Source organism: Rhinatrema bivittatum, chromosome 3, assembly GCF_901001135.1.
Source record: "Rhinatrema bivittatum chromosome 3, aRhiBiv1.1, whole genome shotgun sequence".
NCBI lineage: Eukaryota > Metazoa > Chordata > Amphibia > Gymnophiona > Rhinatrematidae > Rhinatrema > Rhinatrema bivittatum.
This window is the reverse complement of record NC_042617.1, coordinates 274,583,348-274,866,671: the sequence shown is the minus strand read 5'-3', so window position 1 is coordinate 274,866,671 and position 283,324 is coordinate 274,583,348. Positions and strand designations below refer to the sequence as shown.

General features: G+C 48.2%; 2 protein-coding genes across 2 annotated transcripts; one reads left to right on the top strand and one right to left on the bottom strand.

Annotated features, from left to right (window-relative positions):
• The first annotated feature begins 45,232 nt into the window (after window positions 1–45,232).
• Window positions 45,233–164,697, top strand: MCRS1 (microspherule protein 1). Its single transcript, XM_029594682.1, is given in 17 exon segments — window positions 45,233–45,340; window positions 45,646–45,775; window positions 72,798–72,954; window positions 73,042–73,180; window positions 79,828–79,956; window positions 79,959–79,991; window positions 80,212–80,277; window positions 80,279–80,337; window positions 96,976–97,084; window positions 97,227–97,365; window positions 97,692–97,767; window positions 97,905–97,933; window positions 103,921–104,013; window positions 117,171–117,253; window positions 117,603–117,690; window positions 163,343–163,470; window positions 163,665–164,697. Coding segments are annotated over 16 exon segments (1,425 nt in total). The 5' UTR covers window positions 45,233–45,340; window positions 45,646–45,765; the 3' UTR covers window positions 163,752–164,697.
• A 616-nt stretch (window positions 164,698–165,313) lies between these two features.
• KCNH3 (potassium voltage-gated channel subfamily H member 3) lies at window positions 165,314–248,955 on the bottom strand. Its single transcript, XM_029594681.1, has 15 exons — window positions 248,620–248,955; window positions 243,821–244,054; window positions 238,331–238,465; window positions 213,282–213,406; window positions 211,759–212,011; window positions 211,199–211,356; window positions 202,005–202,212; window positions 201,263–201,532; window positions 198,889–199,088; window positions 198,521–198,770; window positions 184,442–184,656; window positions 183,857–184,191; window positions 183,401–183,507; window positions 172,602–172,678; window positions 165,314–167,425 (listed from the first exon to the last, which is right to left on the bottom strand). The coding sequence occupies exons 1-15, from the start codon at window positions 248,693–248,695 to the stop codon at window positions 166,817–166,819; spliced, it is 3,252 nt and encodes a 1,083-aa protein (XP_029450541.1). The 5' UTR covers window positions 248,696–248,955; the 3' UTR covers window positions 165,314–166,816.
• Window positions 248,956–283,324: the final 34,369 nt, after the last annotated feature.

Sequence of the window (283,324 nt, the reverse complement as noted above, 5' to 3'; positions counted from 1 at the left end):
CCCCAGAAGCTCAAAGCCATTCGGGAATGGCCGCAGCCATCAGGACTGAAGGCACTCCATCGGTTTTTGGGTTTCGCCAACTATTATCGATCCTTTATTCCTCATTATGCGTCCATCGTTGCCCCGATGACAGCCTTGACCCGGAAAGGCGTGGATCCCAAGAACTGGCCTCCGGGAGCGGAGGCCGCCTTCCATCGCCTCAAAGAGGTGTTCCTGCAACAGCCGTGCCTACGCCATCCGGATCCACAATGGCCGTTTGTCATCGAAGTGGACGCATCCTCAGAAGGCGTAGGGGCCGTTCTGAGCCAGACTTCAAAAAATCACAAGTTACGCCCATGTGCCTTCCTCTCTTGTCAGTTCTCTCCGGCAGAGCGGAACTACGCCATCGGCGACAAGGAGCTCTTAGCTATTAAAGTGGCCCTAGAAGAATGGCGTCCTTGGCTAGAGGGGGCACAACACCAGTTTACGGTCTACACGGACCATAAAAACCTTGAATACCTGCATCGGGCACAACGACTCAACCCTCGACAGGCACATTGGGCGTTATTCTTCACCCGATTTAACTTTATCCTTCGCTATAGACCTGCTGGGAAGAATCTCAAGGCTGACGCCTTGTCACATGTCTTCGAGGCTATGGAGACTTCGGATGACCCTCAGTTCATCATCGAGCCGTCACGTGCCCTACTGTCCACCACCACGACAATCCCTCCCGGGAAAACTCTGGTTCCGCCGTACTTGCGGAAACAAGTCCTGGCATGGGCTCATGACTCCTGTTGCTCCGGTCATCCGGGACAATCTCAGACCTTACAGTCCCTCCGCCAATACTATTGGTGGCCTAAGGTCAACAAAGATGTCCAGTCTTACATAGAGTCCTGCCAGTCATGTGCTCATCATAAGAGGATCCCAGGTTCGACCCCAGGCTTGCTTCAGCCTTTACCAGTTCCCTTGGAACCATGGACCCATCTTGCAACAGACTTCGTGGTTGATCTGCCGTCATCCAGTGGGAACACTGTCATAAGGGTGGTCATCGACCGATTTAGTAAAATGGCACACTTCGTGCCACTCCCAGGGTTGCCGTCCGCACCACTGCTGGCCCAGTTGTTCGTCCAGCACATTTTTAGACTACATGATCTACCAAGAAGTATCCTCTCGGACCGAGGCCCTCAATTTACTGCCAGATTCTGGAGGGCCCTCTGTCAGAAGTTCGATGTCACCCTGGACTATACTTCTGCTTACCACCCGCAGACCAACGGTCTAGCGGAGAGAACAAACTAAACTTTAAAGTAGTTCCTCCGTATCTACGTAAATGAGAAACAGGACGACTGGGCAAGTCTGGTGCCATGGGCAGAATTTGCACTCAATTCTCATCTTTCCACGGCTACCGGATCCTCGTCATTCCAGATAGTCTATGGGAAGCAGCCACGCCTGCCGCTGCCAGTTCCCACTTCAGTCGTGTCCCCGGTAGCCCAACTCTCTGCAGACGAGGTACACCGCCTGTGGATTTCCACACGGCATGCATTGATCAAAGCCAGTCAGGTGGCAAATAGGTATGCCAATCAGTGACGAAGACCATACCCGCCTCTGAGGCCGGGTCAAAAAGTATGGCTGAGCACCCAGTTCATCTGTCTGAAGCTGCCATCAGCGCGATTGGCCCCCTCGATTTATTGGGCCATTTTCCATCATTCGACAAGTTGGTGCGGTATCATATCAGCTTCGTCTACTGCCTTCACTCAAGATACACAACACATTCCATGCGATGGAGAAGGTACAGAGAAGGGCAACCAAAATGATAAAGGGGATGGAACAGCTCCCCTATGAAGAAAGGCTGAAGAGGTTAGGGCTGTTCAGCTTGGAGAAGAGATGGCTGAGGGGGAATATGATAGAGGTCTTTAAGATCATGAGAGGTCTTGAACGAGTAGATGTGACTCGGTTATTTACACTTTTGAATAATAGAAGGACTAGGGGGCATTCCATGAAGTTAGCAAGTAGCACATTTAAGACTAATCGGAGAAAATTCTTTTTCACCCAACGCACAATAAAACTCTGGAATTTGTTGCCAGAGGTTGTGGTTAATGCAGTTAGTGTAGCTGGGTTCAAAAAAGGTTTGGATAAGTTCTTGGAGGAGAAGTCCATTAATGGCTATTAATCAATTTTACTTAGGGAATAGCCACTGCTATTAATTGCATCAGTAGCATGGGTTCTTCTTAGTGTTTGGGTAATTGCCAGGTTCTTGTGGCCTGGTTTTGGCCTCTGTTGGAAACAGGATGCTGGGCTTGATGGACCCTTGGTCTGACCCAGCATGGCAATTTCTTATGTTCTTATGTACTTATGTTCCCTCTTGAAGCCCCTGGTGTTATCTTGGCCTTCCAGTACGACTCCCCATCCTATTGCCTCTGAAGACGACCTCACCTATCAAGTCCAGGAGGTATTGACGTACGGAAGCATAGAAAGAAATGGGAGTACCTGTTAGCCTGGGAGGGGTTCGGCCCCAAAGAAAACACCTGGGAGCCATTGGCCAACGTACTAGACCGGGGCTTGCTTGAGCAGTTTCATAAAGACCATCTGTCTAAGCGCAGGCCTCCGGGGAGGCGCCCTAAAGAGGGGGGTACTGTTGTGTTCCGCGGCCACGGACGGCTGTGACCGCGTCCCCCTACCTGACCTGGACCGGCAGGCCACCACAGCAGCATCGGGTAAGTCGCGGGAAGCTGAGGCCTGTAGTCCCCGTGCGCCGGCGTGAGTATCCGCGATGGTAACCAGGCTTGGGAGCCGTCCCTGCTCCCTCCTCGCGGCATCGGGCAGCTTCCCCCGTGGGCTGGGAATCCAAGATGGCCGCTGCCATCCTTGGGTGCGAGGCCGCACCTCCTCACTAGATTTAAAGGGACCTCGTCCCTTTAAGTGCCTGCACCTGTGTTCAATGAGCCAGAGTAGAGGAAGTATATAAGGAGACTTCCTCTGTTCATTCCTTGACTTGGCAACGTCCTTCCAGCGTTGTTTGAGTCTGCTTGCTTCGGTGAGTCTTTTGTGTCTTGGATCCTTGCTTCTTGGTTCCTGTCTCGTCTTAGTGATTCCTGGTTCCTGACTTCGGATTGGCAAGCGGTGATTCCTGGTGTGTGACTTCGAACTGGCAAGCGGCAATCCCTTGGTGTGTGACCTCGGACTGGTAAGCGATGACCCTCTGGCACTTGACCTTGGACTTCTTCTGGACCATCATTTCCAAGGGCCCACCTAAGTCCCAGCGGCCCGGGTCCCTACGGGCTCCTCCTGGGGGGACCTCAGGCTTCCAGGGGTGAAGCTCCAGTTAGCCCTTGCACCGATCTCACGACTCCTTGACCTCTCAAAGGTCCACCTAAGTCCCAGCGGCCCGGGTCCCTACGGGTTCCTCCCGGGAGGATAGCGGGCTTCAAGTGGCGAAGACTCAGTTTTCTCCTCAACGTCACGACTCCTCATCTGCCTCCACAGCCACCTCAGTCTCCAGTGCCGATGGTCAGCCAGTCACATCTTCTGTTCTGCCTCGCCATCCGACGGGAGAACCTACGGATCCACCTCCTAAGGTATACCTCCCATCGGCCCAAGGGTTCACAAGCCTGAGCATAACACACTGCTACCACAACATATAACTCAGTGTGGTTATACGCCCTTTCCGTATGGCATGGAAAGCTCTGTGCAAGTCTCTCCAAGTGTCGTCTGGCTCTATCGCATGTTTGCCAATCTGGAGTTGCCCTTTATTTCAACCAGGGATGGACCAGGCCATATTTCATCGTTGGAATATGTACGGCTTAAAGACAATATCGCAGCTAATCAGCGAAGGACCTGATCAGGGATATGTTTTAAGCTTTAAGGAGCTTCAGTCAATATACACACTTCCTAACAGTGATTTTTATGGATACCTACAATTAAGACATTTTCTATTTGAAGAGCTGAAGAATAACCCCAATCTTCTTCAATTTCAAGGGATTCATAGTTTCCTTAAGGGATTAGATGGAAAGCCTTTAAAATGCTCTCAATTCTACAAGGCAATAATGGATCTCTTACCAAACCTACATTTATCAACATTGACAGCCAAATGGAACAAATAGCTTCCTGCCTCATTATCGCCTTCGGATATGACTTACTGCTTTCAAAGAATACCCAGTATAGTGGAAAATGTGAATATAAGAGACAAGCAGTTCAAATTTCTTCACCAAGCATACTATGCTCACAAAGAGCCTATTACATGGGAGTGGCCTCTGACAGACTCTGCATACGATGCTCTCACCCGATACCAGATTTCTTTCATTGTTTTTTTTCCTGTCCCACACTACAGCAGTTTTGGGGATATCTGCAAAACATTGTAAATAAGCTCTGGCATGTGTCTATTCCCCTACATCCAAACATCTGGTTGTTTGGGATAATTGAGGACAACACATTAGAAATAGATGAGACCCAACTGTGGTTGATGGACAAAAGTTTGCTTATAGCTAAATCTGCAATCTTAACACAATGGACAGTACCGACTCCATCTCTTAAGATATCTTGGAAGCAACAATTCCACAAGTTGTTGCTTATGGAATATCTTACAATGAAAAAAGGGTCAGATAAGCAATATAACAGATGCAGCTAATCTGGAAGGATTATGTACACTCTCTATCTGGAGATGTAATACCATATTTACAGCTCTGAGGATCATAAAGAGAACTGAGATTTTATCAACTAACTAGCAGGTTCCTTGTGTATATTCCAAGTCTTTACCCGATAGTTGGTCCCTTAAATGTGGCTTTGCCTCAATAGCCCATCCTTCAACTGGGTATCAGGGAATGACTTCGTGGAGCACTGAGAGTTCTGTTTCAACCCAACAAGGATTCACTGGAGTTTTTCATCCAGTCGATTGCATCTTTCATACAATTAACATTAGCTATGGTGTTTGAACCTCGTACAGGAATTATGCAGCTTTCTGCTTACATTTGCTCTCTGCCTATGTATGCACATTTCTTTTGTGACAGTGTTTATTCCTTAATATGTATTTGTTATATGTCCCTATAGGTTATTTCTTACCTGACATCGGGCCAGCTCAATATCACCTGGTCAAAGTGACAAGTGCCTCAGATCGGGAGGGATGAGGGAGGGAGGGGGGAGGGAACGAAGGAAAGGGATGGTTCAGTGGCCTATGCAGTGATCCAGTGTAAGACATCTCTCCATCGAAACTAATAATTAACAGTGTACATGTTTGTATTTTACAATATTATGTTATGCATATTCAGTATGAGTAATCCTCTCGTCTATTACAAGGAATGCTGTACTTTGTTTTAACAGTAGAGGTTCTTGAACAGGATTTATATTTCACTATGGTTCTTGAGTTTGTGAGCTTGTACTCTGACGTACTGTTAATAAAAAAACATTTATACAAAAAAAACAAAAAAAAAGAAACTTGCAGAATTGGACAAGTACTTTTGAAAGGGGACTCTGATGACCAGCTTGGGAGAAGCAGTTGAGGAAAGAAGTCCTTAAGTAAACGTTACTTGGGGTTCTGGGTTTTCAGCTGTATGGTGGAGTGCTTATATAATAAGGACACCTGGTAAGGAAATGTTGTCTGTATGTGAGGGGTGGAAGCACAAGGAAGGGGTTCCTCCTATAGAAATGGGAACAAGTGCTGTGTTCACTACAGGGGAGATATGTGAAGAAGTATTAATTGCAGAAACAATGCCTGTTTTTAAAGTGACAGGGGGGGAGGGAAGGTATTAGAGGCAGAAGTAAGACCTGCGGTAAAAGTAGAAAGCACAGAGGCTTCAAAAGGATCTGGGGGATCCCAAGGGGAAAAAAACCCATAAATAGTTAAAGCAGGGGCAGCCTCTGCAAGGGGTGCCAAAAGCTAGTCTCTGAGGCTTGGGAGAAAGAGCTGGAGTGGTCCTGTCAAAACTAAGCACGGCGGGGCAAAGCCACACTGATGGTGAGGGTAAGCAGGCAGCACGGCCAAAACCGGGTGTGGTGGTGGAAAACCATAGTAGCACTGGGTCTGAGTGTTCACTGTGTGCTTCAGTGGATCATGCTACAGACGCCTGTCCTTAGGCAAGCGTGGAAGCAGGAACATGGCGGGTTTGGGAAACGCTTATCTTGAAGAGGCCATCAACAATGGTCCGACTGAACAAGCCGGGTGAGAAACGTTTGAAGATCGTCTCCCCCTGTCTGATTTTTGGTAGCAGAGCTTATGAAAGGGGGGCCTTGTCCTAAGGATCCCCCTGGAAACACTGTGCAGGAAGTGGAGTGGGGGAAAGGGAGTGGCTGAGGTATCTGCACCAGGAGGTGGTGAGGCTACAGAAAAGGTATGCGGGTATACGGCAGGAAACCGAGGGTGACCTGACAGAATTAGGCCCCAATAGTTATTGAACCTAGGGATAATAACATAGGAGAGAGAGTAGAAAGTGAAGAGAGTGGGGAGATAAAAAGGCAGAAGACAAGAAGATGTCTAAGCCTGCTCAAGGGGTAGAGGAAGAGAGAATATCCTCTGTCGTACAGGATTCAACTATAGGTGCAAGACCTAAGGGAGCTAGAGAGAAAGGGAAATGAAAGGGCGAGGTCTCTGGGAAGACGGATCTCCCCGTTCCAATTGGCAGAAACCTGGTTTATCTACTCATTTATTTCCAACCATTTTCATTCCGCCTGTCTTGGGAATCCATGCTAGGCGGATTACAGAGAGTTAAAACATTTTTTAAAACTTTCTAGAATAAACAATTCAGATACGATATTAAGAAGTACACCTTCATAATACCATAGCATTCCACACTGTTGCTATACAAGGACAAAAGATGACTTCCAGTAATTATGCTCCTGCTAAACAAACAAAAAAAAAAGCTATCGGCTGCTTCTGAAAAAGGGTCCTCTCTTCATTTGCTCTCAGTGAATCAGGCAGGGCATTCCAAAGAATCGGCCATATTACTGGAAAGGCACGATTTCGCGTCTCGACTAAAATGAGCTGCCTTTACAGAAGGGACCTCCAATAAAAGTTTGCCTTGAGAACAACTGAGAAAACCATTTAATCCTACTCTCTGTTTCCTGTCTTTTAGCCAGTTTGTATTCCACGAAAGGACATTGCCTCCTATCCCATGACTTTTTAGTTTCCTTAGAAGCCTCTCATGAGGGACTTTGTCAAACACCTTCTGAAAATCCAAATACACTACATCTACCGATTCACTTTTAGCCACATGTTTATTAACCCCTTAAAAAAATGAAGCAGATTTGTTAGGCAAGACCTGCCTTGGGTAAATCCATGTTGACTGTGTTCCATTAAACCATGTCTTTCTATATGTTCTGTGATATTGATCTTTAGAATAGTTTCCACTATTTTTCCCAGCACTGAAGTCAGGCTCACTGGTCTATAGTTTCCTGGAACCCTTTTGAAATATTGGGGTCACATTGGCCACCCTCCAGTCTTCAGGTACAATGGATGTTTTTAATGATAGGTTACATATTTTAACTAATAGATTTGAAATTTCATTTTTTAGTTCCTTCAGTACCCTAGGATGCATACCATCCAGTCCAGGTGATTTGCTACTCTTTAGTTTGTCAATCTGGCCTACTACATCTTCCAGGTTCACAGTGATTCGGTTCAGTTCATCTGAATCATCACTCCTGAAAACCATCTCTGGAGCCAGTATCTCCCCAACATCCTCATTAGTTGTAGGTGCTTTCCTCAGAGAGCTTATTCTTTTATTTTACTTGCCATTCTTATCAAAATGGATTTGAACGAAAGAATGTGCCTGCAAGTTGGGATGCACAGTACCAATCTCACATGCAATGCCATTTTGTCAAGGTATAGCAAGAAAATCAAAGCATAATCTTTCTGGGGAAGGCACCTTCTGCTGAACATCAAATTTTGACAATTTGTTCAGCCTTAAATGCCTCCCCAGAAGCATTATGCATTATTAAGCTAGCTGTATATGCTCCCCCCCCCCCCCCCAGAGAGTTTAAGCTTTGATTTTACGTCATTTTTGCCAAAATGGCCTTAGATGCAAGAATTTGCTCTCCTGAGTAGGCACTTACAGCTATTTGAGCAAAGTGTAAGCTCCCTGGGGTGGGTACCTACAGTTAAACAGTACACCAAAGTCAGGATGCACAATGCCAGTATCTATTCAGCTGTAGGTGCCTGCCCAAGAGCTTACACTGAAAATTAAACTCCTGGTTCCATGGTGGAATAAACTCACATTTAGTGGCCAAAGTAATTCTATTGCTATGCTCATTGCGGTAGGAACAGCTAGACACTACCACACTGAGCATAGCAATAGTATAACATGGCCACCAGAGCTGTGAGTTAAGTTTTATTCCTGCTCTGACCCAGGAGTTAAATTTCCCATATTAAGAAAATGTGATTTAAGCTGTCTGCCCTTTAACACACCTCCCTGCATTGCTGGAGAATAGCTAATGCCTTCTTTTACATGGGATTTGCATGAACCCGCGCTAATCAGACCATGGACTTTTTAGCGTGCATTTTTTCAGTACTAAAACCCAGATTATTTTATTTGTTTCTTAGCTGGATAAGGTCAGTGCTGAAAAAACCATGCTAAAACATGATTAGGCTCAGTGTGGCTTATTACATTGTCCCCTCTATGCCTTGGGGTGTTGTCGCCTCTCCTCTTGCTGTCTCACTCTTCACTCTGTGCATGGAGGTGTTGATACCACTGTTTGTGCTGCTTTACCCCTCTCTCATGCCTTGGGACATTCCTGCCACTGTTAGAGCTGCTTTGTCTCTTTCTTGTTCCTTGGGTGTTCCTACCTCTTTTGATGCTGATTTGCCCCTCTCATGGTGGCATGGGTACTTTATGACATTGTCGTTGGTGGTGCTATTTTTGCATCCTTGGGATGTCACTGTTGGTGTTGCTTTGACTCTCCTATAGTGCCTTGGGGTGTTCTTGCCTCTGTTTCAGCTGCTTTGCCCCTGTTATGATGCCTTGGGCTGTTCATGCCATGCTTGAGGCCCACATTGCCTCATTCTGGGTGTCTTGGAGTGCTCTTCATTATGCTGATGCTGCCTACCTGCAGGTTTCACTAAATTTGGAAAGAAAACCCACAATTTCAGAGCCCAAAATAGGATGCATTGCTTCCCCCATTGACTTTAATGGAAATTGAATGAATGAAATGAAAGAAATGAATGAGGAGAAACTGAGAGAGAATGCTGGGTTTGCTGAGCTGGGCACTGAAGATCGATGACCCTACCTCATTGCCGCTAGCCTGTCACCTGGAGAGTGACGTCACTGAAGGCGTCTGCCGTGTTATAAATCTGCGGCACCTTGAGGTGCACAGCACTTGTTGCGCACCAAAGGGGCATGCCCCTCCATCCAGAAACTCTCTATTATGACTCCATGGATAAGAAGAGGAAAGGAGTCCTTCATATATATTTCTCTCAAACCACACTGGATATGTTTTATCCTAGCACAATAGTATTGATGTCAGTTCTCGAGGACTCGGCTTCTGTACCATCCAAAGCTTCCATCTCGCTGAGTACTGATACTAGCCTGCCACCCTTCCTAGATATGGAGAGACATGGAAGTTCAGAAGACAGGAAACAGGTACTTAATATAGTTTTCAGCTCCCCTCTTTCTGCTGGAACCAGATTTGCTGCACAGGGGACTCAAGATGGCAGTCACCCTTCTGGGGTTAGTGGCTCGCTTGTGGTCTCTGCTCTGTCCACTTTGGTTCAACCTCCTGTTATTACTTTGGAAGCTATTTAGTTTGCAATTAAGAACTTAGAGCAGGCTCTACCCTCCCGGATTGACAGAACTATGGGCTCTTTGGATCAGGTTCTTTCTCACTTTGACTCTCTTTCTTTATTAATTCAGGAGCACGAAGGGAAAATAATGAATATGAGTTCCCATATCTTTACATTGCAAAACTCTTCTCTAGCTATAAGTAAAGATAATGAAATCCTTCATTGCAAATTGGAAAATGCTGAAAACTACTCATGCAGGCTGAATTTGCATTTAATAAATTTCCCTAAATGTTCTTCATTTACAGCCAGTGATATGTTATGGGGATTTTATACTGAATGTTTGCACGTTTCTCCTGATCTATTTCCTACTCTGGTTAAAGTATTTTATCTCCCTGTTAGAAGTAATGTGATATCGTGTGTTCTTTAATAAGAGCTGATTCATCTGTTGGGAATAGTGGAAGCAAGCATTGTTAAAGATGTTTTTCAAAAGGAAAGAAACATTTTTTCTTGGAAATAAGAAAGCAAGTTTTCCAGATATATCTAAGGCTACTTAACATAGGTGTAAATTGTTCTTGGATATGAGGCAGATAGTTACTGCCTTGGGAGGTAAACTCTTTAGCACTTCCCTTGTAAATGTAATGTTTCTTAGGGTAATATAAAGTATGTGGTCTTCAATACTGGGCATTTAGAGAAGCTCCTTCAGAGTAGGGTTTCCAGTTGCTAGCTTGGGTGTTATGAGTCTTGATGATTGTTTTTGTTATGAAATTTTCCTGGTTTTTTTTTTTTTTGTGATTTCTCCCCCAAATTGTGGTTTACATACATATTTGATCCAATCATATTTTCTTTTCCTATAATTGTGATATTTCTGATTTGATCAATCTGTTTTTTTGTCAATGTCAAGAAATCTCTTGATTTGCATATTATTAAATTCAATAAAGATGTAATTAAAAAAAAAAAAAAAGAAATTAATTACATTTTGGGACTCAAACCGAGTAGAATAAATCACTGAGCCAAATGGACTGAACTGAAAATGTTTTCTGCTCTCATCCCTATGGCGAACCCCTCTCCCCTTCCTACAAAACCAAGAGAATGAGGAGCTTGAAGGGGAAAATGCCACTGCTCTTCCTTGAACAGGTACTGATCCAATCTGGGGAGGAGAATCCCTCTCTACAATATCAACTGACTGCAGAATGGAGGGGGTGGGGAAGCAGGGATGATCCCCTGTCTACAATATTTACTGACTTCCAGCTGAGAGGAAATCCCCTCCATATAACACCAACCATCCATGGAACTGGGGAGAACATAGGAACATAAGTTGCTGCCATACTGGGTCAGACCATGGGTCCATGAAGCCCAGCATCCTCTTTCCAACAGTGGCTAATCCAAGTCACAAGTACCTGGCAAATACCCAAACATTAAATAGATCTCAAGCTACTGTTCCTTATTGATTAATAGCAGTTTATGGACTTCTCCTCTAGGAACTTATCCAAACCTTTTTTAAACCCAGTTACACTAACTGCTGTAACCACATCCTCTGGCAATGAATTCTAGAGCTTAATTATGCATTGAGTGAAAAAGAGTTTTCTCCAATTTGTTTTAAATTAGCTACTTGCTAACTTCATGGAATGCCCCCTAGTCCTTTTATTGTCTAATAGAGTAAATAACCGATTTACATTTACCTGTTTTATTTGCCATTCCCTTACTAATAATTCCTATTATGCCCACTCTTCCAGCCTCACAAGGTCCTCCTGCAGATTATCACAATCCACTTGAGATTTTACTACTCTGCACAATTTTGTGTCATCCACAAATTGGGAGGAAAGTCTCTTTCTCCTCGCAACCACATCTGGTGTTAGATATACTGGGGCCAGGGTAGAAACTAAGGAATAGACCTGTAGATATAAGCCAGTCACCCTAAAAGGAGTGTGCAGTTGAACCAAACCTTAGGTCTGAGCATTACAGACTGAACCAAAGTTCATAGGCCTAAGCCATACAAAGATGGAGTCCATCCATGTGATGGCCCCTGCAGTTTTAATGCCTGTGGGAACTACACAGAGTAGAAGATGCTGCTCTTTTGTCTCATATCATGATCTGTTTTAAGCTTACAATTTTGCTGGTACATGAACTACTAAGCTGTGGCCTTGACAAAAACATTATATTCAGCCAAGAAGCAAGCATTGTTCAACAGATGTCTCCTGATACACATCATCACCTCTGTGGGAATATGTACATATGTACCAGCTAAGATGAAGTCATTTCGGAATCCCACCAATTCTATGCCAGTGGATTGTGGTAGCATCCAAACTTTTGAACCTATGCATATGCATAGTATCAAGTACTGGGGCAAGAAAAGACTTTGGATTTATAGACTTTAGACCCTTGCTGCCATTCAAGCAATCTGTGAACTTGGCAACTGAGATGCTTCACAAAGCTAGCTAAGCTTCAAGGCTGATCTTAGCCCCAGTGCTGCTCCATTAACTTTGGAGTAGCTGCCTAGTCAAAAGTCAGACTTGCCAACCTCGTTCCTGCTAAAGCCCTGGCAAGCCAAGACATCTCCACCCCTTCCTTGCCTGCATAGCTCATAGGTTTCTGTAAGCTTCTGGGTGTCGCCTTGAAACTGGGGCATTTACCTGTCGTTTGCTGCCAGAGATCCAGCTGGCTGGCTGCTCTTCGTGCTGAGACAGGATCTCTGATCATCCAAAAGTGGGACCCTACTATTGCGAAGGGTGAGATAAACTGGTTTAATGAATACTTTAGCTGGGGGTAGTTAATTGGCAATGTGTGTTTGAGAAGTGCAAATTTACTTTAGGATTAAACAAAAAGTGCTTTCATAACCTTTGAAACAAGAGTGCTTTGCTCTTTAAACCAGAAACTTAAAAACTATTATCTACCATATATAAATCATTGTATGCTTATGCTGCTACAATAAAAATCTCATTCTCTACCTCAAGAAAAGGTGTAATGTTCTGTTCCCTTTTCTTGAACTTGTAACCTATGTTATTTGGTTTTCATATCAGATAATTTATTACTGTGGCATGTTCCCTACAGGCCTGGGCAGTGCTAGGTACCCTGAAGTTCTGTCTTAGTGATGTCTCTAAACTTTGTCAAGGGGGGAGGGGACATATTGTACTGCTGGGACTCTGGGCAATGCCTGACTTCCCCACCCCATCCCAAATGCCCATCCTGCTTCCTACAGTATGAACTGACTTTGGAGCTGGGAGGGAGAGCTCCTCCCTACAACACCAAACAACTGCAGAGCTTGACCTGTTCTCCCCCAACACACGAACTGACTGCAGAGCTTGAGAGGAAAACCCGTCTCCCCCACCTCCCTACCACATGGACCATCTGCAGAGCTGGGGAGGGTGCAGTCTGCCATCTCCATGATGGACAAGCCTTGAGCCTTCAATCTCTTCTCCACATCACTGCATTTCTGTGCGATTAAAGGAGAGAGACGCACACTGTACTAAGGATGAGTAAATAAAATGGAAAGCTAAAAGACGTTTATGGAACACAGATATTTTTTTCTGCCATTTAGAAGTTTCTTACCAGTTGTCTTTTTTTCACATCTCTTCCTTGTCAGTTTTGAAACCTTTTTACGAAGTATGTTGTTCACTGTTTTCCTAAAAATCAACCTCCAGTTCTAAGGTACCCACATAAAGAACCAGAAAATAAACACAGCAGCATCATGGGTATCTAACAAAGCTATAAGCCATATTCTTACTCATGCCTTAGAAAATTCAGGAGCAGACCTCTTACCGCTCTCTCACCTCTCAAACCGGGGACAGATCTTCTCATCCAGACAGAATAATAGGGAGAGGAACCCCCCCCCCTCATCATCCCCTCCCAAGGGCAAAGAAATCAGGAACAGTCCTCCCTCTCACCTCTTCCCCTCCCTACTCAGAGAAAGAAATAAACAGAAACAATCCCTCTCCCCTGACAGAGAAATCAGGGACAAACCTCCAAATTTACAATTCAAGAGCAGGGATTACTCAGAAAAGCCCTACTAGTGTCACCTGGATCCCGATCCCCTAATGTCCTTCATGACTCAAGCGACCCTCTTACTTGTCATAGGACTTCGAAGGCTTGTCCATGAGCAGGGTAATTTGAAGGTAGCTGGAAAACAGATGTTAATGTAATGTATCTTCCGGGGGGAGACTCTGATTTCCAACAGCACGGGATCCAAGGAAGCTTCTCAGAGATGTCCTAAGCAAAAACAAATAAATAGCAGTCTGCAAGCACATCCCCTTTGCTAAGCGAATAACAGCCCATGAAGCTTGGGTAACTGAAAGTCTGGCTCAATTATTCAGTACTCCCTAAGGAGCAAAAGCTTTTAAAGTCATAATGGATGCAATCAAGTCTTTGAAAAGCATGTCTATATATCTATATATGTACAATATTAGACAGTCTGTGCGAGGGATGTGCCTGATGTATATGGTTGTGAATGGCTTGACAGTTGTGAGGCACAGAGGGTTTTTCTCCTTATATTACTGGAAATTCTACGTATTAGTAGCAACTTCCCACTCTTCCACAAATGTGGCCCTGTACATAATCTGGTCCAGATCCTCAGTATAATCCAATCTGCCAGAGCTGTAGTTAAGCAATTTGGTGCCTATGGCCAAGTGAAAAACTGCACCCTCCCCCTTTATACAACACATGACACCACGAGTTGGGAGACTCTGTTAAATGTTTGTAGGCAATGCTCATGGCCAGTGCAAGGGTATTAGAGGCCCTAGGAAAACTTTACAGCCTTGTGCATACAGGTCACCCCGTACTTTTTTTTTTAAATAAAGTTTTTATTAAGTTAACAAAAAAATGAACTCCCATATGCCCAAACTCTCCTTTCCCAACCCTGGTAATACTGTACAGAGAAATATATGAAAGATATCATATTGTCTGGGGACATAGAATATCGAAAATAAACATACAGATAATACAGGTAATAGACTGGCTTTCACTAGCCGCATAGGTGGAAGGGCACATATAAAAAGAAAAATGAAGAATACAGTATTGAACAGATATGCCATATCGAAAAACAGTTCTTCAGGTCTTACGGATACGTTCAATAATAACAGAGCGAACAGGGTCCGGCAATGACTCTATAAAAGGAGTCCAAATCGAAGAGAAACGGTGCACCCCCATACTTATCAATTTCCCAGACTGTCAAAGTCAGGGCCCTTGTTGGCTGCTGTCTGAGTCCAATTCCCTGTTACCTCTTGCCATTGAAGCAGAGAGCAATGTTGGAGTTGCAACAAAAGTATCAGGTTTATTGGTTAAGGGTAGTAACAGCCGCATCAGCAAATTACCCACATGCTTGTTTCCCCAGACCGTAAAAGTCAGGGTCCTTGTTGGTTGCTGTCTGAATCCAAGTCCCCTTTCCTCTTTTCCCCCTTCCATTGAAGCAGAGAACAATGATGGAGTTGCATCAACAGTATGAAGGCTTATTGGTTAAGGGTAGTAACCACCACACCAGTAAGATACCCCCAATGCACTCTTTTCTTCATTTCCATCCTCTAGCCGTTAGGGATCCACAGTATTTATCCCATACCTCTTTGAATTCTTTCACTGTTTTTGTCTTCACCACGTCTTCCGGAAGGGCATTCCAGGTATTCACTTACCTATCCGTGAAGAAATATTTCCTGATAGTTCTGTGTTGTCCTCCCTGGAATTTAATTTCATGACCCCTAGTTCTACTGATTTCTTTCTAACAGAAAAGGTTTGTTGGTTGTACATCATTAAAACCTTTCAGGTATCTGAAGATCTATAATCATATCTCCCCTACACCTCCTCTCCTCCAGAGAATTATATATTATATATTTAGGTCCTTTAACTTCTCCTCCATAAGTCATTTGATAGAGAGCCCCTACATTTTGGTCATCCTTCTCTGGATCGAATCCATCCTGCCTCTATCCCTTTTGAGATACGGTCTCCAGAACTGAACATAAGAACATGCAACTCACTTCTGATTGGCCTACCCAAATCAATTACATGACCATTCCAATTACTGCAGAATGCCACAGCCATAATCATCACCGGCCGCAAAAAAACAGACCACATCACCCCGGTGCTAAAAGAATCGAATAAAAGCATTAACCATCCTTCACAATGCATTACACAACAGCGAAAGCGCCTGCCTAAACACCATAATACAAAAACACATTACTCAATGTAACACTAGATCAACACACAAAGCCCAACTTGACATCCTGTTATGCTCAGGCTTGTGAACCCTTGGGCCGACGGGAGGATGGAGTACCTTAGGAGGAAGATCCGTAGGTTCTCCCGTCGGGTGGCGAGGCAGGAGCAGAAGACATGACCAGCTGATCCTTGGCACTGGAGACAGAGGCGACTGTGGAGGCAGACGAAGAGTCGTGACGTCGAAGGAAGGAAGTGAGTCTTCGCCACTGGAAGTCCGCGGTCCCCCCAGGAGGAGCCCGTAGGGACCCGGACCGCTGGGACTTATGTGGACCTTTGAGAGGTCAAGAAGTTCGGTGCAAGGGACGACTGGAGCTTCACCCCTGGAAGCCCGCGATCCCCCCGGGAGGAGCCCGTAGGGACCTGGACCGCTCGGACTTAGGCGGGCCCTTGGAGACGACGGTCACGAAGTAGTCCGAGGTCAAGTGCCAGAGGGTCGTCGCTTACCAGTCTGAGGTCACACACCGAGGGATCACCACTTGACAGTCCGAAGTCACACACCAGAGAATCACCACTTGCCAATCCGAAGTCAATACCAGGAATCACCGCTAGCCGATCTGAAGTCACACACCAGGAATCACCGCTAGCCGATCTGAAGTCAGGAACCAGGAACACCAAGACGAAACAGGAACAAGGATCCAAAGCACAAGAACTCACCGAAGCAAGCAGACCTGACTAACCACGGAAGTTGCCAAGTCAACGAATGAGCAGAGGAAGTCTCCTTTTATACTTCCTCTGCTCTGGCTCATAGGAAATAGGTGAGTCTAGTTAAAGGGATCAGGTCCCTTTAAATATGAGAAGGGGGCATGGCCTGGTGCCTAAGGTTGGCGGCGGCCATCTTGGATTTTCTCCGTGGAGGAAATGCCACTGGACGCCGCGAGGGAGGAGCAGGGACTGCTCCCCACCCGGCGACCAGCACCGGGGTCCTTGTCGGAGAGAGGGACGTCGGATCCGGGGCTTTTCCCGGAACTCCCGGAGGGGCATGGTAGGCGGGCCGCGCCCGTGGACGGTCACGGGCGCGGAACACAAACATCCCATCAGTCACAACCACCAAACTCACTACCGTAAGAAAAAGAGCAATATCAACAGCCGGATAACGCCTCTGGACCATCCTTCCGGAAAACCTAAGATTACAAAACAACACAAAAATATTTAGAAAACTACTCAAAACCTGGTTATTCAGACAAGCCTACAAAGAAGGGATAGGCTAAACAATTACCCTACCATACACAAGAAAAGTAATCACCGCTAAGCACTTTACTACCCGCTAACCCCTCCCAACATTTATACCTACCGGCACAACTGGTTGAGCCCACTACATCCAATTACTATTTCGCACTTGTAAAATATACTCAATACGAAGCATCACCTCACGGTAAAAGCCCTAAAACTAGATCATGTAATTACCAAACCATACCCACTTCGGTACTAATGTACATAGTATGACTGTTAATATAAACCCTTGTTATACCCCCTCCCACAGTTACTAATATAATCCATTTGGCTGTTCATGCAAACCTATGTTTCTATTTGTATTTCGGAGTGAGGGCCTGTGCCGCCTCCTACAGTTATTAATGTAAACCGTTGATTTTCATGTAAACTGTTGTTATACCGGTAAACCGGAGTGAAGGCCACTGCTAAACTTCAGTATATAAAAACATACAAATAAATAAATAAATAAATAAATAAACATGCCATACTGGGTCAGACCAAGGGTCCATCAAGCCAATCCAGGCCATAAGAACCTGACAAGTACCCAAAAACTAAGTCTATTCCATGTTACTGTTGCTAGTAATAGCAGTGGCTATTTTCTAAGTCAACTTAATTAATAGCAGGTAATGGACTTTTCCTCCAAGAACTTATCCAATCCTTCTTTAAACACAGCTACACTAACTGCACTAACCACATCCTCTGGCAACAAATTCCAGAGTTTAATTGTGCGCTGAGTGAAAAAGAACTTTCTCCGATTAGTTTTAAATGTGCCACATGCTAACTTCATGGAGTGCCCCCTAGTCTTTCTATTATCCGAAAGAGTAAATAACTGATTCACATTTACCCGTTCTAGACCTCTCATGATTTTAAACACCTCTATCATATCCCCCCTCAGCCGTCTCTTCTCCAAGTTGAAAAGTCCTAACCTCTTTAGTCTTTCCTCATAGGGGAGGTGTTCCATTCCCTTTATCATTTTGGTCGCCCATCTCTGTACCTTCTCCATCGCAATTCTATCTTTTTTGAAATGCGGTGACCAGAATTGTACACAGTATTCAAGGTGTGGTCTCACCATGGAGTGATACAGAGGCATTATGATATTTTCTGTTTTATTCACCATTCCCTTTCTAATAATTCCCAACATTCTGTTTGCTTTTTTGACTGCCGCAGCACACTGAACCAATGATTTCAATGTGTTATCCACTTTGACGCCTAGATCTCTTTCTTGGGTGGTAGCTCCTAATATGGAACCTAACATTGTGTAACCATAGCATGGGTTATTTTTCCCTTTATGCATCTCCTTGCACTTATCCACATTAAATTTCATTTGTCATTTGGATGCCCAATTTTCCAATTTCACAAGGTCTTCCTGCAATTTATCACAATCTGCTTGTGATTTAACTACTCTGAACAATTTTGTATCATCTGCAAATGTGATTACCTCACTCATCGTATTTCTTTCCAGATCATTTATAAATATATTGAAAAGTACGGGTCCCAGTACAGATCCCTGAGGCACTACACTGCCCACTCCCTTCCACTGAGAAAATTGTCCATTTAATCCTACTCTCTGTTTCCTGTCTTTTAGCCAGTTTGTAATCCACGAAAGGACATCGCCACCTATCCCATGACTTTTTACTTTTCATGAGGAACTTTGTTAAATGCCTTCTGAAAATCCAAATATACTACATCTACCGGTTACCTTTATCTACATATTTATTAACTCCTTAAAAAAAGTACTCCACGTGCGGCCTCACCAAGAACTGTTGCGCTGGAGGTGGACCCTTGGCCTGGCGCAGGATTGATACGGCCCTCTGAGGGCTCCCAGAGGCGGCTGCCACCAGGAGGCGAAGCACACGAGGAGACAGAGGCTAGCTGGAACTTCACCAATAACAGTCCGGGGGTTCCGGGGGTTGAGCCCTTGGATTCCCGGACCGCCTGGGCTTAGGTGGGCTTCTGAGGGTCTCCTAGAGAGGTAGCGGAGAAGTGTGCCCACCAAGAGCAAAGGTGCATGGCTAGTGGATGAGCTAGACCGGAACAGAGTGTACCGGAGACCACTGGAATGAGACAGGGACTGAAGGTCCTCCAGGCAGGATAGGCAGCGCCTACTGATCTAGCTTGTAGAAGGCCGCAGGCAGCATCAGAGCAGGCAGGCCTGGTGGTCACAGGAGAAGCAAAGAGTGTGTGTGAATGGAGCGCAAGGGTCAAAGCCAGGGTATCCATCCGAGGGTGGTCAGCCAAAGCAAGGTTCAGTTCCAGGTATCAGTCCGAGCATGGTCAGTGGCAAGCTGAGGTCAGTTCCAGGCAGCGGTCCAAACGTGGTCAGAGGCAAGCATGGGTTAGTTTCAGGCAGCGGTCCAAACATGTTCAAAGGCAAGCAGAGGTCAGTACCGTGTATCAGTCCGAGCGTGGTCAGAGGCAAGCCGAGATCAGTACGCGTATCAGTCCGAGAAGGTACAACCTGGGTAGCAGAACGTAGAACAGGAAACAGGAATCAGGAACATACGCTGGGACACAGGAAGGACCATGGGAACACAGGAACGCAGGAGCACTAGAACAAACACAGGAACATAGGAACGCAGGAACAAGCACAGGAACAAGGAACGTAGGAACACTGGAACAAGCACAGGATCAAGGAATGCAGGAACACAGGACGGCAACTAGCTTCACACAAGCGTGACGACCCGTTTGCCAAGGCGAGGAACTGAAGGAAGGCCCTCGCCTTACATATGGTGCTAGGTGATGTCATCGGGAGGCATCCGGCCCGAGGTTCCCGCCCTGGGCCCTTTAAAAGAGGGAGCGCCTAGGGGGCTGGGCCAAGGATGCCGAAGACGCGGAGCCCCTGTGGGAGCTCTGTTGAGAAGCCTGTGAAGCCAGAGGCGTTCGGGGCTGGCGCTGGGGACGCCAAGAGCTGGCTGCTGCAGCTAGGGAGGACAGAATGGAGCTTGTGGAGGGAAGCCCGAGGTGAGCAGGCCTGGTCGCGGCACCAGTGCGGCCGGGACGCGCAACTGGAACCGTACAGGGATTATCACCTCCTTTTTCTTACTGGTTATTCCTTTCTCTATGCAGCCCAGCCTTCTTCTGGCTTTAGCTATTGCCTTGTCATATTGCTTCACCGTCTTCAGATTGCTAGACACTATCACCCCAAGGTCTCTCTCTTGGTTATTGTAAAACAGCTTTTCATCCCCCATCACATAAAGCTCTTTTTGATTACCATAAGACAGATGCATGACTCTGTACTTCTTGGCATTGAATCCCAGCTGCCATATCTTCAACCACTGTTCAAGCTTCCTTAAATCATGTCTTATTCTCTCTACTCCTTCCGGCATGTCTATTCTGTTGCAGATCTTAGTATCATTTGCAAATAGACAAACTTTACCTTCTATCCCTTTCACAATGTTGCTCACAAAGAAACTGAACAGAATCGGTCCCACCACCAATTCTTGTGGCACTCCTCTTAACACTGTTGTCTCTTCAGACTAGGTTCCATTTACAATCACACGCTGTTTTCTATCCATCAACCAGTTTGTAATCCACACCACCACCTTGACATTCACTCCCAAGCTTCTCATTTTATTCACAAGCCTCCTATACAGGACCATATCAAAAGCTTTGCTGAAATCCAAGTAGGTCAGATTGAGCACTCTTCCTCAATCCAATTCTTTAGTTACCTAATCAAAAAAATCAATCTTATTTGTCTGACAGGACCTTCCCCTGGTGAATCCAAGCTGTCTCGGATCCAGCAATCCTACTGACTGTAGATAGTTCATTATACTTTTCTTCAGCAGAGTCTCCATTAATTTTCCCACCACCGTGGTGGGGCTAACTGGCCTGTAGTTTCCAGCCTCCTCTCTGCCACCACTCTTGTGAAGCAGGACCACCACCGCTCTTCTCCATTCACCACTACTCCCGTTTCCAGGGATCTACTGAACAGGTCATGCAGCGGACCCACCAGCCCATCTCTGAGCTCCCTCAGTATCCTGGGATGAACCTCATCCAGCCCCATGGCCTTGTCCACTTTTGGTTTTCCGAGCGCATCTCATACATTTTATTCTGTAAAACATAGTTTCATCTACCCCATCTCCATCTATGGTCTTGTCAACCAGCAATGGTCCTTCTCCCTTGGGTTTTATTTAGTGAACACTGAACTGAAGTATTTGTTTAATATTTCTGACATTTCTTCATCTCTTGCCACACAATGCTACCTATCACCTTTCAATTTCACTATTCTTCCTTGTGTTTTTTTTTTTAGATCCTTTATTCTTCTTGAATGTTGTTCTTTTTGCCTTAATTTTTTCAGCCACCTCCTTAGAAAACAAGATCAGTTTCTTTTTCCTCTTACTCTTCTTTACTTTCCTAATGAATAGATTTGTTACCTTTATAATAGCTTCTTTTAATTTGGCCCATTGTTGTTCCACCTCACCCATTTTCTAGTTCTTCTTCCAGGTAAATCCCCATTTTGACAAAGTCTGTATTTGTAAAATTCAAAATATGGGCCTTTGTGTGACTTCTCTGTATCCTATTTGCGATATTGAACCATACCATCTGATGATCACTAGTGCTCAGGTGAGCTGCTACCTGAAAATCAGAGACATTATCCCCATTAGTGAGTACTAGATTGAGGATCACACCCTCCCTTGTGGGTTTCATTACCGTTTGATGTTGTGAGAGTGGAGTTAGAAGCTCCAAGCTCAAGTCCCGCTGTCGCTCCTTGTGACCTTGGGCAAGTCACTTTACCCTACATTGCCTCAGGTACAAAAACTTAGATTGTAAGCCCTCTGGGGATAGAGAAATACCTACAGTACCTGAATGTAAACCGGTGTGATATCTCAATTGAGATCGAATGTCGGTATATAATAAAAACAATAAATAAATAAAAATACCTGAAACCTGCCTTTGAAATTGGAATGCCTCTACAGTCAGATGAGCAAGGGAGTGCAAAGGAATAGAGAAGTGGCCAACAAACGAGTTACTGTATGTTTTTCCACTGTGGTCAATGATAGGAAGGATCTTCAGAAAGGTCTCCTACCACAGGGGCTGGGTCATCTTAGTGGTGCCACATTGGCCCAGGTGTCCAAGGTACGGGGACCTGGTAAGGCTGCAGAAGGAGGGCCCAATCAGGCTGGAAGGGATCAAGGGCCTTCTGCGATAAAGTCCAGTGACCATGGAAGACCCTTGTCCCTACCGTCTTAAAGCCTGACTGTTGAGAGGAGAAAAGTGAAAATCAGGGGTACTCAGTCAGAGGCAGTCATTACTACATTTCTTAAAGCGAAGAAATGTATGGAGGGTATTTGAAGCATGGTATGAGAGAAAAAACAGTTCCCACTAGTGCAGGGATAGAGGCAATCCTGGAATTCCTGCAGGCAGGTCTAGTGAAAGGGCTAGCGCTGAATTCCTTGAAGGTTCAAGTAGCAACGCTAGCTTATTTCAGTGCCAGGTGGAAGGATTCTTGATGGGGTCCCACCTCATCATGACACATTTTCTGAAGGCAATAAAACATGTCTGCCCTCCAGTTCGTCAGGTAGTGTCAGCTTGGGACCTGAATTTAGTTCTGAAAGCCCTGGCAGAACCTCCCTTTGAGCCATTGCGAGAGGCCACAGTGAAGGATGTGACTCTAAAAACAGTCTTTCTGGTAGCTATATGTTTGGCAAGAAGGATCTCAGAATTACAAGCACTCTTGTGTAGGGATCCATATCTGGTGTTCCATAAGGATAGGGTCACGATTCGACTGTGTTACCCATGCCGTCCGTGGCAGACCCACAGCACGGCCCCCTCACATCTCTTCAGTAACTCCAGCGCCTGGTACCTCATCTCTGGCGGTGGAAGGTCGCCGGCTCCGTCCTCGGGCCACCCCTAGTGCCTCCAGCTCAGCTACAGACCCTGGTGTCTCCAGTTCAGCTACCACCGCTACTGCTCCATGCCGGACCTCTCCCTAAGCGCGCGCATCACTGAAACTTAAGTAGGGCCCGCGGTGGGAACCGAGCCGCGGCCCCGGATGATGACGTCAGCGGAGCACTGGTACTTAAGCCCAGGCTCCGCTCCCTAGCTTTGCCTTTGCAACAGGTCTCCTTGCTGGTCGAGTACTCGTTGCCTCCTGAGAGATTCGTCTCTTTCCTGTGTTCCTGTTCCTTGCTGATCCTGGTTCCTGATTCCTTTGCTCTAACGTTCGTGCTCTTCACCCTTCCTCGGATTGCCTACAGGGACTTTGACTCTGCTTTGCCTAACCACACCGTTGACTCTCTCCAAGCCCGGACCTCTGCTTTGCCTGACCAAGCCGTTGATTCTCTCCAAGCCCGGACCTCTGCTTTGCCTGACCACGCCGTTGATTCTCTCCAAGCCCGGACCTCTGCTTGCCTGACCACGCCGTTGCTTCTCTCCAGACCCGGACCTCTGCATCGCCTGACTACTCCGTTGCTTCTCTCCAGCCCAGACCTCCATCTTGCCTGACTACATTTGACTTTCTCCGTGATCAGACTTCAGCCTTGCTTGCCACTGCTTCCAGATTGCCGCCAGTCCTGACTGTTGTGACTCGTGGACCCTTGGGCCGGTCGGGATGAGTGTAGGGAGGCAGTGGAGAACCCTAGCAGCAGATCCCAACCGGGAGGCGGCTCGACAGACCTGGATTTACTTGGATGCCGGAACAAGGTGGAGTCCCATGTGACCAGGGACTCGACAAGGCACGCAGGCTGGACGGTCGTTGGGCCCTGAAGATGGAAGACTCTTCACCCTGGAGACCGGCGCCCTCCCGAGAGGAGCTTGTAGGAGCCCAGCCGCTGGGACTTTTGGAGATTCGCCCTGGAAGCCGGAGCCCCCCCAGGAGGAGCCTGTAGGGACCCAGCCGCTGGGACTTAGGAGAATCTTCTGGGCCAGCGGACGCAGGAACCACAGGGCGGTGTAAATCCAAGACGGAGTCCAGGGAGTGATCCAGTTGAAGAACCAAGTCAGAGTCGGGGTCAGAGCCGGGTCGAGCCAAAGATCAGAAGTCATACCAAAGCCGAGAGGACAATCCAAAAGCAAGGTCGGGGACGGAAGCAGGGTCAAGCCTGAGGTCAGAGATCGTAACAGTGCCAAGAGGGAAATCCAAGAGCGAAGTCGGGGGCGGAAGCAAGGTCAAGCCGGAGGTCAGGCTCGACAGACCTGGATTTACTTGGATGCCGGAACAAGGTGGAGTCCCATGTGACCAGGGACTCGACAAGGCATGCAGGCTGGACGGTCGTTGGGCCCTGAAGATGGAAGACTCTTCACCCTGGAGACCGGCGCCCTCCCGAGAGGAGCTCGTAGGAACCCAGCCGCTGGGACTTTTGGAGATTCGCCCTGGAAGCCGGAGCCCCCCCAGGAGGAGCCTGTAGGGACCCAGCCGCTGGGACTTAGGAGAATCTTCTGGGCCAGCGGACGCAGGAACCACAGGGCGGTGTAAATCCAAGACGGAGTCCAGGGAGTGATCCAGTCGAAGAACCAAGTCAGAGTCGGGGTCAGAGCCGGGTCGAGCCAAAGATCAGAAGTCATACCAAAGCCGAGAGGACAATCCAAAAGCAAGGTCGGGGACGGAAGCAGGGTCAAGCCTGAGGTCAGAGATCGTAACAGTGCCAAGAGGGAAATCCAAGACCGAAGTCGGGGGCGGAAGCAAGGTCAAGCCGGAGGTCAGATGATGGAACCAGTCATGGAGAGAAGACGGAGAGAAGTCAGAAGGCAAACCGGGTCAAACCGTGGATCCAAGGAAGCAGGACGCAGCAACTAGCAACAGGAGACCTGTGAACCTCGTTGCAAGGCAGGGAAGGCTTGTAACTGCAGGGCTTAAATAGCCCTACAGTGTCTGACGTCAGCAGAGGAGGAGCAAGGCTCTCCCGCGCTGGCCCCTTTAAATTCAGGGCTCAGCCGCGCACGCGCGGCTAGGGGGCGGAGCCAGCCGCGACAGGACGCCGGCAGCTATGTCGGCGCGGCAGCGCCGCGTCCGAGGCCTGCACGGCCTGGCCGGGGCTGAAGGGGACCGGAGCCGGGCGAAGGTAAGCGGCGGCGGTCCCGGGGCCGACCCGGGATCGCAACACTGACTCCAGCTTGCTCTACGACACCTCTTCAGCCTATGTCCTGGACTTGGCCTATTCAGGCTTCGGCCTGCTCTTGCTCGGTTTGCCCCCTGTCTGACTTTGTTCCTTTGGTGCCAGAGTCTCCGGGACACTACCTCGTCCAGTACCAGACTGTACCATCTCTCTACTGCTGTCTCAGGGCTGACCTTGATCTCCCCATCGACGACGACATATGGAGGCTGTTATTATTTGTGATAATTGTGGGTGGATCCTTGGGCCGGTGACAGATGACCACACCCACGGGGGAAGATCCCGAGAGGGACCACTGGTCAGGCTCAGAGTTGGGAGACAGACACACACCAGTTCTTTTATTAAACTGTTTTAGAGAACCACCAGAGGTGGCAGTAGTGAGCTGGAAGAGCCCAGCTGGGCTGTCGTCCCTCAGGCACTGGAACAGCGATCCCAGGATGGCTGAGCTGTAGAGAAACTGAGATAGTGAGTAGGCAGAGTATGCAGAGATCAGGAACAGAACCTTGATGGTAACACTCACACTGTAGTCTCTTAGAACAGCCCAGGAGCTGGAATGGAGTAGGCCCTCGAGGAGCGAGTACCTGGTTCCAGGGAAAGCTCTGAGAGAGAGATGGTAACTCACTGGTATTGTAGGCAGCGGTGACTTCCTGGCAGAAGTTATATTCGGTAGCAGGTCCGGGAACGTGGGCCCTCGAGGAGCGAGTACCGGTTCCAGACTGCGACTTGAAAAGCAAGAGAGAGAGAGAGGCCCCCGAGGAGCGGGTACCCCTGGTAAAGTCCGAGGAGGCAGAGTAGCAAGGTAAGTGGAGAGTGAATCCCATCCGCAGCGATACCTGGAGGCAGCTAGGTAGGAAACCCTTTGCTAACTCGATTAGCTAGCAAAACAAGAGACCTTAAATATCTGGTAATGATGATGTCATCTCAGGGGGACGCCCCTGAGGTTGGCGCCACAGCTGATACTTGAGTCGGGCCGCGCTGCGCGCGCACCCTTAAGCCTCAGGAGGACATGGTGGAAGGCAGCGTCTAGCCGGTCCGGGAACGCCGGAGGAGGTCGGCAAGATGATGCCGCGGCAGCCAAACTTCCATCAACCAAAGAGGGAGTCGCCAAAGAGGTAAGGTGGGCGGAGTGGAGACGTCGGACAGCGACGGTTGCAACAGAGGCCCACCTAAGTCCCGGCACCCAAAGGCTCAACCTGTGGGGAATGAGAGCTGGTTGTTGCGCCCTGCGACCTTTGCTGCTCTCCTCATTTTGCCCAGTAGTCTCGATTCTGGCTAAGATGGCTGTCTCTGCCTCTGCACGCCGACCTTCTTGGTGTTCCCGGGACGGCAAGGGCGATCCTGATCGCCATCTTGAACCCAGAGAGACCTAGGGCATGCGCGCGCCTGCCTCCTTCTTGTGCATGTCATAGCGGGAACCTCGGGGTGTCCCCTCCACATGACATCACTGCCTACGTGTATTTAAGCTAACCAGACTTTCCTACCTATGAGTTAGCAAGGATTCCATCTTGCTATTCTTTTCTCTGAGACGCTTTGCATCCGTATACCGGCGTTCCTGGCTGAGTGACTCAGGTACCTGCTCCTTGGGGGCTTTGCTGCACTCAGGGCTCTCCGCTCCTTGGAGAGCCTCTCCTGTCTGTCTCACTTTCTTCAGCTAAGTGGGTTCTCCTGCATTGGATCTCCGCTGCTGCTTGCACATATTCTCTACTGCAGTAGTCCCCAACCCTATCCTGGGGGCCCACCAGCCAGTCGGGTTTTCAGGATATCCACAATGAATATGCATGAGAGAAAATTTGCATGTTATGGAGGCCTACTCTTCGTTACTTCATCCATCCTGCTGTGTGGGATCCTCGGGTTACCCCGCTCTGCGGACCACTACCGGATCCACGCTGTCTTGTGCCAATTGCCAACACCTACCTCTGGCTTACCCCATGCTGCAGACCACTATCAGAGCTACAATGCACAAGCTATATCTGTAGTCAGTGATGATAAAATAACCCTCCCAACAAAAACAGCATCGTTCTCCCACATTGAAATTTTGGCAACCAAATTAGAGAAAAAAACTTTGTAAATACTGATTGAGGGCATAAATATTAACCAATAATATTTTAATACGAAATAGGGATCCCAAGACTATCACAAAACATCCCTGAGGATCCAAGAATTGCTGCTCAAAAATAAAAGGCATATTTATGTTCACCAGGATGGCCACCCCTCTCTGACTATCAGAGAAGGAAGAAAAATAACAGTGACCTAGCGATACTCGGCGCAGCTTTTGGTGTTCTAACTCATGGAGATGAGTTTCCTGTAGAAAGACTATATTAGCCTCATTTTTACGTAATATGTTCATCATTTTGTTTCATTTAATAGGAGAGTGAAAACCATCTATATTGAGAAAGCAAAAATTGAGACTAATCATTTTCAAAAACAGCAAAAATACCAGAAAAAAAATTATCCAGATATTCCCAGTCAGAGCTCCCCAGCAAAAGCCCCCACCAAGTAACAAACTCAGTAAAAATAGCAGTTGCAGCAATTTGCAAAAATAAAACAAATGACTAAAGAAAGCACACACACCCTTCCCAACACACACTCTGTACACTTCCTACTGCCAATCCCCCCCTCAAACCCCTTGTTGCCCCAAAACTGAATTAACACTCCATTACCCCACAGAAAGCATGAAAACCATGTCCATAGCTTGAGATCTTCTTTCTTCAGCCCCAGGTGGATGGAAGATGTGCCAGTTTTGAGGGGCACTCCAGGAACCAATAGCTAATCACAAGGAGCCATGCCTTACATGATGCAAAGAGTTTATGACCCTCACTGTATAAAAAATTAGGGATCGCATATTAGGCTGGACTCGCCGCTCTACATGCTGCTGATCATAATGGCAACCTGACGAAAATCCAGAAATGACCACTGGACTTTATAGATGGATCTATAAAGTTTTTCACTTCTCCCTTGGTGGTAAAAACTCTTGCTCACCCTTCATGAAAAATGTTCAGTTTTGCCGGGATATTGCAGAGAAAATGTAATGCTCTTCGAAAACATTTGAGAGCAGTAAGAACATAAGAACATAAGAAATTGCCATGCTGGGTCAGACCAAGAGTCCATCAAGCCCAGCATCCTGTTTCCAACAGAGGCCAAACCAGGCCACAAGAACCTGGAAATTATCCAAACACTAAGAAGATCCCATGCTACTGATGCAATTAATAGCAGTGACCCCCTGATCAGTGGAAGGAAGGCTTCCAGTACTTGCTGGATCGTCCTCATCGCGAGACGATTGATGCACCAGGGCTTCTCCCCTGGAGATCAAAGCCCTTGAGCCGAGTGACCCAAGCACATCGCCCCCAACCTATGAGACTGGCAGCTGTGGTGACCACTACTCAGTCCGGGGGCTCCAGATCCACACCTTTTTCCAAATTGTGACATGACAGTCACCATGATCGACTGGACATGGATTCTCGTAGCAAGGGCAAATGCAGATGGTGGTACTCCGACACCGGATTCCACCTGGACAGGAGCGTGAGTTGACAAGGTTGTATATGTGCGAACGCCCATGGCACCAAATCCAATGTGGACGCCATGGACTTCAGAACTTGCAAATAGTCCCACACTGTCAGTACAGAGTAGGGCATCACCTCCTTACACAAGGCCAAAACCTTCCTGAATAGTCTGGAAAAATTAACAGCTCAATGGCGAATATGTTGCGCCGGCATGATTTTAAAAGGCACCCGTTTACATGCGTACTTGCTGCTGTGCGCACAAATGAAAAGTTCCCAAAAAAAATGGGCGGCGTGTGGGCCTGGTCTGGGGTGGGCAATGGGCATTCCTGGGTTTCGCCTTGACATTTGCGCGTAAATACTTACGCGCACAGGCACGCGCTCTCGGGTCCCCTACCACGTGCCTTTACTTCTGGTATAAAGTAGTAAAACAAAAAGATATAGGCAGATCAGTGGGGTTTTAAAGGTAGGAGCTAACAGGAGAGAAGGGAGGCTATCAAACTAGGGCGTGTTTGGAAGTCCTCTCCCTTAAATGGGGGAACTGTGAACACTAGGAATGGTGACACATTCAAAGAAATACACTTAACCAGGGAACTCATGAAGAAATAATGTATATATAAATGTGTGAAAAAAATGGAACCATGGCACTGAAACCCCACAGTATTACCTTGTAACCAAGATGAGCCACCTGTACAAAGTGTACAATAATCTTTGCACATTGAGCTGTAGATTTATCATTTATATTACAACTCTTCAGTATAAATCCAAAGCCCAACTGGGGCTCATGAGCTAAAACTCCAACTTACTGATGAATCCCCACCTCCCTCAGCCCACCCCAGCCAGTCCTTTTCCAATACTCAACAATCCCATATCACCAAAACTGATCCTACAACTCTCCGTTGGATACCTAATCAGGACTGGATGATCGAGTCACAAAACACATTCTCCTAACAATTCCCCACTTATCCAACTCCCCAGCCCACCTCCACTGTCCAAATCCATAATGTTGCAATGCAAGAAAAAAGCAACATAAAGGAAAAAAGCACTGCAAAACCAAACATAGTTACACTGTGCCAAAACTGCACAATAAACCACTTGGGCAGAGAAATCAAAAAGACATAGCCTGCTGTCCAAAACCCGATGCAAAAATATTGAGAAAGAAGATTAGACAAAAATAGAAAAAAAGCAAATAAAAGTTCAATTCCTGATGCAGTCCAAATCTGGACATCGGAGAAACTAGGTAGAACGTCCAAATCAGAGGAGATTCCGTGATAGGCAATCGAGATATGATAAGATTTATAAAAGTACCACGAGACTCTGGTAATGAGCTCAGATCCAATATATCAACAGGCCTGTCCACCATTGCATCATACCTCATGGTAAACTGAGCCCTATTTTGGGGCCAGTCCAACATCAAGTAAATAGATATCCAGAGGAAAACATTGATCGTAGCCTCAGTGTTAGTCATCAGAGTTATTGAAAAAAGAAACCAAAAAGCATTGCAGTAAATAGTTGCAGGATCATACCGCACTTAGCGTCTCCCGTATTTAGCAAAAATGAGAAACAATTCCGAACAATACTGTCAGAATATCATGCTCTGCTCCTGCAAAGAATGCATGCTAGGGAACCGTATGTTCATTTTCTGCAACTGATGCTTAACATGCAAGAAAGCTTGGCATTTCTGCTGTAGGTCAGATGTTTATGTTTATTATTGCTTGATTAATCACAATTAATTGTAAAAACAGGTGTAACTTGAGTGCTTTCCTAAATTTCACAAACTCTTTCTCAAGATGAATATTAAGGGGTAAAGAGTTCCAGAAACAAGGAGATAGATAGGAAAAGCAAATTGCTCTCGAACTTTCAGAACGAATATTCCTAATGGGAGGCAACACTAGAAGTTCTTGTTGTGAGGATCACAACTGTCAAGAAGGGAGATAGGGAGAGATCACAGATGCAAGGTAAGAGGGGGTACCCCAATGCAGAGCTTTGAAAATAAGACAACCAATTTTAAACTGGATACGAAGAAACACTGGGAGCCAATGTAGATCAACTAAAAGGGGGGGGGGGGGGTTACATGATCAAATTTAGATTATTACACAATGCCCTTGAAAGGTGAGGTCTTTAATATTTTGGGCTGCATTCAAAATGAGTCAGTTATCATTAAATTTATGAAGTTTAACAATCACAGCTCACGGTTTGCCTCCCTGACTGGGAACCGGAGTGAGTGCCCTGTGTGCCCAGTTAGTGTTAACTGTGCCTTTGCTGAGGGTAAAATTCATAATCTCTGGCAGCCATTTTGAAAAGTACTGAATTGCATTGTCATCCTTGGTTTTTTCCCAGGACTCCAATAATCCTAATGTTGCATTGACAAGAGCGGTTTTGTAGGTCATCGAGCTTTACAGGCAGAGAACCACAGATCCACTCCATCTTCTCAGGTTTAGCACTTGACAAAAGTTAGTGACACTTCAAGATCCTGCAATTTCACCTTGTGTTCCTCTAATTTCATCATGTTGTCCTTTATGGACTCTATGAGCTGAGCTACCTTTTCAACGACAATCCTCAAACGTGAGTCCAGTTTTTTAGAGATTTTTCCCCACAAATGTTTCCATTAAGCTATGAATAAAGCTTGTGTTTTCCCCCAATTCAACTGGCTTGGCTTCTGTCTCATCTTCCAAGGCCAAAATATCCATATGTGCAAACCTATCAACAGGGGTCTTCTTTTTCATCTTTTTAGCCTTTTTCAACTGATTGTCCATAAAGAAGGTATGGAATGCTTGCCTGCCTCTTCAGGTTGAGACATCTTTAATTCAGTGGACCAGGAAGTGTAACAAAGTATATAGAAGAAACAAGTTCGGCGGGAGCTTGATCAGGCCACAGCCACCTCCCTTAGAGTATGACCAGAAGTCCTCACGAGTCTTGAGTTTTGCGCAATACCAAGTAGGACTGCTCTATATACTATCTTTGATCAGGATTTTGATTTTAATTATTTGTGACTAAATGCTTTTATAATAAACAGTCAAAGAATTCAAAGGGGGTTTGGATAAACACTGTGGATCTCTAAAGGCTAGAAGACAAATGAGATAAGCGTGCAGAAGGGTAACTTGCAGGTGCAGTGGTTACTACCCTTAGCAGAAGGCATGGAGATTATTACCCTTAACCAATATGCTTTCATGCTTTTAATGCAACTGCTACATTGTTCCTCACTTAAACGGCAGGGGGATAAGAGGAATTTGATTCAGATGACAACTGAGGACCCCCAACTTCCATGGTCTGGGATATTTTTACACAGACATAAGGGAAAAAGCACAGGACTACTTCTATGACCAAGTCCTAAAGGAAAAGAAGAAAGTGTGCATGGGGGTAACTTGCTGGTGTGGCGTTTACTATTCTTAACCAAATAAACCTTGATACTTTTGATGTAACTCCAACATTGTTCTCTGCTTCAATGGCAGAGGAAAAGGGGAATTGGATTTAGACAGCAGCCATTGAGGGTCCAGACTTTTATGGTCTATGGAACTGACAAGCATGGGGGTAACCAGAATAGTGTAGCGGCCGGTTAGGCGGTTACTACCTTTAATAGAAGCATGGGATTACCAGCCTTAACCAATAAGCCTTGATGCTTTTGATGCAACTGCAACATTGCTCTCTGCTTCGAAGGAAGGGGTGGGGGCTGAAAGGAAAGAGAAATTTAGATTCAGGGACAACCAACAATAGCCATGTCTTTTTTACAGCCTGAGGTACTGGTGCTCAGACATTAAGGAAAAAACACAGGACTGCTTCTATGGCCAAGTCCATAAGCAAGCAAAACTGACAGATACATGGGGGAAACCTGCAGGGCACAGCAGATATTACCATGGGAAGCTTTCTGGGCAGACTGGATGGACCATTGGTCTTTTTCTGCTGTCATTTCTATGTTTCTATGTTATGATACTATGGGGTGAATTTTAAAAGTCTTGCGTGTGCCAAAACTGGGAGATACATGAATATGTTGGGATGGAGTGCAACACATGGATTTTAAAAGGCGACCATGTATGCGCCTATCTCCTGGTATGCGCACAAGTGGAAAAGCTGAAAAAGGGGAGGAGCATGGGCATGGTCTGGGCGGGACACGGGCATTCCAGGACTTTAACATGAAATGGGCGCGTAAGTATTTGCATGTGCAAGCGTGCACCGGGGTCCCCTGCCGTGTAATTTTACAACTGCTATGGATAGTGTGTAAGTAATACAATAAAAAAATCTAGGCTAGTCAGTGGGGTTTTAAGGATTGGTGCTAACAGGGTAAAAGGGAGGCTATTTAACTAAAGGGGGATTAGGAAGTCCTGGGTGAACTGGGAATGAACTGGGGAAACCGGTAATTGCGTCGGCGTGCATCTACTAAAATCCCCCCACTTATGCAGTAGAGGTGGCATTTGCGTGCTTCTATATAAAATTGTGCGTACAGCCTATTTTATACCATTTGTGCATATAGGGGCGGATTTTAAAAGGAGCGCGAATAGCCTACTTTTGTTTGCGCTCCAGGCGCAAACAAAAGTACGCTGGATTTTAGTAGATACGCGCGGAGCCGCGCGTATCTGCTAAAAACCTGGATCGGCGCGCGCAAGGCTATGGATTTTGTATAGCCGGCGCGCGCCGAGCCGCGCAGCCTACCCCCGTTCCCTCCAAGGCCGCTCCGAAATCGGAGCGGCCTCGGAGGGAACTTTCCTTTGCCCTCCCCTCACCTTCCCCTCCCTTCCCCTACCTAACCCACCCGCCCGGCCCTGTCTAAACCCCCCCCTTACCTTTGTCGGGGGATTTACGCCTCCCAGAGGGAGGCGTAAATCCCCGCGCGTCAGCGGGCCTCCTGCGCGCCGGGCCGCAACCTGGGGGCGGGTACGGAGGGCGCGGCCATGCCCCCGGGCCGCCCCGGGCCGTAGCCATGCCCCCGTACCTGCCCCCAAAACGCTGCCGACATGCCCCCGAAACGCCGCGACGACCGGGCCCGCCCCCGACACGCCCCCCTCGGAGAACCCCGGGACTTACGCGAGTCCTGGGGCTCTGCGCTCGCCGGTAGGCCTATGTAAAATAGGCTTCCCGGCGCGCAGGGCCCTGCTCGCCTAAATCCGCCCGGTTTTGGGCGGATTTAGGCGAGCAGGGCTCTGAAAATCCGCCCCATAGCGCATATGTTATAAAATGGCCAAGTACATTGGCACGAGCCGAGATACACAAATAAATGTGCACACATGCGCTGGTATCAAAGTTACCATCTATGCTTGTACATATCCTAATTCTTTGTTAATATATTATGTATTATGCTCTGATGAGGATTTACTGCTGTCTGTTTTTTATATTGGCTTTTAATTTATTTATAATCTGTATTCCTTAACACTATAATTTTATTTGTTAAGGATTTTAATGCTAATATTTATTTAGATTTTGTTATGATTTGGGGGTATGTAGGCCCTTGGCCCGAGATGCAAGTTGTTACTACCTGTGGGAAGGACCCCCACAGGTCTGCACTGTCGGGAGGTGAGGTCAGAGAGAGCGGAGAGCTCTGGGTGAGGCAATGGAGAGGGCCCGCGGTACCAGGAGAGGACCCCCGTGAGAGTAGACTGGAGGCAATACCTGGGCAGGGACCCCGAGGGGAGGGGTGCCAGACAGACCGCAGAGTAGAGGGCGTGAGGCTTGGCCAATCAGGAGGTACTCCGGAGGGCACCCCCGAGGGGAGGAGCTGCACAGCTTAGGATGATGATGTAACACCGCAGGCCAACCCACAGGACAGGGAAGCCCAAGCTGAGTCTCTGGTGATAACGTAGCACCGACCCGAGGAGCGGGGAAATATTGGCAGTCTCGATATAGTACGTAGGCGCAAGCCCGAGGAGCAGGGAAGCCCTGGCAGTCACTGTACAACGTAAGCGCAGTCCCAAGGAGCAGAGAAGCATGCAAATCGCAGAGAAGCCGGAGGGCACTACCCCGAGGAGCGGGGAAGCCCTGGCAGTCACTGTACAATGTAAGCGCAGTCCCGAGGAGCGGGAGGCGCGGACAGTCTTGTTCAGGTTGCGGTCGCAACCCCAAGGAGCGAGGAAGCCCCTCTGTAGAACTCACAGATAGCTTAGATGTCCCAGAGGTAGTCCCGAGGAACGGGAGGCCTTGCGGTTTAGAACCCAAGAGCTAGCCCGAGCTGGGTAGGCGAGGAGAGCGAGTCCCCAATGCATGCACTGGCCCCGAGGAGCAGGTATCAGACAGGGTCAAAGTCCAAGGCATGACGCAAGTCTCAGGAACACGTAGGCAGTAGTCGAAGACAATCAAAACTTGTTGCCAAGTCGGCTAGCTGAGGGCGAAGGTGGAATTTAAATACACTGGTTTGATGATGTCATCAACGGGAGATGCCCCCAAGGTTCCCGCCGATGAGGTTTCAAAGGAGGGTCCGGTGGCGTGCACGTCTAGGAAGGTCCAAAGTCGAGGAGGATGGCGGCGGCGTCCAGACCGCCATGAGGAGTCCCGGGGAACACAATGGTGAAAGCTTGCCTGAGACGCGAGCAGCCCCGGGGAGGGCAAGAGAGCAGTGTAGGAAGTAAGTACACACGGTCGCAGCCGTCTGCGACCGATGGGCATAACAGATTTTTGTTGTGTGCTATGTCTGCAAAACACATTTTGTTCTTGCTTCTGCTGCTAGACAGTCAGATAACGTTTTGATCCAGCTTTAGCTAATCAGATGGACTTGGTACTTAACTTTCAAAATGTTAGAACAAATAGTTATATGTCGCTCATTGTGAAGAAATGGAGGCAAGATTAACTGCACAAATTCTGGAATTGTCACAACTGTGATGAGTTCCTCTAATGTTTTAGCTGAGTTTAATGAAGCAAACTGCAACTGTGATAGAAGCTGGAGTTCAAACTGCAGATGGTAAGAAACAGCTGGCCCTCCCCGGGGCTGCTCGCGTCTCGGGCCAGCTTTCACCGTTGTGTTCCCCGGGACTCCTCATGGCGGTCTGGACGCCGCCGCCATCCTCCTCGACTTCGGACCTTCTCAGGAGTTTGTGAATAAAGGATAGAGAAGAAATAGCTAGCTTGCCGAGAATCTTTTTCCAATTGAAAATCCCTCCAAGTAATAAACTGTCCCAGGCTGCTTTGGGTCAAAGGGGCCAACTGAAAAGGAAGAACAAGCAATGTCCAATCAGGAAGTTCAACACAGTCAAACAGTAGCTCCAATGACCTATCAAAGCAAAGGTCTTATGCCCTGCAGAATAGCTAAGCTAAACATTATTACAATAGGTCACAGGGTGGCAGTGCAATAAGGGAAACATATAAAACACATTGTGAAGACAGAACATTTTGGCTATTTTTAAACTAATTTTCAGTAGCGGTATGCAAACTTGTTGCAACTGTCCCTTCCCGACGGCTTCACTCCGCCTTTCTTTCCTGGCACCTCCTCTTGCTGTTGATGGACGCCTGGCTGCCGCGGTGTCTGCCTGCCGTCCCCTCCGGCGTCCCTGGACCGGCTTGGGCGCTGCCTCCCGCCATGCTCCGCCTATACCTTAGGGCGCACGCGCCGCGCGGCCCTCACTCTTATTTCCTACTTGGCACGAACCTCAGGGGTGTCCCCCTGTGATGACGTCACACTGCCTGGATATTTAAAGCCTACTTTGTTTGCTAGCCTTTGAGTTAGCAAGGGGATTCCTTACGGATGGGATTCGCTCTCCGTACCCAGCTACTCTGGCTCCAATCTACCATTAGACTCTTAACGCTAATGGGGTACCCGCTCCTCGGGGGCCTCACTTGCTTTTCAGGTCGCTATCAGGAAACCGGTACTCGCTCCTCGAGGGCCCTGACTCGCTGCCTGCTCCTACCTTCTCTTCTGTCTGGAAGGATTCGCTATCTTCAACACCAGTGAGTACTACCATCTTCACCTCAGAGCTGTTCCCTGGAACCAGGTACTTGCTCCTCGAGGGCCTGCCTCTGTTTCAGCCCTGGTGCCATCTCCTATGTGGAACCGCTGTGTGAGTACATCTCCTTCAAACCTCTCTGCTCTCAGGGATCAGGTACTCGCTCCTCGAGGGCCTGCCTCCGTTCCAGCCCTGGTGCCATCTCCTACGTGGAACCGCTGTGTGAGTACATTACCTTCAAGCCTCTCAGCTCTCAGGGATCAGGTACTCGCTCCTCGAGGGCCTGCTCTCCCTATCCTGGAGTTCTTCATACTGGGGCTTTGTGCATATTCCACTGTACTCATTATTCTCAGTTCTTTCCACTACAGCACTGCTACCGGAGGAGTCGCTGTTCCAGCGCCTGAGGCAGGGGTGGATTGGCCTATCGGTGGATCGGGCATCCCCCGGTGGGCCGATCGCTCCAGTCACGTGGTCTGCCATGCGCAGCCTTGACAGAGCTGCGCTCGGCAGACCTCGTGATGTGTCCTGGGCCGGCCTGGGCGGCGAATACCCAGGCCGGTCCGACATCGTGAATCCGCCGCTGGCCTGAGGGATACTAGCCCAGCCGGGTTACTTCAACTACTCACCACTGCCACCTCTGGTGGCTTCACCACAAAAGATCAATCTCTGTGTTTGTATGTCCTCAGCTGAGCCTGACCAGTAGCCCCTCACGGGACCTCCCCCTGTGGGCGTGGTTAGTTGCCACAGTGTCCAAGGTTCCACCCAAACCTCACTAATTATAACAAAACTGCACTAATGTTTTCAAAGAATTTACGGTAAATCGAATATTCAAATATTCCTTTCTGCCTGCGGCCGTCCCTCGCTCCCTCGGCTCAGCGTATCCAGCGTCTTTTATTTATTTTATTTATTTATTTATTTATTTAACAGCTTTTAATATACCGGTGTTCGTGCGAGCACATCGCGCCGGTTTACAATAAACTTGAGAAAGGAGGAAAGTTACAAAAAACAGGGAGCGGGTGATGGAGCAGGCTCGAACAAAGGAGGGGAGGGGGAGATGGGGAGAAAGTTAAAGGAGGAAGGGATAGCCGCTGCCCGGCCCCACAGACCGCGTCCTGCAGCCCTCCTCGTGTCGGCCCCAGAGCCCGCCCCTCGCTGACATCATCAGTGCGACCGGTGAGGGACTTAAAAGATTCAACTCGCCTGCAGTGTCGCGCGCCAAAGGAGCGCCACTAAGGGGCCAGTCCCTTAGTGCGCCCCTTTGCGCTTCCCCTTTGCGCTTCCCCTTTGCGCTTCCCCTTATCCTTTTTCTTAACCATATTTCATCCCCTTCTCCCCCTCTCTTTCCCCTGAAACAAAAGCTTCCGCCCTACCCCGCTCTCTACAAATACCCTCCAACCTACCTCCCACCCATTTCTACTAGCATTTACACCTTTTAAATGCTGCCTACGCTTCTCCCACGCCCCATCCCAACCCTCAAGTACTACCCCCGTATACCCCCGTATACTTAACCCCCCTCATACTAGTCCCATATCCTTCTCACAAAGGAAGCTGATCCCGATTATGGCGTCCCCCCTCACCCAATTCCTCGGCCTTTCCTTGATCTCCCTCATGCTATTCAATGCCCAATCACTGTTGAAAAAAACTCACTTCCTCAACAACCTTCTCCTTGACTACAACCCTGACTTATGTGCCGTCACAGAAACCTGGTTAAAACACACTGACATCTCTCTCCTCAACCAAATGTCTACACGCCCTCTTACCTGTCACTTTGTGAATAGTTAAAGAACCTATTTTTCTTCTACCCTCCTAAGAATTACCTCTCCTTACCCGCCCATATTCCAATCACCTTTTCTCTTCTACTCTCCTCATGAGTTTATCACGTAACACCTGATAAACCACCTATCCCAAGTTGAACAGTTGTCATAATGTTTATCTATTCTAATTTATAGTAAAGCTAAATAATGTTTATCTATGCTTATCTATTCTAAATTATTGTAAAGCCTGTTGCTACGTTACATTACATTGTGAACCGGGGTGATGTTTTTAACGTGCCCCGGTATATAAAAAATTCTTAAATAAATAAATAAATAATACAGATTCTTATGACCTCATCTCTATACCTAGAAAAAAGAAATGTGGAGATGGCATACTTCTCGCTTGCAAAAAAGATCTTAAACTGATCTCACATAAGGTCAACACCCCCCCCCAAATATGAAGTGGGACTCTTTAAATCCCCCTCGCTGGTCCAGCAATCCCATTGTAAATATGTTTTGATTTGTACTTTATTTTAACTAATCATGTTTTGAATTGCATATCACTTGTTCTCTGTAAGTTTAATTTCAACCTTGTTTCAATGTATCCGCCCCTGAGGCAACAGTTCAGTTCTCTGTAAACCGGTGCGATATGTATTCTATACAGGAACATCGCTATATAAAAATTAAAAATAAATAAATATACACTCCCCCAGGACTCCTAGAAAAGGACTCCTCCCCTCTAATCGAATTCTTTGCCAATTCCCTACTCCCTGACCTCCCCACTAACATACTCGGGGACTTTAACCTCCACGTGAACTCACACCCACAATCTGCAGCATGCAAAGCCTTCATCTCTTCTCTCAAAGCCATGGGTTTTACGCAAATCATGCACTCTCCCACCCACAAAGCAGGCCACACTCTAGATCTTATTTTCACAAACTCCAATATCAGCACATAGAACCCCCTTCCTGTTCCCCCATGCCCTGGTCCGACCATTCCATCATAAAAACCACCTTCTCCCTGAGGCAAACCATCCACACCTCCCCTCCACACACACACACACCTTCAAATACCGAAAGTCATGCTTGAGAGATGACTTAATACCTGCTTGCTCCAACATCAGCAATAAAATTGATCTTACTACAGCCGATAATGCAATCTCCTCCTGGTTCAACATCACACTCAACATTGCTGATCATCTTTGCCCTACCGTCACAAAAACTATTAATCCCTCCCAATCCAATAAAAAACCCTGGTACTCCCCGGAACTCAGAGCACTGAATAATCTCCTCAGAAAACTAGAAAGACAATGGCGCAAACATCCCTTACCAACCATGAAAACTTCCTACTACATTGCCATGCACAACTACAGGAACACAATTCAGAAAACGAAACGAGACTATTATGCCCAAAAGATTCACAACCTACAATTTAACCCCAAAGCCCTATTTACCATTGTCTCCAACCTTACTAAATCCCCCTCTACCCTTACTCTGAACTCAGCAACCTCCAACTAATGCAATGACCTAGCCCAATACTTCCAAAACAAAATCTTTGCCATTACTGCTCAATTTCCCCAGGACACCAGCTTCAACAATTTTCATCTCCCAAAACCAACCACGTTTCTCTCAGCACTCGAAACCACGTCCTCCCTGGAAATTGAAAACATATTAAAGAAGATGAAACCCTCCTCCCATCCAGCTGAAACCATCCCACCCAAACTCCTACTTACTATCCCTAATACTATCGCCAAACCCTTATCAGATATACTCAACTGTTCCCTAGAACAAGGCACTGTCCCCACCATTCTAAAACAGGCCATAGTCAAACCTATACTCAAAAAGCCCAATCTGGACCCCTCCATCCTATCCAATTACAGACCCATCTCAAACCTACCCTTCCTCTCTAAACTCCTAGAAAGACTAGTCAACATCCACCTTACTGAATACCTTGATCAACAAAAAATCCTCTCCCCATCCCAATTTGGCTTTTGAAAATACCTCAGAATGGAAACCCTCCTCTTATCCTTTACTGACAATCTACTCAAAGGACCTGACAGTGGTAGCTTCTTTCTTCTAGCCATGCTAGACATCTCAGCCGCATTTGACATGGTCAATCACGATATCCTAATCAACCTCCTTAAAAGCATCGGCATTACTGGTACTGCCCTATGCTGGCTACAATCCACATTACATTAATGTCTAGGGTGACATTACACTGTCACCCTAGATAATCATGAATCTAACCCCATCAGTCTCAACCGTGGTGTCCCCCAAGGCTCCTCTCTTTCCTCTACCCTATTTAACATATATATGCTCCCGCTAGCCAACCTCCTCACCAACCTCGGAATCCCTCACTATATCTATGCTGACGACATTCAAATTCTCAACCCCTTCACTGACTCCATATCGAACGCTCGTCAATCCTGGGACACCTGCCTCTCCGCCATTAATCAGCTCCTCACTAACATGAACCTCGCCCTCAACCCGCAAAAAACTGAACTACTCATCATCTCCTCCAACTCGACCCTCAATGCTCTCTCCCCATCCAAGTCTCCCCACATGCTAGAAACCTTGGAATCATCAAAGATGACCAACTCTCTCTAAAACCTTTCATCAAAGCCACTCTAAAAGAATGCTATTTTAAACTACACACGATTAAGAAATTAAGACCACTATTACACTTCTCTGATTTCCGTACAGTACTTCAATCCACTATTTTCTCTAAAATTGATTACTGTAATTCCCTGCTCCTTGGCCTCCCCACCTTATTCACCAAGCCACTACAACTCCTGCAGAACGCCACAGCCCGAATCCTATCCAACCCACGCAAAAGAGACCACATTACCCCTATTTTGAAAGATCTCCACTGGCTTCCCATCAACGCAAGAATACAATACAAATCCCTTTCCCTCATTCACAAATCCATAATTAATGACAACACACATTGGCTCAAACAACCTTTCCAAATCCACACCTCCAATAGACCGACATGCACCATCCATCAAGGTACCCTACACCTCCCCTCTCCCAGACTCACCAAATTTGCCTCCACAGTGAAAAGAGCTTTCTCTATAGCCGGTCCAACCTTATGGAACTCCATGCCCCACGATCTCCGAACAGAAACTTTCACACTCAAATTAAAAAAACCAAACTAAAACATGGCTGTTTCAACAGGCCTTTACCTAAACTGTCCCCCTGTACTCTCCACCCTTTTTTTCCAACTGCTCTGGAGTTGCCCCTAAATCTCCCTCTCCTGAACTTACTATAGCAGCCCACCCCAACTTGCACCTCAATCTATGTAGTATCATAAGACCAAGTCAAATACCTTCATATGTTATTTATTATTCAAATACCTTCATATGTTATTTTATTCAAATACCTCCATATGTTATTATAAGACCAAGTCAAATACTTTCATATGTTATTTAATGCTATTACTTACCAGATTGTTAATGTTACTTTAATGCTAAGTTAATATGTTTTGCTTCTTTTCCATCAAATATCTTGCCTATGTTCAATTAATGATATTCATATGTTACACTTATGTGTTCTATGTATCAGCTTTGCCTTTTTCTGGCCTGCTGCCTGTTCCCTGCAAACCAGTACGATGTGCATATGGCTATCGGTATATAAAAAATGTTAAATAAATAAATAAAAATATAAATTAATAAATATGCCAGTGGAGCTGAATGGCACGTTGGAGTAGTTTGGATGCAAAAGAGAGGAGAGAGACGGGACGACAGCAGGACAGGCAGGGTCCAGTGAAGTTTTTTTGAGGAGTGGTGTGATCACAGCATGTCTGAAATCAGTGGGAAAAATAGCAGTGGAAAGGATAGAGTAAGGATGTGACAGATGGAGAGGATAATGGCATGGGAGCTAGAACTGAGTGGGAAGAGGTGTCAGAGGGACAGATTGTTAGTGTGGAGGAGGTGAGAAGATGCTCAGTTTCCTCCTCTGTAATTTAAAAAAAGGAAGAAAAGATGGCAAGGCCAAAAAAAGGGGACAAGAATGAAGTAGGAGAGGAAGAGGTGGAGGTGACCAGGTGGAGACCTCGAGATTAATCTTGTGAACTTATCATGGAACTAATGGAGGTTGGAGGCAGAGGCAATTTAAGGAGCAAGGGTGTTGTGGTCCCAGTCGCGGCAGCCGCGACTAGGCCCTTACCTCCTTGGTCCCAGCCCGTCTCCGAGGGTCTGCGGCCTGTTTCGCGGCATCCCCACAGGGGGGACGCCGCCGAGAAGCCCTGCCTGGACGCCTTCTCCCTAGGCGCACGCGCGCAAGCCGCACTTATGAAGGCCGTTTCCCACCACTGAAGGCTCCGCCCTATCCGTGACGTCAGACGCCGCGGCCTATGTACGGCCGCCGCGGAGCCCAGGACTTTGCCTTGCAATGGGGTTCCTTGCAGTTCTCTGTTGCGCCGTGCCCCGGAGTGTGCTATTACGTTAGCGACTCCGTTCCTGCCTGACACTTGTTTCACTTCGTGCCCAAGTCCTGCTTCTGTCTGGCTTGCTTGCAGTAACCTGTTCTGCTTCAGTTCCAGCTTGGTTCCAGTAGTCAGTCCCGCTTCAGCTCCTGTCTGGTTCCAGTAGCCAGTCCCGCTTCAGCTCCTGTCTGGTTCCAGTAGCCAGTCCCGCTTCAGCTCCTGTCTGGTTTCAGTAGCCAGGCCTGCTTCAGCTCCTGTAGCCAGTTCTGCTTCAGTTCCTGCTTGTTTCAGTTCCAGCCTGCTCCAGTTCCTGCCTGACTCCTGACCCTGCCTGCCCGCGCCAGCTCCAGCTTCCGTGATCTCCTAAATCCCAGCGGCCGGGCTCCTACGGGCTCCTCCTGGGGGAGTACCGGCTTCCAGGGTGAATCACCTAAGTCCCAGTGGCTGGGCTCCTACGGGCTCCTCCCGGGGGAGTACCGGCTTCCAGGGTGAAGCTCACTTCCAGCTCCTGCCTGGTATCCGCCTCCTGACCTGTCACTCACTAGAGACTATAATACACCTCTTCTCAGTCTCTCACAGGTCGGCCCAAGGGTCCACTAAACAGCTCACTCACAACAGATTGCAAGGCCATGGACTCGGCCGAGGTACCAGGACCCCAGGATCTTCCTGGGTTGGCTCTGCAGCTACAACAGCAACAACAATACCTGGGTGTCCTGGCTGGATCCGTTGGGCAACTGGCTGCCTGAATGGATGCCCACGATCCTCGTTCTTCGCCTGCTGTGGGTTCGAGACCTGAGGATGCAGCCTCTCCCGTGACTCAGCTGCCGCCGCCTGCTCGCTACGCTGGAGATGCTAGGATCTGCCGTGGGTTCTTGAAACAGTGTTTCGTGCGCTTCTCTCTATTGCCCCAGCAGTTTCCCACGGTGCCTCTTGGTGTGTCAAGCAGCAGGAGGAGCAGTAACAGAAGCTTGGGGTGGGGGGGGGGGGGGCGGTGGAGTAGCTGGTCAGAAGGAAATTGCACTGTGTGTCCTGTCAGCCTGCCTGGGTCTGGGGGTTGCAGAAAGCGGCAAAGAGGAAGAGTGCTGCATTGCAGTAGCTTTGTGTTGGGTAGGTATAAGAGAGGGGCAGAGGTGTCAGCCTGTTTGGAGCTGGAAAAGGTAACCTGAAACAGAGTATTGTGCTGAGGGAGGGAGGAAGGAGGCAGAGAGCAGACTGGATAGAGCATTGAGCTGGGGATGGGGGTATGGGGAAAGGAGGAAACTGGGCAGGGCATTGAGCTGGGGAGGGGGCAGGGAGGAAACTGGACAAAGCATTGAGCAGAGGGAGGGGAAACTGGGCAGGGCAGGGCATGGAGTGGAGGGAGGGGGCACAGGGCAGGAAAGGAACTGAGTATTTAGCTGAGAAAGGGGTAGATCCTGGGAATGGAGGGAGTAAGCTGGCAGTTGAGGCGGGGAGGTAGAGTGAGATGAGTTTGAGCCTGGGGAGGAGAAATGTTGGGGGCTGTGGGGTGTTTCAAGCAGGGTCAGATTTAAAATTGTGGCACCCATAGGCGGAGAACCAGGGGTGGAAGATTTTGACCCCAGAAATCAGACAGCCTTAGAGAGAGTCCCAGTTTGTGGGTACCTTTAGAATTTCGTGACCAAGGCACGTTCCTATGTTGCCTATGCCTGATGTAATTTTACAGTACTCCTGGGGAAATTTGGTATCTTTGAGCAGTAAATCAAATATAATACAAAAAATGAATTATTACCCAAAGGAATTGATTGTATTGTGCTTTGATTTTAAAATATCGATTGTGCGCTGAATATGCTGGAGGCTGGTTGTTTGGACTGTGAGGAGGCAACATTTGTAAATTGTAATTAGTGGTCAACTATTCTGTATTTGGTGGTGGGTGCTCTGTGTTCTGCAAGTGGGATCGAGGTGAGCTAATGTGTTCTGCTAGTTTATAGGGATCGGTAGCAGTCTTGTGCATTGTGGTTTCCCAACAGGAGGAGGAGTATTTTGTAGATCCTGGTGTAATTTTTGTAGTGCTGCTCTTCCATAGGTAGAGTTGTTGCTGTGTGACTCGTGCGTTTTAGTATTGCTATATGACAGGTTTGAGGTTCGCTGCATATGTCTTGAGTGTTTGCCTTTTTGCAGAATTTTGTATTATTTCACAATGTCAATCTGCTTGGTAGTGGAGAGCATTTGTGTTAGCGTTACTTAGACCGCACCAGAATTTAAATTTTTTTTTGTATGGCGAGTTGTACAGGGAAATATCCTGCACTGCCCACTTCCCTTTCTATTGTATGTTTGGTTGTTGGAAAAACACTTAAAGTATTGGAAAACCAGAATCGGGCGGGGGGATGGGGCAGCACAATCATTGTTGTCACAGGGCAGCAAAAAAAATAGCCCTGCCTTCCTCACTTCAACCTCTCTTTATCTCATCGCCTAATTCAGTTCTTCTCACCCTGACTTGATGACATCAATACATAATTGACAGCATCAACCAATAGTAAAACGTTACAGATCCAAGTGGCCAACCAATACAAACGTTGCTTTTATAAACAACAGCTTGAAGCAGAAGGTAAGGAGGAGGGTCGTGTTGCTGATTGGTGGAGCGGGTAGGGTTACGTCATTATCCGAGCGACGGAACACAAGCGGTCAGAGGGCTGTCGGGATTCACAGGGAGGTCAGTTTTAAAGCTCCATTTAGTGGCAGTTGGCAACTGTTATAGTCTGCTTTGCGTAAAATTCATAAAGGTTAGAAAAGAAGGTGCAGGTGAGAATTCTTCCTAAGTGACCCAGAATGGGGATGCTGATCTGGTAGGGAGTGTAGCTGTGGAAAACAGTTTGAACATATTCTCACTAGTAAGAGGTCACCTGCATGCTGTATCCTATTTATGGATCTTTATTTTTGTGGCTTTGTTAGATAATTGTAATAACCTCTGACTACAGGTTAAGATTGTTTGGGTTTTTTATTCTTTTTTCCTCGTAGACATCCACCAAGTGCAGTGCTAGCTTTGCTGAAGGGTTAGTCGCAAGGGCAAGGGATTGGGGGTATATAGTGACTGCCACGGCTCGCTCTGGTCTAATTGCAGAAGAGGCATCAGAAGGGATGGAGAAAGGTAAGTTCAGTGCCATTCCTCTTCAGGTTAGTGATTTCCAAATCTGTCCTCAGGGCAGGGCCGGTGCTAGGCTTTTTGCTGCCCCATGCGAACAGTGCTTATGCTGCCCCATGCGAACAGTGCTTATGCTGCCCCATCCCCCTGCCAGATTCTGTTTCCTAAGACTTGTTTAAGCATTTTTTCCCAATAACAAAACATACAATAGAAAGGAAAGTGGGCAGCGCAGGGCCCTGTACAACTCACCATACCAAAAAAAAAAAAATTCAAATTCTGGTGTCGTCTAAGCAACAGTATCACAAATGTTCTCCATTACCAGGCATGAAATAATACAAAATTCTGCAAAAAGAAGACAAACACGCCATATGTAGCCAACCTCAAACCTGCCATATCATAGCAATACTAAGTTGCAGGATTCACACAGCAACAACTCTACCAATGGAAGAGCAGCACTGCAAAATTTACACCAGGATCTACAAAATAATACTCCTCCTGTTGGGAAAACAAAATGCACAAGACTGCTACAGATCCCTATACACTAGCAGAATACATCATCTCACGTCAATCACACTTGCAGAACACAGAGATACCATCACCAAATACAGAATAGTTGACCACTAATTACAATTTCCCTGAATGTACCAGGATCAGTCCAGACTGCTGGGTTATGCCTCCCTTCCAGCAGATGGAGTCAGAGAAAAGCTGAAAAGCACCCCCATATAACCCGGTGTGCCATCTGCGATCCTTCAGTATTCTGTGGCTCCAGCAGATGATAGGATGGCATAACCTGCGGTCCTGATCCTTTCAGAAAATTATTGTTGGGTTACTAAATTATAGTCAGTGCTTTACTGATTATTCCTTTGGCTAGTTCAACATGCTGTAAGTTTAAAAAAAAAAAAAAAAAAAATGTTTGCGCATTGGTTAAGGGCAGGCAAGGCAGGGCAGTGCCTTACAGTCTCTATACCCGGAGCTTTGTCCCTTTCCCAGTGAGTTTGGTGGGGGAGATTTACCGGTGGGCTGGCCCCTCTCCTCCCCCCCCCCCCCCCCTCCTATACAGATCCAGAGACGAGTCATTCCTCTTGGGGGTGCTAGTGCCTGTATAGTGGAGGCAGGGAGGGTGATTCCCCTGCTCGGTGGCTGACATAAAAAAAAAAAATCACATTAACAGGTAGATTTTACAGTGCTCTCTACCTTTTTAGTCAGCCCCAGCCTGCCGATCTTCTCCCGGGTCTCCGGCAGGGGTGGATTTCTTCACCTGGTTGCAGCTGTATTTTCGCGCATTTTTTTTAATGCCGTGTGGGTCTCCTTGTGCAGCATTTGGGGAGCCGGTCTACCGACTCTCCTGCGAAGGCTTTTGCTCCTGATGTATTCCCGGGGGCGAGGGGCATTCGCCAGGGCCGATTTCGGGATAAAAACGGCTCTGCCGCGATCGCGCGGCTTGGGAAACAGGCAGGCAACCCGGGGACAGAGTACTCCTCCCTCCCTCGGTACATCGGGAGCTGTGGTCATCTTGCCTGACCATGATATGCAGAGCTCGGAGGGAGGAGATTCCCTGCCCTCAGAGGCACCGGGGATTGCAGCCTACTGTAGCTCCTCCTTCTGCATTGACTCAGGATTCCGCTTCTCCCTTGGGGGGGCCCTTAAAGCGACAGCACCCTTTTTCGTTTGTATTACTAATGCACAAAGCTTATTTAGAAGCAGAAATTGATTGGGAAGAGCAGCTCCCCCCTCCGGCTAAGGTTTTTTATCAAACGGAGGGCCAGAGTGGGGCTGGACTGCGGCTCCCACGTCCGGTTCCAGATGCAGGTCTCCCAATACCCTCCTATCCTTTGGATCCCATGGTCCCAGACCCTTCCCTAGGGGATGTGAGTGCTGATGTAGAGGGGGCCGCCCCCTGGAGGGGGGTGATCCGTTTGTTCCGTAAAGAGGAACTGGACCCGTTAATCTTGCACGTGCTTCAGGAGCTGGAGATTCTGGCTCTGCAACAGGTGATGGATTCTTCTTCGAGAGACTCTGTTTTATCTGGACTTCGCGGTCCGCCTCAGAGCTTTCCTTTTTCATCCAAAGTTTTTCCAAATTGTGTCCCAGGAATGGGATGCACTGGGGGCATCTTTGCGAGTTAGCAGAGCTATGGAAAAGCTTTATCTGCTCCCGAGTGAGTTATTAGAGCTCCTCAGAGTTCCAAAGGTGGACTCTGCAGTCACGATTCCGGTCATAGAGGGGACAGCTCTCAAGGATCTTCAAGATAGAAAATTGGAAGTTTTACTCAAGCAGATTTTTGAGGTTTCCGCCTTAGGTGTACGGGCTGCCGTTTGTAGCAGCCTTATGCAGAGAGCTACCCTCCGCTGGATTCAGTAGATGCTCACATCTCAGGAGCTTCCTCCTGAGGAGACCGTGCAGGCTAACTGTATGGAATCAGCAGTAGCCTATACAGTGGATGTGCTGTACGATCTACTCCGCACTTCTGCACGTACCATGTCCTCGGCTGTGTCCGTGAGGCAGCTATTATGGCTCTGGAATTGGTCTGCCGATGCTTCTTCTAAGTAGCGATTAGGTTCCTTTCCTTTTAAGGGGAAGCTATTGGTTGGAGACGAGTTGGAACAACTTGTTAAGGACTTGAGGGACAACAAGGTTTACAAGCTCCCAGAAGGCAAGCCCAGACCAGCTCGTGCGTTCGGGGCCGTTTTCGGGGACAGCGCTGTCTCCAGTCCGGCAGGGGCTCTTCCTTTGCTCCTTGGCAAACTTCGCCCTGGTCTCAGGCATGGGCGCATTCCTTTCGAGGCAAACAGCCTCCACGCTCCGGGAGCTCTCCTAGTTTCGCTGCCAACAAAGCTACCCAATGAAGGTGTGCCGACCTATTCCTCCGTTCCGGAGGTCAGGGGACGGCTCTCCCTGTTTCGAGAGGAATGGGTCAAGATCACCTCTGATCAGTGGGTGCTAGATATTGTAAATCACAGTTACGCTTTGGATTTTGTTCGGCCGCTTCGGGACCTGTTTCTAGTCTCTCCCTGTGGGTCGCAGGCAAAACGGCACGTAGTGCTTCAGACTCTGTCGTGGTTTGAAAGCGCTGGGAGCGATTGTTGCAGTTCTGCCGGCTGAGCGTCGGACTGGTCGTTATTCCATTTACTTCGTAGTCCGCAAAAAGGAAGGATCGTTCTGGCCAATATTAGATTTAAAGATGGTCAACAGAGCGTTGCAGGTACCTCGGTTTCGGATGGAGACGTTGAGATCCGTCTTTGCAGCTGTCCACACGGGCGAGTTTTTGGCTTCTTTGGATTTGACGGAAGCTTACCTACACATAGGAATCCAGCAGCACCTTCAGAGGTTCCTGAGGTTCGTGGTTTTGGGGGAGCATTATCAGTTTTGAGCCCTCCCTTTCAGGCTAGCTACAGCTCCTCGAGTCTTCACCAAGGTAATGGTGGTAGTGGCGGCGAGCCTTCGTCGGGACGGCATTTTAGTTAATCCCTACCTGGACGACTGGCTCATCTGGGCAAAGTCGGAGGAACTTTGCACAGCAGTGTTACGGTTGGTTTTGCACCGGCTGCATTCCCTCGGTTGGGTTGTCAATTACACCAAGAGCCAGCTGTCCTGTTCCAGGTGCTGGAGTTCCTGGGCGCACAATTCGACACGAAGGTGGGCAAGGTTTCACTGCCTCGGGGGAGGATGGAGAAGTTGATGTCTCAGATTCTACGCCTGCTGCACCTTCCTTTACCCACGGCGTGGGATTATTTGCAGGTTCTTGGTTCTATGGTGTCTACCCTGGAGTTGGTTCCGTGGGCCTTTGCTCATATCAGACCTTTGCAGAGGGCCTTGCTTTCCCATTGGGACCCTAAGTTGGAGGAGTTCCATCTGCCCTTGCTGTTGCTGGAACTGGCCAGGTCCAGCCTGGATTGGTAATTGGTCCCGGATCACTTGCTTCAGGGCATAGAATTGGACAATCCCCGATGGATAGTCGTGACGATGGATGCCAGCCTGACCGGTTGGGGGGCAGTCTGTCAGTCGCATTCAGCACAGGGTCAATGGACCCTTCAGCAAGCCAGCTGGTCTATAAATCTTTGGAAACCAGAGCAGTACGCCTAGCGTTGCGACACTTTCTGCTGCTTGTCCGAAACCAGGTAGTAAGGATCTTCTCAAACAATGCGACCACCGTGGCGTACATAAACTGGCAAGGGGGGGACAAAGAGTTAGCCGGTGGCCTCCGTCGTGGACAAATTGATGGCCTAGGCGGAAATCCATCTGACCTGCTTAGCTGCATCCCACATTGCTGGGGTAGACAACGTTCAGGCAGACTTCCTCAGTCAACAGCGGCTAGATCCCGGGGAATGGGAACTGCCCTCGGGGCGATGAGGTTGGTGACTCGCCGCTGGGGGATGCCCCGGCTTGATCTAATGGCGACTTGACTGAATGCCAAGGTGGCTCGCTTCTTTAGTCGCAGATGGGAGCACGGAGCAGAAGGGGTGGATGCCCTGTCCTCCCATGGCCTCCAGACATTCTCCTCTGTGTTACCTCCTTGGCCGTTGGTGGGGAAGGTTCTAAGATGCATAGAATCCCACCGAGGACCGGTCATTCTGGTGGCTCCGGAGTGGCCTCGAAGGGCGTGGTTTGCAGATCTAATCAACCTAGCGGTGGATGGTCCTCTGTGTCTGGGTCATCTACCACACCTTCTGCATCAAGGTCCAGTATATGTCGATCAGGCGGCTTGGCTTATGAGAGGAGGCAATTGAGAAAGAAGGGCTATCCGGAGGCAGTGATTACCACCCTTTTGTGGGCTCGAAAGACATCTACCTCTCTCGTTTATTCTCGAGTTTGGAAGGTGTTTGATTCCTGGTGCAGTGGGTTGCACGTGTCGCCACGGAAGGCCTCTATCTTTCATGTTCTTGCAGGAAGGTTTGAAGAAAGGACTGGCGTATAGCTCCCTCAGGGTCCAGGTAGCAGCGTTAGGTTCCTTGAGAGGTAAGGTTGATGGTACTTCCATTGCAGGACATCCGGACGTCGTTAGTTTCCTGAAGGAGCCAAGCATTTGCACCCGCAGTGAGGTCAGTTTGTCCCTCTTGGAGTTTGAACTTGGTGCTTCGGGGGCTCTGTGGTTCTCCCTTCGAGCCTATTAAACGAGCCACGTTGAAGGACTTAACGCTTAAGGCGGTGTTTCTAGTGGCTATCATTTCAGCTAGATGTTTCGGAGCTTCAGGCATTATCTTTCAGAGAGCCTTTTCATGTGTATCACGGTTTCTGGGGTTTTGCTCAGGACGGTACCTTCTTTTCTACCTAAGGTGGTTTCGGCGTTTCACGTCAACCAAATAGTGGAGTTACCAGCCTTTCCAGAGGTGGATTCTGGCTCTCCTCAGTCTCGGGACTTGCGGAAACTCGACGTTCGCAGGATCCTTATGCAGTAATTGGAGGTGACTAATGTCTTCCGGTTGTCAAATCATCTTTTTGTCTTGTGGAGTGGTCCTAAGAAAGGGTGTAAGGCTTCCAAGACGACTGTTGCCCGCTGGTTGAAAGAAGCCATTGCTTCGGCATACATATGTCATGGGCGTCCAGTTCCTGATGGTCTTAAGGCTCATTCCATCAGGTCGCAGGCGTCGTCGTGGGTGGAAAGCCAATGTGTATCGCCTCAAGAGATTTGCAGGGCAGCTACTTGGAAGTCCCTGCACACGTTTGCTAAGCATTACCGGTTAGATGTTCGGGATCTGGCTATGGATTCGTTTGGCAGCAGTGTGCTTCGAGCGGGTCCCGCCCCATTTAAGACAGCCTGGATACATCCCAGCAGTCTGGACTGATCCTGGTACATACAGGGAAAGGAAAATTGGTTCTTACCTGCTAATTTTCGTTCCTGTAATACCAAGGATCAGTCCAGACGCCCGCCCAAGGGATGCTAGACAGGAGAGTCCGCTCAGCTGATTGTTTATTCTCTTTGAAGAACATTCCTTTTTTCCCCACAGTGTTGAGCACCTATGTTACCACATGGTTATTTATTCACAAGTTATATTGATTACAAGGTTCTCGTGTTGATCTAGTCTTTGGTTGCTAAATTTACTTCATTCTGCTTTGATATTGATTCTACTGAAGGATCGCAGGTGGCACACCGGGTTATATGGGGGGTGCTTTTCAGCTTTTCTCTGACTCCATCTGCTGGAAGGGAGGCATAACCCAGCAGTCTGGACTGATCCTTGGTACTACAGGAACGAAAATTAGTAGGTAAGAACCAATTTTCCTTTACAAATGTTGCCTTGTCACAGTCCAAACAGACAGTTTCCAGCACATTCAGTGCACAATCAATATTTTAAAATCAAAGCACAATACAATCATTCCCTTTGAGTAATAATTCATTTTTTGTATTATATCTGATATCAGATGCCAAATTCCCCCAGGAGTACTGTAAAATTACATCAGACATAGGCAACATAGGAACGTGCCTTGGTCACCAAATTCTAAAGGTACCACAAACTGGGACTCCCTCTGTGGCTGTTTGATTTCTGGGGATAAAATCTTCCACCTCTGATTCTTTGCCTATGGGTGCCATAATTTTAATTCCTGTACATACTCAGATCATTTCAGACCAGTGGGTTATGCATCCCTACTAGCAGATGGAGTCAGAGACAAAACTTTGGACACTGCTACATAAGAGAGAGTGCCACCTGCAGTCCCTCAGTATCTCTCTGACTCCAGCAGACAGTAGAGATGCATTAAAAAAAAAAAAAAAATGGGTGCCATAATTTTAAATCTGACCCTGCTTGAAACACCCCACAGCCCCCAACATTTCTTCTCCCTAGGCTCAAACTCATCTTACTCTACCTCCCCCACCTCAACGTCCAGTTTATGCCCCCCATTCCCAGGCTCTTCCCTTCCCTCAGCTAAATACCCAGTTCCCTGTATGTACCCGGATCAGTCCAGACTCCTGGGTTTTGACCCCCCATCCCTAGCAGATGGAGAAGTTTTCAAAACAAAACTCTGCCTTATATAGGATGGTGCCACCTACAGTCTGACAGAGAGGTCCCATTCCTCTGTTTAAATTTTATTTCCTTAAATTGTCGTTTGTTTACCTTGCCAGCACAGGTTTTTCTTGTTGCTGCTGACAGCCTCCGGGGGGTGATTTCTGTGCCGGCTCTGTCCCATCCCCCCCCCACTCGATGCTGCGTCCGATGCGATGTTGTGCCTGTGGAGAGCCCGGATCGCGGCTCTCCCGGGAAGACCTATGTGTGAGATGCCTCCCCGGTGAAGAGGGTACCTCAAGAGCAGCGGGGCATTCTGCTTCGCCCGCTCGAGCGCGCATGCCCTCGGAGAGATCGGCCCCGTTCCCGTCCAACGCGGGAATGGCGACTATTTTGTCTCCTGCACTGCCTGCTCCGACACAGCCAGATTCAGCTGCAGACTGCAAATGTTTTCCCTCACAGCCGATTTTGACTCCCGCGATTCTCCCAGATACAGACGCACCATCGGGGCAATTTCCTGCGGTCCCGCCACCTGCTCCTCCAGAGCCTTTCTCTGCAGAGTTTATTCTTTTGCTCCATAATTCCTATTTAGCAAGGATGGACCCAGTGTCAGCCCCCCCCCCAAGGTAATTAGGCTGGATGAGTCTGGGAATGTTATGGCACCCACTCCTCAAGCACCAGGAGTTTCCCTGGGGTCCCCCAAGCACCAGGGGTACCACAGGGGTCCTCCCGGGTATGGATGGTTTCTCACCCTCTCATTTCCAATCCACCACATCAGGACCCTGCTATTGATCCAAACCTGGATGATCCAACTAGAAGGGGCTGATCCCCGGGTGTTGTGATTTTTTTCAGAGGGATGAGTTAGATCCTCTTATCCCCCATGTACTGGACGAACTGGATATTGAGGCCCCACAAGACGCTACAGGGCCCAATCCGACGGCAAGGAAGGGTGATCCCGTCCTGGCGGGCCTTCGCCCACCAGCTAAGACATTTCCTTTTCATCCCATGCTCCTTCAGTTGTTGTCCAGGGAGTAGGATGCTCCGGAGGCTTCTCTGAGGGTCGGCAGAGCGATGGAGAAGTTGTACCCACTCCTTGAAGACTCCTTGGATTTCCTCAGGGTCCCCAAGGTGGATGCGTCAGTGTCGGCGGTCACAAAAAGAACGACCATTCCAGTCACTGGGGGCGCAGCTCTGCGAGATATGCAGAATCGTAAGCTCGAGGTATACCTAAAGAGAGTCTGAGGTGTCAGCTTTGGGTGTCAGAGCGGCTGTCTGTAGCTCTCTTATGCAAAGAGCAGGCCTCAGATGGGTACAACAGCTGCTCAGTACTCAAGAGCTACCTCCAGGGGAGGCGTAGCAGGTGGAACGCTTGGAAGCGGTAATAGTTTATGGAGCAGATGCGTTCTATGACCTTCTCCAGTTGCTGGCCCGATCTATGGTCTCTGCAATCTCGGCTAGACACCTGCTTTGGCTCCACAACTGGTCAGCTGATTCTTCCTCCAAGTCTCAGCTGGGCTCCCTGCCATTCAAAGGAAAGTTGCTGTTTGGGGAGGAGCTGGACCAGCTCATCAAGTCCCTTGGTGAGAATAAGGTACACAAGTTACCCGAGGATTGTCCTCCGAGTTCCAGGACATTCAGTGCTACTCGTACCCATTTCCGGGGACAATGTCGCTTTTGGCAATCACAACCAGTTTCACAGAGGACGCTCTCCTCCAGGTCGCAGTCTTGGTCCCATTCCTTTCGGGGACGAAGACCAATCAAGGATAATCCCTCACAAGGGACTCCCTCCAAGCCCTCCCAATGAAATATTGCCGGTCCACTCTTTGACCCCCAGGATAGGGGGACGGCTGTCTCTCTTCTACGAGGAGTGGGTCAAAATCACCTCAGACCAATGGGTCCTGGATATTCTACAACACGGCTACGCTTTAGAATTTGCTCGGCCCCTAAGAGACAGGTTTGTCTTCTCCCCTTGTGGACCAGTGAAGAAACAATGCATAGTTCGCCAGTTACTTGATCGTCTCCTGGACTTAGGGGCCATTCCTCCGGTGCCCTTGGCGCAACAAGGGTAGGCCATTATTCCATCTACTTCATAGTTCCCAAGAAGGAAAGGTCTTTTTGTCCAATCCTTGATTTCAAGATGGTCAACAGGGCCCTTAGAATTCCACATTTCCGGATGGCAACATTGCGCTCTGTGATAGCAGCGGTACACGAAGGGGAATTCCTAGCTTCCTTGGACTTGACAGATGCCTATCTACACATCCTTTTACTGAAAGATCACCAGTGCTTTCTCCGCTTCAAGATCCTCAGCCAGCATTTTCAGTTTCAGGCTCTGCCCTTTGGTCTGGCGACTGCACCGCGCACATTCACCAAGGTGATGGTTGTTGTTGTGGCAGCTCTATGGAAGGAAGGGATCCTAGTGCACCCCTACCTGGACGACTGGCTCATCCGAGCAAAGTCCAGGGATCTGTGCCAACGAGCGGTCGACAGTCCTTTATCTTCTCTGCTTGCTTGGATGGGTTATCAACCTTGCCAAGAGCAGTCTTACGCCCTAGCAAATGATAGACTTCCTAGGAGCACATTTCAGTACCAGGCTGGGCAAGGTCTTCCTTCGGGACCGGGCGCAATCTCTACTGGCTCAGGTTCAGTGCTTCAGTTGCTTTCCGCTTCCCACAGCATGGGACTATCTCCAGGTACTGGGCTCTATGGCTTCAACTCTAGATTTAGTTCCTTGGGCCTTCGCACATCTGCGTCCTCTACAGTGTGCATTGCTCTCTCGCTGGAAGCCAGTATCTTGGGAGTTTCAAGCATGGCTCCCGCTGCCGGACTCGGCCAGGGACAGCCTGCTCAGCCTGGATCACTTATTGCAGGGAGTGGACTTAAGAGGTTCCCTAGTGGGTGATCGTCACCACAGATGCCAGCCTCTCCGGCTGGGGGGGCGGTGTGCGAGAGGCTGTAGACTCAGGGTCAATGGATGCCCTTGCAAGCGCAATGGCCGATCAGTCACCTGGAAACCAGAGCAGTTCATCTCGCGTTGCAGCGTTTCCTCCCCCTAGTCCAGGGGCGAGCGGTGCGAATACTCTCCGACAACGCGACGACAGTAGTGTATATCAACCGTCAGGGAGGAACAAGGAGCCGTCATGTATCCCAGGAGATGGACAAGTTGATGGTGTGGGCGGAGCTTCACCTCACCAGGCTAGCGTCTTCCCACATCGCGGGAGTGGACAATGTTCAGGCAGACTTCTTAAGCCGTCAACGCTCAGATCCCGGAGAGTGGGAACTGTCAGAAGCAGTGCAGCTGCTCTTCCGACTATGGGGAACCCCCCATCTAGACCTCATGGCCACTCAACAGAATGCGAAAGCCCCGCGCTTCTTCAGTTGCAGAAGAGAGCACGGCACGGAAGGAGTGGATGCTCTAGTCCTCCCATGGCCACAAAACTTTCCACTCTATGTTTCCGCCATGGCCCCTGGTGGGAAAAGTGATTCGAAGAATAGAAGTCCACCAAGGGCCAGCAATCCTCATGGCACTGGAGTGGCCCCACAGACCGTGGTTTGCAGACTTAGTCAACATGGCACTGGAAGGACCTCTTCGGCTGGGGCATCTACTGAACCTCCTACGTCAGGGGCCGGTATTTTTCGACCGGGCAGATTACGTCTGTCTTGCGGCCTGGCTTTTGAAAGGCACAGACTGAGAAGATGAGGTTACCCAGATGCTGCTGTTTCCACCCTCCTCAAAGCCCGAAAAACGTCTACATCCATCGCATATGTGCGAGTCTGGAAAGTATTTGAGACCTGGTGTGACTCCGTGCATGTTTCTCCACGTCGTGCTTTGGTAGCCAACATTCTCTCCTTTTTATAACAAGGCCTGGAGAAAGGCTTGGCCTACAATTCCCTGAGGGTCCAGGGGGCGGCCCTTGGTTCCCCACGTGGATGGAGCTCCTCTCTCATCTTATCCTGACATTATATGATTTTTGCGGGGAGTGAAGCACATAAAACCACCGGTTCACAGTTTGTGTCCCTCTTGGAGCCTGAATTTGGTCCTCCAGATTCTCACCGGTCTGCCTTTCGAGCCACTGGCAAGAGCTACCGTCAAGGATCTCACACTCAAGATGGTTTTCCTGGTAACTACCTGTTCGGAGGATCTCTGAACTACAAGCTCTGTTGTGTAGGGAGCCCTACCTCCGTTTCTCAGATTCTGGAGTATCTTTGTGCACGGTACCTTCTTTCCTGCCTAAGGTAGTCTCCGCTTTTCATGTGAATCAAACGGTGGATCGTCCATCTTTTCCGGTCGAAGAATCCAGAGAACTTCGACTCTGTTAAGCGCATCCTCATTCACTATTTGGAGGTTACTAATGATTTCCGCTTAGCGGTCCACCTCTTTGTCCTTTGGAGTGGTCCCAACAGAGGAAACAAGGCTTCTAAAACCACCATTGCTCGTTGGCTAAAGGAAGCAATCTCTTCAGTGTGCATCGGTGCGGGTCGCTCACATCCGGATGGCATCAAAGCTCATTCGCGTCGTGCTCAAGCGGCCTCCTGGGCAGAAAGCCGGGCCGTCTCTCCACAGGAGATATGCAGAGCAGCTACCTGGAAATTGTTGCATACGTTTGTACGTCATTATTGCTTGAATGTACAACCACCGGTGTTTGGTTCTTTTGGTGCTCAAGTCATTTTTGCTGGGCTATCCGGGGCCCTCCCTTTGTAGGAAGCTTTGGTATATCCCACTGTCTGGACTGATCCGGGTACGTACAGGGAAAAGAAAATTATTCCTTACCTGCTAATTTTCATTCTTGTAGTTCCACGGATCAGTCCAGACGCCCTTCCTAAGGATCTATGGGATAGGGATTGTTCTTAGCTTGACTGCTTAATTCACTTGTGATGTTATGTGACTCATAGTTCATTTTTGCAAGTTTTTGACTCAGTTCTACATGTTTAAAGTTAAAAAGAATTCAGTGTTACTTGATCCATTCAATGTTCCTTGCTTGCTTTGATATTCTTTATACTGAGGGGCACAGAGGGCGCGCCAACCTATTAGTTTTTGCTCTGACTCCATCTGCTGGAAGGGGGACATAACCCACTGTCTGGATTGATCCGTGGTACAACAGGAACGAAAATTAGCAGGTAAAGAATAATTTTCTTTTTGATTTTCTTTCATTTTCTGTCAGTGTCACCGGCACTGCAGCTCTCTTCCTTCCCTGACTTGGCGCTTGGGCAGACCGTGATTATTTTTTACAGAATTGAATTTTAGCTTTCTCAGGCCCGCTGCCCAATGCTGTGCTTGTCTGCGTGCCTCGCATGTGGCTCGGCCCGCATGCGTCTTTCTCGGGAGGGGCTGTGCTCGGCGTGTCTTCCTGGAAGAGGGGGATCCTCCAGGGCCGCGAAAATGGTTAAAGGCAAGGCTGCCCGAACTCCTTCAGTGTTAGCTGCACTGAGATCAGCTGAGGCAGATCCGTTCCTGCTGCGCGTGGGAACAGGCCATTTTGGAATCCTTTAGATCAGCGACTCGTGCAGCTATGGGAGAGGGGATTCTCCCTCCTCCTTTCTCTCCTCAGCCAGGGTTTCCTGGAGGGAGCAAACCTTTACAGCCTCTCTCAACTGCAACAGAGGATAGCCCTGAGGGGGCTTCTGACTCCTCCTCCTCTTCCTCCTTCTCCTCTGAGTTTATTTTATTTCTCCATAAGGCTTTTAAAGCCAGGAGGGAAGGGAAGCTGCAGGCTGGGGGTAAAACTTCCTCTAGTGGTCTTAAGTCTCTTTCTCGAAAGCAGTCTTAAGTCTAAGGGAATCTCTGGGTCCTCCAAAGCTAAGCGCCCTTTGTGTACAGGGGCTCATCAGACTGATACGGGCCCAGGACCCGCAGGGCAAGCCTCCGATGGGGGTGGATACAGACCTGATCAACATCCCCAGGATCCAGCATGAGGCTCTCACATTGTGGAAGGAGACGACCCTAAGGTGGTGAGTCTGTTTAGGAGGGAGGAGTTGGCTCCGCTTATCCCTGCCATACTTTGAGAGCTAGACATAGATGGGCCACCAGAGGAGTCCAGGCTAGGGGCGATGGACCCAGTGTTGTTGGATCTGAGGGGCCTGGCTACTTCCTTTCCTTTTCATTTTTCTGCCACGGACTTGCTATATAGAGAATGGGATACCCCGGATCTGGGATTGAAAGTTAGCAAGGCTATGGATAAACTATATCCTCTTCCGGAGGAAGTAATTGACATACTGCTGGTGCCCATGGTGGACACGGCAGTGTCCGCAGTCACCAAAAAGACCACAATCCCGGCTACAGCCCTGAAGGACCTGCAGGATAGAAAGTTGGAGCTGCAGCTCAAGAAAATTTTTGAAGTCTCGGCACTGGGAGTGCGGGCAGCTATGTGCAGCAATTTTGCCTTACGAGCGGGCCTTCGCTGGGTTCAGCAGTTAGTCTAATGAAGGTCTTTCCGATGCAGAAGCACAGCAAGCAGGGCGTCTGGAAGCCTCGATCGCTTATAGTGTGGATGCACTTTATGATCTGTTACGGACTTCGGCCAGATCCATGGTGTCGGCAGTCTTGGCTCATCGACTCCTGTGGTTAAGAAACTGGTCGGCGGATATTTCCTCCAAGGCTCAGCTGGGGTCGTTGTCTTTCAGGGGTAAATTGCTTTTTGGCAAGGACCTCGAGGATATGATTCAGTCCCTGGGGGAGAACAAGGTTCACAGACTGCCAGAGGATAGGTCCAAGTCGAGGAGCTCCTTTTCTTCATGGTCTCGATTCAGAGGGAATCAGAGATTTTGTCCGTCCAGAGCGCCAGCTTCTTCCTTTCGGTAAGCGTCTGGTCGCCAACAGTCCTGGTCTCAGCCCTTTCGTGGCCGACGCTTTGGCAGAACTGGGGCTACCCAGTCCGCATTTGGGGCCAAGTCTTCCCAATGAAGGGACGCTGACCCATTCCTCAGTTCCAGCTGTTGGGGACAGATTGTCCCTGTTTTACGAGGAATGGGTCAAGGTGACGTCGGACCACTGGGTCCTTACTGTGATAAATCAAGGCTATGCTTTAGATCTTGCACACCGCCTTCCGGAGCGGTTTCTGGTCCCCCCATGTGGTTACGAAGAGAAATAACAGGCAGTACAAGATACCTTGCAAAGCCTTCTGCAACTTTGCGCCATCACCCTGATTCCTCAGGCGGAGCAGTGAAAAGGGCGTTTTTCCATTTACTTCGTAGTCTCCAAAAAAGAGGGGTCCTTCTGACCCATTGTGGATTTGAAGCACGTAAACCGCTGCCTTAGAGTGCCACGTTTTCGCATGGAGACATTACGATCAGTCATTGCCATGGTAAGAAAAGGAGAGTTTCTGGCATCACTGGACCTAACGGAAGCATATCTTCACATAGGCATTTGGGCCGACCACCAGAAGTTTCTGAGGTTCTCGGTGATGGGTCGCCATTTTCAGTTTCAAGCTTTGCCCTTTGGTCTTGCCACCTCGCCCAGAAAGTTTACCAAGGTAATGGTTGTGGTGGTGGCTCATCTGCGCAGAGAGCGGTTCCTGGTGCATCCATACCTGGACGACTGGCTAATTCGGGCAAAGTCAGTCGCTCAGCCAATTGGCAATTCACAAAGTGCTTCAACTCTTGTGATCACTGGGTTGGGTGATCAACTTAGCCAAGAGCCGACTGGTGCCTACCCAGTCTTTGGAGTTTTTGAGAACTCTATTTGACACCCAACAGGGGAAGAGTGTTCCTTACCTCGGACCATCTCCCCAGAGTGCGGGATTATTTGCGGGTTCTCAGCTCCATGACTTCGACCCTGGAGCTGGTGCCCTTGGCCTTTGCTCATATGCGTCCTTTACAGTCAGCATTGCTTTGGTGTTGGAATCCAGTCTCCGAACAGTTTCATTTACTTCTCCCTCTTATGGATACGGCGCGCTCCAGTCACCACGGACGCCAGCCTCTCCGGTTGGGGAGTAGTTTGCCCGAGGAAGTCTGTGCAGGGACAGTAGTCCCAGGAAGAATCTGTGGTCGATCAACCATCTGGAAACCAGGGCAGTGTGGTTAGCGTTGCAAGCATTCCACCCTCTCCTCCAGGGGAAGTCGGTCAGAATTCTTTCCACAATGCGACCACGGTGGCTTATATCAATCGCCAAGGGGGAACCAAGAACCAGCCAGTGGCCACAGAAGCCTGGCAGCTGATCAGCTGGGCAGAGAACCATTTAGTACATATTGCAGTGAATCGCACAGCAGGGAGTCGACAACGTTCAGGTGGGCTTTCTCAGTCTGCACCGCCTCGATCCCGGGGGATGGGAGCTCGCAGATGAAGCTTTCCAGCTCATATGAGACACGTGGGGCATACCCCACGTGGATCTCATGGCAACAATTCAGAACGCCAAGGCTCCGTGCTTCTTCGGTCACCGCAGAGAAACAAGAACAGAAGGGGTAGATGCCCTGGCTGACCACCGTGTTGCTGTACGTCTTCCCTTCTTGGCCGCTGATAGGCAAAATGCTCAGGAGAGTGGAGCTACACCCAGCAGAAGTCATCCTCTTAGCTCCAGAGTGGCCGAGACAGCCTTGGTTTGCAGACCTGGTCAATCCTGCAGTGGCGGTCCCCTGTGGTTGCCATTGCTCCCGGACCCTCTCCATCAAGGGCCCGTGTGTTTGGAAGAGGTTGATCCTTGTCTAGCAGCATGGCTTTTGAGAGGTATTCGAACGCTGTGGTGGCAACACTTCTCTGGTCACGCAAGACATCCACCAACCTCGCATATGTGCGCATGTGGAGAATCTTTGAATCTTGGTGCGTGGACCGGGTGATTATTCCTACTCTGTCTTCGGTGTCGGATATTTTAGGTTTCTTACAATCCGGACTCGCCAAGGGCTTATTGTGTAGTTCCCTGAGGGTTCAGGTGGCAGCTCTTTGTTGTTTGCGTGGTTCCATTCAAGGCATGGCGTTGGCTGCTCACCCCGATGTAGCTCGTTTCCTAAAGGGGTCAAAGCATTTAAGTCCCCCGATCAGGCACTCTTGTCCTTCTTGGAATCTGAACTTGGTTCTCTCAGCTCTGTGTACGGCACTCTTTGAGCCTCTGAAAACAGCTACAGTAAAGGATCTCACATTAAAGGTGATTTTCCTTATCGCTATCACATCTGCTCGCAGGGTATCGGAGCTCCAAGCTCTATCCTGTAGGGAGCAGTTTCTGAGAATTTTGGATTCTGGTGTGTCTTTGCGGACGGTTCCTTTCCTTTCTTCTGAAGATGGTGTCTGCTTCTCACGTGAATCAGTCAGTGGAGCTTCCATCGTTTCCCATTTTGGACCGGTCAGACCTAATGTCTAAAGACTTACGGAAACTGGATGTTCAGGCGTTGTTGTGTTATCTGGAAGTTACTAACTCGTTTCATATGACGGACCATCTTTTTGTGCTGTGGGCTGGTCCGAAACAAGGAAATATGGCATCTAAAGCTACGATTTTGCGCTGGTTGAAAGAGGTTATAGGCTCGGCATATTTGCTGTGTGGTAAGCCTGTACCGTTTTGATCTTTGGGCTCATTCTACCCGTTCACAGGCAACTTATTGGGCGGAGTGTCAAATGGTCTCACAGCAGGATATCTGCAGGGAGGCAACTTGGAAGTCTTTACATACCTTTGCTAGACGCTTCAGACTGGATGTTCAGGCACGGGGGTGAAGGAGGCTTTGGTGAAGCAGTACTTAGAGTGGGCCTCTCCAGATCCCATCCCAGGTAAGGAAGCTCTGGTACATCCCAGGTGTCTGGACTGATCCGGGTACGTACAGGGAAAGGAAAATTAGTTTCTTACCTGATAATTATCGTTCCTGTAGTACCACGGATCCGTCCAGTGTCCCGCCCGGGGAACACATGGAAGTAAGGGAGAGTCTGCTCAGTTATTGATTGATTTGTTTTCAGATCTGCAGAAATTGGATTGACTGTCCTCAAGTGGTTGTACAGATTCAGTTCCTAGAAGGTTTAAGTGACCTGGTTATTGTACATAGCTATGGTGGTTTTTTTGAGAGCCATTCTGCTTTGACATTGAGTAATACTGCCGGACTGTAGGTAGCACCATCCTATATAAGGCGGAGTTTTGTTTTGAAAACTTCTGTCTCCATCTGCTAGGGCAGAGCTTTCCAAACTTTTCATGTTGGTGACACACTTTTTAGACAAACATAATTTCGGGACACAGTAATTAGTCTACAAGCAAACCGGAGGTTAAAGGTTAAATGAATGAAATGTATTTCGACAATTTATGTATGTTTCCTTAAATATATACATAATAAAATGTTTCACGACACAACATATCTTGTGAAAACCTTTCGTTTATATTAAAAATATATAATATTCCAAGATTAATGTTGTTGTTATAATTTATGAGTAACAATAATAAAACAAAGTTATTGTGTTATTCAGTTTACCTCTTTAATGAGATATATGAGCTTGATGGGATGAACACAGCTTTTGAATATTTGGTGTTAATAAAAAAAAGTCCAAAGGGTCTTCTGCATAATTTTAAAAAGCTGGCCAGTTTCACACTATATAATTATTTGATAGCCTCATTCAACTAATTCTATATGGCTATGAGAGTGAAATCTGGAATTTATAGGAAGGGACAGAATGTCAATATAAATCCTGCACCTCCAGTTCTGTAACTCTGTGCATCCACTGAAATTCCCCCAAACAATGGAGCTTGGATGTTTCCCTTACAGCTCATCATACTAAAAGATATTTTCAAATGCTGGTGTCACCTCACAGTAACAGCAGTACAAACACCTTCCACTGCCAGGCACATTGTGAACTAAAATAAAACCTCGCAAAAAAGACACTCAAAATCTATACTGCAATCCCATTGTAACATAACAGTAATAACACCAAGGACTCAAACAACAATAACTCTACCTGTGAAAAAGCAAGGGTAAATATTACACTGGGTCCTAGGATACCAATACACCACCTACTGAGGAAACAAAACAAACCCGATTGCTATAGATCCCTATGCTAGCAGAATCTCTCATCATGGTCACACACACAGAGCAGAGACAGACCCTCACCAAATACAAAATAAAGGAGCACAAATTAGACAAAAACTGAAATGGAAACTCCAAGAAGCCAGACTCTGTGTATTAACAATGGAAAAACAGAACCACCATTCCTCATAAAACAAATAAAATCAAGAAACATAAAGCATCAGTTATAATAGTAAAACCATACTAATAAAAGAATATTTTAAAACTACTGATAAATAGAATTTCTGTTAATTAAAATCATATACATTTTTTACAATTTCCCAGAGGTTATCCTCTCTCACACAGACTCACATGTCCATTCTCTCTCACACATACACATTCATGCTCTTATACCCACCATAACCTCTCGCTCTCGCTCTCACAGACACTGACACACTCTCAGGCTCTAAGACACTCTCTCCCCCTCCACACACACCCCACACACAAACTCTTACTCCCCTGGATTTTCTCATACACACTCTCTCTGGCTCCCTCACATACACACAAACACACACACCCAGGCAAGTTCCCAATCATTCTCACACCACTCCCTCACCATCCCCCAGGCAGGCACCCATCCATTCACACACATACACCCCCAGGCAGGCACCCATTCATACACATGCACACACTAAAGGCAGACCCCCTCTCTTTCTTTTGCCAGCAACCTCAGAGCCTCTCTCATTCCTCTGCTGCCACTGATGCTGCATGGCTATTGGGGAGGCGCTGATTGCTGCTATTGGCACTGAAGCCCATTCTGCTGCCGCCTCTGTGCAGGCCCCGTGGGTTTCCACTTCCTCCATGTTTATCTCGTACATTGTGAGATCCGCATAGAGAAAGTGCTACTCTTGACATTAACAAAGATTACATGTGCCAATCAGTAAAAAGTAATTTATTTCTTTTTTTTTTTTTTACCTTTGCAGTCTGATCTTAGTTTTCTAATCGGTTGGTCCCAGGCTTTTTTGTTCCACCTCCCCTTTCTTATTTTTTTGCCAATTCATTTCATATTGTCTTTTTTTCTATTTCTTTTCTCTCCATCTATCTTCTTCCCTCAAACATACAGTCAGGTTCTCATTCTCACATGCTTTCTCTCTCTCTCACACACACACAGGCTCTCACTCTCACATGCTCTCTCTCTCTCATACAATCATTCATACACAGTCTCTCTCTTGCACATGCTGTCTGACTCTCACACACCCAGGCTCTCTCTCTCCCACATGCTGTCTTGCTCATGCACAGGCTCTAACTGTCACATGCTGTCTCTCTCTCACACACACAGGCTCTCACATGCTGTCTCTGCAAACATTGAGGTCCTCACTCCCACACCCAATCTCTCAACTCACACAGGCACCCAATCTCTCAACTCGCCTCATACACGCACACAATCTCTCAATTCAGCTCATTCAGGCACCCAATCTCTCAACTCAGCTAATACACGCACTCTACGGGCCCTCAGCCTCTCTCTTACCTCTGGGCCTCCTCTTCACGGGTCGCTGCAGGATCGGCTCTGCAGCGGCCCTGATCTTCTCGGGCCGATCCGCGGTGGGGGCCCTGCTACCGGGCCTCTTCTCGCCCGCTGCAACAATGCGGCTCCTCTTCTGCACGCGGCTGCTTCATCTCCTTCCTGCCCGTGCGGCTCCGGCAACATTTTTCTTCCGGGGCCGCGAGGGCAGGAAGGAGGCGGAGTACCTGCACGTTTAGACGTGCCCTTTTTCTTCGGGCCGTGGTGACGTGAACTCACCACGGCCTTACCAATCTTCCTGCTGTGTGTCTGCAGCACACAGCACAACGATTCTTCACTGCTTAGCCGCCAGTGGGATGAGCTCCACCGGCGGCCGCATTGGCTCCCACTTGCAGGTGTGTCACGTGCACCGGGCTTGCGCGACACACCGGCACACCTCAGGTGACACACTAAAGTGTCGCGACACACACTTTGGAAAGCTCTGTGCTAGGGGGAAGGGGGCAAAACCCAGGAGTCTGGACTGATGCGTGGTACTACAGGAATGAAAGTTATCAGGTAAGAAACTAATTTTCCTTTTCCTTCCGCCCCCTCCCTCCGCTCAGTGCCCTGCCCAGTTTTCTCCATGATCCCCTCCCCCAGCTTAATGCTTTGACCAGTTTGCTCCCTGCTCCATGCCCTGTCTTCAGATCAATGCTCTGCCCAGTTTGCTCTCTGCCCCCTTCATTTCAATTCTCTTTCAGGTTACCTTTTCCAGCTCCAAACAGGATAACACCTCTGCCCTCTCTTCTGCTCAAAGCAAAGCTGCTGCTGTGCTGCCCTCCTGCTTGCTGCAACCCCCCCTCCCCTCCCCAGTCCCATGCAGGCTGACAAGACACCCAGTGCAGCTTCCTTCTGACCAGCTCCTTTCCGCCTCAAAGCTTCTGTTGCTGCTGCTCTTGCCTTGTTTCCAGCCAGCCTCTGTGCAGATAAGTTGTGCAGCCCCTGCCAGTTCTAGCCATTGGCTGCCTATGAGGTCAGTTGGGTCAGGTGGACCGGCCCTTGGTGCAGAGCAGCAGGAAGGTACTGAAATTAAACAAAAAAAAAAAAAAAAGTGGCAGTCGCTGTCAGTTCCCCTCCTCACTGCCTTGTCTTGCTGCCAGCTCCGCTGCAGCTCAGATATGTTGGCATAGCATGCTTCCTCCCCCCATCCCCCAGGCCCGAATCCATTGGGGACTGTAACCAAGTCACCTACCAGCTGATCTAGCACGGCCCCCTTAGTATGCTGTCACATGCAATTGCACACTCTGTTGCGCTGGGCCTGCCTCAGGGATCTTACTATAAAGGAGGCAGTATAGGAAAATTGGTTCTTACCTGCTAATTTTCGTTTTTGTAGTACCACAGATCAGTCCAGACTCCTGGGTTCTGCCTCCCTTCCAGCAGATGGAGACAGTGAAAGTTTTGCAGGCACCGCCTCTTAACCCCGTGTGTCACCTGCATGTCCTTAGTATTACTCAGTACTAAGCAGAAATAAGAAACCGAAGCTTATAACCTACTCTAAAGTTAACCATAACGAGCAGGGGAAAAGAATAACAATCAAACTTCAATCAAATGTAATTGACCGGAAAACAGCTTGTGCCATTCTTCAGAAGTATGCCGTATGAAAGGAAAAAGATAGATCGAGTGGACTCACCATGTACTTTCTACCTCTCCTGGGCGGGACTTTGGACTTATCTGTGGTACTACAGGAACAAGAATTAGCAGATAAGAACCAATTTTCCTTTCCTTGTACGTACCCAGATCAGTCTAGACTCCTGGGATGTACCCAAGCTTCCCTAACCGGGATAGTCCCGCTCGAATGATGCTCTCACCGAAATTGCCGACGTCCTGAGCCTGGACGTCCAACCAGTAGTGTCTGGCAAAGGTATGTAAAGACTTACAAGTAGCCGCCCTGCAAATCTCTTGCAGCAACACCAGCTGACATTCTGCCCAGGAAGCCTCCTGGGAATGGGTAGAATGCGCCCTTAACCCCTCCAGGACAGGACAACCGCAGGATATATATGGACGCAATAGCTTCCTTCAACCACCACACAATAGTAGCTTTGGATGCTTTCTGACACTTCTTGGCTCCACTCTATAACACAAACAGGTGGTCAATAGCCTAAAGCTGTTAGTAACCTCCAAATAATGCAATAAGGCTCCCCTAACATCGAGTCGCCTTAAGTCCTTAGCATGAGGCGAACCAGCTTCCAGATCCTGAAAAGTGGGAAGTTCAACCGACTGATTCAGATGAAAAGCCGACACGACTTTTGGTAAAAAGGAAAGAACCATCCGTAACGAAACCCTTGAGTCAGAAATTCGCAGGAAAGACACCCTGCAGGATAGGGCTTGAAGTTCTGAAACCCTTCTAGCGTAACAAATAGCCACCAGGAAGACCACTTTCAAAGTGAGATCCTTTATGGTAGCCCTTTTAAGAGGCTCAAAAGGCGAGGCGCACATGCTTTTGAGGACTAGATTGAGGGTTCCGGAAGGGCATACCTTAGGAACGGGGGAGCGCAAATGCTTCACTCCCTGGAGAAAATTCACCACATCCGGATGCAGCACTAGGGATAATCTATTGACCTTGCCTAGTAAACAGTCCAGAGCCGAGTCCTGAACCTTCAAGGAATTGACACAGGCCCGTTTTCAGATCCTTCTGTAAAAAAAACCCAGAATCTGCGCCTCCGATGCCCTCTGAGGGTCAATACCCTGCACAACTCGCCAAGACTCAAAAACCTTCCAAACTCTGTCATAGGCCAAGGAAGTAGAGGGCTTGTGAGCCCTCAGTAGAGTAGAAATCACATCCTCCGGATATCCCTTCTTTCTCAGCTTCTTCCTTTCAAAAGCCAAGCCGCTAGAAAAAGCGATCTGTTTGATCCGAAAATATAGGACCCTATTGCAGGAGGTTCTGCAGATGGCCCAGTCTCAGAGGACCGTCAATTGCCAGATTGACCAAATTTGCAAACCATGGCCTTCTCGGCCACTCAAGAGCCACAAGGATCATGCGCCCTGGGTGAATCTCTATTCTGCGCAGCATCTTGCCCACTAGAGGCCATGAAGGGAAATCATAGAGTAGAACTTTGTGAGGCTAGGGCAGAACCAGAGCATTGACGCCTTCTGCTCTATATTCTCTTCTGCGACTGGAGAAGCATGGCACCTTGGCATTCTTCCATGTCGCCATCAGGTCCACGTGAGGTCTGCCCCACCTGTGCGAGATGAGAAGCATCGCTTTTTCCGATAGCTCCCATTCTCCTGGATCCAAGTGTTGACGGCTGAGAAAATCTGATTGAATGTTGTCTGAGCCTGCTATATGCGATGCCACTATCCAAGTCAGATGCAGTTCTGCCCATTTTATCAGCATCTCCACTTCTAGAGCAACCGCTTTGCTCTTGGTCCCTCCCTGGTGGTTGATGTAGGCCACTGTCGTGGAATTGTCCAATAGGACTCTGACAACATGGTTGCACATGAGTGGAAGAAAAATGCAGGAGCATCAACCGAACCACCCTCGTCTCCAGACAATTGATGGACCAGGAAGCTTCCTCCGTCGACCACAGTCCCTGCACTGATTGGAACTTGCACACAGCACCTCAGCTGGAAAGACTGGCATCGGTAGTCACGACTATCCACTGAGAAACCTCAAGATCCACCCCATGGATCAAATGGTCCCGGCAAAGCAGACTCCGTAAGTGGAAGGGAAAGATGGAACTGCTCCGACCTGGGATCCCAATGGGAAAGATGAGCTCTCTGAAGCAGTCTCATATGTGCAAATGCCCACGGGACCAATTCCAGGGTTGAGGCCGTGGAACAAAGGACCTGCAAGTAGTCCCAGACCTTGGGAATCTGAATCTCCAAGAGCCTGTGGATTTGTGCCCTTAACTTCGAAATACGCTCCTCCATGAGAGAGACTTTTCCTACATGGGTATCAAACCTCATGCTCAAGAATTCCAGGACCTAGAGGGCAAAAGATGGCTCTTGGCTAGATACACTGCCTGAGGTCCTTAGGCTAGGTGGTGAAACACCACATCCACTGCTTGATGGCAAAGAGCTTCCGACTTTGCTTGGATGAGCCAATCGTTCAAATACGAGTGAAATAGTATGCCCTGTCTTCTGAGTGCTGTCTCTAACACCATCATGACCTTGGTGAAGGTCCTCAGAGCTGTGGCAAGACCAAAAGGTAAAGCGCAAAACTGAAAATGCTCCCCAAGGATCATGAATCTGAGATACTTTTGATGATCCTGGTGGATGCTGATGTGTAAATACACCTCTGTGAGGTCCAGAGATGCCATAAATTCCCCACTTCATACAGCCACTATTACCGACCTCAGAGTTTCCATCCAGAAACTGGGTACCTTGAGGGTCACGTTCACTTTCTTGTAAGTCCAGGATGGGGCGAAAAGTCCCTTCCTTTTTGGGCACCACGAAGTAAATTGAATAACGCGCCGTCCCTCGCTCTTCCAGGGGGATATGCACAATGGCTCCCAGCATCATTAGTCTTTGGATGATCTGGCGAATGATTGATTGATTTATTTAAGGCTTTTTTATACCGATAACTGTTTGCACATTGTATCGGTTTACATGGAACAGGTGAATAAATAATGAAAGATAAACATTTACAAGTAACAATTGTAACATTCAGGTAATAGGAAATGGACTATGATCAAATTAGTAAGTATTAATCATTTCTAACTAGGGGAGAAATAACAAAACGCAATTGATAACCTTCTTTGCCTTTGCCATACAGGGAGAGACCATAAACAGGTTTCAGAATTTGCTCAGCCTCTCAATCACACACAGAACCCACCAGTCCGACCTGATTTTGACCCACTTCTCATGTTAAAAAAAAAAAAAAAAAAAAGGGCCAACTGACCCCCGATGATTGGTTGGAGTGGAAGAGTGGGCCAGCCATTCCTCATTGTGAGGATTTGGGCCCGCTTGGCCCTTGGCCTGAGCCCTCACAAGTGGTCCAATGGCTCCGAAAGGACTGGTTGGTTCCAGGATTGAGACCTCCCTGAGGTTTGCCTTTGACTTGCCCCCAGAGCTCTGCTCTGACGGAAGCGTTTCTGGTTCCAGAATAGAGAGCGAACTGGCTGAAAACCTTTGGATACTTTCGGCCTGTCCTTTGGGCAACTTGTGCACCTTGTCGCCTAGGTGCTTGATTAACTGCTCCAGGTCTTTGCCGAAAAGCTACTTTCCTTTAAAGGGGAGAGCTTCCAGCTGCACCTTTGAAGAAACATCAGCCGACCAATTGCACAGCCATGAGAGCCTCCTGGCTGAGACCACGGACACCATGGTCCTCAAGGATGTGCGGATAAGATCGTACAGGACATCAGCCCTATAGGCAACCGCTGCTTCCAAATGTTCCGCCTGTTCCGACTCTTTGGGCGACAGATCCTTGGCACTTTGTAACAGCTGCACCATCGCAAGCTAGCTTGCAGCATGATGCTGCTGCAAACTGTCACCCGGATGCCAAAGGAGGACACCTCAAAAATCTTTTTGAGATATACTTCAAGCTTTTGGTCTTGTAAATCATTCAGTGCCGCTGTGCCAGCTACTGGAATAGTAGTCCTCTTCGTGACTGCAGAAACAGAGAGCTCCAGAGTATCCTCGGGTAATGGATATAGCTTATCCATGGCTCTGACATTCAGACCAGTCTCCGGAGTGTCCCATCTTATGGAAAGGCAAGATAGCCGGTCCTGTCAGGCCAGCCATGATAGGATCCACCATATCATGGTCCTTCTCTTCCTGCGGGACCACAATTTCCAATTCTGCAAGGACATGAGGAATGAGAGGGCCCAGTTCCTCCCTCTGAAAATGGTGAACCACCTTGGAGTTGTCGCCTTTCCTGAATCCTCTTGCTGGGGGCCCGAAGGTGGGGGGAGGCCTCTGGAGGATCATTAGGGCCCAAACCCTGATCCAAGTCATCTGAAGACAAAACATCCACAGAAAGGTGCCATCCAGGTGGCCACTGAAGGCTCTGCCCCCTTCCACCTTTTTTTTTAAATAGAGGGGCCACCTAAAGGCCTGTGTCTAAAAGGGCAAGATCGTTTGGCCCCCTGGGCCAAAAAGGCCTGATGCATCAGTAAAATAAATTCAGGGGAGAATTCCGGATAATGATGGTCATCCCCCCACCAGGGGATCTAAGTCCTCCTTGTGCCCATCCATGCCCCTCCTCCCGGGGCTCTCATGGGCTAGAATCTGCCAGGAACAGTGGTGGTGTGAGATCCCCCCCCCCCCCCCCCCCTGCTGCCCATTGTTCCCAGGTATCTAAGATGACTGCCGTTCCCGTGCTGACCGAACATGAAGGACCGCGCTGCTGCAAATTGTCTACTGGTGCTCCCTTTGATGAACCCTCCCCTCCAGAGAGACAGTGGGAGCAAAGGCCAGATCGCGACAGTCGCATATGAGACTCCCCACAGGCTGTGCACTGGCTGGAACGCGGCATGGTGAGCAGCTCTGTAGTCGCGCAGCCCGCACTGGCACCCTCTTAGCCACGAGGCATCCCGGGAAAGAGCCTGTCTACCTTGTGCGCAATGCCCCTGAAGAGGGGAAAATGCAATTGGGTCACTGTGATCTAATGTCCAATGTCAAGCATCTGATTCTTTTTCTTAGTAAAAAAAAAAAAACAACTTTAAACGGTGCAGCATACTTCTCTGAGAGAGGCAAGGGCATTCCTGTCAATGGTGTTGAAGAGGGAGGGAGCCAGACCACTGGCTGTCACCACCCAGCGCAGAGACCTAAGCAAATTTGGGGTTCCCAACTCCCTGTTCATTATCACCTGCTACCAGGCGCAATGGTCCCACCAGGACCTGCCACCTCCTGTGAGGCACTGCTTCCCAAAAACCAAAAGGAAAAATTCTTTCTCTTTTGATCAGGTACAGAACAGCAGGTTTTGCACCACCTCCATCTGCTGAAGACAGAGAAATACTGAGGAGATGCAAGTGGCATACCGGGTTAAGAGGCGATGCCTGCAAAACTTTCTCTGTCTCTATCTGCTGGAAGGGAGGCAAAACTCAGGAATCTGGACTGAACTGGGTACGTATAGGGAAATGTAAGTATATCTCGTGTTTCTTCATTGTGGATTTCCTGAAAACCCAACTGGGGGATCCCCGAGGATGGGTATGGGAACAACTGTTCAAGATATTAGTAATGCACCGAGGCGCCTTGCAAGAGCTCAAGAGGTCTCTCAGTGTAGCAGTTTCCTTGTACAATCACACCCTTCTTTAGCTCAGGTATTATATAGACTTAAATAGACTGCCTTTGCATATGTATGACACTGCAAAGGAGTGTCTGATTGGGTACATGTTGTCAATGATTGGTCTATCTGTCTATATGCATGGTCTAATGGCAGAACAACTTGCCTGATGTGACTGAAAATTAGAATGGTGCTTCCCTTCTAAATGTCGTTGGGGAGTCCTGAGTTTGGTTCAGACTGGCCCATTTTAGGGAACTGAACCCTAAGTACACCTACATGTTACGCAATACATAATTTTCCATCTTGTTCCTTGGAAAAATAGTTTGTAAAAAAGTTAAATAAAAAACCAAAACCAACTGCCTGTGATAACTGGCTTTATCTAGACTACTTCAAAAGTGTATGGAGTGAGTCTCCTACTTTCTCTGTGGCTGCAGCTGGGTGATGCGACTGTGGTGCTTATTGCAGGATATGAGAGAATTCTGTATATGTCTCCTGGCCCAGGTGATTTGCTAATGGCCTCGGGTACTGCTAGCAGGTCAGAGGATGAGGAGTCATTGGCAGGCCAGAAAAGGAGCATGTCGCAGATATCTGGAGTCATCCCCAAACGCCGGAGCTCATCCAGGTAACATGATGAGCCTTGGAGAGGAAGGGGGCTTGCTGTTTATCTATCTCTCATAATTCTGATGTTCCCTATTCTGCCACTCTCCAGGTTTATCAAGAGGAAGAAATTTGATGATGAGTTGGTTGAGAGCAGTCTTGCTAAGTCTTGCAGCCGAGCTAAAGGCCCGACTGGGGTGGAGCCAGGACGCTGCTCAGGGAGTGAACCCTCATCTAGTGAGAAGAAGAAAGTAAGCCTGGGAACTCAAGTGTGGGGCTCTAGTAGCTGTCTTTCCTAAGGACACCAGAGCTACAGAGAATACTCTATCATTTTGGTCACCCTTTTCTGTACCTATGATAAAGGGGATGGAACAGCTCCCCTATGAGGAAAGACTAAAGAGGTTAAGACTGTTCAGTTTGGAGAAGAGACGGCTGAGGTGGGATATGATGGAGGTCTACAAAATCATGAAAGGACCAGGAAGGCTAAATGTGAATCAGTTATTTACTTTTCAGATAATACAAGGTCTAGGGGCATGCCATGAAGTTAGCAAACAAATAGAAGAAAATTCTTTTTAATTCAATGCATAATTAAGCTCTGGAATTTGTTGCCATAGGATGTGGTTAAGGCACTTAGCTTATCTGTGTTTAAAAAAGGTTTGAACAAGTTTCTGGAGGAGACGTCCATAAACTGCTGTTAGTCAAGCTGACTTAGGAAATAGCCACTGCTTATTACCAGGTACTTGAGGCCTGGATTGGCCACTGTTGGAAACAGGATGCTGGGCTTGATGGACCCTTGGTCTGACCCAGTATGGCAACTTATGTACTTACAGGATTCCAGGTAACACACACAGCATTGCATGTACGTACCAGGATCAGTCCAGACTGTGGGTTATGTCCCCCGTCCAGCAGATGGAGTGAGACAAGAACTTCTGAGGGTGCTACCATATAGGATAGCATACCAACTATCCCTCTTCAGTATCTTTCTGACTCCAGCAGATGGCAGGGGAACATCGGTTCCCCAGCACACTGTTTTTAGTGTATTTCTTCTCATCCTTTGGTTCTTTTACTGTGTTTTGAGGCATCATTATCTAGAGAGAGCCAAAGGATTCTGGCTCTCCACTGAGCTCTTGCCAACAGACCTCTTTCTCCTCTGTTTTCACTTTGGCTCTGTTTCTTCTGCCTTTCTACCTGTCTTAGGTAGCTAGCCGGGGTAAGTTGTTGTTATTTTTAATTTCAGAGCTCTTTACCATCGCGCCGCTGGGGTTTGTAAGTTGGAGGATTCAACCTCTTCCCACCCGCGGCCCCGTGACGCTCATTTCCCCGGGGCCGCCGCCAGCTGGGAGATCACATTCCCTGGCGGGTAATCTGTGGAACTGGGTCGGTGGGGTGATAGGAGCGGCCTCTCCGGGTCCTGGAGCAGAAATTTGCGGCGCCGCCAAGGTTTTATTTCCCCGCGATTCCCCCCCCCCCGTGACATGCAGATAGCATCGGCATTGTACCGCGTGTGGGCGTCCGGCTATCCCGGGAGGGGGTTTGCACTGCCTGCCTCCCCGGCGGGGAGGGCAGCTTGCAGTCGACAGCTGCTTCGGAACTGCGCGGTCAGGACCGACCTGGCGGACAGCGGCAGGCTCCGATCCCGCTGAGCGCGGGAACGGTGGCCATCTTGAATCAGCACACGATGGACTCTGGCTCCTCGGTGGAAGAAGCGGAGGCCCCGTTTTCGATTTTTCCACCGTCCCTGGCTCCTGTACCACCTTTGGATCCGTTGCCTCAGCCGGGGGACTCCTCATCCAGACTCCCACCAGGCTCACCAGCTTTTACTCTGGATTTTGTATTTATGCATAATGCATACTTGGCCAGGATGTTACCAGCCTCTGGATCTCACCCCAGGCCCCCCCCCCCCCCCCAGCTTTCGCGAGCAGATCCTCTTCCTGGGGGAGCCCCTCAGGACGCAATCCAAGCAGGGGGGGGGCTACGGGCGCAGCCCAGGGTCTACCTGGACTGCTGATGGGGTACCCCCCCGGGGATGGAGGGGACCCGATTCCAGACTCTGCCATGGACGATCCCCTCCTCGCGGCTCAGATGGAAGGGGATGATCCTCGGGTCCCTCGATTGCGCCCCCCCCCCCCCCCCCCCGGAACCTCCTGGGCCTGAACCTCTGGTGAAGAAGGAGGATCCAGTGCTGGCAGGGCTCCGTCCGCCAGCGAGGGCTTTTCTTACCCATCCCACGTTCCTCCAGTTGTTTATCCAGGGAATGGGACTCGTCCGAGGCAACCCTCAAGGTTAGTAGAGCCATGGATAAGCTATACCCGCTCCCTGAGGATTTTCTGGAGATACTCAAGGTCCCAACTATTGATTCCGCAGTCTCGGCGGTCACCAAATGCACCACCATACCGGTCACAGGGGGCACAGCGCTGAGGACTTTCAGGACAGGAAGCTAGAGGTATACCTCAAGAGAGTGTTTGAAGTCTCGACGCTGGGTGTTCAGGTGGCCATCTGCAGTTCACTGGCGCAACGAGCAGGTCTCCGCTGGGTGCAACAGCTTCTCACCTCTCAGGATCTGCCACCTGAGGAGACACGTCAGGCAGACAGGTTGGAGGCCGTAATTGCCTATGGGGCGGATGATCTTCTGCTGGTCCTGACCAGGTCGATGGTGGCAGCGGTGTCGGCCCGACGTCTGCTTTGGATCCAGAACTGGTTGGCAAACTCCTCCTCCAAGACTCGTCTGGTATCCCTTCCCTTTAAGGACAAGTTCCTCTTCGGTGAGGGTCTGGATCAGATCATTAAGTCTCCTCGTGGAAAATGCGGTGCATAGGCTGCCGGAGGATCGGCCGCGAACCACAAGATCTTTCAGTTTCTCCAGTAGTCTATTTCGTAATCAACGCTGTTTCCGCACCACGAGACAACAGACTCCATGGACGCCCTCGTCCCGCTCTCATTCCTGGACCCGGCCATTTTGAGGGTGCAGGTCTGCCAAGGAAGGGGATGGCCCACAGGACGTCCTCCACGTCTCCTCAATGATGTCAGGCCGACCCACTCCGCGATCTCCAGGATAGGGGGCCGGATGTCCCTCTTCTATGAGGAGTGGGTCCGGATCACGTCAGATCAGTGGGTCCTAGATATCCTAAAGCACGGCTATGCATTGGACTTGCTTGGGTCCCAAGGGACAGGTTCCTCTTTTCCCCCTGTGGGTCACCCCAAAAGCAGATCATAGTACGCCAGATACTAGACCATCTCCTCGCGCTGGGGGCAATTGTCCCGGTGCCTCCTTCAGAAGTGGGCCGGGGTCACTATTTCATTTATTTCGTGGTCCTCAAGAAAGAGGGCACCTTCTGCTCAATACTGGACCTCAAATCTGTGAACAAGGCCCTCAAGGTCCTGCACTTCAGGATGGAGACCCTGCGCTCGGTTATCGCGGCAGTCCACCAAGGGGAGTTCCTGGCCTCTCTGGACCTTACGGAGGCGTATCTGCACATCCCAATCTTCAAGGCACATCAACGATTCCTACGGTTCAAGATCTTAAGACAAAATGCTTAAGACAAAATGCTTAAGACAAAATGCTTAAGACAACATGCTTAAGACAACATGCTTAAGACAAAATGCTTATAGTCGTTCTACAATTCTTCTCCTTTCATATCCAAGTTATTTTTCCATGTTTTTTGTAACTTTCTCACATCCAAAATATTGTTATAATATTTGTTAAGTTTCATACTATATTTGTTCTTGTATTGGGAAATGTTCTTTACTTTGTTACTCTCTGCCTTTACTCACATTGTTAATTGTAAACCGGGTTGATGTGATTCCTATCATGAAACTCGGTATAATAAAAATAACAAATTAAATAAATAAATAAATAAATAAACATTTTCAATTCCAGGCCCTCCTGTTTGGTCTGACAACGGCCCCACGCATCTTTACAAAGGTCATGGTGGTGATGGTGGCTGCCCTCCATCGGGAGCGAATCTTAGTTCACCCCTACCTGGACGTCTGGCTCATTCGAGTGAAATCCTTGAGTCGGGGTTACCGGGCAGTCGACAGTGGTACAACTCCTCCAGTCCCTCGGCTGGATCGTCAACTACGCCAAGAGCAATCTTACTCCATCCCAGTCGTTGGACTTCCTGGGGGCGCGATTCAACACGGCGGAAGGAAAGGTCTTCCTGCGGCCGGATCGGGCCCAGGCGTTACGGGTCCAGATCCAATGCTTCTCTGGGCTCTCTTTGCCCACATCCTGGGATTATCTTCAGGTCCTGGGTTCCATGGCGGTCCACTATCGATCTGGTACCTTGGGCTTTCGCGCACATGCGTCCGCTGCAGAGAGCATTGCTCTCCCGCTGGAAGCCAGTGTCGCGAGGACTTCAGGCCATCCCTCCTGCTCCCACGGCCGGTTGGGGACAGCTTTCTCTGGTGGCTGGACCCCTCTCCACTTGGCTCAGGGTATGCCTCTGGACATCCCGGAATGGATAATAGTCACCACAGATGCCAGCCTCTCCGTTGGGGAGCAGTCTGTCAGACGAGGTCCCTGCAGGGACAGTGGACGAAATCTCAAGCACGGTGGCCGATCAACCGCTTGGAGACCAGAGCGGTCCGACTAGCGTTGAAGGATTTCCTTCCTCTCGTTCGCCATCGGGCGGTCAGGATACTCTCTGACAATGCGACCACGGTGGCGTACATAAATCACCTGGGAGGCACAAGAAGTCGTCACGTCTTGCTGGAAAAGGACAAGCTCATGCAGTTGGCGGAACTCCACCTGGCTTGGTTGGTGGCCTCACACATCGCAGGAGTGGACAACATTCAAGCAGACTTCCTAAGCCGTCAACATCTCGATCCGGGAGAGTGGGAGCTCTCCGAGGAAGGCGATGTGCCTGCTGATACAACTTTGGGGGACCCCCCACTTGGATCTCATGGCGACACAGCCCGCAACACAAAGGCTCCTCTGTTTTCAGCCGCAGAAGAGAACGTGGCGCGGAGGGGATAGATGCCCTAGTTCTGCCGTGGCTACTAGTGGGAAAGGTACTACGGAGGATCGAGCACCACCACGGTGCTGTAATCCTGATGGCCCCGCTGGCCCTGGTTCGCGGACCTACTCAACCTGGCGGTGGACAGACCCCTACGCCTCGGTCATCTTCCACAACTGCTACGTCAAGGTCCAATATTTTTCGACAAGGCAGATCGCTTCTGTCTTGTGGCTTGGCTTTTGAGAGGTGCAAACTGAGAGATGCCGTGGTTATCCGGAGGCGGTGATCTCGACCCTCCTCCAAGCACGAAAGAACTCCACCTCAGTTGCCTATGTCTGGGTCTGGAAGGTTTTCGAGTCATGGTGCATGACACATTCAGCACAGCCAGGACACGCTTTCCGTGTCTCAGGTTCTCTTTCCTGCAAGCGGGCTTGGAGAAAGGTCTAGGCCTACAATTCTCTGCGGGGTACAGGTGGCAGCTCTAGGGGCCTTGCTTCGCCGAGGGGAGGAAATTCCGCTATCGTCTCACCCTGGATGTCGTCCGGTTCCCTCAAGGGAGGTAAAGCATTTGAAGCCACCACTCCAAGCTCCTTGTCCTCCTTGGAGACTTAACTTGGTACTCCGGACCCTGGGCGGACCACTCTTCGAACCGCTACGTGCCACTTCTCTCAAGGACCTCACTCTCAAGACTGTTTTCCTCATGGCCATTTGCTTGGCCCGACAGGTCTCCGAGCTGCAGGCGCTCTCCTGCAGGGAAACCGTATCTTACGATTCACCGACACGGGGTTTATCTTGCGCACGGTGCCCTCATTTCTGCCCAAGGTGGTCTCTACTTTCCATCTGAATCAAACAGTAGAGCTTCCTTCCTTCTCATCGGTCGACCCTCTGGATCTCCGCAGGCTCGATGCCAAACATTGCCTGATGCGTTACCTGGAGGTTACCAGTGACTTCCATCTCTCGGACTACCTGTTTGTCTTTTGGTCGGGCCCCAAGAAGGGGTCCAAGGCTTCTAAGGCGACGATTGCCCGCTGGCTGAAGGCGATTGCGGCTTGTACATTGGCGCAGGGAAACAACCTTCCATTGGCATCAGAGCCCACTCTCTCCGCTCACAAGTGACATCCTGGGCGGAGAGTCATTCCATCTACGCTCAGGAGAAGTTATAGACACATGTTTTTGTTTGATTCCTCATGCTCTTTCTCTCTTTCGTTATGGCTTTGATAGTCTATTTACTGAAGAGGGATAGTTGGTATGCTGTCCTATATGGTAGCACCCTCAGAAGTTCTTGTCTGACTCCATCTGCTGGACGGGGGACATAACCCACTGTCTGGACTGATCCTTGGTACTACAGGAACGAAAATTAGCAGGTAAGGAATAATTTTTCTTATATTGAGGATATGAGGCATTTTGCTTTGTAACACTGCGACACTGCTGGTGGGGAAAGGATTCTCCCAGTTCCCTCCCTCCCCCCCCCCCCCCCCCCCAAAAAAAATGTTAGTGTGCACCCATTTCATAAGGGAGTTGCCCTCTACTCTATCTTTTCTCTCTTTTTTTTTTTTTTTTTCACTTACTTAGTACACTGTCTTCCTCTTAGAAGGCCCAGTATTGTGGCTAGGAATGGGGATTGGAATTAGTGCTTCCTGAGCTAACTCTATAGGGAAAATCTGACAAGCTGGAACCAAAGTCAGTAACTGTGTTACTCTTAGTACAAGGAAAGTAGTGTCCTGAGGTCAGAAAGTATCAGGTTGGGGAGGAGCAACAGTTTATAAAATAGGCCTAGTGTAGGGCCAAGAGATCTGAAATAGTATTTTGTTTTAGTGAACAATTTTGTTAATGGCTGCCTGTGCTGAATGTCCCTGTTGGAAGTTATCCTTTGCTATATACGTTGGGAGTTCTGAAGTGCCATGTTGTGCCACAAATCTACCTAACTCTTTCTCTGATTTTAGCAGGTCTCTAAATCTGTCTCTGCCCCTGTTACTTGCCTCCCCCACTCCCAGTCCAGTACCACCAAACGCATGAAGAAGAGCAAGCAGCCCCTGCAGGTGACCAAGGATCTGGGGCGTTGGGAAACCTGCAAGATGATCTGTTGCTGATCAACGCAGTGCTGCAGGTATAGCATCATGTTAGCAAGAACAGAACTTGGCTCTGCTGCTGGCTTATTGTGTACTGTGGCTGTTAATCAGGCTGTGGGAATCTAAGCTCTCAGAGTTCATATAGCATGATTAGCCACTTAGCTGAGCTCCTGACAAACAGATTATGATACCATATGTCTTCCTTACTTCATCAGGCTGCGTTAACCATTTCTGTGTTTTGTGTGTTTTCATTGTCAGACAAACGACTTAATGGCTGTTCATTTGGGCATGAAATTCAGCTGCCGCTTCTCTCTGCGTGAGGTTGCAGGAGCGTTGGTACGCATTGCTGTATGATCCATCATTTCCAATGTGAGTAATAAGCAGGTGGTGGAGTTGCACACCTTTTCCTGAACGTTTCCCAAGGCCTAGTGGTCTCTGCCCAGAGTCATAATTTCCTGAAAAATCTATAGAACAATAGCTGTGTTAGGTTGGTGTAGCAAAAAATAAGGTGCCACCTGACTCCTGTCATTTTTACTTTCCTAAAAGAAATGCAAAGGGTGCTGATTCTATGCTGGGTAGTTTGAAATGGATACTTTGTATCTGGAGTTTTCAGTGGTAACTGGCACCCCACATGTTAAGGGGAGCAGTTGCCCATGTGTGTAGGTTGTCCTTCAGAGCTGCAGGCAAAGTAGCTCTTGGAAAGAGCCTCCATCTGTCTTCTCTCTCTCTCTCTTCCCTGCTGCCTATCAGACTCTCCTTCCTTCTTATCCCTACTACTTCTCTCTTCCACCTTCTTGCTTGTCTGTGTTTAATCTTTCTGCCTGTCCATCTCTTGTTCCTGATTAAACTGGAGGCCAGGCAAATGGTTTCCCTTTCCCACACTGTTCTGCAATCCTTCGGCTAATAGGCCTGTAGTAAATCCAGGGAAAGAATCTTCCTCTGCTCACCATTTTAAAATAAAACGTAAATTGTTGTGAACCAGTAAATCTGAGCAGAAATTGATTTATAATCTTTTCTTTCCCTGTATGTACCCGGATCAGTCCAGACTGCTGAGTTTTGCCTCTCTTCAGTATTTCTCTGTCTCCAGCAGATGGAAGTTTTGCAAAACCTGTGGTCTAGAACTTAGAAAAAAAAAGTGGGATAAGAGTTTTTTTTTACTTTCTTTCTCCTTGGCAAGATCAGGCAGGACAACAAGATAATCCTCCCAGGAGGTTGGCAGGTCCTGGTGGGACCATCCCCCCTGGTAGCAGGTACCCAGAGCTGGGGTTGGATACCTGCCTGCACCTCATTCCGTGAGACACTAGGGATGATACCGGGTGTTCTGTAACCTACCCAGACTCAGTCCAGAAAAGTGGTTGTGTATCCCTACCAGCGTGGAGTCAGAGAACAATTAGAACTTTGGGCAATGCTACATAATGAGTGTCACCTGCAGTCCCTCAATATTTCTCTGACTCCAGCAGGTGGTAGGGTGCAATCTCTCCTACAGTCTTAGCGTTGCAGCTGGCCCGTTGGAAGCCAGAATTGCGTATGGAGCAGATGCACTATCGACCTCGTTCGTATATCGGACTCGGTCCATGGTGTCTGTGGTGGCAGCTCGTTAACCTTCTCTGGTTACGGGAATTGGCAGGGGACTCTCCTCAAAATCCCAACCTTTGTAACCTCCCTTCAGGGCAAGCTTCTCTTTGGGAGAAGTTGGATCAGTTGGTCAAGCTCCTCGGGGAGTCCAAGGGCAATAGGTTGCCAGAGGATAGAAGAGCGACCAAGAAAGTTTTCCCCCCTCGGGCTCATTTTCGGGACTTCTCGCCGTTTTTAATCTGGCAAGATATTCCGCTCTGGCGGGTCCTAAGTCGACACCGGGTCACCAACAGTCCTTTCGCGGTGGCCACCACTCCGGAGGGACTCTGGACACCTCGGGGGCGGGTAGCAGTAAACCCTCTCAATGAAGCCACGAGCAACCCATTCCGTCATAGAAGCTATCTGAGGCAGATTATCTGGCTTTTACGCGGAATGGGCAAGAATAACCTCGGATCGCTGGGTCTTGGAGGTGATCAGGGACGGTTACGCCCTGGAGTTTGTGCGTTCAGTCCGGGAAGTGTTCGTGGAGTCCTGTGTGCTCTCTCGCGCCAAACGTGAGGCAGTACAGGATACCCTGCAGCAGCTGCTCGACCTCGGAGCCATTGTCCCGGTGCCGGAAGCACAGCAGGGACGGGGACGGTACTCAATTTACTTTTTGGTCCAAAAAAAGGAGGGCACTTTTCGTCCCATCCTCGATCTGCAGAAACTCAACCGTTGTCTCAGGGTCCCTCGTTTTCGTATGGAAACCCTACGGACTGTGATGGCGGCAGTTTGAAAGGGAGAGTTCTAGCGTCCCTGGATCTCACGGAGGCGTATCTTCATATTCCGATCCGGATGAATCATCAGCGGTTCCTGCGCTTGAAGGTCTTGAGCCAGCACTTCCTGTTTCGAGCCCTTCTGTTTGGCCTCGCCACAGCTCCTCGGACTTTCACCAAGGTTATAGTGGTGGTAGCGGCTTTCCTTCGCAAGGAGAGTACTCTGGTCCATCCTTACCCTGGACGACTGGTTGATTCGCGAGCCAAGTCTCGGGAGGATTGCATACAGCCCGTCCACACGGTGATGGTCACCTTACAGTCACTCGGGTGAGCAGAAAAGTCATTTGGAACCCACCCAGAAGCTGATTTACTTGGGAACGCGATTCGATACTTTACAAGGCAAGGTGTTTCTGGTGGAGGATCGTCTACGTAAGTTGCAAGAACAGATTCACGCTCTCCTGCAGAGTGAGCAGCCCACAGTGTGGCATCATCTGCAAGTCCTGGGCTCCATGGCTTTCCACCTTGGATTTGGTGCCCGGGCATTCGCTCACTTGCGACCATTACAATGTGCGCTCTTGTCGCGCTGGAGTACGGTTGTCGGAACAGTCCATCCTCCCAATGCCGCTACTTACCGAGTCCAGACTCAGTCTGTCGTGGTGGCTGTTGCAACGGACAATCTGGAACGGGGGAGTGGACTTGGATCCTCCGGATGGATAATAATATCCACCGATGCCAGTCTGTCCGGCTGGGGAGCAGTGTGTGCAGACAGAACCGCCCAAGAGCTTTGGTCTCCAGAGGGGTCCTGGTCCATCAATCGGGCTCGAGATGAGAGCCATACGGCTGGCCTTACAGGCGTTTCTCCCCTAGATACGGAACAGCATGGTTCACGTGTTCTCCGACAATGCGAAGACGGTAGCTTACATCAACCGCCAAGGGGGCACAAGACGTCCTGCGGTTGCGCCCGAGGCGCACCTCCTGTTCGCCTGGGCCGAGCGCCATCTCCAGGGAATTGCAGCTTCTCACGTCGTGGGAGTGGAAAACGTGCAGGCCGATTTTTCTCAGCAGACAACTCTATCCCGGGGAATGGGAACTGTCTCGCGACGCGTGGAACCTCATTTGCGCCCGGTGGAGTGTGCTGCAGTTGGATCTGATGGCAACCAGGGCGAACGCGAAGACGGACAGATTTTTCAGCCGTCGGCAAGAGCAGGGCTCGGTGGGTCTCGACGCGCTGGTGTGTTTCTGGCCTACTGGAATTCTTCTGTGCGCCTTTCCTCCGTGGCCCCTCATCGGTCGACTTCTTCGTCGCATCGAACACCATCCCGGCAGGGTGGTTCTGGTGGCACCAGAGTGGCCGCGTCACCCGTGGTTTGCGGATCTGATTCACCTGGCCCTAGAGGGTCCCTTGCAACTCTCTCATCTACCGCATCTTCTCAGTCAGGGGCCCATATTTTCGGATCGGGAGGATCACTTCTCTCTCGCGCCCTGGATTTTGAGAGGTGATGTTTACACTTGAAGGGTATTCCGAGCAGGGTTATTCCACGCTCCTACAGGCTCGCCGTCCAGCCACGTCTATGGCTTATGTTCGTGTTTGGAAACTTTGAGGCATGGTGTCTCCAACGTTCCTGCAATCTGTTGACTGTGGACGTCATCTGGGTGCTTGAATTTTTGCAGCAAGGACTTGCTAGGGGGTTAGCGTTAATTCCCTTCGGGTTCAGGTGGCAGCGTTGGGCGTCTTGCGGAGTCGGTTGAATGGTGTGTCTCTAGCTGTCCATCTGGATATTGCTCGCCTGTCCGGCCTTTATTTTCTTATTGGAGTTTGAATCTAGTTCTCCGGGCGCTGTGCGAAGCCCCCTTTGAACCTCTGCACAGGGCTCGTTGAAGGATCTGACTTTAAAAACAGTGTTTTTTGGTGGCTATTTGTTCAGGCCCGCCGGATTTCGGAATTGCAGGCATTGTCGTGCCACGATCCCTTTCTTCGGATTTATGACGATAGAATTTCCCTGTGCACGGGTTCCCTCGTTCCTTCCCAAAGTGGTTTCGGCCTTCCATTGTCAATCAGGGCGGTGGATCTTCCCGGTTTTACGCACTGGGCTCGGGATTCCTCTCAGGGCAGGGACCTTCATCTATTGGATGTCCGGCGTATTTTTGCTGCGCTACCTGGAGGTTACTAATAACTTCCCAACGTTCGGATCACTTGTTTCTCCTGTTTGGGGGGCACAAACAGGGTGAAAAGGCGTCTAAGGCGATCATCTCTCATTGGATTAAGGAAGCCATCGGCTCCGCCTACATTTCCCAAGTGCCGTTGGGTCTCAGAGCACACTCAACCAGGGCACAAGCGATCTCTTGGGCGGAGTGTCAACTCCTATCCCCTCAGGAGATTTGTAGGGGGGCAGTGTGGTCGTCTTTACACACTTTCACTAAACATTATCGCTTGAACGTTAAAGCTGATGGTGAATCGTCCTTTGGTGAGAGTGTATTGCATGCGGGTCTTTTGAGTTCCCGCCCAGTGTAGGGTGGCTTGGGTACATCCCACTTTTCTGGACTGATCTGGGTATGTTCAGGAAATGAAAATTTGGTTCTTGCCTGCTAATTTTCATTCCTGTAATACCACAGATCAGTCCAGAGGCCCACCCCTTTCTTCAGATACCGAAAGACTGCATTGCCTTACGACTTGCTGTTTTTTTTTTTTTAATTACGGAGCTCCGTGTTGACAGACTTACTCGATGGAGCAGTTTCTGAGTCTGTTTGAGGCCGCAGGTTGTCGTTTTTTTTTGCTTGGGTTTCAACCTCGGCCGCTAGTTAGTTCTGTTAGTGTGGGCTTGGGGACAGGCCAATACTGAGGGACTGCAGGTGGCACTCTCGTTATGTAGCAGTGCCCAAAGTTCTAATTGTTCTCTGACTCCACCTGCTGGTAGGGATACACAACCCACTTTTCTGGACTGATCTGTGGTATTACAGGAACGAAAATTAGCAGGTAAGAACCAATTTTCATGTCTGGTCCCGGACCCAGACACACCAGCATACAACTTGCTCCGGTAAAGGTTTTGGGGGTTTCCTTTTAAGAGAAACAAAATAAATAAATAAAAGAAGCCAGGTGCTTTCCTTTCTGGTTCTGCCACTGCGACTACGCTTGGCAGCAGTGCTCTATAGTGCCTGCGTTTTCGTTTCCCAAACTCTGTTGCTGCTTGCTTCTTCGGCGGTTTTTTTTCGCCGGTCATGCCTCGTGGTGCTCTGCCTGTGGGGAGTCAGCTTAATGGCTCTCCCTCACAGGCCTCTCTTCCCGGTGCCTCCCTGGTGGGGAGGGGACATCGGACGCTAAGAGGGGAACAGCGGCTAAGTCCCGTGGAGCAGGAGAACAGCCAGACAAGCAAGAGACCGCGGCTGCCTTGTTCCCGCTGAGCACGGGAACAGTGGCCATTTTGAGTTCCTTTGCTGCCGCATCTGATAGAGCGGCTGGGGGAGGGGATCTCCCGCCTTCCCCTTCTCCCACTCATTTGAGCCCTCCGGGTTTGTTTTTGATTGGCTTTGATGATCACACCGGACCCCTTTTGGGGGATGTTAGGGGTCAGCCAGCCTTTATCGCGGATTTTGTGCTTTTGATGCACAAATCTTATCTGGCGAGCCAGTCTCAGCAATGTGAGTCATCAGTGCGCAGGCCGACGGATGGTCCTCCACCCCCGAAAGTCCCCAGGTGGCTGGAGCCGCAGGGGGCAGTTAGGCTTAGGAAGGTCTGGGGTCCCGGTGAATCTCCTCGGGGGACTCGGGCTCCGTAGAATGTCCAGAGCCTGATACTTCCGCGCCTCCCCCACCCTTGACTGGGGTAGATCAGGGTGAGGAACCAGAGAAGCCCTTGCCATTGGATGGCTAAGATCCGAGGGTCTTGTGCTTATTTCAGAGGGATGAGCTTGACCTGCTAATTCCACATGTCCTAGCCGAGTTGGGAATTTTGCTACCTCAGGATGTCCCAGGTCAGGACACAGACCCTGTTCTGTCTGGGTTGTGGGGTCTGGCGATGTCATTCCCCTTTCATCCTATGCTCCGTGAGTGGGATACTCCAGAATCTGGCCTGTGAGTGGGATGAGCTATCAACAAGCTCTATCCACTCCTGAGGACTCCTTGTGGAACTCCTGAAGATTCCTAAGGTGGGCGCTTCGGTGTCATCTGTCACCAAGAGTACAGCTATTCCCGTGGCAGGAGCGGTGGCTCTTAAGGATCTTCAGGATAGAAAGCTCTAGGTCCAGCTCAAAAAAATATTCAAGGTATCAGTGCATGGTATTAGGGCCGCTGTCTGCAGCAGTCTTATGCAGTGAGTGAGCCTGAGGTGGGTTCAACACCTCCTCAGTGCGAAAGATCTCTCTCCTCAGGAGTCGGAGCAGGCGGCGTGTTTAGAGGTAGCGGTGGCTTATGGCGCGGATGCCTTATGACCTTCTCCGTACCTCGACCAGTACTATGGTGGCCGCAGTTTCGGCCATGCGGCTTTTGTGGCTACACAACTGGTCTGCCAATGTTTGTTTTGTTTGTTTCATCCAAGTCTCAGCTGGGGGCGCTCCCTTTTAAGGGCAAGTTCCTGTTTGGGGAGGATCTGGAGCAACTGATCAAGTCCTTGGGGGAGAATAGGGTGCATAAGCTCCCTGAGGACAAGTCTAGATTTCCTAGCGTGTAGCAGATGGACTCAGGACCAATGGGTATAGTGTACTCCTGATAGCAGTTGGAGACGGATCAGATTTCAATCTGACTTCAGCCCCTAGTACATATACTCCTGCAGGAAGTGCAGCTCTCCAGTATTTTCCGTCTCCATAGCAGTTAGGGACTATCTGCACGCTCTCACAGCGTTAGAACCAAATGAATGGAGAAAACCCAAATTTTGAAGAAAATCCTACCTCTGAAGACGAGCCCCGCTCTCCTGCGGTGATACCCTCGGGTCCCTCACCCAGTTGAGATTTCCTGAGGTGATTTCTGTGGTCCCTCGGAGGTGAGCCTCGGTCCAGCGGCCGAATCGCAATGAGGACCTAGTGCGACTGAGAGGCAGCGGGTGCACCCTCGAGCATGGCGGTGAAGGTATTTGCCCTCTTCCCCCCGCAGCCGGAGACCGCCCGGAACGAAACTGGGAAGTGCCGAAGACAAGGTAAGGTAGAAATCTTCAGCGTTGACTCCAGTCTCCGAGGTTCGAGGAGTCGCACGGGTCGCCGGCCGGGACCATTGCCACCGGGTTAATCCGCCCTAGCAGGGCCAGGCCCTGGTTAGTTCCAAGGGTCTACCCACGTGGAGACTCTCCGAGGTGGTCGCCATGTTGCCCGCGTGGTCGCCATCGCCATCTTGGCCCTATTCGCCGCTCCGTTCGTCGACCGAGCGCACAAGTCTAGCTAGGTGCACAAATTACATGTGCGCATAAAGTTACATGTACAAGGGCCATGCGCATAAGATATATGCGTGTCGCATGCCTACCGGGCTAAGCGCATAACCACGACTTGGGCGCACAACTGCGCACACAACCCACACGCACATCTTAGATGCGCCGGAGCACATAAGAGTTTACGCGCCGATAGCCATGGCACCACTGGGAACGGAGATAAAGGCTCAAGGCCTCTGCCCAGCATGCCATATCAGAGCCGCACAAAGCAAGGAGGCCAACGCCTTGTGCGCTCAGTGCGAGGAGGCCCTGGGAGATCCAGCCCAGGGCCAGTCCCACCCAGGGCCGAGTAATAGCTCCTCAGTGGGTACCCTGGACCTAGTAAATCCCAGCGGGACACCCCCACAGACGGGGACCCCCAGGGACTCAACACCCCTTAGCTTGGACCCAGCGTCTATATCATGGGTGGAGTTCTTCAAAGGGCTACACACCTTTGTTCACATGCAAACGGAACCTCCGACTGATCAGCCACATCCTCCGCCAGAAGACCTTTATGCATCAGGCCCTTCGAGGCCTAGACAAAGGTTTCCACCATCCAGAAGCCCCACCTATGGGGACACGGAAAACTCTGAAGAGGAAGCAGAGCCCCTAGAAGAGGGGGGAACTCCCCCCGGGGACAGAGCCTCACCGAACCATGAGATGCTTCTTCAACAAGGACGAGCTCCCTGACCTGGTCACCCACAGCCTGAAGGAGCTCGCTACCCCGGGTGCAGGGGTTTTGGGGGAGCCTAAGCCGAATCCCCTGCTAGAGGGCCTCCGACAGACATCCCGCCATTTCCCTCTGTTAGAAGCCGTCCAGCAGCTAATTGACCTGGAATGGAGTGCTCCAGAGTCCACATTCAAAGGGGGACGAGCCATGGCGGCCATGTACCCCCTGGACCCGGCGGCCAAAGACCTTTTGTCATGCCCAAAAGTGGATGCCATGGTCTGCGCGGTCTCGAAGCGCACTGCTATCCCTGTGGAGGGAGGAGCAACGCTCAAAGATGCTCATGACTGGCGTCTGGAATCCATCCTTAAAACAGTCTTTTGACGTAGCCGCTATGTCCCTGCAAATAGCGGCCTGCTGCACCGTAGTGACACATGCCTGCTTATCTCAGACCAGGAGCAACACCCCGGGAGAGGCCAAGGAACCAGCCGTATCATTCCTTGCGGACGCTGCTTCTAATCTGGTGCGCACAGAGGCCAGAGGAGTGTCATCTGCGGTGGTGGCCAGGAGACAACTCTGGCTCCGAAGCTGGTGGGCTGACGCATCTTCCAAAACTCGCCTCACAAGGATGCCCTTCAAAGGATCCCTCCTGTTCGGCAGCGAGCTAGAGAAACTGGCCAACAATTGGGGTGAGTCCCCATTGCCGTGCCTACCGGAGGACAGGATTAAGAGAAACCAGTGACCAGAAGCAATTATCAAGCTCCCTGCCCGGCGAGCAGGAACCAGTCCTTTTGGAACAAGCACAACAAGAAGGGAACCAGCTCGGGTACAGGCCCCAGCTGTACCCCACAATGAGATTCAGCCGACCCGTCCAAGGGAAGAAGCCATAGGGGCAGACTAGCCCTATTCTACTACAGATGGGTCGAGATAACTTCGGACAAGTGGGTCCTAGCCATCATTCGGGAGGGGTACTACCTGGATTTCCGGCGAACCCCTCCAGACAAGTTCGTGGAGTCCTCCTGCCACGACCTCTCCCAGGAGGGCGGCAGTGGAAACTACACTGACCAGACTACTGGCCCTCGAGGCCATAACCCCAGTGCCTCCACAAGAAATAAATACTGGGCATTTATTCCATTTATTTTATCGTCCCCAAGAAAGAGGGGACGTTCAGGCCCATCCTGGACCTCATCTGTCAACTGCCACCTGAGGATTCCCCGCTTCCGAATGGAAACCCTACACTCCGTAATAAGGGCGATACAACCGGGAGAGTTTCTTTCATCCCTGGATCTTTCGGAGGCCTACCTACACATCCCAATTCATCAGGAACACCAGCGTTATCTACGCTTCAAAATCCTGGACCGTCACTACCAGTTCCGGGCACTACCCTTCGGGTTAGCCACAGCTCCCCGGACGTTCACCAAGATCATGGTGGTGGTGGCGGCAACACTGAGGAAGGAAGGAGTCCTCCTACATCCTTACCTAGACGACTGGCTGATCATGGCAAAATCCCCAGAGGAAAGCCACCAAGCAACCAACAGAGTCAAAACTCTACTGGAGAGCCTAGGTTGGGTGGTAAACACAAACAAAAGTTGTCTACAGCCCTCACAGTCTCTAGAATACCTAGGAGTCCGATTCGACACCAAGACAAGGTCAGCCTGACTCCCACAAGGGAGATCAAAATTGTGGGACCGGTTACAAATCCTGCTGAGCGACCCTCGTCCCACAGCATGGGATTACCTGCAAGTCCTCGGTCTGATGGCATCCACACTGGAAGTAGTGCCATGGGCGTGAGCTCACATGAGACCCCTGCAGCGCTCCCTTCTATCACGATGGAATCCACTGTCTCAGAACTATGCCGTACGTCTATCACTCCTGAGCAGAGTCCGGACCCAGCTACGGTGGTGGCTGCAGGTCAGCCACCTGAGCCAGGGAACAAGGCTATCTTCCCCAACCTGGACCCTGCTCACCACAGATGCCAGCCTACGAGGTTGGGGAGCACACTGCAAGGAGTTAACCGCCAAGGGCAGTGGAACGCAGAAGAGTCGGGATGGAACATCAACTGCCTAGAAGCGCAGGCAGTCAGACTAGCCTGTCTACGATTCGCTCACAGACTTCGGACAAAGCGGTCAGAGTAATGTCAGACAACGCCACAACAGTGGTCAACATAAACAGGCAGGGGGAACCAGAAGCTAGCAGGTGTCTCTGGAAATAGACCCCCTAATGGCATGGGCGGAAGTAAACCTCCAGGAGATCTCTGCTATCCATATCGCCGGGAAAGACAACATCGCGGCGGACTACCTCAGCAGGGAAAGTCTAGACCCAGGAGAATGGAAGCTGTCGTCCGCCAGCGTTCCAACTGATAGTGAACTGATGGGGGACACCGGACATGGACCTTCTGGCAAACCGGTCCAACGCCCAAGTACCCAGGTACTTCAGCCGCAGGCGGGAACCTCAGTCCCAGGGGATCGATGCCCTGGTACAGACCTGGCCACAGGGGACCCTATTATACGCCTTCCCGCCATGGCCCCTATTGGGCGCAATCATCACAAGATACAGCTTCACAGGGGCTAGTACTTCTAGTGGTCCCGGACTGGCCAAGAAGACCGTGGTACGCAGACATGAGACGACTACTGGCAGGGAACCCCCCTACCACTACCTCCACACAGAGACTGCTTCACCAAGGACCGATCTTTCCAAGAGGATCCAGCTCAATTCTCTTACGGCCTGGCCATTGAGAGGGCTCGCCTGAGAAAGAGCGGATACTCGGGGGCTGTAATCGACACCCTACTCAGAGCACGCAAGTTCTCCACATCCTTAACGTACATAAGGATTTGGAGAGTATTGAAGTCTGGTGCGAAGGCACACGACATCAAGCCACGTTCAATTAAAGTTCCTCGGTGATCCTGGAATCTTACAGAACGGACTATAACAGGGGCTATCCCTTCTAATTCCATCAAGGTACAGGTTGCCACATGGTCATGCTACGGCTCCAAGAGTGAGAGCGACAGCATAGTCTCTCACCTGGATGTGTCACGTTTCCTGAAAGGAGTCAAAACACGTACGCCCACCACTAAGTGGCCGTGGTACCTCTTTGGAATCTCAACCTGGTCCTAGGATTTCCTAGCAGGAACCTCCTTCAGGCCCCTCCGAGGTCTGTCCCTCCTCCGCCTGTTACGTTAAAGACAGCATTTTGCTGGCTGTTTGTTCAGCCCGCCACATTTCAGAACTACAAAGCACTGTCTTGCCGTGAACTGTTCCTCGGGCTCACCCCGGGATCCATCCAGCTACGCACGGTCCCTTCGTTCCTTCCCAAAGTGGTGTAACACTTCCACCTTAACCAAACCATATCGCTACCATCGCAGATGACTTGAATTCGGAAGAAGCTCTGAGTCTACGCTACCTCAACATCGGCAGACTCCTATCCAGATATCTGGAAATGTCGGAACCCGTACGAGAAACAGACCACCTTTTCATCCTTCATAGCAGGAAGAGACAAGGGGAAGCAGCCTCGCGGGCAACCATAGCCCGCTGGATCAAGGAAGTCATCAAGGCGGCCTACGTAGAAGCAGGCAAGCCACCCGCCTCTCCAGGTCAAGGCCCATTCTACCAGAGCCCAGGCAGTATCCTGGCAGAAACCAGAATGCTGTCGCCCGCCGAGATTTGCAGGGTGGCGACATGGTCCTCCATCCACACCTTTTCCACATTCTACCACCTGGAGTTCCAGGCTCGGGAGGACACTGCATTGCAAGGGCAGTACTAAGTGGGTCACGGGCAGCCTCCCACCCGGTCGGGAGTAGCTTTTATACATCACATTGGTCCTGAGTCCATCTACTTCACGCTAGGAAATGGAGAAATTACTTACTTGATAATTTTGTTTTCCTTAGTGTAGACAGATGGACTCTGCATCCCATCCTTGGCTGCTGTTACACATGGAATTCGAATGATTCAAGGGTAAGCCATGTTTTCATTCACTTAGGACACCCACCCTACCGGGTGTCGACGCTTTCCGGTTGAGTACAGTGGCGGTCTCCAGCTATAGTCAATCAACCAAATCAAGTTAATCAAGTTTAACCAAGTTATGAAGTTATCCAAGTTAATCAAATTAGTCAGTCACACATATATCCACAATGCTTTTCGAGGAGCATACTGAAGAGCTGCACTTCCTGCAGGGGTATATGTACTAGGGGCTGACGTCAGATTGAAATCTGATCCGTCTCCAACTGTTATCAGGAGTACACTATATCCATTGGTCCTGAGTCCATCTGTCTACACTAAGGAAAACAAAATGTTCAGGTAAGAATTTCTCCAGTTTTGTCCAACAATGCAAAGACAGTGGCCTACATTAACCGTCAAGGGGGAACCAAGAGTCATCCTCTAGCCTTAGAAGCAGAGAAACTGATGGTCTGGGCAGATCGACATCTAGCCCTGCTGGCAGCCTCTCACATAACGGGGGTCAACAATGTGCAGGCAGATTTTCTCAGCCATCAGCAACTGGACCCCAGAGAATGGAAGCTGTCCTGGTAAGCAATGACATTCATCTTTTGCTGATGGGGCACTCCTCATTTGGACTTGATGGTGACTTAGAAAAATGCGAAGGCACCGCGCTTTTTCAGCTGCAGAAGGGAGCATGGGGCGGATGGGATAGAAGCCCTAGTATTTTCTTGGCCCAATGACGTTCTGCTCTGAGTTTTCTTCATGTCCTCTGGTGGGCAAGGTTCTGAGGTGAATAGAAGCTCACCCAAGAACTGTTATCTTAGTAGCTCCAGAGTGGCCTCGGAGACCATGGTTCGCAGACGTTGTCAACCTGGCTTTGGATGGCCCACTGCGACTAAGTCATCTTCCAAACCTGCTGCGTCAGGGTCTGGTATTTTTCGACTAGGCGGATTGCTGTTGTCTAGCGGCCTGGCTTATGAGAGGAGGCAGTTGAGACAGAAAGATTATCCTGAGGATGTCATCGCCACTCTCCTATGGACGCGGAAGACCTCTACTTCTCTGAATTATCTCAGGATGTGGAAGGTCTTCGACTCTTATTTATTTAATTTATTTATTTATAATTTTTATATACTGACATTCTTACATTAAAATACAAATCATACCGGTTTACATAAAACAGAAAAAGCAGGAAAAAATATTTCCATAGTCAAATACAGATAACATTTATAATAAAATTGTTAAAAAAGGCATAAGGTAGGAACTTGAAAAAAGGTTACTTAACAGAAAACGTAAAAGAAAAAATATTAAATGAAGCACAAAGAGTTGCACGAAGGGGTGCACAAAGGGGAGAGCCCCTTTGTCGCACCCCTTTGGCGTGCGGCGCCTGATGGTGAGGTGCTTTTCAACAGCCGCTGGAGCTCACAGTGACATCGGGGGAGGGGCGTGGTCACACATCACAGTCACCCATTTCCCTCACCTCCTGATGATAGTTCCGTTTCTTTTTTATTATTTAAGATGGTGTTCACTTCTTGCAGGGGCCCAGGATGGAGGGTGGCCTCCCCGCTAGCTGGCGCCTGATGGTGAGGCGCTTTTCAACCGCCGCCGGAGCTCTTGGTGTAGCGAGCAAGGGGTCCTTCCTCGTCAGGCCTTGGTGGCACAGATTCTTGCTTTTCTGCAGAAAGGCCTCAGGAAGGGGTTATCCTTTAGTTTCCTCTGAGTGCAAGTAGCAGCTTTGGGATGTCTTCAAGACAAGATGGAGGGTGCATCTCTAGCAGCGCACCCTGATGTAGTACGTTTACTTAGAGGGGCAAAGCACTTGAACCATCCGCTCCGTCCCATTTGTCCTTTGTGGATTCTGAATTTGGTGCTTCGGGTGCTATGCAAACCTCCCTTTGAGCCCCTCAAGAAGGCCACCTTAAAGGTTTTAACTCTTGATGGTGTTTTTTTGTGGCTATCTGCTCTGCTAGGTGGGTCTCTGAGATTTAAACCCTCTCCTGTAGGAAACCTTTTCTATGGATTTCTGATTCCGGGGTGTCGCTCAGAACGTTTCCGTCCTTTCTCCCGAAGGTTGTCTCAGCTTTCCACTTAAATCAGTCCGTGGAGACCAAGATGGCCGCATGCATCAAGACCTAAGCGGGAGATCTCCGGCATTTTTGAATTTTATTTCCTAAAATGCCTGCCAAAAGGAAGGGAAAAGTCCGGACTTACCCGCCCGAACAAATCCCATCCACTTCTACCCAGACGGAGATAACCGGCTTTTTGTGTCCAGCAGCGTCGCAACAGAGAACTGAGGAGCCCGATGCACGCGAAGGCGAGGAGGGGCCGTTCGCGTCGGCGGAGGAGGTGTCTCTAAGCCCGGAACAGAGGGCAAAGCCTGTGCAGGGGCTAACGGAAGAGATGAGGAATGGAGGTACGGTCAGTACCTCAGCCAACTCAAACCCAGAAGCTATTTCAGGAATCCCTCAAGGTGAAGTAACCGGAATTTACACCTCAAGTCCGGTGGAAGTACGGAGAGAGAGAATGGAAGGAGTAATAGATCCCAGAGTTGATCTGGGAGGAAATACTCCTGTGGAGACCACCATGAGGAAGGAGCTGATCGCCATTCCAGCGCGGCCTGCACAGGTAACTTTAGATTCCCTCTGGGACTTTATGGCCGGGATGGCCTCTGCTATAAACTCCTTAGATGGGAAAATGGATACTTCAAATGAACAGAGCGCTCAGAAAACTGCTGCTTTACAATTACAAGTGGATGGGTTAAAAGAGAAAGTAACTACCTTGGAAGAGGAAGGGAAACAGTTCTCACAATATAAGATTGCTGCAATAAAAGATAGCCAAATATTATCACGGCGAATGGAATTTATTGAAAATAAATCCAGACATTTGAACTTACGGTTTACTAATTTCCCCAAGGTAGTGGGGGAAATACCCTACACTACCCTTAAGAAGTTTCTTCTGGAAAAGCTGGATTTTGATGAGGCAAATTTACCGTCTATAAATACCTGTTTTTTCCTTCCTGCTTCAACTCGTCCAGGGAATACCCCGAATGCTTCCTTTGGTGGAAACTTGACAGGGTTTCTGGAAGACTCGACGCTGGACGTAATAAGTAGAGGAACACTTCTAGTATCTTTTATATCTGTTAAAGATATAAGTTTTGTTATGAAAAAATATTTTGGGAAATATCCTGTGGTTTTTCATGAAGCAGCAGTTAAGGTTTTTCCTGACTTAGCTCCAGCTACCCAAGCTAGACGTCGGGGTTTTTTAAACCTCAGACAAGAAGCTAGAGGTCTGGGCTATAGTGTGAAGATACTATTTCCTTGTAAATGTTTTCTAATGAAAGGGAGTGAGCGCTTTGTATTTTTCGTAGTTGATCAGTTAAAAGAGTTCATAGAAGCGAGGAAACCGAACATACTTAATTAGTGAAAATGATGCTGCTGTTACGTGCACCAATAATGTATTAATATTACTTTAAGTTTCCTCCTTAAAAGATTACATGTACTCCTACCCCCTTGATAAACTTTATTATCTACTGGGAGTGGGTCTTAACAAAGAAAATTGGTTATATTGATTACATTCTTTCCTTTCACCATTTTGTATAGTTCAATTATCCTGGAAGGAGATAGACTGAAGATTTTTGTTTTTTCCTTCAAAATGGAGATAAGGAGGAAAATTATATATTGTTATTTGGATTAAGTACACACTGTATTTCTAATAAGCAAATATGATTTTTGTTTGTTAAAAATGAATAAATAAAGAATTAAAAAAAAAAAAAATCAGTCCGTGGAGCTTCCGGCCTTCCCGGTTTTCGATCAGGATACTCCTCACACAAGAGAATTGAGGTGTTTAGATGTCAGAAGGGTTCTTTTGAGTTACCTCGGTTACCAGTGCCTTTCAGGTTCCCTATCATCTTTTTGTTCCATGGAGTGGTGCTAAAAAAAAGACATAAAGCGTCTACCATTGCCTGTTGGTTGAAGGAGGCTATCTCTTCCGCATATATTTTCAGCGGGCAGCCTGTTCCGAATGGTTTAAAAGCTCATTCGATCCGGTCGCAAGCTGCTTCCTGGGCAGAGAGCCAGTTGGTTTCGCCGCAAGAAATCTGCAGAGCGGCGACTTGGAAGTCTCTGCATACTGTTGCCAGACATTATCATTTGGACATCCAGGCACCACACGTCAACTGTTTTGGGAGCAGTGTCATTCGAGTGGGACTCTCCAGGTCCCACCCCAGTTAGGGAAGCTTGGGTACATCCCAGCAGTCTGAACTGATCTGGGTATGTACAGGGGAAGGAAAATTGGTTCTTACCTGCTAATTTTTGTTACTGTAGTGCCACGGATCAGTCCAGGTGCCTGCCCATTTGGGGTATGTGTGGCCAGTTTTTGCTTGGAGAAAGTCCGTTCATTGGTTTCTATTCACAGCATTTTCTATTGGATCTACTAGGTGCTGCAGAAGAAGATTACAGATTATTTCTCATATGTACATAGTTTCTTTGGTTTCTTCTTGTCCTTGCTTGATCTGCCCTTGGTTAAAATGGTTATTCTGCTTTGGTAATGTTAATACTGAAGAGACACATTTGCTGGAAGGGAGGCAAAACCCAGCAGTCTGGACTGATCTGTGGTACTACAGGAACAAAGATTAGCAGGTAAGAACCAATTTTCCTTTGAGTTATTCACCTGTTTCTTTTGCATGTTTCTCTTTTTTTTTTGGACAGAATGGCTTGTCAGGCAATGAGACAGCTCCACCCTGAGGCAATTGCAGCCATTCAGAGCAAGGTTCTATACAGCAAGGCAGAGGAGGAGCTTTTGAGCAGCATTGGATCAGTACGTACTGGATAGAACCGCTCACCCTTCCCCCCCCCCCCCCCCCCCCCCCCCCCCTCTCCTGGTGCCTTTCAGCACTGCTCCCCTCCTTTTTTGGCATCTCTTTCAGTGCTGTTTAGTAAGGACAGTTCTTGTTCTGCAGACAAGTCAACCTACACTGGAGACGTTTCAGGAACTGCTGAATACACAGCCACAAGTTTTCTATCCATCCCGCACAGCAAAGTCCCTGCAGATGCACTGGCAACTCATGAAGCAGTACTATCTGCTGGAAGATCAAACAGGTACCATCCATACACCTTCTCCAGCATTAAATACAACCTGCCGAGGGTTCAGACGTGGTTCATGTTTTACACAGACAGAATTTCTGTGCCTTCATTGCAGTTGGGTGCTAAGAAGTTGTTTATAATTTTGTTTGTTCTTGCTGTGTGCCAGCAGCCATATGCTCTAGTTTCTAACCTTGTCTTGACGGCAGGATGTGCTATTTGATCCCTGTGCACACACAACATGGGAGCCATGTATATAAAGAGCCATCTGGCCCCTGTGTGCACAGTAACTTGGGGATAGGTGTGTGCAGAGAGAGCTGTCTGATGTGTCCTTATTCCTGCAGTGCAGCCGCTTCCAAAAGGAGATCAAGTGCTGAACTTCTCTGATGCTGAGGATATGATTGATGACAGTAAACTGAAGTAAGCAGGACCCCAGGTTACTTGATAGCATTTCACTGTCCCTAAAGAAGGATAGGAGAGTGCTCTCTAGGGAGCATGAGATAAGAGACCTGGTCTTTTTTTTCTTTATTCTTATACCTTTCTCCTCTTCTCCTCAGGGACATGCGGGATGAGGCACTAGAACATGGTGAGTCTGCTGACATTTTTTTTCCCCTTATACCACTTTAATGGACAGAATCCCTCAACATCTCACAGATTCCCTCAGGATTGATAAATTACTCCCCAGCTTTTCTCAGACATTAATACGTTTTTTTTCTTTTCCTCCATTGGTAGACTGTATCCATATACCTGACATTTGCATTAAACACATTTCCTTTTCCAGTACAAACCTAGATCAGTCCAGACTCCTGGGTTTTGCATCCCTGCCGGCCGATGGAGACTGAGAAGGTTTTACTGACACTGTACATAACCCAGTGTGCCACCTGCAGTCCCTCGTTCCCTGTACGTACCAGGATCAGTCCAGACTGCTGGGTTATGCCTCCCTTCCAGCAGATGGAGTCACAGAAGCAAACTAAAAGGACACCCCCCTATATAACCTGGTGTGCCAGCTGCAATCCTTCAGTATATCTCTGACTCCAGCAGATGAAAGAGAGACACAATCTGTGGTCCTGATCCTTGCCAAATTATTCCCTATCTGGGGTACCAGGTTTGATTTTGGGGGGGTCTTGCTTTGACTAGATCAATTTCTTAAAAAAAAAAAAAAAATTTAAATAAAGTTTAATAAAAAGAAAAAAAAAATCTTGTCAGTGGCTGCTGAGTGTCCTGCAGGCAGGCATGGCAGGGCAATGCCCCAAGACCAGTTTTTCCCGGAGTTAGTGCTGCAGCCCGGTGAGTTGGAGTATTAATCAGTGCCCCCCCCCCCCCCTTATTCCCAGAGATGATTGCTGTTTTTTTCAGGCAGGGAAGTAAATTTTTTTTTTTTTAACCCCTGCCGGCTGACTGTGGTTTCAGCACTTGCCTGCTGTCTCTCCTAGGCTTTATTCACCCGGCTGCCTTCTTCCTTTTGCGCGCTTGACATGCCGCGTGGTTCCTGCTGTGGGGAGCCGGCGTCTCGGCTCTCGCGCGATGGTCTCTGTTCCCGGTGTATTCCCGGGGGTGAGGGACCTTCGCAGAGACCGCATTCAGAGTAGGGGGGAGTTTTGCCTCGATCGCGTGGCTTGGAGACCAATTTGGCAGCTCGCAGGCAGAGGCTTGCCTCCTCCCCACGTGACTTGGGAGCGGCAGCCATTTTGCCTTCTCCGAGAGCAGATGCAGAGCCAGACTTAGAGGGGGAGGATCTCCCCCCACTATCCCCGCCGGATTTGAGCCCCCAGCGACTGTGATTTTGATGTTTAGAACACTTTCCACTATTTTTCCTGGCACTGAAGTCAGGCTAACCGGTCTGTAGTTCCCCGGATCACCCCTGGAGCCCTTTTTAAATATTGGGGTTACATTTGCTATCCTCCAGTCTTCAGGTACAATGGAAGATTTTAATGATAGGTTACAAATTTTACTAATAGGTCTGAAATTTCATTTTTTAGTTCCTTCAGAACTCTAGGGTGTATACCATCCGGTCCAGGTGATTTACTACTCTTCAGTTTGTCAATCAGGCCTACCACATCTAGGTTCACTGTGATTTGATTCAGTCCATCTGAATCATTACCTGTGAAAACCTTCTCCATTACGGGTACCTCCCCAACATCCTCTTCAGTAAACACCGAAGCAAAGAAATCATTTAATCTTTCCGCGATGGCCTTATCTTCTCTAAGTGCCCCTTTAACCCCTCGATCATCTAACGGTCCAACTGACCGTGATGGTAGTGGTTGCGGCCTGCCTCCGACGAGAGGGTATCTTAGTGCACCCATATCTGGACGACTGGCTCATTTGGGCGAAATCAGCGGAACTTTGCAGGGAGGCAGTTTAGTCTGTCATATGCAGTCTACACTCGCTTGGCAACGACGGTGGCTTACATCAATCGTCAGAGCAGAACCCGGAGTCCTCCGATGGCAACGGAAGCTCAGCTTTTAATCAACTGGGCAGAACAGCACCTGTACAAAATAGAAGCTTCTTACATTGCCGGAGTGGACACGTTCAGGTCGGCTTTAACAGCCGCCACCAGTTGGTTCTGGGAGAGTGGAAACTCTCCAAAGAGGTCTTTCATCTCCTGTGCAACCGCTGGTCCAGACCCGCCATGGACCTGATGGTAACGTACCGCAATGGAGCAGAGGCAGAAGGTGTAGACGCTCTGGTCCTTCCCTGGCCAAAGGACATTCTGTTATACATCTTTCTGCCGTGGCCGTTGGTCGGCAAGGTTCTACCCCTCATCAAGGCTCATTCAGGGGGAGGTGATACTCGTCGTGCCGGAGTGGCCGAGGAGCCCGTGGTTTGCGGATCTCCTGAATCTAGCAGTAGACGGTCCGCTGAGATTTCAGCTGTCTCCGAATCTCCTACAACAAGGCCCCGTTTATTTCAGAGAGGCGGATCTCTTTTGACTAGCGGCATGGCTTTTGAAAGGCAGAGATTAAAAAATAAGGGTTACTCTGAGGCGGTGCTTACCACACTTTTGCAGTCCCGTAAGACTTTTACCTCCATGGCGTACATTAGAGTTTGGGGTGGTTTTTGAGGCCTGGTGCCTGGACCATGTTGTAGAACCGCACAGGGCTACCATTGCGGACGTTTTGGCCTTTATGCAGGCAGGTCTATCTAAAGTATTGGCCTTTAATTCTCTGCGAGTTCAAGTGGCAGCCCTCGGTTGTTTTCGGGGAAAAGTGCAAGGCGTAGCTCTAGCATCCCATCCAGATGTGGCTCGTTTTCTGTGTGGGGTTAAGCATCTGCGTCCTCAGATTCAGAATCCCTGTCCCTTGTGGAAGCTGAACCTGGTCCTTCATGCCCTTTGTCATGCACCTTTCGAGCCATTGAAGCGAGCGACCCTGAAAGATCTGACGTTGAATGTAGTCTTCCTCGTGGCTATCGTTTCGACAAGGCGTGTATTGGAGCTTAGAGGCCTTATCTTGCAGGGAATCCTTCTTAAGGATTTCTGAGGAAGGAATTTTTCTTACGAACGGTTCCCTCCTTTCTCCCGAAAGTGGTGTCCTTTCATTTGAATCAGATGGTGAAGCTCCCTTCTTTTGCGGGGCTGGATCCTTCTACTTCCGAGTCTACAGATTTAAGAAAGTTGGACGTCAAACGGGTGTTGATGTATTACTTGGAAGTCACGAACGTTTCAGTCTCTCGGACCATCTATTTGTCCTGTGGAGTGGTCCCAGGAGGGGTCATAAGGCTTCAAGAGCCACTATTGCGCGCTGGCTCAAAGAAACTATATTGCTTCGGCATACCTAGACCAGGGCCGGCCGATTCCGGTCAGTCTCGGGGCTCATTCTACTCTATCGTAAGTGGCCTAGTGGGCGGAATGTCAGCAGGTGTCACCGCAGATTTGGCGGGCAGCTACGTGGAAATCTCCACACACTTTTGCTAGCATTACAGTCTAAATGTCCGGGCCCCAGAGCCTGGCTCCTTCGGGGCTAGTGTGATCCGAGCATGGGACTCTCAGTCCCACCCTGGTTAGGGAAGCTTTGGTACATCCCAGGAGTCTGGACTGATCTGGGTATGTACAGGGAAAGAAAAATTGGTTCTTACCTGCTAATTTTCGTTCCTGTAGTACCATGGATCAGTCCAGAGTCCCGCCCATGGGAAAATGGAGAGTCCGCTTGGCTGGTTCTTGTTCATATTCTGCAGATTTATTGAATGCGCCCCCTTCACAAGGTAAGAGTATAGGTGTGGTTTTTTTTGTTCATGTTAACCGTTTTCATTCCCTCTGCTCTTCGGAGGGGGGGGGGGAAGTTTGGTTTTTATGGATGTTGTAGTTTATCCTTTCTGCTTGGGTACAGTGTAATACTGACAGACTCTAGGTGGCACCTCAGGGGTACAGGACGGAGTCCGTTAAAACTTCTTTCTCCATCTGCTGGAGGGGAGGCAAAACCCAGGACTGATCCGTGGTATACAGTCATCTCCACCCTCCTACGGGCACGAAAGACTTCTACTTCGCTCACTTATGTTCGGGTTTGGAAGGTTTTCAATTCATGTTGTAGCGGGTTGAAGGTTTCCCCGCGGTGAACCACTATTGTGCATATTCTCGCCTTCTTACAGGAAGGATTGAAGAAAGGGTTGCATGCTCATTCAACGCGCTCTTAGGCTGCTTCGTGAGTGGAGGCCCATGAGATTTGCAGCATGGTGATTTGGAAGTCGCTGCATACTATTACAAGGCGGCATCGTCTAGATGTGGGGGATACAAGTCATCCATCCTTCAGCGACAGTGTTTTGCGAGCGGGGCTCTCCAGGTCCCACCCAGTGTAGAAAGCTTTGGTACATCCCAGGAGTCTGTACTAAAGCTGGTTCTTACCTGCTGATTTTCGTTCCTGTAGTACAACAGATCAGTCCAGAACCCACCCGATCTGTGGAGGAGAGTCATCCACTCAGACTATTTTCTAGTTGTATATAATGCAGACCGTTTTAAAAAAAGAAAAAAAAAATGAAAATGTATACAAGTTGAGTGTTATTGGTATTTGAAAGCTTTTTGGAGAGTTTCTTAAGTTTTGATATAGTTCAATACTGGGGAGCTGCTAGTGGCACACGAGGTTAAGTGCCAGCATCAGTAAAACTTTCTATGTCTCTATCTGCTGGCAGGGAGGCAAAACCCAGGAGTTTGGACTGATCTGTGGTACTACTGGAATGAAAGTTAGCAGGCAAGAACCAATTTTCCTATGGGATGGGGTGATAACACAAGGAATGTGGAGGGGAAGAGAATTGAGTGGGGTGGAGGAAAGGAATGAAACATTAGAAGATAAATGGAAGTTCAGGCAGGGGACTGGAAGTGTGATAGAGGTGGAATGGGGTAAGAATGTAGAGTACTTCCACTTCAAGCCCTGCCTATTGCATTATGTCCTCATTGCTAGCATGAAGGAAAGAAAAGGAAGAAAGGAACCAAGGATGATTGCAAAGTAGGGGATGAAGGGAGAGAGGCAACAAAACTGGGAAAGAGATGGAAGAGAGAGAATTAAGATGTGAAAGAGTTCTAGAACAAGTAAATGTAAATCTGTTATTTACTCTTTCTGATAAAAGGACTAGGGGGCACGCCATGAAGTTAGCAAGTAGCACATTTAAAACAAACTGGAGAATATTTTTTTCACTCAATGCACAATTAAGCTCTGGAATTTGTTGCCAGACAATGTGGTTAGTGTAATTAGTGTAGCTGGGTTTAAAAAAGGTTTGGATAAGTTCCTGGAGGAGAAGTCCATTAACTGCTATTAATCAAGTTGACTTAGGGAATAGCACTACTATTACTGGCATTAGTAGCATGGGATCTGCTTAGTGTTTGGATACTTGTAACCTGGATTGGCCACTGTTGGAAGCAGGATGCTGGGCCTGATGTACCCTCTGTCTGAACCAGTATGGCAACTTCTTAATGTTTTTATGTTCATAGAGACAAATGGAGGTGAATTAGGAAAGAGGAAATGGACAAGACAGCAGGAAAAAACAAAATTTTTTTCAGCAAAATAGGTTTGAAAAGTCAGCCATATAGATAAAGAAGAGGTTACAGGACTGAAATGAATAAAGAAATTAAATTCTAGTACAGAAAAATTAGAAAGATGTTTAGTCGCTGGAGCTGTGCACTGCCTGGTCTGCACTGCAAAGTGACCTGGGGTTGTTTGCCAGTTCAGCTGGGTTGCAGAGGCAGAGCTCTCAGATCTAGGAGGGAGGGAGTCCCAGGCGTTACGCAGCAGTAACACCTGTTGGCTGGATTTAGGACCATGATTGCAGTGTATTGCAAGGAGTGCCTGATGCTTGGACCCTGGCCCAGGACTGTCATGACTGGACTAAAGTCAGTTGGAAAGGATTATAAAATGGGGGGAAATCTCAGGCAGTTGTAAATGAAGGCTTATAGTGCCAGATCCCAACCCCAGTTCTGATTGAGGTGGAAGCTCAAATCCAAAAAAAATCTTATAAATGTCCTAATTTAAAATTGCTACACACAATTGTACTTGTGGAGCAGTGGATACTACACAAACATTTGGGTGTAAAAATATTGTCCTGCCACTGGTAAAACTGCTCCTCATGTCTTGCATCCTTCCCTTGCAGAACTGACAGTGGCGGACCGGCGTCAGAAACGGGAGATTCGCCAGCTAGAGCAAGAACTGCACAAGTGGCAGGTGCTGGTGGACAGTATCACTGGTGAGCCTGCTGGGAGAGGAGGGGAATCCTGAAATGGTATATAATCTGCATTTAGAGCCTCCTTATTAAGATGTGGCTTTGAATGCAGTATCTTTTTGTCCCACCAGACTGGTCCAGATGCATATGTTTTGCTTTCCTACCAGCAGATGGAGATAAAAAACAACTATATTTCTGAACCAGCCCCTATATAAGGCCTAATGACATACCTGGGAACTTTTGAGTTCTGGTTTTCAAGAGATTGCTGTTGATTTGGGGGGAGGGGGGAGTAAGAGGAAGGAATAATGTCACATAGAAATGTGGTGGCCTATCTTGTCTGCCCAGCCATATCAACTGCTGAGCTCTACAACTTCTGGGCCTGTTCCTTGCTTTCATGAATTCATATGCTGTCCTTGACTCCACCACCCTTTCTGTAAATAAATACTTCCTTTGATTACTCCTGAGACAACCCCCTTTGACCATCATCCCAACAATTTTCTCTCTTCCACTCCTTCCCTCCTGTACCACTTCTTCCCCCCTCAAGAATGACCCTAGCATTATTTCTCCTCTTCCCTCCCTGACTGCAGCACTCTTATTGCTCCTATCCCATTATAAATCACAGCTCACCAACTTGTGCACCCTTACGGTACTTTCAGTTCATTCCCAAGTCCTGGATTCACGTCTGCAATTTTTCCCCACCTGCTGCCTGTAGTGTCTGTGCTTCAGGCCTACCTCTCTCGTACCTGCAGCCTTGCTGAGGGGAGAGTGGCTCGAGCAATAAACTGAAGCTTGAAGCTTTTTAGTGCTTCCCCTGAGACCCAGCAATTGATACAAATTTCCAGGGAAAATCCAGAGTTCCCAGGGACATCCATGCAGCCTGCTCCTCTCCAGTATTCCCTCATCTCCAGCAGTTGGTAAATATGTAAGACCATGCAGGTGGAGACGTCTGAGAGGAAATTGCTCCCAGGCAATTGGACATTGTGTTGTCTCCAGTTGAGCAGGGAGGTCTCTGGCCCCTGATTGTCATCAGTATTTATAAAATCCCTCATGGGAGACTTCAGGAAATGAAATAGCAGGGGATAAAAGGCAGTGTCCTACTGTGTCAGTAACTGGTTAAAAGATAGGAATTGGGGTTGGATTAAATGGTCTGTTTTCCCAAGAGAGATGTGATTTCCTAGCATGTAGCCAGATGGACTCAGGACCAATGGGTTTATGCGCCCCTGCCAGCATATGGAGAAGGAATCAGGTTTCAAAGCTGACGTCACCCTAGATAGACCCCTGCAGTGAACTCATCCCTTCAGTATTTCTCCATCTCCAGATGTGGATATACTTTCCCTTGGGGATTGCTGTATTTTTTGGAAGAAGAAATTCTACTTTTAAATTGGAGAAAAGATTGAGCCCTGTTCTCCTGCGGTGATACCTAAAGTTCCCTCCCCCGGTTGAGAATTCCTGAGGTGATTTCTGAGATCCCTCGGAGATGTGCATTGGTCTGGTAGCCAGTTCCCAGCATGGACTTTGCTGCTGAAGCAGCTGAAAGGCAGTGGATGCAGGAAGCCGAGTGCAGCGGTAATGGCCAAAGACCTCTCCCCCCTCAGTTGGAGATTGTGTCTGTACTCAGCCGATAAATGCTGAGCCCAGGTAAGTGTGTGTTTGGGGTTTTTTTTTTTGGGTTTTTTTTTTTTTTTTTTTTTTTTTTTAGAGAGGATTTCCTCCCAATTCAGAGACGAGGGATTTTGGTAAGACTTCCTCCGCTCTCCTTGCTCGACGCGCCATACCGGCGTCGTTCCCGATCCCGTTGGGGTAAGGAGAAGTGGGCTTCCAAGCGGATTGAGTGGACCCGACCCTGCTTTAGACTTAGCCTAACACATGTGTGTTGACCATCTTGCACATGTTTTTGTGCCTGTATTACCCACCATAGAGCTTCGGTACGCTCAGTGCATGTCTGCTCTGTGCACGTAATTTCGCACGCGTACATACGGGCATAACTTACTAGGTGCAGAATACAAGTAAAGCTGGGCGCACAGGATGTGTTTGCACCTCACTGCAGCCTGCGTAGGTGCCCAAAATCTGTGCACATAAAATTTTAAGCGCGAGCCGTCTGAACAAGCAGTTACTGTCGCTAATTGGCGTGTCTACAATTCAGCTACATACTCCAGGTTCAAACGATCTGCGTAATGTCCGATAACACAAAAATGTTAGCCTACATCAACCTCCAGGGTGGAACCAAAAGCCAGCAAGTGTCACAGGAGATGTATTTCCGTCCATTCCATAAAGAGATCTATCTACAGATTATCGCAGCAAAAGACAATGTCAGAACAGATTTTCTAAGCAGGGAGAGTGGATCCAGGAGAGTGGGCATTGTTGGCCAAAGCCTTTCAGCTGGTAGTAGATTGCTGGGGTATCCCGTCCATCGACCTGCTGGCCGCATCTCACAATGAGAAGGTTCCCCGAATCTTCACTCGCAGAAGAGATCATTTGATCCTGGGGATCGATGCTCTCGTTCAGACCTGGCTGGAAGAGGAGCTGCTTTATGCCTTCTCTCTGTGACCCCTCCTGGGCAGGGTCTTTTGCAGAATCAAGCACCACAAGGGATTAGTCCTACTAATAGCTCCAGATTGGCCCAGGCATCCATGGTATGGGGATATGGGGAGATTTTCCCCCCCCCCCCCCTCCCCGTGCCTCCGGCTGCTCAGGGACCTGCTGCAGCAAGGACTGATCCTTCACGAGGATCTGATTCTATTCTGTCTTATAATCTGGCCCCTGAGAGGGTTCGCCTGATGGAGCTAGGATATTCGGTGGCAGTAATTGCCACCTTACCCCGCGTGTGATAGTTCTTTACATCCCTAGAGAATGCATGGGTCTGGAGAGTATTTGAGTCCTGGGGCGAGGAACGAGCTGTTTTCCCCTTGGATGGTCAAAATCCCACTAATTCTGGAATTTTTGCAGGATGTCTTGAATAAAGATTTGACCCTTAACTCCTTGAATGTCCAGTTAGCGGCTTTCTCCTGTTTCAGGGGCGAGATGAATGGAACCTGCCTGTCTGCTCATCTGAACATGGCTCTCTTTTGAAAAGGGTGAAGCACCTCCGGCCAACCCTATGGTGGCCGGTTCCCTTGTGGAATCTTAATCTAGTATTGGAGTTTTTGTCAAGGCCCTCCTTTCAGCTGATGCACAGTCTTCTTGCATTTATTAACCCAGAAAATGGTGTTCCTGGTGGCTATATGCTCAGCACGTCGCATTGTAGTGTTGGAAGCTGTTCCTCTGGATGACTCCAGGAGTGTTACAGCTTCGTACCATTCCATCCTTCTTGCCCAAAGTAGTCTCTGAGTTTCATTTCAGTCAGTACAAGGAAGCGGAAGAATAACACTTCCTCCGCCAATTGAATGTCAGTAGGCTTTTGATGTGGTATCTGGAAGTTTCAGAACCGGTCTGAAAGACGGACCACCTATTTGTCCTTCACGGTGGAAGGACGAAGGGCGAACCAGCTTCACAGGCTACCATAGCTCGCTGGATTAAGGAGCTGGTCACAGGAGGCTCAGGCAGTCTCATGGGCGGAAGCTAGACTGCTGTCTCCTGTTGACATCTGCCGAGCGGCGATGTGGTCCTCCTTGCACACCTTCTCCAGGTTCCAATGGCCTGGACGTTCAGGCCCAGGAGGAACACAGCCTTTGCAAGGGTGGGGTTAACTGGACCGCGGGCAGTCTCTCCCTGATCAGGATTAGCTTTTGTACATCCCATTGATCCTGAGTCCATCTGGCTACACGCTAGGAAATGGAGAAATTACTTACCTGATAATTTTGTTTTCCTTAGTGTAGACAGATGGACTCAGCATCCTGCCCACAGCTACCCAAGAATGGTGCCTAGGATTCGCCCGTGGAGTGGTTATAGATTCCAAGGGTAAGCTGTCTTCCAGTCACTAGATCAGATCTATAATCTTACTGGGGTTCAGGGTTTGTTTAGTTGAGTACAGTTATGGTTATCTGTTTTTAATTAAGTTTTTAATCAAGATTTTCCAATAGTATGTCCACAGTGGCTTTTGAAGAGAATAGTGAAGAGCTGAGGTCACTGCAGGGGTGATGTCAGATTTGAAACCTGACTGTCTCCATCTGCTGGCAGGGGAGCATAAACCCATTGTTCCTGAGTCCATCTGTCTACTCTAAGGAAAACAAAATTATCAGGTAAGTAATTTCTCCATTAGCCAAGTAGACTTAGAGAAAGCCACTGTTTTATTTTTGGGAGTAAGCAACAAGAAATGGATGAACTGTTTGGGATCTGTTTGGTATTTCTTAATGATCTGAACTGGCCACTTTCGGAGACAGGATTCTGGGCTCGATGGACTTTAGTCTGACCTAGCAAAACACATTTTATATTTTGTCACCATTCCTCTTCGTACCCCAGATCAGTTCAGTGGGTTTTGCATCCCTACCAGCAGATGGAGGCAGAGAACTAAAAACTTTGAAGCACTGCTGTATAACCTAGAGTGCCACCTGCATTACCTCAGTATTTCTCCGTGCTGTGTGGCGGTTACTACCCTTAACCAATAGGCCTTCATACTGTTGATACATCTCCAGTATTGCTTTCTGCTCCAATATTACTGTTTTCTTTAAATGGTGGGGGGAGGGGCAGCCAACAAGGACACTAAATTTTTAGGTCTGAGAAAATAAATAAGAATGGGGGTAGCTTGATACAGCTGTTGCTACCCTTAACCATTAAGCCTTATTCTTGATGCTATCACAAGCTTGCTGGGCAGACTGGATGGACTGTTCCTGTACGTACCCGGATCAGTCCAGACCGTAGGTTATGTCCCCCTTCCAGTAGATGGAGTCAGAGCAAAATCTGAAAGGGCACCCTCTCATAAGCTGGTGCGCCCTCTGCATCTCTTCAGTATTTTCTCTGACTCTAGCAGATGAGGGTTGCACCTGCGGTTATCCCTTCTAGTTTGAGAGAATAGTTTGACTTTTATTTCTTTCTTCTCTTTTTGGATGGATTAGGCTTAAAAAAAATGCTTATGCTTGAGACAGAAGTTTTGGTACTGAGGAAAGTTGTTTTACCTGAAGTTCCTCCTCCGAGCTTACTACAGCTACAACTTGCAAACTGATCTGTTAGTGCTGTTTTAGCCTGCTAGTTTTCTCTTATTTATTTTTGGGGTAAGTTCTTTGTGATTTTTCTTGCAGGTTTTCTTAGCTATCAGGGGTGCACGTTGGTGGTCCAACCTCTCCCCCGTTCGCACAACCCGCTGCCCTGAGAAGCCGAAATGTTCCTTCGTGGGCTATCCCTGAGGTTGAGCCAGGCGAGTGGGGGGGTTGGTAATACCTGATCAGCTTTAGCCCGCAGCCGATCCAGGGGTCTGACAGCCAGGGGTCCTGGTTCCTTCTTATCTCCTGAAGGCTTCTTCCCACAGGTGTTGCCAGCAGCAGGGTAGCATTCATTGTTTTGCTTGAATTTCTTCCTTTGCTGTGGCTGTAAAAAAAAAAAAAAAAAAAGTGTTACTTTTTTCAGCAGCTGTTTCTGGTTTGATCATTGGGGCAGGCCTGGGCTCGGGAAGGGAGCAGTGTAGCTCCTCTCTCTGCAGCTTCAGGTTGCTCAGGGAGCTAGAGACTGCATTGGGCCGTGTTCCCTTCCTCTCCTGCGCACTGTGATCATGCGGCTTCTGTTCCTCTGCAGCAGTCCCAGCCACATGGAAACAAGTTGGCACCGACAGCAGTTTCCCAGCGCGAGAAAGCTTATCAGGCTGGCAGCCTGGCTCAGGGACAGCCAAATGTAGCGGCACTATGCCATGATTCATTTCTGGACGGGAGGGGCCCTCTGGGGGGGAACGAGGCTGGTAGGAGGGCCACAGGTTCCCAAGGCCCTGTCAGGATCAATATTGGGAGTCTAAACAGCCTGTCAGGTGGGAGAAGGTCTACAGCTCAGAAGGTGATGGACTCCCCGAAGCCCAGGAACTCCCCTCCCCCATTGTCTCTGCCGATCCTGTCGGGGGGTGGTGGAGGAGGAGATGTGAGCTCTGGGCCGGACAGGGGAGAGGTTGACATGGAGTTTTCCTCCAGAATTTGTCTTGCTTATGCATATTAAGGCCTTTTTAACCTGGAAAAGCACTGGCTATAAAAGAGCATTTGTCAGCTGTCTCGTCCTGCTGCAAAGAGGCCGAGGGGCTCCTTGGCCACGGGGGGGAGGGGGACCTCCTTGGCTGGCTGGGCCTGGACCATCCTGAGAGGCCTGGTGGCTCAGGTGATTCGGACCTGAATGAGCCAGAAGATGGTCTTGGGGTTGGTCCGAGGGTGGATCAGGATGACCCAGCTGATCTCACGGCGGTTGTCAATAAGGACATGGCTGACCTAGAAGAGGTCCCGATAATGGAGGGAGATGACTCATGGGTGGTTCGTCTGTTCCGTAAAGAAGAGTTGAGGACCCTTATTTCCCATATTCGGAAGGAACTGGGTATTAGGGTGGTCCAGGAGGAGTCGGACAATGATGGGGTGGATCCCATGTTGGTTGGACTTCAGGGTCCACCGAAAGCCTGTTCTCTCCCTAAAAGGATCAAGAAGCTGGTGAACCAGGAATGGGACTTCCCAGAGGCGAGCCCCAAGGTGGCTAGAGCCATAGCAAAGTTGTTTCCCCCTCATGTAGAATATCCTGCTGCTGCTGGTATTGCTGAAGGTGCATGCTTCGGTCTCCGCGGTCACTAACAAGATGACTATTCTGATTGTGGTTTTAGCAGCATTAAAGGACGTGCAGGACGTAAGCTAGAGATTCATCAGGAGAGGATGTTTGAAGTCTTGGCGCTAAGCCTGCAAGCAGCGATTTGTGGAAGTCTGATGCAGTGGGCCTGTTTATGCTGGGTCCAGAAGTCTTTAGCAGATGCTGGTATTAATAGCCAAGGTGGAGGCCAGGATTGCATAGGAGGCTGATGCACTTTGACTCGAGCTGGACTTCAGCCAGGAATTTGGTGCAACATCTGCTGTGGTTGCAGAATTGGTCAGCTGATATGTGGTCCATATCTCAGCTCTGTAAAGGAAGGAAAATTGTTGATCAGGGAGGAGCTGAAACAATTGATGAAGATTTTGGGGTAGTCTAAAGCAGTGCTTCTCAACCAGTGTGTCAGGACACACACCAATGTCGCCAAGCACCAGCAGGTGTGTCACGTTCTACGCCATGTCTCATTGCTCCTCGCCCCTTCCTCCAGTGAGTGAGAGGCAGACATTCTTCCACTACTGCTGTTGCCACCCCGGCTATCAGAACGTCCAAACCTGGCTGGATGGGAACGACAGTGTTCATTAAAGTCGGCAACTGTATCACGGCCTTTTCATCTTTCCGTTCCCATAGCCCGGAAGAGGAAGTGATGTGTAGCGGGGCACATAGGAAGAAAAGGCCATGCTGCACTGAAAAGTAGTGGCAGTAGCAGCAGCATCGGCCCCAAGCAGCAGCACAGATCTGGAGCAAAAACTGAAGGAGCCGGTAATTAGCAAGGGAGACAGCGTTAGCCCCCACAGTCAATGGGATTCTTCTTTCTTGAGCCCTGGGGGTTGGAGGAGGCTGCTGCAGCTACCTTTTGTGCTCTGGGGGAGGGAGTAGGAGTGAGAGCCAGCCAGCCAGCCGGACAGTGTATAAGTGTGAGAGAGAGAAGCCTGTGTGTAAGTACGAGAGAGAGTATTGTGTGATTGACAGAGACTGATCAGGGAGGTGACGTGTTTAGGTGTGAGACAGACTGGTTCTGAAGGTGTGACGTGTGTGTGTTCTAGTTCTGCTTCATACACATGGGTGGGGGTAGGGTTCCGGGGGATGCAAAGTGTACATTTAGCCTTGTGACTGTCATGTGTTCAGTGTGTCACATATGAGAACTATCTATCAAGAACGCGAAATTGACACATCTCATAGACACAAACAACCCTGGTATACCCCCAGAGTTAAAAAAAAAAAAAAAAAAAAAAAAAAAAAGCACAATCTTAGAAAGCTCGAAAGAGCGTGGCGCAAAGATCCCACCACTGCACGACTGAATACATTTAAATCCTACCTCCACACTTACCGAGTAGCTATCAATAATACTAAAAGAGATTTCTACTCACAACGATTCCACCACTTGCAATTCAATCCAAGAGCCCTATTCGAACTAGTAAGCAACCTAACGAAATCCTGCACACCTTCCATACCTGACATAGACAACCAGGCTAAATGTGAAAGCCTAGCCTCCTTCTTCCACAATAAAATAAGCAACATCATGTCACGCTTCCCCTCTATATAATCATCCACTGAAACCCTACAATGCCAAACTACTGCTAGACTCTCTTCCTTTGACACCACCTAATCATTGGAAATCGAATCTATCCTAAAAAAAATCAGACCCTCTACGCACCCATCAGACACCATCCCCACAAAAAAATCTCCTCTCTATCCCCGGGATTATCGCTAAACCCATCGCTAACATCATAAACAAATCCATTGTACTTGGCAGTATTCCCAAAAACCTTAAACATGCCATTGTAAAACCTATCTTAAAGAAGCCCTCCATGGACCCCTCTGATCTTTCCAACTTCTGACCTATCTCCAACCTGCCACTGATCACAAAAATCCTTGAGAAAGTAATAAACAGACAGCTCTCAGAATATATGGACAAACATAACATCCTATCTCCTTCACAATATGGTTTTCGTAAGTACCATAGTACTGAGACCTTGCTAATTTCACTCTCCGAACACATCGTAAAAGGCCTTGATAAAGGTCTCTCACACATTCTAATTCTTCTTGATATATCCACTGCATTTGATACTGTCAACCATCATATCCTATTAGAACGCCTCACCGACATTAGCATCTCGGGCTCGGCCCTTCAGTGGTTCCATTCCTACCTTACCGAGAGACAATTTAACATACAAATTGGAAATTGCATTTCCAAACCTCTTGCCCTAGCTCAAGGAGTACCCCAAGGTTCATCCCTATCCTCTACACTATTCAATATATACCTCCTCCCCCTCTGCCATCTCTTTGCCAAACTTGGCCTTCCACTCTTTATATATGCGGATGATGTGCAGATACTGATTTCGGTTACAGACTCAATACATAAAGCTATAGAAACCTGGAAATCCTCCCTCTCTGTCATCAGCAGCTTGCTATCTAACAACTTTCTCGCCCTCAACACCGCTAAAACAGAACTCGTCCTCATTTCACCCCCCAACATTAATCCTTCTCTACCAACCAACAATGATCTATCCACTAATATCACCTTCTTCCTCACGTACGCAGCCTTGTCGTCTCCCTTGACAATCATCTTAACTGCAAAAAATTTATCAATAACACCCTGAAAGATTGCTTCTTCAAACTGTACACTCTGAAAAAACTCAAACCTCTGTTACATCTCAATGATTTTCGTACCATATTACAAGCCCTCGTCCTATCGAAAATAGATTACTGTAACTCCATGCTGCTGGGCTTACCTAAAAGCACCATCCAACCGCTTCAACTCCTCCAAAATGCAGCAGCCCATATACTCACCAACACCCACAAAAATGAACACAACCGCTGTACTCAAACATCTGCATTGGTTACCCGTAGCATCTAGAATTACCATCAAAGCTCTCACTCTAATATACAAATCCCTTCACAACCAAAACATGCACTGGTTTAAAGAGCATTTCACCTTTCACAACAATAATAGACCCACTAGAAAACAGTACCTGGCCACACTGCATACCCCCTCACCCAAGCTGACTAAGTTTCGCGCCACAAACGAAAGGGCCCTCTCCCTAGCAGGGCCTTACCTCTGGAACAAACTACCAGCCTCACTCTGCCAAGAAACGTGCCCAAAAATATTCAGGCAAAACCTTAAGACTTGGCTCTTCAAGCATTCTTACACCTAACCGACTGCTCACTCTACTGCCACCTCAGTCTATCTCACTCTACTGCTACCCCAGTCTTTCTCAACGCCCTTGCGACCTATCCCCTGTACATTACTTGCATATAGCATGTTCATTGTATCCTCCATGCAATTTTGTGAATATATGTTTACTCAATGTTTACTAATTTATCACTCTACTAAGTTTATATTCCTCTTTAGTTATGTGTTACCTGTAAAGCCTGTTGCTAATTTTGTTCTATGTAAACTGATGAGATGTTCCCAATGTTCGGTATATAAAAGCCGTTAAATAAATTAAATAAATAGGTGTGTCCTGACAGAAAAAAGGTTGAGAACCACTGGTCTAAAGGGAATAAGCTTCCGGAGGATAAGATGACAGTCAGGAAGTCTTTTCTGTCTCGCTCTAGGTTTTGGGAGGTGCGGCGCTTTTTGTCCCAATAAGGGTTCTGCACTGTCTTCGGGGCACCACCAGGGGTCCAGTAGGCAGCAGACATTTCAAGGTACCCGTAGACTTCCTTGAGAGGGCTCTAACCAGGGAGCTGGTGACAGTAAGGCCTCACAATGAAGCCAGGCTGGTCCTCTCTCTCTCGAGATGGCGGTGGAAGGCTGTCTCACTGTTTTACAAAGAGTGGACCAGGATTACCTCTGACCAATGGGTCCTAGAGGTAATAGGGATGGCTATGCTTTAGAATTTTTTCGCCCCATCACGGAAACTTTCTTGATGTCTCATTGTAGTGTCCGAGGCAAGCAAGTGGTGATTTGGGACATGTTGTGTCACCTTCAGTTGCTGGCATGATTGTACCTGGCTAGAGAGCACAGTCACGGGAGGTACTCTATTTACTGTGTCGTGCCAAAAAAAAGGAAGGAGCCTTTCGTCCCATCCACTGTTTGCAAAACGTGAAATGTGTTATTGCGAGTTTCCCTTTTTTCTGTATGGAAACATTGCGGATGGTGATAGCAGCATTTTGTCGTGTGGAGTGGTGGTTTTTTGTTATTTTTTTTGGGCCTCGCTGGACTTGACGGAAGCCTATCTGTACAATCACTTGGAAACAAGAGTAGTGTGTAGGGTGTTGGTGGAATTCCTTCCATAAGTCAAGGTCAAATGTTCCAGTGTTTTTGGACAATGCGACAATGGTGGCTTATATCGGTCAGTAAGGGGGACCAAAGTTGCGAGGTTGCCCAAGGAGCCCAGGACCTTTGTGCCTGGGTCGAGTAACATTTGTAGGGGATAGCCGCTTCACATGTTGCGGTGTGGACAGTGTGTGCAAACAGACTATCTCAGCAGGTAACAGTTTGGACCTGGGAGAATGGGAACTGTCAAGGAGGCCTTCAGCCTTATCTAGTCTTGTTGGGGCAGTCCCCGTCTGGATCTGATGGTGTCAAGGAGCAAGGCCAAAGGCAGCAATTTTCTTCAGCCACAGACAATAGGTCGCAGCCGAGGGCATAGATGCTCAGGTTCTTCCATGACCAACAAGGATCCTGTTGTACGTGTTCCCTTCGTGACTGTTAATAGGTCGACTGTTTAGGTGCATCGAGAGGCATCTGGGCCAGGTGGTACGAGTGGTGCCGGAGAGGCTGCATCGTCCGTGGTTCGCAGATCTCATTCAGCATGCAACTGACAGGTCCCTGTGATTGGCCCATTTACAGAGGCTGTTAAAGCAAAGTCCTATTTTCTTGGATCGGGCGGATCACTTTTGTCTCGCAACTTGACTTTTGAGAGCAGGCACTTGCGACAAAAAGAAATACTCTGAACCTGTGATTTTCAAAGGCTTAATTTACAATTCCTTGCGGGTTCAGGTGGCAGCCTTGGGGTGTCTCAGAGGTATACTCCAGGGAAAAGATTGTTGGCCTCACATCCAGATGTTGTGAGGCTTTTGAAGGGGGTCGAGCATCTGTGGAGTTTAAACTTGGTCTTGCGGGTGCTTTGTGGGCCTCCATTTTGAGTCATTGAGGAAGGCGTCATTAAAGGACCTCATGCTGAAGGTGGTATTGTTGGTGGCAATTTGTTGGTTCAGAAGGATCACGGAGCTGCAGGCTTTGACCTGTAGGGAACCATGTCTGAAGATTTCGGACGAGGGATATGTGTGCACATGGTACCCTTATTACTATCTAAGGTGATATCTTCGTGTCACCTGAATCAGACTGTGGAGCTCCTGCCTTCCCAAATTGGCCTGCTGAGTCGCCGGAGGCAAAGGTCACAAAAGTTAGTGTCGCCGCAGGAGATTTGTAGAGCGGTGTCATGGTCTTCTCGTCACACTTCATCTTGCCATTATTGTTTGGATGTTCAGACTCCAGGAGAGCCGACCTTTGAAAGTGTGAGAGCGGGTCTTTGGCATGCCCACCCAGTGTAGGGGTCCTTTGGTACATCCCACTTGTCTGGACTGATCTGGGGTACGAACAGGAAAGGAAAATTGGTTCTTACCTGCTAATTTTCATTCCTGAAGTACCACAGATCAGTCCAGAGACCCAGCCTCTTAATGTTCTCAAGACCGTTACGGCAAGTCCGTGTTCTGGCATGCTTATTGGGAAGAACTGTCAGGATGTATATATCCAGAACCTAAAGAAGTTTGCCAGGTTGTGATTAGCCCCCTTGGGTTGATTTGTGGTTTTTCTGTCTAGGGAGCTCCAATCTTTGGGTGTGGCATTTGCTCTCATTTTGGGGGTTGTTGAGGAGTTGTTACTCTATAGTTGACTGAGGGACTACAGGTGGCACTCTGTTATGTAGTAGTGTCTCAAAGTTTTTAGTTCTCTGCTTCCATCTGCTGGTAGGGATGCAAAACCCACTTGTCTGGACTGATCTGTGGTACTTCAGGAATGAAAATTAGCAGGTATGAACCAATTTCCCTATCTGTGACCTCTTCACAAGCTTTCACGGATTATATACATTAAACAAAGCAATAGTATATGTACTTCAGGATCAATATCAAATTGCTGGGTGGTTGGCAGAGTTAGCCAGATAAACTTGTCCTGCTAATTTGGTCGGGATATTCACTGGTGTGTGTACCACTGGATAATTTTATCCAGCTAACTTAGGACTGCTGTCCAACTTATCCGGATACATTTTTTTATCCAGCTAAATCCTTACTTGAATATATTCTGATAAATTGGAGATGTTGCATGGCAGGAAATTTAAAAAAACAGGGGTTGTCTGGCTAATTCTGCACTTAACCTAGACGAAAGCCCTTCAGATATGGCCCTGTTGGTGCCACAGTCAGCCAGGTGTGGAGAGGATTAGGTAAAGTGGGTGAGAGCTTCAAAGATAGGAGGTAGAGTGAAAGCAGAGATTGTGTTATGGTGAATGTTCCGTGCTAATGATTTTATGCTCTGATGGCAGGGATGAGCTCCCCAGATTTTGATAACCAGACATTGGCCGTGCTGCGGGGTAGGATGGTGCGCTACCTGATGCGGTCTCGTGAGGTGAGAAACAGCTGACCACCAGTACCTAACATTCTTGTGCCCAAGTTTGCTTTATCTAGCTGTCGGCTAGGATCAGTGGATTTGGTGTGTGGGGGCGTGCCATGTGTGTATGCCTTCTGCATGTTATGTCAGGCTCATTCAGCATAATCTTAATCTCACTTATTGTCATTCTCAGCTGGGAAAGAGATATTACTGTAAAACTGATTGTTTCAGAGGCTTACCTACAGCGTTCAGAACTCCTATGACACTCACCTTGGATGTAGTTGCATGCTACTTTGAAATGCAATGTGCTGAGAGAGAGGCCCTGCTCTGTTGCTTTGGCCCATGACATTGTTTCTTCCATCCTCAGATCACACTGGGAAGAGCTACAAAGGATAATCAGATCGATGTGGATCTGTCCTTGGAAGGACCGGCCTGGAAGATCTCACGGAAACAAGGTAAGAGACAGAGAGAGAGTCTTAAGTGACTTTTGGACCCCGATGTACAGCTCTGTTGCTGCCACCCACCCCTGTACATTTTTATTTATTTTATTTGCAGTACTTACATGGCGCCTTGCAAAAGAAAATCCAGTGGTGTGTGCTCAGCTGAGGTCATGAGCAAAGACAGCAGTAAACTGAGGGATTTGCCATTTTAGAGTTGTGCTTTTAGCTTCTGTTGGAAGATGAATAGAGATGTGTATCTTGAATGATGGGTAGAAAATTATTCCAAGGAACTGAGGCAAGGAAAGAAAGCATGAAAGTAAGGAAAAGGTTTTTTGAAGCAAAAAACACAGAATGGGGTGCAAGAGAGTAGTACAGAGCAATGTGTTGAGAGATAGGATAGGACTGGAATCATTGTAATGAAAAGATGAGAAATGGAGTGAGAATGGAGATAAATGCAGAGGGCATGTAGAAGAGTTAGGAAGAATTGCAAATAAGCTAGTACAATAAGTCTAGAAAAAAATACAACTAAGAAATCTGTAAGACAAATGTGAGAGGAAAGGATTAATATTTCCCTTACATACCCAGATCAGTCCAGACTCCTAGGTTGTGCCTCCCTGCCAGCAGATGGAGACAGAGAAAGTTTCACTGACACTGTACATAACCCAGCATGCCAGCTGCAGTCCCTCAGTATTTCTTTGTCTCCAGCAGATAGTAAATGGTGTAAAACCTACAGGTGAGAATTAAATAAAAATTAAAAAACAAGAAAATTTCTGGAATGTCCCAGGAAGTGGTGAGGTCCTGGTGGTAATCACAAAATAAGAGAGTACGGACCCCCTACGTATTACATCAGAACACACATATATAGGGAACCCTATGAATTCCTTCTCAAAATTCACATATTGGTATACTACTATAACAGTTTATTACTATTACTGTTCCTTAATTACAACTGTTAATACAATACATACAGATCATTTTTTATCATTTTATTAATTACATCTATTAATTCTTATAACAACAATGATGCAAAGACATGTGCAACCTAATATACATCATGCACTGCGCCTTGAGGAAGAGCTGCCGATTTGTGAGACGGGTGATTATGGAATGGGTCTGCCGTTTTGAAGAGTAAAATTTCCTCGGCACTTGGAAAATTGAATGTTAGGCACACAAAGTGGATTGATTGAGAAGAGGTGTGCAGCTGTGCTGTTGATTAAACTCGTGGAAGAAGTGCAATATTCTGGAGGGTGGAAGGCTGGAAGGCCTCACCGTCTCTGGTTGAGGTGGGCGTGAATTGTCCCCTGAGGAAGCTGCGGCGAAACGGGGATCCCTGTTGGGACATTGTGAACTGCTCCCGATTGGAAGGAGTTTTTTTGAGGTTGAACGACAACTAATGAAGAAAATTTCAACTTGATGATTTGTGGTGAAATTTGAAAAAAAAGGGGGGTGGTTTTAATGGGTGGGGGAGTGTGTGTGGATGAATGATTGATATGGGGTTTGTTTTTAGATGTTAATATACTGCTGCTAATATGTATGATGTATATTAGGTTGCACATGTCTTTGCATCATTGTTATTATAAGTATTAATGGATGTAATTAATAAAATGATAAAAATGATCTGTATGTATTGTATTAACAGTTGTTGTAATTAAGGAACAGTAATAGTAATAAACTGTTATAGTAGTATACTAATATGTGAATTTTGAGAAGGAATTCATAGAGTTCCCTATATATGTGTGTTCTGAGGCCCTGGTGGGCCATCCTCCCTGGTTTGAAGCGGACGAGCAGGGGATTGGTGACCCTTCTGATAGCTCAGTCCGGAGATCTGTGGGGTGGGCATCTGGTGGTCCAGATTCCTCATCCCCCCCACGAGACAGCAGTGGAACCTGCTGGCAGTTCTGCACTGTGTAAGCCAGTGGAGCAGGGAAGTATCTCTTTTATGCGGTTTGTCCTGGGCTGGGGTGCTAAAATTTGAAGAAAGGAGACTGATATAATCAGCATCTGGCTTTTTTCTGATCTGCCATGCAGCCTGCGCTCCTGGAACCGGAACCTCTGTACCAAAGGAAAGTATTGGTTTCTATGTATCTTTATTTGTTCTCGGAGAGAAACATAAATGAATAAATAATAAAAGAGAACAAGGAAATAGAGGAATCTGTGCAGCAGCGGGGTTCCAGTGGGGAGTTACCTTAGCAATTTGGGGAGCTCAGGAATGGGGTTTTTTAGCAGCTCTGCCTGCAGAGACCGGATGTTGGCACCAGTGCGCTGAGGGACTCTTCCCCATTTGCTGTTGAGGTACTGATGGTGTTGTGGGAGTGGGGAGGAACAGCATGCGTATGCGGGGAGTCTGCATCGAGCATGGCTGCCCCAATAGAAAGAGCCTCGCAGGTGACAGGGTCTAGTACTGAGGCTTTCCACGTCAGCATGGAAATGGCGGCCATTTTCAATTCCCTACCAGCGTTGGGAGAGGCAGGGGAAATCCCCTCAACTATTGCTGGTGGTTCCCTATCCCACAGAGGTGCAGAGAGTCACTTGCACCAAGGAAGAGATTCTGTAGAGGTTTTCTGCCAGTTTTAATTTGCTTCTGCACATAGCTTGTTTCCTGTTCGTACCCCGGATCAGTCCAGACGAGTGGAGTAGGTTTATGCATCTTTACTAGCAGATGGAGCCAGAGAACAAAATTTTGAGGCACTGCTACATAATCGAGAGTGTCACCTGCAGTCCCTCAGTATTTCTCTGTCTCCAGCAGATGGAGAAGCAGTGCTTAGAGCGGGCCTCTCCAGATCCCATCCCAGGTAAGAAAGCTCTGGTACATCCCAGGAGTCTGGACTGATCCTGGTACGTACAGGGAAAGGAAAATTAGTTTCTTACCTGATGATTTTCGTTCCTGTAGTACCACGGATCAGTCCAGAGTCCCGCCCGGGGAACGCATGGAAGTAAGAGAGTGTCGGTTATTGATTGATTTTGTTTTCAGATCTGCAGAAATTGGATTGATTGTCCTCAAGTGGTTCTACAGGTTCAGTTCCTAGGAGGGTTAAGTAAACCGGTTATTTCTTTTTCTTGTTGAAGGGTTATTGTACATAGTTATGGTGGTTTTTTGAGAGCCATTCTGCTTTGACATTGAGTAATACTACCAGACTGTAGGTGGCACCATCCTACATAAGGTGGAGTTTTGTTTTGAAAACTTCTGTCTCCATCTGCTAGAGAGGGGGCAAAACCCAGGAACGAAAATTATCAGGTAAGATACTAATTTTCCTTTAAGGGAAAAGTTTTGATTCTTCCTCTGCCTACTTTTAAACTTGCTTTTGGTCCTGGCATTGAGATTAGGATTTTCAATCTCAGGGAGGTCCGGGTAACAGTTTCATAGGGACTTTGCCTGGCCCGCAGGAGGTAAACTGGTGGTCCAGCCTCTTCCCCCCCCCCCCCCCCCCCCCTGCGCTACGACCGGCTGCCCTGAGAGGTTTCTTTCCTCGGGGCAGCGCTGGCCGAGAGGTAACATTCCTCAGCTTGCTCAGCAAACAGGATTTCAGTGCAGTCGTTTTCTTTTGGTGAGCAGAGGTTTTGCCTGCTTCTGCCAGGTTTCGGAGGTGTTTTTCTTTTTTCGTCTGTCTTTCCTCCTCCCCCATGCCGAACTCAGCGAGCTGCTCTGCCTGCGGGGAGCCCGGGACGCGGCTCTCCTGCGAAGGCATTTGCTTGAGATGCCTCCCTGGTGGGGAGGGCTCCTTGAGGCCGGCAGATTGGCCCAGTATGCACGCTTAGGTGCGCTGTCATTCGGGGGGTCGGCCCCGTTCCCGCCGAGCGCAGGAACGGTGGCCATCTTGTTTTCTGGGTCAGCTGCTGCACCACAGCCAAATGACAGCCTGGACGCGGATTTTTCTCCACCACCACCCGTTTTAACTCCGGTAGATCCCCCCCCCCCCCCCCCCCCCCCCGACACGGAAGCGGACCCATGACATGGTCCAGCCAATCCCCCTGCGAGGACCCCTCCCCCACCTGCCTTTTCAGCTGATTTTGTTCTGCTGATGCATAATGCTTACTTGGCCCGCCTTCATCAGCAGGATGGCTCAGCCCCTGGCCCCTCTCCCCCTAAGGTGAGCAGAGTGGATGGCGCCCAGAATGTTTCAGGGGTTCCTTAGGGGTCCTCACAGGTTCGGGTAGTCCCCAATCCAATGGGGCCTGACCAGTCCTCCGTAGATCGGGATCCAGACCAGGATGATTCTGTTTCCCACATGCAAGTGGAAGGTGATGATCCGAGGGTATTGTGGCTTTTCCAGAAGGATGAGCTAGAGCCCCTTATTCTCCATGTTTTCGCTGTCAAAGGAATTTCAGCTTCTTTTACTGTTGCCGGAGGATCCAGGTCCAGTCTTTCGAGGTGGCTTTCTTGGCACAATCTGGAGAAGGGAATGGATCTGGAAATACTCAACTGGGTACTGGTGACCACGGATGTCAGCCTCTCTGGATTGGGGGTGATTTTGTCAAGGAAAATCAGCCCAGGGTCAGTGGTTGCTGGACGAGGAGGCTTGGTTGATCAGTTGGCTGGAAACCAGGGCTGTGCACAAGGCCTTGTTGGCTTTTCTTCCACTTGTTCAGGACAAGTCGGTGCGAGTATTCTCGGACAATGCAATGACCGTAGAGTACATCAGCCGCCAAGGTGGAATGAAGAGTTGTCTAGTGGCGCAGGAGCTGTTCGTGTGGGCAGAGAAACATCTGAGACTAACTGCTTCTCATGTGGCCGGAGTGGACAATGTACAGGCAGACTTCTTCCACAGACAGCATCTGGATCCAGGGGAGTGGGAGTTGTTAGCGGAAGCCTTTGTCTTGCTGCAAGCACAATGGGGCAGACCAGTGGTAGACCTCATGGCGATGCCAGTAAATGTGAAAACGGATTGCTTTTTCAGTCGCAACCAGGAGGTTGGATCAGAGGGCAGCAATGCTCTCATTCAACCATGGCCGACACACCTTTTGCTGTACATGTTTCCTTCATGGCCCTTCGTAGGGTCGAGTGCTGCAGTGCATCAAGCTTCATCCGGGCAATGATTCTGGTGGCGCCCGAGTGGCTGCATTGGTCGTGGTTTGCAGACCTTCTACGTCTGGCGGTGGATGGGTCTGTTTGCTTGGCTCATCTCTCAGGGTTGCTTCGGCAGGGACCCATATTTTCAGACCGAGAGGATCACATCTGTCTAGCGGCTTAGCTTTTGAGAGGCAGAGGCTCCATTTTGAAGGGATATTTGGAGCCGGTGATTGCAGCTTTGCTTCAGGCAAAGAGACCTTCTGCTCCAATGGCTTATGTCTGGGTGTAGAGAGTTTTTGAATCCTGGTGTTTGCAGAACAGGGTGCAGCCCTTAAAGGTGGATATTCTACAGATCTTGGCTTTCTTGCAGAGCAGGTTGGCTAAGGGTTAGCCTATAATTCCCTTCGGGTCCAGGTAGCAGCTTTGAGTTCCCTGCATGTAGGATTCAGGGAAGACCACTAGTGTCTCATCTGGATGTAGCTAGTTTCCTAAAAGTGGCAAAGCATCTGCGTCAGCCTGTGCAGAAGATCTGTCCGGCGTAGAATCTGAATTTGGTTCTTTGGGTGCTGTGGCCCTCCCTTCAAGCCAGTGTGGATTTAACCCAGAAGACTATTTTCCTGGTGACCATCTGTTCGGCTAGGCAAATATCTAAGCTGCAAGCATTGTTGTGTAGGGACCCTTTCCAGCGCTTTTCGGAGGATGGGGTTTCTTTACGCACGGTTACTTCCTTTTTACCAAAGGTAGTGTCCTCCTTTCACCTTAATCAGGTGATCAAGCTTCCGGCCTTTCCAAACTTGACAGCTGATACTTTGATGGCTAGGGAGCTTCACTTATTGGCTGTGCGACGTATCCTTTTGCGATGTCTCAAGGTGACTAATGCCTTTTGGAGATCTGATCATCTGTTTGTCCTGTTCAGTGGAACAAAGAAGGGAAATGAGGCTTCTAAGGGCACTATTGCTCGCTGGTTAAAAGAGATGATGGCTTCGGCTTACATCTGTAAGGACCCGTCGGTGCCGGAGAGGTTGCAAGCACATTCCACTAGGGCGCAAGTGACCTCATGGAAGGAGTGCCAACTGCTTTATCCCCAAGAGATCTGTCGTTCAGCAGATTCAGCAATTTAGTTTTAAATATGCTACATGCTAACTTTATAGAGTGCCCCCCTAGTCCTTCTGTTATCCGAAAGAATAAATAACAGATTCACATTTACTCGTTCTAGACCTCTCATGATTTTAAACACCTCTATCATATCCCCCCTTAGCTGTCTCGTCTTCAAGCTGAAAAGTCCTAACCTCTTTAGTCTTTCCTCATAGGGAAGCTGTTCCATTCCCTTTATCATTTTGGTCGCCCTTCTCTGTACCTTCTCCAGTGCAACTACATTTTTTTTGAGATGTGGTGACCAGAATTGTACACAGTATTCAAGGTGCGGTCTCACCATGGAGCGATACAGAGGCATTATGACATTTTCCGTTTTATTCACCATTCCCTTCTTAATAATTCCTAACATTCTGTTTGCTTTTTTGACTGCCACAGCACACTGAGCCGACTATTTTAAAGTATTATTCACTAGGATGCCTAGAGCTCTTTCCTGGGCAGTAGCTCCTAATATGTTGTCTGGATTTTAATATTGTAGAGGAGTTAGTTAATTTAGGTTATTAAGGGAGTGGAGATGCTCAGTCTAATATAAAGACCTTTTTATTTGCTATATTTTGTTTGGCAATGACCTGCAAGGGGACAACAGTTCGATTTGAGCTGGGTTACTCCCTTGTTTATCTAAATTCATGATTAACTCTTGTGAAAAATATCCTTCTTTTCCTCTTAATTGAAATAATGCTATATAAATCAAATAATGTGCTGTGGGTGGGAGGGGGGAAAAGACACTAAAAATTATCCTAGCCTTCTCTTTTAATGTTTAAACTGTTTATTGAAAAACTAAAGTCAATACATATAGACCTTCAAAGTATAGGGTTTCTTAAGCATTTCAAGGGTATCTGCAATCAACAAAACATACATACTTATCAATTTTATCCCTAACTTCCCGCCCCCTGTTTTATAAAAAACATAAATTAACATAACAGATAAACATAATATGAATGTTTCACATTCCTGTACTAGAAGAGAGAGGAAAAGTAATCAAACTAAACAATAGCGAAAATGTCCTCCAATATCAGTTATAAGCCGCTATTGAAGATCATAATCCTCGCTTTTGGAGGTAGTGTCTAAATATACTTTTCCCAAGTAAGCATGAAGAATATGCCTTTGCTTAGAGGACATGTTGGAGGCCATATTTTCCATCTGCATCATGATATGTAATAGATTTTGCCATTGCCAAGAAAAGGGAATTCTCCACCCCTCCAGTTCAAGAGAATAGATTTTTTTTGCCTAAAACACAAGCTTTTCTAGTAAGTAAAACATCATCCCTATTAGTAGGGGAGACTGTTCAAAAATCATTCTCTGTATGTACCCAAATCAGTCCAGACTCCTGGGTTTATGCCTCCCTTCCAGCAAATGGAGACAGAGAAAAGTTTTGCTGACAATGCCATATAACCTAGCATGCCTCCTACAGTCCCCAGTATTTCTCTGTCTCCAGCAGATGGTGGATGTGCATTCCTGCAGTCTCATCTAAATTAAAAAGAAAAAAAACCACTTGTCTCACAGATCCATATTAGATATTCCTGCTTTAAATACATGAACTTGGGAAATGTATGCCCTTCTCAGAAATTTGTACTGTTATTCCCTTATGTCCATATTTAGAGAGAGCTCCTTGAGATGCTTAAAACAAGACTTTAAAAAAGCCCATTTTTGTATTTTAAATCTACTTCCAAGAAGCCAACAAGCCAGATAGATCTTTAAATCGATTGCCAGGCTAAATTTATGTAATCCTTTACACAATGATAGTTTATTAACCTCCTTATGTTTAATGATTTCCTCCAATGACTCTAAGGAAGATAGTGCCAAGACTTTGGATGGCATGAGACTACATAATGCTTCAACTGGACATAAGACAAATAGTTGAGAGCACTCAAATCATATTGATTTTTCAGCACTTGAAAAGACATCATCATCCCTCCTTCTAACACATGATGTAAGCAGGTTATGCCGTTCTGTTTCCAACATTGAAAATCAACCATACTGCTGTTAGGAGCAAAATCCAGATTTCTTTGAATCAGCAATATTTGGGAACAGGGTGGCCAGTTGAGTTGCAGCCAAACCCGTTTTAATAGTGAAATCAAAATACTTTTAGACCACTCTCCTGGAAATTTTCTATAAGGAGCATGCAACACATACATCAGGTCAAGTGGATCTACTAATGCTTTGTCCCCCAGTAAATTAACATATATAGATCTATCATGTATCCAATCTCTCTTTTCTCAATAAGCATGTCAAATTATAAGCTTCCAAGTCTGGAAATCACAAACCTCCTTTCGACAAATCTTTAGACATTTCAATGGAATAGATAGCCTCTTACCTCTCCAAAGAAAAGCTAAGACCAGAGAATCTAAAATTCTCAAATCCTTTTTTTTTCTCCTCAGCTGGAGCAGTAGAGTTTGATAAGTATGTATGAGTAGCAAAAAAAACAAAGATCGGTGTATCAATTGACTTATTAGAACTTGCCCAACTCTGGACGAGTTTCGCTCACACAGGAGCTGCCTCAGGGGCTGTATAGATGGGTGCTTGATTATGGAAACTTCAATGCAAAATCATCATAATATATTTATAGTGATTCTTGACACAGTAAATACTGTCATTCCCGCAGATATGACTTATTCAGGAACTGCAGCGCGTTTACAATGTTTGAATACGGGAGAGTTGTCCCTTAATAATTGTTTCAACATCCGGCACTGCACAATTTTGATATATTGCCTATTATAACCAATGCCATAATGAAACTCTGAATAAGTCGTATCTGCGGGAATGACAGTATTTACACACGCTTAACACTTGAGAGCTGTGCAGCCTGAATTAGAATCCCTGCTGTGCCAGCAGTGCGAACAGAACCAGGGTGAGCCCAATCAAGACCTCCCACAGCTAGGAGAGGGATCCGAAACCACTGATGATGGCACCCCAGACCTAACTATGTCCAACTCGGTGCCCCCACAGGAATGTTCCTCCGGGGCTACCACTACAACCCCTCCTGGCATCAACATAGACCCAGGAACCTTCTCCTGGGTGGAATTTTTCAAAGAGCTGCAAAACTTTGTCCAGGCGCAACCAGCCCCGGCTGTCCACTTGCCTCAAACTCTGCTGGAAGCACAAGTACTTCCCAGCACCTCCCGAGGCTCTCGAGACATGCCTCTCCTATCCAAGATCATCTTGGATGGGGAGCCAGACACCTCAGAGGAGGAAACAGACTCCCTGGAAGAAGGGGAAATCCCCCTAGGGATGGAGTCATACTGGACCATGCTCCGATTCTTCCACAAAGACGAATTACTAGCCCTCGTGTCCCAAACTATGAAGACAGTGGGTCTCCCAGGCACGGACCCTACATTGGAACCTAAAAAGAATCTCATGTTGGTGTACCTCTGTAAAGCCTCATGCTATTTTCCTATGTTGGAGCCCATCAAGGAACTGATTGACCTGGAATGGAATGCTCCAGAGGCCATTTTTAAAGGGGGATGGGCACTAGAAGCCTTATACCCACTGGAACCCACGGCCAAGGAACTTCTACACTTTCCTAAAGTGTACACTATGATCTGCGGTGTCTCAAAACGCACCACAATCCCTGTGGAGGGAGGAGCAGCACTGAAGGACGGCCAAGACAGAAGGCTGGAAGCCATCCTTAAGCAGTCCTTTGTCTCAGCAATGACGCTACAGATTGCCTCCTGCTGCGCCTTGGTGGCACGTTCCTGTTTGATCCTCTCCAGAGACGCTACCCTGCTCGGAGAAGCGATGGAACCTGCGGTCTCCTTCCTCACTGATGCTACCGCTGACCTTGTGCACACATCATCCAGGGGTGTCGCCGTCGCAGTGGCGGCCAAAAACAATTATGGCTCCAAAACCGGTCGGCTGACACGACTTCCAAGGCGAATCTCACAAAAATGCCTTTTAAAGGATCTCTCCTGTTTGGAAGTGAACTGGAGAAGTTAGCCAACAAATGGGGAGAATCCCCAGTACCCCGATTACCTGAAGACAGGAACAAAAGAACATATCAGCACTCATCCCCCCAAAGAACCAAAGTAGAGGATTGCAGCGTTTTAAACTTCACAGGAACACACAGTCCCAAGCACCTCGTACTTCAGGAAAGTTTCAGTCCTTTCGGAACAAGCGCATTGAGAGGAGCAAGCTTAGGGGCAGGCTCCAGCCGTGCCCCACAATGAGAAGATGCAGACCCAGCCACAGGAAGAAGACATAGGGGGCAGGCTTACCCTCTTCTTCCAAAGATGGGTCGAAGTAACATCGGACAAGTGGGTCCTAACTGTCATTCGAGAGGGGTACGCCCTGGAATTCCAAAGCATCCCCCCAGACAAATTTATGAGATCACCGTGCCACGCCAAGAGACTGGTAGTGGAAACCACGCTAGCAAGACTACTCTGTCTGAAGGCAATAACTCCGGTGCCTACGTCTCAACAAAATACTGGTCACTATTCAATCTATTTTATCGTTCCCAAGAAAGAAGGAACATTCCGACCCATCCTGGACTTGGCCGTCAACCATTACCTGAAGGTACCACACTTCCGCATTGAAACCCTACGCTCCATGATAATGGCAGTGCAACCGGGAGCATTCTTAACCTCCCTGGACCTATCGAAGCCTACCTTCACATCCGGTCCATCAGGACCACCAGTGCTTCCTGCGCTTTGCGATACTGCGCAATCATTACCAATTTCCAGTGCTACCCTTCGGACTAGCCACTGCTCCCAGAACCTTCACCAAAATTATGGTGGTAGTAGCGGCTGCACTGAGGAAAGAAGGAGTTCTGGTACATCCTTACTTGGACGATTGGCTGATCAGAGCAAAGTCTCTGAAAGAGAGTCGCCACGCGACCACCAGAGTCAAGAATTTACTACAAGAACTTGGGTGGGTCATGAACACAGCCAAGACTTGCCTACAGCCCTCCCAGTCACAAGAATACCTGGGAGTCTGGTTCGATACCAAGCTGGACAAAGTTTACCTTCCCCCTCCAAGGAGAAGGAAACTGATGGGTCAATTGCGAAACCTGTTGAACTCTGTTCGCCCCAAGGTATGGGACTACCTTAAAGTCCTCGGCCTCATGTCCTCAACTCTGGAAGTTGTTCCGTGGGCAAGAGCCCATATGCGACCACTACAACACTCCCTATTGTCACAATGGAATCCAGTGTCCCAGAACTACTCAATTCGCCTCCAGCTACCGACAGAGGTTCAGCATCACCTTCAATGGTGGCTACAAGAAGAACACCTAAGCAGAGGCGTAAACCTATCCGCACCGAAGTGGATCTTGCTCACCACGAGTCTGCGAGGGTGGGGAGCCCACTGTCAGGAACTAACAGCCCAGGGACAATGGAACAAAGAAGAGGCGGAATGGAACATAAACCGCTTGGAAGCTCGAGCGGTCAGACTAGCCTGCCTGCGATTCAGCCACAGACTCCGAGGTGAGTCTGTCAGTCATGTCGGACAACGCCACAACCATGGCCTACATCAACCACCAGGGGGGAACCAGGTGCCAGCAGGTGTCTCTGGAAATAGACTCTCTCATGGAGTGGGCAGAAACAAACCTGCAAGGGATTTCGGCCTCCCACATCGTGGGAAAAGACAACATCTCAGCAGATTATCTCAGCAGAGAGAGCCTAGACCCAGAGGAACGGTCGCTGGCGGATACAGCCTTCCAGATGATAGTGAATCAATGGGGTCCGCCAGCCATGGACTTCCTAGCAACTCGTCACAACGCCCAAGTCCCCAGATTCTTCAGCCGCAGATGAGAACCACAGTCTCAAGGAATCGACGTTCTCGTCCAGAACTGGCCAGAGGACGACCTCCTGTATGCCTTCCCACCCTGGCCACTACTGGGCAGGGTCATTCACAAGATAGAGCACCACAGGGGACTAGTCCTACTAGTCGCCCCGGATTGGCCAAGAAGACCATGGTACGCGGACATGCGAAGACTATTGGCGGGGAATCCTCTGCGTCTATTGCCATGCAGGGACCGATCTCCCACGAAGACCCGGCTTGATTCTCTCTTACGGTATGGCCCTTGAGAGGACTAACCTAAAGAAGCTCGGCTACTCAAAAGCCATGATTGACACCCTGCTCCGAGCACGCAAGTTCTCCACATCTCTGTCTTACATACAGATCTGGAGACTATTTGAAGCCTGGTGTGAAGACTGCACCCTCCTTCCGAGGACAGCCAAGATTCCCACAATCCTAGAATTCCTACAGGACAGCATGCAGAAGGGGTTGACTCTCAACTCCCTCAAGGTTCAAGTCGCTGCACTGGTCTGTTTCAGGTCCGAAGCGGACAGCATCAGACTATCAACTCATCCTGATGTGTCTCTCTTCCTGAAAGGAGTTAAAACAACTCCGGCCACCTCGAAAGTGGCCAATGCCTCAATGGAACCTCAACCTAGTACTAGATTTCCTAGCAGGGGGGAGTCCTTCAGACCAACAAGCGGCCTGTCCCTACGCCTCTTGACCTTAAAGACTGCATTCTTGATCACAATACGCTCAGCTCGGCGCATTTCCAAACTTCAAGCATTATCCTGTCGAGAACCGTTCCTCAGGTTCACCCCAGGCACCATACAGCTGCGTATGGTACCATCCTTCCTTCCGAAAGTGGTTTCCTAGTTACATATGAACCAGACCATATCCTTACCATCACCAGATGAACACAGAGATTCGGAAGACTCACGCCTCCTTCGCTACCTGATTGTCGGCAGAATCCTAGTCTGATACCTCAAGAGATCGGAATCCTTGCGCAAAACTGATCACCTGTTCATTCTTCACAGCGGGAAGAAACAAGGGGAAGTGGCATCGCGGGCAACCATAGCCTGCTGGATCAAAGAAGTCATTAATGCTGCCTACATAGAGGCAGGAAAACCACTACCTCTACAGGTCAAGGTGCATTCTACAAGGGCCCAGGCAGTCTCCTGGGCTGAAACCAGGCTGCCTTCGCCAGCCGAGATCTGTCGGGCGGCGACATGGTCCTCCCTACACACCTTCTCCAGATTCTACCACCTGGATGTCCAGGCCAGAGAGGATACAGCCTTCGCAAAGGCAGCACTAAGTGGGCCACGGGCAGCCTCCCACCCAGTAGGGGAGTAGCTTTTGTACATCTGGCTACACGCTAGGAAATGGAGAAATTACTTACCTGATAATTTTGTTTTCCTTAGTGTAGACAGATGGACTCAGCATCCTGCCCACAGCTGCTCCACAAATAGAGAACCTCGGATATCAATCTCGAGACTGTACGGGTAAGCCTCGGCCTATCTTTAAGACACCCGCAGTTACCTAGGTGTTGGCGTTTATTGTTTCAGCGCACTGGCGATCTCCAGTGCCAAAAAGTTTATCTATTTTATATATATATATATATATATATATAATAATCAGTTCAAAGTTAATCAAGTATACTCAAGTGTAATCAAGTATCAAGCAACATTTATTTATTTATTTAGCATTTTTCTATACCGACTTTCCAATAACAAAATTATTGATCAATTCGGTTTACATTTTAAACAATAACAACAATGACAAGTAAATGTCTTACAATGAACAGGTCGAATTAACTTGGATTAAGATATAAGGGGGTAATAACATAATTAACATGAGCGGTGCCTAATATAGGCTAGAGGCTGGGTTTTAATGATAGACTGCCAAAGATAATAGACTGCCAAAGATCATGTGATTTCTAGAGAAGATCTATATAGTTCTCTAGCGTGTTACCACTGAGGGGATATTGGCAGGGATATTTCGCAGGTTGATGTTATGGGAAAGCTTGGTTGAATAACCAAATCTTGAGTCTTTTTTTAAATGTAGTGGAGCATTGCAGTGATCTGAGCTCTGATGGGAGAGAGTTCCAGAGTTTAGGCCCAGCTGTGGAGAAAGCTCTTTTACTTAATGCTGATTTCATCGGTGGAATTTGAAGGTTGTTTTTGTAGGCTTGTCTCACTGGTCTGGAAGATGTGTGGAGTTGGAGAGGGAATGTGAGCTCGAGTGGTGCCAGGTTGTGTATTGCCTTGTGGGTTACTGAGAGCACTTTGAATAGTATTCTGAATTTGACGGGAAGCCAGTGTAGGCTTTTTAAGATGGGTGAGATGTGGTCTCTTTTGTTGGACTTGGTTAAGATCCTCGCTGCAGCGTTCTGCAGCATCTGTAGCGGTTTTATGGCGTTGGCAGGGAGACCCAGTAGAAGTGAGTTGCAGTAATCTATTTTCGTGAGAATGATTGCTTGTAGAACTAATCGGAAGTCTTTGAAATGTAGGAGTGGTCTCAGTCTTTTTAAGACTTGTAATTTGAAGAATCCATCCTTTACGATGTTATTTATGAGTGATCTATAATTCATTTGGTTATCAAGTATAACTCCTAGATTTCTGACTTGTGGAGTTATTGTTAATTGAGTTGACAAGATGGTACTTGGAAGTGTGTAGGTTCCGTTTTGGGAAATGAGGAGATATTCTGTTTTGTTTTGATTAAGGATCAAGTTGAGGTTAGTGAGTAAGTTGTTGATGGCTTGTTGGCAAGAGTTCCAGAAGTCCAGAGTTTTTTGGAGAGATTCAGTAATTGGAATCAGTATCTGAACATCGTCTGCATATAAGTAGTGGACGAGATTCAGGTTGATGAGGAGCTGGCAGAGTGGCAGAAGGTAAATATTAAATAAGGTTGGAGAGAGTGATGATCCTTGTGGGACTCCTAAGTTGCAGGTGACTGGTGGAGATTCTTCCTTGTTGATCTTGACCTTATACTGTCTGTTCTGTAGGAACGATTTGAACCAGTTGAGGGCCTCATCTCTGATGCCAATTTCTGCCAGGCGATCTATTAATGTGTTGTGATTGACCGTGTCAAAAGCTGCTGTTAGATCTAGGAGGATGAGAAGACACGGTTGTCTGTTTTCAAGTTTAAGTAATATAGAGTCCGTTAATGAGATTAGGAGGGTTTCGGTGCTTCGAGATTGGCGGAAACCGAACTGCGATGGGGAAAGGATTTTGTGGTCGTTTAGGTGTTCTGTTAGTTGTTTGTTTGCAACTCGTTCCAAGATTTTTGCGATGAATGGTAGATTAGCTATTGGGCGAAAATTGGCTGGGTTTTCAGGAGAAAGATTAGGTTTTTTTTATGAGTGGTTTTATGATTGCCATTTTTAGTGGGTCAGGTACAATCCCGTGAGAGAAGGAGCAATTTATGATTTGTGCGATGGGTTTGGATATGATTTTAGCACAAGAGATGAGGAGATTGGTGGGTATGGTATCCTGAGGGTGAGAAGAAGGTTTGAGCTTTTTTAGGATATTTTCGATCTCTAAGGATGAGGTCGGTTCGAACTCCTTAAGGCTAGCCTTTTGTGATGAGACTGCAGCTCGAGGTATTACTGGCGTAGTGTAATTATTATTGTTGTTATTAATGGACTGAGTTAGTAGATTTGGTATCTTGTTTTTGAAGTAGGTTGCCAGTTCTTCTGCTTTTCGAGGAGAATACTTTTCTGCTTTTCGAGGAGAATACTGAAGAGCTAAGTATGCTGCACGGGTATATGTAGGCTGACATCAGCTTTGAAATCTGACTCAGTCTCCCATCTGCTATCAGAAGAGCACAATACCCATTGGTCCTGAATCCATCTGTCTACACTAAGGAAAACGAAATTATCAGGTAAGTAATTTCTCCATTAACATCATAAATTGCCTCTAAGTCTGTTATCTGCAGACCCAGATATCAGAAACTTCCAGGGGCACATTTCAGAAGAAATCCATCCCCCCAATTCTCTCAAAAGAGCGTCCGGGAATGCCAGCACTTCAGACTTATCTGTATTAAGTTTGAAACCAGAAAATTCCTCAAAAATTGTAAATAATTGCAATAGGGCATCCAGAGCCTTCACAGGACTAGTAAGAAAGACAAAAATGTAATCAGCAAAGATCACATATTTAAACTCCTGAGTTCCCAATTGGAAGCCATTATGTTCTTATTCCATTGAATAGAGCACGACAAAGGTTCCAAGAAAAGTAAAAACAATAACTGAGAGGGCAACCTGTCTTGTCTCTTCCCATTGGGAACAGCTCAGACTGAATACATTTGGCTACAACCCTTGCTTTGGGATCCTTGTACAACAGTTTTACTGCTTGTTGAAAATGACCTACTAATCCCATGTGATCCAGAAGATAGAAAAGATATTGCACTCCATCCTGTCACATGCCTTTTCGGCATCAAAACTGCCAAATAAGGAAGGCTTCAATTCTTGCTCAGCGACATAGCTGTCAATAAAAGATGCACATTTTTCTGTGTGTGTACCACAAACAAACCCAACCTGACCTGGTTTGATAAGCGTAGGAAGAATAACTGCTAATCTATCAGCCAGTATTTTAGCTAACAATTTCTGATCAAAATTTAATAGGGCGGTATGAAACTGGTGAGGTTAGATCTTTTCCTGACATTTATTACTGTAATTCTGGCCTCATTTATTTTATATCAGTACTCCCCTATCCAGCAGGACCTGAAATACTGAACCCAGGGGAGCTGACTTCTAATGTATTAGGATCTTGTAAAATTCGGCATTCTACCCAGCAGCTCCCGGACCTTTCAAAAACTTAGCTCTTCCAATACCCACTGCAATTTCCTCCATGCCAAAAGGCCTATTCAGCCAGTTAAGCTGTTCCTCACTGAACTTGGGCAAAATTACCTTATCCAAGAAATGTTTGCAGTTCTTCCAATTATAGCCCTCTGAGGAATATAATTTCTTATAGAATGTTGCTAATATTTTTACTGTTTATTAGTATTGGTAGGAGCTCCTGTGCAAGACTTAAGCAGAGCAATAAATCGTGGACCAAAGGTTGTTTTAATCAGATTTGCCATCATCCTACCTGTTTTATTACTATATTGGTAGAGCTGAAATTTGTAATAGGTATTCCTGTACATACTCCAGATCAGTCCAGGCAAGTGGGTTTTGCATCTCTACCAGCTGATTGAGGCAGAGAATAAAAACTTTTCATGCACTGCTGCATAACCGAGAGTGCAACCTGCAGTCCCTCAGTATTTTTTTGGTCTCCAGCAGATGGTAGAGGTGCAAACCTGCAGTCTGAGATTAGGAAAAAAAAACAAAAGAGCTTGCAGCTTCCAGAGTGTTGGGACAGTGTTTTAGAGCTGGTAGTACCTCGGGGTAGTGTGCTTAGCTGCTGACTTGTGCTGCAATCGGGCCGACATTTTAGGGCAGCAGGCAGAATCAGCTGCTTGTGCTTAATGGCATTGGTCTCTGAGCGCGGGAAAGAGTGTTGGGGCTGTGGCTCCAACTGCTTGTGGCTTAATTCAGCCGTGCCGTGCTGGGTGTGGGCTACTGGAAGGAAAGGACCCTCTGAGGGAGCTGCAGACATTAGAAGGGCCACTCGTTCCCAAGGCCAAGTCAAGGAAACCCCGGGGGAGGGGGGGGGGGTGTTTGCAGCCTGGCAGGTAGGATGAAGGCATGCAGCAAGATACAAGCAGATTCTGGGGAGCCTAGGGATTCCCCACCCCAGCTTTCGCCTGCAGTCCAAACTGTGTTGGAGGAACAGGGGGAGGAAGATCAGGCTGAGGGCCCTGTGCTGGTGGAAGATTTTTCCACAAATACGACTTGTGCAGAAGGAAGACAATCTGTCCAGGAGAAGTGAAGAAGGTAAACTGCCTCTGAATCAACAGCCACAGCGCCCATCTAAGAGGTTTAAGGAGTCCTCGAATAGGGGATCAGGGGACCTGGTTTGCCATTTGGGCTTTGCCCATCCTAATGGAGAGGATGAATCTGAGGAATCAGATGATTTGCAGGATGAGCTGGGTGATGATCTGGGGGATGATCCTGGAGATGACCCAGCAGGGCATCATGATGGGTGGAGACCACAATGGGGACAAGGATCTTGTAGACCCAAACATGTTCCGATTGCGGAGGGCAATGACCCAGATGTGGTTCATCTGTTCCACAAAGAGGAGTTGAAGCCTCTTACTCCCCAGCTGCTAAAGGATCTAGGTATTAAGGTGAACCAGGAGGAGTCTGATAATCAAGGGGTAGACCTGATACTAGATGGGGTACAAGGTCTACCAAAGGCATTTCCATTGCCTAAGAAGGTTAAGGAACTGATGAACTATGAATGGGATTTTCTAGAAGCAGGTCTCAAGGTGGCTAGGGCAACGGTAAAGTTATACCCTTTAACAGAAGATTTATTTATTTTATTTATTACAAGATTTTATATGCTGGTATTCGTTTTCACATCATATCTGTTTACGAGGAAGAGAAATACATTTAACCGGTGAACTTCCAAAAGAGGATAAGTCAAAAGTTAAGGGAATGTAACAGCCAATACATACAACATGGTGGAACTTATGTACAAATAAGGTAGTCATATTATTTACACTTTCATGGGAGTTAAGGGAAGGCCTGTTTAAAAAGCCAGGTTTTTAGCTTTTTTTTAAATTTGTGAATACAATGTTCCTGGCGCAGATCAGGGGGCATGGAATTCCATATCGAGGGCCCTGCAGTGGAAAAGGCACATTCTTTTGTGGCTATGAGATGAGTGAGGTTAGGAGCAGGAGCGCGAAGTGTTCCTTTATAGTTGGATCGGGTGGGTCTGTTGGAGGTGTGAAACTGTAGGGAATCGTTGAGCCAGTGTATATCTGGGTTATGCAGAGATTTATGGATGATTGAGGGTTTTGTGGCGGATTCTAAAGGAGATTGGGAGCCAGTGGAGATTTTTGTGAGTATTAGTGAGGATTCTTGCAGCAGAGTTTTGGAGCATTTGAAAGTTTTGGGGAGGCCTAGTAGGAGGGCGTTGCAATAGTCGAGTTTGGAAAATATAGTGGCTGAAGGACCGTGCGAAAAACATTGAAGTGTAGTAGGGGGTCTAAGTTTCTTGAGTGTTTAATTTGAAATAGCAAATTTTCATGGTTGAGCTGATTCATTTTTTTAGGTTTAGGCAATTGTGTATAGTGATTCCTAGATCACGTGCGTGTTGCGATATTGGTGTTGTGGAAGGGCAAATTTTAAGGTCAGAGCTGGTCATAGTGTTGTGCTGGGAAGAGATGATGAGGAGTTCTGTTTTGGATGTGTTAAGTGCGAGGTTGAGTTTGGAGAGAAGATCATTGATTGCGGAGAGAGCATTCTCCCAGGACCTGAGTGCATTTGGTAGACAGTCAGTGATGGGAATGAGTATTTGAACATCGTCCGTGTAGATGAAGTGGGTGAGGTCAAGGGCTGAGAGGAGTTGGCAGAGGGGGAACATGTAGAAGTTAGAGTGTAGAGGAGAGTGAGGAGCCTTGGGGAACTCCTCTGGAGAGGTTAATAGCTTTGGATTCACTATTACCAATTTTAATTTTGTAGTTTCTGTTAAGATATGATTTGAATCAGTTGAAGGGTGTTCCTGAGATACCAATTTCTCAGAGACTGTTTAGAAGGATGTTGTGGTTGATGGTGTCAAAAGCAAAAGAAATATCAAGTAGGGAGAGAATGTATGCATGGCCTTTATCTAATCCTTTTAGGAGTCTGTCTGTGAGGGAAATTAAAGGGGGGATTTTAAAAGCCCTGCTCGCGTAAATCCGCCTGGATTTACGCGAGCAGGGCCTTGGGCGCCGGCACGCCTATTTTGCATAGGCCGCCGGCGCGCGCAGAGCCCCGGGACGCACGTAGGTCCCGGGGTTTTCTGAAGGGGGCGTGTCAGGGGCGGGGCCGAATGACGCGGCGTTTCGGGGGCAGGCGTGGTTTTGGCCCGAGGCGTTCCGGGGGCGTGGCCGCACCCTCCGGAACCGCCCCCGGGTTGGGTCTTGGCGCGCCAGCAGCCCGCTGGCACGCGTGGATTTACGTCTCCCTCCGGGAGGCGTAAATCCATGGATAAAGGGTGGGGGGGGGTTAGATAGGGCCGGGGGCTTGGGGAAGGGAGGGGAAGGTGAGGGGAGGGTGAAAGAAAGTTCCCTCCGAGGCCGCTCCGATTTCGGAGCGGCCTCAGAGGGAACGGAGGCAGGCTGCGCGCGCCGATCCAGGATTTTATAAGATACGCGCGGCTACGCACGTATCTTATAAAATCCAGCGTTACTTTTGTTTGCGCCTGGTGTGCCAACAAAAGTACGCAAACGCGCTTTTTAAAAAAATCTACCCCTAAGTGTTTCTGTACTGTGGAATTTGCGGAACCCAAATTGTGATGGGGAGAGTGTTATGTTTTTCCAGAAAGTTTGACAGTTGTAGGTTGTTAACTTTTTCAAGAATTTTGGCAAGGAAGGGCAGGTTTGAGATTGACCGAAAATTGGCTAGGTCTGTTGGGTCCAGGTTGGGTTTCTTAAGGATCGGTTTGACAGTGGCTTGTTTGAGGGGATCTGGTACATTTCCCGTGGAGAGGGAGCAATTGATTATATTGGCTAAGGGTTGTGCTATGGTATTGGAGATGGATAGTGTCCGGGTGTGTGGCAGGCTTCATTTTCTTTAATAGGAAATCTATCTCTGAAGGATACTTTGGAACTGCTAGTCTTGCCTAAGGTGGATGCTTCGGTCAACAAGAAGATGACCATTCTGGTGGTGGGGTCGGCTGTGTTAAAGGATGCTCAAGACCGTAAACCTGAAATTCAGCTGAAGATGATGTTTGAGGTCTCAGCTTTGAGCCTAAGAACGGTGATCTGCGGTAGTCTCATGCAAAGGGCCTGTTTGCGCTGGGTGCAGAAGTCTCAGGAGAAGAGCTTAGCTGATTCTAGCAACACTAGGCAGGCAGCCCAGGTGGAAGCCAGGGTTGCGTATGTGACCAACACGCTGTATGATTTGATCCAGACTTCAGCCAGGAGTATGATCGTGCCAGCTTCTGTGGTTATGGAATCGGTCAGCGGATAAGTGGTCCAAATCTCACCACTGTAATCTTCCTTTTAAAGGAAAGTTATTATTTGGGGAGGATCTGGAGCATTTGAAGTATTTTGGGGGGGGGGGGTCAAAGGGGAACAAGCTGCCGAAGGATAAGACTGGCAGAAGACGTTCCTGACTCGTGCCCGTTTTCTGGATACAAAACAGTTTCGTCCCAACAAGAGCTCTTTGGCGTCCTTTCAGAAGCAGAGATCTGGAAGGCAGCAATCCTTTTGGTGTTGCCAAAGACCCCCTAGAGATAGTTCCGGTCAGGGTACTGGAAGTGGTAAGCGCAATGAAGCCAGTCTAGTCCACTCTCTCGGGGAGGCTGTCGGGGGATGCCTAACACGATTTCACGAGGAATGAACCAGGATCACCTCAGACCAATAGGTGCTAGAGGTGATAAGAGACGCCTACATCTTAGAATTTTCTCGCCCCATCAGGGAAGCCTTCGTGTTGTCACATTGCCTGTCCCGCAGAAAGCGATTTGGGTATGTTGCTTCGCTTTCAGCGGTTAGGCACGATCGTTCTGGTGCCATCAATGGAACAGGGTCAAGGGAGGTACTCTATGTACCTTTGTGGTTCCCAAAAAGGAAGGGATTTTTTGACCCATCCTCGACCTGCAGAAGGTGAATGCGGTGCTGCGAATGCCCTGACTTCTTCGTATTTTGATGTTGCGGTCTGTTGAGTTTTTTGTTTCATTGGATTTGACAGAGGCTTATTTGCTTGTACCCATATGCGCGGATCATCAGAAATTTCTTTGTTTCATGGTGTTGGGTCAATATTTCTAGTTTCAGGCCCTTCCATTTGGACTAGTAACAGCACCATGCACTTTTACAAAGGTGATGGGTGTGGTGGCAGTGCTCCAGAGGGAAGGGGTCCTAGTTCATCCTTATCTAGACGACTGGCTTATCCGAGTAAAGTTGGAGGAGGAATGTCGTCAGTCGATTTGGAGGGTGCTGGAGATGTTGCGATCTCTGGGCTGGGTGGTAAACCTAGGAAAAAGCCGCCTGGTTTCTACCCAGACATTGTAATACTTGGGAGCGAGGTTTGACACCCAACTGGGCAAAGTGTTTCTGACCTCAGCGAGGATTCTGAAGTTGCAATTGCAGGTGGTCTGGCTTCTGCGAATGCTTGTGCCCAGGGCCTGGGATTATCTTCAGGTGCTGGGTTCTATGGCGTCTACACTAGATTTGGTGCTATGGGCTTTTGCCCATATTCATCCACTCCAGAGGGTGCTTCTGTCCTGATGGAATCCATTGTTGGAGTTTCATTGGCCCTTACCGCTGCAGGGAGTCTCCAGATCCAGTCTCTTGTGGTGGCTGTCTCGGCCCAGTTTGGAGAAGGGTGTGGATCTGGAGATTGTGGAGTGGGTCATGGTGACCACGGATGCCAGCCTCTGAGGTTGGGGGGCGGTCTGCCAAGGGTGGACAGCACAAAAACTGGTCACCAGTACAAGCATCCTGATCTATCAATTGGTTAGAAATGAGGGCGGTGCGCAGGGTGTTGAAGTGCCTCACGCAGGTTTGGAGTTGAATGGTCAGTATATTCTCAGTCAGTGCAACAGTGATGAATATCAGTCGGCAGCTTGGGACAAAGAGTCAAGGTATGGCTCTGGAGGCTCAGGAATTGTCTGGACAGAACAATATCTGGAGGGGATTGTGGCATCTCATATGACCAGAGTGGACAAACCTACAGGCAGATTTTCTCAGCTGGCAGCAGTTGGATCCAGAGGAATGGGAGCTGTCGGCGGAGGCCTTGGATTTCATTCGAGCCAGGTGGTACAGCCCCCTCCCCCCAAGCTGGATCTAATTCTCTATGAAATCCTGCGTTAAAAAAATCATAAGCGATGGTTACTTCAAATTAAACATACTCAAAAGATTAAAACCCCTCCTATTCCCAAAAGACTTTAGAACTGTTTTACAGGCACTTGTCTTATCAAGATTAGACTACTGCAACTCACTCTTCTTAGGCCTTCCTGCAAATATCACAAGACCATTGCAACTTCTTCAGAACTCTGCAGCTAGACTCTTGACAGGTACCAGAAGATCTGAACATATTACCCCAATATTAAAAGAACTTAATTGGCTGCCAGTCAAATACAGGGCCCAGCATAAAGTCTTGTCCCTAATTCACAAAACCCTCTACGATAAAAAAAAATTGAATGGCTAACTTCTTCACTTCCACACCCCCTCAAGAATCACCAGATCAACCGGAACAGGGATGCTACCAATTCCTTCCCCCAAAATTGTGCATCTAAATAATGTAAGAGAAAGAACTATCTCTATTGCTGGACCCCTACTATGGAACTCTGTTCCACAGGAATTACGATTAGAAGCAGACATCAAATTATTTAAAAAGGGGATTAAAACTTGGCTTTTTAAACAAGCCTACCAAGAGCTGTTAGCATAATTATCTCACACTTCTGATTTTATACCAAGGTAATGTATATTTTTATTTTTGTTTATACTATCACTACCAAAATAAGGGGAATGGAACAGCTCCCCTATGAGGAAAGACTAAAGAGGTTAGGACTTTTCAGCTTAGAGAAGAGACGGCTGAGGGGGGATATGATAGAAGTGTTTAAAAGCATGAGAGGTCTAGAACGGGTAGATGTGAATTGGTTATTTACTCTTTCGGGAAAATAGAAAGACTAGGGGGCACTCAATGAAGTTAGCATGTGGCACATTTAAAACTAATCAGAGAAAGTTCTTTTTTACTCAACGCACAATTAAACTCTGGAATTTGTTGCCAGAGGATGTGGTTTAAAAAAGGATTGGATAAGTTCTTGGAGGAGAAGTCCATTACCTGCTATTAATTAAGTTGACTTAGAAAATAGCCACTGCTATTACTAGTTTTTGGGTACTTGCCAGGTTCTTATGGCCTGGATTGGCCACTGTTGGAAACAGGATGCTGGGCTTGATGGACCATTGGTCTGACCCAGTATGGCATGTTCTTATGTTCTCCCTCTCTAAGTGTTTAAATTTTGATTATTTAGTCTACTATTTAGTTTGCTATGTTAATTATTTATATTATGAATCAATGTATTTACTTTCTTTCTTCTTTAGAAATGCAAATATTTTTAAATGAATATTTGCTAACTACTGTAAACTGATTTGATATTCTTGCAAGAAAAGTCAGTATATAAAAATTATTAAATAAATAAAATAAAAAATAATGGCAACACAAGACAAAGCCAAGGCGGCGTGGTTCTTCAGTCACAGAAGAGAGGTAGGAGCCGAAGGAATAGACGCTCTAGTTCTTCCATGGCCAATGGGAATTCTGCTGTTTGTGTTTTTTCCATGGCCTCTTGTAGGTCGAGTGTTGTGGCACATAGAGTGACATCCGAGCAAGGTGGTTCTGGTAGTGCCAGAGTAGCCATGGTGGCGGTGGTTCGTGTATCTGATTCATCTCGCTGTGGACGGAACCATCTGGTTAGCTCATCTGCAAGGCCCTATCTTTTAGGATCAGGTAGATCGCTTTTGTCTTGTGGCTTGGCTTTCGAGAGGAGACTATTAAGATCCAAAGGGTCTATTATGGCTACACTGCTACAGGCAAGGAGGCCTGCCACCTCGCTGGCTTATTTCAGAGTGTGGAGAGTGTTTGAGTCCTGGTGTATAGAGGAGGGCCTGGACCCATTGTGGGTGTATATTCTGCACATCTTGGCCTTCTTGCAGCAGGGCTTGTCAAAGGATTTGGCCTATAATTCACTTAGGGGCGGATTTTAAAAGCCCTGCGCGCGTAAATCCTTCCGGATTTACGCTCGCATGGCACTCGCGCACCTATTTTGCATAGGTCCCGGGGCTTTCTAAAAGGGGCGTTTTGGGGGCGGCAACGCGGGCGTGGTTTCGGCCCGGGGGTGTTCCGGGGGCGTGGCCACGGCCTCCGGACCAGCCCCCGGGACCGGAACACGGAGCGGGGCTGCCGGCCAGCGCGCGCAAAGTTAGGGGGGGTTTAGATAGGGCCGGTGGGGTGGGGAAGGTGGGGGGAGGGCGAAGGAAAGTTCCCTCCGAGGCCGCTCCGAAATCGGAGCGGCCTCTGAGGGAACAGGCAGCGCGCGTTGGGCTCGGCATGCGCAGGTTGCACAAATGTGCACCCCTTGCGTGCGCCGACCCAGGATTTTATAAGATACGCGCGGCTACGCGCGTATCTTATAAAATCCAGCGTACTTTTGTTTGCGCCTGATGCGCGAACAAAAGTACGCGATCGCGCAAATTTTTTAAATCTACCCCTTTGTGTGCAGGTGGCGGCTTTGGGTTGTCTTTGGGAGAAGTTACAGGGAAGGCCTTTGGCTTCCCATCTGGATATCGTACGTTTTTTTCAAGGGGGCCAAGCATTTGCAACCACCAGTGAGAAGAATGTGTCCCTCGTGGACTCTTGGTCTTGCTATGTCTTTATTGCCCTCCGTTTGAACTTTTATGGAGGGCAACGCTGAAGGACCTCACTTTGAAAGTGGTGTTTCTGGTGGAGATTTGTTCGGCCAGAAGGATTTCAGAACTTCAGGCATTATCCTGTAGGGAGCCATTCCTGCAGATTTTGGAGGATGGCTTGACTTTGCATACTGTACCCTCATTTTTGCCAAAAGTGGTTTCTCCTTTCCACCTCAACCAGACAGGAACTACCAGCGTTTCTGAATTTGTCTGCAGAACGAGCGCATGTGAGGGAGCTAGACTTATTGGATGTGCGGCGGACCCTGATGCATTATCATAAGGTTACTAAGTTTCCGATGATCAGATCATCTGTTTTGTTCAAGGGCCCAAACAAAGGAGGCAAAGTATCTAAAGTCACTATTGCTCAGTGGTTAAAGGAGACTATTTTTTTGGCATATCTCTTTGTAAAGGTCAGAAAATTCCGGAGTGGTTGTGGGCGCATTCTACTAGAGCGCAAATGGTCTCTTGGTGGAGTGTCAGTTGGTGTTGCCTCAAGAGATCTGTAGAGCGACAACATGCTCTTCCCTTCACACTTTCACCAAGCATTTCTGCTTAGATGTGCAGGCACCAAAGGAGGTGAGCTTTGGTGAGGGTGTTCTGAGAGTGGGTCTTTTGGAGACCCGCCCAGTGTAGGGGAGCTTGAGTACATCCCACTTATGTGGTCTGATCTGGGGTATGAACTGGAAAAGAAAATTGGTTCTTACCTGATAATTTCCATTCCTGGAATACCCCAGATCAGTCCAGAGACCCATCCCCTGGTTCCGAAAGACTCACATGGTTGTGATAAGTGTTTATGCAGAGCTGCTTATATGTATGTAACTGAAGCTTTTAGGACTGTTAGGTTTTCAATTCCTTTGTTGGATGTGAGGGCTCTACTTCAGGGGGCACCAGCTATGATCGCCCTAGTAGGAGACATTGTTCACTGAATTTGAGTTTGTGGCTCTAGTTGGCTTGGATAGAGGTCAATATTGAGGGACTGCAGGTGGCACTCTGTTATGTAGCAGTGACTGAAACGTTTTTATTCTCTGCCTCCATCTGCTGGTAGGGATGCAAAACCCACTTGACTGGATTGATCTGTGGTATTCCAGGAACAAAAATTAGTAGCTAAGTACCAATTTTCCTATACTCTTTACCATCCTCTGAAGCACTAAAGAATTCAAAGCTGTACACAGGGCTAGATATCCTCTATTTTCCCTTGTATTAAAACTTAGCAACCTACATTTTGCTGACTTTCCAAAGTTAGCAATTGCTTGTAAATATTTCTTTTTATCTTGTAAGAGATTTTCACTTATAACTGCCTTGGCCATATACCAATACAACAAGGAGTTATCTTTGTGAGTCCCATTGTAACTTTCATATTTCAGCTATTTAGATTTAATATATTCTTTAAATTGCGAATCCACTGCCAGAAAATAGGGGAATTTCCAGAAATAGTTTATAGGCTCTCCATTCCCCCTTATGGAAATCCAAATTGGGGCATGATCAGACAACATATCTCCTATACCTGAACTAGGTCTTGAAACCAAAATGTAATCAATCCTAGAGTGAGTGGAGTGTGCTCTAGACAAATGAGTAAAGTCTTTCTCCAAAGAGAGATGAAATTTCCAGGAATCAACCAGGTTGAATTTCCCTATCAGATTGGACCCTATGTCCCTCTGTGGAGTGCGATCTATCCAAAACAGGATCATGCACTATATTAAAATCTCCATTTACCACCAAACCTTCCTCTGAATGTGGAAGAAGAATTTTGTATATGTCCCCAAAGAAAGAATGGTCATAATTATTAGATGCGTAAATGTTGCACAATACCAGTGGTTTATGATATAATTCAGCAAGAAAGATTATGTACCATCCTCTGGGATCCATGATTTTCTGTTTAATTATCAAAAGAAGATTCTTATGAATCGATATAGCTACTCCTGCAGATCTGGTAGTAGCCGAAATATATTTAACATCTCCCACCCACCATCTTTTCAACGCTTGATGCTCTTTATCATCCAGGTGAGTTTCCTGCAAGAAAATTAGGTCTGCCCTATTATTTTCAAACACCACACAGAAGCCTCTATCCCCTCAAAATTATCCATAACCAATCATAGAGAGGAAATAATGATGGTTTGACAATAAATAAGTTATTTCCTCTCTATGATTGGCTATTATTTTCAAAGCCATGAATATCTTAGTTCTCTTGATCGTTGAATTAACCTTATTCTGATTCATTTGTCATCCACATCAAAAGGGAAAGAATAAAGAAAACACACCAGTTGACTACTTATTTGGAGATGTGAGTCCCCCAGCCTAGGCCCACACCAGAAAATTCTCCAAAAATTACTACGCTTTCATATCATAGTGTCAGTTTTTTGGCGAGTCACATCCCTTTTCGGGTCCAGAAAGCCTGTTTGAGTTCTGGCCCCAAAAGTACCAAAGGAGTGCAATAAAATACAGTTGGACCATTCTTCGTGTCAGCATCAGGAGTCATTTAACCTTGTTTTTCGAAGAGTGGGCCAAGGTAACACTGGACCAGTGGATTCTCTCCATCATGAGAGACGGTTATGCGTTAGTTTGCGCAAAGCCTTCATAGTCTTTTCCAGTGTCTCGGAGGTCAAGCGGACTGTGGTCCAGGCACACTAGATCATCTCCTAAAGTTGAAATCAGTGGTTCCTGTGCTCTGAGGAGTGGGGCAAGGAAGATATTCCATTTATTTAGTGGTTCCAAAAAAGAGGATAGTTTTTGGCCCATACTGGATCTCAAGAAGGTGAAGGCTTCCTTATGAGTACCTTGTTTTCGCATGGAAATGCTGCGTTTGGTCATCGCTGTAGTCAGAAAAGGGGAATTTTTGACTTCCCTAGATGTTATGGAGGCTTATCTGCATATTCCCATTCGGGAAGCATCAAAGGTTCCTCAGGTTTGCGGTTCTAGGGAAGCATGATCAGTTTCGCGTCCTTCCTTTCTCCTCATGGTGCCTCACATATTTACCAAGTTGATGGTGGTATAGCAGCAATTCTCCATAGGAAGGGCATTCTAGAACATCCTTATTGGGACAGCAGGCTTATTCAGGCTAAACAAGGGAGGTTTGCCAACATTTGTAGATATGGCAAAGAGCTACCTGATTCCCTCTCAGTCCCTGGAATACCTTGCAGTGCATTTTGAGACTATGGAGTACAAAATGTTTCTGACTTCAGAGGGTAGTTAGATTAAAGGACCAAATTCAGCAGTTGCTATGCCTCTGGAGTTTCCAGGATCTGGGACTGCTTGCAAGTGTTTGGCTTCATGTCATCTACACTGAATTTGGTAGCTGGGCATTCACACACATGCATCTGCTGCAGAGGGTGCTACTGTCTCACTGGAACCCCACTCAGAATTTCAAGCTCAGATTACCTCTTCCAGGAGGGGTCAGGTCAAGTCTGTCTTATGGCTCTCGTAGGACAATTTGAAAGGGGGCATGTAGCTGGTGATGGTAATGACAGATGCCAGCCTGAAGGGATGGGGAGCCATCTGTCAGGATCAAATAGCCCAGGAGTTGTGGTTATCAACCATCTGGAAATCAGAGTGATCCGGAAAGCATTGTTTCTGTTTCTACCACTTATCCACCACCGGGCAGTGAGGATTCTCAAAAAATGTCATGGCAGTAGACTACATCAATCAGCAAGAAGGTGCTAGTGGTATCCAAGTGGTATCATTGGAGGTTCAGGAATTGTTTCGTTAAGCAGAACAGCACACTTATCACAACCAAGTCAGTCTTTTGGAACCAGGGGATAGGTCTCTGGACTGATCTGGGGTATTTCAGGAATGGTTTTTGTGAGTGTTGGCAGTTCATGTGGCTGGAGTGAATGTGCAGGTGGATTTTCTCAGCAGGCACGCTTGGGATCCTGGAGAGTGGGAATTGTCTAGAGAGGCAATATCCCTCATCCAGACAAGATAGAGGGTACTTCAAGTGGACTTGATGGCATCAAGGCTTGGCAATTCTTCAGTTGCAGACAAAAGGTGGGGTGGAAGGGCTCTGTTTTTTCCCAGTCCTGGCCAGAAGAGATGTATATGTATATGTTTTCCCCCTTGGGCCATTGATAGGCAGAGACCTCGCGTGTTTAGAGTCTCATTTTGGAAAGATAATCTTGGTAGTGCTAGAGTGACCTCAGAGGAACTGATAAACCTGATGGTCTGATGTGGTTAGGGCAGCTGCCCAAGTTGCTGTGTCAGGACCCAATTTTCTTGGATCAGGTGGATCGCTTGTGGCTTTGCTTTTGTGTGTTTGAGATTGAGAGGATACTCAAATAAGGTTATTGCAACTTTGTTGCAGGCAAGAAATCTTTCCTCATCTTTAGCTTACTTGTAGGTGTGGAAGTTGTTTTGAAACCTGGTGTCCTGAGGAAGGTGTTGCCCTGTTCCCTGTACGTACCAGGATCAGTCCAGGACACCTGGGTTGTGACTCCGCACCAGTAGATGGAGACAGACTAAAACTTGTGGGCGGAGCCATATATGCCCCTGTGCCAGTCACAGCCCCTCAGTCTTACTCTGTCTCCAGTAGGTGGTGCAGGTCCGGTCACAGCTCCTCCCTGCCCTGATTCTGGTACTCCGTCAGGGTTGGTTTTTCTTTTGGTTTAGGCCAGTTTAGGCTTTAGTGTCTTTTAATTGGAATTTTTTGCCAAATTGTGGCTGACGTCTGTCTGCCTTACCTCCCGGGGGGGTTGAGAGGTCCTGAGGGGACTACCCCCCCCGGTTGAGGCCGCTGCTAGGGTCGAGGACCCGGCTTCTCTAAGTAGCAGCGTCAGGGGTGACACCGGGGAGCCCGGTTCACTCACCCCTGCTGGACTAGGGCTCCAGGACCGCGGACAGCGACAGGCGTTTTGTTGTTAAAAAAAAAAAAAAAAAAAAAAAAAAAAAAAGTTGTCTTTTGTTTGTGCCGGCTCTCTGTTTCTTGCGTCGCTGCTCTCGGGGGGGGGGGGGGGGGGGGGCACCGCTCACAGGAGGGAGGCTGTTCGCGCGATTTTTATTAATTTTTGATTTTCCTTTCACTGCCGTCTTCGCGCCGTTTCGCCGGCATGCCTCGCGGCTCCGCTTGCCGGGCCTGCGGCTCGGCGCGCGCGCGTCTCTCGCGCGACGGCCTATGCGCTTCCGGTATCCCGGCGTTGAAGGGTCGTCCAGGGGCGTCTCGGGGGGGGGGGCTCGAGTACGGCCCGCGCGACCGCCGCCGAGCGGGGGGGGCGCGATGGAGAGGCCCCAGGATTGTTTCCCGCTCAGCGCGGGAGTGGCGGCCATTTTAACCACGGGGCCGCGAAATGGCGCGGGAAGCGGCAGGGCCTGCGGCCTTGCCTCCCGCACTGTCTCCTCAGCGGCCTTGCCTCCCGCGCTGTCTCCTCAGCGGGGCCCGGCGGGGGGGAGTCCCTCGGGGGACCCGGGGTCCCCAGGGAGCCCAGCTGAGGCTGATTCTGTTTCCAGCTCGTTTTCTAGGATTTTGCGCTTTTGCTGCGCAAAGTCCTGAGGTGTTAGAAAGGTAAGAGCAAGCGCGGCCGGAGGGAGTCCCGCAGGGCTCCACCGCCGAAGAGCCCCAACAGACCCTCGGGGATTACGGATGTGCCCCCGAGTGCTTCAGGGGGAAACGGCCTCCGCGTGGCGTCCCACAGGAGGCGGACCCGGATTCCTCCACAGGGGCGGACACTGCTTCCCCTGGAGAGCCCCTACAGGGGCCGATGAGGTGGCAGGGGACGGATCGCTCCATCCGGAGCAGGAAAGGCATCACAAGCAGCGGAGGAAGACGATCCCAGGGTGGTCCGGCTTTTCCGCAGGGAGGGACTGCCTCCCCTAGTTCCGGCCATCCTCCAGAAATTGGGAATAGAAGCACCTCCGGTAGCGGTTCTGCAGGAGGCGAACATGGATCCGGTCCTGTTAGGCCTCACGGGCCCTGCAGTGGTTTTTCCGTTTCATTTTTCTTCCACGGACAGAATGGGACACCCCGGAATTGGGTCTGAAGGTCAGCAAAGCCATGGACAAGCTTTACCCGCTCCCGGGGGAGGCGCTGGACCTTCTTAAGCTCCCCAAGGTGGATTTGGCGGTCTCTGCAGTAACAAAGAGATCCACTATTCCAGTCACGGTTGCGACAGCCCTCAGAGATCTTCAGGACACGAAGCTGGAAGTGCAACTTAAGAAGATTTTCGAGGTGTCCGCGCTGGGTATTCGAGCCGCCATCCGTACGAATTTCGCTATGAGAGCTAGCTTGCGCTGGGCCCAAGTTCTCCAGGCCAATGCGGATTTTTCTGCTGGCGAGGCAGCGCAGGCGGATAGGTTGGAAGCAGCAATACCATATGGCGCAGATGCGCTCCTCGATCTGCTGCGCACTTCGGCGAGATCCATGGTGCTGTTTCGGCGCAGACTCCTGTGGCTACGCAACTGGGCGGCAGACGGCTCCTCCAAGGCTCACCTCGGGGCGCTACCGTTCAAAGGCAAGTTGCTGTTTGCCAAGGAGTTAGATGACTTGATGGTTTCCCTGGGGGAAAACAGGGCTTTCGGCAGCCCGAGGATAGATCCAGGGCGCGGTCTCTTTTTCAGCTAGGTCCCGCTTTCGGGGTCCCAGGAAGTCGCGTCCTCAACGGTCGTCCGGGCACGCATATAGGTCTGCTTCCTCCCGTACTCCGCAGTGGCAGCAGCAGTCCTTTCGGGGAAAGCGCTTCGGGAGGCAAGGAGGCCCCCTGGCGATACGGGGCCCAACTCGTCACAATGAAGAGTGGTCGGCCCATCTCCCGCCGCAGCCCCAGCACTCCGTTGCCAACGTCGGGGCGTGGTTGATGTCTTCTCGGGAGATGGGCCGGTGTAACGTCAGACCAGTGGGTCCTCAGCGTAATATTATACGGCTACGCGTTAGATTTTTGCTCGCACTCCAGCGGACAAGTTCCTTGTCTCGCCCTGCAAGGCCCCCGAGAAGAGGGCGGCGGTGCTAGGCACCATTCGACGCTTAGAAGCATTGGGAGCCATTTTCCCCGTCCCGGTCAGCCAACACGGCAGGGGCTGTTACTCCATTTACTTCATCGTCCCAAAGAAAGGCGGCTCGTCCAGACCAATCCTGGATCTCAAAGGGGTAAACCGATACCTGCGCGTTCCTCACTTCAAAATGGAGGCGATTCGGTCGGTCATCGCCGTGGTAGGACCGGCGAGTTCCTGGCCTCCCTGGATCTCACGGAGGCGTATCTTCACATAGGCGTTCAGCCGGCGTGCCAACGCTTCCTCAGGTTCTGCATTCTAGGACGGCTTTACCAGTTCCGGGCGCTCCCGTTTGGGCTCGCAACGGCTCCTCGTACATTCACGAAGGTGATGGTAGTGGTGGCAGCGCAGTTGCGCCGGGAAGGTCTCCTGGTCCATCCTTATCTGAACGATTGGCTGATTCGGGCGAAGTCCGGGAATCAGTGTCGAATGGCAGTGGACAGGGTTCTCCATCTCCTGCAGTCCCTAGGAGGGGTGGTCAGCTTCAGCAAAAGTCATCTGGCACCCACGCGGACCTTTGAATATCTAGAAGCGGGGTTCGACACGAAGCAAGGCATGGTGTTCCTGTCACGCGACCGGGTATGCCAACTGCTATCTCAGGTACAGCGTTTACTGTCGCTCCGTCGACCGCGGGTCTGCGACTACCTTACGGTCCTCGGATCTATGGCTTCCACGCTGGCGCTGGTCCCCTGGGCGTTCGCTCACCTGCGACCATTACAGTCTCCTTACTGGCCCGCTGGAAGCCGGGCTCGGAGGACTTCCACCTTCCGCTTCCTCTAGCAGGTCACGCGAGGTCCACTGGAAGCCGGGCTCGGAGGACTTCCACCTTCCGCTTCCTCTAGCGGGTCACGCGAGGTCCAGCCTGCTTTTGTGGCTGGATCCCAGTCATCTGTTTTTCTGGAGTCTCCATTCCGGCACTCGACTGGACAGTGGTAACCACGGATGCCAGCCTCTCTGGTTGGGGAGCGGTCCGCCTACGGAGTTCGGTCCAAGGCCAATGATCGGTGTCGCAAACCCAAGGGTCTATCAATCGCCTAGAGACCAGAGCGGTCCGTCTGGCCTTACAACACTTCCTTCCGTTGCTGCGGGGAAGGGCAGTCCGGGTGTTGTTGGACAATGCGACCACCGTGGCTTACGTCAACCGCCAGGGCGGAACGAGGAACCCCCAGGTGGTGGAGGAGGCTCAACGCTTGATGGCCTGGTCGGAGCTGCATCTCAGCAGCATAGCAGCATCTCACATTGCGGGAGTCGACAACGTTCAGGCGGATTTCTCAGCCGTCATCCTCTAGATCCCGGAGAGTGGGAGCTGGGGGACTAAGCGTTCCTTCTCATTTGCGAAACGTGGGGTGTGCCCCACCTGGATCTGATGGCCACATGGCACAAATTGAAGCCTCCGCGATTTTACAGCCGACGTCGAGAACGGGGGGCAGAAGGCGTCGATGCGTTGGTGCTTCCCTGGCCGACGGACGGGTGGCTCTACGTGTTTCCCCGTGGCCGGTGATCGGCAAGATTCTGCGGCGCATAGAGTTGCACCCGGCCAAGGTGCTCTTGGTGGCACCGGAGTGGCCGCGCCGGCCGTGGTTCGCAGACTTCGTCCAGCTGGCGGTAACGGCGCCCCTTCGGCTCCAAGGAATGGCGGGCCTACTCCGCCAGGACCCCGTCTGTTTGGAAGAGGCGGATCACTTCGGTCTCGCGGCATGATTTTGAGAGGAGGCGCCTGACAAGTAAAGGTTACTCGGATGCGGTGGTGGCTACGTTGCTGCGTTCCAGGAAACAGTCGACGTTTCTGGCTTATGTCCGTGTCTGGGTGGTCCTTGAGGAATGGGCGAGGTAAGGTCCGTGGTGCGTCCTTGGCGCTTCACCCGGATGTTTCTCGTTTTCTTCGGGGGGCTATACGGCTCCCTTGTCCGGCTTGGAACCTCAATTGGGTTCTCTCCGCTCTCTGTGCGGCACCGTTTGAGCCCTTGCAACGCGTAACGCTTAAGGACCTCACTTTAAAAACGGCGTTCTTGGTGGCGATTGCCTCGGCGCGGCGTGTCTCCGGGCTACAGGCCCTGTCCTGTAGGGAGCTTTCTTGCATATTTCAGATTCCGGTGTTTCTCTGCGGACGGTTCCTTCCTTTCTTCCGAAAGTTGTGTCGTCTTTTCATGTGAATCAATCGGTGGAGCTGCCCGCTTTCGCGGGTGGGGCGACCTCCGTTCCAGAAGCAAGGGACTTACGGAAGCTAGACGTGCGGAGATCCCTCCTTTGGTATCTGGAGGTCACTAATCCGTTTCGGATCACGGGTCATCTGTTTGTCCTGTTCTCTGGTCCAAGGAAAGGGGCCGCAGCGTCTCGCACTACGATCGCCCGTTGGCTCAGGGAGGCCATTGGTTCGGCCTCCTTGATGCGTGGAAAGCCACTTCCTGTGGGCCGGAGGGCTCACTCGACTCGATCTCAAGCAATGTCTTGGGCAGAAGCTTCGCAGGTGTCGCCTCAAGAGCTTTGCGGGGCAGCTACCTGGAAGTCGTTGCATACCTTGTTCAGGCATTGCGGGTTGGATGTCAGGGCTACAGATCCCGGGTGTTTTGAAGAGAGGGTACTCCGAGCGGGACTCTCTGCTTCCCACCCTCAGTAGGTTTGCTCTGGTACATCCCAGGTGTCCTGGACTGATCCTGGTACGTACAGGGAAAGGAAAATTAGTTTCTTACCTGATAATTTTCGTTCCTGTAGTACCAAGGATCAGTCCAGGATCCCGCCCGCAGTGCTGCGCTGAAGTAATGGAGAGTCCGCTCATTGTTCTAACTTATTCTGTTCCGCTTGTTCGCTCTCTCGGTTGGGGAGTCTGTTTCCAGAAGGGGTGTTCTCCCCGTTTTGTGTGTGGTTACTAGCTAGTTTGGTTCTCTGGTTATGTTCTACTTTGACATTCCGTATGACTGAGGGGCTGTGACTGGCACAGGGGCATATATGGCTCCGCCCACAAGTTTTAGTCTGTCTCCATCTACTGGTGCGGAGTCACAACCCAGGTGTCCTGGACTGATCCTTGGTACTACAGGAACGAAAATTATCAGGTAAGAAACTAATTTTCCTTTACAAGTCTTGGATTCTCTCCTTTTTGTAGAATGGCCTTAACTTCACTTTGGGTGCAAGTGTTGGCATTGGTCTGTTTTTGAGGATTATCCATAGATACTCTCTTGCTTCGCAACAAGACATTTGTATGTTCCTATTCATTCCTCAGATCAGTCCAGACAAATGAGTTTTGCATCCCCACCAGCAGATGGAGACAGAGAATAAAATCTTTTCATGCACTGCTACTTAACTGAGTGTGCCATCTGCAGTCCCTCAGTATTTGTCTCCAGCAGATGGTAGAGGTGCAAACCTGCAGCCTGATCTTTAGTTTAAAAAAAAAAAAAAATAGCAAAAGAGGAGAAGAGAAGAAGTGAAGATTGGTGCTCCCCAAGGTGTTAGGTTCCTTCGTGGGCCATCCATCTGGTTCAGCAGGGCAAGCGGGGGGTTGGTAATCCCTAGTCAAGTTCAATCCTTGATTTCCAGGGAGAAGGAAAGCCAGGGATCCTGGTGGGTCAGGCGGGTGGTGCCTCCATGGAACCTTAATTTGGTTCTGAGGGCATTGTGTAAAGTGCCTTTTGAGCTGTTAAAGGGAGAGTGTCATTGAAGGACCTCACCTTGAAATTGTTCTCTTGGTGGCCATCTGTTCAGTGTGGTGTATTTTTGAGCTTCAGGTAATGTTGATGTGTAGGGATCATGTCTTTCAGTTCTCAGAAGCTGGAGCATCACTTTGCACAGTTCCCTCTTTTTTGCCAAAGTTTCTCTGCCTTTTATTTGAGACAAGCCATGGAGTTGCCACCTATCTGTAATTTGGAGTAGTCTTCTCATGCCCAGTAGCTTCGTTTGTGGGATGTGCACAGGGTTCTCATGATCCGTTCTCCATAAACTGTTAGAGACCTTCAAATAGCGCTTCTGTTGGAAGTCTTTGCCGGTTGTAACAAGGGGAACAAGGTGTTGAAAGCAACCATGTCTCATTGGATAAAAGAGGCTATTGCTTTGGCTGACATAGGCAAAGGGAGCCTGGTTCCTGAAGGATTTGGGGCTCATTTCACTAGGGCTCAAGTGGTGCCCGGGCTGAATGTCAGCTGGTGTCACTGCAAAAGATCAGCCGGGTAGCGACATGGTCTTCATTGCACACTTTTTTACCAAGCATTATCAGCTGGATGTACAGGCACTGGACTTAGCTGGTTTTAGTGAGTGTGTTAAGAGTGGGTCTTTCGAGATACTGCCCAGTCCATGCATCTGGACTGATCTGGGGGATAAGGAAAGGAAAATTGGTTCTTAGCTGCTAATTTTCATTCCTGAAGTATCACAGCTCAGTCCATAGGCATCCCCTGCACTACTTTCTATTCTGAGTATACATACAGAAGGTCAGTCGTTACCTTGGTTTGGTATTTGACTTTCTATGCGTAGATCTATTCTACTGTTTTAGGGTTACTTCTTCCCTACTCATTTGGGGGAGAGGAATTGTGGTAATTAGTTATTTTTTTTCTAGCCTGGGTATTGGGCAACTGCAGGTGGCACACTGAAAGGTTTTCTTCTGTCTCCATCTACTGGTAGGGGAAAAAAAACCCCATGCATCTGGACTAATCTGTGGGTCTCTAGGCGCAAACATTAACAGATAAGAACCAGTTTTCCCTTTTATTCTCCATGCCTTTTCAAATAATCGCTAACATTCTATTTGCTGTTTTGACCACCTCTGCACACTGAGCTGAGGATTTCAAGGTCCCTTTCTTGAATGGTGACTCCCAATATGAGCCCAGCATTATATAACTGTAGTTAGGATTATTTTTTCTGTATGCATTGTTTTTGTACTTTAAATTTCATCTACCACACTAGATGCCCCATGAATATATAAATGTATATGAAAGATGCATGAATGTACAGTAGCTGCTACTGTTCACAAGTTTCAAACTTGTGCTGATTCAGCTGCTTTTTAATTCTCAATGCGCCGTAAGACAGCACCTCCTATCCCACAGCTCTTTAATTTTCTGAGGCGTCTTTCATGAGGGACTTTTATCAAATGCTTTCTGGAAATCCAAATCCTCTGTCTTTGGGCACACTTTTATCCACATGCTTATTCACACCTTCAACGAATTCAAATATATCCTGCTAGGAAAGGGTGGTTTTTTTTTTTTTTCCAATTTGATTTGGAATTAGGTAGCTGAAGGAGGAATCAATCCATGCTCGAAGACTTGGGTGCGACTAAAAGCAATAGAGGAATAGTGTGTGGTTTTGTTTTTTTTTTTTTTTTTGCTTTTTTTAATGTTAAGCATGTAGTAACTTAATGAAATAAAGAGGGATGAAAACAAGCAAGTGAGAGGTCCACTGCAGTGTTGACTAAGATAGCAGCAGCATTAGCAATGAACATGGAAGATTGGGAAGGGTTAAGGGAAAGGACTGTGCTGGAGAAGAGTTAAACCAGCGAGGTCACAAAGACTATGGGGAGGGTGGGCAAGGGCGAAGTATGAACAAAAGGAAATTGTAAAAAAAGATAAACTCACACCCCTTTTGCCATTTTATTAACATCTGAGAGGAAGCAGAACATAGGAATTAAAATCAAGGTGATAGCCTGCACTGTGGTGATGGGGGTAGGGAAGAGAAGAAAAGGAAGAAAGACAGGGATAATATGGATTCAGCTGAATCAGAAGATCTTATGTAGGGTTGCCAACTGTCCAGCTTTGGACCAGACAGCCAGGTTTTCAGGCATTCTGTACTGTGTCCAGTCTGAAGTTTTGACCGGATGCTAAATGTCCAGTTTTGCTGGTGGCTCCTCCTTTTTCCCATAGCCACTTAGATGAAGAGAGAGGCAGATCGGAGCCTGTTGGAGGAGAGCTGTGCTGTATCCCTGCCTCCTTTCCCATGCTGTGATTGGACAGCAAAGAGAGAGGAGATGGTGCACAGCACAGCCCTCAGCTCCCAGTGGCTCTGCAGATACATAGATACACTGTTTAAGCAGTTCACAGGCAGGATCTAAAATGTATGCAAATGAGGGGGGTACCATTCCCCCACCCCACCCCTCAGCCTTCAAGTGTCCAGTCCTGGTCTATGGAAAAGTTGGCAACCTAATCTTAGGTGAATACAAGGCTGCTGGAAGCACTAGCCAAACTCAGTAGTCATTTTAGAGCAGCACATTTTAGGGGGTGACAATAGCATTGCTGGCAGTCTCCCTGTCTCTTTACACGTTCTGGGCCTCTCTCTCCCTCCCTTTGCTCTCAGGCTCTGGAACTCATTTGTCCCTTCCACTCCCTTCTCTCTGGAGTTCTTTTTCTCCTGGGCACAGGGCATCTCCCAGCCCCTAGCAATTAATTACTCTGCCAGCCCCAGCAGCACTATTTCCTTCCCATTGCAAGATAGTAGCAGCAGGCTTTGTGAGGACATAGGCTGAAGGAGTGAGAGAATGAGAGCAGGGGCAGCAGAAGTAGTAGGTGGCAGGATCTCAGAGGAACAATAATGGCAGCCTCTGTCCCATCCTCGCCCCACCCCCCCAGTGGCAGTGGCTTGACCAGGGGGCAGCCTGAGCATAGAGATGCTGAGGGCATTGAGGGAGGGTGTGGTGTGATTTTGGTTGCCTTCCTGCTGGATGTGTTCGTCAACAGCTACCATTTGTCCCAGCTCATGCTGGCTGGATGGCAATGACTCAGCACCCAGCATCTTGGGAGAGAGAAAAGCCAAGTGCCCTTGTGGAGGAGAAGGGCCACCCAGCTCCAGAGGAGGGTGTTTGTTGCAGCCCCTGGGCTCTGCCCTGCCCCAGAGCTTGTAAATCTTGCTGCTGGGACTCTGGGCATGCCCACACCCTGTCGGAAGAGAGACATGAAAATTGGTTCTTACCTGCTAATTTTTGTTCCTGTAATACCACAGATCAGTCCAGAAAAGTAGGTTGTGTATCCCTACCAGCAGGTGGAGTCAGAACAATTAGAACTTTGGGCACTGCTACATAATGAGTGCCACCTGCAGTCACTCAGTATTGACCTGTAACCAAGCCCATGCTAACAGAACTAAATAACGAAGGGTAGCACCCAACCAAATTTCCAGACTACCACTTCGTTGCTGGCAAAAACCAGACCAAACTGCTAAAAACTGCTCCATGAATCATGTCTGCAAAAAAGGAATTTCAACAATAAAAAACTTAAGCAGGTTCTGACCAAGACAGTCTTTCGGTATCTGAAGAAAGGGGTGGGCCTCTGGACTGATCTGTGGTATTACAGGAACGAAAATTAGTAGGTAAGAACTAATTTTCATTTCCCGAACATACCCAGATCAGTCCAGAAAAGTGGGATGTACCCAAGCCACCCTACACTGGGCGGGAACCCGAAAGACCCGCACGAAGCACACTCCTCTCCCCAAAGGACGGTTCATCAGAAGCCTTAACGTCCAATTGGTAATGTTTTATAAAAGTGTGAATAGATGACCACACCGCTGCCCTACAGATCTCCTGAGGCGACAGTAACTGACACTCTGCCCAGGAGGTAGCCTGAGCCCTAGTGGAATGAGCTCTGAGACCCAAAGGCACCTGACGTCCTCGGGCTATGTATGCCACGCAAATGGCTTCCTTAATCTACCAAGATATGATTGCCTTTGATGCTTTGTCCCTCTTCTTTGGGCCACCAAAGAGAACGAACAAATGATCAGAACGTCTGAAGTCATTGGTAACCTCCAGATAACTCAATAAGGCGTGCCGCGCATCCAAAAGATGAAGGTCTCTGTTCTGAGAAGACTCCCAGGACCAATTAGGGAACCCTGGAAGCTCCACAGTTTGACGTGAAAGGCTGAAACCACCTTAGGGACAAAGGGCAGAACCGTACATAATGATACCCGGTCATCGTAAATCCAAAGAAAAGGATCCCGACAAGACAGCGCCTGCAACTCTGAGATCCAATGGGCCGAGCAAATGGCCACCAAAAACACAGTTTTCAAAGTCAGATCTTTCAGGGAAACTCCACGAAGAGGCTCGAAAGGAGCGCCACATAGAACTCGTAGGACTAAATTCAAACTCCAATCCGGACACACCGAACGGATGGGAGGGCGCAAATGTTTGACCCCCTTAAGAAACCGAGCAATATCCGGATGCGCTACCAGTGAACAGCCATCAACGTTTCCCTGCAAGGCACCTAGAGCTGCAACTTGTACACGAAGGGAATTGAACGCCAAGCCCTTAGCGAGGCCCTGTTGCAGAAAGTCAAGCACCTGAGGAACATGCACCTCTAAAGGATCACAGGAACGCTGATGACACCACGTCTCAAAAAGCTTCCAAACTCTCACATAGGCCATAGAGGTGGCTGGACGTCTCACCTGTAGGAGGGTGGAAATGACTTGTTCTGAATAACCCCTCAAGCATAAACATTGCCTCTCAAAAGCCAAGCCGCGAGAGAGAAGCGATCCTCCCGATCCGAAAATATTTTCCCCTGACAGAGCAGATGCGTTAGATGTGCCAGCTGAAGTGGACCTTCTAGAGCCAAGCGTACCAGATCCGCGAACCTCGGACGACGTGGCCACTCTGGCGCCACCAGAATCACTCTTCCCGGGTGCCGCTCTATGCGACGGGGAAGCCAACCTATGAGGGGCCAAGGCGGGAAGGCATACAGCAGAATCCCCGTGGGCCAAGGACACACGAGCGTCTATGCCCACTGAGCCCTGTTCTCGGCGACGGCTGAAAAAACGAACTGTTTTTGCGTTCGCCTGCGTTGCCATCAGATCCAGCTGAGGAGTTCCCCCATCTGGCGCAAATGAGATTCCATGCCTCGAGAGAGAGTTCCCATTTCCCTGGGTCTAGTTGCTGACGACTGAGATAATTGTCTTGCACATTCTCTACTCCCGCGACATGGGATGCGGCAATGCCCTCGAGATGGCGCGCCGCCCAGGTGAACAGAAGACATGCCTCCAGTGCTATGGTGGGACTTCGAGGCCTGCCTTGCCAGTTGATGTACACCACCGTTGTCGCATTGTCCAAGAAGACTCGCACGATTCTGCCCTGGATCCAGGGAAGAAAAGCCCGCAGGGCCAGACGTACAGCCCTGGTCTCGAGCCGGTTTATGGACCAGGATCTTTCCATTGCTGACCAGAGCCCTTGGGCGGACCTGTCTGCACACACCACCCCCCCCAACCTGAGAGGCTGGCATCGGTGGAGATTATCAGCCAATTCGAATTGTCCAAATCCACCCCCTGTTCCAGATTGTCCAGAACAGCCACCATGACAGACTGGCTCTGGATTCTGGAAATAGAGGCATTGGTAGATAGAATTGCTCAGACACCAGGCTCCAGCGAGACAAAAGCGCACACTGTAAAGGTCTTAAGTGAGCGAATGCCCAAGGAACCAAGTCCAAGGTTGAAGCCATGGAGCCCAGGACCTGAAGATGATGCCATACTGTGGGAATGTATTTGTTCCTGCAACTTCCCTATTTGGTCCACCGCTAGAAACACTTTGCCCAGCAATGTATTGAATTGTGCTCCGAGATAAATCAACTTCTGAGTGGGTTCCAAGTGTCTCTTCTGCACATTGATTACCCAACCTAGGGATTGCAATGTGAACATCACCATGTACACTGATCGCTCACAGTCCTTCCGGGACTTCGCGCGAATCAACCAGTCGTCCAGGTATGGGTGGACCAAGATTCCCTCCTGACGAAGGAAGGCTGCCACCACCACCATCACCTTGGTGAACATGCGAGGAGCTGTTGTGAGACCAAATGGGAGGGCTCGAAATTGGAAGTCTCATCCCAAGACCTTAAACCGCAGAAACCTCTGGTGATTTCAGCTGGATCGGAATGTGTAAATACGCCTCCGTGAGGTCCAGAGAAGTGAGAAACTCCCCTTTTCGAACCGCAGCCATCACTGCCCTCAGGGTTTCCATATGAAAGCGAGGAACCTGAACGTGCTCTCCTTCTTGGGGACCACAAGGTACACCGAGTACTGACCTCGTTCCTGTTGAGCCTCCGGAACTGGGACAAGAACTTTGAGCTCGAAGTCATTGTAGAGTCACCTGGACCACCTCTCACTTGATACTTGAGGCCACTCGGGACTCCACAAAAACCTCCTGGACCGGGCGCGAGAACTCAAGTGCATACCAATCTTTGATCACTTCTAAGGCCCTGATGTAATTCTTGCCCATTCCGTGTAAAAGTTGGATAATCTGCCTCCGACAGCTTAGACGATGGAATGGGTGCTCGTGGCTTCATTGAGGATTTTTATTACTTCCTGCACCAAGATGTCCCAAATCTCTTCTGGGCCAGCGACACCCCCCCTCTCGAAAGGATTGCTGGTGCCCCGAAGCAGGTTTAGAAGCAGGAGGTGCAGAGTATCTACCCGCTCTGAAGCGGCGAGAATCCCGAAACCTAGCTCGAGGAGGGAAGACTTTCTTAGAAGATCTTTAATCTTCTGGCAACCGATTGCCCTTGGATTCGGCAAGCAGCTTTACTAGGTGATCCAGATCCTCCCCAAACAGGAGCTTGCCCTTAAAGGGTAGATTACAAAGCTGGGACTTGGAGGACAAATCCACCGCCCAATTTCGCAGCCAGAGGAGATGCCGAGCTGACACCAAGGACACCATACCTCTCGCCGAGGTCCTCACCAGATCATACAAAGCATCTGCAACATAAGTGATGCCTGCTTCTAGGCGAGCGGACTGCAGAGCCCCCCACTGTCACCTGTACCGGCGCTGGCAGCCGACTCCTGGACCCAACACAGACAGGCCCTCTGCATGAGGCTAGCGCAAACCACCGCCCGAAGGCTTAGCGTGGCAATCTCGAATGCTCGCTTCAACTGGATCTCCAGCTTGCGGTCCTGCACATCCTTAAGGGCAGCCCGCCCCAGCAACCGGGATAGTGGTCTTTTTCGTGACTGCCTAGACCGCGGCGTCCACCTTTGGAATCTTCAGTAAATCCAAAACATCAGATGATAACTGGTACAGTTTCGCCATAGCTCTGCCCACCTTCAAGCCAGAATCCGGAGTCTCCCACTCCCGGGTCACTAGTTTGCGAACCTTCTTAGTCAGAGGAAAAGATGTTGTGGGACCCCTAATGCCGTCGATGACTGGATTGATGCCCTCGTTGTCAGACTCTTCTTAAGACCCTTATTCCCCAGGTCCTTAAGGTTTCTCAACTCATCCCTCTTGAACAAACACACCACGCTGGGGTCATCCCCCTCCGCAGGAAGGTCATCGGGCTCATCTGGATCATCAGTATCCACATAAGCCGGATCCGGCTGCGGATCCAGGTCTGCCGCCCCTACTACCCCAGAAGCCGGCGTCGCCCCAGACCCCGGGATCAAATCTCGCGTACCCTGGGGAAAATCCCCTGTGGAGTGAGCCTGATCAGAGAGGCGCTGACGAGGGTCTGTACCCCAAACTCTTTTCTCAGGTGGGTCCGAGCCTGCCCCCAGGAGACCAGGCCGCTTTTCCGCCAAGCGTTTCCTTGCCAGGAAAGCCTGGTGCATAAGGAGGACAAATTCTGGGGAAAACCCCTCCGTGTCCCCCTCCTCCACTGGAGAGTCGGCTGGGGTGATATCATCAGTTCCCCCAGTGAGGTCTTCCCTCACCGGGGCTAGAACTGGCGGAGAATCCGAGGGAGGAGGCAAGAAGCCCTGAAGAGCTCTCTAACCCCGAGGAACAACCTGCACCTAAGGAGGCTGCATCTAATGCCTGGCCGCGTGACCCACACACGCGACAGGCCTGCGATTCTGTTTTCGGTCCCATCCTCAGCAGCGTGCCAATAGTCTGAAGTGAAATAGAAAAGGGCACGAATAAAAAAAAAAAAAGAAACGCTCTGAGCCGCGACGCGGAGAAAATTTCAGTCAGGCAGGACCAGAAAAACAAACTTCGTGCTGCAGGCTAAGAGACTACCGGCTGAGAAGAAAAAAACACGCGCAGCGTGCTGCGGGAAAGGAGCCTCTCTATAGTGAAATCGCAAGGCCCCCAGCAGGGAAGCGGCAAGTAAGAAAACGACCCGGAGCCCTGGGAGCTGAGGGGAACACTGCTGACAGCTTCCCTGGCCGGCCTTAAAAGACCCGGTCCCTCCTGCACCTCTCCTTACCTCAGCACTGAAGACTGTCAGTCAGCCACAGTGAAAACAGCTGCTTTTTTTTTTTTTAATTAAACTTTACCAAGACACAGAGAAAAGCTGTTGCAGGAGACAAGGGAGCAGCTGTAGCAGAGACGGTGGAGAGTAGCCAGGAGTCTCTGGTCATCAGACACCAAACTGTCAGGCGAAACCCTGACAGGAATATCCAATTCCCCGGGCGCCCGGCTTCTACTGAGGGATGGCCCATGAAGGTGCCTAACACCTCAGGAAGCGACTGTAAACCAAAAAATTAAATTCGGACTAACTAAATACAAAATATAACTAAAAACTGCAGGTGTGCATCTGTACCACCCGCTGGAGTCTGAGAAATACTGAGCGACTGCAGGTGACACTCTCGTTATGTAGCAGTGCCCAAAGTTCTAATTGTTCTCCGATTCCACCTGCTGGTAGGGATACACAACCCACTTTTCTGGACTGATTTGGGTATGTTCAGGAACATTGGCTAGAACATAGGGAGAGCCAGGAGAAACAGTGGGGGATACTTTACTGGAGCTGGCATGTACTGGGGGAGATTGGCCTAGGGTGGTACCCAATATCCTAACTCTGGTGCTGGGAAAATATTGAAATCATATAGTAAGATGGTTGGAAAAATGGTATGGGGTAAGGTAAGAATATGAAGCTATTAAAGGGAGAGAAGTAGATAATAAAGCTTAAAGGAAAAGGAGATGCATGAGGAGAAGAGTTGAAACATGAAGGGATAAATATATAGTAGGAGGAGAGCATGGAGAGGAACCTGCAATGTAGAAAGGCGGCCATGCTACCCCCATAGCCTGTGGGGCAGAGGGGTATGAGTTAAGAGAAGAGAGCAGCAGCAATGATGGAATTTGGCTCTCGGACCCTGCTATACAGTTTTTCCTGCTTGCCTCCCCCTCCTGTATAAAGCCCTGCTCCTGCAACCTGAGTTGTGCGGTCCAGCAGCATTGGAAAGTGAATTGTATGTCATCTGTTTGAAAATGCTATGACATAACAGTGGAGACTTCCATACATTATAATAAATAACACACACCCGTACCTCCCTCCTTCCCCTCTTTGGTTATTGTCACCACCGCTTGCCGTACCGCACTGTACTGTCTCTCTCTGTTGTGCCAGTTTGCCTCTCTGTATGGTCCTACCTGCCCCTTGCCTGTATCTGGCTCTGTTCATGCACTCCTACTTTGCCAGCTCTTCTGTCCACGTTCATGCACCTGTTCCCTCCTTACAGGTGTCATTAAACTGAAGAACAATGGGGATTTCTTCATTGTGAACGAGGGGCGCCGACCCCTTTACATTGATGGCCGTCCAGTGCTACCCGGCAACAAATGGAAGCTGAGCAATAACTCTGTGGTGGAGGTGAGTGTGGACACTACAGTCCTGTTCGTGGCCCTTTCTTTCGTGAATTGCCTCTTACCTCTAAGCTTGTCTGCGATCTCTTGACCTTGACCTCCCTGGCCCCCCTCATTCCCCCTCTTGTTGCAGATTGATGAGCTGTGACCCTGAATGTTAACCTCTCACCTCTTGTCACCCCCTCTTTTTATTTGTTGCAGATTGCTTGCCTTCGCTTTGTGTTCCTCATTAACCAGGATCTCATCGCACTAATAAAAGCTGAAGCTGCCAAGATTAATCAGCAGTGATGGACAGAGGGAGAGGAAAGCCTGGTTTTGGCAGAGGTGGAAGGGAGGAACAAAGATGTGCCCTTGGGGGCAAGAGCTTGGAAGGCGGGTCCCTTTCATATTCCACAGCGGTGCACAGCACTTCCTCTCGCACCTAATCCTTGATTTGGGACATTTCCAGCAGAAGACTGGACACTGCTGAATTTTATAGGAAACTTCACCAGACCTTCTTTGAGTCTGACTCTGCTCCTGATCTCCTCATCACACAAACAGCTTTCTATAAATCTGAAGCACATTCCACAGTCCCCTAAATTAGCCATTGAGGAAATCTAAAGCTGGGAGCTTTTTCTCCATCTTGGTGGTAGGAGGAAGGTCTTAAAGAGCCTGAGAACTTCTCTGCGTGTTCCTGTAGCATCTGCGGGTAAGATGACGTGAGAATAGAGCTTTTGGCCTGTATAATCTCTTGTGGGCTTCGAGCGCCCTAGCCTGTGGGACTGAGGACAAGAAGCTCTCACAGACAGCTAGTAACCATGGCTCCTTGCCTCAAGGGCTGCTCCACACCCCAGGGACAGCGCTGTGGCACAAACAAGCAGCAGGTGAGGCGCCAGGCTTTGCTTTTCTGGCGGGAGCTGGCACAGGTCCTACTTGTTTTCTTCTCATGTGGGAATCTCAGCAAAGAAGCAGCTTTCCATGAGTGCACTACGTGTTACTCTCTGTGCAGCATAAAATGATTTGCTATGGGTTTGTCCCCTCTCTTCTCACCTGTTCTGCCCCCATCAGTTCCTTGTGTCCCTGTACACCCTCTGTGGCCCTCTGTGTAGACACAAGTCATGGCTTCCATGCATGAGAAATGTTGAGCTGTGGCAGGGGACCTTCTCCAGGAGTTTATACAAAAAAATAAACAAACTCTTGGTTTGTTTCCTTTGTAAATGTAAAATTTTGCAATAAAATAATTTTGCCTTGTTCATATCTTTTAATTGTGGAATGCTTTCTGCTAGGAATGAAGGGATATAATCTCTGAAAGAGGTACTGGAGCTAGGGTTTTTTTTGTTTGTTTTTTAATTTGGGAAAAACCTTTGTAGATTTTATTATGCAAGGGCTGCCGCCTCATACTTCTAAAATCTCTTGCAGATTGCTTGTAAAAAAGTTGGTGCATAAAGCCAGGCTGGACCCAGTATGTCAGAGGTATACTAGCCAGGCTTGGAGCAGAGCCAGGCCTCCCGCCAGCTTTGCACTTATCTCAAAGCTTCAGGTTCATAGCCTAATTATGAAGGGAGGCCCTAATCACCAGAGCTGAGATCTAGGTGGGAGGCAGCAGCCAGTGCCACAGATAAGCCTAATTCTCTCTGTTGTTTCATTGCCAAAGTACTTTCTGCTGGGATTCCCGACCTCCTCACCACACTCCTGTTTAGATGGGTGGTGGCCAGCAGGAGGGCATGTGTTGAGAAGGGCCTGCCGCCCACTCTTCTTTCCCAGGCATTGAGATTCTCTAGCATGCACTAAAGAAACCATTCCCAATCAACTGCCAAATGCAACAGGGAATCTTTTTAGTTTTTCTTTATTTTTTTTTCAAAGTGCTCCTTCCTCTCATTACACAAATATAGCTCTTCCAGATTTCAAAAGTAGAAAGGGAGGGCTGTACTAGGCCATCGCGAGTACCATTCCCTGTTAAGAAAACCAACAGCAGAAAGTGTAAAGATGGTGCAGTTATATGAGGTCAGCAAAGACTGCAAGATGGCTGGAGGAAGGGACTCGTGGTAGTGCTGAGACTTTGCCTCTTACCAGTAAATGACAACAGATAAAGACCAAATTGGCCCATCTAGTTTGCTCAGCAAGATGTTAAAGATTGTAACTGCTGTGGCTAGTCTCAATGCTGGGCAATTGAGATCCATGCTTTTCTCTTTGGACCCAACATTCATTAGCCTAATACAGGTGCAGCTTGTACCCTATAAAACTTCAAAGACTTGGTAACACAGTAAAACCTGCATGCATAAGTGGTAGCCAGCTGCTATTGCCAGGACTACGTCCATTTGTCCTGCTCTGCTTCCACCACTATCTGTGTGTTAGCATTACTGTCTGTCTGTCATGCTCTGCCAGTGCCCATTGCTGGAACAGGGTGGATATGCCTGTAGCCTCCTGCTGCTGTGGGGCCTCAGACTGGACTCAGAGCCTGTTGGCACAGGTGACATCCCCTTGGCTATTTTTTGTGTTTCTGGTCCTGTGTCGTGGTGGCTGGTGCGCTCAGTGCATTGTGGTTATTCAGGTAGGAGTCTTGAGGCTATTTTGGCAGAGCCCTGCTTTCTCTGTCACACAGTACAGAGATATTACCTCCCCTGACATGTACATCTCCAGGGAATGTGCATAGACTAAACAGCAAGGGATCACACCATCTCCCCTTTTGGGTTTTAGCATAATTCATGGTAGCTGCTTTGTGCATGCTTCTGTGGCTCTAGCCCATGCTCATAGTTTCCAGAGCACTTCAGGCACTAGCAAAGGGCAGCCATACAGGCAAAGTTTTAACCATACCTGACAATGAGGAGTCGGAGCCAGTTCTACCCACAGGGAAGAATAACGGCTTAATTCAGTGAGTTCTGGTGCCACAGGCATGACCAGGCTCAGAGCTATGCTTCCCTCTCGGTGGTGGTGGAGGGGAAAGGGTGTGACCTGTAGCACTTTATTGCAAATTGGAGCAATTCAGAGTGCTGGGGAATTCTGATCCCTGTTTTTCTCTTTGGACTCTGTAGAAGAACCAACTTTAGCCCCATGCATAAGTTTAACAAAATATATTAGTTTCATAACAACATTGTTCCATCAACTGAGGTGCTTCCCTGCCCACGGGTGGCTGGGTGCTGCGTCTAAGGTGCTGTGTGCAAGCGAAAGGTGCTACAGAAGCCCTTCCTAATCCCATCTTCCCTGCCTGGAAAGGCACCTTTGCAGGAAGGGGGCTTCTGCTTCTGTGGGATACTCCACATCCCCATCCAGTTTGGGGACTGCCCCTAGCCCCTGCATCAGGAGCTGCAGTAATGAGGCATGCAGTAATACCCCCAAATGAAGGCCATCACTACAGATCTTCCTCTCCTTTCTCGTCAGACACCTGTACCTTCCTCGGAGGACCACACTATTGTGCATGGGGTGGGCTCTTCTGCTGCACTGTCCTGATAAGTTAGAACTTCCATCTCTAGTTCAGGAGTGTCCAGTGCAGTTGAGCTATTTGAAGCCCTGTGGTCTGTCTTTGGTCTGTCAGCTGGAGCCTTGAGACACAGATTGCTGGAGTGGGCTCCCTGGGGAGATTCGTTGGCTGGCCCTGGGAGTACTGGACTGCTGTTGCTTGCCTCTGCATCTGCCCCTGTAGAGGGGCTCCAGAATAATTTACAGTGTGGCCATGGGGAGCTCTGGGAGGCAGGTGGACCCCACAGCCATGGAGGTGGAGTTTGGTGGCCCCCACCTAAAGTTCTATTGCAGGCTGTGTTTAGGCAGGGGCTATGAAGGTAAAAGGCCTGGAGCCCTGTGTCCACCCGCAGGGGCTGCAGAAGCGGAGGTGTAGAGGCAGAGCTTTGGCTGGCAGGATAAGGGCACTCTGTCCCAGCATGGAGACAGGAAGCTGCATTGCGAGAGACCAGGAAGAGCTGCACAGCATGTCTGAGGGTCTGCAGGCCTTCCCGCATTTGGAGCACCTGTTCCGAGAGCTCAGATACCTAGAGAAGAGAGAATGGAGGGGTCAGCAGGTAAAGTTTGGCTTATTCTTCCTATTTATGCAAACACAAAATTTATGTGCATCAGAGGCTGTCTACCAAGATTCCTGAACTTCAGCTATCTCTCTACTATGTACACAGAGGAGACCAGTACTTTTGCCCTACTCCTCTGCCCCCTACCTCATCCCAAGGTTGCCAACTAGCTATTCCTCTTCATCCAGTCAAGCTAGTTCATACGAATGGGATATGCATGCCAACCAGTAGATGGAGACAGAGATGACCAGGTTCCCTGATATCACCTTGATTATGCTTCTGTACTGACACCAGCCTGCCTCCATTCTCTTAACTCAACAGAGGGTGTTGAAGTTAAGAGAATGCCATCCGGGGAAGAGAAACTAAGCTATCCTAACGTGATAGCTTAGTTTCTCTTCCCCGGATGGCCTGCTATGGCTAATTAAGGTGGTGGGGTGGTAGAAGAGATGACAGCAGGTGCCCTCTGCCTCTGGTGAACAGGCAGAAGAGTTTCCAGGAGGTAAAAGTAGCTAGTATTTAGCTGGTCCAATTGGTTTTATTTAAGGGCCACCAGCAGAATGTTTAATCTGGTAACACAATTGCTAACAAGCTGCTGCCTGCTTGCCTCCCTAGTAGCAGACACTCCTTCCCCTGCCTCCAGCCACCCCTAATATGTTGGCCCTGAAACATGGATAGCTGTTGGTAGTGGCAACACCTGCAGCAAGCTATGAGTGAGTCATTTCATCGTGTTACCATAGTCCAGGGGTGGTGAACTCTGGTCTTCAAGAGCCACAAACTGGCCTGGTTTTCAGGATATCCACAAGTGCATGAGATGCACTTGAACATATTGGAAGCAATGTATAGATTTCTATCTTATGCATATTCATTGCGGATATCCTGAAAACCAGGCCTGTTTGTAGCTCTTGAGGACCAAAGTTGGCCACTCCTGTCATAGTCCTTGCCTTACCCTCAGGCATGGTGGTCATGTTTGGAAAGGAAACATGTGTGGGAAATCCTTGGAAGGATAGCTTTCCAAGTCTTGTCTGTACTTGAGCATATGCTATGGTTGCTTCCATATACAGGCCCAGGCCTAGGGGCTTCCTGTGGGAGCAATGAGGTGAGAAGGGCAGTGAAAGCCTTTGGGTGGATAAGGGGGAATGTGAAGGCACATAACCTCTCCTCTGACTGTAACAGGTTTTTTTTTTTGTTTGTTTTGTTTTTTTTGGAGAGTGAGGGGTGGATAAGATGGCAACTCTACTCCATCCACCCTCACCCTCCAGCAGCCAGAATCCCCTGCTGGAGCTCTGAGGTCCCATCTACCTCAACAGAAAAAGCCTTTTGTAGAAATCCAGCAGCAGTACAACGTCTTTAGCAACAGCACTGTAGCAAGGGTAGGCCGGTCAAAACTTAGCCCTTAGCTCCTGTCTCTTATGCAGAACTGTGAGATCAGCTCAGCATATGCAGCTAGTCAGTGCAAGCATGGCCAGTACATGCAACCAGTCCGAGGCAGCAATAATAGGGTGATTCTTAGGGCCCTCTGAGCAGCAGGTAGCATCTGCTATCACTGGAATGCAGGGGAAGGGGTGGAAAAGCTGGGCAGGGAGCATCCCTCGGGAAGTGCCCAGGGTCAGATGTGAGTGTGTCAGCCTGGCTTCTAGACAGGGTGGGATGGGGTTGGCTTGTGAGCTGCTGCATCTGCCTCCCCATGCACCCTGCTAATCCCTTCAGTGTATGTGTGCACAATGCAGGCCCCAGCATCCTCTTCTTTCTTTTTCACTAGAAGGAGTAAGCGAGGGGCTAAGGGCAGTCACCCTGCTCGCTGTCCCTGCCTATAGTGAAGGAATGTGACAGGATCCTGGCTGATACTAAAACTAAATTGTCTGTCAGTCCCTGAGTAGGGGCAGGGCTTTGTGCTTCAGGGTGGGGCTGGCCCCTTCCTCTGGCTGAAGTTATCTCCTATATTATCTTTTCAGGTTCCCCTTGCTCCTAACAGACAGGTCAATCCAGTAACGAGTGGTAGGAAGAGCTGCGTTAGTGCCCGGCGCACCCGCGGTTGCCGCACGCACAGTCCAGCTCACCTACCGCTCGATCCTGTATGTAAATAGCTTGTAAATGCAAGCTGCGTCTAAGAAGCGTCCGTGAAGCGTTAGGCCCGTGCAACCCATTTTACTGTATAGAGCGCTATACAGCGCCTATACAGTAACCTGGGTGCGCGGGCCTAACGCTTCACGGACACGCTGGTATCTGTCATTTCAAATGACATTTGAAATGACAGGTACCAGGAAGTGGACAGTTCTCCGACGCTCGGGATTGCCAGCCCTCTCTCCCCTCCTCCCGAAGCAAGCAACGAAAGTGGAAAAAAATCGAAAAAAAAAAAAAAGTAGCAAGAGAGAGGGGAGAGAGGACGGGCAATCCTATGCTCGGGATTGCCAATCCCCTCTCCCCTCCTCCCGGAGCAAGGCGCGAAAAGCAGCCTTGCTCCGGGAGGAGGGGAGAGAGGACTGGCAGTGTAAAGCGATGAAGCGACTTACTTTTTTTGCAGCCCCCCTCCGGAGACGGACATCGGCGGAGACGGATCGCGGCTCCCCTGCCTCCCAGCGAAGATGGATGCCTGCATGGGTGAAAGCGGCCCTTGTGCGTGCAATTGGGCCGCTCAAGACGTGATGTCACATGCCGTGACGCCAAACATGGTGACTTCACACCTTGAGCGGCCCAATTGCATGAACAGGGGCCGCTTTCGCCCGTGCAGCGTCCATCTTCACAGCAGCTGGAGGCAGGGGAGCCGTGGTCATCCTCGCTGATGTCCGTCTCTGGAGGGGGGCTGCAAAAAAAGTAAGTCGCTTCGTCGCTTTACACTGCCAGTCCTCTCTCCCCTCCTCCTGAAGCAAGGCTGCTTTTCGCGCCTTGCTTCAGGAGGAGGGGGGACATGACTGGCAATCCCGAGCGTAGGATTGCCCGTACTCTCTCCCCTCTCTTGCAACTTTTTTTTTGCTTTTTCGATTTTTTTCGCTTTTGTTGCTTCGGGAGGAGGGGAGAGGACTGGGGCTGCCCCGGAGACCAGCACCCATGGACGTGGCCAGGGCAGGTGAGCGGGGGCTGGGGGAAAGTTTACCGCCTACCCTTACCCCCTGCCTCTAACGCAGGGGTAAGGGTAGGCGGTAAGTTAGCAGGTTAAACGCGTGGCAAAACGGCAGGGTAAAAAAGCGATAGTCGGGGCGCGCGTTACTGGATGGTAGGGAATAGCTAATTCGATCATTTACATGTAATATACATGCCGCGTGTGGAAGGGGTTACCCGGAGATTTAAGGACGCGGTAAGAGTAGGTTAATGGGGATTGTGGATCGCAGGAAGGGCTAACGCGGCCGGAAAGTGAGTGGAAAGCGGGTTAGGAGCGGGGTAAACGCGGCCACACTTTACTGGATTGACCTGAGAGGAAGTTCCAGGACCTCACTGGGGATCTCAACACACTTCCATTTTGCCTAACACCTTTCATCTTGGACAAATCCTGATACGAAAGCATAAAATTACATTTTTGCTGCTCCACCCTGCTTGTAAACATCTCTAAATGCAAACAGCTCTGCTGAACTCAGCTCTCATAACCAAAAATCAATCTCAGCTGCTATCTCCTTACAATTATTTATATGTGTGTATATAGACATCAGAACCTGGCCTAACCAACTTTTGGCAGGGCAGTTTCTCAATTAGTAGGGTCTCCTGTGATTCTGTGAGGAGAGGGCCCTGCGGTTTCCTGCCGCAGGTAATGGGGGGCCGAGTTACGCAGCAGTGCAGTTGGCGAGCGCGTTTCTGCCCTGCCCAGCTGCTGCTGATCTGAGCAATACTAATCTAACAGCAGCAGCAAATCCTCAGACCCTTCATCTTCCCTTCGCACATGGGGGGCCGAGTGTTCGTGCTTATGGCTGTGTAGGGCAAAGTGGGTTAGTGCAGCACTATGGCCCATGTGCAGGGGACGAGGAAGGCCCCAAGGAGCTGCTGCAACTACCGTCAGATCAGCAGCTGATGGGGAGGGGGGAAAGCTGCGCCGGCTGATGGGTGGGAATAGGGGATTGGATATGAGATGGTTTGTAAGGTATAGGAGGTGTCATAGGGGCTGTGGGTGTGGAGAGGGGAATCGTATGGGGTGTCTAATTGGGGGAGGGGGGGCAGTGCAGGGGGTGAGAAAATCAGAGGAAGCGCCAGAAGAATAAATGAGGGGAACTGGAAGGCGTGGAGGGGAATAAGCTGTATTGGGAGAATGGATTTGTGGGTGGAACCTCCATCCCCTTCTTTCTCTGCCCCTCCTTCCAGCTTCCTTCTCCTCCCTCTGCCCTTTCTCCCTGAGATCCCTTTTCCAATATCCTTCTTCCTTATCCCTCTTCTTTATGGCTCTTCCCTTCCCAGCACCGATCCCTAAAATCTCTTACCTCCCTTTCCCCCACGCAAAGAACAAAGAGGGTGGAAGCAGAGAGACAGGCAAGGGGAAAGCGAGTGGGAGGATGTGGGGGCAGGGAGGGAGGGAGAGGGATGTGGGGGGTGGAGATCGGTTGGTTTGGGTTCCCAACCAAAAAGGCATTGCTGCTGCTGCCCCTGTATGTTTTATTTAGAGAGAGAGCGAGAAGGAGAAAGACTTAAGAAATGCTGTACTGGGTCAAACCAAAGGTCCATCAACCCCAGGATCCTGTCTCCAATCCAGGTCACAAGAAGCTGGCAGGATCTCAAAAAATAAGTACAATCCATGCTCATAATCTGGGATAAGCAGTGGCTGTCCCTAGTCTACATGACTTATAATTGTGAGGATATAGCGGCTGTAAATAATTTTTAAATAATACACTACATTTCAAGCAATGAATAAAATCTACAAATGATATTTGGGTAGGGTATAAAGTAATTTTTCTTAATGGTGAAGTGCCAAAGATGGGCTGTAGAGCCAGAGAAGGTAAGGAAGGAAGGGAGATGGGGATATGCTCATGATGAGGAAGGAAAGGGGGAGGGGAGGAAGGAATGATGGAATTGCCCTCATGGTGAAGGGAGTCCATTAAGGGGTTTCTGTCATGGAGGTGATGGAAAAGTAATAGAGGTTATGCTTGTGGTGAGAGGGAGACAGTGATGAGTGGTTGAGGTGAGGAGTGGTTGGTTTAGTCTCCGCTAACCCTGCCTCCATAGCTCTTACCGCATGACTCAGTTTGTCAATGTTCTCCGTGGTCCTCTGATCTCCTGGCTCAGGCGGGATGGTGAGTAAACCCGTTTCTTGGGGAAAAAAGAAAGATGTGGTAACTTTACCACAAGTAATAACTCCCCACACATACGCAATGCCTTGCCCCCTCCAGTTATGCCCAGCAGAGATTGTGTGTGTCTCGGAGCAGGTCTACCCTCAGCTTATCCAGTACAACCCATGCATCTTCAGGGGAGGATTGCAGGAAAATATTGGCCCGGGGGATTTTTTCAAAACTAGCCCATAGGGTATCTGACGCCTTCAAGCACTTTCCCTGCAGCACGTGTATCAACAGCTCCCAAAAGCACACTAAGGGGGTCATTCTCTAACGCTATTGCACGCGAAAAGGGACGTTTCTCACATGAAAACTCCCTTTTCGCGTGCGATAGCTAGCTTGGGGCAGAGTCGGGGCGGAGTCAGCCCCGTAAGAGGAGGAGTCGGGGTGGCACCAGGGCCGACGCTGTGGTCACATCGCTGGCGGAGAAAGGTAAGATTCCTTATCCCCGCCAGTTTCACGCCGAATAACTACACCTGCCGGCTATCGCAGGACTGCCCCCCAATCGGCAATTAACTGAATTCCTTGATGAAAACAACATACTCGCACATTCACAATATGGCTTCCGGCGACATCACAGCACTGAGACCCTACTTGTCTCCTTGTCTGACGACATCCTTAAAAGCCTCGACACAGGTCTATCACACATCCTGATTCTCCTTGACATTTCCTCTGCATTTGATACGGTCAACCACAAAATACACACCTCGCTGACATTGGCATCACAGATACAGATCTCCAATGGTTTCAATCCTACCTACAGGACAGACAATACAGTGTCCAAATTGGCAACCACACATATAAACCTATCCCTCTAACCCAAGGTGTTCCACAAGGCTCCTCCCTCTCCTCCACCCTCTTCAATATCTATCTCCTTCCCCTGTGCAACCTTCTGTCCAAACTCAGCCTTCCGCACTTTATCTATGCCGATGATGTGCAAATTCTCATACCAGTACACGAAACACTCCTCAAAGCCACTGAAACCTGGAATTCCACCTTACCACTCATTAACACTCTCCTGACAAACAATTTCCTTGCTCTTAACACTGCCAAAACAGAGCTCATCCACATTGCCCCTCAAAACATTCCCCTACCCCTTCTTTCAAACACCCCCCTATCCGCCACAGCTTCCAACCAACAGGTACGCAGCCTCGGCATCACCATTGATAACCACTTCACTCTCAAAAGATTCATTAATAATACAATCAAAGCCTGTTCCCTGTACGTACCAGGATCAGTCCAGGACACCTGGGTTGTGACTCCGCACCAGTAGATGGAGACAGACTAAAACTTGTGGGCGGAGCCATATATGCCCCTGTGCCAGTCACAGCCCCTCAGTCTTACTCTGTCTCCAGTAGATGGTGCAGGTCCGGTCACAGCTCCTCCCGGCCCTGGTTCTGGTACTCCGTCAGGGTTGGTTATTTCTTTTGGTTTTAGGCCAGTTTAGGCTACGGTGTTGTTAATTGGGTTTTTTTTGCCAAATTGTCACTGACGTCCGTCCGCCCTGCCTCCCAGGGGGGTTGAGAGGTCCTGAGGGGACTACCCCCCCCTGGTTGAGGCCGCTGCTAGGGTCGAGGACCCGGCTTTCCCAGTAGCAGCGTCAGGGGTGACACCGGGGAGCCCGGTTCACTCACCCCTGCTGGATTAGGGCTCCAGGACCACGGACAGCGACAGGCGTTTTTGTAAAAAAAAAAAAAAAAAAGTGTGTTTTTATTTTTTGTGCCGGCTCTCTGTTTCTTCGCGTCGCCGCTCTCGGAGGGGGGGCGCCGCTGACAGGGGGGAGGTTTTTCGCGCGAATTTTATTATTTTTGGCTGCCATTCTCCCTCTTCGCGCCGTTTTCGCCGACATGCCTCGCGGCTCGATTTGCCGGGCCTGCGGCTCGGCGCGCGAGGGCCTGTGTGTGTGCTGCCTGCATCCCGGGAGATGAAGGGTCTTCCGGGGCGTCTCGGGAGGCTCGTTTGCGACCCGCGCGACTGCCGCCGAGCGGGGGGGGCGCGGTGGAGAGGCCCCAGGAGCTTTTTCCTTCTCAGTCCTGGAGCGGCGGCCATTTTGGCCACGGGCCGCGAAATGGCGCGGGAAACGGCAGGGCCTTCGGCCTTGCCTCCCGCGCTGTCCCCTGAACGAATCGCGGTGGGGGGGTCCCTCGGGGGACCCGGGGAGCCCTGCTGAGGTTTTTTTTCCGATTCCGGCTCTTTTTCTGAGGACTTTGCGCTTTTGTTGCGCAAAGTCCTGAAATTAAAAAAAAAAAAAAAAAAAAAACGCAAGTGCGGCAGGAGGGAATCCTGCAAGGCTCCACCGCTGAAGAAATCCAAGAGGCCATCGGGGGTGGCGGAAGTGCCCCCGAGCGCTTCCAAGGGGAAAAAGGCCTCCACGTGGCGTCCCACAGGAGGCGGACTCAGATTCCTCCATGGGGGCGCACACTGATTCCCCTGAAGAGCCCCTACAGGGGGCCGACGAAGTAGCAGCGGATGGATCCGCTCCGTCCGGTGCAGGAAAAGGATCACAGGCAGTGGAGCGAGACGATCCCAAGGTGGTCCGGCTCTTCCGCAGGGAGGAACTGCCGCCCTTAATTCCGGCCATTCTCCAGGAGCTGGGAATAGAGGCCCCTCCGGTAGTTGTTCGGCAGGAGGCGAACATGGATCCGGTCCTGTTAGGCCTCACGGGTCCGGCAGTGGCTTTTCCGTTTCATTTTTCTTCCACAGACATCCTGTTCCGGGAATGGGACACCCCAAAATTGGGTCTGAAGGTCAGCAAAGCCATGGACAAGCTTTACCCGCTCCCGGAGGACGCGCTGGACCTTCTCAAACTTCCCAAGATGGATTCGGCGGTTTCTGCGGTAACAAAGAGATCCACTATCCCAGTCACGGGAGCGACAGCCCTCAAGGATCTTCAGGACAGGAAGCTGGAAGTGCAGCTTAGGAAGATTTTCGAGGTTTCCGCGCTGGGAGTTCGAGCCGCCATCTGCACGAATTTCGCTATGCGAGCTAGCTTGTGCTGGGCTCAGGTTCTACAGGCCAATGCGGATCTTTCTGCAGACGAGGCAGCGCAGGCGGATAGTTTGGAGGCAGCAATAGCATATGGTGCAGATGCGCTCCACGATCTGTTGCGCACGTCGGCGAGATCCATGACGGCTGCATTTTCAGCACGCCGACTCCTGTGGCTACGCAACTGGGCGGCTCACGGCTCTTCCAAGGCTCACCTCGGGGCGCTGCCATTCAAAGGTAAGTTGCTGTTTGGCAAGGAGTTAGATGACTTAATGATTTCCCTGGGGGAAAACAGGGCTTTCAGGCTGCCCGAGGATCGGTCCAGGTCGCGGTCTTCTTTTTCGGCTAGGTCCCGCTTTCGGGGTCCCCGGAAGTTGCCCCTCAAGGGTCGTCCGGGCTGGCGTACAGGTCTTCTTCCTCCCGTAACCCGCAGTGGCAGCAGCAGTCCTTTCGGGGGAAGCGCTTCGGAAGACAAGGGGGACCCCTGGCGATCACAGGGGCCAAGTCTTCGCAATGAAAGGTGGTCGGCCCATCTCCCGCTACAGCCCCAGCACTCCATTTCCAACGTCGGGGCGCGGTTGATGTCCTTTTTTCGAGAGATGGGCCGGTGTAACGTCGGACCAGTGGGTTCTCAGCGTGATAAAACACGGCTACGCGTTAGATTTTGCTCACACTCCAGCGGACAAGTTCCTTGTCTCGCCCTGCAAGGCCCCCGAGAAGACGGCGGCGGTGCTAGACACCATCCGACGCTTGGAAGCATTGGGAGCCATTTCCCCCGTCCCGGTCAGCCAACACGGCAAGGGCCGTTACTCCATTTACTTCATCGTCCCAAAGAAAGACGGCACGTCCAGACCAATCCTGGATCTCAAGGGGGTAAACCGATACCTTCGCGTTCCTCACTTCAAAATGGAGACGATTCGGTCGGTCATCGCCGCAGTACGACCAGGCGAGTTCCTGGCTTCCCTGGATCTCACGGAGGCGTATCTTCACATAGGCATTCAGCCGTCGTTCCAACGCTTCCTCAGGTTCTGCATTCTAGGACGGCATTACCAGTTTCGGGCGCTCCCTTTTGGGCTCGCGACGGCTCCCCGTACATTCACGAAGGTGATGGTTGTGGTGGCAGCGCAGTTGCGCCGAGAAGGTCTCCTGGTCCATCCTTATCTGGACGATTGGCTGATTCGGGCAAAGTCCGAGGATCAGTGTCGGTTAGCGGTGGCCAGGGTCCTCCATCTCCTGCAGTCCCTGGGATGGGTGGTCAACTTCAGCAAAAGTCATCTGGCACCCACGCAGACCTTGGAATATCTAGGAGCAGTGTTCGACACGACACAGGGCAAGGTGTTCCTGTCGCACGACCGGGTGTGCAAACTACAATCTCAAGTACGGCGCTTGTTGTCTCTCCGCCGACCGCGAGTCTGTGACTACCTTACGGTCCTAGGGTCTATGGCTTCCACGCTGGCGCTGGTTCCTTGGGCGTTCGCTCATCTGCGACCATTACAGTCTTCCTTACTGTCCCGCTGGAAGCCGGTCTCCGAGGACTTCCACCTACCGCTTCCTCTAGCGGGACACGCGAGGTCCAGCCTACTCTTGTGGCTGGATCCCAGTCATCTGTCTTCTGGAGTCTCCCTTCTGGTGCCCGATTGGACAGTGGTAACCACGGATGCCAGCCTCTCCGGTTGGGGAGTGGTCTGCCTAAGGAGCTCGGTCCAGGGCCAATGGTCAGTGTCGCGAGCCCAGTGGTCTATCAATCGCCTAGAGACCAGAGCGGTCCGTCTGGCCCTACAAGCCTTCCTGCCATGGCTGCGGGGAAAGGCAGTCCGAGTGTTGTCGGACAATGCGACCACCGTGACATACATCAACCGCCAGGGCGGGACGAGGAGCCCCCAGGTGGCGGAGGAGGCTCAGTGCTTGATGGCCTTGTCGGAGCTGCATCTCAGCAACATAGCAGCATCTCACATTGCGGGAGGCGACAACGTTCAGGCGGATCTTCTCGGCCGTCATCGCTTAGATCCCGGAGAGTGGGAGCTGGGGGACGAAGCGTTCCTTCTCATTTGCAAAACGTGGGGTGTGCCCCACATGGATCTGATGGCCACGTGGCACAATGCGAAGGCTCCGCGATTTTTACAGTCGACGTCGAGAACGGGGGGCAGAAGGCGTCGATGCGTTGGTGCTTCCCTGGCTGACGGATGTGTTGCTCTACGTGTTTCCCCCGTGGCCGATGTTCGGCAAGATTCTGCGGCGCATAGAGTTGCACCCGGCCAAGGTGATCTTGGTGGCACCGGAGTGGCCGCGCCGGCCGTGGTTCGCAGACCTCGGCCATCTGGCAGTAGCGGCACCCCTTCGGCTCCAAGGAATGGCGGGCCTACTCCATCAGGGCCCCGTCTGTTTGGAGGATGCGGATCACTTCTGTCTCACGGCATGGCTTTTGAGAGGAGGCGCCTGAAGAGTAAAGGTTACTCAGATGTGGTGGTGGCTACGTTACTGCGTTCCAGGAAACAGTCGACTTCTTTAGCTTATGTCCGTGTCTGGGTGGTCTTTGAGGAATGGTGCGTGCAGCGTGGAGTGGACCCCACTTCGGCTTCAGTTTCCGACTTTCTGGCGTTCCTCCAGGCAGGTCTGGCCAAAGGTCTGGCGTGCAGTTCTCTACGGGTTCAAGTGGCGGCGCTTGGTTTTTTGCGAGGTAAGGTCCGTGGTACGTCCCTGGTGCTTCCCCGGATTTTCTCGTTTCTTTCGGGGGGCTAAGCACCTTCGCCCTCCATTGCGTCTCCCTTGTCCGGCTTGGAACCTCAATTGGGTTCTCTCAGCTCTAGGCGCGGCGCCGTTTGAGCCCTTGAAACGCGTAACCCTTAAGGATCTCACCTTAAAAACGGCGTTCTTGGTGGCAATTGCCTCGGCACGGCGCGTTTCCGAGTTACAGGCTTTGTCCTGTAGGGAACCTTTCTTGCGTATTTCGGATTCCGGAGTCTCTTTGCGGATGGTTCCTTCCTTTCTTCCGAAAGTTGTTTCGACTTTTCATGTAAATCAATCGGTGGAACTGCCCTCGTTTGCGGGCAGGGAGTCCTCCGTCCCAGAAGCAAGGGACTTACGGAAGCTTGACGTGCGGAGATCCCTCCTCCGATATCTGGAGGTCACTCGACTCGATCTCAAGCGGCGTCTTGGGCGGAAGCTTCGCAGGTGTCGCCTCAAGAGATTTGCAGGGCGGCTACCTGGAAGTCGTTGCATACCTTTATCAGGCATTACCGGTTGGATGTCCAGGCTACCGATTCCAGGGGTTTTGGAGAGAGGGTACTCCGAGCGGGACTCTCTGTTTCCCACCCTCAGTAGGTTTGCTCTGGTACATCCCAGGTGTCCTGGACTGATCCTGGTACGTACAGGGAAAGGAAAATTAGTTTCTTACCTGATAATTTCGTTCCTGTAGTACCAAGGATCAGTCCAGGATCCCGCCCGCAGTGCTGCGCTGAAGTAATGGAGAGTCCGCTCATTGTTCTGAATTACTCTGTTCTGCTTGTTCGCTCTCTCGGTTGGAGAGTCCATTTCCAGAAGGGGTGTTTTTCTTTCCCCGTTTCTATTAGCGGTTTATGGCTAGTTTAGTTCTCTACTTTGACATTCCGTATGACTGAGGGGCTGTGACTGGCACAGGGGCATATATGGCTCCGCCCACAAGTTTTAGTCTGTCTCCATCTACTGGTGCGGAGTCACAACCCAGGTGTCCTGGACTGATCCTTGGTACTACAGGAACGAAAATTATCAGGTAAGAAACTAATTTTCCTTTACTTCAAGCTTAATTTACTCAAAAAACTGAAACCCCTATTACACCTCAATGACTTCCGCACTATTCTCCAGGCCTTCATCCTATCTAAAATCGACTACTGCAACGCCCTCTTCCTAGAACTACCCAAAAACACGCTGCAACCACTTCAACTTCTCCAAAATGCTGCTGCCCGGATCTTAACTAACACCCACAAACATGACCACATCACCCCTGTTCTACAACACCTGCACTGGCTTCCAGTCTCTGCAAGGATAACCTACAAAACCCTCACTCTAGTCCACAAAGCTCTACACAACCAGGACATGCACTGGTTTAATGAACAACTTACATTTCACAACGCCATCAGACCCACAAGGCAACAATATCAAGCAACCCTGCATATCCCCTCACCTAAAGACTCTAAGCTAAGCTCCACCAAAGCTCGAGCACTATCTTTGGCTGCCCCCGCCCTGTGGAACAAACTCCCCCCCTCTCTACGACAAAAAAATTCAAGCAAGACCTGAAAACTTGCTTATTCAAACAAGTTTTCTCCGAACAACATACATCCACCTCATGACACCCTCCCCCCTCCATCCCTCTCCACCCTACTAGCATAATGGTTCTTCTGTAAAATGACCTCTCTGTAAATATTGTATTTGATTAATCCCCCCCTGCACTTCCTCCCCTAAGTATCTGTACATTGTTAAAAATTATGCACAACCAGTTATCCTTAATACATGCCTCCCCTCATAATCAGTCAATTGTTAAAAAATATTCTGCCTATATTTATATCCTTTATTTCCTCCAGTTCCGTGTTATACTGTAAAGCATCTGTTGCTAAGTTTTGTTTTATGTGAACCAATGAGATGTTCCCAACGTTCATCGGTATATAAAAACCTCTAAATAAAAAAATAAAAAAATAAATAAAAATTACCGCCGGATTCTCTAAGGTCTGCGACCTTAGAGAATCCAGGCCTAAGTCAACCTAGAGCCCAGCAGAATTGAGCCAAAATATCTCCAAAATAAACTTTATCTTTCGTAAATAACTAAGAAGCTGAACACGTTCTAAGGCCATGGATGAGCATTGTTGCAGTCCCCATTCCATCCATGCAAATTGGTTTGGCTCCCCACACATCTGCTTCTGTCTCTTATAGAGATATATCCTGGATTCCTGGTCTGGGCTCTTGAACCAGTTGCAAGGGATGACACTGCCAGCCAGTGTCAGACAACGCTCAGTCACAAACATTTTTTAAATTACAGAAACTATACTGGCACATACACACTAACAACCACAAAGACACATAATCTTTCTCAGACACACGTATACACTGAGGGTGTGTGTGTGTCTGTGTCAGAGACAAAGATACCCACACGTACACACTCTCTCACAGACAAAGTGTGTGTGTGTCTCACTCTCTCTGACACAGACACAAAACACTCTCTCTGATATGCTACTCTTGTACTGCTGCGTCTGTGCTCACACAGTGAGTGCCCCCAGGCCAGCACTGCTGCCTCGTGGTGTAAAGTTCTTGCTTGCTGCCAGCCCTTCCCCATTCTGCAGCAGCCCCCTCCATCGCTTTCCCAATTGCATTCTATAAGAGACTCACTGGTTCAAGAGCCAGCTGCTTCTCTCAGAGCTCAGTACAGTCACCTCAGACAGAAGCCTCCCCAACACTGCACAGTGTTGGGGAGGCTTCTGTCTGAGGTGACTGTACTGACCTGTGCCTGTAGCTTGCCTCCACTTCTCAACAACCCTCCCACCATTCTAGTGCATTCCCAGTGACTGGAGGCTACACAGTCTGCTGCTTTTATAGTTCCCCAGGCTCTGCTCTGCCTACCTACTCCAGGGAGAGGGGACAAGAAGTGACCCCTACTGTTCCCTGGGCTTATAAAAACAGATAATTAGGCCCTGGTTGAGACTGGGGAGAGCCACTAACCCAAAGTAGCACAGCTCCAGATGGAATCCTGCTTTCTCTTAAAAAGCCAGTGCAGCCAGCGCTAGTGCGAGGGTATTAGGTGTCATAGGTGAACCTTACAGCCTTGCACGCACTCTTGGTCCCACCCTTTCCACAAATAATTTAAAAAATATGTATTTATAGTAACAGATTTTATATGAAAAAGAATATTCAGTGTTCTAAGGTAAAAATATCACTTAAAACATGTATATTATTTACATGCACTACTGTGGTACCAACCAGAAAACTCTGCAAAAAATACACCTGCAGTCATACTATTGTAAAGCATGTCATCCCTCAGAAAGCTATAAGTAAACTTAATTACAATATAATAAACCTCCCATATGAAAAGAGCACTAATTGCCAGCACTCACAGTAACAACTCTATATATGAAAAGGGAACACTTCAAATATTATACCAGGCCCTAAAACATCAATACACCTAATATTAGGAAAACAGAACAAGTCAACTGAAACTACATGCTAGCAAACTACCTCACCTCAGTCACACATACAGAACACAGAAGGACCCTCACTAAATACAGAATAAAGAGACAAAGTATAACTAGAAACATACAGACAAAAACTGAATTGGAAACCGTAAGAAGACAGACTCTGTATGCAGTGCAACAATGTAATAACAGAAACATCACTATTCCTCATTAAACATCAAACAATAAAATCAAGATATATAAACCATCAATCATAATAGTAAAACCATAAACATAAAAAAATAAATATTCAAAACAGCTGATAAAAAGAATACCTAATTAATTTTTTAAAATTATTCCCAAATACCCTTAAAAGCAGAATATAAACCAAATAAATAAAATATTTAAAAACTGAAGACATCAAATAATACCCAATTATTAAAACTAATAAGGATTTAAAAAATCCCCTGCTCTCCATACCTGGGAACATTTGATTTCAAGTCACCCTGAGATTGTCATGGATTAATTCGGGGTGGAGTGGTACAACTTTCTCCTTTCTCTCTCACATACCCATATTCTCCAACAAACACACACACACACACACACCCCCCCCCCATGTTCTCTCTTATATGCTCTCTCATATACACATACACATGCTTTCTCACACACATACATGCACACATATTCTCTCTCATGCACACTCTCTCTCTCCCCAGAACTTACAAACAGAGGCTTCCTCGGGCCTCCAGCTTCTTTCTCACATATATATGCAGTCTTACATGCTATTTGCTCACATGCTCCTACACATGTTCACCCACATGCTCTCTTACATGCTATTTGCTCACACATATGCTCTCTTACACATACATACATGCTCCATCTCACATACATATGCTCACACACACACACACACACTCTTGCTCTCTCTCTCTTCCTGTAACATACCAATAAAGAAGCCTGCTCCCTGGGCCTGTGCAATACCTCTCACATACACATTCTGTCCTACTTTCTATTTATTCATACACATATTCACTCTCTCTCACTCTCTCTCCAAGGAACCTCAGCCTTCTTTCTTCAGCCATGTGGCTCCACTGACACAACAGCCTTCTTGCCGCACAGCTCGTGAACGCTAAAGCATCTTTCGGCTATGCAGCCCTTTAGGTGCAACAGTCTTTTAAATGGCACGGCTCCCAGCAACAGCCTCTTTTTCCATGGTGCAACACAGCTGACAGGGTCTCTTCTCTTTGGCCGTGCAACCCCGCAGACTGCAACCTTCTATTTTCCGCTTTGCAGCACAGCTGCTAGGGGCCTCTTCGCTTCAGTCATGTGGCTGAAGAGAAGAGGCTGCACATTGTTTTTTTTCTGTATCCCGGGTTCAAAATTAATAGCCCCATCAACATGCATTTGCATGTGATGATCACTATTAGTTTTGGGAGGGGGGGAGGTTAGATGCACTTTTTCGACGTGCCAACCCCCTTAACATTATAAGGGGTAGCAGGCGCGCATCCAACCGTGTGTTAAACGGTGCGCTCGGCTGAGCACACTTTATAGTATCGGCCTGTTAGTGATTCCTGTTGTATTACCTGGTATGGGTGAGGGGCTGCTGCGGTCTGCATTCAAATGACCAATCTGGAAATTGAACTTCTGCTGGTCAAAGCCAGAGCCATCCTCTTCTATGCCATCAACCACCCTAAAAAAAGGGCCCAAGAGACCAGGTCAGAATGTATGGCAAATAAGAGAGAGTGCTAGTGCTACAGGTGTGCCAAAACAAAGCAAGCTATGTAAGGCAGCAGGATATAAGACCCTCTCCACCCCTCCCATCTCCACAGACGAAGGAGTGGCTGGAGTTGGGGGTTCAGGTGGCAGACTCGCCCTCCCCACCCCATAGACAGAACTGATCCTGGGGGGTAGGAGGTTCAGTTTACCAGTCCTTACCACCCCTCCCCTCTGCCTCTGCTTCCACAGACAGGAGTGCTGCTGGGGGGTGAGGGTTCAGGGGGTTCTGTATCAAAAGGCACAATTTGGATTACATTCTATACCTGGGGCTGAGGTCCGGGGGTCCATTCCAGGGGATGCTTTGGATTTGTAGTTCTTTCAGCCCCCTGTTCCTGCCCACGCTGGAGTCTTGCTGTGCTCTATTGACTCGATTAGACCTCATGTGGGAATGGCCAACTCGGGAAGGGGCCTTGCTGGGAGACAGGAGGTGTCTGGTGCGTCCAGGGGAGAGCAGGAAGCTGGGCGCTTTCTCTGAGAGGACCTGAAGTGTGGTGTTGGGGTTGGGTGACAGCAGGGAGACTCTGCTTGCTTCAACCTCGCTCTCTTCAAGTGTGGACTGCAGGGTGTTCTCTGCACTGAAGGAGCTGGTGCCATCCGCCTGTGGGATGCAGGAAGAAGGCAGTTAGCACAAGCAAGGCTAGGGAGACTGTCTTTCCCTCCCACTCTAGGCAGTCAGGCCCTGTCCCTAGGAAAACTACTCAGGTCCAGGTCATAACAATTACCTGAGTCAATCCCAATTTCACATTAAGAAGCTCTCATAATATGGTTGGAAGAGGAGTTGAAACAACAGGACTGACTCCTCTAGAGCCTGATGGTTTCCCTGCTTGCCTTGCATATCTGCTGCTTACCTCAGATAGTCCACCACCTCCTAAATTGTAGCTGAGCTCGCAGCGGATCTCACGGGTGAACTTCTGGGCATATTCTGGGTACAGCTCCAGCGTCTCGTACAATCCCTTTAGCTGGATGCCTTGCAGGTCGCAGTAGGTCAGACCTTTTACATCTGCATTGACTTTAATCACCTGATCCTTGGATGCTAAGTCGCAACCAATGAGATCTCCCTTCCCTAGGGAGAAAGCATCATTGTCATTAAGCAGAAGCAGCTCTGGGTAGGGGGTGGTAGGAGAGACCCTGGGGCTGAGGTCACATGGCTCAGGGTCCTGTCCTGAGGCTTTCTGGGCTCATGATTTTGTACTCTCTAAAAGGGAAAGATAGCAAATGTTGCTTACCTGATGTAACAGGTGTTCTCACAGGACAGCAGGATGTTAGTCCTCACAAATGGGTGACATCGAGGATGGAGCCCACCACGGAAAACTTCTGTCAAAGTTTAACAGAACTTTGACTGGCCCCTACTGGGCATGCCCAGCAAGGCACTGACCTTGCAGCCAGCAGGGGTCTCCCTTCAGTCTGATTTTCAAAGCTACAGGCAGTGCCTAAAAAAGTAAAAACTAAAACGAACCCAACACCGCGGGGTGGCGGGCGGGTTTCGTGAGGACTAACATCCTGCTGTCCTGTGAGAACACCTGTTACATCAGGTAAGCAACATTTGCTTTCTCACAGGACAAGCAGGATGGTTGTCCTCACAAATGGGTGAGTACCGAGCTGAGGATGTCCCGACTTGCACCAAATGCACCCAACGACGTGCAAGAGGCACAACAACTGGGGTGGAATTTGGTAAGGGCATCCGCACCCTACCGGGAAGGTGGAAGGGTGTTGGTACATCATGTTGGAAAAAGGTTACACAAGACAGATTGGCCGAAGATGGAGTCCTGTCTTCCAGCTTTGTCCAAATAATAGTGGGCTGCAAAAGTATGGAGAGAACTCCAGGTTGCAGCTTTGCAGATGTCAGGAAGCGGCACCGATCGAAGGTGTGCCACCGAAGTCGCCATGGCCCTCACAGAGTGTGCTTTTACACGGTCTTGAAAAGGAATGCCAGCTTGCTGATAGCAAAAAGAAATGCAGTCCGCCAACCAGGAGGATAGAGCCTGCTTACCCACAGGTTGTCCTAACTTGTTAGGATGGAAAGAGACGAATAATTGAGTGCTCTTTCTGTGAGAAACTGTACGGTCTAGATAGAATGCTAGAGCCCGTTTACAGTCAAGGGTATGCAGAGTCTGTTCTCCGGAGTTGGAGTGGGGCCTGGGAAAAAAGATAGGTAGTATGATGGATTGATTGATGTGAAACTCCGATACTACCTTAGGTAAAAATTTAGGGTGAGTGTGGAGTACCGCCCGGTCCTGCAGGAGTTTAGTGTAAGGCGGATAGGTGACTAAGGCCTGTAACTCACTAACCCTGCGAGCTGAAGTGACAGCTAAAAGGAATAATACCTTCCATGTGAGATACTTTAATTCACAGGAGTGTAGAGGTTCGAAAGGTGGTTTCATTAGCCGACCAAGAACCAGATTAAGGTCCCAAGATGGGGCCGGAGGACGTAAGGGTGGCTTCAGATGGAGCAAGCCTTTAAGAAAGCGTGTTACCAGGGGTTGTACTGAAATAGGGACACCCTGTATGCCTTTATGGAAAGCGGCTACTGCACTGACATGCATCCTAATGGAAGAGGTTTTAAGACCCGATTCCGATAGATGCCATAAATAGTCCAAGAACTTAGAGATTGGACAGTAAAGGGGATCAAGGGACTGGGAAGTGCACCAAGATGTGTACCTTTTCCATTTATACGAATAGGATCTTCTGGTGGAGGGCTTTCGTGAAGCTATCAGGACACGAGAAACCGAATCCGAAAGGTTAAAAGGCTGAAGGACTAACCTTTCAACATCCATGCCGTCAGGGACAAGGCTTGGAGGTTGGGATGGAGGAGGCATCCGTCGTTCTGAGTGAGCAGATGCGGATCCGTTCCCAGAGGGATGTGCCTGCGGATGGAGAGATCCTGAAGAATGGGAAACCACACCTGGCGTGGCCAGTGGGGTGCTATCAGGATCATGGTTCCTCCGTCCTGGCGAAGCTTCACGAGAGTCCTTGACAGAAGAGGAAGTGGAGGGAATGCATAGAGCAGACCTGATGTCCACTTGAGGGAGAAGGCATCCCTCGGCCGAGAGTGGTGGCTCCGAATGAGAGAGCAGTAATTGTCTACTTTGTGGTTCTGAGGGGACGCAAAGAGATCTATGTGGGGAGAACCCCACTTGTGAAATAGAGAGGTCGCTACCAGAGGATCGAGTGACCACTCGTGTGGTTGAAAGACCCGGCTCAGCTGATCTGCCAATACATTGTCTACTCCCGGCAGGTAAGTGGCCCTGAGGTACATGGAGTGGGAGAGGGCTTCTGCCCAAATCTGCGCAGCTTCCTGACACAGAAGGAAGGAGCCTGTGCCTCCCTGCTTGTTTATGTACCACATGGCCACTTGGTTGTCTGTCTGGATTAAGATTATCTGATTCGAAAGACGATCTTTGAACGTTCTGAGCGCGTAACGGATTGCTCGAAGTTCCAAAAAATGTATCTGGTGTTCGGCTTCCTCTGGTGACCATAACCCTTGGGTTTGGAAATCGTCCACATGAGCCCCCCAACCGATGTGGGAAGCGTCGGTGGTCAGGATTACTTGTGGATCTGGTAGGAGAAAAGGTAAGCCCTGAAGGAGATTGATTTGAGTCGTCCACCAGGTTAAAGACAGGCGAAGCGCTTGTGTAACTGCGACTATGGAGGACAGGCGCTGAGAAGCTTGAATCCATTGGTGTCGCAGAGTCCATTGTGTTACTCTCATGGCTAGTCGGGTCATGGGAGTGACTTGAACTGAGGATGCCATGTGTCCTAGGAGAATGAGGAATTGGCGAGCCGTGGCCGTGTCCTGAGACTGGAGCTGGCGAGCTAGGGACATGAGAGTTTGGACCCGCTGCAGCGGAAGGTAAGCCTTTGCCTGTAAGGTGTCCAAGTCTGCCCCAATGAAAGATAAGGTTTGAGATGGGACTAAGCAAGATTTCTCGTAATTGACAAGAAACCCTAAGGAAAGGAGTGTGTGAATTGTCAATTTTAGGGAGGATTGAGCAATCTGATGGGTAGAGGCCCTGATTAGCCAATTGTCCAGATAGGGGTAGACGTGGACACCTTCCTTCCTGAGGAATGCTGCTACCACTACGAGACATTTGGTAAAGACTCGTGGAGCAGATGCCAGACCGAAAGGTAGTACCCGGTACTGATAATGGTCGCGGCCTACCAGAAAACGCAGATACTTGCGATGAGATGGTGTTATGGCAATGTGGGTATAAGCGTCCTTGAGGTCGAGAGAGCACAGCCAATCCCCCTTTTGCAGCAGAGGGAGCAGCGCGCCCAGGGTTACCATCTTGAACTTTTCTTTTTGAAGGTACTTGTTGAGGGCCCGAAGGTCCAGAATGGGACGTAGCCCCCCTGATTTCTTTGGTATTAGGAAGTATCTGGAATAGAATCTTGTCCCTTGTTGACAGGGAGGGACGGGTTCTATAGCATTTGATTGTAGAAGAAGGGATACTTCTTGTTGTAATTGAGCCAACTGGCTGGTTAGACTCCATGCCTGAAGGGGCGGGGAGTCTGGCGGGAGAGCCATGAAGTTGAGGTGGTAACCCTGTGCGATAATTGCTAACACCCAGTGATCTGAGGTGATCTGTTTCCAACGGTGTAAGAAGTGGAACAGTCGACCCCCCACAGGGATGTATGGAAGAGGGATCTGGCATGTGCTCAGTAGAGGGAAGTCAAAGGCCCGCCGCAGGCCCAGGAGGTGGGGCTACAGTAGGTCTTTGCTTTCTTGGCTGGCGAGGCTGAGGCCTGTTGGAGGACCGTGCAGGACGAGGCCTAGCTGATGGAGGATAATAGCGACGTGGTCGAAAGAACGACTTCTTAGAGTCCTTCTTTGGTGGTTGCTTGGAGGACACGTCAGGTGGGACAGACGAGAGTTGTTTCAACGTCTCATGGTGATCTTTTAACTCTGCCACAATCTGTTGAATTTGTTCTCCAAACAAATTGTCGCCTAAGCAGGGTAGATCAGCAAGACGATCCTGGACCTCTGGGCGAAGGTTAGACGCCTTTAACCAAGCCCAACGTCTGGCTGAGATGGCTGTGGCTGAAACTTTTGTGGAAGCATCGAATATGTCGTAGGCAGTTCTAATCTCGTGCTTCCCTGCCTCAAATCCTTTATGAAGAAGGGCTTGAAGCTGTGGTTGGTACTGATCCGGCAACGTGTCAGCATAGTCTTGCATCTGCTTAAGGATGGCTCTGTTGTATTGAGTCATGTAAAGTTGATATGAAGCTATGCGTGAAATCAACATAGCTCCATGATATACTTTTCGTCCCACACTATCCAGGAATTTATTGTCCTTGGTAGGTGGAGTGGAAGAGTGTGGCTTAAGACGTTTGGCCTTCTTCTGCGCAGACTCAACCACAACAGAACGATGATCCAGTTGAGGCTTTTGAAAACCTGGTGCTGACTGGACAAGATATGTGGAGTCAGCTTTTTTGTTAACTGGTGAAATAGATGAAGGAGATTCCCAGTTTTTCTTTAGCAGATCCAAAAAACACCTGGTGAATAGGGATGGAAGCGATGATTTTTGGAGCATCCAGAAATTGGAGTAGTTCCATCATCTGGTGTCTGTCATCGGCTTCAGATTGTAACTGAAAAGGTACAACTTCTGACATCTCTTTTACAAAATTAATGAAAGAGAGATCCTCAGGAGGAGATCTTTTTCTACTCTCTGTAGGAGATGGTGGTGAAGGCAAATCTGTGTCAGAAGATGTATCATCATCATCACCCCAGGTATCGTAGGGATCATGTGGGACTTGAAGTCCTGAAGGACCTGGTTGAGGCTCTGAAGGCATCAATGGAAATCTAGATGGAATCGGTGCTGCAGGTGGAACTAGGAATGGCATCGAGGGCTTCGGCGCTGCCGATGCAATCGGTGCCGGACGCGGAATCGATGGAGCCGAAGGATAAATCGGTGGAGATATACCAGAAGGTACCGATGGAACCACCCCGGAAGGGGGAATTCGGAACGGTGTTTCTCCTGCCGATGAGAATCCAGTCGGAGACGGTGGTGTTGTCGATGGTACTGGAATTACCGATGGAAGGGCCGTCATAAGTGCCTCCATGCGGTGCAGTAGAGGTGCTAGAGCTTGCACCAACGGCTCGGTGGTCGATTCCCTCCTCGGTGGCGAAGTCGGTGCCGGCGTCGGTGCCGGAGGCGGTGCCGGAACCGGTGCCGGAGACGGTGCCGATGGAGGTTGTAATTTCTTCATCGCTTTCTCGATGGCCTCCTGGACCAGCCGGTCCAGTTCTGCCCGGAGACCAGGGGTAACAATACCCGGCTCGACGGGAGAGGGAGGCTGAGGCAAGGCCGGAGGGACCACCGTAACCGGTGGGATCACGGCCCCCACACCCCGAGAGGGTGAGGGTTTCCTCGGTGCCTGCGAACGAGACGTGGAGGGTGTCCGGTCTGATCGCGGCTTCTTAGTCGGTGGCTCGGCTTGAGCGGAGGTCGATGGCTGTGGATCCTCGACAGGCCGAGACTTGTGCCGTCGATGGCGATGCTTTTCTTTCCGATCCCCTCGCCCATCCGGGGAAGGGACGGGAGTCGACGGCCGAGAAGCGATCGATGGCGGACGGTCACCGGAGGGTTGACGGTGATGGTGCAACTTCGACGGTGCCGGTTCCGATGACGTCGATGCTATCGATGGCGTTGGGGTGGGTGCATGGAAGAGGAGCCCCATCTTCTCCATCCTGGCTTTGCGACCTTTGGGTGTCATTAAGGCACATTTGGTGCAAGTCAGGACATCATGCTCACTACCCAAACACATAACACAAACCCTGTGGGGGTCTGTGATTGACATAGTCCAGGTGCAATCCGGACAACGACGGAACCCCGTTGCCATGGCTGTAAGCCAAAATTTAGCCTGGGGATCGGTAAGTGCCAACAGGCCTCGAGGGCCAAAATCGACGGTAGTTGATGGAAAATGGCAAAAAAACTTACCGGATTCCGTAAAGATGACAAAAATTTGTCGAAGGGAGACCCCTGAGGGGCAAATTTTCTTAGGAAATTAATTTCCAAATTCCTGTCAGGAACGTGGTAAGAGAGCTCCTTTCACCGCGTGGCAACTGCTGCGCGGAAAAAAGAAGACTGAAGGGAGACCCCTGCTGGCTGCAGGGTCAGTGCCTTGCTGGGCATGCCCAGTAGGGGCCAGTCAAAGTTCTGTTAAACTTTGACAGAAGTTTTCCGTGGTGGGCTCCATCCTCGATGTCACCCATTTGTGAGGACAACCATCCTGCTTGTCCTGTGAGAATATAAATTACACAATTCTTTAGGTTAGGCATTACTAATCAAAAGAGGGGGGTTCAACCAGGACTGTCTAAGCACTGCAGACAGCGTGGATCCCTTATCCCCATATCGTACTTTCCCTTACTGCGATTCCACTTTTTGTCCCTTCCACATCACACCTGACTCCTTCATCCTGCTGATATCACTCACACTCCCATCCCTCTGACACCGCACTCCTCCACACATCATATCTCCAACATCACACCTCTACCCGCTACTCCCCTGACATCGCACGCACACCCCATCCTCTGACATCGCATCCCTCATACCTCCAATATTATACCTCTCCCTATACCTTCTACACTTCAACCCCTTGACACCACACCCCTCCACACATCATATCTCCAACATCACACCTCTATCCGCTACTCCCCTGACATCGCACGCACACCCGGTCCTCTGACATCGCATCCCTCATACCTCCAACATTATACCTCTCCCTATACCTTCTACACTTCAACCCCTTGACATCACACCCCCTCCACCCCAGGGCTTAATTTGTAGACAAAAAGGAAATGACACGGTGGAGGGAAGGGGAAAAGAGTGACCTGCCAGAGGAGGTAGAGTCAGGAACTCTCTCTCTTCCTCCTCCTTACCTCAGTGATCCTCCATCTCCCAACCCTCAGCAGGGTTCAACCGCCAGCCATCCTTCACACACCAGCATTATTTTACACCACTGGCTTTGTTTCCACTTCCTCAGATCCCAGAAGAAAAAAGGTGGCAGAACACTGTTCTAGGTCATTCCACCAGAAATTAAGCCCAGGGTAAGAGACACAAAAAGGAGTTGAATTAGCACAAGCTGGAAACTTGTGAGCAGTAGCGTAGTTGCCAGGGTTGAAGCATTGATGATTGGCATTACTGCTCACAAATTTCAAACTTGTGCTAATGCAACCCTTTTTGTGTCTGTTCTATGTGCTGCAGTGAATGCTTCAGGAACATCCCCTCCTGTTCTCTGAAGACGGGGGAGTAGGGGGCAGAAGAACAGGGACAGAGTGGCTGCTTTCTGCTTCTGGCTCATCTCCCTCGTCCCTGCAGGCTGCCTAGAGGGACTGGAGCAGAAAGCAGAGTTGCTTACCTGTAACAGGTGTTCTCCCAGGACTGCAGGATGTTAGGCCTCACATATGGGTGACATCATCAGATGGAACCCTGTCATGGAACACTTTTGTCAAAGTTTCTAGAACTTTGACTGGCACACTGAACATGCCCAGCATGCCACTAACCCTGTGGCCACACGGGGTCCCCCTTCAGTCTCGTTTGTAGCAAAAAGTACGAGCGAAAAATAAAATAAGAAAATGGATTGAACCCAACTCCACGGGGTGGCGGGTGGGTTTCGAGAGGTCTAACATCTTGCTGTCCTGGGAGAACATCTCTTCAACAAGGACTGTCTAAGCACTGCAGACAGCGTGGATCCCTTATCCCCAACTCTGCTTTCTCCCAGGACAAACAGGATGGTAGTCCTCACATATAGGTGAATAGCAAGCTACAGGCTGACTCATAATGAAGGAGGCCAAGCAGTACACAACATGTGCAACAGGCACAACAATTGGGGTGCTGTTGGCAATGATGAGGCAGCCTGAAATTCACAGTGGGTCGAGGTAGGACGAGTTGGGTTTCTATACTGGGAATACATTTCGTAGGACAGACTGGCCAAAGACTGGATGGCCCACGCCATTTTTAAAGATGGCACCGGCCGTCCATTACTCCTACCATGTGACAGGGCCTGGCCAATGGCACGGATACCCTGTCACATGGTAAGGGCAAAGGGCCATCGGCGCCATTTTTATTAGTGGCAGCCGATGGCCCCCAGAGCGGGAGATCGCTCCCGGGACTTCCACTGGCCCACCAGGTACTTGTAAAAAGTTTTGGGGGGGTTCGGGAGGGTGGGGAAAGCTAAGGGAACAGTTTTAAAGGGTCAGGTGGGTTTTTTTGTTTATTGGCTCGGGCACAGCCGATAAACAAAACCGCGATCGGGCCACACAAAAAAAATTTAACGATGTGAATCGGGACCGGAATCGGAACCGATTCCGGTTCCGATTCACATCTCTATGCAAAAGTGTCTGCCAACCAGTTGGAGAGAGTCTGCTTGCCCACCGCAACTCCAAGCTTGCTTTTATCAAAAGAAATAGAGTTGGGTGGACTTCCTGTGGGCTGCAGTGCGGTCTAAATAAAAAGCAAGCACACGCTTACAGTCCAAGGTGTGCAGAGTTTGCTCACCCTGTGAGTGTGAGGCCTTGGAAAGAAAGTGGGCAAGACTATAGACTGATTTAAGTGGAAATCCATTACCACCTTAGGAAGGAATTTAGGGTGTGCGGAGAACCACCCGGTCATGGAGGAACCTTGTGTAGGGTGAGTAGGTCATGAGGGCCTGTAACTGACTTACCCTGCGAGCAGACGTGATGGCTACTAGGAAAATTACATTCCATGTAAGGTATCTGATTTCGCAGGAGTGCAGGGGCTCAAAAGGAGGATGCATGAGCCATGCAAGTACCACATTGAGGTCCCATGCCACGATCGGTGGACGTAAAGAAGGCTTAAGCTGTAATAAGCCTCTCATGAAGCGACCTACAAGGGGTTGAGCCATTATCAGGGCATCCCCTATTCCTTGATGGTACACAGAGATGGCACTAAGGTGTATTTGTATGGATGAAGTCTGGAGACCAAATTCCGAGAGGTGCCAGAGATAGTCTAGGAGTTTCAGTGTGGGGCAAGAAAAGGGATTAAAACCTTTCTGTGTGCACCACAAGGTAAACTTCTTCCACTTAGAGCGGCAAGACTTTCACGAAGCTACGAGGAATTGAGAGACGCTACTAGAAAGATTGGGGGGGCTGTAGTATCAACCTTTCAACATCCAGGCCATCAGAGAGGGTCTGGAGGTTTGGGTGGAGTAACTTGCCATGATTCTGTGTTATGAGATCGGGCACCGGGCCCAGGCGAATGGGTTCATGGTCAGATAGGTTGAGAAGTTTGGGAAACCAGACTTGGCGCGGCCAGTACGAGGCTATGAGTATCATTGAGCCTTGGTCCTGTTGTAGCTTCACGAGAGTCTTGCTTATTAGCGGAATCGGAGGGTACGCATATAGCAGACCTGTGTTCCAGGGGTGGGCGAAGGCATCCATGGTTGGTGCTCTCCGGTCCCTGTGCAGGGAGCAGAAGCATTCCATTTTGCGGTTCTGATAGGATGCAAAGAGGTTGATAGTCGGCTGACCTCACCAGTGGAAGATTCTGCTCGCAACAGAGGGATCCAGAGACCACTCGTGGGGCTGGAAACATCAGCTGAGGCAGTCCACTACTGCATTCTGTGTGCCTGCCAGATAAGTGGCTCGCAGTAGCATTGGGTTCGACAGGGCCCAGGCACAAATCTGCAATGCCTCTTGGCAGAGCAGTTAAGAGTCCGAGCCCCCCTGTTTGTTCAGGTACCACATTGCAACTTGGTTGTCTATTTGAATCAAGACTACCTTGTTCGAGAGGCAGTCCATGAATGCATAAAGGGCATACCTTATTGCTCAAAGCTCTAGGAGGTTGATCTGATAGGTTGCTTCAGCTTTTGTCCAAATCCCTTGGGTTTGAAGGCCTTTGACATGGGCTCCCCAACCTAAGTTGGAGGCATACATGGTTAATGTCACCTGAGGAGATGGTTGCTGGAACGGAAGACCTGTTTGTAAGTTGGCCTTGAGTCCACCAGCCAAGGGACAGAATACGCTGTCTCGTTAGGTAGACAAGGGAGGAAAGTGGTTGAGTGGCTTGGTGCCACTGAGATTTTAGCATCCATTGTGTTACTCTCATGGCTAGGCGTGCCATTGGGGCGACGTGGACTGTTGACGCCATATGGCCGAGCAACGTGAGTAATTGGCGAGCTGAGGCTGTTTGTCGACGGCGGATAGAGCTAGCGAGGTTGGACAGCATGGTTGCGCGATCATTGGGTAAGAATCCCTTGGCCACTGTGGTGTTCAATTCTGCTCCTATAAAGGAGAGATGGTGAGACGGTGTCAAGTGGGATTTTGGGAAGTTGATCAGAAATCCCAATGAGTGCAGCAGACGTATGGTGAGACCGAGGGAGTCGAGGGCTCCTTGCCTGGACTGGCTTTTTATGAGCCAGTCATCTAGATATGGAAAGACATGCAATGCCCTTGCGGTGTAACTGTGCAGCCACGACTGCCAGGCCCTTCGTGAAACACTCAGGGCACCAAGGCTAGGCCGAATGGCAGTACCTTGTATTGATAGTGCCCGTGACCCACCACAAATCGCAGGTATTTGCGGTGAGGAGAGAAGATTGCAATATGGGCATATGCATCCTGAAGGTCCAGAGAGCAGAGCCAATCCCCTTGTTGTAGCAGAGGGAGTATGGTGCCCAGGGACACCATTCTGAACCATTCCTTGTGAAGAAATGTGTTGAAGGCATGGAGATCCAGAATAGGCCGCCGGTCTTTTTTGGGATTAGGAAATACCAGGAGTAGAACCCTCTCCCCTGTTGAGTCGAGGAAACTGGTTCTCCCTGGCTGACAGAAGGGTCGAGAGCGCTGACTCGAGAAGTCCTGTGTGATTGTCCCAGCTCCAGATTGGAATGGGCGGGGAGTCTGGGGGTACAGTTGAAAAATGTAGACAGTAATCGTGGGTTGTGATGGATAATACCCACTGGTCCATGGTAATTGAGCGACAATTTGTTGCAAAGTGGCAGAGACGTCCTCCCACTGATGATCTGGGTTGTGGGATCAAGGGGGGTGGCTGCTGCTCTCTGGAAAGGAGTCAAAATCCAGTCGCAGGACCAGCTTGTGGAGCTGGCTGCACTCTAGGTGTCCTTGCTTGGCATGCATGTCCTCTCTGAAGGGCCCGAGCTGGTCAAGCAAGGGACATGGGAGGATAATATCTGCGTGGTCTGTAGAATTGCTTTCTGGTGTCCCTGCGGGTGCCACTGCGGGCTACAGAGAGTGTGTCTGAGGTGCAATTGAAAGCTGACGCAAGGTCTCATGATGGTCCTTTAACTGGGCCACTGTGTCTTGGATCTTGTCCCCAAACAGATTTTCTCCTGTACAAGGGAGATCTGCAAGTTTGTCCTGCACCTCCAGGCGTAGGTCTGAGGCTTTAAGCCAGGCCATGTGTCTAGCACTGATGCCCGCTGCCGAGACTCTGGATGCAGTTTCAAAGGAGTCATAAGCAGCTCTGACCTCATATTTACCTGCTTCCAATCCTTTTTGTAGGATGGAGGACAAGGTTTCTTGATGTTGCTATGGTAAGGTCTCTGCGAATTTCTGGACTTGTTTCCAGAGATTCCTGTTATATTGGGTCATGTATAATTGATACACTGCTATTCTCACTATCAACATAGACCCTTTGAAAAACTCTGTGCCCTAATGCATCCAACGCCTTCTGTTCCTTACCAGGAGGAGCAGAGGAGTGTGGATGGGATCTTTTAGCCTTCTTTTGGGCTGATTCCACTACTACAGAATGGTGAGGCAATTGGCTTTTTTGAAATCCTGGGGCTTGTTGGACCAGGTAAGTAGCATCTGTCTTCCGGTTTACTGGAGGTACCATACCTGGATGTCCCACAGGCAGTGCAAGAGGTCAAGCAGAACTTCGTGCACTGGTATCGCCATTACTTCTTTTGGGGCATCTACAAATTGTAAGACCTCCAACATTTTGTGGCAAGCGTCCTCCTCCGTTATCAGTGGAAATGGTATAGTTTCAGACATCTCTTTGACAAAGCTGGCAAAAGAGAGGTCCTCTGGGGTAGAACGACGCCTTTCTTCCGGGGGTGAAAGCTCAGAGAGCAATTCATCGGAAGCTTGTGAGGAATGGTCCGAGGATGCCTCCTCCCATGTTTCTTCCTCTCCCGCCAGGATTCCTGAGGGAGGAAGGATGCCAGAGCCTAGAGGGCAAGAAGGCATCGATGGATATCGAGGTGGCATCGATGGATGCGGCTCCGGCCTCAAAGGAGGTGGTGCTGGCATCGAGGGCACCGAGGTGGATCAGGTGCGCTTAGGCACAGACAGTCCCAATGGCCCTGGAACGGGCTCCGGCATCAGTGGATCCCATGCCAGGATCGGGCCGGAAGTCACCTCCTCCTTAGAACCCGGTATGGAAATCGGGATCTGTGGAGGCCTCGATGGTCTAATCGGTGCCAGCATATCCGATGGCACAGGCTGAGTTGGCAGGCCACCGACGAGGGTGTCCAAGCGCTCGAGGAACGGTGCGAACATTGAGGGCACTGGTTCCAGTGCCGGTATGGGGCAGCGCTGGTGGCGACTGGAAGCCCAGAAGAGCATTCAGCACTGCCTGTTGGACTAATCTGTCCAACTCCTCCCTGAAGGCTGGTGTAGACAACACTGTGCCTGGGGTAGGAGGCAGGCTAGGCTTAACTGGAGCCTCCACAGGGGTCTGTGGAGGCTCAGTACCCGGCACCGATATCGGTGGGGAATGCCACAGTGTCCCAGGTCCAGAGGAGGATGGGGGCTCCTCTCCCCAGGCCCTTTTTGCAGGCGGCTTAGTGGAAGTCGATGCCGCTGCGGGGTCGGTGCCGGCACCGGGCGGGAATGCATGTTGGTGCCAGTGATTCCCTCGGTGCTCGGTCCGGTCCTTTTCCAGCACCGAGGATGATGACACCGATGCCTTCGAGGGGGTCGGTGATGGACGGTCACCCGCTCCATGATGTTCCTGGCAGTGTGTCTCCGAAGTAGATGGGACCCCTCCGGCCGGTGCCTCTTGAACTGGAGTCGATGGAGCAGAATGTTTTGATGCAAACAAATGCTCCATCTTGTCCAGTTGAGTGCGCCAGCCTTTAGGGGTCATTTGTGCGCAACCGGGGCATTGACGGACGTCATGCGAGGGTCCTAAGCACAAAACACAGACCTTGTGCAGGTCCATTATGGACATGGTCCTCGGATACTCAAGGCATTTTTTAAACCCGGTCGCCATGCCAAAAAATATGGCGCGCGCGCACGGTCAGTGACCGTCTTGCACCAAGAAGTATGCCGCCGGGAACCAACCGCAAACCGCGGGAAAGTCTCTTACCGAGCGTCGGAGGGAACGAAGAGTGATGAGGGGCCCTGGTGAGGGTGATATTTGGAAGATAAACTTCACATTTTTCCGTGAGGAAAAGTATGAGAAATTTCTCACAGAGATCCTAAACCGCAAGACAACTTGTTGCGCGGAAAAAAAGAGACTGAAGGGGGACCCCATGTGGCCACAGGGTTGGTGGCATGCTGGGCATGCTCAGTGTGCCAATCATTGTTCTAGAAACTTTAACAAAAGTATTCCATGACAGGGCTTCATCTGATGATGTCACCCATATGTGAGGACTACCATCCTGCTTCTCCTGGGAGAATACTCCTGCTGTGCTTCCTAGCAAGTTTGAAAAGAAGTGGTGGAACTGCATTCTAGGCTGCTCCCCCACAAATTACGCCCTGCTCCACCCTGCTCCACCCCGGTTCTTCCTATATTATACCCTCATCTCTGATTACACATACCCTTCACTCTGATACCATATGACCACTACATCAAATTTCCTACCCTTGTGGCCTTGGAGTCTCCCCTTCTTTCTGCACTCCCAGAACCCTTTGCTGCCACCTTCAAAGGTCTATTCATTTCGATTTGTTCTACTTCAAGTCCTGATGTCCCCTTCCCAGCCCCTCCATTCATTAATTAGCAGACCTAGGATAGCCAGCACGATGTCATCCTTCAGCACCTCCATGGAGCCAGAGCAAATGAAGTAAAAGGCCTGCAGAGCATCACCCTGGCGAATGAGGTACTCCCCCGGGGTGCAGAATGAAGGCTTGATGCTGAGGGAGAGGGAGCGCAGGCAGCCACGACTCGCGGATTCAAAAATAGGCAGCTGCAGGATCTCCTTATTCAGATGCATAGCGATATCTGCTCTCAGCTCATCTGGGAGACTCTGTAGCAGCTGGGACAGAAGGAAGGAGAAAGGAGGAGACTTGGAAGCTCTGATTCAAGGAATGGGCTACACCATACCTAAGTAAATTCTTTTATGTTTTGTGGTAAGGCAAGGCGGACTTGCTTACCTCGTTAGTGTCGATGCCATTGTTGACAGACCAGGTGGTCTGGAAATACTCCAGCATTCGCTGCTTTAGTGACTTGGGGATGTGGTGGATCCTGATATAATCTCTTAGATCTCGAGTGCGGCTGTGGTACAGGAAGCGTCGGGCATACATCCGCTGGATGATGGCGGTGACATTTCCAAAGACTACTGCATGCATCAGGGCTATGGAAGAAAGAGGATGTTGGGAAGATAGAGGCATCAACAATACATAGGAAGAAGTCTACAAAATAATGAAAGAACATGAACAAGTTAATGTAAATCGGTTATTTACTCTCTCAGATAATAGAAGGACCAGGGGGCACTCCATGAAGTTAGCAAGTAGCTCATTTAAAACAAATCTTTTTCACTCAGCATATTGTTAAGCTCTGGAATTCATTGCCAGAGGATGTGGTTTTAGCAGTTAGTGTAACTGGGTTTTAAAAAAGTTTGGATAAGTTCCTAGAGGGAAAAGTCCATAAACTGCTATTACGGTAATTAATAAGCAATAGTAGCTTGTGATTTATCTAGTGTTTGGGTACTTGCCAGGTATTTGTGACTTAGATTGGCCACTGTTGGAAATAGGATACTGACTTGATGGGCCCTTGGTCTGACCCAGTATGGGATATGTTATGTTCATGTGTAAAAACAGTGAAGGACAATCTTCCACCTATCATTGGCCAATGCTTTGTGATTAACATTTCTATTCACAATAATCAGTCTTTTGAGATTAACCAATTTCTAGGTGTTAAACACCTTTCATTTACCAAACAGCCAATTTTTTTTAGAATGTTTACATTCATCAGTGACCAAATATCTTGGGCTTCCATCCATCAATAGTGTCTTGGACTTGATTCTTTTATTCACTAAAGGTAAGTATCTAGGGCTTGATACTTCCATCCATTAATGGTCAATCAGTCTCTTATGACTGGTCAGTATTTTGAGAGCTTCCTTTTGGCAGTAACACTTTGATCCACCCATGACCAATCGCATCTGAATAGTCTCGCTATTCACTAATACCTAATTTCTTGCAGTTAAGCCCTTATGACCAGTGTCTTTGAATTGATCTTTCTGTTCCAAGAGATGAAAGCACAGACTTTTATGAAAAAATGGAAGCCACCAATGACCCAGAACTTGAGACTCTGTTGGATGTGGAAGAGCAACAGCTGCCTGTGTGAACATGGTGGGCTGAGAGATGGGAGAACCGCAAGCACTAATGGAGAAATGCGCAAGCAGTTTCTCATGCCCCAAACTTTGTAATGATCAGTAGCTGGCAAAGATATTAGCAATGCAATAGTATTTTGTTCCTGTGGTCACCCTCCTTTCCCCACTCCCCTTTCTCTCTCTTCTCTCCCCCCCCAAAAAAAATAGCAAATTCCCTAGGGGGGGGGGGGAGAAGGTTGCCAAGACTAAAAGTCACTCCTCCAGACTTCTTAGGGCTGGGGAGGGATGCTCTGAGATAACTGGAAATGCTCTTGGCTTTGGTAGAGAGGAAGGACATGAAAATTATTTTAATTACAGCCTGGTGCCTAGGAGCGGAGATGCAGCACTGTGTGGGAGTGAGGGGCCGTCTTCTCCTGCTATTAATACTATCGTTCACCGGCACCAGCAATGCCCCCCCTCCCCCTCCCACCGCCCACCGAGCACACTGCATCTCTCCTGCACATTCTCCATTGCCATGGTAACGCCTCGCCAATTTACCGCGAACAGAAATTAGAACATGTTAGAGAGTTGCAGAATGCCTTTGGATCACTCAACGAAAAGCTATTTTCCTAGTTATTGGGGGGTGGGGATGGGGTGGGAATTGGGGGTGGCAGTGGATGAAGCAAAGAGAGAAGAGAGAGAGAGAGGGATCACAGAAATGAGAGACCATAGGCAGTCTTCAGTGTTTTTCATGCAGACCCAATGAGGCAGCTTGATTGTACTCAAAGTTTGAAGGGTCTTCAGAAGTATGATCCCATTAAAGGGGAACCAAACCAGGTCCCAGACTCCCCCCCCCCATGCACCATTCTGATAGACAAGATACACATCCAGAACTCACCTCACAAGCTACTATATTTAAGATCCATCCTCTGAACTTTAGGGACCACATCTCTAGATGTTATTTCACCACCTGAGGCCCATCCTCTGTGAGCTATATATCTCCAGGGAGGCACCGATATAGTCACTATGTCACTTTCATACATGATGCAGGGCTTGGGATATTCTCCAGGGGGGGAATGCAGTTTATTAACTTCCACTGTGTGTGCGTTCCCCATATCATCCTTTTAGACATTACTGAACCCTACTGTACTCGTAAATACACTCTCCCCCCAGCAGAGTTACCCACAGAGCATGGGGCAATTTGGGCATCTCCTTACCCCCAATAAGCATGGTGCAGATGGAGAATATCTTCTCAGTGTCTGTGTTGGCTGAAACGTTGCCGAAGCCGACACTGGTTAAGCTGCTGAGTGCAAAGTACAAGGAGGTGATGTAAGAGCTGCGAAGGGAAGGTCCTCCCAGAAGTTCATAGCTAGAGCCGTTGATTTCTGCCGCACTGCAGTTCCCGGGCTCTGCTGGCTCACTGGTGGCATTTCTCTTCACCATGTAGTAGGGGGTCTCCAGACGCCTGGCCAGCTCCTGCAGCCAGCCTGCACAAACACAACCCAAAGCCTGTGAATAGCAACCCAGTAACCTGCCTAAGTGTGTGTGTGACTGGGTTTGTGTGTGATGGAGGAGCTGGGCATGCTGTGCGTTGGGGAAACTCTTGGGATGGGAGTTTCCTGGCCATGTCATCTCCCTGAGCCTCAGTGTAACCAGCAATAAATAGGTGATAATAATAAAAATAACAGTGATGCAGCGTTTTCTTCCCCTTTCCCTGCATCCCAGGTCCTGAAGTGCTTTCATTTTAAGGTAAGTCCGTGTTTGGATCCTGTTTGTATAAAATATAAATGATTAGTTTGCTATTATCCTGTGTGCACGTTGTGTGTATTTTTAGGTATCAACATGTGTGCGTCTGTATGTGTTGTGCTTGTGTGTGTGTGTGTGTGTGTGCGCCTATCTGAGGGTCACTATGTGCTCTGTGCTCCATTGCTCCACACTCCTACCACCACTGGCACTCACCAATCTCGGGCAGCTCTGATTGGTTGCTTTCTATCTCCTGCTGGCCAATGAAGTACCAGACGCAGGCCACCCAATGGGCCAGCAATGCAAAGACAATCATGAGCAGCGTCAGCACCACTGCACTGTACTGTGAGTAGCGGTCTAGCTTTGGGAGAAGCCGCAGCAGCCGCAGGAGCCGAACTGTCTTCAGCAGATGGGCACCGAAGTACTGTGGGGGAGGACCAGAGAGAGAGAGAGAGAGAGAGAGTACAGGGTTACACCACAACCAATCAGTGCAGTGCCCAAGAAAGGTGCAACAACAACTCCATATGATTCCAGTGATCGGCCTGGGCTGTTTCACTGACAGCTGTGGAGGGATGACAGGGGGGGGGTGCGAGAGTGCCCTATAAGCAGTGCATTCCGTTAATGGTTGTGCTCACCCAACACCATCTGCAGTGTAAGTGAAGCCCAGCACCAGGGTTGCAGAGACCCGCTGAGCCCCACACACCACCCTAGAATAAGACCGACTGCCTGACAGCAGCCTCATGAATCCAGCTCCTAAGGAACAACTGAGTCAGGCCTGTTTTATTCACCTCCTGTTTCACACTGAAAACTTTTCAGAATGCAACTGAAACAACAGCTTGAAAAATCAGGAGTGACTTATGATCTGGTGGCAGACTTGATAGGGAGTGAGGCATCATGGGAGTGTGAAGGCCAGGGGCATAAGGACAGAAACCTAGAACATGATGGCAGATAAAGATTGTAAGCCCCAACCTGTCTGCTCAGTTTGCTTCCTTTTGCAATGCCATAGATCCCAAATGATCTTTGGTTTTCTTGTTGTCTTTGCAATTAAGGATCATTTGTGCTTATTCCACTCTTTCTTCGACTTTGATACTGTTTTTTACTCCACCACTTCTACTACGAGGTTATTCCATTCATCCACCAACTTTTCAGTAAAGAAATATCTCCTGTTGTTATTCCTGGGTCTAACCACTTTGGGGCCAATGCAATACAGTGCGCTCAGCAGTCGGACGCGGATTAAATAGGTGCTAATCCACCCCCTAATGCAATAGGGGGATTAGCGCCTATTTAACGCGCGTCCGACGCGGAGTGAATGCGATAGCGCTCATCACAAGCAAATTCATGTGAATGAGGCTATTACTCATTCACTCCGCATTCAAAAAAAAAAAGTGTGTGTCTCAGTTCAACCACAGGCGTTAATAGTTGAGCGCATGTAAAAGAAGTACAGAAAAGCAGAAAAAAATGCTTTTCTGTACTTCTTAAATAGAAAAAAAAAAAAAAAGAAAAAAAAATACCTCGGGAGATCGCTGAGTTATGAAGACCAAGCGTCCGTTTTCATTACTGGCACACGGCTGATTATGAAAACCGATGCCAAGTTTACCGGCGTCGGTTTTCGTAAGTGGCAGCCGCTGCAGGTTCATGTAAGCAAGGAGGCGCTAGGGTTGCTTGCGCACCTCTATCGCCTCCTTGCTAGCGTGACCCCCTAATTTGCTTATAGCATGGCGCCCCCCCTTGCATGCGCCATGCACACATTAAGAAAGCGGGCGCTAACTTTTCAGCACCCGCTTTCCACATTTTTAGCCTTAAATCATAACATTTTGTTCTAGAACTTTCGTTACACTAAAGGAAAATTGGTTCTTACCTGCTAATTTTAGTTCCTGTAGTACCACAGATCAGTCCAGACCCTGGGTTTTGCCTATAATCCAGCAGAGGGAGACAGAGAAAGATTTGACTGACTCTGCCCTATACCTTGGGGTGCCACCTGCAGTCCGTCAGTATTGAACGATATCAAAGCAGAAATCCAACCAAGAAAATTAACTGGCTAACTAAACTCTATATCATACTTCCTACTCACAAACCCTAAGTGGAAGCAGAATCCTGAGGAACCTTCAAAATAAACAATCAAACATTGAAACTAGACAGCATAAAATGCAGCTTATTCACCAAAACAGTGATTGAGCGGACTCTCCGAAAAAAAATTTGCTATACACAGACAAAACGGGCGGGCCTCTGGATTGATCTGTACTACAGGAATGAAAATTAGCAGGTAAGAACCAATTTTCCTTTCCCTGTACGTACCCGGATCAGTCCAGACCCTGGGATGTACCAGAGCTGTCTTACTTGGGCTGGGACCCAGAGAGTCCCGCTAGGAGAACACCCTCTCCGAAGGCTGCTGAACTCAGAGCCTGGACATCCAAACGGTAATGAAGAGCAAAAGTGTGCAGCGACTTCTAAGTCGCCGCCCTACAAATCTCATGAGGAGAAACCTGTTGACACTCCACCCATGATGTAGCTTGTGACCGAGTGGAATGAGCCCTCAAACCTGCCGGAAGATCCAGACGAGCCAGAAGATAAGCTGACCTGATGGTCTCCTTCAACCAGTGAGCAATTATAGCCTAGGAAACTTTATGACCCTTGCGAGGACCACTCCACAGTACAAACAAATGATCCGACATTCGAAAACTGTTGGTAACTTCGAGATAATGCAACAGCACACATCGCACATCCAATCTCCTGAGCTCCTAGGAGGAAGGATCCATACGATCTAAACCTGGAAAAGCCGGAAGCTCAACCAACTGATTCGGATGAAAGGAGGAAACGACTTTGGGCAAAAAAGAAGGTGCAGTTCACAAGGAAACTCCTGCATTGGAAATCCTAAGAAAAGGCTCTCTGCAGGACAAAGCCTGTAACTCCGAAATTCTACGAGCCGAAGAAATGGACACAAGAAAAACCACCTTCAAAATAAGATCTTTCAAAGTCGCATGTTTGAGGGGTTCAAAAGGCGCAGTGCACAGAGCTCTGAACACCAAATTTAAACTCCACGCAGGACAAGGGTTCCGAAACGGAGGACGCAGATGCTTTGCGCCCCAGAGAAAATGTGCCACATCCGGATGCGCTGCCAACGACACTCCACATACCTTACCCCTAAAGCATCCAAGGGCTGCAGGACAAACCTTTTGCCAGGTCAGCCTGCAAAAAAGACAAAATGTCCAATATCGAAACCTGCACCGGATCTAATTGGTGATCCACACACCAAGATTCAAAAACTCTCCACACTCTCACATATGCCAAAGAGGTGGAAGGTTTACGAGAATGCAATACAGTAGCCACCACAGCATCGGAATAACCTTTGTTCTTTAAATGACACCTCTCAAAAGCCATGCTGCTAGACAAAAGCGTTCGACCTCTTCCAAACAAACGGGTCCCTGACATAGGAGGCATGGTAGATCTCGAAATCGTAGAGGACCATCCAACCACGGACGATGCGGCCACTCCGGCGCCACCAAAATGACTTCTGCCTGCTGTACCTCTATCCGTTGCAGGACCTTGCCGATCAGCAGCCAGGGGGGAAACATGTACAGAAGAACGTCTTATGGCCAAGGAACCACCACAGCGTCTACTCCTTCTGCTCCTCGTTCCTTCCGGTGGCTGAAGAACCGAGGGGCTTTGGAATTCTGGAATGTTGCCATGAGATCCATTGCTGGTCTGGACCACCTGTCTCATATCAGCTGAAAAGCTTCTTTGCACAGTTCCCACTCCCCTGGGTCGAGATGATGACGACTGAGGAAGTCGGCTTGAACATTGTCCACCCCGGCGATGTGAGAAGCTGCGATACTGAGCAGATGTTGTTCCGCCCAGCTGATCAGCTGTTGTGCTTCCCACGCCACCAGTTGGCTTCGAGTTCCTCCCTGGCAGTTGATGTACGCTACCGTGGTCGCATTCTTGGAGAGAATCTGCATTGACTTTCCCCGAAGGAGAGGTTGAAGGGCCTGCAACGCCAATCATACTGCTCTGGTCTCCAACCGATTGATTGACACCGTGCCTCTTCACTGGACCACTGTCCCTGGACAGATGTCTGCTGACACACTGCTCCCTAGCCGGAAAGACTGGCATCTGTGGTGACCACTGTCCACTCCGGAACCTCGAGAGGAAACCCACGCCACAGATTGTCCGCCCGTAACCACCAACCTAGGTTGGACCGAGCCTCGCCTGTAAGGGGGAGGGGAAGGCAGTATTGTTCCGAAACCGGGCTCCAGCGGGCAAGCAATGCGGACTGTAATGGTCTCATATGTGCAAAAGCCCAGGGAACCAACTCCAGAGTGGATGTCATTGAACCGAGGACTTTCAAATAATCCAATACACGTGGCATAGGAATGGACAATAAGTCTCGGATTTGCGTTTGCAGCTTGAGAAGGCGATGTTCTGGAAGGAACACTATCCCCTGAAGAGTGTCGAACAGGGTGCCCAGAAATTCCAGCGACTGAAAGGGAGCTAGGTGATTCTTGTCCTCGTTGATCACCCAACCTAGGGATTGCAAGAGGTCAATGACTCTGCTGACCGTTGAGCGACAGAGAGACTCCAACTTCGCCCGAATTAACCAGTCGTCCAGATACGGGTGGACCAAAAGACCTTCCTTCCCGAGTTGCGCTGCTACCACAACCATCACCTTAGTAAATGTTCTGGGAGCTGTGGCTAACCCGAACAGGAGAGCCAGGAATTGATAATGCTGTCCTAGAATGCAAAATCTGAGAAACTTCTGATGATCAGAGTGAATACCAATGTGAAGATAAGCCTCGGTGAGGTCCAGAGACTCAAGAAACTCTCCCTTGTGTACCGAGGTGATGACTGATCTGAGGGTTTCCATTCGAAACTTGGGAATCCACAGACAACGAAAAGCTCCCTCCTTTTTTGGTACGACAAAGTAAATTGAGTAACGACCTCTCTGTTGTTCCGGTTGAGGACCTGGGATGATAGCTCCGAGATTGCTCAGACGCTGCAGAGTGTCCCTTACTGCCTGACGTTTTTCCAGGTAAGAACACGGTGAAACCAGAAACTGGTTGTGAAGTTGGTTGGGAACTGGTTGGGAACCCACTGATTGGACGTCCATCTGGTCCATTCTCTGTAAAACAGAGACAGCCTTTCTCCTATGACCGGAACCGGGGAATGGACCAGCCCTATTTCATTGGGCAGATTTCGCTCCCCCTGCAGGTTGGGGGTTTCCCGGTCTTCCGAAACGGTGGCCACGAAAGGACTGAGACCAAGTCTGCTACCTGCCCAACAATTGCCTTGCAGGAGGACCTGATGGACAAGAAGAACGGAATTTTCAACTAGACCGAAAACGAGTGCGGGAGGAGAAGGAACTTCGAGCTCTAGGATGATTCTCCAGTAGTTTGTGAATCTTATTTTCTCCTAAGGACTGTATCATATCCTCCAAGTCTTTTCCAAAGAGCAATTTTCCCTTAAAGGGCAGAGCCCCCAACTGAGCCTTTGAAGATACATCCGCCGATCAATTCCTCAACCAGAGGAGCCTGCGAGCCGACACAGCCGACACCATGGAACGAGCCGAAGTCCTTAGAAGATCATATAAAGCATCTGCGCTATAGGCTACAGTAGCCTCTAAGCGCCTGGCTTGCGCTACCTGCACGGCAGAGAGGGAAGAATTGTTCTGCAAGTACTGAACCCAACGCAGCCCTGCACGCAAGGCCAAGCTGCTACACATAGTTGCCCGCACCCCTAGTGCGGAAACCTCAAAGATCCGCTTGAGCTGCACCTCCAATTCTGTTAAAATCGCCTGAATCAAGGGACTAAGCTCCTCCCCCCTAAAAAGGCGGACCACTTTGGGATCATCCTCATCCACTATGTGAGGGCCAGAACTAGTGCCCTGACCAGGATCCCCTCCGAGATCTGCATCCGGCAAGGACTTGTCCTGGGTATCCAATGGGTTCTGGTCGGAGTCATCCGAAGTAGTAACCGGGGAGTGAGCCGGCCCTGAATGAAGAGGACGCTTTGGAACCGGATCAGAACCAAAACTGCTTGGTCTTGAACGTTTGGAGAACCGGGCCCTCAGACCCTGCGCAGAGGTACTCTCTTGGCGCTTCCTTCACTCCTTCTTGGATTTGTAGGCCTTATGTAGGAACCTGATAAAATCCCATGAAAAGGAGGAAGAGGAAGAGGAATTTGAAGCCTCCTCGAGGCCCTCCTCATCTGAGCCTGCTGCATCTTCGTGCGGTCTGTCCCCCCCGGCAAATGCCTACTGTGGTGACAAAGGAGGAGGATCCGATGCTCCCAGCACGGCCTGCTGCGTCGCTGCTCGCATAGTACTCAACAGAGCCTCCATTCCTGCGCTGCATCGAAATGGATCGGGAGCAGGAAAGCAGTCGCGCCAAGGCTTCGGGACCACATGAGCCAGCCGACTCACATCCTTTGCGGCTAAAATAGATGGGCCCTCCCCACTGGGGAGGCAAGCAGAGCAGAGACTCTCCCGCGAGAGCCGCACGCAGCAGGCCGCGCGGCATCAAGAAAAAAACAGAAAAACAGCGCGAACCAAAAAGAAAAAGAAAAAATACACTCCGACGCAAAAAAGAAACCAACGGCGCTGCCGAGCACTGTGGGCAAACTGCAAATGCTGCTCACAGAAAAAAATATAACCTTTTTTTTTTTACCTGAAGAATTTTTGCCGCGGGCCCCGGGAGCCGCTCCAAATAGGGTGAGTGAGCCGGGCTCCCCGGTATCACCCTGGCTAGGAGTGGTTGCTGGGTAAATAACCTCCCCAACTCCAGCAGCCTCAGCACCAGGAGGGATAGTCCCCTCAGGACCTCCCCACCTCCTGGGAGGCAGTGAAGTGGCTGCTAATTAAAGCTAGACCGCTTAACCTACTTTTTTTTTTTTTTTTTAATCTTAAAGGACTAGTTCCACTCAAAAAAACCCTAGAGCAAACCTCACTAAAATGAATTCCTAAGTATCCTGACAAAAAAACTAACTACGACAGACTGCAGGGTTTTGCACCTCCACCTCTGCTAGGAGACAGAGAAATACTGACGGATGCAGGTGGCACCCCAAGGTATAGGGCAGAGTCAGTCGAATCTTTCTCTGTCTCCCTCTGCTGGATTGGAGGCAAAAACCCAGGGTCTGTACTGATCCTGGTACGTACAGGGAAAATATATTTGCTTCTGCATTATTTATACCTTTGAGGTATCTGAATGTCTCTGTCATATCTTGCCTCTCTCTCCTCTCCTCTAGGGTTTACATATTTAGATCCTTACATCATAGTTGTAGACTTTATGATGTAGGCTCTACACTACTTTGGTAGTTCTTCTTCAGGCCCAGAATTAGACATAGCTATATAAGCAACTGTCTCTGGTGCCAAATTTTGATAGGCACTGGACTGTCACTACCACCGCTATGCCGTCACCTGGGCCTGCTAACATGGTGCTGCTTGTCCTGTAGAGTGGCACTGGCCCCGCAGCAGTAGCAACTCTGGAGCAAAAATTCAGCATGGGGCTTGCAAACTCTCATGTGCCTCAACCCTTGCACAGGTTTCCATAGTAACAGGAAGTCTGCGTAGGAGGAGCTGGAGGGCTGCTGCAGGGTCAATAAGCGCAGGAGGGCTTGCAGGCCCCGTGCTGAGTTTTCTTACTAGAGTTGCTACTGCTGCAGGGTTGGGGATACTCTACACTACAATCGGTTCAGAGCTTTGGCAGTGAGGGGTGATCAGTCAGAAGGGAAGATCTGGGTATGGGCAATCCAGTGGTGGTGGGGAAACGCCCCACGATTGACTTCTGGGGGGATCTCCTTCCAAGAGTCCAATCCCCATTACCTATGGACACCCACAATTAAAATGCAGCACTGCTGTTCTCTGGACTGCCACTGCTCTGTCTCTATTCTTTCAGAGATGTGGCCTCTAGAACTTGATCCAATATTCCAGGTGAGGTCTTACCAATGACTTGCACAGAAGCATTATTACCTCCTTTCTACTAGTTCAGTGTTTCCCAACCAGTGTGCCTTCAGACCTGATCAAGTGTGTTATGAAAAAGTCACCACTGCATAATGGTCCGATTCGGGCCAGCACCTGGGCTTTGCTCTCAGCACCTCACAGTGGCTCTTAAATGTGTGGGAGCTCCTTTCTGAGAACATGTGTAATCTCGCATGCCTCTTCCCAGTTACAGCATGGGCCCTGGAGTGTGGTAATCAATGGGCAGCATGCAGGGTATGGACAGCTGGGTCCTGCTTTGTGCAGTACACACATTGCAAACAGCACCTCCTTATCTTCCTCCTCCTGAGCCTCCTTCTTTGAGTCCTTCCAGCCTCTGCCTTTTGCTCAGGCTGAGTGAGACCGGGACAGCATACACTGAGCACTGGATGTGACTCACTCGGATTGTTAGGCAGCAGTGCAGGAGCTCTGGCAGTCACATGCAGCAGCCAAGGCAACTAACCAAGCCGGCTGCCTGCACCACACGGACTTCTCCCTCCTCTTGCACTTGTATATAGAGTGAGCTAGTCCACTGTGACGAGTTCTCTGTCTCTGCCCTGTCTCACTTTCATTTGAGAATTTGGAGGAGAAACTGGTGTGAATCGGGCTTCGGACGATTGAAAATATCGTACGATATTTTCAAAATCGTCAGAAATCGGGGGCTCCCCCAAAACGATAGGAAAACCCCACGATATTGTTCGTGGGGGTTCTCTTATCGTTTTGGGGGAGGGCGGGAAAAACGGCACACAAAAATAACCCCTAAACCCACCCCGACCCTTTAAAACTAATCCCTTAGCTTCCCCCACCTGTAAAATGTTTTTGGGGGGGTTGGGAGGGTGGGGGAAGCTAAGGGATTAGTTTTAAAGGGTCGGGGTGGGTTTTTTGTTTATCGGCTCGGGCGCAGCCGATAAACAAAACCGCGATCGGGCCGGACGAAAAAAAACCCCACGATGTGAATCGGAACCGGAATCTGAACCGATTCCGGTTCCTATTCACATCTCTAGCTTTTAGAGCTTCTGTAGCTCTTCTTTTGTTTATATAGGCCCTCTTCATGCCTGCACTGCTTGATCCATGGAGGTTGATGTTCCACACAATAGTTTTGTTAGTGTTGGTGCACCTTGGGTTGGGAAACATGTACTAGTTACATTTTTCCCTATGTACCCTAGCATCCCTCTGGCAGTGGCCACTACAATTTCAAACTACTATGCAACCCTGAGGTTAGCAGATGTGGCAAAAACATCACAGACTGCAGATCCCTTGGGCTGAGAGCTACAGCCTCCTAGACCATGACAATTAATCAGGCATTGCATCTTGAGAAATGGTCAGGCACTGCTCATTCTTTCTAGCTAAACCTTTGGCGCTGACGCCCCCCCCCCCCCCCTGCCACACGCAGAGCTGCTCCTGCCCACCGGTTTACATTTGGATTGAAGGAATCCAGGCTCACCACATTGACCTTGAAGGCATACAGCAAGTCGACGGGCAGCGCCGCCAGCAGGTCCAGCAGGAACCAGGTGCTGATGTAGTGAAGGAAGATGGAGCGAGGCTCGAACACAACCTGCCCAGACTTACTCACAAACGTGGTGCGGAAGTTGAGGATTATATCTGAAACATAAACAAGCCAAGCCCAGGTCACGCAAACCAGGGAAGTTGTGCAAGGGGGAAGGGAAGGGTCAGCTCTGCCCGAGAGCAGAGGTGCCTATGGGCACAGAAAGCAAAGCATTTTCTCCTTCTGCGGCTCTGCTTGTGATCTAAGTTTTTGGGGGGGTAAAAAAAGGTGTAGTCAGTTTTTGGTGCACTGTGGTGCTTAAAATGAAAGCGGCAGCTTTTGGTTACTGGATCAGAAACTGAAGGGAACCAAAGTGATTCCAAGTTCCCTCTGTAGGTCTCCAGACCTCAACCCCACCCCACCCCTGCCCCATTCGTGCCCCCCCCCCCCCTTAATGTTGTTACTCCCAACAGTTCGCACCCTCCCTCTCCCTTTGCTGCCTCCCCCATGGACCTCACCTACAATGAAGAGGATTTCCACAGCGAGGTCACAGATGCTGGGTGGTCCGCGTGTGGAGGAGGGCAGCCCCTCGTCCTTGCTGGTGCTGAAGCACACGCTGTAGGGAACGGTCACGGCCACGTAGAGCGTGGCGAGCAGGATCAGGCAGTCCCAGCCGGCCTTGAAGGTGCCGTAGTGAAGCAGGATGAAGGGAGACTTCCTCACGGCCGCCACTTTATACTCGGGGAGAGACGGCTTCTCTGCAAAGACGCCCTGGGCAGGGAAACCAGCAAGGACCACGGTCACTAAGGAGCAGCTGGTGGCTGTCTCATCTCCTCTGCTTTAGTGATTTTATGTACTTATTTGTTCATTTATTTATTTCAGGTTTTTATATCCTGTCTTTCAGCACTTCAGAGCGGATTACATTCAGGTGCTGCGGGGTATTTCCCTATGCCCGGAGGGCTCACAATCTAACAGGGAGATTTATCAAGCTGTGATATTTTCATCTCATTGCTGAAGCTCCTCCTCCTCCTCCCCCCCTTCCTAAAACTTCTTCCTGTGCTCTTCCTTCAATTTGCTTCTCTTGTCTCTCCCACTTAGTGTCTCTCTCTGTCCATCAATCATGCCTTTTATTTTTGAGAGGAAGAGCCTAGCAATTTCCTCCTGGATTGTTGTGCTTCCAGTTCATTGGAAACAGACTCCACCGGGCTACAGTACCATAAGCACGGCCATCTTTAGTGGGGGGGTGGAGGGAAATTGAGGTGACAGCCTTGAACCCTATGCTTTGGGGGGATCCCGTGCCAGCATGGTAGCCCCGCCCTCTGTTGTGCTTCCTGACATCATTTCCCATTCCTTGAGAGCACTGGAGGGCCAGGACTTGCAGTGGCCTGGGCAGTGGAGTCGTCAATGGTAGGCCAGGAGGTACAGTGGCAGTCAGTTGGGTCAGGGTCAGGGTCTCCCCCCCCCCCATCCCCTTCATTCGCAGGAGAGGACCTCTCCCACACGTCAATCCTGGGAGGAAGGTGGAGTCTGGGGGGGGGCAAGGCCATTCCAGCTGAATCACCCTGGGCCGCACCGCCGTCCTCAAGTCGGCCCTGACTATAAACCTTCACTCACAACTACCGAGGATCTTTCACTTCATTTTATACCCTTCTTCCAACCCAGCCCAGCCATTGCAGCAACGGTCCTCGCTGAGGGGCCACAAACTACAGATTCTTCCTGAATGCAGCTTACTTGGGCCCTACGGTAAAGGTAAAGTCTGGCCACTAGGTATTGCCACTGAACAATAGCTGTGTCCCCCTTTCCTCCCCCCCAGGGGCTGTTAATGCTGCCTCGGCAGCATTTCTAGCCTCAGCCAGCCCAAGGAGATGAAGCTGGGCCTGGGAAATCAAACCCAAGATCTTCCGTACAGCATTGCACCATCTCATTTCTCTGGTCTTTATCGTTCTCTCCCTCTCTCTCTCTCTCTCTCTGGCCTTCACTCCTTATCATCCCTCTCCCTCCTCCTCCCGTCTGCCCCTCGCTCGCAGGTAGGCAAGATTACCTTGTTCAGCTTGCGTTTGGCCTTGCTCTGTTTCTGAAGGTGTCCAGAGAGATGGTACAGGACTGCTCGGCTTCTCCTACGGTTAGCATTGAACCCCTTCGCCCGGCCGTACTGCCTGCGTCCACCTGTGGAAGCAAAGTGATACACGACAAAAATTTCTAACGCATCGCAGACTGCAGCTTCACACCAAGGGATGATTTTTCAAAGACGTAGGTGCCTTTCCCCTGGCTAAAAATAAGTTATCCCACCCAAGTCAGTCACATGTGTGCAAGTGGATTTTCCCCCACCAGAGCGTATGCGGGTCCTTAAATAACGACCTACTTTTGGCCGCATAGAAAAGAGGAATTTTGGGGGCATTTTGGAAGCGCCTGCAATCTACATATGTACGTTTACGGGGCAATTCTTCAAAACTGTGCCAGCAGGTATAAAGTGCGCAGGTACTGTCCCTCTTAAAATCTGCCCAAGGTAAAAAAGTCCTGGCAGAGATTCGCTTCTGCTTTCTCCAGGGGATACTTTTTCCGGCCCAAACAACATGCAGAGTTTTGAAAATTCAAAAAATTCAAAACTATGTGCGTTGTTGCCGCTCTTTCTCCCCACCCGGCCTAACCCCGTCCTGGAAATGTTTCTATGAAAACGCAGGTAAAAGTGTGCACATCATGGAACAGCACGTGTGTGTGTGTGGGGTGGGGAGGGCTGCAATTTTAAAAAAGCCCTTTTACCTGGGAAAATCACCATGTACACAGGCAGAACAGCCTTTGAACATTTCCCTTCCCATCTGCAAAATATTCTGCATGTCACAGGCTTGCTGCAGCTAACGCATCCAAACTTCTTAAAAAGAACAAGAACACACGGGCGCTGTTAGCCACTTAGCAATCTGCCGTTCAGACACAATATACGCAGGTACCCTTGTGTATGGCATGCAGCTTGGGTTTTGCACATGTTTACTTCGACTGTTGGGAACCCTATTGATCGTGTATTCCCATACGCTACGTCTTCATGGCACAAGAGTATTCATCACACCGGTGACAGAGTAAAGAAACAATGTGTATCAGGTGATTGGGGGCCACTTGCAAGTAAATCACTCCAGTCTGAGCTTCAACCAGAGTCTTATTCAAGGCAGAGGTTCCTCAGGAAACAAAGTGACAGCCTGGTTTACACTTGTGGGAATATACAAAGGCACAAGCCGCTTGCTTCAGAATTCAAAACTCACAGATCTTCCCTATTTGCTCCCAGTTCAAACCTGAGATATGACGGTGATCCCAGCAACCCATCTGGTAAGCCCTGAGGACCAATCCTGTTCCTTGGGGGTGGAGTTGCAAGTCCAGATTTCAGGCTGTATACATGCCCCTTCGGGCTTGCTCCACTCTGCTGCTCAGAGTCACCCAGTGGCTCCTGGACAGAACCCCAACTGTCATCAGTTTAAGGCCAGCCAAAGCTGGTTTTGCTTTACATAAGGTGATGGAAATGAGAAACTTGGCTGAAATAGATAGGATTCTCCTCTTAGCACAGGTAGAGGAACTGTTCCTTTAGCTCAGCTGTGGAGACCCTGTTCTGGAGCAAGACATACAGGCTCAAATCCTGACAGATCCCTACCTGGAAAAATAGGCAGTGTCACTGCAGCATGAACAGCAAGTGTGGCACCTTCATTCAGGGTGGCAGCAATGAATATGGAAGCTTCACAACACTATATACTACAGCTTCACAACAAGAGTAGTATCTTACACAAGATACACTACAGCCTCACAGCTAGAGTATCCTACACAAGATACACTACAGCTACAATGCAAGTGTTTCTTACACAAGACACACTACAGCTTCACAGCTAGAGTATCTTACACATGACACACTACAGCCTCACAGCTAAAGTTTCTTACAAAAGATACACTTCAGCTTCACAGCTAGAGTATCTTACATAAGATACACTTCAGCTTCACAGCAAGAGTTTCTTACACAAGATACACTTCAGCTTCACAGCTAGAGTTTCTTACACAAGATACACTACAGCTTCACAGCTAGAGTATCTTACACAAGACACACTACAGCTTTACAGCAAGAGTTTCTTACACAAGATACACTATAGTTTCATGACAAGAATACCTTAACAAGATATACTACAGCTTCACAGCTAGTTTCTTACACAAGATACACTACAGCTTCACACCAAGAGTATATTATGCAAGATATACCACAGCTAGAGTATCTTATACAAGACACACTACAGCTTCACAACAAGAGTAGTTTCTTACACAAGATACATTACAGCTTCACAGCTAGAGTATCTTACACACCAGAGCTGCATATACATTTTGGGTACTCCTAGATAGCATGGGGTGGTAGGCACCCTCCCCTTTACCCCCAAGATGTGGAGCAGGAGGGGCCCTCAAAACACTATATACTACAGCTTCAGAGTAGTATCTTACACAAGATACACTACAGCCTCACAGCTAGAGTATCTTACACAAGATACACTACATCTTCACAGCAAGAGTTTCTTACACGAGATACACTACAGCTTCACAGCTATAGTATCTTACATGAGATATACTACAGCTTCACAAGAGTAGCATCTTACATGAGATATACTACAGCTTCACAAGAGTAGTATCTTACACAAGGCACACTACAGCTTCACAGCTAGAATATCTAACTCAAGACACACTACAGCTTCACAGCAAGAGTTTCTTAAACAAGATACACTATAGTTTCATGACAAGAATACCTTAAACAAGATACACTACAGCTTCACAGCTAGTTTCTTACACAAGATACAATACAGCTTCACACCAAGAGTATATTACATAAGATATACTACAGCTTCACAACAAGAGTAGTATCTTACACAAGATACACTACAGCTTCACAGCAAGAATTTCTTACACAAGATATACTACAGTTTCACAGCTATAGTATCTTACACAAAATAAACTACAGCCTCACAGTTAGTTTCTTACACAAGATAACTACAGCCTCACAGCTAGTTTCTTACACAAGACACACTACAGCCTCACAGCTAGAGTATCTTACACAAGACACACTACAGCTTCACAGCAAGAGTTTCTTACACTACAGCTTCACAGTAAGAGTAGCTTCCACAAGATACACTATTGTTCATGACAAGAATACCTTAAACAAGATACACCACAGCTTTACAGCTAGAGTTTCTTACACAAGATACACTACAGCTTCACAACTAGAGTATCTTACACAAGATAAACTACAGCCTCACAGCTAGAGTATCTTACATAAGATACACTACAGCTTCACAGCTAGAGTATCTTACAGAAGACACACTACAGCTTTGCAGCAAGAGTTTCTTACACAAGACACACTTCAGCTTCACAGCAAGAGTTTCTTACACTACAGCTTAACAGTAAGAGTATCTTCCACAAGATACACTATAGTTTCATGACAAGAATACCTTAAACAAGATACACTACAGCTTCACAGCTAGAGTTTCTTACACATGATGCACTACAGCTTCACAGCTAGAGTATATTACACAAGATATACTACAGTTTCACAGCTAGAGTATCTTACAGAAGAGACACTACAGCTTCACAAGAGTAGTATCTTACACAAGTTACACTACAGCTTCACAGCTAGAGTGTCTTACACAAGATACACTACAGCTTTGCAGCTAGAGTATCTTACACAAGATATACTATAGTTTCATGACAAGAGTACCTTAAACAAGATACACTATAGCTTCATAGCAAGAGTATCTCTCACACCAGAGCTGCATATACATTTTGGGTACTCATAGATAGCATGGGGTGGTAGGCACCCTCCCCTTTACCCCCACGATGTGGAGCAGGAGGGGTCCATTTTCATCCCACTTTCCCAAAGTTATGAAATAGTGGGGGAGAGGGAGGGGACCCTGAAAGACCCCGGACTGCCCATCCAGATCCTCCCCTCTCCAATCCTTCCCCTCACCTTCCAGCCATTTATTACCTAAAGTGGCACTGGCATCCTGATCCATCATCATCAGCAGCAGCAAAAACTTTAAAGAAGGAATTCACTTGGGGGTGTCTCCAGTCATTGTTATAGGATTATTTAGCCTGAGTCTGACTATTGATGAACTCAGAGCCGCACACAGGCAGAATGTACAGAGACATGAAGAGAATTGATTCTGGGCCTGGCCAACTTAGTACCAGTTAATTTAACTTACACGTGTGCAGACATGCAGAGAACTATCCCTGACATCTAATCACCTGCATAACTATTTTTTGCTTCTACATCCCCCAATACTTGTATAATTACTTTCTGCATTACTGTCATAACTGAGCACATACTGGCTGCCCCCATGCTGCTTGAAGTATGCAATAGGTGGCTGGAGGTCCCCACTCTGAATTTCTTCTTTAAAGTTGCTGCTGCTGGATTGGGACTCCTGTGCCACGTTAGGTAACAAGTGGCTGGGAGGCAAGCCAAGACAGAGGTATAACAGCAGCAGCAACACTCTGGCAACCTATCAAAATGTGTTACCATAGGCAGTCACTTACGTTGATGATGCCTGCATCTAAGCCTGCTTAATAACAGCATACACCTACAGCTTCACAGCACCAGCATCCAATATACCATATATTACAACTTCACAGCAACTGTACCTGGTACCCATGCAGGCAGAGCTGTACTGCTATCCAGCACCACAGCTTAATGTGTGTGGGAATGGCTTGGAATGCAGTTCCAGCACTTCTTTTCAGACAGGAGGCAGAGCAGCAGGGGTATTCTGCTCCAGCAACTCCCCTTACAGGGAAGAGGAGAGGAGGGGGTTCAGCATGGAGCAGACAGAGCAGAGAGCAGCCACTCCGCTCCCTAAACTGGCCCCTTCCCTTCCCGTTCTATGCAGGACAGGGGGGAAGGGAGTGAAACTGAAGAAGAAAGGGCAGAGCAAAGAACAAGTTGTAAAAGAGATTAGATTAGCAGAAGTTTGCAATTCATGAGCAGTAATGCCAGTCATCAAGGCTTCGGTCCTGGCCTTGATAATGAGCACTACAGCTCACAAGTTTCAAAACCTGTGCTAATTCAACCCCTTTGTGTGTTACCCAGGGCTTCATTTCTGGCAGAACAACCCAGAGTGGCCTTCTGCCACCTTTTTTCCAGTGCTTTCTAGGAGGCAGAACAGAGCCAGCAGTGGAAATCAGTTCTGGTTCCGCTGCAGAAAAGGAGCAGAGCTGGTAGTACCATGGATCATTTCTGGCCCCCAAGAAGCAGAGCAGAGTGTGTTAGAGCTGCTTACTCTGGGAGGAGGAAGTGACGTCAGCCGACTAAATGGCTGCCTAACTACTGAGCTCCCGCTACCTTCCCTAACGAAAGCTTTCTTAAGGGCGACAAATCGCAAATTTTGGCTTCCCACGCGGCGAATACAGATAGTAGACATCTGGGATGGCGGCGAAACGTAAATCTGTGGATTTCCGCTGCTTTTCTTATCAAAAGACAGGCGGAGAGGAGGCGGAGGCACAGCTAAGGAGCGCGACTTCAGACATGCTCTCTGACTCACCAGATGGCGCAGATGAATTTAATATCGAGTCGGATGTGGCTCCGACTCGCTCGGAGTTCCGGGACTGGTTCTGCAGCATTCGGCAGGATCTTAAAAGTTATAAGAAGGAGATCCGTGACATGATGGAGGATTTTCAGGAGGAGCTGCACACTATGGGCCGGCGGGTTGATGACCACGAGTGCAAAATGGAGGAACAGGTGGAGGCAACGAAGCAGCTCCAGGAAATCTGCCATGAACTACAGGGAGAAAATACTGCCATGCGGGCCAAAATGGCTGACTTGGAGAACAGAGCCCGGCGGGGAAATTTGCGCTTCCGGGGCTTCGCAGAGAATTCTACTAGCGAAAATTGTGAGCTTTTGATTACCCGTTTCTGCACTTATCTACTGAATGGCGAGACTTCGGATGCGCAGCCAGAAGGGGAGGAACTTAAGATTGACAGAGCACATCGAGCATTGCGCCCCCCGAGAGCGAATGTCCCTAGGGACATAATTGTTTGTTTTCACAGCTACTCACAAAAGGAGAAAATAGCTGCGGCTGCACGGAAACAACAGAAATGGGTATGGGAAGCCCAGGAGATCTCTATTTATGCAGACCTTTCCCAAGCCACGCTGCAGAGCCGCTACGAGTTCCGGGAAGTCACACAATTTCTTCGGGGCGCTAATATCAAATATCGCTGGTTACACCCGTTTGGCTTGACTTTCACCTGGGAAGGACAGACTTCGCATCTCCAATCAGTGTCGGAGGCGGTCCTACTCTTGAAGGACAAGGGTTTTTGTCCTGCGATACCGACCTCTGGTTCTCTTCGGAAGGCACTTCCTCAGGGACAGCATCCCAGATGGCAGAGAGCCACCACTAGAAACAGCCGGTTGAAGAGGCACTCCGATACTGTTAAGCCAGCGGATGGGAAGACCTGAACTGCTCCGGGTCCCTATGGATGGTTACTCGTTTGAACTACAGGTCCTGGGCTGGGCGAGTCCTCTGCTTATGCGTGCCTATGCTTGTTGTTAAATTGTTTCTGAAGTTTAATGTGATTTGTATATGTTCAGAGTTGGGAAAGTTTATCATGTCACTGCTTATTCATTATGCTATTGGGGAAGGGGGAGCGAAGCCAGTTTTAATCTTCCTCCACAAGTACAGAGAGTATGGATCTACAGGAAGGAATATGTAGATCTGCTATATGGGAGGGGAGGGATATAGGGAGGGAGGGCTTTGGGGGGGTGAGGGAAAGAGCCCACTATTTTTTGGCAACCTTACTGGCCTCTGATGAGGCTAACAGAATTGACACATCTGTGCAGGAGACAACGGTTTCAGTGAAGGGGATGGGAACTCCCTGCCTTAATAATGTAGCGGAGGCCTATTTGGATTGGTTTGGATGACTACATTGCGACTAGCCTCCCTTAATGTTAAGGGGCTCAACACTCCTTATAAGAGACGTCTATTTTACAGGGAATTGGGCAGCCTTAAGACTGATATTGTTTTTGCTCAGGAGACCCATCTCAAGGCGAGGTATGAATCGCTCATGGCATCTCCCCATTATCCGCACCAATTCTTTGCAGCCAGTTCCAATAAAGCGAAATACACAGGGGTGGGCATCCTGTTTAGTAGGCATGTGGTTTTTGAATGTCTTAGCTGTATTAAGGATCCCCTAGGACGCTATCTTATTCTAGTGATCTCTATCAATGGGGTGATATATACCTTAATGAATATATACGCACCTAATAAGGAACAGGGACGGTTTTATGACCAGGTTAGTTCTCTGCTTTTATCCCATGGCAAGGGTTTTTTGTTATTAGGGGGGGATTTCAATGTTGTAAGGGTGCCCCATCTTGATGCATCTAAGGGCAGTGTTTCCTCTTCTCATAATCATAGAGCAAAGTTACATGATCTTATGGATACATGGCAACTACTGGACGTATGGAGGGTGCATTATCCTACTTCAAGAGTCTATACATTTTACTCAGCACCACACTGCTCATATTCAAGGATAGACTATTTTTTTGCAGACAAGGGGCTCTTTCACCAGATCCGACACTCCGACATAAGCCCGGTGGTGTGGTCGGACCATGCTGTGGTGATACTAGAGGTATTCTTACAGGGGTATGATGCTGGGGTACGGTATTGGCGTCTAAATGAATCCCTACTGAGCGAAGAAGATTATGTCACAGTGCTCACTGAGGACATCAAACGTTTTTTTGTCCTCAATGAGGGGGAGGATATTTCTGCGCCCATAGTGTGGGATGCGTTTAAGGCATACTTTAGGGGGCTCTTGATTTCTCGTGGAACCTTTGTCAAAAAGAGGGATACTAAAATTGCTCAGGAATTGAGAGATACCATTCGCCAATTATCTCAACAGCATCAGCTCAGTGGCTCGGGGAAGGTATGGTTGAAACTTACACGGGCTAGGGAGGACCTTACCCGACTGGAAACCAATAAGATCGCACACTCCTTGATGCTGGCGAAGCAGGAATACTTTGAGGGGGGCAATAAGGCGGGAAAGCAGTTAGCCTCCCGTTTAAACGCATTCAATATCAAAATAATATTGCCAAAATTAAATCATCTACCGGTGCTATCCTAACTAGCAATTCGGAAATTCGGGAACGTTTTTTAGACTTCTACGCTCAATTATATGCCTCAGATGCTACTATATCCCAGGCCACTGTAGATGGTTACCTAGCGGATTTAAGATTGCCTAGCCTAACCGCGGAGGCGCAAACGGCTATCGATGCTGAGATTACTGCAGCTGAGATAATTGATAGCATCCATGAATTAAAGGTGGGGAAATCTCCGGGTCCCGATGGCTTGACGGCCAAATTTTATAAGCAATTTGGGCCTCATTTGGTAGCACACTTGCAAAAAGTGTATAATTCTTTAAGAATGGGAGTCAAATTGGGACCTCAAGCCAATCTAGCGGGTATTACGATACTTCCCAAGCCGGGCCGTGATCCAACGGTCTGTGGTTCCTACCGTCCGATCTCCCTGATAAATTTGGACCTTAAGATACTAGCGAAAATCTTAGCGGGTCGTATGAATAACTATATCAGTGATCTCATACATCCGGACCAAGCGGGATTCATCCCGGGGAGAATGGCTGGGGACAACATTCGGAAACTGATAGACTTGATGTGGCTGGTTCATGGTCGACGGGGAGATGCGCTCCTTCTCTCAATGGATGCTGAAAAAGCATTCGACATGGTCCACTGGCCTTTCTTGTTTGGAGTATTGCGCAGAATGGGGTTTGGCCCGTATTTTTGCGAATGGCTGCTCAAGTTGTATGATCACCCTCAAGCATGCCTCAAAATAAATGGGGGGTATTCTGCTAGCTTTGAGGTGGGACGGGGAACGAGGCAGGGCTGCCCTTTATCGCCCATCCTTTTTGCGATCTTTCTGGAGCCCTTGGCAATTAAGATCCGCAGCAATTTGGCTATTCAAGGAGTGCACGCAGGTGGTACACACCATAAACTTTGCCTTTTTGCTGATGATGTCATGTTTACCGTGACGGACCCCCATGCTTCCTTATTGGCCATTGAGCAGGAAATAAGGGGGTTTAGTGACGCTTCTGGATACCGAGTCAACTGGGAAAAATCGGAGATTCTTAATCTCACATGTTCTGCTCCTACCGTACAATCCTTACAACCACTCCACCCTTTCCGATGGGCTCATAAAAAACTCAAGTATTTGGGGGTTTATTTATCTAGTCATCCAAGGGATATTTATGGGTGTAACTACCCTCCACTTATTCGGAAAATTTACTTTGATTTGGATATCTGGCATAGATTACCTTTGTCCTGGCTGGGGCGCATAGCAACTATTAAGATGAACGTTCTTCCGAAATTATTATACCTTTTCCAGTCTTTGCCCATAGCTATCCCTAACGCAGCACTTAAACTGTGGCAGCGACGGATCTTTAGCTTTATTTGGAGACGGCGTCCGCCTCGCATTGGGCGGCCTGTTCTGTACCAATCTAAATTAGACGGGGGGCTCAGTGTGCCTAATATTCAATGGTATTACGTAGCGGGCCAGGTTCGTTCCCTTGTGGAGTGGCATGCGGCTCAGGCCCCCAAACACTGGGTAGCCATTGAGCAGTCCCAGGTGCCGGAGATGCCGTTAGCTGCCTTACCCTGGCAGCCTAGGAGCACGTGGCGGACGTGCTCAACTACCCTGCCTACCACGCGCCATACCTTGTGGTTGTGGGCCACTTGGAAAGCTAAGCTGGTAGGCAATAAGAAATATTTCTATATGACCAATTTATACCATAATACTGATTTTTGCCCGGGGTTGCCTGCATCAGCATTTCATGCTTGGAAAGACAGGTCCATAACTCGGTTGGAGCATATTTGGGGCGGGGATAAACTTCTCTCCTACGTCACCCTTCAAGAGAAGGTGGGCATGCCAGCCACTGAATTTCTGTCCTACAAGCAGTTGGAGCATTTTTGTGTTACCACTGGTGTGTTGGCGGATTTACGGGGCGGTAAAACTTTATTTGAAGGTTTTTGTTCCAGCCCTCTTAGAACGAGGGGGCTTCTTTCTAAAATTTATAAGATACTCAATGGTAGACTGTTGGTAGAACCCAGTCATATTAGAGCATGGTGTGTTGATCTAGGGCGGGACGTGAACCTGTCTGATTGGGATCGGATTTACCTCCATATTAGCAAAGCTTCTATTTCATCCCTTCTTGTAGAAAATGGGTATAAATTATTATACCGTTGGTATATTACTCCGGAAAAATTGGGAAAGATAGATCCCAAGCATAATGGCACATGCTGGCGAGGGTGTGATGTTCGGGGCTCCTTTTTACACATGTGGTGGGAGGGGGCCTGTATCAAGTCCCTGTGGCAAAAAGTTGAATGTTGGTTAAATAAGATGCTTGTCCACCCTATCTCCCTCACAATCGACGGAGCTTTGCTGCATGATTTCGGTGGCAGTGCACCTGTGGGGACGTCGGAACTGTGTGTACAAGTGTGTATAGCTGCTCGTTTGGAGATTGCTCGTCTGTGGAGGGACGCGACCGGGCCTAGTCTGGCTGCGGTACAGCGGAGGACTGATCAACTTTGTACCCTGAATAAGCTCACAGCGGAGAGACGTAAGAGACTGAACATGTTTTACCACGTATGGAATCCTTATCTCCAGTGGCGGACTACTGAGGCATCCCTGCTGTCTGCTGCATAGTTTGGGGTTTCGAGAGGGTCAGGGTGACCTTACCATCCCGCTGCTTACTTGCCTTTGTAGATGGATTGAGGACCTATGCCTACATGGGACTGAGATTCTCTGTTCTGTTCTTTGGTTTCCTGGTCGGGTGTTTCTCTTTTCCTTCATCACTTCACTGCTTCAATTTGTTGTTGCCGTTGTACTGTTTTATCGCTCATGGAACGAGGGGCGGGGGCTATCTTTTTGGGGAGGGGGTGGGAGGAACCTGGGAGGGTATGAAAAGATGACACTGTTATGCATAGCTTTGTGGTACATGCTTTATTGTTGTTTTGTTGATACTTTTGTGTGTCAATAAAAATGTTCATGATAAAAAAAAAGAGCTGCTTACTCTGAGATGGGAACAGCCACATGGCCTTGATGTTTGTGTAGTTTGCTGGCACAATTGAGGAGGCCATGAGGGAGAATGGGCAAGATCGAAGAGATAAGAGGTGAAAGCCTGTTAGCCCTAGTGCTTCTGCTGCTATTGGGTATGTTTGCATATATGTGTGCGAGCGTTTAGGAGAAAAAAATCACACCTGGCTCTGGCCCTTCTCTCTCACCCAGCTCTCACCCAGCCCTGGCACCACTCCTCGCATTTTGTCGAGAAATTAAGCCCTGTCCAGCACATCCACAGACGGTGGACACTACAACATTCTTCAGTGAAGGTGAGCGGTGAAATGATGATGAATAAGCAGTCTCAGAGCAAGCGATAGTCACACAATCAGGAAATGATGTGGACAGCACATGGGAATGCTGAAAAGCCACATCTGTCCTTTGATAATGGTGTAAAATGGTGAGTAAACTTCACCACTATATTAAATTCATACAGCACACAGCTGTTGGGCTACAAGTCCTCAATGGTGGAGCAGGTGAAAGAAGATGTCTGGATCTCAGTGGCTGTGAAAGTGGATGATGGATTCAGTAAAAAAAAATAAATATTTTTTTTTGAAACATACTTATTAACCTCATCACCAGCTGTCAAGTGTGGTGCAACATAAAATCATAACAGAAACTGATAAAATAAACATTATCACAGTTATAGGAAAACGACCAACCCCTTTATCATTCAGCACGAGAGTCAGCATTGTTAACAGTCAGAGCAGCTATGACTACACACCGTCCTTGCATCCTGCCTGGAACTCTGTAAAAAATAACTCAGTCAATGGCAATCGCCCTTTCCCCTCCCATTAACACCCTTTCTTCCTAACAGCTAAAATATCCAAATCATAAATACAAACCCACAACCAGCAGATATGATCCCAATAAATATCAATAAATATTGACCCAATATATCTGTTTCTCAGCTCCCAGTTATCCAAATATGCACTGACAAACGAGGTCAAATTAGTTATCTGGGAATAATCAAGATTTCATTTTCTTCTGAAAACACAAATAGCCTTCCTCTAAATCTAATCTTCAAGGTGAGGTCATTTCAGAGGTTTGATGCTACCTCTGAAAAAAAGTCCTAGCTCTTATCTTCACCAAGTGTACCTCTTGGACCGATGGAACCTCCCAAAATGCCTGTTGACTTGACTTAAACTCTTGATTTGAGGCATAATATTACCATCTGAGATTTAAAAAAAAAAAAAAAGATATGCTGGGCCATTCCCCTCTGGAACACCACTGTCAACAGTGCAGGACTACCAGGAGCCAGTGCAGGTGGTGCAAAAGTGGGAAAGTGTGTCCTCTCCTGGTTTTAACTAAGACTACCCTGGCTGTGGCATCATTTGAAGTTTGCAGTAATCGAACAGCACTATTACTAAATGGTACACAATAGATTTAAATGCCGACACATTCAGGTAAGGCTTCAAGCTTTTTTTTACTGTTCTTAACTTCAGAAAGGCATGCTAAACAACCTTTGAAGGTGTGTTTCCAAAGTAAGCATAGCATCTACATATAATCCCAGGTTATGCACTTCCTCTACCAGCGGAATCATCACACCCTCTACTATAGGCACCACTATTAAAGTCCATGCTCAGGATTTCTATTTTTTGTCTATTGAGTCTTAATTTGTTATCCAAAAACCATCCTGCAATCACCTCTGTGAGATCTCAAGTCATTTTGGTCTCCTTCCCATTGAATCAAAGGCCTGGTTTGTCAATTATTGTGTGGAAGCTGACACGCAATGGCTTCTACAGGATATAAGGAATCACACACTGGTGTCTTGCATGGAAGTAACATCTTCCAGAACATTCTTCAAGTACTTTGGTGACCCACTAGTGATGACAGGAGCAGAATTATGTACAGAAATTCTTAGTCATGAACTGTCATGAAGGTGGCAGTTACAAGAAAGTCATCGAATACTTGGATGAAGCAGGAGTGTGATTCAGCAGCTGTAATTGTGACTTGTCAGCCCTCTTCAGAATCCACTATGCTCCCCTCCCCACCCAATGTAGAGAAGGGGGCTAGAAAAGGTGCCCTAAACATAGTCTCTCACAAAGACAAATCTCTTAAAAAAAAAAAAAGGGTACCAGAACAAGGCTAACAGCAGCCTCCCACTTCCACTCCAGCTGCAATGAGGAAAAAGAGGCAAGTTCAAAAAGGTTCCAAGTCAGTGACTTTGTGTGACCTTGCAGAAAATCACCATTGGAAGCTCATCTTTTTCTGATTGGATAATCATGTCCAATGGGATCACCTTTGTTGTGGTCAAAATCAATTAAGTTACATAATCATTTTAGGATGTGGAATATAAGAAGGCTCATGGACAACCCTAACAGCAAATGCCCATAGCCCTGCACCATAACCGTGGCCCAATAATGCAATCATTCTGATATGGATGTCGCTGCCCTGATGGAGACCCAGCAAGCAAGAGAAGGCAGCTCAGGAAACAAGGAGCTAGTTAGCTATACCTTTTTCTGAAAGAGTAACTAGGAACCAAAATGCCAGCTTCCTGGAGTGGGTTTTGCCATCAAGAAAAATCCAGAAATCAACTCAATGGGATCCCATGACTCTCCACCTCAGAACGGCAATGAACCAATCCCCAGGCAGGCGTGAATGAAGGCTGATGGTGTCAGATCCCAACCCTGCTTCTGACTGAGCTGGAAGCCCAAAGGAGTAGGAGGAAAATGCCGAGTTCCCCTTGTCACCTCTCCCCCCCCCTAAAAAAAACCTAAAAGAGTCAGACAACCTAGTCTTGTGGCCACATGAGGCATCCTGACAGAAGTAACTCCTTGGGAGAACCTGCTAATGGCCTACGCCTTGTACACTAAACGGTGGCTGTGCCTCTTACCTCAGCAATGATTTCTGAACCTCAATGCTGGCGACAATCATGCAGTCAGATCTAGGGATGGCTTTGGCTCTGAAGGTTGCTCTCCCCAGCTTCTCAAGGAGCTGCTTTTATTCTTGCATACTTCCTGTGATCCTCCTCAGGGGCCCGCTCCCTGCTGTGGAAACTCTCCTGGGTTCTGATCTCTGCTCCTCCCCAAGGGACAGATCCCATTAACTCAGCAGCTAGGAGCTGTCCAAATGCTGAAACAGAGTAATCCGCTGCAGGGTTTCCAGCAAGCACTTCCCTGCACTCCAGGCTGGTCAACTGGAAGGAAACGCCTTCCACTATTCAGAGATAGTGCCTTCAGCATGGACAGTAAAAGCTGGTAGCATTGGCCCAATGTACTCAGAGGTAGCAGGAGCCATACAATAGCTGAAACATCACACCATCCCTTTGTAGTGCATTTGGAGGCTTTGAGGCTGATTTTCAAACGGTTCATTTTCATGTATTTATTTTAGGCTCCTAACATTGGGAGTGTTTGTTGTTTTTTTTTTATTATTATTATTTATATGCCACTTTTTGTGATGCTTCAAAGTGAGTTAGGGTCCTAAATTGGCCCTTTTGAAAATTTACCAGGGCTGAATGTCTAAATTTGGGCTCCTAGTTATATTAGGATTCAAAATTTAGGAGCCTAAAAAGTGAGTGGAATTAGGGAAGAAAAAGTTAGGGACTTAGCACTGATTTTCAGCCCTAGGCACCTATCTTAGGAGCCTAAATCTAGACAAATGAAATAGAAGGGCTAAATTTAGGTGAATTTTCAGCTGAAAACTTGAACTGCTAAGTTTGGTTGAAAATAGGTTTAGAGGCCTAAATTTAGGAGTTCAACTTTTTTGAATATTGGCCTCTTAGATGAAAACTTAGGTCTCCTAAGTTCAGATGAGAATAGATTCCTAACTAATAGCTAGATTTATCAAAAATGTGAAAAGGTTTGCATGAATAATGCCTGCAATAAGGAAAAGGGGCATGGCTATGGTAATTTTAGAGTTAGCACACCATGTCCTGCAATATTTGTACTTTGCAAGTTGGCCAGACAGGCATTTCACACTTGAGGGAGGGGGGGAGAGAGAGGCTCTCATAGTAGTTAACTCTTTATACCTCTATAGAAGGGCCAGCTAGTAACTCAAGGTAAGATTTTGTAGTGGTCTAGGTTTCTGGGGCCAGTTTTACAAGCACTGTGAGATGTACGAACAGCACAGTACACACCAGTGAAGATTTGACGTGATTTAGAGTGAGGAAAGTTTCACAAAGATGAGATTTCTATAATGTTCTCTTGCCCTAGCTTGATGGACTCTCTACCAGGGTACTATCCAGGCATGTGGAGAAAAAGTACCTCTATAATTTTTTATTTTTTTTTAACAACCCAGGGAGTTTGTGGGGAAACTCCCCGCAGAGCTTCTTTTTAAAAATTCAGGCCGGCAAAGACCTTGGGGACAAAGGTGATCCTGGACTTTGCCCCTGTATTGCCATGGATGCACAGCACATGAGCTAAAATCCGTTCGAGGATTTCAGAATAAAATCTCAGCATGTACTTTCCTTCCCTTCTCCCACCCTGCTTCTAGCTCTGCCTTCTTCTGCCTAAGGCAAAACCTCACTGCCTGGTGAAAGGTGCTGGCTAGTCTTAGCCTTTCAGGGGATGCCAGCATTCAGCCTGGGGAATTTACTCCGGTAACTATTTTCTCATGTTTTGGCCCTATTGTGCATCTGATGTAAGGTGCTGCAAAGATTAGCCAGCTTTTAGAAAAGTTTCTGAACCTTGCATATTTAATTTAGCTTTTAAATCAGGTATCTGATCCATTTTTTGTGTGTGGGTTGCCTTTTTCTTTGTTATAGGAAAGACAGACTTCTTTGGTTTTGTTGGTTCCACAGGACAGCAGATCAGTCTGTGGGCTATTGTTATTGTTTGTTTGTCATTTTTTGTTGTTTTGTTTATTAGGAGCCCAATATTCAGTAAGCTGTTTAGTGGACAAGCTATCCAACTAAAGTTAGCTAGATAACTTATCCCAGATATTCAATGGGATAAACCTCCCACTGAATATATTTACCTAAGGTTATCTGGCTACATGCAGATAGATAACTAAAAAAAACCTAACTGGCTATGTTTGAATATATCTGGTTAGGGTTTTTAGTTATCCGGATTCATTTGGCTGGATAGCTGGATATCTTCAAAAGATATCTGGTTTAGTAGTACTGAGTTATCTGTCTCAATGGTTTTGAACATTGACCTATATGGGGCTGATGTTCAGCCACGGAGTGGCTAGTTATGTTAGCCAGATATAGCTATCTTCCTAACTTAATGGAGGTATTCAGCAGCATGGCTGCACCACTGAATATAACCAGCTATCTTAAAGTTAGACAGATAAGTATATCCATCTAACTTTAGGACAGCCTTATGGTGCGACTAGAGTTAGCCACATTGGTTAAGAGGCTAACTCCAAATGTCAGAATTAGATGCATAACTTATGTGGTTAATTTTGGCCAGCCCCGAAATGCCTCCTGCCACCCCTAGGCTGCCCCTGACTTATGACTTTAAATATAGCCGGCTAGTCATTTAGACAGATAATGTTTCAATTATTCATCTAAATGGCATTTGAATATCAATCTCAATGTGTTTTGTTTTTTTTGTGTTATTTTAATTACGATTGAACTTCACCTAGAATCTCTTAAGTGTCTAATAAATAATAATAATAATAATAAATAGATACCTGGGCAAATTCCTTTGCAAATTGTCTAATGAGGGTGTCAAATATGTGCATTGACTGCAAGTAGACATTTTAGAAAATGAAATGTTTGCAGATAGTTTTCTCCCCTGACTAGGTTGCACTCCTCCTCCCCTGGGGAACTCTTTTTACTGCGGCTAAAAGTGTGAAAAAGTACAAGTACACTTCTAAATTCACTCAGTTGAAATCAGTCATTCTACTCGAGTAAGCCTGGATTTTTTGTGTATAGTTCTCATCTAAATCTTGGAAACTTTACCCCACTATACTCTTGCTAGATCAATAGGGTCCATTTTCAGCCCTTGTCCAGCCAGCAAAGTCAGCCAGATAAATGTATCTGGCTAACTTTCATAGGATATTCAGTGGGTCCCATACTTAAATGTAAGGTTTGGGGGGGGGGGGGGGAGGATGAAGAGGGGCTGAGGCCCAGGACCTTGTTTGAACAAATTGTACTTTTTGGGGACAAGGAGGGTATGGGAAGAGGGGGCCAGGACCAGGTCAGTTTTATTTTTGCATGGACTTTGGGGGGGGGGGGGGTGGGGATCCGGGCTTGAGACAGTTTTATTGTTGGAACTTTCAGGGGTTGGGGGGCAAGGACAATGTTAGTTATTTATATATGTAAAAGTTTTTTCTATACCGCCTATACAAGCTATAGCAGATCTAAGGGGTTTACAAATAAAACATACACAGTCAATAAAAACATTAAAACATAATAATAAAACATATTAACTTAAGTAAATTGAGACAAGAAAGATGTTAAACTTCTCCTGTTTCTCCCATGCAGTGTAAGTCTGGGAGTTGGGGAAGGCTATTGTTGGAACTTTTGGGGGGGGGGGGATAAGGGGGGAGGGCCGGGACTGGGACTGTATTATTGTCAGGAACCTTTAGGGGACTGGGGGGGGGGGCCATCACAATGTGGGTTCTCTTTAAAATGTTTACACTTTGGGAGGAGTTGAGGTGACCCTGGGTAGGGGGTCAGCTTTGATCCCTGCTCAACCTCCCCATTTTCCTGCAATTTTTTTTTTGTCTGCCGCTGCTTTAAATGTGAGGCAGGAGCTTCAGGACCTGTGTTAGGGTCCTGGGCCTCCTGCCTCGCATTTACCACTTTTCCAAGAGGTGTTGTTATTTTATCGCATCTGACCACATGCAAAGAAGGTCATTGTAATAGGGGAGGGGACCCTGAAGAGATGCAAAATATCACGTACATCATATAATATACACAATATAATGTACGTTAGAGCACTACCATGGCTTGGTGCATCTCCCTGAAAGTTAGGTGCCTAGTGCTGAAAATCAGTGCATTCCTATAGTCACTCACTTTTTAGACTCCTAAATTTAGGGACTCAGCCATAGTACATTTTCAAATGGCCAATTTAGGATCCTAAATCCTTGGAAAAATGGCCTCTAAATATATAAGTTTTGGAAAGCTTATTTTTTTCATGCTTGAACTCGGTGATGATAAATCTTGAAATTGAGAAGACTAAGGTTCTCCTTCAACAAACTCTCAATAAGCTGGCCCCAATTCCAGCAATGTGGATTTATGAAGTGATTCTGGAGAATGCTGAGCATTTCCCATATCTCAGAATCCATTTCTCACAGAAGGCTGATGTTGACAAAGAAATCCAACATCTCCTCAAAAGTGCAAGTTTAGCCTTCAGTTGCTCAAGGGAATGAGTTTTTGATGATTGCAAATCAGATCCAAAACCAAGATCATGGTTCATCTGGCTGTCATGATCCCCACCCTACTGTCATTGACCACATACAGGAGACATCTCAAGACAGTGGAGAAGTAACATTAATGCTATTTGAAGAAGATCATTTTAATCAAGTCAGAAGACAGATTCACCAACATTGACAAAGTCTCACATGCAAATTTCTTGAGCATCGAAGTGAAGACCATCTGACAACTTTGCTGGGCCAGCCACATTGTCTGATGTCTGACTCCAACCTCCCAAAGTTAGTTGTATTCTCTCAGCTCAGTCAAGGTGTACACTTAAGAGAAGGGCAGCAAAAAAGCTTCAAGGATATTCTCAAGGCCAATATGAAGAAGTGCAACATCAACATAACTCATGGAATACTATTGCACAGGACCACCCCACATGGAGGAAAAATCTACTACAAGGATGTCAGCATGTTGAAACTCTACAATGGCAACAGGAGGCAGAAATCATAAGTGGCAGAAATCATAAGTGGCAGAAGCAGCATGTTTCAGACTGAATCAACAACCTAGGGCTACCCATCACACTCAAAAACATTTGTACAAGCTGCATCAGAATCTGTTAATCATAATAACATAAGAAGTTGCCATACTAGGTCAGAGCAAGGGTCCATCAAGCCCAGCATCCAGTTTTCAACAGTGGCCAATCCAGGTTACAAGTACCTGGCAAATACCCAAACACTAAGTAGATCCCATGCTACTGATGCCAGTAATAGCAGTGGCTATTCCCTAAGTCAACTTGATTAATGGCAATTAATGGACTTCTCCTCCAAGAACTTATCCAAACCTTTTTTAAACCCAGCTACACTAATTTCACTAACCACATTCTCTGGCAACAAATTTCAGAGCTTAACTGTGCGTTGAGTGAGAAAGACATTTCTCTGATTTGTTTTAAATATGCTACATGCTAACTTTATAGAGTCCCCCTAGTCCTTCTGTTATCCAAAAGAGTAAATAACTAATTCACATTTACCTGTTCTAGCCCTCTCATAATTTTAAAGACCTCTATCATATCCCCCCTCAGCCATCTCTTCTCCAAGCCTTAACCTCTTTAGCCTTTCCTCATAGGGGAGCCATTCCATCCCCTTTATCATTTATCAGTCTCTTTTTTTGGATCTACTGATAGAACAATCATGGATAACAATCATTTTCTCTCTACACTCATTCCCTTGATGCTGTGACCTTTTCCCATGGCTTTCAGTAGTATTTACATACCAATGATTCCCAGATCTACCTCTCTATATCAGAACTTTCACACAGAATCCAGTCCCAGATCTTAGCCTGTATGTCCAACATCACTGCATGAATATCCTATCAATACTTTAAAATAAACATAGACAAGATCACTGCCCCTTTCTATCTCTTTCCATCTCCATGAATAATGCTGTCATCCTCCCAGATAGCGGTGCAACTCAGGTAGCGCAAGTGGAGAAAGTGCAGCCTGGAGAGGAGTGCAGAATGGGTTGCAAAACCTCAGTTATTCAGCTGATACTTCAGAACTTAATCTGGTCAAGTGTTTATTGTGACATTTTTTCTCATAGCTGGTAGCACCAGACAATGGCACAGAGTTAGGAGAAAATGTATCTATGATTACTGTCAATATAAAACAGACAGAGCTCCCATGCAGTCCTCAGTGAACAATGGCAGCATACAGACACGTTAGCACAGGGGTATAGTTGGTAAAACTTGCCCCAAATGCACAAAGAACTAGTTACATCACTGATTCCACAGCGCTCAGCCTGCAACCTTGGGGGTCATCTTTGACTCCTCTCTCTCTCTCCTCTGTCGACATCCAAAATGCAGCTACAAGGTGTAATTTCTTTCTTCGTAACTTCACTGAAACCTGTCCCTTCCTATCTGAATGCACTCTCTCATCGCCTCCTTCTGTGAGTCTTAGACTGCTGTAGCCTGCATCTCGCAGGTCCCCCACTGAACCGCCTGCAGTTTATGCAAAATTCAGCTACACGTTATTATCTTCCTCCAGTGGTGATACAGCCATGCATCTCTGCCTCTTAAGTTATTTTCTAAGCCATTTATGCTTGAAACCTAGTAATATGCGCATAAATGACTGTTTTCAATTAACTTGGGCTCTGTGTGCATGAATTTTAGTGATGGTGTAAAGGGGTGCAATGTAAACAGTAATTTACTTGTCTGTTTGCCTCAGCCTGTTGACTTCATTTTGATCTGATAAAAGGGAATGTAGCTCCCAAAAGCTAGTCAAGAAATATAACAAGTTAATTAAATAAATGCAATTTATTCCCAGTGCACCTTCTTCCTTATTCCTACTCCATGTATCCACTCCTTGTATATTTACTAGAAATCTGCCTCATATCCATTACTTATACACTCAACACCTTGCTCCTTTATGTATTCAGCTGTTGGCGTACCTTTAGGGAAAAGCGGGACATCAAATACTTTTAAATTAAGGCACGGAGGAGAGGTGTTTGGCGGGAGGGGAGGTTGGGGGCAGAGCTGGCACTTAAGTGCACACTTTTTAAAATGTATGGAAGTACGTGTGTGCATTCCTACATTATGCCCTGCGAAGAAGAGGTGAAACTTTACATGAGGGAATATGCATAGGTACTCAGCCAATTACCTGAGTATTCCCAAAATGGGTAATTTTCAAAGGAGCTACATGCGTAAATGCAACATACTATCGAGGCAATTCTCAAAAGCCCACTTACTCGAGTAAATGCTTTTTAAAATCAGGCCCAAAGTGAGCTTACACATGTGAGTTGGCTTTGAAAATGCTCGGTAGAGTCTGCGTGTACAAGGAGCCACCATGCGGGCTGGCTGAAACCTCCCCTCCGTATGGGATTCCCATTCACTTCCACAAAGTTCAAGCTTCTCCTGCTCACCTACAAAAGCCCTCACTCTGCAGCTCCTCCTTCCCTCTTATCTCCCATCTTCCCCTACACCTCTCCTCACAAGCTCCCTTCGGAAAGCAAGCTGCTCGTATGTGCCTTTTACCCCCATTGCCAGTTCTGACTCCATTCTTTCCACCATGCTGTGGCCTATACCTGGAACAATCAATACCTACAGTACCTGAATGTAATCCACTTTGAAGTGTCATAGAAGGTAGAACATAAATAAAAAATTATTATTATTATTTTTATTATTAACAAATCTTCCTGAATTGGTTCATCTTACTCCTTCCCTGGTTGTATTCAAGTCCTGCCTAAAATCCTTTCTTTTTGAGGCTGCTTTTTAAATATTAAATATTTGGCTTTCCCTAATTATAGCAACTGAACTTCCAAAATAATCCTTCAAAATGCCAGTACAGAATTATATATCAATCGACTTTCGAGACTTTTCCTGATTATAGTCTTGTCAATTTTAACCATGGTCTCTGTAATAAATAAATGTTCTTAAACTTCTTATTTGTCTTGTTTAGATTGTCTCTTATGAGTATTTCTACAGTGCTGCATACATCTAATAGTGCTATAGAAATAAATAGAAGTAGTGGTAAACAATCATCCTTGATTGTGCTGGATTGCCAAAGAAGACAGTGCAACTATACAGTAAGCGCATCCGTCATGCATTCTGCCACAGCTTCACAGCAAGAATATCTTACACAATATGGGCCCAATATTCAAAGATTTCTAACTATTGAAGTTAGCCGGATATAACTTATCTGGCTAACTTATAAGGGATATTCAGAGACACGGCTATGCTGCTGAATATATCCAGATAAATTCTAATTAGCTGGATAATTTTAGACCTGCTATCGAGCAGGTCTAGCTTATTCAGTTAACTTAACCAGATAAGTCAGAATATCAGCACTTATCTGGTTAAATTAACCGAATTAGTAGCCCAAACCCAATTCACCCATTGCCCGCCCCCAAGATATCTGGCTACCTTAGTGTCTCCTAAGCCTGTCCTGGAGGATCCGTAGCCAGTTGGGTTTTCAGGGATATCCACAATGAACATGCATGAGATAAAATTTATCTCATGCACATTTATCTCATGCATGTTCATTGTGGATATTCTGAAATCCAACTGGCTGGAGGGGGGTCACTCAGCACACGTTTGGGTATCTCTGGGCTAATTACTTAACTAAGTGGCATCCGCTGAACATAATTGTATATTTAGCAGCTGCCACTTAGATGGATAAGTCCCTATTTATTCAGCTAAGTAGCTCTAAATATAGGTCTTTATATGGACTACAGCATCTTACACACTATGGACCAGATTTTAAAAACCTTATGCGCGTAGATGGCCTTACGCGCGCCGGGCCTATTTTCAAAGGCCTGGCTATGCAGGGTGCTGGCACGCGCAACTTGTTCCTGCCTTGGTAAGACAATTGGAGGGGGGGGAGGTTAGGATAGGGCTAGGGGGCGGGAAGGTTAGGGGAAGGGATAGGAAGGTTAGAACAGGGGGGTAGGGAACTGGGGTAGGTGCGGGCGTCAGTGCGCACTGGTTGCACAAATGTGCACTCCCTTGCGCGCGCTGACCCTCAATTTTATAATATGCGCGCATCAGCGCACACATGTTATAAAATCACGCATCCAAGTGCGTGCGATAGTTTTGAAAATCTACCCCTATATGCACATAGCCCCCAGTTTCCTGCAGTAGCTTGAGGGTAGATTCTATGGCAAGAGTTAGAAAATTCTGTAGCAACATTTCTGAAATTTTGTGACAATTTTTACATGAATTTCTAATACTGCTTGTATCTTTGGATTATTTGTTTATATTTTAGGGGAAAGGGATTTTATTGACTGCTGTTGGGAAGGGAGTAGGGAGATAGAGAAAAGTGGGGAAGGGAATCTGGGGAATGAAGAGGAGAGGGTGAGAGGATCTCAGAGGAGTAAAATGGAGATCTTGGAAGGGACAGAGGGATGGGGTTATGGGGGATCAGTGATGGGGAGGACAAACGAGACAGGTAGCAGAGGGATGAAGTATGATGAGTAGAGGAAGGAGATGGAAAGGAAAGCTGGATGAGAGGAGGAAAGGGTGGAAGGGATCCTGGATCAGAGACGAGGAGATCTGAGATCAGGAAAGGGAGGGAGGTTGAATCCACACTTTCATATCCCTCCTCCCAATGCTGAGCCCTTCTCCCTCTCTTACTGACACATGCTCCACACCCCCTCTGATCCCTTGTCTCACTCCCACAAACCCACTCTGATTTCCTCATTAACTCACTCCCACCACTCACTGATGCCCTCACTCACTCATACCCCACACTACCTTCAATCCCCTCCCTCACACCTTAAATCCTCTCTGATTCCACACTGCCTCTAATCCTCTCACTCACACCTAAAACCTTCTCCAATCTCCTGTCTCACTTACTCCCTACAGCCCTCTGATGTTCTCATGTATACCCTAAATCCTCTCCAATCTCCTTACTTATTCCTCATAATTCATCCTATTCTCTCGGTCACTTTTTAACCTCCTTTTCCTCACCAGATTTCCTTCCCTATTCCTGCACCGCCCCCCCCCCCCCCTCTGATCCCTGTCCCTGATATGGGCTTAGCATTAGAGGAAGGACAGTGACCATGCCTTGAGGCATATCCTCTTCTGCTAACCAGGGCTGATGCATTGCTCTTTCAACAACAGTGGACATTATAGTGGCATGTGGTTCAAAGTGCAACACTCCAGCCCAGCCTGAGGCAGCAAAGGCAGAGGAGACAGCCTAACGTGCTGCTGATGTCCTCCTTCTAATGCCAAGTCAGATCAGTGGAGGGGGGGGGGGGTGGAGGATGCACAGGCTTCAAACTGCACCACTTACCCACCCCCGGTCTCCCCTGATTCCATGCGGACAGGGACATTCTGCAGCAAAAACTGGATTTTGTGGCCCTTTCCATAGCCATGGAATCACAGGAAACCAGGAGCTATGTATATAACCACAGTTTCACAGTGAAAGTAACCTACACACCTTCTGTTACATCTTTAAAGCAAGAGTCTCTTACTCACCAAACACTACAGCTATGCAGCAAAATCAACCAACACACTTCAGTAGGGTTGCAAATAAACTGGCTCCAGGTTTTCAGGACAGGATGTTCCAGTCTTGGTTTTATCCCCACTGTATGCATGGAATTGTAATTCTAATTTCCATGTTGAGGTCCCTAAGAAACCCAGGATCTACAGGCAGTGGGAGTAAAACCAGGAATGGATCAGCTTGACAGGAAAAAATGGAGCCAGTTGGCAGCCCTATATTCACAATTTCTGACATCACAGCCAACAGAAACAGCGAAGGTGAGGGAATTTGTGACTCTCTTGCTAACATGGCTGTTTGTGAATATTTAAGAGAAATTTTTTTTGGGGGGGGGGGGGTAGAAATTTAAAAAAATGTAGCAATAATGATTTAGTAATATGTTTAACTGATTTCACCTGCTGTGAATACTCTTACAGCACTGCACAGAACACTATAACAAACGAATGCTCATTGATCATATTTCCTCAATATCCACCTTATCCCCTTCTTACAGGAGCACGCTGACAGGTCAGTTGTGTCTCTTGGGCCTCAGCTAAGGGATACTTTGGGATGTAAGCTCTCTTTTTTGCTGGGGAAGTTCTCCTGTTGATAGTTATTTTCCAGTTTAGATTATTTCATAGGACTATACATTGAAGGTTTCCCCAATACTCAACAGTCAGGACCCAGGTCTCTGATAATATGAATGCTAATGGAGTCAGTCAAAGCTTTGCTTACACATCTCACAGACATCTCACCTGTCTCCTTCCAGCTTTCAGCCCCAGATCTGGACTTTGTTTCAGTGATGTCCTTGTGAGAGACTAGAAAAAGCACGACCTCCCCCTTCTCATTCTTTATTGGAACAACATCCAAAAGGCACCAGAAAGGCACTCCTGGGGAGACAGAAAGCATACGGGCACAAGTCAGGCTGACATCCCAAGGAGGAAGTGGGAGAGCCAGAGACAGGGCAGGATCAGCCTTCAGTCCTTGCGATACACAGAGGCATTGGCTCAGTCTTAAGAGTTTCAGACTGGCTCCAGATTTACCCCATTGCATGCAGGGATTTGTAGTTCTGATTTACCTATGCATGCCTGCCATAAGAAAATTCAAACAAGGACTCAAAACGTGGTTGTTTGAACTAGCATTCACACAATGATATCCGTTTAACTGAAATGCCATTCTATTTTCTACCCTCTCTCCCTTGCTCCGTTTCCCACCCTAACCTCATTCCCTCCTCAATCTCCTCCTTCACCTTACCTGCCCACCCTTACCCTTCATGATATTAAGTAGCTTTAAATAACAGAAATGTCTTCGGTGCAATATAGAAATTGTATCCACACTCAGAACCGGTATTGTTTTAGATACTATTTAGTTTTGGTGTTGGTTTGTTAAGGTTTAATAGTTACATCAATATTTTAATTGTATGTTATACTTTACTGGATGGTCCACAGTCTGTTCAGCCTGTTTTCCGTCAAAACTGTTATATGGAATTTAGTTTATTTAATACCTATTAATAATGTCAATGTAAAGCCTGTTGCTAAGTTATTGTTAAATGTAAACCGCGGTGATGTATTTCTTTACGTACTGCGGTATATAAAAACCCTTAAATAAATAAATAAATAAATAAATAAATAAATAAATTCCTAAGAAAAACAAAACTGTAAGTCTCTGCAAGCGGTGGAATAAAACCAGGACTGGATCAACCTGTCCTGAAAATCTGCATCCAGCTGGCAACCCGGGTCAGTCTCCTCTCCTGGATTTTTGCTGTTTGCTAACCCTCACCAACTGGACATCTGGTTTTCTGAGGTCGTCAATTCCCACCTCCTTCCTCCAGCTGGTCCTTCAGTTCTTTGCTTCTTGCCCCAAACCAAACTTAGAACTCTGGTTGAGGCTCAGGTTCTGACTCTGGTGCTGGTGCCGCAGGTATGACAAGGCATTGTCAGCCCACAGCTCTGTGGTCAAAGGCCCCACCTCTTGCTTGGAAGCCCAGATGGGGCAGGGGCACTTCTGTACCTGTGAGCAGGGGGCCATGGACTCACTCAATTCCTGTGCATGCTGCCTCATCATAACTGCAGTATTGGCACTGGAGCGGGACCCAGAGCTGGAGCCCTGAGTTTGGATGAGGAGAGAAGGGGATGACAGGAAATAAAATTGTGTTGGAGGCCTGCACAGTGGGGGAGCAGTGGGATGGGATTGAAAACCTGTAGGGCTGCATGGAGCAGGAACTTTGCTGCCCCCAGAATTTTGCTGCTCCAAGCACAATCCTAGAGTACCTGTGTTGTAAATCCAGACCTATTTGATAAAGGCATTTGTATGGTCTTGAAAGCTCTTGTATTTATTTATTTTGAGGTACTTATTCAGAAGCATTTAGCCAGCTAACTCAGAAGTTAGCTGGCTAAATTAATATTTGTGCATTTATCCAGCTAAATTCTAGCCAGCTAGAACCTAGCTGGTTAAGTTACGGGCATTCTGGGAGCATAACTGGGAAGAATTGAGCTGTTGCGATGCTGCCCGGGGGCCTAGCCACGAGCAGCCTCTTACCTTGCAGCGGGGCCCGGAGGCCACCACTGCCTCTGCCTACACAGCCATTACCACTGCTGCCGCAGTCCACAGCACGCCAGCCGCCCCCAACATTGCCACTGCTCCTCCTGCGGCCCAGAGGCCGCCGTTGACGCTCTTCTCTTGCAGCCTGGGAGCCACTCTCATCTTCGTGGCCTGGAGGCCACTGTCAAACACTGTCTCTCCTGTGGCGGGCGAGCCGCTGCCGACCATCTTCCCCTCGCGGCCCGGAGGCCACTGTCAAGCACCACTCCCGTTCCTCTTTACGGCCAGGAGGCCACATCCGAAGTTGTCATTTCTCGCAGCACAAGCCGCTGCTGACCAGGCCTTCCACGTGGCCTGGGCGCCACCTCCTCCAGCTCTTCACAGCTAGGCCGCCGCCAATGTTCCTCTACTGCGGCCTGGAGGCCTCCCCCAACTCCACGGGTTCTTCGCGGCCTGGAGGCTGCCTCCGACATCCTCTTCTGCGGCTAGGAGGCCACCCTGAAGCTCCTTTTTGTTCCTGAGTGGCAGGAAACTGCTAACAATGGTCCTGCCTTCTTCCTAGATGTGCAGCTGCACCTTCTTTCTTCTTTTAAAGGGCCAGCAGTGGGCTGTCCTCCTAGTCACCTCCTACTGACGTCCTCTAGGCATTTCCTCTTCAGCCCTATAAAGAGGGCCTTCCTTCACTCAGTCTTCGCCTTCGCAAGGAGTTGGTCATGGAGTCGGACTACTCTTGGATCTTCAGTTCCAGCTCTTTGTCCCAGGAGTCCTTCGTGATCCTTCTTCACTTCTTCAAGGCATTCTGTTCCTCGTTGGAACTCCTCATCTTCGTCCATGGTTCCTGAATCTTTGTCTTGATCTTCGTTCCATGTCCTAGTCTCTCGTTGGATCCCGTCTCCATGTTTCCTGATGTCCAGCTTTCCTTGTCTCCAGTTGTCCAGACGTCCCCACATTTTCAGATATACAGATGTCTTCCTGTCTTCAGATGTCCTGACATCCCCTTGTCTCCAGATGTCCAGATGTCTCCGGTTGTCCAGTCGTCTCTGACCTCTGATGTCTTTGTCTGTCATGTTCCAGACATCCCTGTGGTCCCCCTCTCTAGAGGTCCCTGATGTCCAGATGCCATAGATGTTCAGATGTCCTGATGTCCCAAGGTACCAGTGTCCTCTTGTGTCTGATGTCCTACGTTCCGAGTCCTGATGTTCCAAGTCCTGATCTTGATGTTCCAAGTTCCACGTCTCGATCCTGATGTGCTTCATCCAATCCTGATCCTGAAGTACAGTCAGTTCGTAGCTCCGGGTTCATCTTCACCTCGCCCAGGACCTCATCTCCAGCAGACCTTTCCTGGGAGTAAATCCGTATTGATCCGGTGTCCATCTCTGGTGGCTGGAGCCCTCTTCTGGTTGGATCTGTCTATGAGCACTGCCCGGATTCCTTCTTTGTTCTGAGCCACAGTCCTGTGCATGTTCTGCTCTCCGCGTGGTCCACAACCAGATCCTTCAGGTTGTGTAGGGCGCGCAGTGGGACAGGGTGGTCTGTAACCAGCCCATGTCGGCTGTGTAGGGTGCCCTGAGGGGCAATGCTTGTCTAAGTTTCCAAGGATCCTGAGTCCTTGTCCTCAACCTTTCCAAGTTCCAAGTGGTCTCGTCCAACTTCCAAGAATCCTTGTCTCGTCTCATCCGAGTTCCAAGTCCTTATCTGAAGTCCTTCCAAGTTCCAAGTCTTCGTCTGAGCCTTTCCAAGTTCCAAGTTCTCATGTGAGCCTTTCCAAGCTCAAGTCCTCATGTGAGCCTTTCCAAGTTCCAAGTCCTTGTCCGAGTCCTTCCAAGTCCTCGTCAGAGTCCTTCCAAGTTCCAAGAGTCCTCATCTGAGTAACCAGAATCCTCTCCTCAGTCTATGTCTGATTTCCTTCCACTTCCAAGCATCTTGCATCTGAGTTCCAAGTTCCAAGCATCCTTGTCTCGTCTGAGTTCCAAGTTCCTAGCGTCCTTGTCTCGTCTGAGTTCCAAGTAACTTCGCCTTGTTCAAGTCTTCAAGCCAAGTCCAAGTCTGAGGTCCCGTCTTGTTCCTAGTTCCAGTACCATCACCTGTCCTCGACCTCTGTCCATCCTGCCGCATCTGCCACTCCCTAGTGGTAAGTCTGAAAGGGCTATCGAGTGGCCGGAGGGCTACCCCAGAGACCAGCATTGCATTGCTGGGTCTCTACCGGTGCATGCAGGTTCGGCAGAGGTTAGGGCGGTGGTCAGTCTGCTCCTCCCATGCTTGGACAAGTCTTGCCTGCCGCAGCGCTTCCTCGGAGCTCCTCTCTGCAGTCGCATCGTGGTCCAAGGGCACACATCTCCCTGGAATCGGGAGTGCTCCCTCAACATGAGCTAGCCAACTATTTTAACCGGCTACCTCTGATATTCAGAGTTAGTCGGTTAATATAGCCAGCTAAGTCTGGTTGGGCCAAAGGGCTGTCCCAAAGTTAGCCAGCTAACTTTAAAATAATCAGCTATATTCAGTAGTACAGCTGCACTATTGAATATGCCTTGAAAGTTAGCCAGACAAGTTTATCTGACTAAGGGCCTGGTTCATCAAGGCATTTTCCTATAGACACAGAATGGGAGAAATGCCTTAGTGACTCAGGCCCTAAATTTGCTATCCAGACTATGTCTGAATGTAGACCTCAATAATTATTAAAACTTGATTACTTGTCTAATATCAATGACATCTAGATAAGGCACAAACAAAAAACAAATCCAATAATTTCTACATAAATATAAAATACAGCAACTAAGTTAATAAAAAAAAGTCATTGAACAAATACAGAAGACTGATACAACACCAGCAGCGAATCCTCCCTGTAGATCCTATACACTACCATAGCAATAACCCTTCTTGGAGGTGATGGTACCTGAATGTAATCTACTTTCAAGTGTCTGAAAGGCAGAATATAAATCAAATAAATACATACAAATACATAAATAAATAATAACTTTTCTCTAGGATGCCTAATTGTGAGCCAGGAAAACCTAGCCAAACAGCCAAGCATTGGTCAACTTATTTATTTTAAGTAGTTCCTAAGGGGTTTATTTGCTAAATATTTTTCCCATAGACACAAAAGGGAGAAAAGCCTTAGTAAATCAAGCTCTAGAAGTGGTGTGTTGTGACACAGTTTTATTTATTTTTATTTATTTAGTGATTTTTTATATACCGCGGCACGTTAATAACATCATAATTTAACATCCACCAATGATGGCACTGCTAACAAACTTAGGGCCTGATTTACGGGTCTACGGGTAAAATGCTTAGTAAATGAGGCTCTTAAGTTGGGAAGACTGCAATGCTCTAAACAGGCTGGTACCCAGCCAATAAATCTGCAAGGTTCACTGGACATCCTTGATACAAGCATTTAAAAATCAAAGCCAGGATTTTAAATTGCATTCTAGCCTGGACCAGCTAGAATGCAATTTCAGTAATGAAACCATGTACAGAATCATCTTTGGGTAAGTCCGATGATGGGTCAAGAAAAGTAATCTCAGGCTGCTAAGAGGACAGCTGAGAAAGGGAAAGAAGACAAGAAGATGGAGAGAGGAATTCACAGGCTCCTGAGGATTAACAGAGAAGGCATAAATGGAAAGGAGGATGCGAAGGAAGATGGAGAAAGGAAGAGGTGTCAGTGTGCAGCTCTTGCTATGGACATTTGTAGACTCCGCGGTACTCACCACTCTTTCTGTACAGGATAAGCTCAGCCTTGAACTCCTGCCTCTCATCCAGCGCTTTCTGGATCTGCAGCCGGAGCAGCTCATTGGTCTCAGGTCCATAGAGGAAAGTGCAAGCACAAGACCGTTGCATGACTTCTGCACGGGTGAAGCCGGTAAGGTCACAAAAGCCGTCTGAACAGTAAACCACAGGAAATGTGTCCAGCACCTGAGCATTCCCCAGAACAAAGTTACTATCTGGAAAGGAAAGAGACAAAGAACTGGGGTCACAACAGGGTCTCTATCCAATTAGAAGAGATGACTAGAGTGGCTCTATATGTCTTGCCATGTCTGTGTGTGTGTGTGTGTGTATGTGCTTGTCTTCCATATGTTAGCATATATGTTTAGGAAGTGTCAGATTTAGGCACAAGCTACCTAAGATATAGTTTAGGGCCTTAGATTATGAGGTGCCTCTATAAACAAAAAGTCTACTACATTTCAAGTTTTACATTTTTTGGTACTGCTATGAAACCTCTTAAAGCTGACATAGCTTAGGGAATCAATGTGTCTTAATCCAGTCCTGTGTTTAGGGAATGGAAAAGATTTATAATTTGTAATCAAAATAACAGAGCAGTCTCAGTGCTGATGTTATGTTCAGCTGGGGAAAAGGGAGGATGGAGAGAGTGTTGGGGGAAAGGAGAGTGGGAGGAATAAGGAGCTGCCAGGTAGGGGGGGGGGATAAAGAGATTGGGTTTGGGGGAAGGTCCCTTCACCTCCTCTTGGGCACAGAGCCTTGCTATATCTGGACTGCTGTAAATGGAGTCATTATTGTGATCCTTCCATGTTCAAAATGTACCAATCCTGAGCAAGGGAAGAATATGAAAGGGGGAGGGGAAGACACTTATAATGCAGGTCACACAAATATGTGAGAAACTGGAAATATGAAACTTAGGAATGATGCCAGTCCAGGCCTATCCCAATGCACTGCAGTAAGTGAGGTGTCCAAGCAGAATCAATAACAAAAGGCACTTTTGCACCTTTAAGCATCTCTAAGACATAGAGAAAGGAGCTTCTTATCTTATATTTCAGTTCCTATCATACAATTGTAGAAAACGTAGGAAAATTATTAAGGGGCCTATGTTCTCAGCTTCCCCACCCCCCTTGCCAAACTAGTTTTACTCAAAGGGAAAGTATTTATTTCATTTTAGCCTACTTTCTGAAGGAAAAGAGTGTTTATAAGATAGCAAAGTCTCTGTGAGCGTATATATATATATGTGTGTGCCTATGTGTTTCTCTGTGTGTGTACCCAAATAATCTTTTTGTATGGAGCCCTATGCACAGCAAATTTTCAGGACATGTCAGAGGGGACATGAGAACTTTGACAGGGGAGGGTATTTAATTCTCCAGATCCACATATGTGTACAGACTGCACATGTGCAGATAGATATATGTGTCCTGGACCCTGGATATCTTTAGCTCTGGATGGAACCTTCTTGCAGGATTTCCCAGGCTGTGTATCAGGACCTGCTGCTTCTCCTGCTTAGTTCTCGGTTTACAATGTTTTTAACTGTGAGATGGGAGCGGCTTGTCCAGAATGCGGAGAAGGAAAAAAACTGCACAGGATGCTCTCCAGAGCCAACTGTAGTCAGAAGCATGCAGACATAGCTCCAACAGAGGTTCTCATTACTAATAGGGAAGAAAGACCAGCAACTTCTAGTCATAGCCTTTCCGCTAGCTACCCTTTCTTATTACGAATCACATTTCATAAAAAAGTCATAGCCAAAATTGTGTTGTTTTTTGGGGGGGACAGAGGGGGTTGTTAATTATTCCATGCTCCATTTCTCACAATGTGTAATACTGATATTATTTTGTAACCTTATGAACATTAATACTATATTTTAAAAAGTTACAAGAATGCTGAGAATGTTTCACCACATATTTTACTGACACATAACAAGAAATACTTGGAAAAAAAAAAGGATTTCCTACCGATTTCCATAACACCATTTATGGAAATCGGTAGGAAATCCTTTTTTTCCCCCCAGTATTTCTTGCTATTTTAACATCCTGTAAAATGTAGTAGCCATTCTCATAGACATTCATAAGTATTACAAGTGATGCCTTGAAAATGCGGTTTAGGGGTTTAAATGGCAATATCTCGGTAACCACTTAATGTTTTCCTTGGTGGTGGGTACAATTTGAGAGCGGAGAGGCCGAGTTACTATAATACACCTCTCTGCTCTTGGCTTCATTCTTCCACAGCAGCGCCTTTGGGGGGAACACCCAGCAGCTGTCCAGGGTGCTGAAACCAGCTCGTTTAGGTGCTCAAATATCTTTATTTCACGCTAAACTTTTGTTTTCCGGCATGAGGAATAAAGTAGTTAGGGAATTGCCATTTTTGCTTTTTTAAAGAATACCATCATGCTTATTTCAGTGGAAACGTAAAAAAAAAAAAAAAAAAAAGTGTGCATGTTTTGTCGATTGATGGTAACTGCAGAATTCAACATCTTCTTCCGATAATTGTTGGTGAAATATAAAGTGTTACAATTAGTCATAATTTTGAACATCGCTAACATTTTTCCCTGCAGTCTTTCTCGAAACAGTCACACTTGTGGTATTTATGTGGTCACAATGGGAGTTGCGTTTTCCTTGTAGTGGGGAGACCCGAGGACTGGCTAAGGAGTGTGAGTGAGGCCTGTGGCTTTAGCCTACTAAAAAAAAAAAGACGATTTTACAGAAGCAAATATCCCATAAAATTCTATAAGAATAATGAAATGTAAGCAAAGCAACTATTAGAGTATGGCACATGGCATGCGATTATATTGACGTGAGAGAGAATAAGTTTGGTTTAATTATGTTATCTGGTTTTTGTTTACCTTGGCATGTAATCTTATGATTTTCTTGTTTCCCCTGATTAAGAAAGTTCAGAATGTATAAAAACATTTGCTAAGGACTTGTTTTATTTGACTATTTTGTAAAACTTCAATAAAAAGAGATTAAAAAACAACAACAAAAAAAGAGCCAGTGCAAGCATCACCCCCTTGATTTTCAATCCCCAGCTCCTGCTCACACCTCTAATTACTGGCAGCCTCTGTGTCGGGCTCGTCTTCTGCAGGGGCTGACTCAGACGCTGCTCTGTAATTTCAGGGTTTCAAATTATTAAGTGGAGCTCCTATATATTTAGCAGACAGTTTCATCTTCACTTACAAAACAGCAATATGTTTATTTTAATATAAGATGTGGAATCAAGGCTTTTTGTGTGGAAGTTTTGGGTTTAAAATAGCCTTTATTCCACATTTCATAGCAAGGTAAACATATTGTATTGTTGGTGAAGATGTGATCGTCTGGTAAAAATATATGGAATCATACATTTTCAAACAGCACAAAAATGTGCCAGGAGACATATAGAGGGACGTTCATTTTCATTTCTTATTTTATTTTCCATAGGCATTTCAATGTTATAACAAAAAATATCAGTAGAAATATGACTTCGTTATAACAAACAAGAGATTTGTTTTTGTTATAACATTGGAATGGCCAGGAAAAATAAAACAGAAACTGAAAACGAAGGTCCCTACTTATATCATACATATTCAAGCAAAACATCCGTGCATACAATAATTAAAATGTATACACATATATATACATACACATAAAATATGCTGTGGAGTATACACAATACATTTATTCATCTATGCATACACATTATATACTATTTCTGTTGTATATCCATCCTGCATCTGATAAGTGGACTCTTGTCCTCGAAAGCTTATGCCTAAATACATCTGTTAGTCTATGCGGTGCCACCAGCCTCTGTGTCATTTTTGCTACTACAGACTAACAGGGCCACCCCTCTGGGAGTATCTGGCACGGAGGGGTAGAGGGCCCACACTTACCTGTTTACATAGATACAGGTATGATATACATGGATGCATCACGAGACAAGTTTTTATGTAGAAGGTAAGCCCTGTGGATGAGTGTACATTTAATATCTATGAACTGGTAAGTGCTAATGTGTAAACAGTGAATATTATAACAGAAGTATATACTGTAGGTGGATAAATGTGTTTGTGTCAAATCTTATTCATGACCATACAAGTGCAAATCTGAGTGGCAATAGTGTATACATCCACATTGTGCATGCATGCCTAGGTGATCTTCTGCCCACACATATTCTACCTACATATCCTGGCAAAGAACCGGCACATACGGTGCGCGCTACACTCACTTATTATTAACACCCAACAGACGGGAAAAAAAAATATTTCAAGAATCAATATAAACCCACAGTATGGCCACAAAATCACCCGAAACTCTGCTAATGAGACTAAATACTCTACTCCTCTGGTTAACATCTGAGCAGTTTCTACTGTGAGATACGAGAGAGAGAGGACAGCGACCGGAGCTTTAAAGACACCTTAACAACTTCTCCCGAGCCTTCCCTGAGGGAAGAATGACCATCCTCAGCTTTCCTGTCTCGGGGCCATCCTTCGTCCGGGTCACTGAATTATCGCCCCCCCCCCCCCCCCCCTGCAAACTCTTCAGCCACGTGCTTGCAAGAAAGCACAAAAAGGCCCGGGACACAGCCACGAGCCCCCCCCCCCCCCCCCCCAGCTCTTTTCGGCTCAGCCTGGGGCAAGCGGGCGCTCTACCCCCTCCGTGCCAGACCTCTGAAATTCTCTTCCAGACTGCGCTTGGGAACTATCGCATCGCTCCAGCTCCTCCTGGGAGCTCTAAAAACAAACAAACAAACAAAAAAGCGCAGACCCTTGCAGCAAAAGGTGCCGCGCCAGCGCCTCAGACCTGGGAAAGGCTCCACTTACGTGTCCCATCAAAGCGGGTCGCGATCGTGTCTAGGAAGGTGTTCTGAGGAGCGAGCAGACCCCTCATAGCAGGCATTTTAAGGCTTTTCCCCAAGGACCTCCATCCTCCAAGGAATACGGGCGACCGGCGGAGACCTCCCCCGCCCCGGAGCTTGCAGACAAAGAGTCCGATGCCGAAGAGTGGCGGGCAGACTTGTAAATCGCAGCCTCGGCGCCGGTCCCTTTCCTCAGGACCCCGGCTGGCACTTTATGCCCCTCTGCCTGCTCCTTGCGCCAAGCGAGTCGAGGGGCTCTCCTTGCAGTTGCATGGGGGGCGGCTCCGTCCTCACCTGACACATGCCCGGCGGGCCGTCGCCTCGGGAGGTGCACGGCCCGCTTGGGTGGGGACGCGCGCGCCTCCCCCCCTCGGAGCGGGAGCGGGAACGCCTTCTAATCCCTGTGGCTCTTAGCCTGGCGCCGCCCGGGAGCCCCCTCTCCGCCTGCTACCCGCCGGCATCAGGCTGGGGCATTGCCCGGCCGCAGCAGGTGCGCGGGACGCCGGCGGTGCGGGGCGCGCGGGAGCAGCTCAGCGCGGGGGCCCGGGCTCGCTGCTCGCATGCTGCGAGGGCTCAGCCTCCTCCCATCCAAAAGGGGCTCGGGGCTGCGGCTTGGTTTCTGTTTTGGTTTGTTTTTGTTGTTGTTGTTTATTGTTTTTTGTTCAGATCTGGGTTCCCTCCCCGCAGCTGCAAAGTCTCCTCCTGCCCGGTCCCGTCGCCGGGGTGCAGGAGGCAAGTTTCTCAAGCCCTGCGCTCTCCCGCCTTCCTCGTCGGCCGCCTGAGAGCAGACTTGGCCTCCCCGCGCCGCATCCTCTGCTTGCGGTTGCCATGGAGACACACAGCGGGCACGCCCTGCCTCCTCCTTAAAGGGCCAGAGCAGCGCGCGAGGGGGGGCGGGGGGCACGCGACCCTCGGTGCTTCTCTCAAGCCTCCCCCGTTGCCTTCAGATCCGGCTGTTAACATTCAGGATGAACATCTGTCAGCGGGAAAAGCATCAAACGGTCGGGTCATGCCAGTGAAAGGAAGTGGGGGTGGGATGTGTTTTGCATGCGTGTGTGTGTGTGAGTCTGTGTGTATGGGTGTATGTGTGTGTCTCCGTACGTGAATAAACCATTTGCCTCCGCGTGCGCGCGCTGAGCTTTGGCAGCGCTCCCTAAACTATTGTGGGTTGTTTTTGTGTGTGATCCCCTTCAACTTACTTTTCACTCAGTCTCGTGTTTGCCAAGGTGGAGAGCTGTAGCTAGGAAGCAGCCGCTCCCCCCCAAAAAAAGCCTAAAGCACCGGGGTGTTCGTTTCGCTCTTCGGATTCTTCCAGAGGGGTGTGTGCATGCTCTTTCCCTTCAGCCCTAGTATTTGTGGGAGATCCTGGAGGAAGTGAGAAGAGACCTGCGAGGCTCGGTATTATCGCGCACAGCAGCCTGGTCTGTGGATGTGCAGGAGGTTTCTTGGTGGTCTAAGGAAACCTGATACACGGTCCAAAGTCTCTCACCCCCCGATCAACAGGGCCACAGAATGTTATCAAAAGGAGTAAATGAAAATTACGTGGCTAGGGGGATAGACTGGAGCGAGATTGACTTGTAAAACAGCTGTGTCAGTACTTGACATTCTACATTGAAAAAAAAAAAAGTTTGGGAAATATTCCTGACCTTATGAAAAACATTGCCAGATACTCGTATTTACTTTATTTATTTTAAATGTTTTCTATTCTGCTGTTTTTCAAGAAAATCGTACAAGGCGGTTTACAACAGCTCAGAATAAAAACAAATCACATGACAAATACCTACAACAGTCAGGCTTCAGTTTTGCTTGCTTAAAAGTGTGAATGTCACGGGGCTGGGGATGGGGGCTGAGATGCCTGATGAAACAGAGATGTAGGGATTTATTATTATTTCTTTAAAAAAAAAAAATCGGTGCGAGATCCAATCAAAGAATTGCTTAAACGCACACACGGTCCTTCAAATCCTTTGAGAAATCTCTTCGGGCTGCTGCTGGACTCTGTTAAGCTCCGAAATCATCTTCACGACGGGATTGCTATTGCGATTCCGCTGCAGCTGCTCCACAGCCGTTTAGGCTGCAATTTCAAATTGCACTATAGCCATGCACTGCAATCTCTCGGCTACAAATTTCAGGTTGTAAACCCTTCCAGGAAGGTGTCTAGTAACCATGCGATTTATCTTCTTCCCGTCGAGAAGGCTTTGCAAATAATATTTATTATTAACTATAGTGCAGTACGGGCGGCAGTACACTACCCTAGTATTCTTATTTTAATAATATTAAAGATTACAACGCCTTTCCTTTATTCTGTATTTGTGAGCTTTGCCTCGACTGAAGTACAGCACTGCCCGGGGCTTGGCTAGGACGGGGGGGCTGACTGTGAGTTTTAGGAGAAAGTGTATTTCTGCTGCTTCACTGGGGCTGATTATATCAAAGCAACAGGCAGGGAGGGAGAGAAAGCAGCGGAACAAAGACCTCCTGCCCCCCCCCCCCCCCCTCTGTCTGAAGTTTCACCGCGCAGGGCCTATTTGTTTTCTTTTTGTCTTGCGGTTAATCTATGGCATCCATTTGCATTTAGGTTTGTAAAGATTTCAAAAGCAAATTGCAGCCATCTGTATGAAAATGAGCTCCCACAGCAGATGTCACTTGGGCTTTGAAACTGAGGATTTTAATTATTTAAGCCTATTCATGCCAAAAAGTAGAGTTACAGGGAGTATTTTCCCTTTGATAACCTGCTCTGGGAGAAGCTTGTTTGTAAATGGGAGTGTATGGGGCACAACAGGGCAGAGGACAGGTGTTGAAAGGAAACGCCCTGCCCCCTTCCCCAATAGACTTTTGTTATTGTGGATGTCAAGAGAGAGCAACACCAGCATGTCAGTACAATTTCAGAAAAAAATGTATCTCCCCTAGTTTTTCAAGATTTTAGACTATCCTGTGTGAATCCAATCCAGCAGTCATGAGGGAAGCCATTTTTATTTACTAGTGACATCATCAATGGTTCCATGCTGTCTCCTGATAGGGAATGCCAGGCATAGTGGAAACCTGGTAGCAGCAGCCTGGTTCTTTTTCTTGTTTTTTGTTTGTTGGGTTTTTTTTTTTTTTAATGGTTATTATGTTGCAGAAAGTGCCTGAAGCCAGTGGTGGCTCCAGAAATTTTCATATGAGGGGGCACATTGAATTTCAAGATGGGCAAGCACCAAGCTCCTTTCCTTCCATCCAAAGTGGTCAAGCCAGACTGGGGAGCAGCTGAGAGTGGGAGCCTTGCCCCCTGCCCCTGCTCTGGAGCAGCCCCTGCCTGAAGCACTGCTCTTCTGCTGGCCTCTCACTGCAGTGAAATAAGGGGTTTGACCACTCAAAAGGGCAACAAAATGGATTTCTCCAGCCAGCTGAACCGAATAATTCAATCCAATCTAGAATCTTAAAAACCATAAGAGTTATATCACTCTTGCCTTCCATAATACACATAGCCCAAAAAAGAAAATTAAGTTGCACATCTGCAACAGGTGATCTCTGTAGACAGCAGCACAGACCAGCCACACAAACTGATGATGTCATTTGATGGCTCAAGATAGAAGAGCTCTCTTTATTGAGCATGTGCAGACTTTCCCATGCAGCCACTGCCATATGCGTCCCCTCAGTTATTATTACAAGTTAACCTTCCATTCTATTGTGTGGCTGATCTCCTGCAGTCTATGGAGAACACCTGTTACAGGTGAGCATTTTAACTTTCTCTGTGGACAAGTGGAAAAGAGATCAGTCACATAAGTGGATGACTCCAAGCTGAGTGTTGCATGGAATTATTTTACTTTTTTGTTATCGGGGAAGATGCAACCCATACTTATGTTAGAAGCTGGAGGGAAGAGCGTAAGCAATCAAATACATAGGCTTTTCAGAACTGCCTAGACAAAAGTGCTCTCTTGACATGAAGAACTTTCTATGCCAGTTTCCCAACCTTTTCAAACCAAAGGCACACCTACATTAACAAAAATGCTACGTGATGCACCAGCCTTCACGGGGCAGGCAGTGCAGATGTGGAGAGGATTCACATGGCCACAAGATGAATTACGGAAGCACTAAAAGCCCCACCAGTCTCCCTTCCAAATTTTTAAATAAAGGGAGAGGGGGCACACATGAACTCATCACAATGGATCAGCTCCCTCTGCATTCAAGCCGCAGAAGAAAGGAAAATGTCGGTGTGGTGTGGGCAGCTGGCTTATTTATTTACCTTGGCTGCTTCACATGGCTACCAGAGCTCCTCTCCTGCTGCTGCTCTGGTGCTCATTGCATACTGACCACCTATCACTGCATGCTGCCCCTTCATTACCACACTCTGGGGCTCATTCTGCAGCTAAGAAAAGGGAGGCATGCATGATTACACATGTTCTCTGAAAGGAGCCCCTACACGTTTATGAGCCGCCACTAATGTGTCTTGTTGCTGAGAAGTGAGGTGCTGGGATCTGAGCATCAGGTATTGGTGACTTTTCCATGGCACATCAGATCAGGTCTGAAGGCCCAGTGGTTGGGAAACATTGTTCTAGGCAGTAATAAGTAGTAAAGGTAAGGATGGAAGACCAGTGGCAGCCTTGCAGGCATCCTCTTTGGACACAGAGCAGAGATGAGCTAAGGAAGCTGCTGCAGCCCTGATTTGATTGGCTTGTACTTTACTTTGAAGGTATTGTCCTGATTGTCTCTATCAATAAGTAATGCAATCTGAGATCCAAGTTGAGTCCTTTTGGTGAGTGGAAAACCATGCCTGACTGCTTTAAAAGAGATGAAAAGCTAGAAGGACTTCCTATAGGATTCTGTCCTTTTTAAGTAGAAGAGTAAAGTTCTCCTGCAGTGTGTTGCAGAGGCGGACCTTTGGCCAGAGGTGAGGTTAGCACTACCTGTGAGGGAGGACCCCCACAGGTCCCCACCATCGGGAAATGAGGCCACATGGGAGGCAGAGGCAGTCAGGGACTTTGACAATACCAGCCCATGTTCCCCGCAGGTTGAGCCCTTGGGTGCAGGGGCTGGCTGGTCTTAGGTGGGCCTCTGCGCAGATGATCCCGGAAGCGGCCAGGCAAGGAGCGAGACCAGGAGCAATGAAGATCCAGACCAGAAGCCACAGTGGGCAACAGGAGAAGATGGGTACAATCCAGGGGTCGGAGGCAGGTGGCAAGGTTGTAGTCGGGTCCGGTCCAAGGGTCAGAGGCAGGAGGTGAAGTCATAGGTCCGGTCCAAGGGTCAAACCAAAGTCATTCTGGCAGAGCTTGCCTTAAATTCTCTGGACCACTGGCTTCATCAGTGATGGCCACAGGAGCTTTTCCCGCTGTGGCCCCTTTAAATCTCGGTGCGCGGTGTGCACGCACGCCTAGAGTAGGATGCCAAGGATGGCGGCGGCAGCGGTGTGGGCTGCGTGGGCTGCGTGGCGGCAGGTGCTGCTGGAGGAGAAGAGGTGCAGACTGATGGAGGGTAACCCCCTGCCACGCCAGAGGGACCAGGGTGTGCGGCGGTGGCACAGCCGCACAGGGGCTGCCGACTGTTGTGAGAGCAGGAGGGACAGAACTCAGGGCCCGGCCTCAGAAGGTAGGAGGGCCTGGCCTGAGGCCTCCTTGGCCCACATTCATAACAGTACCCCCCTTATGGCCCCTTCCTGGAGGTCTGGGTTTCCTGAAGTAGGTGCATGGAAGTGCTTCAGAAGGATCTTATCAAGGATGTTGATGGCAGGCTGCCAGGAATTTTCTTCTGGTCCGAACCCCTCCCAGGAAAGGAGGTACTCCCATCTATGGCCTCTTTTGCGGATGTCTAGAACTTCTCCTGGTAAGTGATATCTGTCTTGGAGATGAGAGGAGGGGGCTCCAGGATCTTGCACATAGGCCAAGAAATGACCAGGGGCTTCAAGAGGGAGATGTGGAAGGTCCTGTGTATGCCCAGCGACAGAAGAAGGCAAAGTTGGTAGGTCACTTGCCCCACTCGTCTGACTACTGGGAAAGGGACGATGAACTTGGGAACTAGACATTGTGACAGGAGCCTTAGGCAGATGTTGGGCATACTGAGCCACACCTTGTCGCCCGGTTGGTACTCAGGAGCAAGTCTTCAGTGGGCATCAAAGGTCCTCTTGGCATAGTCAGCTGCCTTTTGGATCATCTTAGACATGCGGGCCCAAATTGCATGGATGTCTTCAGTGGTGGCCTGAAACACGGGAGAGGAAACAGAGAGCAGCATCGGCAGAGGTGGCTGCAGTTGTCTACCATTTAGACAATGGAAAAGGAGGAAATCTTCATGGACGTACAGACGTGGGGACTTGTGTGAAAATTCCGCCCAGGGTAGTAAACTGGAACTAATTATCCTGTTGGGCAGAATTTCTTGGGCAGAATTTCCTGGGGGAATTCTGCACAAAAAAATTAAAATTCTGCATACAAAAACAAATTCTGCATACTTTATATTGGTCAAAATAACACAATATACATGACTGTCTTTAAGTGCTGCGGCAGTTAAAAAAGCAAACAGAATGTTAGGAATTATTAGGAAGGGAATGGTGAATAAAACGGAGGATGTCATAATGCCTCTGTATCGCTCCATAATGAGACGTCACCTTGAATACTGTGTACAATTCTGGTCATCGCATCTCAAAAAAGATATAGTTGCAATGGAGAAGGTACAGAGAAGGGTGACCAAAATGATAAACGGGATGAAACAGCTCCCCTATGAGGAAAGACTAAAGAGATTAGGACTGTTCAAGCTTGGAGAAGAGACGGCTGAGGGGGGATATGATAAAGGTCTTTAAAATCATGAGAGGTCTAGAATGGGTAAATGTGAATCGGTTATTTACTCTTTCAGATAATAGAAGGACTAGGGGGCAACTCCATGAAGTTAGCATGTAGCCCATTTAAAACTAATTGGAGAAAATTATTTTTCAGTCAACGCACAATTAACATCTGGAATTTGTTGCCAGGGGATGTGGTTAGTGCAGTTAGTATAGCTGGGTTTAAAAAAGGTTTGGATAAGTTCTTGGAGAAGTCCATTACCTGCTATTAATCAAGTTGACTTAGAAAATAGCCACGGCTATTACTAGTATCAGTAACATGGGATATAATTAGTTTTTGGGTACTTGCAGCCTGGATTGGCCACTGTTGGAAACAGGATGCTGGGCTTGATGGACCCTTGGTCTGACCCAGAATGGCAATTTCTTATGTTCTTATGTTCTTAATTGGGCGTTGGCATAGGGCTGCAGGAAGGTCTTGAGGGAATGATTCGTGCATTCCAGTTGGTCGTTGGCCTATTGGTGGTATACCTTGGTCAGTGCTAGGGTCACACCAAACTTACGACAGAACACCTCAGTATCGGGCTACAAATTGTGGTCCACGATCAGATGCAACAAATTTAGGTAGTCCGTGTAATCAGAAAATGTGGAGGAAAAAGAGATGCACCAGCTTGGGTGCCAAAAGCAACTTGGTAAGTGGTACAAAATGAGCCATCTTGGAAAATGGGCCCATGACAACCCAGATTACGGTATTCCCATCTGAGCTAGGAAGGTCCATGAGGAAGTCCATGGATAGATGGGTCCACAGTTCCTGAGGTACTGGTAGAGGCTGTAAAAGTCCCCAGGGGTGGCCTGTTGGTACCTTTTGTTGTGTGCGCATGGGGCATAAATCTACGGAGGCTCGGACGTCCTGGAAGATGTTGGGCCACCAATAGTATCATAGAAGAAGGCTTAGGGTTCAGGCACGACCAGGATGCCTGGCCACCTTGGAGTCATGGGCCCATCTGAGTACCTTCTCACGGAGCCTACGAGGAACTACGGTTTTACCAGTGGGCACAGACATGGAAACTGATAGCAGAATACACACTGGGTTGATGATGTATTGCGGCTCCTCGGGAACATCTTTGGGTTCAAAGGAGCAGGAGAGAGCATCCACTTATGTATTCTTCTCCCCAGAGCGATACCTAAGATCAAAATCAAAACACAAGAAAAACAGTGACCAATGAGCTTGTCTGGCATTCAGCCGTTGGGCTGCTTGAGGTACTCTAGGTTTTTATGGTTGGTAAAGAAGGTAAACCGATGCTGTGCTCCCTCAAGCCAGGGTTGCCACTCTTCCAGCACCAATTTAATGGCAAGCAACTCGCAGTATCCGATACTATATTTCTTCTTGGTGGTGGAGAACTTGTGAGAAAAGAATGAATAAGGCAGAAGTTTACCTCCAGGGGAGCTCTGACTGAGCACTGCCCCGACTCTGATAGAGGAGGCATCCACTTCCACCACGAAGAGACATGTGGTATCTGGGTGCTGCAGACAGGGTTTTTAGAAGAAAGCCTCCTTCAAGGCTTGGAATGCAGCGACTGCCTCAGGGTTCCAGTTCTTGGAATCTGCTCCTTTGCAGGTAAGCGAGGTGAGGGGTGCTGCCCAGGACGGAGTAGTTGGCAATAAAGTTCCAGTAATAACTGGCAAAGCCTAAGAAGCGCTGGAGCACACATAGTCCTGAGGGCTGTGGCCAATTATGGATGCATTGAAGCTTGCTAAGGTCCATGGCAAAGCCATGGCGGGAGCGATATACACAAGGAAGGGCAATTTCTCCCTTTTGAAGATACATTTGTCCAGTTTGGCATACAGATGATTTTCACACAGGTGATGAAGCACTTGGAAAATGTCTTGTTGGTGTGTCAAGAGGTCTTTTGAAAAAATAAGAATATCGTCTAAGTAGACGAGGACTTTGGAGTACAGAAGGTTCCGGAAGATGTCATTCCTCATGCACTGGAAGACCGCTGGCACATTACAGAGTCTGAAGGGCATGAGAAGGTATTCATAATGCCCATCCCGGGTGTTGAAAGCAGTCTTCCAGATGGCATCAGGGCAGATACGTACGAGATTATAGGCACCTCTCAGATTAAGCATTGAAAAGGTTGCATCTTGAAGGCGATCAAATACTTCATTTATTAGAGGCAAGGGGTACTTGTCCTTGCGAGTTATAGCATTCAAGCCCTGATAGTTAATACAGGGGCGCAGGGTCCAGTCCTTCTTCGTGGCAAAGAAAAGCCCGCTCCTGCAGGCGAGGAGAATGGGCGGATAAAGCCCTTGGCCAGGTTCTCTTTAATATAGTCTGACATAGCTTTCATCTCAGGCATGGAAAGTGGGTAAACACGACCTTGGGGAGGAGTCGTTCCCAGCAAGAGATCAATGGCGCAGTCAAACTTGCGCAGGGGTGGCAGAATGTCAGCCTTTTGCTTGGAAAAGACATTCAAATAGTTGGTGTAGGGCGTCGGAAGCCCTGGAGACATGGTGGTCAGCTGAACAAGCTGGGAAGGTTTTACTGGAGTCAGGCAGGACTGGCGGCAGTGAGAGCGCAACTCGGATAGCTGAAGTGTGGACCAATTGAATTGAGGAGAATAGAGTTGCAGCCAGGGCAGGCCCAGGACCACAGGATGGATGGATTTATCCAGGAGATAAAATTCAATTTCCTCCATGTGAAGGGCACCGATCCTCATGATGACAGGTGCAGTAACTTGTGTGATCCGACCAGGAAGTAGATTGCCTTGAATCGAGGTGACTCACAGAGGAGTTTCAATAGTCCTGGTGGGGAGTTTTAGATGGAGAATGAGTTCCTTCATCAGGAAGTTTCCCCCTGCCCTGGAGTCGAGCAGGGCCAGGGTAGGAAGTGAGTTGGAATCCCAGGTCAGGGTCATGGGCAGAGACAACTGGAGGGCTGGATTAGCAGTGCCTAGGGTTAGGGCCCCTGCTGGCCCTAGGCAGTGGAGTTTCCCTACCGGATGGGGCATTGGGAAAGGCAATGCCCCGTGGCTCCACAATAGATGCAGAGCCCGGCCTGTCTGCGGCACTGACGCTCTTCCGGACAGAGCCTGCCATGGCCCAGCTGCATGGGTTCCTCAAACTTTGGAGAAGGGGAACCCCCTGGCATGGGAGGAGGGCAGAGACTGAGAACAGTTGATCACCAGACGGTGAGAAACCCGGAGTTCCTGGCTACGTTGTTGAAGCTGGTGGTCGATGCGGCTGATGAGGTCTATTAGCCCCTCCAGGGACTCAAAAAGCTCATGGGCTGCGAGTTTGTCCTTTAGCTGCGACAAGAGACCGTTGAGGAACATGGGATGGAGGCCATCCTCCTGCCAGGCCAACTCAGCAGCCCACCTAAGACCAGCCGGCCCCTGCACCAGCTGGTCTTAGGTGGGCTGTGTTACGAATTTGGGCCAAGGAGGGGCCAACGGCCCTGAGGAAGGTGAAGGAGGTTAAAACTGGCAGTTGCCAGCTTCTCAGGTTCTTCGAAAAGTTTCCACAAAATGATGCAGGTCTTAGAGAAGCGCGTCGGAGCGTTCCCATAGCAGAAACGCCCAGGACAGGGCCTTTCCTTCCAGGCATGAGAGAATAAAAGTTATTTTGTTAGCATCATCTGCAATTACAGTGAAAACTGCATGTAGCACTGGTTGATGAATCCTCTACACAACTTTGGGTCTCCGTTGAATCGAGGAGGTGCCGGCAAGGAAATGGCCAGCCTGGATAATGCCGACGGAGCCGGGGGACCGGAGGAGGGTGCCGGTGAGACACCAGAAGATGGACCCGAGGCCAAACGAGTGATGAGGCGCTCGATGGAGGATGCCAGTGCCTCGAGGTATTGTTGCTGTTGCTGGATCTTAAGGACCAGGCTCGGAATGGCCTGGAGGGCGGAGGCCTCCGCCAAGTCCATGGCCGTGGCAACCTGGTGCAGAGGTGGAACCTTGGCCCGAGGTGGGGCTAGCAGTACCTGTGAGGGAAGACCCCCACAGGTCCCCACCATTGGGAGGCGAGACCAGATGGGAGGCAGAGGCAGACAGGGACTTCGCCAATACCAGCCCACATTCCCCACAGGTTGAACCCTTGGGTGCAGGGGCCGGCTGGTCTTAGGTGGGCTTCTGCACGGATGATCCCGGAAGCGGCCAGGCAAGGAGAGAGACCAGGAGCAATGAAGATCCAGTCCCGTAGCCACAGCGGGCAACAGGAGAAGACGGGTCCAGTCCAAGGGTCAGAGGCAGGCGGTGAAGTCATATTTGGGTCAGGTCCAGGGGTCAGAGGCAGGCAACAAACTCGTAGTCAGGTCCGGTCCAAGGGACAAGTCAGTCCAAGGAGCAAGGCAAGGGAGAACTAAAGTGGGAATGGAGATGAATAGTGGAACTCAGGATCAGGAACAAACAGGAATGAAGACAGGAACTCAGAATTAGGAACAAGCAGGAACAAAGACAGGAACTCAGGAAAAGGAACACGGCAGCTCTGGAACTACGCTAGGACAAGCAAGGCAACCTGTTACCAAGGCAAGCTCTGACTGGCAGAGCTTGCCTTGGCAACAGCACATCTCACACTAGTAATGGAAAGAGCACTGTCACTGGCTGGTCCTGTACTCTGGAACACCATGCCACTCGAAATAAGACTACAGAGAAATCTGAAATTATTCAAAACTAATCTGAAAACCTGGCTTTTTAAACAAGCATTTTATAAAGATAAAAAGGAGAAAAATAGTTGATAGATAAGGATGCACCAAGCTAGAAGTTATTAGTAACCTACTAAAGCATTTTAATGTTAAAATCAAACCACCTAATTTGTTCCTAACAATCAGGATTAACTTACACACTTAATTTATTATTTTAAATTGTTACCGTACTATGATGGCACATGATTAATTTGTAATCTATACCACCCATATTTCTCTTTATCGTGCCCTTCTGTAAACCGTTGTGATGGTTATTTAACTTAACGACGGTATAGAAAAGTTTTAAAATAAATAAATAAAATAAATAAATACTCTGGACTGCTGACGTCATCAGTGAGGGCCACGGGAGCTTTTCCCGCCACGGCCCCTTTAAATCTTGGTGCAAGGCTTGCGCGCGAGCCTAGAGCAGGACCTCGAGGATGGCGGCGGCAGCGGCATGAGCCACGTGGTGGCAGCAGCGGCATGGGCCACCTGGCAGCAGGCACTGCCGGAGGAGAAGAGGCACGGACCAACAGAGGTGAACCCCCTGCCACGCTGGAGGGACCGGGGTGTGCGGCGGGGGCTGCCGAATGTTGTGAGAGCAGGAGGGACCGAACTCAGGGCCCGGTGTCAGAAGGTAGGAGGACCTGGCCTGAGGCCTCCTTGGCCCAAATTCGTAACACAGTGCAATAAATAAAGAGCCTGTTCACCCTTATGGATGTGTGGTCTTGATAAGACAATTGATTTAATTGAAATTGAGAAACTACTTTTGGGAGAAATTTTGGATGAGTTTTAAAGAAACTATTGTGAAACAATTTAAGATAAGGAGTGTTGGAAACTAGTGCTTGCAATTCCCTTATTCTAATAGAAATAACTGCTATCAAAAATAATACTTTCCAGGGAAGGAAGCTTTAGTTTTGAGATGGTTTATGCCTTTCATGAATTTGGCCACCGTAGACTGATGAGAGACTGGAACACCTTCCAAATTTTTATGCTATGCTGCTACATCATTGAGATTAACTCTAGATTTAATCCAGAGGTAGATGGTTTAGGAGGGACTGATGTAAAATTGTTATTTTTTAAGGAATGATTGAGTTTTGTTTTAATTAGAATGGTATTATGCTTTATTGTAAACAAAAAATGTCTCCCCTTTGTTTAATTGCTCAAATTTTTATTTCCTTTTATGTTTTACAAGCCGTTAAGCCCGTTAAAACGGGCTACATCCCTCTGTCTCTCACCTCCCCCTCATTCTCTCTCCCCTCCACCCCCTACCTCCCTCCCTCTCACCCACTCCTCCCACTCCTCCCTCTCCTCCCACTCAGTCCCTCCCTCCCAGTCTCACTCCCTCCCTCCCCCCCCTCTCACTCTCCCTCAGTCCCACTCCCTCCCTCCCTCCCTCCTTCTCTCAGTCCCACTCACTCTCCCTCAGTCCCACTCCCTCCCCCTCTCCCTCAGTCCCACTCCTTCCCTCTGTCCCACTCCCTCCCTCTCTCTCCCCCCCCCCCTCTCCCTCAGTCCCACTTCTTCCCTCTGTCCCACTCCCTCCCCCCTCTCCCTCTATCTCCCTCCCCCCCTCACTCAGTCCCCCCCCTCTCCTTCCGTCCCACTCCCTCCCTCCCACTCACTCCCACTCCCTCTCTCCCTCTCACTCAGTCCCACTCCCTCTCTCCTCCCCTCTCACTCAGTCCCCACTCTCTCTGTCAGTCCCTCCCTCTCTCTCTCCTCCCTCTCTGCCACCGCCGTTAAGCGTAAGCCGTTAAGCCGTTAAAAAGGGCTACATCCCTCTGTTCTCTCACCTCCCCCTCATTCTCTCTCCCTCCACCCCCTCCACCCCCTACCTCCCACCCACTCCTCCCTCTCCTCTCACTCAGTCCCTCCCTCCCACTCAGTCTCACTCCCTCCCTCCCCCCTCTCTCCCCTCCACTCTCTCTCCCTCAGTCCCACTCCCTCCCCCTCTCCCTCAGTCCCACTCCCTCCCTCCCTCCTCCCTCTCACCTCTCCCTCGTCCCACTCCCTCCCCCTCTCACTCTGTCCCACTCCCCTCCCTCCCTCCCTCTCACTCTGTCCCACTCCCTCCCTCCCTCTCACCTCTGTCCCACTCCCTCTGTCCCACTCCTTCCCTCTGTCCCACTCCCTCCCTCTCTCTCCCTCAGACCACTCTCCTCAGTCTCCCACTCCTTCACTCTGTCCCACTCCCTCCCCCCCTCCCCTCCCCCACTCTCCCTCTATGTCCCACTCCCCTCCCTCCGTCCCACTCCCTCTCTCCCCTCTCACTCAGTCCCCACTCCCTCTCTCTTCTCCCCCTCTCACTCAGTCCCTCCCTCTCTCTGTCAGTCCCTCCTTCTCTCTCTCCTCCCTCGCTGCCGCCGCCGCCGCTGCCACCCGCCGCCACCGGACGCCACTGCCACCCAACGCCGCCGCCGCTGGACGCCGCCATGCCGCTGCCACCGGACGCCGCCGCCGCCACCCAACGCCGCCGCCGCCGCTGCCTCCCGCCGCCGCCGCTACCACCGGACGCCACCGCTACCACCGGACGCCGCCGCCACCCAATGCCGCCGCCGCTGGACGCCGCCATGCCGCTGCCACCTGCCGCCGCTACCACCGGATGCCGCCACCCAACGCCGCCGCCGCCGCCGCTGCCTCCGCCGCTGCCACTGGACGCCGCCATTGTTTTTTCTTTTTTTCTGACGCTGGCTCAGACCGACGTGCTCGCCCGTACATGCACGGTAGAGCTGGTCTCTACTGTGCATTTGCGGCACGTCGGTCAAGCTTCGTTTATTAGTATAGATTGTATCCCCACTTGGTTAATGCAATTTACAGGTGGTATATAACATTTAACAAATAAATAAACACACAAATAAATAAAAGAGAAAGAGGACATTTAAAAGGGTCCTGATGAAGGCAAGAGCACCAGGTAGTGAACCTTCTACATTTGAAGTTGTAACATTTTCTGGTAGAGCGTTTTCCTGAAGCTAGTAGAACTTTCCTCACTTCAGTAGGCAACTGCAGAGACGATACTATTTGATTTTCAACATCCATGCAGTCAGACCAATGGTTGGGGTGAAGAAAAATTTCATCACACCGTGAATCATGAAAATAATCTATTATAACTGAAGCCTGGAGGGTGGCCAACATAACAACAATCTGTAAAAAAGGACTCCAGGCGTGAACCAGGAAACTATTGAGTAGTGAACCTGATGTTATGGAAGAGCGATGGTGGCAGGAAGAATGAGAAGACTGACAGCGGCGAGAGGAGTAGGACTTTCAGCTGCAGAAAATTAACATGGGCGTTGAAAGTGGCATGTGGCAGCCCATCCTCTGTGTCAAAGATAGAGACTGACACCTCAACTCAGATAGGGCCCAACTTGTTTGTGCAGTCTGATGACACCTGAAGTGACAACGATGGGTATCTTACTGCCTGTGAGAACATTTTCTCCCTTAATGAGGTTCTTGAGAAGGTGGAAAGCTCACTGGGAGAGAACTCGAGGTGTCCCAAGGACTGTCCATGGAGACATGCTCCCAGTTTGAGGAGGTCTGCAAGCCTTTTCTGAACCATTATGCCATTACCCCTGAGACCTTCAGAACCAAGTTCCGGAATCTGCAAGAAGGGCAGACATCACTCGTTGGGGGTCCTTATTCAGTAGGACATTTACTGGACAAGGTATCCTGCTACAGTTAGCCAGATAACTTGTACTGGATATTTAATGGGAAAAGCATCCTACTGAATATCCCTGATTTAAGTTATCCAGCTAACATTAGCCGACTAATGGTAACAGGATATTCTTTTGAATATCCGGTTTTGTTTAAAGTTAAGAACATAAGAACATAAGAAAATGCCATACTGGGTCAGACCAAGGGTCCATCAAGCCCAGCATCCTGTTTCCAACAGTGGCCAATCCAGGTCATAAGAACCTGGCAAGTACCCAAAAACTAAGTCTATTCCATGTAACCATTGCTAATGGCAGTGGCTATTCTCTAAGTGAACTTAATAGCAGGTAATGGACTTCTCCTCCAAGAAACTTATCCAATCCTTTTTTAAACACAGCTATACTAACTGCACTGACCACATCCCCTGGTAACAAATTCCAGAGTTTAATTGTGCGTTGAGTAAAAAAGAACTTTCTCCGATTAGTTTTAAATGTGCCCCATGCTAACTTCATGGAGTGCCCCCTAGTCTTTCTACTATCCGAAAGAGTAAATAACCGATTCACATCTACCCGTTCTAGACCTCTCATGATTTTAAACACCTCTATCATATCCCCCCTCAGTCGTCTCTTCTCCAAGCTGAAAAGTCCTAACCTCTTTAGTCTTTCCTCGTAGGGAAGCTGTTCCATTCCCCTTATCATTTTGGTAGCCCTTCTCTGTACCTTCTCCATCGCAATTATATCTTTTTTGAGATGCGGCGACCAGAACTGTACACAGTATTCAAGGTACGGTCTCACCATGGAGCGATACAGAGGCATTATGACATTTTCCGTTTTATTCACCATTCCCTTTCTAATAATTCCCAACATTCTGTTTGCTTTTTTGACTGCTGCAGCACACTGAACCGACGATTTCAATGTGTTATCCACTATGACACCTAGATCTCTTTCTTGGGTTGTAGCACCTAATATGGAACCCAACATTGTGTAATTATAGCATAGGTTATTTTTCCCTATATGCATTACCTTGCACTTATCCACATTAAATTTCATCTGCCATTTGGATGCCCAATTTTCCAGTCTCACAGGGTCTTCCTGCAATTTATCACAATCTGCTTGTGATTTAACTACTCTGAACAATTTTGTGTCATCTGCAAATTTGATTATCTCACTCGTCGTATTTCTTTCCAGATCATTTATAAATATATTGAAAAGTAAGGGTCCCAATACAGATCCCTGAGGCACTCCACTGTCCACTCCCTTCCACTGAGAAAATTGTCCATTTAATCCTACTCTCTGTTTCCTGTCTTTTAGCCAGTTTGCAATCCACGAAAGGACATCGCCACCTATCCCATGACTTTTTACTTTTCCTAGAAGCCTCTCATGAGGAACTTTGTCAACGCCTTCTGAAAATCCAAGTATACTATATCTACCGGTTCACCTTTATCCACATGTTTATTAACTCCTTCAAAAAAGTGAAGCAGATTTGTGAGGCAAGACTTGCCTTGGGTAAAGACATGCTGACTTTGTTCCATTAAACCATGTCTTTCTATATGTTCTGTGATTTTGATGTTTAGAACACTTTCCACTATTTTTCCTGGCACTGAAGTGAGGCTAACCGGTCTGTAGTTTCCCGGATCACCCCTGGAACCCTTTTTAAATATTGGGGTTACATTTGCTATCCTCCAGTCTTCAGGTACAATGGATGATTTTAATGATAAGTTACAAATTTTTACTAATAATAATCAATAATAATAATCAAGCTGGGCTTGATGGTCCCTTGGTCTGACCCAGTATGACATTTTCTTATGTTCTTATGTTCTTATCTCTGATTTGGGTAGGCTTATAGAGAAAAGATCCTTGTTCATGTTGCGCTGGAGGTGGACCCTAGGCCTGGTACAGGATTGGTATGGCCCTCTGTCAGACCCAGAGAGCGCCTGCCACCAGGAGGCAGAGCACAGGAGGAGACAGAGGCTAGCTGGAGCTTCGCCAATAGCAACCCGGGGTTTCCGCAGGTTGAGCCCTTGGGTACCCGGGCCACCTGGTCCTAGGTGGGCCTCGCAGATTCTCCTAGAGAGGAAGCGCAGGGGCATGCCCACCATGAACAAGGGTGCGCGGTTGATGTCCAGGCAAGAATGTTCAGAGATCACAGGAGGCCAAAATAGAGTGTCCGAGTGGATAGCGAGGATCAAGGCCAGAGTATCAGTCCAGAAGGGTCAGCCAAAGCAGGGGTCAATACCTTCAATCAATCTGGGAGTAGTCAGGTCAGGCAGAGGTCAAGTTCCAGGCAGCAGTCAGATGAGGTCAGGAGCAAGCAAAGGTCAGTACCGTGAGATCAGTCCGAAGGGTACTACCAGGAATGGAGAGACGAAGGAGCAGGAGACCCTGGAACAGGAGACATTGGAACAGGCAATCTAGACAACACCGGAGTGTATGACCCGATTGCCAAGGCAGGGATCATGGGTCTGAGCCCTGCCTTATATATGGTGGTTCTGTGATGTCATCAGCATGCGCCTCCTGGGGTTTTCCTGCGCTTGGCCCTTTAAAGGGCTGCAGGTTGGCCACACGTGCGCCTAGGGGCGTGGCCGAGGATGCTGAGGACACAGACCCCCGACGGAAGCTCCGCTGTGAGGCCTGTACGGGAGACTGAGAGCAGGGGAGCTGGGGATGCTGCGAACTGGCTGCGGCTGCAGAGGAGGAGAGCCTGGAGCTCGTGGACGGGAGAGCAAGGTGAACAGGGCCGGCCGCGGAGCGGACGCAGCCGGGATGCGCAACAGTTGATCCTTAATTCTAAGAATTTGGGTCTGTGTTTTTTGCTTTTTTTTTTTTAAATTATTTATTTCTCATAATTTTCTCCAAAATACAATCAAAGATATTTTGAAATACATGTATGGCTTTACAGAATTAAACGTAACACAATAATAGTATAGGAAATTCTATTGCAATAACCATATTTTACTAAGTCCTCAATAATGGGGAATTACAAACTGGAAACACTTCTAAGGTATAAATTTGCAACATGATCTAAGAAAATAATAAACGATCACACTAGGGTTGCATATATCAATATACAGAGAAGTTACGTTATATTACTGAGTTGTTGAGTCTTCCAAATTAACTTCCGTTTGTTTATTTGAAATAAACTTTACCAATTGAGAAGGTTGAAAAAAAAAATCTTACTTTCTTAAATGTGATACAACATTTGCATGGAAATTTTAGTTTAAACAATGCACCCATTTGAAGCAATTTAGGTTTTAAATTTAAAAATTTCTTCCTCCTCCTTTGTGTATCCTTTGTGACATCAGGAAACATTCTAACATCTAATTGGCAAAATTTTTCTTTTATATTTCTGAACAACAGCTTCTGAACCCATTCTTTATCTGAGTTTAAAAGAAAAGAAATAATCATAGTGGCTGGTTGAGCCATCTCTACATTTGTGGATTCTAGAATTTCAGTAACATTTAATGGTGCTATAGACTGATATTCCTGTTCTTTCTCAGACATAATTTTCCAAGCTGGAATATAATATATCTGAGTTAAGGGAGGAAGTGCTTGTTGTGGGATTTTGAGAAATTCTAAAGCAAATTTGTTCCACATTTCTTTTGCAGATAGAGTTGGAGACTTAGGAAAATTTACCAATCTTAAATTTTTACTTCATAATTGGTTTTCTAAATTTTCCATTTTCCTGGTCAAATATTGATTTTCTTTTATTATTAATTCATTTTGAGAGGTTATTCTTTTTAAATCTTGAGTATTTTTCTCAATTGCCTGATCTCTCAATTTGTCCTTAAGTATTACTTTATTTACCTTGGTTTCCAATATCTCTATATTTTTAACTATTGGTTTTAATTGTAGTGTAACATTCTTATTTAAAACAACCAAGGTTTCCCATATAACTTCTAATGAGAATTCAGGGGGTCTTACAATTGGAATGATTTCAGCAACATCACAACTTATTATGTTCTCATGAGACATCAACAAATCTTCTATAACCTTCCCCTCTGGAGTAGTGGCCTTGCTGGCCATTCCTGCAGTTTGAACCAAAGTTATTCCCAGTCCAACATCTTGGTCACCATTTTTCTCAAATGGTAACAGAGTGTCCTTAAATGGTTCCATTCTTACCACTGCAGGGTTCTCAGGGGGGGTTCTCTGATCCGGGGACAGTGAGATCTCCCAATCACGAAGGGGTGCTGTGCCTTCCTGCACTCCTTCAAGTGATAGTTCACCCGGTATTACAGCTCCCCTTCTGATGTGGGCATCCATAGGGCCCAACACCGGACTTGCTATTATACTTTCTATCATAGGCCTCTCTCTTGCCCTTCGTTTACGGACAGAGTGAGGCATATCACAGGAAACTACAAAAAGAAAATTTAAAAGTACTTAGCTGAGTGGATCGCTTCACAAATGTAATCCCATGGTGGAGAAGAGAGGAGTAGCGGTACACAGGTGTAAAAATCCGAAATTTATGGCCAAAGCCACGTGCCCCTTTGGTGCGTGCGGCTTTGGCGACGCGCCGGCAGGTGGCGATTTTCTGCCTCCTCCAGCGTCGCAAATGGCTGATGTCACTCAGGGGGCGTGTCCTTGGCCTGCCTCGTCGGCGTTCTGGGCTTCCTCCGGCCCCGACAGGCCTCCGGTCTCCTCCAGACAGCCTCTCAGAAACCACTTGCCACACTCCTTCCTGTTCTCCTCTTTTTGCTTTTTTAATGCTTGTGCTAACAACCTCCCAGCTTTATTCCCGCCTTCAAAGTAACATTGTTTTACTAGTTTCAGTTGATGGGCTGTTTCAGATATATTCAACTGTTGTAAGTCCTGCTGGGCTGTATATAATTTTCCCAAGTCACTAAGCCTCCTATATTTCTTATGTGCCAATTCTAATTCTTTTATATGGGCTTCTAGTGTATACCTCTGTTGATCTTGGCTTTTTTTCTTATAGGAACACTGCACAATCAATTGTCCTCTGATCACGCCTTGAAACCTTCCCACAGTATCATCGGGGAAACCTCTCCAGTCTCATTCAGCTGCACATATTCCTCAATTATCTTCTATATCTTAACAACCCTTACAGTTTATTGAATTCATTGTCATGAACATTAAAAAAATCTGCCTTGACTTTTTATTTAAATCTTTTTCAGAAGTAGTTTTTACTAGTTTTAATGTTTTGGATGTATTGTTTTTATTTGATATGGTATATTTGTTTTAATTTGTGTATTTTATTATGTATGTTTATATACTTGTAAACTTCTCAAATAAATTCATTACACCACCAAAAGAGTCTTCCTTTCTCATCTTGGTGTTACGCATGCCAGCCGCAGCAGACCCGCAGCTCGGCCCCCTTACCTCTCTCAAGTGAATCCAGTGCCTGGTCCCTTGTCCCTGGCGACGGTAGGCCACTGGCTCCATCGGGCCGCCCCTGGTGCCTCCGGCTCAGCTACGGATCATGGTGCTCTGCGTCAGGCCTCTCCATGTGGCCCGCAGAGAGACACCGCCTCTCAGCACTGCACCTCTTCCTAGGCATGCGCGTGCATCTCTAAGGCTTAAGTAGGGCCTGCGGCGGGAACCGAGCTGCAGCCCAGGATGATGACATCAGCAGAGCTCCAGTATTTAAGCCCGGACTACGCTTCCTAAGATTGCCTTTGCAACAGGTCTCCTCGCTGGTTGAGTACTAGTTGCCTCCTTGTGATTCTCTGTGTTCCTGGTTCCTGTTCCTCATTGACTCCTGTTCCTGATTCCTTGTTCCTGAGTTTCTGATCTTCAACCCTTCTTCGGATTGCCTTCATGGACCTTTGACTCTGCTTTGCTGACCACGCCATTGATTCTCTCCAAGCCCAGACCTCTGCATTGCCTGACTACTCCGTTGCCTCTCTCCAGACCCAGACCTCTGCATTGCCTGACTACTCTGTTGCCTCTCTCCAGACCCACACCTTTGCATTGCCTGACTTTGCTCTTGACTCTCTCCTCGTCTAAACCTCAGCCTTGCTTGCCACCACTTTCAGATTGCCGCCAGCCCTGACTCCAGCATGCCCTACGACACTTCTTCAGTCTATGTCCTGGACCTGGCCTATTCAGGCTTCGGCCTGTTCTTGCTCGGGTGCCTCCTGTCTGAATTTGGTTCTAATGGCGCCCGGGTCTCCAGGACTCCGCCTCATCCAGTACAGACTGTCACTCTCTCCTGTTGCTGCCTCTGGGTTGACCTCGATCCTTCCATCGACAACAACTGACGGAGGCCCTCCTAAGTCCAGCTGGTCCCAGCACCCAAAGGCTCAAGCCGCAGGGAACGAGGGCTGGTATTGGTGAAGCGCCAGCTGGCCTCCGTCCATCAGCCCTCTTCGCTTGCCGACAGTGGGGACCCGTAGCATCCCTCCTATGGGTTGTGTCAACCCCACCTCGGCCCAAGTGTCCACCTCTGGCGCAACACTTGGGGCTCATTTATTTCACATAATATGGGTGCATGATCTGACCAAGCTATAATGTCAATAGCTGCTGTCATAATTCGTGGAATTAGTAATTTAACTATTAAAACATATCAATTCTAGAGTAAGAATCATGTGCAGCTGAATAATAAGTGTAATCTGTTAGAAGCCCTGCTAGGCATAAGAAAAACCTTCAGGTAGTGATGACCTCCTCGTAACAAACCTCCATCTCTACTCCTCCTTACATGCAAATAAAATAAATAAATAAATAAATAATCTCCTGCAGAAAAAGAATATCTGCATGGAGGCGTCTGGCTTCTTTAAAAGCATACTCCTCTTAAACGGAGAATTCAAGCCCTTCGCATTAATGGATACTATTTGGAACTTACCCATGATGATTTACCACTGTTACTCGGCCACCTAGCCATATTTTCACATAAAAAATCCAAAAGACTAACAGGAGTAAAAAGAGTAGTGCAGGAAGTGGTAAACCATCATCACCCGAGGCTCCCGCTTGCTCCGCCCCCCTTCTTGATCATAGTTTTTCCCATGTTACAAAAAATGTGAGCTATTGTTAGTAATCTATGAAGAACCCGATTTTCCCTTAGTTCCCCCCTCCCCCTCCCACCTTTCCCAACCCAGCATAACCATGACAGGCTGATCCAATAGCAGCCTGCAGAATAAGTGGTGGAAGTGGGTCCCAGCACGACCCCCTGCTATCCCACCGCCATGTTTTAAACCAATATCAGCGTAAGTGTATACATAAACCCAGCTTCACATTTTAACATTGTAAAACCTTTGAGAATCTTTCAAAAAGGAAATGTAATCGACTTTAGTCCTGTATAAATAAAATAAGGTTATGCCGTCCACTGGCTAGGTGGCTAGGTGGCTAGGTGGCCGTCCACTGCAGTGCCTTAATAGGCCCCTTTTGGGGAGTACAACTGGCCAAGTGTCTTGCTGTTTATGCCAACCAAAACCTTTCGTGGTAATAAAAGCATATATTGAATAAAGAAAAAGGATAACTTGCGGTGTTTCCAGATATAAGTCCCTCTGGCCACCTATATTTCAAGGGGTGTTCTCTCTCCAATATTGATGAAATTCAATCACGTTTCCGCATTTCTAGAAGAAGTGGAGCTCCCCGAATTTCTCCTCCGTCTCCGCCTCCCCGACATTGCTCTTTGCCAGCGTGGCGTGTCTTTTATGGAATCAGAAGTTAAATCTTGGTGTTCTGATGAGGTAGAAATAGATATCTCAGCCACTTTAAGAATGCGCGCGGCTTCTATATGTGTTTTAACCCTTGATGTAATGCCGCCCAGCATGAAGGCCAAGCCAAATGGAAACAACCATTTATATTTTATATTTTCTCTATGTAAGGCCTCTGTTATTCCTTGGAAGCTCCTCCTTTTTTGAAGCATTACCGGAGATAGATCAGTGAATATTGAAATTTTGTGTCCTTGCCACTGAAGTTGGCTATCTTTCCTGGCAGCATGAAATATTTCCTCCTTCAGTTGATAGTCCCTGTAGCATGCTATTATTTCTCGTAGTAAATTATTTTTCCTCATGCTCAGAGCTCTATGCGCTCTCTCGAGCTGTATGTTTCTAATATTACTTTCCTCTCTATTTGTGAGGAGGATGAATTTGTTAATCTGTTGAACCACCATTTTGGCATCGAGTTCTGGTATCCCCCGAAAGTGAAGGTTACACTGTCGGGATCTATTTTCCAGATCCTCTATTTTTTCTTGTGTTTGGGTTTGCATTGTTTCCATGTCTTTAAGTTTTTTCGAGAGCTTATCCGCAGTAACCATTTGTTCCTCCATCTGGTTCTCCATATCATCGGCACATTGTCCAATTGCTCCCATGTCATGGCGGAGCTCAGCAACCAATTGAGAAAGCTCTGTTTTAATACCTCCAATGTTGTTATTTAGCTCCTCAAACCATTTAATGAAATCTGATTTTGAAATAGTATCATTGTGGTTCAGAGTGGATCCGTCATTCTGCTGCTTTTCATTGCTTTTATTTTGTTCCGTTGCTGCTCCGGCAGCCATCTTGCCCTGAGGATCGTCGGTATCGTGTGACTTGGTTGCCAGGTACGAATACTGCCACAGGTCTATTGTTTTACTCTTGCATGCCATCCAGGGTGATAAGAACGTTGTCTCCTGTCAAAGTAGGTCTGTTTTCGCTAGTTTCTGGGTCTATTAGCGTTAGTTTTCATGGCGGGGGATCGGGAGCTCTTCCGTTATGCTGCCATTTGTGCTGGTGACGTCACTTCCCCTGGTTAACAAGATTTTATGGCATAAGTTCTGTGAAGATAGGTCCCATGGAGATTGGAGGGACCATTGTACCTGTCTCCTATTGAATTTTGTCATTGGCAGTTCCTGGACAGTGGAAGCCATGTGACCCAACATTCTGAAAAACTACTGTTCTGAGACTGTCTAAAGGGAGAATACCATCTGTTATGCCTGATGTTCTCCCTGTAGGGGAATGTTGTGAAAAAAATTCCAATGAACTTTGTCTGCTGAGATGGAAGGAGATTAGATTTTTGGTAGTTAAAGATGAACCCAAGGTTCTCTAGCAATAGTATTGCCATGTCTAGGGGCTGAGCCACTAGAAGTTTGGTGGTGCTCCTCTAGTGGCTCAGCCCCTAGACCTGGCAAGGAAAGATGTGAATTCGCAAACAGCTGAGGTGGGTCACCACCACTGAGAAGTATTTGATGAGCACCTTAGACGATGAGGATAATCTAAAAGGGAAACTTCTGTATTGGAAATGATGATGCCCCACCACAAACCTGAGGAATATAAAAAGTGTTTAAAAACTAAGACACTCGAAGCACCAATTGTTTCACATTGTTTAAATAAAGGATATGATTTTTGTATCTTGAAATGCTCTGCGCTTGATTAGATAATGAGGAACCCAAGGGGTGGAGATCAGGACAGATTGCAAGTACAGCAAAAGTGGATTTTCTATTTAAAATCTGTGGAACCCTTGGGTTTGCATAACATATGATAGAATGGTCAGCATTATTTGTAGGAAGATAAAAGAATGCACTACAATATTAGCAATTTGTGTTTTCTTAATGATCTCTGCAAAACTGTAATTGAATGATTTACAACTTGTAATCATCCATTGTTGCATTTACAATTGCAGCTAATTTCATTTTATAAATAGACCTTCTACTGGGCATGTGTGAGCATTTTTTTTTTAGAAGCAAGCTTTGAGAACATGGCTCCATATTGAAGACATGGATGAGTGTTATTGAATTCAGTGCAGTATGTAATTCCAAGTCAGTAATATTATTGATTTTTGCAATTATTATACTGTTTTGTAAGTATGCTTTCTGTTTTATTGCAGATCAAACTGTGAAGCAGCTCCATACAAAATGTCGGCCACGTCATCTTTCCTTTTTGACCTACATTCTTTTTACAGCCATGATAGAATTGGTTGATTGCTGAAAGAGCAGATATGTTCTTGTCTTTTTTACATATATATATATTCAAAATAAAATAAAATTAATTTCAGACTTTTTTGATTAAACAAAGTAATTTTGGAGGTTTTTCTAACCTATGATTTGACATGACTTATGCTTGATATCAGCCTTCAGCATATCTTTTCTGAGGTCTTTTACTCCAATTTTATAGAAATTGTGTGGCACTATATACAAGCTTGTGGTGAGGTCATTATTTTTGTTTAGTTGGTAATCCCTCAGTTGCTTTTCGTATTTGATGGGGGCCAGGCCTCTGGTTCCTCTTTTACCTCAGAGGGTAGCATGTGGAACATTTTTCTGATGAAAGCAAGGAATTGATGAAGTATTTCTTATTTATTTATTTATTTTTAGATTTTTATATACCGGTGTTCCTATATGAAATAAAGATCACATCGGTTTACATTGAAACAGAACATGAAAATTGCCAAAAGGCATTACATAGAACAAGGTTATGAAACTTGGAACAGTGTACATAAGTTCAAAATTTAACAATAACGTTGTAACATTGATGACCAAAAGATAAGGGAGAAAAAAAAAAAAAAAAAAAAGACTTAAACAATTAAGTTGACAGGTCTTATTGAGCATAAAAATTATAACGTATAAGTGAGAAAGTCTCAAGTGTCCTGCAGCAAGAGATTAGATACCGAAGTAGGTAGTGGTATGGAAAATGGGGGTTTGTGAAGAAGATATGTTCTTGCTGGTTGGAGGGGAAAAAATGATGATCATGGTCCTGGAAAAGCTTGGCTAAAGAGCCAGGTTTTAAGTTTTTTTTTGAATGAAGAGTGGCAGAACTCAAGCCGAATGTCTGGTGGGAGCGCATTCCATTGAATGGGGCCTGCTGTAGATATGGCACGTTTATGATGCGAGGATTTTGTTGAAGGTACATAGAGTGTGCCTTTATATGCTCCTCTGATGGGTCTAGAGGAGGAGTGAGGGCGTAGTTGGTTACATAATTGAAGAGGAGAGATATTGTGAATGGATTTATGAATTACGGTGAGTACTTTATATAGGATCCTTTGCTTTATAGGCAGCCAGTGGAGGAGCTTGAGAATGGGGGTGATGTGATCTCTTTTATTCGTATTGGTAAGGATTCTGGCTGCAGAGTTCTGTAGCATTTGGAGGGGTTTGATGGATGAATATGGAAGGCCAAAGAGAAGCGAATTGCAATAGTCGACTTTTGATAGAATAATGGCTTGTAGGACCATCCGAAAATCGTTGAAATAAAGAAGAGGCTTCAATTTTTTTAAGACTTGTAACTTATAAAAACAGTCTTTGGTGGTTGTGCTTATGAATTTTTTAAAATTGAGCTGATTGTCTAGCATGATACCTAGATCTCGAACATGTGGTGAGTGATTTAATATGGGAGTGGATGAGTTGAGTAGGTCAGCTGGGTTTAGAAGTTTGATGTTGATGTCTTGATTGATGATTAGGATCTCAGTTTTGTTGTTGTTAAGAATGAGGCAAAGGCTGGAGAGAAGATGATTGATCTGTTGCAAACAATTGTTCCAGTGAGCCAAGGTTTTTTGTAAGGATTCTGAGATTGGGATGAGTATCTGGATGTCATCCGCGTAGAGATAGTGAGTTAGGTTTAGTTTAGTAAGTAGATGACATAGAGGTAAGAGGTAAATGTTGAAGAGGGTAGGGGAAAGGGAGGAACCCTGAGGGACCCCCCGGTTGGAAGGGATCGGTTGTGATTCTTTGTTGTTAATCTTTACTTTGAATTGTCTATTTGCTAGGAAGGATTTGAACCAGCTGAAGACTGTTCCTTTAATGCCTATATCTGCCAGACATTTTAATAGAGATGAATGGTTGACAGTGTCAAAGGCTGCAGAGAGATCTAGTAGTATCAAAAGATGTGGTTGTTTTTTGTCCATATTAGATAGAATAGAATCGGTAAGAGAGATAAGGAGAGATTCAGTGCTTAACGATTTCCGAAAGCCATACTGGGAAGATACAAGAATGTTGTTTTCTTCCAAATATTCAGATAGTTGTTTATTGACTATCTTTTCCATAATTTTGGCGATCAATGGCAGATTAGCTATTGGGCGGAAGTTAGCTGGATCTGTGGTTGGAAGGTTAGGTTTTTTAAGTAGAGGTTTGAGAATGGCTAATTTAAGTTGGTCAGGAACTAGACCCTGGGAGAGAGAGCAGTTAATGATGTCTGCAATTGGTTTTGATATGGAGTTTCTTATTGCGATGAGAAGGTTAGTAGGAATTGTGTCTAAGGGATGAGATGACGGTTTCATTTTTTTAAGTTTGTTTTCTATCTCAAGTGCTGAAGTGGTCTCGAAAGTTTCCAGCGTTGTATTTAGTTGAGGTGAGGTAATGTGAGGGAAAGGGGGATATGAAAAAGATGATGAGAAAGAGATAGTCAGTTTGTCAATTTTATCCTTAAAGTATTCTGCTAGTTCTGATGCTTTGTTGAGTGCTTGATCATCAGGAATGGTAGGAGGTGATGGTTTAGTGAGAGCTGAAACGTAGGAGAAAAGTGCTTTTGAATCAAATATGAAATGATGTATTTCTTGCTGTCTGAAGAGATGGATCTGCTAAACAATCTAGAACATTCTACAAGTCAAAAATATGACAGATTGTTCTCTCCCTCTACTTCTGAGTCCCAAGAGTGTTCAAGCTCTATATCACATTGGGACTGGAACAGTGATGGATTTTCCTGATCCATAATGCAGGAATTATCCCTCTGAAGTGTAGAAGCTATACTATGGGGGGATAGCAAAGGAGGCAGCAAATCCAGGGTTCCAGAGAGAGACTGGATTTGAGGAGTAACTCGGGTAGCGGATTTGAGGAGTAACTCGGGTAGCCTGAGATAGACTAAGGGTAGATAAGTGTTGCATCAGGATGTACTGGATTAACTTAATAAAATCATGCTTCTCAAGTGGTAAATGTTGAGTTTGCAGGGTATCAGGAGATTTGTAGACTTTTGTCAGTGAAAAGATCTCTTTTTGCTCGATCAAAGGTGAGGAGGGGGGGGGGGGACTTGAAGTCACAAGAGTTGGAAGTATTAGGGCCAATGGTGATTTTCTGCCAGGCCATGCCAGGTCACCAACCAGGAACCTTTTGTCATTGATCTGGAGTCTCTTTAAACTTGTTTCCTTTTCCCATTGGGAAAAAGTAGAAAGTGGAGGTTGCTGCTGGCCCCAGTCTAGTACCTTTTAAATATTACCACTGATTAGGACTGATTGGAAGGTGGACCCCATGTAGAGGGTGGCATGGGCATGGATGTTGATGGTACAGATTGCATCAATGGTAAGTCCCAGGACCCTCTAGACATTAAGGGCATATTCATAAGCATCAATGGCATCTCTCTGGACAACAATGGATTCATCCTTGACATCAAGGACATTACCGTTGATGTTGATGCAAACTCTCTAGACATCAAAATTATAAGCCAAAGTATCTTGGAGGTTGACATTGATTTTGAGGACATCGAGACAGTGAGCACATGAGATATGGAGGTCAGCGTTGACTTCAAGGATATCAAGGTGTGCAGCCCCTGTGTTCCTGTGATGCCTCAGCTATGGAAACCTGAAGAGATGTAGTCGAGAGGGGTTCTCCAGCCTAGGACACTTGAAGGACCTTTCCCCCCTTAGCCCCAAGGGCTGGCTAGGTCTAGGAATCTGAGCTTATTGCTAGAGAACTGAGACCCTCTCTCCTGCACTCGCCTTTGCCTAATGTAAAGCAGCCAGAGGAGAGTGGCTTAGGAACCAGCTGTTTATATCTGAAGCAGGTTTATTTCTAAGCAATTTAGCCTAGGCTGGAGAATCTGCTTCAGATAAACAGCTGGTATTTCAGAGGTTTACATTTAACTGAAGGAAAGGTTTCTTGAGGGCTAAGCTTCAAGATTGTTTGAAATATGTCCTCCAGCCCGAGCCTTCTAAGTTTCAAGCATATGGCAGACATCTGAGAGCAGGTGGAACATTTCTTAATTTGGCGTTCCAGCCCTATACAGCGAAGGCAAACTTTGTGAGACATTTTCAAGTGGCATTCTGCACACCACTTGAACCCAGAGGAGGTTTTCTCTGCCATGGGAAATATAATTTCATCCAAACTGAAAGAGGCAACTTTTTATTTTATTTTATTTTTTTTAATGTAGTGGAGGGCAAACCGAACTGACAAGAAGAATTAGGTTTATATTTTAATTTCAGTTCTAGCCTTTGTCCTGAAGAGATCTCCCATGGCAGAGAAAACCTCCTCTGGGTTCAAGTGGTGTGCAGAATGCCACTTGAAAATGTCTCACAAAGTTTGCCTTCGCTGTATAGGGCTGGAACGCCAAATTAAGAAATGTTCCACCTGCTCTCAGATGTCTGCCATATACTTGAAACTTAGAAGGCTTGGGCTGGAGGACATATTTCAAACAATCTTGAAGCTTAGCCCTCAAGAAACCTTTCCTTCAGTTAAATGTAAACCTCTGAAATACCAGCTGTTTATCTGAAGCAGATTCTCCAGCCTAGGCTAAATTGCTTAGAAATAAACCTGCTTCAGATATAACAGCTGGTTCCTAAGCCACTCTCCTCAGGCTGCTTTACATTAGGCAAAGGCGAGTGCAGGAGAGAGGGTCTCAGTTCTCTAGCAATAAGCTCAGATTCCTAGACCTAGCCAGCTCTTGGGGCTAAGGGGGGAAAGGTCCTTCAAGTGTCCTAGGCTGGAGAACCCCTCTCGACTACATCTCTTCAGGTTTCCATAGCTGAGTCATCACAGGAACACAGGAAAATCAGAGTTTTATGTGTACTGAACTTTTATAGGTTTTCTGCAATTGTAGTTACTTTTTTTAAAGTAATTATATATTTATCTATTTAAGTATTCTGTATATTAATATAATTTTTAATTTACTTTGTGCTGTATTAATTTAACGTTTTGAACCAAGTTTGTTTTATTGTCACTGCTCTGATAATTATTGATTTGCATTATATTATGTATAATAGATAAAAATATGGCTCAATATAAATAAATAAACATTGGCAGTGCAGAAAGAAAAAAACTGAGGCGAATTCATATAACCACTGGGTGTGAAGAGTAAGTCTTACTTCAGACATATGACACTCACATCCTGGGCACCTTCGGACACTGTCACCCAGATATGAGACTGACTTTCCAACCTGTCCATGGAGAAAAGGCCATTCTTTCACTTCTTAGTTGATAGATTGGATAATAATATCTGAGTTTTTTTTATGCAGAGTCTTACAGGACAGATCCTCTTGTCTGCCCTGTAAACCCCAAGCAAACGTTCTCTAGGGACACAAAAATCAGTACAGAAAGGTTCTGTTATGACCACCAGCCGCCGCCGTCCACGGCAGGCTCAACTCACGTCATGTCATGCCTGGCTCTCCAACTCCAGTGCTCTCACGGCGCTGGCCAGTCACTACCGCTGCATTCCTGCCGGCTCTCTCCATTCCACGTGGCGGTCGGGACGCCGCTGACCAGTGCCCCGATCCTGAGTCTCTCTAGGCACGTGCTATCTGCCCTTTGGCAGGGGCCTTTGGCAGGAACTCTGGGTGCATCCCCAGCTGATGACATCATTGACCCGGAGTATTTAAGCTTCGCCTCTAGCCGCCACTAACCGACTTGACATCGAGTTCCATGGTCCTTTTGGTGCCATATTCTCTCCATGGACCGGATTGTTCCTGTCATCAGACCTCTGCTCTTCTCCTTCTGCTCCTTCTCTCAGTGTCTCTCGTTCCACGGGCCCTGGCTCAGCACAATCTTACTGGACTCTCTCTTGGCGCTTCCCGCTCCTCGGGCCCTGGCTCAGCGCAACCCTATCTGGACTCTCTCTCTCAGCGCTTCCCACTCCTCGGGGCCAGGCTCAGCACCATTCTACCTGTGAACTGCAACCGCAGTAACCGCAGCTCCTGGGAATCCCCATGGTACTACTCTCTTCGAGAGTAGGCTCAGCCCAGTACACCTCCAGACTGGGTCGGTGCCCCGCTCCTCGGGGTATCCCTCTACGCTACCACTACAGAGGTCCCTGTCATCAGCTTGCCGTCTCCCGGGCTGTACTCCGGCACTGCTTTCCTACAGTCACCTGCTTCAGCGGGTTTCCCCCTCTAGCCTTATCCAGCGGACTACAGGTCGTGCCTCTTCATCTGCATCTCATTATCTCAAGGCCGCTCCCACGTGGTCCGGCTGTACTCTCTTCAATGTTGCAGTGGTCTTGCACTCCCTGAGACTCCTCCCCTCGCCTCCTGGAGTGTTCCTGTCTCGAACTGTGCCTAAGCTCTCTGACACTCTCTGCACGCACTCGCCTACCCTCTCTGGGACCAGCCACACAGGGGTGCTCCTAAGTCCTTCCAGCCCCGGCACCCAAGGGCTCAACCTGCGGGGATCGAGGGTCGGCACAGGTGACGTTCCAGCCTGCCTCTGTTCCTGGCCAGCCTCGCCTCCCGACGGTGGAGACCTGTGGGGTCCAACTCTCCAGGTAGCAACAACCCCACCTCAGGCCAGGAGTCCACAATTCCTAACGGGTTCATTTCCCCACTATGCTTAAACCTTTGCCAAATAAATCCTTTAATAGTTTCTTCCATTCTCCTTGTCCAACCCTAGCCACAGCAGCTCAAAGTCTTGTCTATCCCAGTCATTCTTAGCACTGAGATTCTACAGCACGATATCTTCCCGTAACAAACTGAACACAAAGCGCACATGTACTGAGTCAGTCCGCTGGGTGGGGGTGGGGGGGACGGACAGTTTGCTTACCAAAATACATTTCAGCACACTGGAGTGAAAATGATGATTTCACTGATGACCGAACGGGGCCGATGTAGTAAAAGGTACCCAGCCTAGCACACAGCTTAACGAGCAGTTGGACATGCGTTTTGGATGAGCATCCATAACCCCCAATTCAGTAAGGGGATCAGTGCATCCATGAGATGAGGCTATTAGGTATTACCCCGCAATGCAATAAATTACTGCTTTCCCAACACACCGTTGTTGACATGGCAAATTTAACACCAGCCCCGGAGCTCCTGTTAAGCCTTGCTGTGTGTTAAGGGCTCACATAAAAAAAACCCCAAATTTCTGCTTTCTGTGGTGCCTCCTATCATGACGATACCAAGTCGGAGGAACCACAGACAGCTGTAGCATGACAAAATGAAAAGGGGAAAACAATTCTGGGTGCACAGTATACACGCACAATAATCACACTCCAGGCCGTGTATATTGTACCAGTAGTGGGATAAAATGGATGCTCATATTGCGTGTCCATTTTCCTAACCGGCACACAGCCACATTTCCTGGGTGCCTAATGTCAAGGATGCGCTTGTTGTGCCCGTCGGTCGCAGACAGCTGCAACCGCGTGTACTTCCTTCCTGCACTGCTCTCCTGCCCTCCCCGGGGCTGCTCGTAGCTTGGGCCAGCTTTCACCACCACGTTCTCCGGGATTCCTCATGGCAGCCTGGACGCCTCCGCCATCTTCCTCGACTTTGGGCCTTCCTAGACGCACACGCGCACCACCGGGCCCTCCTTTGAAGCCTCATTGGCAGGAACCTCGTGGGTGTCTCCAGTTGATGACATCATCAGACTGGTGTATTTAAACTCCACCTTCGCCCTCAGCTAGCCGATTTGGCAACAAGTTCCATACGTCTTCGACTACTGCCTACGTGTTCCTGAGACTACACTTCATGCCTTGGACCCTGTCTGGTACCCACTCCTTGGAGGCTAGTGCACACATTGGGGATTCGCTCTCCTTGCCTAGCCCGCTCCTCGGGCTGGCTCTGCGTCTCCTGGGTTCTAACCTGCAAGGCCTCCCGTTCCTCGGGACTATATCTGGGACACCTCAGATATCCGTGAGTTCTACAGAGGGACTTCCCCACTCCTTGGGGTTGCTCCCGCAGCCTGAACAAGACTGTCCACACCTCCCGCTCCTCAGGATCCTGGATGAGACGATGGTGCAGGGAAGAGGGATTCAGCTTTGTAAGGAACTGGGAAATCTTTTGGGGAAAGGGGAAACGTTTCCGAAAGGATGGGCTCCACCTTTACCAGAGTGGAACCAAGCTGCTGGCACTAACTTTCAAAAAGGAGATAGAGCAGCTTTTAAACTAGAACAAGGGGGAAAGCCGACAGTCACTCAGCAGTGCATGGTTTGGAGAAATGTATCCTTGAAGGATGCTAATGAAACAGGAGATTTAGGGCATCCCAACAGAGAGGTTCCATTAAAAGCAAACATAGTCCATGTGCCTATATGTAAAAAATCACCGAAGCTAATGATTTCCGAATTATCCCTAATAACTGAAAAGCAGGTTAATACAAACAAAAAACACACTTTCAAATGTCTGTATGTCAATGCCAGAAGTCTAAGAAGTAAGATGGGAGAGTTAGAGTGTATAGCAGCAAATGATGAGATTGACATAATTGGCATGACAGAGACTTGGTGGAAGGAGGGTAACCAATGGGTGTTAGAGTTCGCTCCTCCAGAGGGGAGGAGTTAGCAATCTGTTAAGGTACAGCTCCCAAGGTGGGAGGAGTTAGCAATCTGTTATAATCTGCCATGCTGATGGGAAGAGCAAGCAAATGGGAGTTAGCGATCTGTTATGATATAGACTGCTGAATTGGCAATCTGTACCAGTGGAGTGCTAGAGAGGGTACACAGCTGGAAAGGAATGTAAATAGGTGAATCTTTGGGCTGATGTCAGATGACAGCGCCCCCAGGAGGATATCCTGAGAGGGACCACCGGCTAGGCTTGGGTATGGAGACAGACACAGATAGTTCTTTTATTAGACAGGTTAGTAGAACCACCAGAGGTGGCAGTAGTGAAATGATATGCCCAGCAGGGCTGACGTCCCTCAGGTACTGGAACGGTGTTCCCAGGGTTGCTGAGCTGTAGAGAAAACTATAGATAGTGAGTAGACAGGGTATGCTGTATACATAGCCAGTAGTAGATGACAATCTCACATAGATTCTTAAAGAGGCTCAGTAGCTGGAGTTAGGCCCTCGAGGAGCGAGTACCTGGTTCCAGGGAAAGCTCTGAGAGAGCGGTGGTAACTCACAATTGTCTGTACTGCGATAGCTTCCAGACAGTAGAGAATCTTCAGAGTGTACTGGAACATGGGCCCTCGAGGAGCGAGTACCGGTTCCTATCTGCAATCTGAAATAGAGAAAAGAGAGCGAGGTCCCCAAGGAGCGGGTACCTCTGGTAAGTCCGAGGAGGCAGAGCAGCTTGGAACGAATCCCTGCATTGAAGCGAAGACTATCTCCATGTCCGAATTCATGTCCGGAGTCCTTGCTAACTCGATTAGTTAACGAATGTGAAGACCTTTTATGTTGGAAGCGGATGACGTCAATACAGGGGGATGCCCCTGAGGTTTGCACCCTTGCTGGTACATACTTCGGAGCGCGCGCGTGCCCTACGTCATCAGGAACATGGCAGATCTGCAGCGTTGAGCCGGTCTGGGGACGCCGGGGAGAAGCGGCATGGAGACACCTCGGGAGCAAGCCGTCCATCAGGCCTGGAGGGAGTCGCCACAGAGGTAGAGAGGATGGAGCGAGGGTGAAGAGCAGGCACAAACGCAACAATGGGACAGTGCTATATCAGGGTACAAACTATATCGCAATGATAGGAAGGATCAACTTGGTGGGGGTGTGGCACTTTATGACCGGGAGGTTATAGAGTCCAACAGGATAAAGATCATACAAGAGACTAAATGCTCAGTAGAATCTATATGGATAGAAATCCCATGTGTGTTGGGTAAGAGTATAGTGAT

What these genes read in the sequence shown, in the direction of transcription:
- KCNH3 (XM_029594681.1), bottom strand. Translation starts at nt 248,695, where the DNA reads ATGCCTGCTATGAGGGGTCTGCTCGCTCCTCAGAACACCTTCCTAGAC. An exon ending in CTGCACCATGCTTATTGGGG is followed by an intron (nt 199,089 to 201,262) that starts GTAAGGAGATGC and finishes TTTCTTCCATAG; the next exon opens with CCCTGATGCATGCAGTAGTC. An exon ending in GAGGTGGTGGACTATCTGAG is followed by an intron (nt 184,192 to 184,441) that starts GTAAGCAGCAGA and finishes TGCATCCCACAG; the next exon opens with GCGGATGGCACCAGCTCCTT.